The 224,367-nt window shown below is 41.5% G+C and overlaps 9 protein-coding genes across 20 annotated transcripts; 5 read left to right on the forward strand and 4 right to left on the reverse strand.

Annotated features, from left to right (window-relative positions):
• The first annotated feature begins 3,209 nt into the window (after positions 1–3,209).
• nup210 (nucleoporin 210) lies at positions 3,210–28,620 on the forward strand. Its single transcript, XM_030055738.1, has 40 exons — positions 3,210–3,831; positions 4,223–4,362; positions 5,338–5,469; positions 6,141–6,237; positions 6,508–6,658; positions 7,256–7,388; positions 7,747–7,905; positions 8,314–8,382; positions 8,499–8,605; positions 9,369–9,509; positions 9,643–9,780; positions 10,093–10,248; positions 10,582–10,780; positions 11,131–11,276; positions 12,139–12,357; positions 12,884–13,057; positions 13,388–13,580; positions 13,869–13,975; positions 14,459–14,563; positions 15,159–15,260; positions 15,508–15,636; positions 16,063–16,190; positions 16,280–16,415; positions 16,520–16,582; positions 17,061–17,240; positions 17,344–17,424; positions 17,586–17,717; positions 18,014–18,172; positions 18,612–18,703; positions 18,911–19,085; positions 19,343–19,518; positions 20,876–21,096; positions 22,229–22,365; positions 23,236–23,350; positions 23,471–23,617; positions 24,687–24,937; positions 25,067–25,271; positions 26,324–26,443; positions 27,010–27,081; positions 27,191–28,620. The coding sequence occupies exons 1-40, from the start codon at positions 3,671–3,673 to the stop codon at positions 27,292–27,294; spliced, it is 5,652 nt and encodes a 1,883-aa protein (XP_029911598.1). The 5' UTR covers positions 3,210–3,670; the 3' UTR covers positions 27,295–28,620.
• Positions 28,621–33,500: 4,880 nt separating this feature from the next.
• iqsec1a (IQ motif and Sec7 domain ArfGEF 1a) lies at positions 33,501–129,741 on the forward strand. 3 transcript variants are annotated; one of them, XM_030055680.1, is made up of 16 exons: positions 33,501–34,187; positions 50,243–50,272; positions 57,169–57,276; positions 111,725–112,004; positions 112,466–113,745; positions 114,651–114,812; positions 115,274–115,396; positions 116,080–116,246; positions 117,502–117,641; positions 118,880–118,909; positions 120,312–120,437; positions 120,591–120,690; positions 120,943–121,104; positions 122,417–122,593; positions 124,387–124,436; positions 125,886–129,741. In XM_030055680.1, exons 1-16 carry the CDS (start codon positions 33,928–33,930, stop codon positions 126,420–126,422), a joined length of 3,732 nt encoding a protein of 1,243 aa, XP_029911540.1. In that variant the 5' UTR covers positions 33,501–33,927; the 3' UTR covers positions 126,423–129,741. The 3 variants fall into 3 exon arrangements, with proteins under 3 accessions (XP_029911540.1, XP_029911543.1, XP_029911542.1); XM_030055683.1 differs by lacking the exon at positions 124,387–124,436 and having other exon boundaries at positions 125,886–126,031; XM_030055682.1 differs by lacking the exons at positions 33,501–34,187; positions 50,243–50,272; positions 57,169–57,276 and adding an exon at positions 106,043–106,356.
• An 886-nt stretch (positions 129,742–130,627) lies between these two features.
• On the forward strand, positions 130,628–136,028 carry gp9 (glycoprotein IX platelet). 2 transcript variants are annotated; one of them, XM_030056643.1, is made up of 3 exons: positions 130,628–130,811; positions 131,277–132,070; positions 135,954–136,028. In XM_030056643.1, exon 2 carries the CDS (start codon positions 131,278–131,280, stop codon positions 132,022–132,024), a length of 747 nt encoding a protein of 248 aa, XP_029912503.1. In that variant the 5' UTR covers positions 130,628–130,811; position 131,277; the 3' UTR covers positions 132,025–132,070; positions 135,954–136,028. The 2 variants fall into 2 exon arrangements, with proteins under 2 accessions (XP_029912503.1, XP_029912502.1); XM_030056642.1 differs by lacking the exon at positions 135,954–136,028 and having other exon boundaries at positions 131,277–132,328.
• On the reverse strand, positions 133,244–137,356 carry LOC115362637 (haloacid dehalogenase-like hydrolase domain-containing 5). Its single transcript, XM_030056641.1, has 8 exons — positions 137,087–137,356; positions 135,820–136,023; positions 135,522–135,634; positions 135,326–135,419; positions 135,173–135,206; positions 134,873–135,047; positions 134,486–134,674; positions 133,244–133,640 (listed from the first exon to the last, which is right to left on the reverse strand). The coding sequence occupies exons 1-8, from the start codon at positions 137,213–137,215 to the stop codon at positions 133,244–133,246; spliced, it is 1,335 nt and encodes a 444-aa protein (XP_029912501.1). The 5' UTR covers positions 137,216–137,356.
• An 816-nt stretch (positions 137,357–138,172) lies between these two features.
• Positions 138,173–142,212, reverse strand: cnbpa (CCHC-type zinc finger, nucleic acid binding protein a). Of its 3 annotated transcripts, XM_030056153.1 has the most exons (6): positions 142,070–142,148; positions 140,850–140,919; positions 140,291–140,396; positions 139,931–139,993; positions 139,478–139,676; positions 138,173–139,215 (listed from the first exon to the last, which is right to left on the reverse strand). In XM_030056153.1, exons 3-6 carry the CDS (start codon positions 140,394–140,396, stop codon positions 139,104–139,106), a joined length of 480 nt encoding a protein of 159 aa, XP_029912013.1. In that variant the 5' UTR covers positions 140,850–140,919; positions 142,070–142,148; the 3' UTR covers positions 138,173–139,103. The 3 variants fall into 3 exon arrangements, with proteins under 3 accessions (XP_029912013.1, XP_029912012.1, XP_029912011.1); XM_030056152.1 differs by lacking the exon at positions 140,850–140,919 and having other exon boundaries at positions 142,070–142,212; XM_030056151.1 differs by lacking the exons at positions 140,850–140,919; positions 142,070–142,148 and having other exon boundaries at positions 140,291–140,402.
• A 1,564-nt stretch (positions 142,213–143,776) lies between these two features.
• raf1a (Raf-1 proto-oncogene, serine/threonine kinase a) lies at positions 143,777–155,517 on the forward strand. Of its 3 annotated transcripts, none has more exons than XM_030055992.1 (17): positions 143,777–143,898; positions 147,096–147,322; positions 147,635–147,747; positions 147,886–147,988; positions 148,075–148,232; positions 148,773–148,865; positions 150,338–150,491; positions 151,197–151,221; positions 151,348–151,463; positions 151,656–151,773; positions 151,981–152,065; positions 152,206–152,382; positions 152,477–152,523; positions 152,664–152,782; positions 152,950–153,081; positions 154,048–154,182; positions 154,278–155,517. In XM_030055992.1, the coding sequence occupies exons 2-17, from the start codon at positions 147,122–147,124 to the stop codon at positions 154,416–154,418; spliced, it is 1,917 nt and encodes a 638-aa protein (XP_029911852.1). In that variant the 5' UTR covers positions 143,777–143,898; positions 147,096–147,121; the 3' UTR covers positions 154,419–155,517. The 3 variants fall into 3 exon arrangements, with proteins under 3 accessions (XP_029911852.1, XP_029911851.1, XP_029911853.1); XM_030055991.1 differs by lacking the exon at positions 143,777–143,898 and adding an exon at positions 144,672–145,150; XM_030055993.1 differs by lacking the exon at positions 143,777–143,898 and adding an exon at positions 150,865–150,984 and having other exon boundaries at positions 147,107–147,322.
• A 6,324-nt stretch (positions 155,518–161,841) lies between these two features.
• On the reverse strand, positions 161,842–178,221 carry syn2a (synapsin IIa). Of its 2 annotated transcripts, XR_003928500.1 has the most exons (12): positions 177,728–178,221; positions 169,647–169,704; positions 169,454–169,545; positions 168,975–169,131; positions 168,593–168,682; positions 168,343–168,405; positions 167,996–168,138; positions 167,824–167,898; positions 167,448–167,550; positions 167,084–167,230; positions 164,718–166,843; positions 161,842–161,852 (listed from the first exon to the last, which is right to left on the reverse strand). XR_003928500.1 is itself a non-coding variant. In XM_030056523.1 (11 exons), the coding sequence occupies exons 1-11, from the start codon at positions 178,066–178,068 to the stop codon at positions 166,709–166,711; spliced, it is 1,404 nt and encodes a 467-aa protein (XP_029912383.1). In that variant the 5' UTR covers positions 178,069–178,221; the 3' UTR covers positions 164,534–166,708. The 2 variants fall into 2 exon arrangements, 1 of the variants encoding a protein (XP_029912383.1); XM_030056523.1 differs by lacking the exon at positions 161,842–161,852 and having other exon boundaries at positions 164,534–166,843.
• Positions 178,222–181,434: 3,213 nt separating this feature from the next.
• LOC115362090 (transcription cofactor vestigial-like protein 4) lies at positions 181,435–192,814 on the forward strand. Of its 4 annotated transcripts, none has more exons than XM_030055875.1 (6): positions 181,435–181,569; positions 182,124–182,275; positions 184,194–184,359; positions 187,804–188,029; positions 189,049–189,163; positions 190,221–192,814. In XM_030055875.1, exons 2-6 carry the CDS (start codon positions 182,194–182,196, stop codon positions 190,418–190,420), a joined length of 789 nt encoding a protein of 262 aa, XP_029911735.1. In that variant the 5' UTR covers positions 181,435–181,569; positions 182,124–182,193; the 3' UTR covers positions 190,421–192,814. The 4 variants fall into 4 exon arrangements, with proteins under 4 accessions (XP_029911735.1, XP_029911737.1, XP_029911736.1 ...); XM_030055877.1 differs by having other exon boundaries at positions 181,448–181,569; positions 182,129–182,275; XM_030055876.1 differs by having other exon boundaries at positions 181,478–181,658.
• Positions 192,815–205,887: 13,073 nt separating this feature from the next.
• Positions 205,888–214,832, reverse strand: LOC115362168 (sodium- and chloride-dependent GABA transporter 1-like). The gene is made up of 15 exons (XM_030055997.1): positions 214,547–214,832; positions 212,967–213,350; positions 212,574–212,705; positions 212,217–212,317; positions 211,941–212,050; positions 211,652–211,784; positions 210,766–210,900; positions 210,560–210,663; positions 209,768–209,892; positions 209,473–209,585; positions 208,614–208,745; positions 208,237–208,339; positions 207,818–207,918; positions 207,486–207,653; positions 205,888–207,324 (listed from the first exon to the last, which is right to left on the reverse strand). Exons 2-15 carry the CDS (start codon positions 213,196–213,198, stop codon positions 206,908–206,910), a joined length of 2,106 nt encoding a protein of 701 aa, XP_029911857.1. The 5' UTR covers positions 213,199–213,350; positions 214,547–214,832; the 3' UTR covers positions 205,888–206,907.
• Positions 214,833–224,367: the final 9,535 nt, after the last annotated feature.

Below are 224,367 nucleotides of genomic sequence, written 5' to 3' on the forward strand. Positions count from 1 at the left end.
TTAAGATTATTCTCACTCAATGTGAATTTCATCAGTTTAAATGAGAAATAAATCTCCAGAGGATCTGAATAGAAAGCAGATAAAATATATTAAACATGGGACACATGGAAACGTTTTAGTGAGATTATGCCTTCATTGTCCATGATCACGAATACACAGAGCTACAATTACAAAGCTACTCAGCTCTATCCACCTAATGCCTGCACCATGGAAATAGTCAGGGAATTTAAAGCATGGGGTTAAGACTGTGTTAGGGGATTTAACACTTATCACACCGTTCTGTAAACCTGATCTTTTCTCCCTGTTTGACTCTATGAAGGGTGCTGAACTGTGAGTTACAAAGACAATTTAAAGGGTTAATATTTAAAGACTTTTTATGTTTTTTTTCCCCTTTATCTATCGATGGTAATTAAGACAATAAGACAAACAAGGAGCAATCAAATAGCTGAGAAAATTGCTCAGATTCAAGAGCCTCTAGACACATTTGTAGCCTTATCATTGTTGTTCTGTGATAATCATTTAAGCTTGTCCCACCTCCTTGTCTTATTTTACATTTTGTAGAACACACAAGACAGCTCCCGGAGGCAAGGACTGATTTCACTGGATTGTAACACCTTTTATTATGCCTACCTACAGCAGTTTTTACTGCACCTCACACCTTAGGGACCTTAAAGCTGTATACTTCCCAAACTATTTAGAGCGGTCACCCTTTGTTGCTTAAATGCTGAGCCACTGCTTGAGAACATTGCCTTTGAGTAAGCATTTAAGCACTGTGGCCTGCAGGACCCCCTTGTTTGGACTTAACCAAGCATGATGGCCGAGAAAAGTTCCCTTCTTTATACCAGGAAGGATGTGACTGCTGATGCATCCCAGATGAGGAGGCAGACCGAAATGCAGAGCAGCTGCAGTGGATACAATATTAAAAAACATTGTATGTGCACAGTATGTGTGTTGCAGTAAGCAGTAGTCATACTATTAGAGGTTAAATGATTAACTGATTATGACAAGTTGCAGGTGGGATACATTATGTTGCATAATTGTCTAACATGAATGTGGGTGGCCTTTGAATTGATGCCACTTATATGCCACCTGCACATTATATTACAGATTCGGCCTTGCACACTGGAATCTGCAGTAGACAGCCTCTTAAAATCCAGAGTCAATTAAAATTTGCTGACACCAGAAATTGCAACACTGGTAAATGTTATTACTATTAAGAGTTGCCAGAAACATGGACACAAAATCAACCAATATAAAGTGGGAAAAAAGTTTCCAACATTTTGAGTACTTCCTCTTTTTCTTTGGATGAATTGCATGGCTGCTGAGCTTTGAGCACTGCCAGGCTTGGGCCAAAACAATGACAGACAGATCTATCCAAGGCACGAAAATGACTCTGTATTGTGAACAGGTTGCCATTTGAATGACTTCATTTTGGTTTTGCACTCTTGTGTGACATTCAGGTATCATTGTCCTATTACTCAAACATTACAACACTCGATCCAGATATCAATTTTACATGACCAGCCCGTGCATGGCGTACAAAGATGAATCTAAATGTTGGGATTGAAGAAAATACAAAGGTGCCGTGTCAGAACAAATGGAAATTGTGCAGTCTTCTCAGGTTTCACTTTCAAATGCCATCACTGTGCTCAACTGAGACAGAAGGCATTTTCTCACTGCCCAAAAAACTTCAGCCAAACCGAATGGGAACAGCAGCTATTTGGGACCAAATTACCTTTGCAGTGCAAAATACCTGCTATTGCATATTTCATGCCGTGGTTAAAGCAGTATTGGTTGCCATTAAGGCCAGAGTATCTGGAACACAGCAACCGTTGCAGTCAGTGATGAGATTTCATTGCTAATACACTCTGACTGATACAATATGTCACCTCTGGCGCAAAGCAGCATTATGTAAAACATTGAAACCACAGTGTAACTGCTAATCAAGCTGTGCATCTCACTGTGTCCAGAAAACCAGAGGCACAGTCCAGGATGAGTATTGCTGTAATAACATCAAAGAAAATGAGAGGATGGCATCAGAAATAAAGCACCAGCTGAATAAAATGTATAATTAGAATTCTCTTACCCAATCATCCTGGCAAATTTGAATGCCAGCAAATTAGATCACACTCAAAGCAAAATTTACAGGATACACATTGTATCTTGTTGCTTTATAGATCAAGACATAGTCAAACATGTTGCCGTTTTGCCATGTAGTGTTTGTTGCCTCTGTATTATAATTATTTGCTGAATATTACAGCATTTCAGGGGTAGTCTCCTCTTGAAACTTCCCATCTATAATGAGTGCCTACCTTCCAACTCCCATCGAAAAATTCGGTGTGATTACATGGAGTGAAGATGACAACCTGCCATAACATGAACCCATTTCCCTATGTCTGAGCCACATCTGGGTGAGAAATATGTCCAGGTGTCTGTCAGTGACACCTAGGGGTGAAAAATGGTGCACTGCATGTTCCTGGCAGCAGAGAGCCCACGGCTGTATGGGAGAGCCAGCCAAACTCCTTGGACGCATCTTATTATGACTCACAACTGAACGCATGATTGGCAGCAAAACAGTTTATGATGACCTTGTCTGTCTTGTGCAGCTATTCAAAGCAATTTTGTGGTGGAATATAAAACAATGAAATGATTAATTATGTCCCTTTTCTGATCTAGGTTGTTGTCTGCTCCTCTGTTAGACAGCTGCAAAAACTGGGCACATAGTGATGCTGCCTGTCAGTTATTTGACTCTGCATACATTTACAGTAGCCTATACCAAAGGAGGTTTATGTCTGAATTGCTTTTCTAGTTCATTTCTCCCAATCAAAAGGAGTCAAAAGACAGTAACAACTCTCCTGTTACGGTTAGCTGTGAGTGTTGATGGAAAAGAGGATAGTTTATATAGCTCAAACAGGGCTGTGAGTCAGATTTATGGTTCATATAGGTTCATATAGAATGGATGAATAACACGTGTAGATACTGTATACTGCTTGTGCAAGTGCAGCATATTTATGCATATTATGACAAATTATGCCATCTGGGGGTGGGCATGCATCGTCCTCTATTCTATTCTATTCTATTCTATTCTATTCTATTCTATTCTATTCTATTCTATTCTATTCTATTCCATAATTGTTCTGAGAGATCAAGCCGCGCCTTTAAGAAAGCGCGTCATACCCCTCGTGCCCACCCTAATCCAGTGACGTTTCCACGCTCCCAGCATGCACGCTGGATCTCCAATTATTGCTAATGGCGGGTATTTGTTCGAAACATGCGAATTTTAGGCTACGGCGTGTTAGCTCTATGGATTAATGCTAGCACGAATACATGAAAATAGCAGTCTGCGCGTGTCCCCGGAGCAGACTCGAGGGTTTCCATAAGCAACAGACTTTATTTTGAAGGTTTGGCGATAGTCATTGTATCATGCGGCTGCTCAGCGTTACTGTCATAAACTGAAAATGAAGTAGGAATACAGCGCGTGTGAGTTGAGAAATGGCTCCAGGGATATATACATCTGTCTCAGAGGCATAAGCCCTGTACTGCTGCTCCAACAGCTAATGGGACCGAGGCGATTAAGAGCATATAAACCGGCCAGTCATTATCACAGAGCTAATAGCAACTTTGACATTTTGTTTCTCGACTCATAAATCCCCTGTCTCATGTGGCGGAAATGGTTTCTTTCAAATTATCAACAATAGCAGGGCTGTTATTAATAACGGTTGCTCATTTCACGCGTGCCTCCAAACTAAATATTCCCAAAGTGTTATTGCCGCTTGCCAGAAGTACCAGAATAAACTTCACATTAGAAGCCACTGAAGGTTGCTACAGATGGTAAGTAGAAACTGTCTGAAGGTTCAACTCCAACCTTAGTCAAATGGAAAGTAAATGGGACGGCCTGCTCTTTGAAGCATTACTTAGTGTCATATTTCCTGATGTGGTATGTGAGACCTCATGGTCAGACAGTCTGTGCTGTACACTGCAGTGGTTTCGGTTTTGGTGTCATTGAACTTCCAGACCTCTGCATTGAAAGTTGTGGAAGTCACTTTTATAAAGCACAGGCAGCACCTGTTTATCAAGCTGCTTCAACACCACTCCTGAACATCATCAATCATCGCACCCGTGATAGCATGGTTAAAAAGCACATTGTTTTAGAGGTGACTTCTGTAAATAAGGCTGCTTAACTCATGCACATGGCCGATTTGTTGTGACTGATGTCTTCCAGGTCCTCCACCAGACCGGAGGTAGCAAGTATCCAGGCCTTAGATGCAGAGAGCAGCAGAGCCTGCTCCCAGAGAGCTGTTCTCCAAGCTCTCTCCACTCACCCGTCCAGATTGACCAGCATCATTCTGGCTGAAGATGTTGGTGAGTCCCTGGAACTCAATTACAGGGACAATGTTTGGTTACATCCAGCAGTTCTTAGTGTTTTAGAATATATAGGCATAGTTTGAGAGTACATCCATAGTTAATGGTTCAGTTTGTGAAACAGGTTTTGGAAACTGGGAAACATGAATCTGATATGCATTGGTAACTATTCACATTACTAAGTATATGTATACAGATGGGGAAAACAGTGTGGATTTGTGCAAGGACATACATGTGCACATCGTCAGCTTTTCACACAATCAGATTTTGAAATGGAGAAAAAAACTGTACACAAATTTTTTCCAGTGCGTGCCAGTGTGCTCTGTTCCCCGTACGCAGTAGCAAATATAAGTGAGCATATCAATTTTTTTTTTTTCATTTTTTTCTGTTGCACAATACATGGTTCTCGTTTATCCTTACTCTTTGCTATTATGAAATACTATGTGTCATTGTTGCCTGTGACTCTGTCATGGGGGTTTGGCAGTTGCTGCGAGCAGTTACCTAGAACTGTAATTAGGGAATTCAAAGACACTGGCCCCACCACATGCCACTCATAAGTCTCTTTTAAACAAGACAGCACTATCTGTTCAGATTTATATTAGTGACTTTAAGTTGAGCCTAATTGTTCCCAAATGATTTGGGTTGACCAGAACATAATCTAATATAATTTCTCTGGGGTTAGCCAAAGCTTCTAGCTTGAAACAGCTGACTCGGGAAGAGGACAGGAAAGGTGCTGATCAGCAAACATCTGACTAAACGGTATAAGCAATTCCACCCAGGCCCCCCACAGCTGTACAGCATTATCATAAACTGAGTTGCCAGTCTTAGTTAGGAGATGGATTTCTTTTTGACTCAACCGATACTGTTGTTCTGCTGTCTCTGCTCCTGTCTTTCAAACGCTGAGTAACCCTTTTCTGTGCTGCTCATTGTTGCATGAGAACTGTGCATGAGGTTTGTCCCTTCTTCTGTTTGCAGTTACAGGACAGGTACTGCGTTGTGATGCCATTGTGGACATCATCAGTGAGATCCAGATTGTGTCCACCACCAGAGAGCTCCATCTGGAGGACTCGCCACTGGAGCTCAAAATCCATGCACTGGACTCTGAAGGTATGATACACCTTTTTTCCGGTTGGGTAATATGATACCAGGCAGCTCGTGTCATTGATCATTGAATAGCTCATGAATTGTTTATAGTCTACAGTACCAGTAATATTGTTCCTGCCTACCTTTTCTCCAGTGGATCCACAGTCTATTGTAAATTTGCTGCTCTAAAGACTCTCATAGTAATGACTGAGCTGGCCTGAGGCATGCTTTTCTTTCCCCTCTGGCTACTGCTGTGAAGTAGCTCTGTTTGTTCTGTTCCATTGCTTCCATTTTGGGCAGAAACACTTAGTTTAATGAGCTGTAGCCACAACCGGATCCTTCTTCATGATGGCTCCGAGGCTCACATTTTGTTTTTTGTTTGTTTTGGCCTAAAAGTGCATTTTGAATTTGTCAGATGGGGTACATTGTGAAAGGAAGGCATGTATCCCATAATGAAAGATGTCTACTGGTTTTGTTTCAGCTAATTCAACTGCCAGAGGCTGTCAAACAAGTATGCTCAGCATTTGTTACACTCAAGTGCAGTGGCCTAAGCCTTAGAACAGTAGATGTTGAAAGGTGCATGCAAATATTCTGTGCTTAGTCTTGTGTAACCTTGGCTTTTGTTGTTGATTTAAAGTTTGTGGTTAAATGAAGCGGCAAATCTGCCTCGTCGTTTTTTTGTTTGTTTTTTGCAGGAAACACCTTCAGCACCCTTGCAGGTCTTGTGTTTGACTGGACCTTAGTGAAAGATGCAGATGTGATTGGATTCTCTGACTCCTACAATTCATTACGGTAGCCTTCCTTATGTTAATACAGCCCTCTGCTCAGTCCCACTCAGCCTTCTACTTTGCATCTTTGCAGTATGATCTAAACTGATATGCTGATGTAACAGTAATAAAACCAGTGATATTGTGAATCTAAGTGTTTTGCCAAAGTAGCATGTTATTTTTGTTTTACCTACTCTTTCCTGTAGAGTGATCTGTGAGATTAGTCATTCTAGAGGTCAGGTGCAAGAAGATGTTGAGTTTCTAATGCATCTTCTAATCTTTTTCTGTTCACAAGGGTACTTAAATTCTCTGAGTCCACATACACGCCCCCTGGGTACATATCTGAAATGGAGCGTGTTGGGAAACAGGGAGATATCATTCTTGTGTCAGGACAGAAAACGGGACATGCAAAGTTAAAGGCCAAAATACAAGAGTCACTCTACAAGGTAAGCTTTTGAGCAGTACATTAGATATGTCTTTGTTATGGACAGAAGCACAAAGTTGAAATACTGTACTGTATTGGTAAGAGTCATGGATGACCCCAGTGGTCATAAAGGAAAACAGAAGAGTAGAACATAAGCTCTGCTGAAATTGTCCTTTATAAGTGATAGCTAATCTCCTGTGATGTAGCAGTCTATAAATAGCAGCAGGTTGCGTAATGGTAATGGCTCCTCTCCTGCTTCATCTATGATGTCCGAGCAGTGTCAGTCTAGCTGTCTAGGCTTGTCTGGTCAAAGTAATGTTGACATGCCTTTGTTTACGTCACCATTCTCAAATGAAACCCCTTACTCATCATTCTGGTCTTTTTTTATCAGATAACAAAGAGTAATTATTCATGTCATTAATGGCAGAACAAAGAAGTTGAAAGTTATTTTGATAAGATGAAATGTTCAGAAATAATCAACCGTCAAATGCAGTTTCATTCCTTTTCGGCTGGTGTATGATATATGCTTACTTTTGAACACTGAAACCAGTTTAGCGTGCTTCAGTGAGACAGGAAGTGGTGGCGTTGTCGTGCTGTAACTATGGTATCCATACCACAGGATGTTGGTGCAGCAGAGGTGAGACTGCTGATTTTAGAGAACATCCTGCTGAGTCCTGCGCACGATGTCTACTTACTGGTGGGCACCTCCATCCAGTACAAGGTCCAGAAGATCCGACAGGGCAAGATCACAGGTGTGTCTCTGCTCAGTGCACTCTAAAGTCCATTATTCTGCTTTTACCATCACTGCTGTGTGACTGCAGCTGTAGTAGCTCAGGGTGTTTGAATACTTCTTACTTTTGGATGCTTATGTCTTTGAAGAAAATGCTCAATTTAATGCTACACTTACTGCGCGCTCCTTTTCAGAAAAGATCATTATTAATACCTACAGCAAATACCTAAAATGTAAATGTAGGAATGGTAGTTACAGTGCAAAAGAGATGATTAGTTCAGTGTAGTAGTTTCTGTTGTTTCCTAAAGTTTCAAACCCCTGTGTAGTGTACAGACATGCCTCATTTTGAGATAACCTGTATTTTTCTTATGTCTGCCCAGAGCTCTCTATGCCCTCTGATCAGTATGAACTGCACCTTCAGAACAGTGTGGTTGGCCCTGATGGAAACCAAGAGGTTCCCGTGGCCAGCCTGGATCAGAGCACCTCCACAGTCACAGCCATGCAACTGGGACACATCAACGTAGTGCTGGATCATAAGAGTATCCTTCTGGCAAATTGCACACGCAGCGCTGCAGTTATGCTAATATCTGCAGCAGTGAGTGTAGCACTATAATTTGCCACACCGTCCTCAACCGATAATGTACAGTGATTTGTGTTAATTAACTGCAGTGTTGAAGGTGTTCATTTTACCAGTGTTGTTCTCTCCTCTGCAGTGATGGTCTTTATCATTACACAGAGTCAGCCGGTGATGTAATGAGTCTTGACAGACTAAGCTAGAGCTGCGTAGCAAAGGAGTTTGATTAAAATGCTAACCAGGAGGTGTATTGTGCACCTGGCAAAAATGAAGCATGAATTGTGAATTTAGAGGTGTTTTCTGTCTCTTCAGATGGCCCCATGACGCACTGTCAGTGTGTCTAACTTAATTTTCCTTAATTGCATCTGCTCAGGCCTTCGTATGCAAGGAGTGTCTCGCCTGCCCAACAGCACCCTTCATGTGGTTGAACCGGGCTATCTAGGTCTGTTTCTTTGCTCTTCATCCTGCATGTCTTTTTTTATGATATGAAATATGCTCTGTAGTGTTTCTTGTTTAGTTTAATTCACCTCCTTTTTCTCTGCCATTTCATTTGTTTAGGTTTTAAGATTCGCCCAGGAGACAGTTGGGTTCTTGAGACAGGCAGAGTGTATGATATCCTTATTGAAGTATTTGACAAATCCAGCCACAAAATTTACCTTTCTGATGTAAGTATACCTCTGCAAAATCACTAATTCAACACAAACATCGCATTTGTGAGCAAACATGACTATATGTAATAAGGTAGTGCAGGACACACATACTTCTAAAACACTTTCTGTACACACCCCATAGCCCGAGGAAAAATGTGTGGCATTCTGTCGTTAACTCTGAAATCTTTAAAATCTCATCACTCAAATGAAATCTCTGTTTGCATCAGAGAGCTAACCAGTTTTTTTTTGGTACTTTTTAATGAATGAATTTCAAAGTTTCTCATAGCTCTAAGGATATCTCTCCATTAAGTGATTGATTAATTGAGTATTCACTCTAAATGTGTGCAAGCCACTTTGATTTGTTGTTTTATGGTATGTAGATGGCATTACGTAAACAGTGGGTATAAATGCCTATGTTTTGAATAGAATTTCTCTATTTCCTGAATAATGGAAAACTTGAATAGAGTCTAGTCAGCTTTAATCAGATACAGCTTGAAACACATCTGAGAGGCATTAGCGAAGAGTGAGTTAGAGCGCATTGAGCCTTTTTAACATCTGCGCTGTTTTATTAGCTAATATTTCAAACAAGGGGTGTGATTCTAAGATAAAGTCAAAAAAAAAAAAAAAGGTACACCAAAATCTCAACATATAACATTTAAAAAGACTTATCCTCAGGGATTCACTTGCAGCTCCTGATACAATGCTAATATTTTTAAAAGGTTTTTTTTGTTTGTTTTTGTTTTTTTGGTGTGTGTGTGTGTGTGTGTGTGTGTTATAGAATGTCCGTATTGACGCTGAATTCCCAGGGGAGTACTTTGAAATCATCAAGTCTTCTCTGAATGGATCACACCACTGTGTCAGAGCGATCAAGGATGGCCAGACACTCATTGATGCTACTCTAAATCATGTTGTGGATCCAGTGAGTTTCAGTGCAACTGTCAACCTTGGCTATTTCAGCTGGAGCATCACTGTTGTGTTAATCCTCCAGCCCACTTTCCAGTTCAGTGCAGAGGGCTTGACTGTGCTTTGATGAGTCCTCTGTCCTGTTTCAGAATGGAGGGATCCATGCACTCGTCAACCCGGTCCACAATGAACAAGATGTGGAAATCTATAACCCTATAGTTCTTAGTCCCAGTATTCTCACGTTTCCATGGCAGCCTAAGGTTGGAGCTTACCAGTACACAATAAAGGTGATTAATCCTCATGATATTGAAGAAACGTGGTGCTTGTGTGTTTTTGAGTCTGTTTTAGGCTTAGAGTTGCATGTATCCTCTTACGAAGTATGACACCTTCTTTAATAATAAAATAACAGATGTTGAAATATGGTGCATTGCGGTTAAATGCATCCACACTTTGCCAGAACATTAGAAACACAAGTTTTGTAATAATATAACTGAATTTTAACATGCTATATGAGAAAACAAGAGGTTTCCTAGATGGTGCTGTAGAATTGTGTGTAGCAGTGTGCATAATAACCTTTTCCTCCATGGTTCTCATGACAGGCAACAGGAGGCAGCGGCAATTTCAGCTGGTCCTCTTCCAACACAGCTGTTGCCACAGTAACTGTGAAAGGAGTGATGACAACTGTCAGTGACACTGGTGTCAGCATAGTGTATGCTCATGATGTGCGCAACCCACTGCATTACGGACACATGAAGGTAAACCTTAATCATCAGAAGTGAGCCAACATGGAAGAACAGGGATACTGTAGAGCCCAGAGGTTTTGAATTGATCTTTGCATCTACATCTACATCTAAATTGTATATGACATAATGGGAATAAAACAGTTAAATTTATTTAAATTCTGAAATATTGTATTAAATCTTTTCTCATCTAACAAGTTAAATTATCTTGGCTGCACCTTGTTTGTTTATAAGTGTTCCAAGGCTCTTCCTTGTAGTAATTGTGTAAATCTACCTTGTCCTTTCACCATCATTCCTAACTCTCCATCTGACACACTTTAACAACTCTGTGACCTCATTTTCTTCCAGGTGTATGTTGTGGAGCCTGTGGCGATGGATTTCTCTCCTTGCCCGGTAGAGGCCAAGGTCGGCCAGGTGCTAGAGCTGCCCCTCAGGATTTTTGGTCTGCTGGGCGAGGTGGAGAAGGAGAGGGTCATGTTGAGTGACTGCTCCCAATTTGACCTGCAGGTCGAAGAGGAGAATCACGGCATCTTCCAAATGCTGAAGGGTGAGTCCTGCTGATCTGTCTGGGTCAGGATTTGATGCCTTGAATCTTTGAAAAAATAATAAATAAATAAATAAATAAATCCATCCCATAATGTGCAGCTAAACTTTTTTTTTTTTTTTTTTTTGCCCTATTGGCTATTGGCTAGTATGAGTAGATCACCGCTCTGCTTGGCTTTAACACATACGCGTTTTTTCATTCATATTACTTCCACTTGGCAGCACAACATTGATCTCCTTGAAAGTTTTCATTTTGGTTTCTTGAATTATGAATTAGAAGACTGGACTGGGGTGAATAATAAGACATAATTGGCATATTGTATACCCCCTCCCAACCTCAACATCGTCCTGCAGGGAGGATGACTCCAGGTGAGGACCACTGCAGTGGAGTGAGAGCCAAGGCTCTGGCCCCAGGATTCACCGTCCTGACAGTCAGCTACACCCATGCCAACGTTCACCTCTTTACCAAGATCACCATTGCTGCCTACCTGCCTCTCAGAGTGAGTCCAAGTCATGTCTTCTTCCTGTACCTGCTTGGAATGAACTTTGAGATATATTATCTTTGCTCCCTTTATTACTTGGGCATATTACTCAAGGCTTTCAGAATTGTACGCTTGCTACACTGATTTGTTTTCTATGGGTTTGGCTCTAATATTGCACAGGGATTGATAGCAATATGGACAAAATCAAATATCACAGTTTCATAGTTTCTTTTACTAATGTGAATGCAAATAGTAGGAAAACTACAACAGTCTAAAAGTTCAGAAAACTGTATCCCTTTACTATAATGCAGTCTTTTAACCATGAAAACACAACCCTTGTACCATTTCATATTATGAGATTCAAAATTCAAGACGATATCTAGTTTTATATTAAAAGATCAATATAATCGCCCAGCCCTAATCTTGTATCATTCCTTATTTTTCCACTCCTGCCTCACAGATGATGGCTATGGCTTTCTTGCTTGTTACATTTAGGTTAGCAGCAGAATAAGATGCAGTTTGATGCCCTGCTTTAAGGCTATGGTTTTATTCTGGGACTGAGTGTTGTTCTTTTAAACATTGCAGCCTTTTTTTTATCATGGTTCTTCACTTGTTTTGCCCTGGCAGCTATAGATTGACCCAATTTTATTTCTTTGCCATGTTATACTTTCTGCTGAACACTTTCCCAGTTAATGGCCAAGCTGACATAAATTGATGTATGCTTTTAATTTTAATTGAAATATCTCAGCTTTGAAAACATTCCTCTGACTTTTTCTAGCCCAGTTTCTGTGTGAACTAATGTAATATTAGATTTTCAGCTCTCTAGTGTTAAAGCTCCTTTTATTGAAAGTTAATTGTATGTCTTCTGTTAATCTGGCAGCCGGTTGACCCTGTATCGGTGGCCTTGGTGACTCTGGGCTCATCTAAAGACATGCTTTTTGAGGGCGGCCCAAAGCCCTGGATTTTGGAACCTTCTAAATTCTTCCGCAGCTTGAAGGCTGAGGATGAGGGCAGTGTTAATCTGGCTCTGACTGGTCCTTCATCTCACAACTATAACCAGCACTGGGTCCGAGCAACCTGCAGGGCCCTGGGAGAGCAGGTAAGATCAAATTGTGCTCATATTGTCCCTATTCATGCCAGTATAAGAACTGTATGGTGATGTTTTGTAAGCCCCTTGTCATATTTTAAGAATAAAACCTCCAATATTCTGGCCTTATAATTTATGTATAGCTATTTGTATTACCACGTGGTCTACAGGGTACTTGAGTGTCTAATGTTTGATTAAATGTCTTATGCATATGTTGCCATAAAAAGTATGAATAATTGTTCTGTTTACTAAAGCCTAAGCGATTTTGATGATATAAACTGAGCAAATTCTCCCCAGAATAATCAACAAGATAAGAATTTCTATTATGTTTCAAATATTCAAACCTCAAGGTGGTCGAGGTTTGAATAAATAAAAATCCAGATATTTGCATGTCTGTGTTCACTCGTGTTGCACAAATCATTTATGTTCAGCAGCAAAGCACTAAGATGGTTGTTACCTTTCATTTCATTGTTTCTAAAGTCTCCTACAGTAAGTTGTCACTTGCTTTTAAACAGATGATCATGATCTCATTCTTCAGGTGTTGGAGGTGACAGTGGGGAACAATGCCAGTTTGACAAACCCCTATCCTGCTGTGGAGCCGGCAGTTGTCCAGTTTGTATGCGCTCCTCCGTCTCGCCTCACGTTGGTCCCAGTGTACAGCAGCCCGCAGCTGGACCTGACTTGCCCGCTGCTGCAGCAGAATAAACAAGTGGTACTTAGTCTCTTAACATAACAAGGATCAACAAACTTTCACATGCATAACATGTTCAGTTGCATACATTTTCTTCTGCATGGCACTATATGTTACACATTATTTATTTGCATTTGTCTCTGTCTGTTCATTTATTATATCACTAAAGAAAATTTATATTTTACTAGTTATAGGAGATGAAAAGGTCACTTTTATAAGGACTGCAGAATTGGAAATTTTAAATGATGGACTTAAGATAATGATATTTTTTCCACAGTAGACACAAGGTGTTTTTTTGGGGGGGAAAAAAAACACAACAAAAGAAAACATATGAACATTCTCATTCTCCAGGTGCCTGTTTCAAATTACCGTAACCCCATCTTGGACTTGGCTGCTTTTGATCAGCAAGGAAGGAAGTTTGACAACTTCAGCTCTCTGAGTTTAGTGTGGGAGTCGACCAAGGTGTCCCTCGCCAGTATTGAGCCCACTATGCCCATGGAGCTTGAGCTGTTAGAGGATGGCAACAAACAGAAGAAACTTCATGGTAAAACCTATAATGTCACTTAAAACTGTGTTGCTGGTTTGTTCTCAAATTATTTTTATTTTAAGAAGAGCTGGTGGTCCTTTCATTTTTAGTAGTTGATTTATCTTTTTGTTCAGACAGTAAGTAGCAAGGAAAACAGGTGAGAAATCTCTGGGATTTTATTGTAGGCCAGTGGGAGCATACAGAGTATGGGGACTTATCCATTCATCTGTCACTGGGAACTGTTCTTTTCTTTGTGTTTTACTCTAATTCCTGTTATTAATGACATTTTTTGTCTCTTTGTGGCAGGACGTCAGACAGTTCTTGTCCATCATCAGACTGGGATTACTGCTATCACAGTGACTGCTCTGGGCTACCAGGTTCCACATCTAGCAGCAGCCAAAGTTGTCAATCCAGTAAGGGAAATAAAAGACTCAGCTATTAAAAAGCGCTGACAGTGTTCTTTTTTCACTTCCTGTGAAAAACGGGAAGCTGCTGAACATAATAGTGACAATAAAGTAAAATAGTAATGATAGTAAATAATAATCTGTCTAAAGTTACTTCAGTCTCAAAATGGTCGGCTACCAATTCATCCAATCCATCACTGTGGCCCAAAAACCCACCAATTCACAACATGATCCAAATTTTCCAAATCCAAAAGTTTTTCAGACTGAAACTGTATTTTGGCAACTCATTGAGACATTCCAGGTCCAGCAGTTTTATTTGAAACAATATTAAAAACAACAGGTTGATGTCATTACTTTTCATCTGTCCATACTATTTTTAGTTTATAGACCTAGGTGTGACTTCCTAATAGGGCAATATATTGTCTGTTGACACAGTATTGACTTTGGTAACCATGGCACCCATTCTGTTTCATCTCTTCTTCTTCTGCACAGCATGACCCCTTCACTCCTGTGTCAGCAACTCTCGAACTCCTATTGGTAGAGGATGTGATAGTCAGTCCCACAACAGTTACCATTTACAACCATCCAGATGTGCGGGTAAGCGACGGATTTTGTCAGGGCTGTGGTCTCAGATGTTAGTGGTTTATCTGTTTTACCTTCCCAAGCGTGAGCCCTGACAGAATAAAGTGACACCTTGTTTGATGGATTTTCCCCTCAAAAGTGTAACTGATTTTGACAGTTTGTCTTGGGGGATAACATTTCATACTTTTTACTGTCTAAACGAAAAATAAAAAATTATTATACAGAGCAGTTGTGAATTATTCCAGGTATTGCAGCTTTAAGAATCCCAGTACTATTCCACACAGTAGAGGTTATCTCCTGCATTACACTTTCCTCCATGGGCCTCTTTCCTAATCCTGTGTTATATAGGAGCAGTGTTTTGCAGGTGTGTGGGTTAAACAACAGCTAATGACCTGTGTAAGAGGATTATAAAGTATGAGTGCGGTCAGCCATAGTGCCCGTTTATGTCACAAGTGAATTAATATTATGAAGGGATAGCTGATGTTCAGAAAAAAACATTATGTTCTAAATGGGTTTTTCTCTGAATTGCCCTTAATAAGGAATCATTAATTAATGTCATTATGATGACTTTTGTGTATAATTTTTTTTTTTTTTTTTTTTTGTCTTGCAGGCAAACCTGGCCCTGCGTGAGGGTTCAGGGCACTTTTTTGTCAATAGCAGTGCTAAAGGGATAGCAGACGTGACATTCCAGGAGGCCCAAGGAACAGCTCAGGTGAGAATGAGCACTATCTGGGCTGTGCTTTTTGAGGGAACATATACCTATATATATATATATATATATATATATATATACACACACTATATTCTCCAAAATAAATTCTGTATTGACTTTCAGGTGATGTCATGTGCCAGTGGATTAATGTATACCAAAGCTCAAATGGATGCAGAGATGATTTGCGTAATGAAAAATCCACTTTGTCAAATGAACATATCACCTTTGATTCACTTTGTGCATCCAGGTTGTTCCTGTCCATCCAGGGGTGGTGAAGGTGATGGTTCATGATCTATGTCTGGCTTTCCCAGCACCTGCCACGGCCACAGTGCACATTTCTGACATCCTGGAGGTTTATGTGAGAGTGGTTGACAAGGTCAGTTTCCGGTGCTTCAATTCTTCATCCTGGAAGGTCCAGACACCACTTCGTCACTGTTACCAGTAACAAACATTCCTTATATGCCGGAATGGAGTCTGGATAGTGAATGTTACTGTCCCATTGAAATGTGTATTTCTTGATTTTCAAAAGCTTTCCGTCATGACAATGAAGCTTTTTTGAATTGGTGTCAGTAAAGCTAATAGGACTAGATATTTCAATCCCTTTGGTAAGTAGGTAACTCTTGAAGGTAGCAGTCGGTGTGGAGTGGTGAAAGGGAGGGCAGGTGTATCATTGGGGTCATCAGGTGGACACCCTGCTTCATTCATATCTTTGAATTGGTGTCAGTCCCTTGATTGCCTTACTCATGTTGTAATACAAACCGATTATTTCTCTAATTATGCATGTCATTCTTCTGTTTTTCAGGTGGAGATTGGTAAATCTGTTCGAGCTCATGTCAGAGTCCTGGATGATAATAAGAATCCCTTCCCAGCCAGTTATTTCCATGTCATGAATCTAAAACTCAAGGCAGCTTCTGGAATAGTCTCTTTGCAGTAAGTTAATGGAAACTTATTCTGCTTTATAAATGCAGGGCACCTAAACATGCAAGGTGTCATGCAAACTTCCTTTATCTGTTCTACAGAGCACTACCTGAGCCCTTAGAAAAAGACACTGCTGTTTTCCTGGTGAAAGGTGTCTCCATTGGCCAGACCACGTTGTCAGCTGTGGTTGTGGATAAAAGTGGAAGGAAAATAACTTCTGCACCTCAGCAAATAGAGGTATAAGCTTTTTTGCAAGATTTTTAACTCAGTCCAATTTCTAACCCATTATATCAAACTGTTTTGCACACCGAGGTAATTTGGCTTTTCTTTTCCCTTTCCAGGTGTTTCCACCATTCAAACTCATCCCAAGGAAAATGACTTTGTTAATTGGAGCTATGATGCAGGTATGTATTAAATCAGTGTTCGAGCTCTGTCTTGAAACAGCTGGTCTTAGCCCCTCCTCACAAATAAGGCTGAGCCTTCTGCCAGGACTCTTCTGGAAGAGGTTGTTAATTGCCATGTGGGTTAACATCCAGCTTGCCTTTGGTTTGCCTCAGCTCATCCTCCAATTAGGAAACGCTTAGCATCCATCTATGCAGCCCACTAATTACTGAACATTAAATTCAGTAACATACATACATTGCACATCATTTGTGTTGGATTTCCATTTCTATAAACTTGAATAGTCTAACACACAATGGATAATTGCTTTCAGAAAATGGTTATCTGACCCTGCATTGAAATAGGCTAATGAATAAACGATCAGCGCCTTCAAGACCAATCATGTGAGACTGATACTCTGCCATTTTATGTGTCATCTTCTCCTATCCCTCTCTCTTTCAATCTCTCTCTCCCCTTTCCATCCCACCTGTCATTTTGTAGATCACATCAGAGGGTGGCCCTCAGCCTCAGTCCAATATCATTTTCTCCATGGCCAATGAGGAGATCGCCTCTGTTAATGGCATAGGCCATGTCAGGGGTATTGCTGTTGGCAATGTCACTGTGACTGGACTTGTCCAAGCTGTTGATGCTGAGACTGGGAAACTAGTTGTTGTGTCTAAGGTAAATTTACAGATGATATGGGAAAAAAACTATGGCTTGGTCATTTTTTTGTTTTTGTTTTTGTTTTACCAAAGAGAAGCTTATTTTTTTCTTATTTCCTTAGGATCAAGTTGAAGTTGAAGTTGTACAGTTGAGAGGCATTCGAATCAGAGCACCCATTACAAGGATGAAGACAGGGGCGCAGGTATGGTCATTTTAAAGGATAACTACTGTGTAACAAAATGGCACAGAAATTGAGCTTTATACAGTGGAACTTTTATACCAGAAACCATTTCAGTACTCCTGACTTACTACAGGAAATATCACACCCACTGATTCCCTTGAGCTGTTTTGTTGCTTGTCTAGATGCCTGTATATGTGATGGGCCTGACCAACAGTCAGACACCCTTCTCCTTCGGCAATGCTGTCCCTGGCTTCACCTTCCATTGGTCCACCACTAAGAGAGACATCTTAGAGGTCCAGTCACGTCACAGTGAGGTGGGATCACCCACAAGAAACTGCTCTTTCTCTTAACTGACTCACATTGTTGTATCAGTTAGCAAATACAGATCCTGTTGTTACGCCATTGCTATTTTTGGTTCTTGCAGTCCCTTCAATCTCCTTTTTTCATCAGACTGACTTATTTAGGCCGAACAAAGATGTGCTCGGTCTGCAATACAGTATGATTTAAAAATAAGTATCTGCTTTGTCTCTGCTTTCTTGTCACTGCTGCCTTTTATTTGATTTACTACTGCTGTTATTGCTATTCTCTTGATGGTTGCTGTCTCCCTCAGGCTAATGTGCAGCTCCCCTCAGAGTTTAACTTTGCCATGAGCGTGACTGGAAGAACTAGAGGACGGACTGGACTGAGGGTGGTACTCAGAGCCACCGACCCCAAGGCTGGGCAGCTGGAGGGGAACCTGCGGGAACTCAGTGATGAGATTCAGATTCAGGTACAGCAGTGTGGTTATAGCACCCTGTAACTCTCTCACTCCCTCTCTGGTGTTACGCCTGATCACTGCTCTTCTGTAAACCTTTTGTCTGTGTGTTTGCAACAACAGTGTGGCATGGTACTAAAACACCACTGAAATACTTTGTAAGGACCCCATGTGATGGACTGCCCTGCTTAACATTTTCAGGTCCCCTGCTTTGTCTCCAAAATAGAGAAAGCTGGTATTAAAGGCAGCAGAGTTGTGAAGTTGCCAAGCTTTGGAATAAAAAAGAATATCTAAAGTTGTTAACTTTGTGAAGTGATAAAACTTAAGATTAGTTGTCGTTCAATGCATCCAGCTTCAAACTGCATTGAACTGTGACACGGCACTAGACCTAAAATATCAAAGGATGATTAAAGCCCTCTAATAATTGGAGTTTCAACTTTTTCCTTTGATCAAGGTTTATGACAAGCTGCACATGCTCAATCCTGAAGTAGAGGCTGAAGAGATACTGATGGCTCCAAACTCGGTCCTCAAACTCCGAACTAACAGGTAAGTGCATGCACAGTGAATGATCTTGTCATTTGCCTGCTAAAAACTCTGCAATCCTCATGCAGGTGTATTACATATACAGTGCTTTAAGTAGTCAAGCACATGTATATTTTAAACACATTTCATTATACACTGCAAAAGTGACAAGCAAGTGCATAACTCAAGAGATCTTGATTTGGTTTGATGTTTCCCATGGTGTCTGCACAGGGATGGTGTGGGTTCTCTCTCCTACCGGATGCTGGATTGCCCTGACCAGACAGTTGTTGCTCATGTGGATGATAAGGGCCTGCTGTCCTCTGGCTCTCTCACTGGCTCCTCCTCCCTTCAAGTCACCTCGCAGGAGACCTTTGGTGTCAATCAAACTCTCATCCTTGCTGTTAAGGTTAGTTTGATGAAAATTTTCAATGTTTTTGGTTTTTAAAGCTATATCCTCTGTCTGTTGTTGACAAGTGAAATCTATCTCAATGAGCTCCAGCATCTATTAGTTAAATAGGCTTCATTATGCAGGCTAATGCTCGTTGGGCCGAGCTGTATAGCCACTTCATAATCGTTGGCAATAGCACTGACCCTTGTAATGACAGCTTGGAATTGCCCCTTGAGATATTGAATATGATGATGGTTGCTTCCTTACTTCCTCAGGTGGTCCCTGTGTCGTATGTGCGCTTCAGCACCAGTCCAGTTCTCCTCACCTCTACCAGAGAGACCCTTTCGGCCATCCCCCTGGGCATGGTGCTTACCTTGACTGTCCACTTTCATGCCAACACCGGAGAGGCATTGCACAGCTCCAACTCCATGCTTACTTTTGCCACCAATAGGTCACTACATACCACTGCTCCTTTAATATTTTTCATTCTCTTTTAAAGTGTTTGTTTGATTTATTGAGTACATTTGGCACTAATCACATCACAATATACAAAATTGTATTTTTTCCCCCTATTATGGTGTTAGTTTCTCTATATGCGAAGTTTACAGGATATAGGCAATCCATGAGTGAAAATTGCCCTCTTTACAGACAGCATGATGGGGAAAAAGGAGGGAGGATATGTTTTGCAGTTTGCTTAGTACCTCAAGGCTGAAAATCTATTATCTTGCTTTTCTAGGTTATATATATAGAGATCCAAGGGCTCTCTTGAGGGGTCTGTTTGTGCAACCTGACCCAGCCTTGCGTGAACTAATGTCTCACTCTGTTTCAAATTCTGCTAGACAAGTAACACACAAAGTATATTCTGTCTACCAGTAGAACAGAAAATTGAATCCAGTGCTCGGGTCAGTTAGAATGCATTTATTCAGCCAAGTCCTCTAGACCTTATTGCAGAGTAAACTTGGTAAATCATGATTGTGCACACCGTATTGATTTTTGGAATTTGATTTGATTGTGTTTTGCGTGGTGTATTTTTATGATGTTCATCCACACAAGATATGTCCTCCACCTCAAGAACCAATATATTTTTTTATATGCCTAGCTGCTACTGTGATATGCTATAAAATTCCTAAACATACCAGGGAATATTTGGCTCTGTGTTGTTCAGCTTATCTGTGCCGTGTAAATGCACTATTGGAGGTCACAACATGGGTTTGGTAGCAGGCAGTGCTTGGAGTTCACAACATTAATTTACTGAGCTTTTCCTTCCTCCTCATTTCAGATGGAGTTGTTTCCACCTGAGTGAGCTAAATTAATGGGAGTGTGTTGGGAAGGGAGGAGCATGGCCGCACTCCCAATGAGGGACTCCCTCATCCGCCTGAACAATAAATTGATTCTATTACCTTGTTCTCAAGGTGCTGACAGACAATTTTAAGGGCAAAGTATCCAAATCACAGTAGTAAAGGATTGATAGTCTTGGGACTAAAAGCCCATGATTAAGCCCTGTAGTATCTCTAAGGAACCATTTTGACTTTGCTGGTGTTGGAAGAGGGAGCAGTTGTGTCAGAATGGTTGCAGTGGGGAAAAAATAGGGACATTTTCAGAGAAAAAAAAACACAGAAAAGAAATGATTAGGTGATGTAGACATACTGCACCAGGACATAAAACATCAGACCAAATCTAAGACTAAACCCCAAAACTCTTCTCAGTAGCTAGGTATAGGTATGTAGTGTTGCCTGTGCTACACATCAGAAATCAGTGATTATTTTCTAGTTCCATAATTGAAACTGTGTCTCTGCTCTGTCCCACAGAGATGACCTGGTGCAAGTGGGCCGTGGGCCTGGTAACAACACTTTGATGGTGACGACGGTCAATGTAGGCGTCACTCTACTGGCTGTGTGGGACCAGGAGCAGATGGGTGTGGCAGACTACCTTCCTCTGCCTGTCAGGCATGCCATCTACCCAGAGGAGGCCCACAGACTGGTGGTGGGAGATGTTGTCTGCTTCAGTGCCCACTTGGTTAGCCCCGAAGGTGAGAGGTCCAGTAAAGCAGTGTTAGTTTTGTTGACTAAAACTATGATGAAAAGTATTCATCAAGGACAGTTTTTCCAGGACTAAAATGAGACACGAAGTAATCAAAAGCGAGACATTTTCATCAACAAATAGGAATGAGACAAAAATTCCAGAAACAGACAAAAGAATAAGAAATACAACTGATCTCAGGTTGGAAGGGATCCAATCCTTGGTTTGCAAGGGGCATAAAGCTGCAAATGACTGGATAATAGCTCTAATGGAAGACACTTGTGGCTAATATCTATTATATAAAGGCATCTGCGCAAAATGTCCTTGCAACATTCTTCTTTTGAGAGGAAAATATAAGATACATATATCTATCGATCTATAGATCGATAGATATAGATAGATATAGATAGATACAGTGGTCCGTCGTTAATCGTGGGAGTTACATTCTAAAAATAACCCGCAATAGGCGAAATCCGCGAAGTAGTCAGCTTTATTTTTTACAATTACTATAGATGTTTTAAGGCTGTAAAACACCTCACTACACACTTTATACACTTTTCTCAGACGGGCATTAACATTTTCTCACTTTTATTTCTTGTTTAAACACTCTCAAAGTTCAAACCTTCGTAGAATAAATCCAGTAAAAAAAAAAAAAAAGCATGCAAAATTGCACACAAAAAAATCTGCGAAACTGCGAGGCCGCGAAAGGTGAACTGCGTTATAGCGAGGGACAACTGTAGATAGATATAGATATATAGATATATATCTTATATACACATCAAATCAAAATTGGCTGTCAAAATAAATAGTGATGTAAAGCGATTATAAAATACCTTTGTTTTTGAGAAGAGAAAGAAGGCAATTGCATATTTACGAAAGCTGAAAAAATGCTGCCTAGTTTACATTGCATCAAAGTATGGGCACTTATTTGCAGCATTTGCACGTCAAACAACAGTGCTACATGAAATCATAGTCCCACAACAGAGAATGTGCACAAATGTCCAAATATAAATCAAGAGCATAGAAATTCATGTGGAGCTGAGAGTGTAGTAATATTCTTTATAATCAAGTACAATTTGAAAGTGTCCATCATTTCTGAAGGCTGGAGATGATCACCTGTAAACCTCCTCCCCTTTCTGCAGGTGTTCATGGTGTGTGGAGCTCCTCAGCCAGTGGTGTGCTTCAGGTCGACCCTAAAAGTGGTGCAGCTGTAGCCAGAGACTCGGGAACCGTTACCGTATACTATGAGATACCTGGTGTTTTGAAAACGTATAGAGAGGTATGTTATCTGTGGTGACTGCTGTCCTTGGTGCAGTGCTTCACTGACACAGTGTGAAAAAGCTTGAGGTGCACCACGGTATTAGTTCTAGTCAAGTATGTGATAAATGAGCTACAAGAAACTAGTGCGGAGTGTGATAATTATGCAAACAGCACACCTTTCTGTTTTTCATGCTATACTACTCACTGCTCCCTAGAGATGTTTGGTCTCCTCCGCCAGTGCATCATACTGAACTAATCTTTCACCATTATGTCATAACAAGACTAAAAGGAAATGTTATACGGCACAAGCTTAGCATATCATTCATCACCTATCAGTAAATCATTGTGTCTACCTTATGTGTGCACATGTGTGTTTGACTTTCCTCCCATAAGCTGTGTTGGAGATTCTTGCGTAAAATAGGGTGTGGAAAGCATTAATCAGCTCCATTTCTTAAATTGTCATTGTACTCTACCCAGTCTTGCTCCCTCCAGCTTCTGGGCTGAATGCGCTCTGCAATTTTATATGCATCTTTCAAATTAGCAACGCGAGAACTGATGAGACTTCGTTTCTTGATTTTCTGTTATCTTAAACAGAAAGGTGCTCACAGCGTCACGTTAACCAAATGAAGACAGTTTGTTTCTCAGTGTCAGTAGAGACTGACAGGGGTGGTGGTGATGCCATATAAATCACTCAGCTGTGTTTTGTTATTAGCTTTTCTACTTGGCACTCTGATTGATGTAAACAATTACTGGTCACATATAGGTGAAAGTAATTAGGCACATACAGCCAGAGATGTAAATGTCAATACAGATTATGAAAAGCACACATCTCAAGCATCTTAGGATTTATTGACTCTTTTGTGTCTTTTCTGTTTTTGTGGTCTTGTAGGTTGTAGTGGAGGCAAGTACAAGGACAGCAGTTATGGCACAGGCTGCACCAATTAGAAACGACAAGGAGACAAAAGTCCTGCTCACCACAAGAGAGAGAGGAACCAATCTCGTAGGTACTGAAATGTTTTATTAAGTCCGTTAAGCCCCTCATTGCCCCACTGAAGAGTTAGAGAAAAACTGTAATCATTCATTTTAATAATATATTCATTTTGGCCGTTGGCTGTACCTTCCAGGGTTATGCTCCTCTATCCAGACTGATGCTATTTCTCAGCTGCAGCCAGAAACCTCCATCAGCTGCCATCTCAGCTTCACTAGCGATGCTATCGACTTCCCTGCTCACGATGTCTTCAAAACACACACCAGTTTTGATCCTGGCACTGGTAAGGCACTTCTGAATTCAGAGCACAGAGAATCATTTTCATGGCCACAGGGGACTAGGACTGCACAATAAATCATTTATAATCATGCATCACTATTAATATAAAGTGTTGCCATATTGGCTGAAATAAAGGATTTCATTGCGCTCAGATTGTCTGTTGTTGAAAATAGCCAGGATTTTGAAGTAAGGCAAAAGTATGCAGCAATAATAATATTAATAATAATAATAAATACAATTTCCCTCACCATCAAAAAAAAAAATCACAAATAATATTCAGGATTATTATTTTAGCCGTAATCATGTGGTGCTGCAGGGACATGAACCCTGTGACAGCAGATTTACTGCCTCCTGATCAGTATGATTGGACTGAAGAAATGCTTGCTCTTAACCTTCAAGGTAGCAGTTAAAGACTTTTACTGCTCTCTTGCCTGTTAATACTTAGTTTGATGGTTTTGACATTCACATATTGGCCACCTATTAGAAGCGTTAAATTTTCCATAGCTCAGCAATTTCTAATCCGAGGTCGGATATGGTTCCTGTGTGTATGCTCTGCATCAGGGGCAAGAAAATACTGTTTACAAGGACATAATCAATACCTGCAGTGTGCATGGAATGCATTTAGCAATGGCAATAAAATGTGTCTATGTGATGTATTAAACTGAAGATGCTTCCTGTTGCTTGAGAGCAGAGGTCTAATTGTGTTTGGGAGTTGAGACACCTCCGGAGGGCTTTAACCACTCAGTTGAATCCCACTGAGAGCCTGACGGGAGTGTGTGATTGTCAGATGACCCTTTCTCACAATCCTCAGGATTAGTATGCAGTGGGAATATAAATAGAAGAGTTGCTTTCTCCGTCTGTCTCTTGTACCTTTTGAGACTACTTTGCCAACAGAGATTAAGCATTTTCAGTCATCTTTCTTCTTGGTGAATTTCAGTTCATTTTAAAATGCCATCTCAGATGAGCAGAAACAGGAAACTGCATTGATGTCATTCTCTTTCTGCAGTCTAAAATGCACTCATCAGTAATGCATCTTGTCCTTTCTCTCTCTCCTCTGTTCATCCTTGCCCTAGGCTTCTACACATGTTCCCTGACCCTGCGGCCTATGACTGACCAACAGACTCGTGTACTCAGCATGTCCATGACCAACCTGCTCGTGAAGGCAAGCCTGGAGGGCAGTGCCTTCTCTGGGGAGCAGGTCAGTGCCAGGCTGCCCATAGAGCCAGGCCTCTACTCTGACCAGACTGAGCTGCTGCTCTCCAACCTGCACCCATCAGCTGAGCTCACAGTCTACGGTCCCACTGCAGCGCTGTCCAACATGGAGGTCAGGCACAACCTGTCATAAAATATCAAGTCCACAGAATACAACATGTATAGTCAGTTGTGGCTATTATGCTCTCTCCTTTCTGCTAAAAAAAAATCTTGTACCTTTACTACTTTTTTATGTCATTAGGTTGTATCTACCTCTGCCAGCATTGTTGTCCAGGAGAAGGAGACATACCATGGCTTTCCCAGTTTCTCCAAGTACACAGTCAGTGCTGTTTACCCACAGGGAGAAGCCTCTGCTTCCATTTCCATAAGCAGCACTTCCTCCGGCCAGAGTCTCCTCATCCCTGTCACCCTCATCCATGTGGCAGATCCAAGCACTCACATGCAAGGTCAGATGTCTTTTGAGAACATAATTACAAGTCAGTGTGCCTCATGCCACAAGGTTGTGGCTTTGCTCAAGGAAATCCCAGCCCAAAACACCTTCACACTTTAAAATCTCAGATTGGCGATTTACATTGTGTTTCTGGTGCTTTTTTGTTGTTGTTGTTGTTGTTCTGTGGCTAACTAGCTAAAAGATAATCCACTGATGTCCCTGAGATACATTCTCTGGAGATACAATGGCCTCTTAATTGGAAACAATATTTCTTTCTTAAAGAGAAGCGTCGGCTGTCAGGTTTTGACGTCAACTCCTAAAAATTAATTGGCAAGGGCAGCTTGATAAGCACATACTGGGGCAAATGTAGCATAGCAGAGGCAGAGTACACTTCCTTCTGCCATTAAGCGCCATTGTAGCTGCGCTTTTGTGCTGTAGCTGCTCATTGTGTGTTGCATTGGAAAGAAAAACAGGTTTACACCCTTAAACAACAAAATAACATCAGAAATACAATGTCCATCACCAGTCACTGTTTTTAAACAGTGTTAATGTGTTGAAATTATAATTTTTCCTTTAAAGTGAACTTTGTGTGTTACATAAGTACAGAAGAGGATTAGGGCCACACAAAAATAAATTTTAAAAAAAATTGCGATTAATTTCAGATTTCTGAGAAAACTTTGGAGGAAAAGCAGTCAGAAAATAATGAAAATGGAACTGCAGTATTATTATAGGCTGAGAATAGAGCTAATATTCTGGGCACAGTTCCTTTTAACAAGCAGAAGTCATTGGGTTATTATTAACTGCAGAATCAGTAATCAGCGAGTGTTTCTGTCATCTCTGGAAAACGAGGGCGCTGACGAGGCAGTAGACTTTCAATAACCATCCATCTTTCTATTAACTATTAATACGGTAGATAATGTTATGTAGGCCATTCAGATTTCAGTGCAACAATAATAAACATTGTTATGCCTCAGTGCTTGAACTAATATTTGCAAGTGTGTGCTGTATGTTTGCAGTGCCTCTAACAGGCTTAGACAGGCTGTTAAACTGGTCTGCCTCTCTCTCCAGCTGCCGCTCCAGTTGTTAGCGTGGAAGGGGGCCACTCCCTGCACAGCTTCATCGACTCCTACCAGATGATGTTCTTCACCTTATTTGCTTTACTGGCCGGCACTGCCATTACCATCATCGGTGGGTCACCTTATCTCTGTACAATGATGACTATTGCCTGTGCAGCTTTGTAGTAGTTGGATATGATGCATTGCTAAATAAAAGCATTTGAATACCTGGAATAGTTTCAGTGCTGAAGAATAACATCCCACCTGTTTAATTCATATTATAAATTATTTCATGTACTTTGACATGTTAATGTTTAGTTTTACAATGTTTCTTGTTTCACATTCATTCTTTTCAGTCGCTTCAATTTCATGCTTGCTTTTGTGGGATTATTTGAGTGCAGCGTACAGCAGCCTCGTCAGCGTATTATTACTCTTAATTCTTTGTTTAAATGGATTTTTTCACTCTTTGAGCAACCGTAGCTGGCATGCATTTGTTTCTACTTAATACTGACAATACCACCAGCAGTGTGAGCCACTTCACTGAGGCAATTTTGGTTTTGGCATCAAAAGCAATGTAAGAAGTTACTTTGAAGAGACGCACTGTCAATCAACACAAGTTATTTGTCAGTGTCCGACAGCGGCGGTCATGACATGAAGCCGTAAGATGTTTTCAAGTTGATGTGTTTTTTCTCCTACCAGTATGCCATGCAGCCTTCTCCTCAAGGGACCAAGCTCTTCACCCAGCTCTCATACAGAGGTCCCCACTACGCAGTGAGTGCTTTAGTCTTTTTTTTTTTTTTTTTTTTTTTTTTTTAGATCTGCTTCCACCTTGTTTTACACACTGTTTTATTTATTTGTTTGTTTGTTTGTTTGTTTTCAGTTGATACCTCTCCAGTGTCAAATTCCTTCAATAACTCAATATCCAGTTCTGACCCAAGAGGCTACTCCAGGTTGCGCCAGTTTTCTCCAGACTACAAGTCCTGATGAAGCCCTCTGTCCGGTCCCTGTTCTTCAAAATTAAAACACCACAGGCCATTAATATTTGTTGAATGTGCCTCTGTCCCTCAGGATGATTGCTGTGGGACATGACAGTAAAATCTCAACTTCAGTGTCTTCAGTTGTTGGTACATATGTTTAAATTTAAATTATTTACCAAAATTGCAGATCAGCTAAGAGCTGCAAGTTGATAACAGGGCTATTTTCTTGGTGTGCGTGTTTTTGTGTGGAAGCAAATTTCTATAATAGTCGCATATAATGCTTGTCTCTTTTGCAGTATGCAGTTAAACTTGTTTTTATAAAATACTGCTTCATTATAAACTGACATCTTTTGAAAAGGTAAAAGTGTTTAAAAAAAATGTTTGCGCTTAAATAAGGCTGATTTATGTATTTGTTTCCTGTCCAGTTATGTGCTACTTTATAATGTTTATATTATTAATTAAGGTTTGAGATGATGTGAAAATTTGTAACTCAGGACAAACCACACTCTGTATGACAGCTGTCAGCACATAATAACTTGAAGATGTTTATTTCTAAGCAGGAAAAAAATGTCCTTAGTAATGTAGCTGAAATATTTTGTGAAAATTATGACCACTGAAACCGTCCTTCTCTTTAAGTGATGAACCTTTCATATGTGCACATAATCAGAACCAGGAAAACGGTCGGTCCATTTGTTTCCGTGGCATTTGTTTGGAATTGAGTTTCCATTTTAACAGAGCTCACTTTGAGCCATGCAGCTCCTCTCGTATTCATTAATGTGAAACTGTTAAGAAATGTGAACCATCTTTCAGTTTATATAACCTGGTGTTGCCTCAGTGCAAAAGCAATCAATGTGACCTGTTCTTGTTTCTGACTATGTTGTGAATCAGTTTTTTTTTTTTTTTCTTGCCTACCCCCATTTTTGGGAAATTACTGTAGCGGTTATATTACTGGGACATAATTGTTTGACATTATTTTAAAGGAGTTATTTTTGTATTTGAAGAAAAATGTTGACATGGAATTGTATTTATGTTAGCTAGTGAAATTGAGTTGTACATGATCAGGAGTATGTTACTCCCCTGTGTGATCATCAGATGGTCTCAGTGCTGTTTCATTGTTAAGGTTTTGTGGTCAGGCCTTACTGTCATGTTTGAAAAGCTCTCAGCACATAATACCACAATAACAAAGAGTGTTTGCTTGTGTGAATACGTCCTTGCTTTTGCTAATTAAAGTTTTTACTTTTTACATCCCGTCATGCATGTGTTTATATTCTTAATTTGAATGTATCCATAACTCAAGTGCATATGTTGAACTTCAAAATAAATGCATATCCAACAGATTTATAGCATCAGACACTAATACTGTGCATCTTGCCATGTTCTGTGCTACACACTGTTCAACATTAGATAAATTAGATTATTGAGTTTATTTGAACACTAAAGCACAAGAGCAAAGATACTTGTAAAAAATAAAAATTCAAGCATAGACACAAAAAGTCAGACATTTCCAGTGTGTTTCTCGCATACTGCTGCAGCAGTCACACACCATCTTGACTGATCTTGAAGAGTAGTTACATTCATATTAGCCTTTCTGCATCTCAGTGATGTCAAACACAGATGTGAAGTGTGATGAACCGCCGTCAGTTTTCCCTCTGTTAACACAACACCCACCCTCCTGCTCTCCATACCCACTACCCTATGAATTTATTTTCTGCAACAACGCAATTTTAATTTATTTACCTAATCCTTTATGCATTTTGTTTTCGTTTGTTTCATTTGACATTTTGTCTGTTATCCAGTGCAGTTGTGTCTGTTACTGACTCTTTTGAGATGTTTTTACAATATAGAGCTTGCTTGCTTTATCTCATCTTCACTAGTATTCTTACACATTTTTCCTCATCTCGACTCTGTTTGGTTTGTCATCTATATGTGCAAAAACTATGCCGTTAAAATAACTGCTTTGTATCTTGGTGCACCAGTTGACATCCTAGAAAACAAGCACATTGTGGTACAGGATATGTAGTTAATAAACGATTCAAGAGAAGTGCTGTGAGTGTGTGTGTGTTTTAGGTGTAGTTAGTACCAAAACTTCCTCCACAACAGTTTATTTTCCCCTTCACTTCCTCTTATGTTTTTGTCAGACAAGGCTCTTGGCATAACAGCTAGTTGAATTCCCATCTGTCACAAAGCCCAGTGATACATGCCACGCTCTTCTGTAGTACACACATACAGGGGATGAGGCGGTGTCAGCCTCTCAGGCTCCCTGAAGATGTGTTAAAGGTCTGAGACCACTGAGCAAACATCTCCCCATCTGTCTGACAGCACTCTGGACTGCTGCGGTGGGTCCAGGCCACCTAGCTCATTTGTATGCCTTTGCTGGGGCCTCTGCATGCCAGCAGCTGCTACACAAGCTTGTGTGTGTGGGTGAGGAAGCTAAACTGTTTTACATGGTGACAGCAAGAATCAGATCATCCAATTGTGGTGCATTTCAGTGTGGCACTCATGCCACACAAATGTGTGTTCTCTTATGGAGCATTTATGTTGAACGTTTTCATGTTGCAAAACCCACACTGTGTTTACTAATTAGGGCCTGTGTTTTTACCCGCAGCTAATTAAAGCAGTTCGTGGAAATTATGCTCTTACAAAAGCCACAAACATGCACTCCTGCTCATGAAAACATAATCCTGAGTGGGACATACACTGGCTATAAACTCTTTGGCAGTATTTCTCACATGTTCTTTAATTGCTCCACGCAGACAGAGCCTGGACCCATGTCTGTGGGAGTTTATGAGAGAGTCAGTGGCACAGGTATAGCACAGGAAAGGGCCACAACATGGGTTCAAGGGCATACTTTGGAGCTTGGCTAGCTTAGACAAAGAGAACATGATGAGTGGTGTGTTTTTTTTTTTTTGCATAAGGAGACACACCAACAACTGAATGGCTCTCCGTTTGAATAGCTGCTTTTAGGAAGCAAGGGCACACCGGTTTTATTTGCTGTCTGGTTTGTTAAAATGTAATGAAATTCATAATCTAAAATGACCCTTTTTAAATTACTGCCTTAATCTGAAAGCGGCATGCAAGTATGAAACAGAACCGTACAGGATATCTATAACTCATTACGGCAGTCATCCATGTAAAACTGAAATGACACTCAATTTATTTTTCCCATCAAGGCACGAGAGTCGTGAAAGCCCCACCTGTCAGGCTGTGCGGCTCAGAGCTGTCATGGTGCTTCCTGGGTGAAGGGAGGGTGCCACTGTTCCAGATGGCTTACGATGCTGACAGTGGAGGGGATCAATGAAGCTGGGCACAGAAAAACACCTGACAGGAATACCAAGGCTATTCCCATAGGCTGATCGGGATCATATCTAAGAGTGACCATCGATTTGAACCTTGAGGAGCAGCTTACTCTCCTACTAAATGAGGTTGGAGGCTAGAGTTTTGAGTCTGATGCAATCTATGGTAATTTGTAGATAGATTTTAGTTATAGTGCTTTGTATAAATCTTAAAAAGATTTTTATAAAGATTCAAATAGACACTTAGGGGGGTTATAGGTCTGAGTATTACCTCAGAAAAAAACGATGGCAGTGCCAAGAGAGAGGTACTGAAATTCCTGTTGCAGGTGTTGATTGAAAACAGTAGCACTAATATATGCACACTTAATCAAGCCCCAGAACATTCCTGTTGTTTTGACTAGTTGCAAGGGTGCACCGCTGAGGAAATGCAGCAGCCTATTTGGTTTAGATATTTATGACTTTTAATATGTGCTATATGAATATCAGAAAACAATTCTCCTGCTAAGCCACTGGAGAGCAGAATAAATAACCTCTATTGCCTGCAATGTGCCTTCTTCTTTTGTGCCAGTTTAGATCCATCACACAAATGCACATCTATATGTTGGTTGTTGGGCTCAGCAGAGCACTGGCAGACTACTTGGCATTCTCAGAAAAAAGTTTTCCACTCTGCTGGTTAAATGATCAGGTCCCTTGTTCCATCACAGGTGGCAAACACTTTGTGGGGCTGAGCGAAGAGACAGTGGCGCTGCCTCAGTGAAAATGTACGAGTGAGTTCACAAAGTAAATCCCTCTGGCAGGCACCCAAACACCGGAACTGGCATGACCGGGTCATCCAAGGGAAGGAAGGAGAATGCCCAGGAAGCCCATAATAATGACAAGCAGGGTTTCAAAGTGATGCATAATCCTGTGGGGGGCGACGTTCCTCAGCCACATGACACAGGCTGTGGAGGCTTACATTACACACTCTCTTGAACCACTTCCCCATCAGCAGAGCAAATGTGTGACTGGTGGAAGTACATGGCTGGACACTGTTTGTGGAGGGGAAATGTAAAAATACTGGATTTAGGTTTAATTTAGATTCAATTTAGGGACATTCCTTTTTGCCTTTTGAACTTTTGTGACATGCTTTACTCCTGAAAGGAAAATTCTGTTGCTTCACTCCAGAGGAAGGCCCAAACCTAAAGATATAAAATGGACTTGGACTGGACCCGTGCCAGTCTGGGGGGAAAAACAGCTGTATTAAAAATACATTTAAATTGAGAAATCAAGTATCGTATCTGGCAATGTTGGCAGGCAACACCCCACCACTACTACCTGATACTCGTTGTGCATGCTGTTGTGTACACTTCTGGGTGGCATGTTGGAGTGAAGTGAGGCTCTTGCAGGCCTCCTTGGCCTCCTGCCATGGGGATTAGGGAGCAACAGAGAAAACCTAATGCGCTCCATCTGCACTCCATGTTCTTAAACTGCTCCCCGCTGTCACTGGTTTTCTGCACAGCTCTGACATCTGCCTCCACGTGAACACAAACTATCTCCAAACTTCCAAATGCTGCCCTCGACCTGGTGGAGGTAAAGCCCTCAATTTCATGGACAAACCATTCATTGTCTCCAAATGCACTGTAACTACATCTAGGAATACGAATCTCAATTGAGCTTTGAAAAATTTATCAAAGGGAAAGGAGTGTGAGTACTGAGGTGGATTTGAAAATGGTTGAGCAGCTCTGTGTCTCTGACGACTAGCTGTGAATGTGTGTGTCTGTCATTTCCCTGTGGCTTTGATAACAGAGCCAGTAACAGTGGAGCGATCACAGGCAGTGGAGTGAATAATGCACATTGTCCCACTCGGCCACATTCACTACGCGATTCACCTCTCCCTCACTACAGATGTGATACCACATACTGAAGACGTTGGCAAAATATGCTATTTTTTTTCTTCTAGAAGTTGTTTTTCTTTTGAAACTAAGTTCTTTTCCAGCAGTGATTCAGCAAGATATCCCTTTTGAAATCTCAAACAGAATTCAGTATGATGCCAACATTTTCAGCCTAAGCCTTGGGTTAGGGCAGGTATGCAGACATGCAGCAACGGGGATGAGGTGGTCTCCTGTTTATGAAGCTCAGCCTCTTCATGTTATTGAGTGGTGCCTTTGCTGCGGTTTGCTCTTCTCACATAGCCCCACTGGGATATGGCCTGTTGAAAACTGCAACCTCCTGCCACACACACACACACACACACACACACACAAATGTGCTGAATCATACTGATAAGTCCCTTTTTGATTAAAACACTGCCCCACACATCTCTTGTCTTGATCATCACAGCAAAGGGAGTAAAGCATAGATTGGTGTTCAATAGCCAGCATGATACAGTGTGGGTGCATTTAGACTGGAGTGGACAACTTTTGGGCCTTTCTGTATGATCACTGCACCAATGATGTAGGCGACACAAAACACAGACCAGTCCAACAACTCTGTTTTCAAAAGTGTAATATCCGTACAGAGGTATCAGATATATTGTGAATAGCATTCTGGCCTATTTTAACTAGATGTGGATGGAGGGAGGGAGGAAGAAATAAGTGTGTGTATGTGTGTGTGTGTGTGTGTGTGTGTGTGTGTGTGTGTGTGTGTGTGAGAGAGAGAGAGAGAGAGAGAGAGAGAGAGAGAGAGAGAGAGAGAGAGAGAGAGAGAGAGAGAGAGAGAGACTGGTGTGAATGCAGGCGTTTCCTTTTTTTCCTTTTTGTATGGTTCCTGTTGGCACTGTGAGAACTGACAATATCTCCTAAGCGTAGAGCAGAGCAAACATGTTGTTAGCACTGGCGGCTGTGCCAACTCAACTTCAAGATCCAGTTCCATCGCAAACAGAGGCCACTGCGCCCATTGCGCCCTGCAGACTCATAAAACTTGAAAACCCCGCCTACTTGACAACCAGCGTCTGTTTACGAAAAGTCACGGGAACAGCATGGAGCTACAGATAATAGAAAATGTCATACCGTGCTGCGAACACGGGGAACAGCCAGGAACAGCCGGACTTCACAGACTCACGAACCCGGTCCTCTTACAGTATATTAGGTTACAATTGGTTGATTGATATTTTGATGCGTGGTGGTAGTTATGCAACTTCCCTTAGTCTGTATGAATTAAGAGCTTCTGGATTTATGCTCTGGGACTCCTAAACGCGTGTAGCGGAGTATTTTGTCATCCGGGACCCATCACCCATACCGAGTTAAAACAATGGCGAGGCGCAAAAGGCGCAACCTTCTGATTTGTTGCGCGTAAACCCAGCCTGGGATACAGATAAGGCTACTGCGATATAACAGGGAATCACGGCTACAAAAGCCAGTCGGAGCGAAATGGACAGCCCGACCGAGAACCCAACCAGGGCTGCGGAATATTTGAAGGAGCTTAATAACATCATCGAGACGCAGCAGGACTTGCTGGAGAGGCAGAGGGGAAGGATAGAGGAGCTGGAGCAGCAAGTGTCCGACTTGTGCGCGGAGAACGCCTGCCTCAAGGAGCAGTACCAGCGGCACCTGGCAACTTGCAGGCTGCAGCAGGGCAGCAACAGCCTGATCACACTGGGAGCCATTCAGGAAAATATCACCCAAGAAAAGTAAGAGATTATCTGCCTAATCGCGTATTATTAATTGAAGATGACTGTGCCTAACTCTATTAGCGTCCTTTGCAAGTCTCACTTTAGACAGATCCCACTCGGAGACCGAAAATTGTAGAGAGGCAAAGTCAAAATTATTGCTAAAGCGGACCAGTGCACGCACGTCCACCAGCACATTCAAATGCTACTAATGTAGGCTCTTTTGGCATCGTGTGCTTGATCCCCCCTGTGAGTGTTGTGTCCATCGGTGGTCTGTGATTTACGTATGGTATCATCACAGAAAAGTAGTGCAGTCAGTGTGTGTGTCCAACATTTTTTTTTTTTTTGACCATATATGGAAATCAGCTGTTTACACGGATTGCACTTGAATTCACTACCAAAGGGCACTTAATGGGTAAACCATTATGTTTGGTTTACAGATTAGTTCATTTTCAGTTTACGGATATCACCGTTTTCATTTCATAACTTCATAACTGTCAAATTTGTTTGTCACCAGTTCAGACATTGATATGACCCCCTCACACACTACTACACAAATGTCAATGGATATAGTGTGATGTATTGTCTAATGCAATACACCAAACATAATGAGAAGGCCCCGGAGTAGTGATTTCTGCTTTGTCATCATCAAAGCTCATTATTGTTTTTCATTACTTATGATCATTTTCATTAGTTTGGCATGTTCTAATTAGATTTAGTTTGCATCTGGTAACTTTTCCAGGCAGAGGTATGAGCTATGCCAAGGGTAGGTAGCTGTCAGTGGGCTCTTACAAAATGCATTTCATATGCATGGCCGGCATATAAATCCATGATAAATGGGTTGCATTACAACCTCTGGGGGAAGGACCAGAGTTGGGATGGAGCCATTATGCAATTAGTTCCTTATGTTTCATAGTTATGCCTTGAGGGCTGGCCCTTTCTGCAGGCAGTAGGTTAAGCCTGGGGCAGGGCAGTGCAAGGCAGGGCACAGGTAATAGAGTGTTGCATCAAGGGCTTGATAATCAGACACAGTGTGAGGATTACCCTCCTAACCCCAGTGCTTTGTTTAATGTTCACTCTCTGTTAGCTATGTTGGACTAACGGTTCAATATGCAGACCCTTAACTCAGCTGTAGACAGTCTGCAGGATCTCGTGACCATGGCTGACCTTTGTCTCCAGGGGCATATTAGTGTCATGGTGACTGGTGGTAGCAAATCAATACAGGTGACTCACGGTCTCCATGTCTTTGCTTTTGGATGACCCAGACTCATGAGAGCAGGACATACAGTATGTTAACACCGACCTTAGCTGGTCTCCTGTATAAATCCCGACTCAGCATTGTGGAATATTCTGTCTGCGGTCCCTGGAAAATCAGCCCGTCTTCACCTCTCAGTCATTCTCTCATGGTCACAGTGTCTGAGCACCATTTCAGTACTGCCCTGGAAGACTGGCATGGAGTTACTGAGCACCCTGTGATTTCTCCAATGAACCTGATGAATTATGACAGCCGTTTATAATGTAAAATAGGTTTTATGGTGGATACAGAATCCTAATTGTCATTAAAGTGCAGTGAGCCATTTAAAACATGCAGTGGTCATAAAAAAGGATGTTTCTGAGATCTGCAAAAGGTCATTTCAGCACAGCGAAAATTGGATTTTAAGAGTGAGTGCTTGAAACTTAAATTATCCATCCATCCATCTACTTGCCGCCTGTCTGGGTCAGGATCATAGTGGCAACAGGTAAGCAGGGCAGCCTTGACACTTTTCGTTCACAGCAATGTCCTACTGCTCTTGGTGGCCTGTAGCTATATCTTTAAAAGGAGGTACCAAGAGGGCATCTTCACTAGGTGCCAGAACCACCTCAACTGTTTATTGCCATTGCAGGGGAGTAGCAGCTCAACTCCAGTGTCCTTCTGGATCACTGAGCACCTTGTCGTGGAGCAAGGCCAGTGGAGAAATAGCATTTTGGCTGCTTAAATCTGCAATTTAATTTTTTGGTCTCTTGCCAGAGCCTGTGACCATAGGTGAGGGTCGGAACAAATATTGACTATTAAATGTTTTGCTTTGTGTTTTAGCTCTCTCTTACTGCCACAGTCTGATAGAGGGCACACATTACTGCAGCTGTGGCACCAAAGCAGTAGTCAGTCTTAGGAGCCCTTTTACCCTCAGTCATGAGTAAGACCTTGAGATTCCTGAACCTGTCCACTTTTATGGCAAGCCAAATTGTCCAAAGTGGGTGAAGCTTTCCAAGTTTCTAACATAACAAACATGTTTTGTTATGACAAGAGCTCAATATCTGACTACCCAACCACATCCTCTCTTTATCATAAATGTTTCACGTGTTACACCTCATCCACATTATAAGCCAGGAAACGATTACCCGACAACATTGCTTTGGGGGCGTGTCTGAAATCAAGTGAAATAATACTTATTGTCGACTGTGGTGGAAATTTTCCTTTGGCCACACCAGGGCAGGACAGTTAAGGCATGTATTAACATGCCGTAGTGAGCACCGATCTCTGGTTGGTAACATTACCTACTTGTGTTTAAAATCTTTGTAATTTCCATGCCCCCTTTTTTTTATTCAGGTCCTAGCAACTTGTGCTGGAAACATAGAGAGGGGGATACTTATCTGCTTCTAAGATAAGCCTCTCTTTGTCCATCTCTACTTTCCCCAGCATGAACATCATGGAGGTTCAGTGCAGTTTCCAGCCAATAGCAACATTTTAGAGGTTTGGTACACCTGTGAAATGTTGCTGAAATAGAGGCAAACACATTTTTTAACACAAAATGGCAACACTTGCTTCACTTGCTGGCAAATGTGAATATGTTTATTGAAACTACTGGCTTCTATTCATTTTTTTTTGCTGCACCTCCTTTCTATCATGTTCTGTTAGGTGTGATAAGGAAAAAGAGCAAGGGAATATGATAGGGATATCAGATATTGAACTCAATTTGATTAGTCATTATCAAATTTGTTATTATTTTTTTATATCAGAAATTTGTAAACATATACCCATTTTCTGTGAGAGAAACATTACCTGCTAATTTAATTGAAACCGGACACTCCTTCAGACGTAGGTGTTTCCTTAAAATCCTGTACATTAACAATACAAACAGTAGAGAGGACGAGGCACTTCCTTGTTGGTGTCCTACAGCCACCTTGAAAAAGCTTGAGTTGATGCCAAGAATGCAAACACAGCTCTCTACATAGGGTCTGAATGGCTTACAGCAGTGGCCCAGCATCACATATTCTTGCAGCACACACACACAGGCTACCTTAGGAATCATGGTGCCAGGTCTTTTCTAAACCTGCAAAACAAACATAGATCATCAAAATCCCCGGAGCCCTAAGGTGTTCTCTTTGTAACCAAGAGGTAATCTTCATTGTTTCTCATGAATCTGAAGTCTGGCCATCGCCTGGAGTCTCCTTTCAGCACCTTGGCATGAGCAGGCAGAGCAGTGCGATTCTGCCTCAATTGTTGGAACAGTTGAGGAATAACTACTGTCTCCTTTTTCAAAGGGGACCTCTGTCTGCCAATCCTAAGGCACTGTTCCTGAAACCCATGCAATAATGAAGAGACATGACAACCTCGACACCTCTGCAGTATTCCTGCGCAGATGGGAGGGTGGGCAGTGAAACTTTAGACTGCTAATTGTTGTAGGGGAGAGGACACTGCAGGCCCAATTGAATGTACGTTTTTACAATTAATAAAAGGGAAACTTTGCATCGCAGTCCTTTCAGAGCTTAACTTGAAGTTAACATATCCAGTAAGTTAAATTTTCTGCAAGGCTCTCTGTTAAATTCTTTATTATATTTTCCAGGTACTTTTCCAGAATATCTTGTGTTTCAAATCATGTTTCAACATTGTTTTGATTATTATCTTCAAAGCTCCTACATTAAAAAAAAAAAAAAATACTGCTGTGATACAGCCTTTTGTTCATCTACATATTTTCCACTGGTACTTCAGATAAATCTACATTGCTGTTCAGTACATGCAGGCTGTCAGAGATGTGGTGCAACCAGAGTTCAAAGTCACATTACATTCCACTGCCCATAGGGATCTTACACAGTTTGACTCAGATATTCTATTCGCAGATGTCTCTATGAGTTTGAAGCCTTTATTCTTCTTTACTTCCTTTGTCTTTTCACCTACAAAGTTTGGTAGCTGACAACCAATTTCCAGATTATTAGCATTCAGAATCAATGTTTGCTGCGGGAACAACATGGTGTATTTGGAACTGGCATTTCATGCATATTGTGTATGCATTAGATGCTGCTGAGCTGTGCAGCAGTAAGTGACTTCATCAGCAAATAACCCTAAAGTGACCCTATGGGTAATATGAAGCAGAGGCATAATGAGAAATAACCCACTCAGTGGGTAACACACATAGTTTCCAAAAACAAGTTAAAAAAAGTCTGCTGTTGAATGATACATCAGATTGTTTGCAGCTGTCATGGGATGTCTGCAAATGGAAGGCTTTTTTCCGCTTTATCGTCTCTCAAAAACAAAGTGCAGAGAGCAGAGAATCTGATGCACCACTGATAATGGAACTCTTGTTGCCAAGTCAACAGATTTCTCTGTGGATTCTGCAGAATAGGCTCTTGGGTAGCTTTGTTGGTCAGGTTGTCAGGCTCTGAGACTGCTACACAGGCCTTGGAAGTCATATCGGTGTGCACAGACCCTGATGTGGATCCATAAACCCCTCCACTTAGGTGATTGTAACCCCCAGGAACTGGTTAAGTAGAATCGACAGAGGACAAGATCTCATTGCCTCGGTGAGCATGTTTCTCTAGAAAAACGTGAGTACTAGGTAAAGTAACTACACGGTATGCAAACATGTTAATGTTGCTCTCACAGACACAATTTAACAGTCAGACACAACCTGGTTCCATCTATTCATGTCTTTTGAGTAGCTTGCCTTGTCAGCCCTTTAGTGTGACAGAATTTATGCTGACCATATGCAGTTTCAACAGAGTAAGCTCTCTCCTAATGGTGTGTGTTTACAGGCGCTCACTGTTAGTCTATCCTCATAAACTCACTTTGGCGTTAAGTGACAGGTAATACAAGTTACACCAAGACATCAGGTCAAAGTGTATTTGTGCATCACAGATGGTAGGTTAATATTGAACTTTTCGTCAGCAATCTAGTCAATTTGCGACCTAAACGCACGCCAAACTGCCACACTCATATTCTTTTCCTGGTTAATGAAAATAATCTTCTTTTGTGAGAGACAAAAGAAGAGTCAGTGAATGAAATGAGATTGTTTTGTCTTTGGCCTTGATAAATGTCTCTCATATGATACATACAGAATGGATCGACTGTGATCTCAACTTGTGCTCCAGGTCTTGGAGTGGAATGATGTTTGCGAGTGCTTTCATTTCTTATCTCAGGGAATGCATCTGCCAGCCCACATTAGGCATTCAAACCTTGTCCCAAGCCCGGATAGCCAACAGAGTGTAAACAATATTTGGGATGATGACGTGATCCCCGGAGAGATAACTTCTTCAACTGCAGATGACAGGGAGCTGATGTAATCACAAGTATTCTGCACAGCCCTGTTTTAAGCTGTTGAAAATGTAGTGAAACTATATCTAAACTTAGATCCTAAGCTCAAAAAATCAGAGGAAATCCACTTACTTTTCTGCAACTAAGCCTTTGAGTGATTAGATACAGTTTGTACCGTACAAGACAGTTGGATCATTGTTTCCAGTAACAATGTGGTAGTAATAGTTTTGGCTGCTTGGACTTTTTGTCTGTTGAGTGCTGCTATGAAATGGGTGGCGATCTTATCAACTCCATGTCATTTCAACTGAGCATGAAACCCAGCGAGTAAACAAACATGAAAAGTGTTTGGCTGATAAATATTGATTGACAAAGTGACAAATTGCAGCAATCCCAAATGTCTCCTTAATACTCTCATGGAGCTAATCTGAATCTGTGTCATTGCTGATGAATGAGTTGCACAGGTCCCGAGTTGTGGGTTCGGTGCGAGCTTGCTGCCAGGGTGTGTGCCAGAACAAGGCCTGGATATCATTTTTACTGGGTCATAAGAGGAAAAAAAGGCATATCTTATAAAGATGATTAGAGCGCAATCTTCTGTGTAATGGTTTGTACACATGCATTTGTATTCCACATATTCCGCAATGCTGAAGAGCTCCAAGTCGCTGAATATTGTGTTTTATTAAGTTAAAGCTACATTTGGCTTGTGCAAGTTCAAATTTATTGATGGAACATGGTACAAAAATGTGTTTAGATGTCCAGAAACAGTGATCTGATAATAGGCTTAATCTGTTATTTGTGCCTATTGCACAGCAGCATGGAGCTTTGTTTCGATTCTCATCTGGAGGAAAAGCTGAATAAATAATGTTTCTTGGAAGGGAATCATGTTGATTTTGCTTCAGAGTTCTCCAGCATGGCCTGATGTAGGCTTAATACATCATTAATAAATTCTAACTTTGGATGTTTTTTTTTTCTTAAGTTGTTCTTTTACATTTTAGAGATACTAAGAGAGATTCTTGTAATGGCATCGAGAAATCTGGGTGATGTTTAAGCCTCCGAAGCAGAGAAAGAAGAGCATAATCGCACAGTATCCAACCCACACACATCCAAGGTGACAGGCTAAACAAAGAGGCATTGTGAATGAATATCAGCAATGACAATTCATATTTTACTATTTTTTGTTGTGTAATTATTAAAATTACCTTGTTGATACATGTGTTAAGAACTGAGAGTGATAGCACAGGATGTTTTGGAATATATGCCCTTGATATTTCTTTTCAAATTTTAAATATGATTGACCCAAGTATTTATTAGAAAATATAACTGGTTTGAGCACCACACATATCTTTGGAGCATGGATCAACAAGCTCCACAAAAATGTTATTAGAATGTATGAGAAGATATTGAAATATTTGGTAGAGGTGCTTTTAGGTTGTTGATTTTGGCGTGTACTGAAGTATCTCCCCAAAGTCACTGGTGGGTTTATCGTCAATTTCCTATTGGTTACGCTGACTCCGTCTTGGCTTCTTTCACTGTAATTTGCTGCCTTACAAACCTCAGCTGCCCTTGCACAGACCCTTGGATGGAGCTTGTAGACTTGAGATTGGCAGGTTCATAAATAGTTGACCCCAAGCCAGTGTAACAGCTTTAGCATGTGTTTTGGGACCCCTTGGCAGGAAATAATGGCATGATGGAGAAAGCTGTTTCGTGTGGCCGGCGGCTTCCACTCATTCACCCAGCGATCTGCTGAACAATCAGTGTGCCAAAGCAAATTTACGAGCGCATGAACTCCCTCTCTGTTGCAAAAAAAAAAAAAAAAAAAAACCCTAATGAAATACCCCTACTAGATTAATGTCTACACCGGGATGATTTGCATTCAGGTCCTCCTATAAATCGCAAGCAATGTCCAAAGACAATTTGCAACTTGCACACAAATTCAGCCGTGTGCCGCCTTCATCTTTAATGCGCTGCACTTCTGCAATCAGCACAGCTGTCTCTTCTTGCATCTCACTGTACTCCTGCTGGAGGGAAGCCAAGCTCCACTGACCTCTTGTTCCCTCCATCAGGCCTATGAAGACAGAATTACGGTTGGTTTGTGTCCTTTGATGTGGCTTTTTGCCCCATGAGAATCGATAATAATGGCTTTAATGAGGGCTGTTACCTCTATCTGATGGTGCTCCTGGTAAAGGCCACGCCGGAGGGGGTTGCTACTTAGCATGGAGCCAGCAACCATAACTGGTGAAATGCCAAGCTCATCTCTCCACTTGCTTGACCTCAGAGAGTGAGTGTGGAAACATGCTGTTGCAGCTTGTGAATTTCATAATACTGTTTTGGAATTACATCGTGAGTATACATGTGCAGTACAGTCTGACTTCGTTTCATGCATCAAAGACCATCGGGATGGTAATCTCCCTCAGATAGACTTTTTAATTAGGAATAATTCCAGCTGGCGGGAAAGCGGATTCTTATAACCCATGCATTCTGCCTCGATGCTCTGCCTATAGAGACTTTGGGGAGATACTCCTGTAGCTAAGGTGTATTGATTTACAGGCATTCCCTTCATTCAAGAGGCTTGGTTCTCTATTTAGAAGGTTTAATAATACCAACATTAATTAGACTCCAATGGCGTTGGGATTTGTTCCCTCTGATATTGCAGCTTAGAACTTTAATTCTCCTTTTCAGTTTTTTTTTTTTTTTATCATTCTGGTGTACATTATCATCACCCCCGGTCACAGATATATGAGAAAACACATTACCTTGAATTATTGTTAATCCTCCTGTTGTTTGGATACCTGGGTTTGTTCTCAATAAGAGAAAGCAAATTATAATCGAGGCTTGGAGACGTGTGATACACAAATCATAGGTATCATAGGTATATGCTATTAAAAATAATGCTTTAATATGTTCTAGAGAGTTCAAAAGGTGGTGCCCAGTGTCCACAATATGCTCTCCTTACTTTACCCACCCTTTATTGCAAAGGAGTTAAATCCTCAACTCTACTGCTACACCCTTCTGTCACTACAAACTGTGATCAAAACTGAAGAAACATGGGGCGAAGAGTGTGTACCATTTGTTAAGGCTAAGTCCTGACCGCAGCATCCTGGGTGTGAATCCGACCTTATGCCATTTGCTGCACGTCGTCCCCTCTCTCTCCCATGCCTTTCCTGTCTCTTTCTGCTGTGACTGTCAAATAAAGCAGAGGTGCCAAAACTTAAAAAAAAAAAAAATGAAGAAACACATAACATGAGGCTAAATTACAGTTACTTGTTTGTTCTTTTTTTTTTTCACAGCTGAACCAATTATCTGCCTTGCAGCTGTCAAAACCAGCTGATGCAGCAGCTGAACTGAAGGCAGTCTGTAGCCTAGTACCTGTGGAGAGCTTTTGGAATGGCTGCCACTAGCTTTTTGCCAAGAGAGAGTGCGGTCTGTAGATCTTGGCTGATGAGGTAGAGGCTGAGTCAAGCGCTAAACACAGATAGGAGATAGGGCTCACAAACCTCTTAGTCATCATCGGTACATGTCAAACACAGCTACCTCACAGCTATCTGAAACTCTCACAAACCAACATGGTTTTAGTTTTTGTGATGTGGGACACTGTTTGGCATCATGTGGACACATCATTAGGGGCTCAAGTTTTCTCTTTGACAAGTCGTGCTTGTGTTTTTGTGTTTTTGTGTTTTTTGTTTTTTTTTTTTAGAAAAAGTGAGCCGTCAGTGTGCAGAGAATGACTGACCTGTTTAGTACTGATGCCTTTCATTAAGTGTTGGGATGTAACCTGTGTTTCCACTCAGTCTGCCAGTGCGTTCTATGTTCTGGGTTGCTTTGGCCTTTACAAGAGATTTCGGGGACTGATCTAAATCCACGCAATATGTTAAGGAATGCAGCTGGAGTGAGAATGAAATTGAGTTTCTGTGTATTCAGCCTTGGTTAGGATGGATACTTGCTGGAGCTGAGCTTGGAGAAAAGGGCAACGTGGCTTTTCAGCATGACTTAGCGATTCTGTTGAGATCTGATCATTGAGATTTGTCTTTTCATTCTTTTATGGAAATAATATCCATTAAATTGGTTGAAGCTGTGTTGCATTTTACAACAAATTCTATCCAAGCTTTTCTTGGAAATGATGAGAGTGATTTTGTCTTGGGTAAAATGATACCTTGCCCAGGCTATCACTCTTGTAACTTTGACGCATCAACCCCATCCCTAACATGAGAATGAGTGCTTCACTGGATGTCTTCTCCAAAATGAATGTGCCCTTTTGCTTGCTAATTGGTGGATCTACTTTGTTTCTGTATCCCTGCGCATGTGTGTGTGAACAAACAGACAGTGCCAAGGAGAGCTGTTGTGTAGTGATACAGAAACAAAGTACTTGAGAGTGATAATGAATCTAAAACAAACTTTTGCTGTGCATCTTTCAAAATGTTTTTTCAGCTTCATTTGTAACTTGAAATTGTGATGTTGCTGGGCCAGGTACACCTCATTTTGGAGAAGAACACTCCCAGTGGACGGCTCGATCTCTTGACAGGGAAGTAGTTGATGCATCATACTTGGAGACTCTATTACACTTAAACGGGTTCTTACCCAGATATGGATAAGAAGCCGAACTATCACCTTGAAGTATTAATTCTTGACATTTTGGTCAGAAACAGCAGGGCAAGCACTCAGATTTCAGTCTGATTTCTCCTTGGTATGCATAAGGTAAACAGAGCCAAGACAGAGATGAAATACCCTCCAATGGCCTGTCAATAAAGGCATCGCTACTGGCTTGACAGCCATACTGATGAGTGACAAAGTCAGTGTATCAATTCTCAAAGGTCCACTTGCTCCACTACTACTTTTCATGCTACTCGGCGTTTGCTTAAATAACTTATTGACTACCTGGGCACAATCAGATGAGTAGATGGTGAGAAATGAAAGTGGGTGTACAAGCAAAGGGGGAATACTCTAAAGATCGGTCCACTTCCTTAATACTGGGGCGGACAGGCAGTAGGGTCATGCCCCAGTAACTCCCCAGTGATAGATAATTAGACAGAACCATGAGGAGCATGCTGCTGCAGAGGATCACACTGACTCATTAGATCTGCTTAGCCAGACACATTTCTGCCAGCAATTAGTTGCTGATTAATACAGATCATTTAGGTCTCAGTAATATGGACGCCTGAAGTATGTACCACACTGAATGCCTTTCTTTATGCAGTTGATAGAGGAAGCAGACATAAAGGCACACATGAATGCACTTAATCAGAGTAGCACAGCCAAAATCTCCATCAAATGTTGACTGGCTTCATAACGCAGCTTATGTGCAGTGAGAGAAGTGAAATAGAATTCAGTCCAGAGAAATGGATCTTCTGAAATGTGCAACTTTAAGGTTAACACTGTTCCTCTGAGGGGCCTGTCGGAATGAGTAAGCTGTTATAGCTGACCACAGGTTTAAGTCATTGATCATTTGGTGACATTGTTGTGAATGGAAGCAAGAGGCACAAAATTGTGAAAAGTGCTGCCATATTTTCGATTAAAAGTTTTGTAAATTCAGTATTATTTCTGATACAACTTACTCTTTTTCATCACAGCTTAGAGGGGTATGTTTGTTCAGTAAAGCCTGAAAGTTTTCATAGCTGTCACGCTTGCTGCCGAATGATAAGTTCAATAAATGCAAAAACTGTTTGGGCGACTTCTGAAATAACTCTGGTTTAAGTGGTTCAGTTAAGGACTTGGTAAAGTTTGTTATGGAATTCCTGCTATGTTAGCTTCTTCAAGCATAGTTTGTTGTAAATGATAAATTCACTGCTGCATGTCCTGACTTTAAAGTTGAAGGAAGAAAAAAAAGGAAACAGCCAATATATAATGCAGTAATGTTTTTCGAAAGTAGAATAATCTCCACTACACATTCACACGCTCCAATGCTCTTACTTGGAAAACTAATCATCACTCACACACCTTGTACAAACTGTAATTACCTGTGGTTTTCTTATGCATTTAAGGAGAGGGGAAATAGTTGCACACATGTTTCCTTTATTACCTCAGCTTTCAGGTTTTCTTATTGATGCTGTAATGAGGGTGGTAATGTAATGAAGTGCTAGAAGCCATTTTTGGTCTTTAAGGCTTAACCCTACTGAATATTTTACAGTGAAAAACAAATAATGAGTATATAATTACCTTAGAACAGGTCCTCACTGAATGAAACAAAGAAAATAAAGTAGCTTTAGGGAAGAGTTTCCAAGCCTATGTGACATTTGAAAGAACAAAAATGAAATGGAAATATTTAAGTAGAAATAGGCTACACATACATCCAAAACACGGGTACATAGACAGCAGTGCAGTGAAGTTTGAATCACTGTAGCTGTGTTGTCTGCAGTAGATGATGTTCTAGTTCAAAGGAAGCATAGCAGCAAGCTATTATCAAACAAGCAGACGGGTGCACTTCTGCAGTCGTGTCCAGTTGCACTTACTCTTGCAGAAAAGCAGATTGATAAACTCTGAGTCGGCACTTTTTTGCCCTGTTCGCGGGTGTACCCACTGTCCACTTCCTGCCTCTCGACAGGAAGCAGGCTGGTCTCACTGCAACAAACTCCTTGTCTCTGACCCACAGAAGAAAACATACACAGATGTATAGAGAACACATGCATGCGCGCGTGCGCATGCACACACACACACACACACACACACACATACATGGAGTTTAGAGAGAGCTTTGAAGAAGCGGACATGACAGTGGAGATGGCAGTGTAAGATTAGGTTCCAGGAAACAGCTGGATTGAAGTCTTCCGTTGGCCAGTGGAGATTTGGTTTCTCAGGAGGTGACGGGGGATCCACCAATCATAAAGCCTGCAGAAGTCTTCCTGTGGAAGGATACCTCCAGTGGGATCTGACATTTCATGCATTATTAAAGGGCCTTGTGAAATGTACCTGAATGAATGGACAATGAAGAAGGAAAGAGTGTAAATTGCATTCCACTTTCTTTATACCTATACATACATTGTTAAAATGATATATTCTGCGTAGATCAGGCTATGGATCTGGAATACAGTGATATGATGTTGATGAGATCAGCATGATCTCATCCTCCCTGATCTGCAGAGATCATTGCCTTGGTCATGCTGGCAGCTACACCTGTTGTGCTACTTAAAGAGAGTTGGCCTACAGGTCAGGACTGGGCCCTTGCTAATTTCACCATTTACCGTTAATATTTGTGACTTCCTTTTTGTCTTACCTAAATAATAGACGCTGTCAAAAATTATTCATGATCGCCATATCAAAACCTTGCAGGCTACTGTAGCCTGGTTGTGTGGTTGGTTTTTTACATCTGAGAGTTCTAAAAGCCAAGCTAGAACGAACGAGTCAGAACCAGAACGCAACGCACGCAGTCACTCACGTCAGAGTCATTTCTAGCTAACTTGTGACAGTCTATCTAACACTACTAGAATGGGGAAGAAATTGGGAGCACTAAAAAGAAAATAAAGAATTAAAAAAGATGCAGCAGATACAAACCAATAAATACATTTTTCAAAAATAAAGTTGAATCCAACGTTAGTGAGGAGGAAAGTGAGGAGGAAAGTAAAGTAAAGTAAGAGCAAATCAGAACACATTGACAGTCATTGACAGATTTAACAATTTAAGCTAATACTTGTAGGCTACCAACCATGCAGGATGAAGTTGCTGAAAATCGTTTTGCTAGTCTATAAATGTATCATGCGCACACAACCTGAAATGAATGCAGTGCTCTTTCTTGTAGGGCAATAATTGAAAAAGGCGCACCTCTCCACTGTGCGTCACATCGTTTTTCCCAAACTGGTTTTTATTACCTCTGAGGTCTGGGTTAAGAATTTGACAGGGGGCCCTGTTGATCAATAACCCACGGGGAAAAAAGTGAAATTACGCCACAGGGTCAGGACAAAGCAAGGATGAGGATCCTTAACCGGCTCTAACTTGGAACAGGGTCATAATTTCCTGAGACTCTGGTCTCACTAAGCTGTGACGTTATCCACACTGCAAGTGATGAACCTCCTCGTTATCATTAAGTTCTGTTGAGTTACATTATGATGTGTTGAAACTACACGAAGGTCAATTATTATGTTATCATGATGTGTTTAAATTTTGTTTTAGGAACTTCATACAGTTGTTTGAAGGAGATAAAATAGATATTAGAGAGAGAAGTATGAACGGATTAATTTCCTAACACTATAACATAACACCACAATTAAAACTAAAGATCAAGAATGTTTTTTAATGAACACAAGTACTTATATAAAAATACAATCAATATAATCATGACTTCCTAATAATTTGAATTGTGTTTTTATTCAAATAATCACTATCGATGACAGGAACAAAGTAAAACGACAACATTTCGATTTTGGACGACTTACAATGGACAATGATGCCATTGTTCATTGCCATGTTCCATTGTCTTGTGCCAATTCAGTAGATATCGCTCAAGCCTAGTATGAAGGATAATTATCATCTGTTGTCACCTTCACCTTTACCAGGCCAGTTGGTCAGAGATGTATGACACAGAAACTCCACTTGACAAGCACTGGCTGCTATCCCACACTATGTAAGCTGAAGCAGACTGTATATCTGTCTTATGGGCAAATGCGTCTGTCTCGTGGAATGTTCTAGAAATAGCCCAGGCCCAGTCAAGAGTCTTCTCCTGAATGACAGGATTTATAGAGTGTTATTATTACTGGGAGGGAGAGAGAGAGAGAGAGAGAGAGGAGCTGTCCAGGGTTCTGACCACTGGTGCCTTGTCACTGTCCTGATACAGTAGGGAGCTTTGGTTTGCTGCAGGCTCTGAGGCTGCTGGCTCTGCATGACTTAGAGGGTAGCAGCTTTAAAGATCAACATTTTATCATCCAACAAAAGATTTGTGGGATGTGGTTGGATCGTGGCTTTTTTTTTTTCTCCAGCGAGGCATTGTATATACAGCAATCGATAGCTTTAGTAATTGCCATTGGATCTGGGCTGCAGTATGTATGTCAATGAATCTCGCACTACCAGTGCATTATATTGACCTTGCGCTACTTGTCAACTCAACATGATTCCAGTAATTCCATGGGGGTTTGATCTAATAAACTCACCACCACTTTGATGTATACTGTTGCTTGTTCTGTTCTTTAAGGAAGTTTTATGAATGTTTATTCTTTTTTGGTTGATATAACAGACACTGAGCAGCAGAGCAGGTGTTTAGCCGAGAGAAAAGATCTAAATTAGATTGTTTGAGAAAAGAGAGTGAGGTAGCCAGCGAAAAAAGAAACCAAACAAGTAAAGTAACAAGTAATGAATTGGCTGCAGCCTTACACAGTAGAGATGATCATTACCTCTTCAAGCCAACTCAACCAAAGCTGAACAGTACACCCATCATAAGGAAAACTTTGGCAGCTGCATTAATAGTATAGCCAGTGTCGCTCAGTTTCACTGGAGTAGTTTCACCATAAGAATCGCGTTGTGCAGAGTGGATTGAGGTGACAAGAGGCCTCATTAATTCAACCTGATGTAGCCAGCTTTATTGGCTCTTAGTTCCATGGTTTGGAGAACTGTAGAAGGCACACATCCTTGCTGTTGTCATTTCTTGCAGTCTATATGAAAGAGCTGCCGTGCAGTCACAAGGCAGAGCCAAGAGAGTTCAGGATGTTTGAGGGTAACTACGTGATAAAATGCACATGGCTAAAGATATGTTAGACTGATGGCCGTATGCGTGAGCGATGTATTTTTCAGGATGCCTGACTTGTGTATAAACAAAATACTTAAAAAGTTCGGATGTAGCCACAATGTCCCGAAAAATTTCTGCTGTATACAAATGGCCTAGGGCTGCACAGGTAATCGAAATCACACTAAAATCACATCAATATGAATAAGTGCAGTATCCAAATTAGGGCAGCTGCAATGTTTTGATAAAGATTAAATGTGACAGTATACCATTATAGATGAAGCATTGTTGAGTTACAGAGACACCCTGACTTAGAAGTGATCTTCTTCAGGGGAAAAAAAATAGTTTGGTGCAGACCTCAGGAAAATCCTCATTTTGCTAGTTTTTTTTTTTTTTTTTTTTTTTTTTTTCAGTTAAAATGAAAATTGTAACTTGCAATATGTCAAAATAATCACAATATGATGTTTTTTTTAATTTATTGTGCAGCCCTAAAATAGTCATAGTATGACATCCTTATGGACACAGTGTTATCTTTTCATATGTGGTTCATGCAGTAACATATTTTGTTGTGTCTTGTCTTTGTAGCTGACATAGTGCAGGTAGCTTCACCAGATGACCTCACGCATTAGCACAAGAGAATTTTTTATCACCTCCATATGTGCAATAATCTTCGCCTTTGTTGCACCTTAAGGTAAACATGAGGTCATTTCTTTGGTCACGAAATGAAGATGCTTCATAGTGCAGCATCTGTCTGCAATACAGCCAAGCTTGGCTGCTTTTTAACTGCAGTTGCTGAATCCAAGGATAGTGATCAGTGGGGCATTTTATGAGGTTATATTACACGTCTTTAGGAATGTATTTATTACTTGCATACTGCAGTATTCTTGTTCTCAACAGCGTAATTGAGCAAATTTCTTTTTTGTCTTTCAGGTCTGAATGTGACGCTTCCAGAATGGTCAGGTATGTCCAAGTCTTTTGAATGAATGCAGTCATAATGTGCTTAGGGATGTACATCAGCATGAATTGTATGCATTTAAGTGCTTTGAGGAAGAAATGGCATTGTCCTCTGTCTTTTGGTTTGAGTGTATTTGCTGACTCCACATTTGATCCCTGTGCTACCCAGGATGAATGATTGTCCTCTGTCTGTAGGGTTGTGGCAGGCCTGTTGTCGTGCCTGTTATTGGTGCTTAGAGCCATTACTGTGGGCAAAATTACGTGTTTGTGTGTTGGGTGCATTCCAAGGTCATATAGTTGTTGGCTATGTGGACCCTTGTGGCTGGAGATTTGTGGGGATGCCACCGTTGACAGACTTAAGATGTGGGCTGATTTTAAAACCGTAAAATGGATCCATCGTTGATATGAATATAATCTAGAAATATGACTTCCACAGAAAGTGTAAACAGGCGTTGTAAACAGCCGTGTCTAGACACAGAGTTGAACAGAGTGCAGCGGCGCCTGTCCTGTGCTTTAGTGAAGTGTGTTCAGGACATCTCTGTTCTTTCCTTGGGTGGTCCATGTTCTCCCCAGGCCTCTTTTCTTCTGCTCTAAATGTCCCATTACAAAGTCAAGGGGTAAGGAGAGGTCCACAGCTTGGAGATGTGAACCAATCTTTATCTTGGGGCCATGACAGTAATTGTCTGTGCGTGTGTGTATGTGTGTTACACCCATGTGAGGTCTGTTTGCCCATTTAGCATCACCCTTCAAACATCAGTATACTAAAGGAAAAGAAAAAAATCTATTTAGAAAATATGTTTTATTTTCTAAATATACAGATCTTATAATCTGTTTAGTATACTGTGCATTTAAATTCTGTAAAGCACTTTGCAGGAAAGATTATTGAAAATGAGAGTGTTATTAATTCTAAAACTGGCTCAGTTCAAATCGTTAAAGTCATTAACAGACATGTAACCTCGGCACAGTTTTAAGCATACACATACAGATATCTGTAAATATTGACATTTTTAAGGAGCATCATTTCTCAGAAAAAGGGGGCTGCTGGCTCTCGCCTGTCCTGTAGATAGGCTTATTGAACAGTATGCTCTCTAGTTACAGCCCTGAGTCACGTAACTGTGTTGAGTTTATCTTCACTAACAGTGTTGCGTACCTTGCTGTGGGTGTTCCCAAAGAGGGACCAGTTGGGCTCAGATGCTGCTGATAATGGTGGGATTTGAAAGATAACACTAGCAATGATAGACAAGGTGAGGTCCCTTCCATCAGGGTGATGTTGGCTGGAAGCATCCCATATGTAACTAGCTCTGTACATGCCATCCTTGGTTTTCAATTTGGCTAAACCTTCTAGAAACTTCCCTTCATCGGCATGAAGCTGCTGTGTCAAAGCAGGCCAAGGTTTTCTTTTCATTAGATAGGCTGTTGCACTCTTTCGGTCTAGTATGTAGCCAGCTGCACGAAAAGCTATGCAATTCTGAATGAAATCGATAAATGCCTCCGCTGTAAGCAGTGAAGATAACAGAAATGCAACACTGATCTTATCCTGCAAATTGGAGAAAAGCCTTAAGACATCAGACAAGAGAGCTTCACCCCCCTCAATTGACGTGACCAGATTTTCTGAGAGGAAATCCGGGGACTGAAATTGTATGCCCCATTAAATGAGTGTGAAAGCCTTTCACAAATGTTTAAACACAAGAATTCTGATGTTGATCCAGCGTCAGTGACCGGACATTTAAATATATCATTTCAATAATTATATTCTTGAAGTATTCTTGAGTATTCTTGTATTTTTTCTAGATGTCAGTTTTAAATGTCAGTTTTTTCTCATTTGTTTGCAATTAAAATTATTTGAATTGTTGCCTTTTTTTTTGCAAATATTCCAGTAATTTTTTGACATTGCTTTACTATGTATTTCCCTGTTTTTATGAACAAAATCAAGTTAATTTTACATCGACCCAGCGTCACTGATCTAACGGGTAACTTGTTCAATGTCTGCAAATGCATGTCCTTTGCTTTTGTGGTAGCCAGGCATAAACAAAAAGAAAAAAATTACACTTCCCAGAACACAAGATGCAAATTGAGTGTCCACTGAATTGGACATCTGGTCACCCTACTCTCAGTACAAGATGCAACTGAAGAAAGTAATGCCAGGCTGCTCAGCATCACTCAATCAAGCATCAATCAAGCACACTTGATTTCATATATGAGGTGGTCTTTGCATCTTCTTGAATTCTCCTTAAATTTCACAAATGTTGAATTACCAACAAAAGTTTCTGAAAATCAGTTGGAGTATTTTAAGCTCTAATATTATAACCGTATAACCTATTATAACATACCTCTCACAGACCAAAATAGCTCTGATTCTTGGACAGTTCCTGTTAGGGATTCTTGGAACCAAGATGCTAACTAGCAACCCGGCCCACGTTTATGCCAGTTTGTGAAGTCACTGCACCATCAACAGTGGGCGATTATCCCTTCAATCTTTTCCTGAAATTCAGAAGATGTCCAAATTGAAAGCATAATTTTGTTTTTTCAGCACACCACTGCACACTCTCTGTCTTTCCCTTTAGAATAATACATGTCCAGTCCTGTTGTTGTCATGGTTCCCACTGCTGTCCTACTGTTTTTTGGTTCAAAATTAGGTTTGTAAACCGGAATGGAACCTGCTCTTTGTTGGTGGAAAAGCCCTGTCAGCAGCCTTTGTTTGTGATGGGCTATTGATGAACATCTATAGGGCTCTATACACTAAAAATCAATAAACTGAATCACCCTCTTTCTTATAAGGAAAGGTAGCACAAATCTACCACACATTGTGTGCTCTGTAACCTAAAGGCCTCTTCTGTTAAAAATGCATGTTGAAAACAAAACCGTTTTGCAAAACTCGGTTGCATATTGTAGAGAAGCTCAACAGCATCCAAAAATGGTAACATTTTACACCAATGGCTAGATTTAAGTATAATTTACTTGCACTATGTATACATGAGCTGAGCTGCACTGCACGCCTCCCCACAGACCACAGAGAGCAGTTAGCCCCTACCACAGCTTATTCCTCCGCCTCTAATGCTTTCCCCTGACAGAGATGGCTGTATTATACATGTAATCATTCAGCAGAGGAATTTAAAGTGAACCACCAACCAACTTGAAGTTGCTGTAACCACTGCTGTGAATTTCACTATCAGTCACAAGGTTTATCTTGGCGCAAAGTACTCTGTTGTATCACAGCTCAAAGCTGTTTAGTATCATTACAACTGCTTGGCACATCACTGACAACACGTGCAGACTCATAACGATGTACATGCCTCACCCTCTTAATATGCCACATGATATAACTGAGCAGCGCTGTTTAGAGTTTTGTATGTTACATGGCTTGGTCAGTCTCAGTTTCATTAATAATGGAAAAGCCACCAAACTTGGCACAGGACGCTATAAATAAATAAGCCCTGCTCCCAAAGGATTGCTTTGCTGTGGTGTGGTAGCACTGTGTGTGTGTGTGTGTGTGTGTGTGTGTGTGTGTGTGTGTGTGTGTGTGTGAATGTGGAGAGATGGGCCTTGTCAGCATTGGGGGATTATTCTCATACACACTCCCTGAGAGGGGAATAACAACATGGTGGTGTTTAATTGGTCTGCTGTTCTGTAATCAGAATGGATGGCTTCATTCAGATGTGATTACAACGTTGGTGAGAGAGGCAGGCGAGCGCTCAACAGCCTCACTGACCTGGTTTTATTGGATTGTTGTCAGTGAATGTCTGATGATAAGGTGTTCTCCCACCCTGTGATGCACTTTTCTAGAGTAGTCGTTCATAAGCCCAGGCTAGCACTGCAGAATAATCCAACACCCTATCACTATTGCAGGGGGACAGAAGGATGGTCCTGTCTGAGTGTGTGAGAAATAATTGAGTACTTTTTTGAAAGTCCATTCGTGCTCCTGTTATTTATAGCGGTTTGCTGTACTTGTGTCCATTGAGCTTGTATATTGTGATGAATGGGGATTGTTTTCTGTGGATTGTCTGAGAAATGAGAGGCTAATTGAAATTTCACAGTGTTTGGAATGTTATATCCATGACCGCGAGCCTTGTGTGTCGTGCATTTTCTGTCTTTTTTTTTTTTTGTTGAACATGTTTGGCTGGATGGTGTGAGCATAAGGGAGAGCCAGAGCTGGCTTTCACAGAGCTGCAGCAGTGGCAGACTGGAGGTATTCTGGAGAGCTTTGGCAGGATCTGTGGCTTTTATTTCCCTGCAATTCTCAACGGGGGAGTTGGGGAAACAGTGAGACGGATTATAAAACCTCCCCATTATTATAGCGATTAGAATGAAGAGAACAAAGCGTGGCTGGGCTGTTGTTGTGGAGGTCAGACCTTCTCTCAAAGTGTGTCTGTCTGAAAACAATACTACTAAGGAAAACGCCACCAATCAATTCAAACACTAATTCAGGCCAACTTGTTGTTCTGCTCAGTGCAAAGCCTCTGTTGCATCATTAACAAAATACAATGAGATGCAAAACGAATTAACACGCAATTTGATGTGGAGGCGACTGCTCTCTAGCAACTTGTGCTCTTTTGCTTTAAGCAGATGAGCCACTCGATAGGTGTCGAATAGTAATGCAGGTTTAGCTGTGGAACTGCAGTTTATGCAGAGAGGATATTTTTTTTTATGACAAGATTACTATGCAGAGACTGAACTGTGGTTAATTCATTTGAAATGTAACCTAAAAAGAGCTTGCTCGTCCCCTGGTTCAGTGACAGGGCCGCTCAAGCTCATCGTGCCTTTCTGAGAGGAGAGTTTACAGTGCTGTAGGATCATGCAAGCCTATCGTCTCTTCTCGTCTCCTTCACCATCTCCCGTTGCTATGGAGAGAGATGCTCAACTTTGATGGCTAGGACACCGAACCTACTGTCTTTGTCCTTGAGTGTTCCCTTTTGACAGGCCACGTGACTAAACCGGATTTCAGCTCCTCTACAAGCAGTGCACTGAGAGTAGCGCTCCCTTACCCAGGAAATTAACAAAACATAGTTTGTTGTATGCAGTGTATGGTGCTGAAAGCAGTACGAGTATGACATGGTTAACATCTTGTGACTCTGTGGTGGAAAATAGCTGCTGTTTTTTATGAACGGCGTGTCTGTGTGCGAATCACTTAGCGCAGTGGCAGGTCTGAAACAGTCTCTCACTGCTTGACTCTGCGGCACTATCAAAGTAACTCATGGAAGACAGGAAGAGAATTTAGACTAATTCAGGGTTCACAGCTCCCAACTCAGCCAGAGCAGAGACATTTGCATTTTTGAAATTAATAATTCATTATGCCGAAACAGCAGCAAATGGCACCAGCCGTGATACAATTAGCCATTGATATTAGTCAGGCCCTCAGTGCAGGACTGTGATTTTCCATGCACATTGAGTCTACAGGAGAATGTTTGCATGCAGGATACAAACATTAGTAAAGAACAAGGGGGCTTTATTGTATTATTTATTTTGCTTCAAATGTTCTTTCAAACAGCATGACTGTGGAACAGAGGTGAAGTTGTATAGATTGCTATTTTCAGTGTGGTGTTTAATTGAATGCTGGCAGACTTGGCTACTTTCCAAATGTTAAACCAATTAGCAGTTATTCTCTCAACATAAATGCAGTGTATTGCGACATAAAATTGATAGCTATAATTCTATTATGGGGGACAAGTTGATGGTGTTCTCTGTTGAGCCATATGTGCATTTCTGTTTTTGATGAAAGCCTCAGCGCCTGGGAGATAGAAGAGGGTGTTGGTGTCTGACAATAAAGTTGACAGTTAGAGAAATGAGCCTGGTCTGTCTCAGGCTCACTGAGAACCCTAGCAGACAGCAGATGAAAGAGAAATGTCTCTGTGGAGATGGTAGCTTGCTACATTAAAAGAGAGGAAAAATGTCTCAACAAAGGTCAGAGGAAGACGAAACTGTCGTAAATGTAGCACACCACACCACACATGAGCTATGAAGCCACACAGACACCACAAAGGAATGTATCCCATGTCTCAGTAGATATTAAATAACCTTATTCTTTTCTTTGATGTTGTCATTTTACCTTTTTCACATGCTGAGATTTACAAACTTAACAGAGTGTTCTCTCCAGCCGAACAGAGGACTTGGGAAACTTGGGGTGGGGGTTGTAGATTGACATTTCTCTCACAGTGCTGCCATTGGTCAGACCATGCAAAAAAAATGGATAATTAATAAATTTTGGACACAAAATCTTTTAACTCCTTAACGTTTTACCCCTGAAACACTATAAATAAATTAAAAAATAAATAGGCGCCTCACCAAAACACAATATTTATTAAAGATTTATTACTATAATGACCTGACACATAGTGCTGAGCTGCATTTCCAATCAATCTTTAGGTTTCCAGTGTTCTATTTGGCATCTACTGTAGGTCTTTACTATCTGCTGTTGACCTTTAATGGTACTTAAATAGAACAATTGCTGCTTTATGATAGCATTTTGTATTCATCTTGAGAAAAGAAAGACTCATACGAATGAGAACAGCTCTTATAATAATGAGAAAGGCTTTCATAATTAATGAGAAATCCCAGCAGTTTTTACTTCTAAATGAACGCAAACAGAGACTGTAGTTTATAATGTCAAACTGTAATAATTTAAACTGTGCTGTTACAAATGGAAATGGCTGGAAAGCAGGTAATGCAGTGTACAGTAGGCCTTTTGTGTGAAAAAGGAAGTACCTACTGGTAAAGTCGTGAAAGCTACAAACCCCCCAGTAGGAAAGTTTACAGGAAGATGGATGATTTCAGTGCAGGGTACTCTTCACACACTGAAAGGTCCTTTTCCCATTATTCCCAAAATGCACATTAAGGACTACAAATGCCCCTCCTTGCCAACAGACTTGGAAGTGTTTTGTTCAAATATGGTTTGTCCTTCTCTGCAGGAGACATGCCTCTCTTCCTGTCGAGGTCACAGAGAATCCTGGAAGCTTGGTGTCCGCCGGCTGCCGACGAGTCTTCCCCTGCCGCAAGTGGAAGTCTGCTTCCTTTGGGTACAGTAAAATGTTATTGTTTTTACGATTATGTGCTGACGGTTAAGTTTGGTTGCATGAGCATTACAGACTTTACAGTACTGTAGCGGCGCAATGTGTTTCTCATCTTGATCTTGCCTTGTTAACATCTAAACAGCATCACCGCTCACATCTGCACCCTGGCAGTTAACCCTGTCTGAGATAGATAAAAGTGGGCATGACAGCTTGACAGTTGCCAACCTTGCTGTGTTGCAAGGTTTGAGTCTCTGCAGCTTTTCTCCAATCATCAGGTTCTTATGACACAGCACTTTCAGTTCCGCAGCGTTGTTTTCCTGACGCTCACAATAAACTCCAAAGACCAAATGTACTGTATGAGGAGCTCATTAGGCTGAGCCCTAATGAAATATGATGCTTGTGTATATAAGCCTTCACTGCCACTCGCCCATTAGCTCCTGCAGAGCTTGAAGCCTGCGAGTGGCTCTCAGCAAACAGGGGATATATGAGCGAGATGAGAGTGCGGAGAGCCACCAGTGGGACAGACTTAGGGGCTTCAAAAGGCTGATGAGAGTTTCAAAGACGCCTCCTAGTACTTTTGTGTGCTTCATCATCAAATAGCTATGTGCTCCTACTCCATAGCCCACACTTGGCTCATCTGCAGCCCAAAAATAAATCCCAATGCATATTGGGCACATTTTCTATTTTTAACGAGCTGTGTTTAGAAGTTTCTGATGAGTAAGAACATCTGTGGGTGTTTCAGGCCTGGGTAATGTTACAAAAACTGAGGAGTATTATTACTTGTTGATGAATGTCTCACTTATCTGTGTTCTCTATTTGTCTCTGTGTAATTCTGGTGCAGTGGCTGTTTCTCAAGCCCATCTGAAAGTTAATAGGTTAATGGATCATGACAGCAAACAAGATGAAGGCGGTGATCGGAGGTTGATTGTTTTCCTCTCCAGCTTGGCAGTGTTGTTTGTTTTTGTTTACCCTCACTCATTGCACACACTGTAATAATTAGCCTCTAATTGCAAATCAAATGACAACACTGTATGTGAATATGCCCTCATCAAATAAGCGATAATTTGGACTGTTTGCCATTTGCTCATTTGTTTTAGTTGGCTGCACAATTGATTTGGCCCTCAGGTGATTATCAAATTCTAAATATTAATTTCTTCTGATCATGTCCATGGCACTGACAAATTATTCAAATATGTGATGCTGATTTGAAGGTTTCATTTAATAACAGTGTTCGGTGGCCACCAGTTCTTGCAGTTGGTTCGGGATCCTGATCGTACTTATTATACAGTGTTCTGCAGTTCTATTGTGAGGCCAGCAGTGAATTTGAATGGGTGGCTTAAACACGGAAAGAATGTCCTGTTGTCTGTGACAGTTTCTCTCTGTCTCTGTCTCTTCGTCTCACACACACACATACACAAATACACACATACAAAGGGTGACACACATAATCGTTCATTGTGTTCCTCTCAGTGCAGGGAAAGAAAGATGAAATGACAGAACTGAGTGAAAGTTAGTTTAACAGATTAATGTGTGACTCAAACAGAAAGTAAATTTAGTCTGAAGGCCTTGGCCATACCTGTGTTATTTATCTCCACCAGGTGACAGCCTAGAGGAGATTGTGTGTTTGGTTGTGTGTGTCTGTCTGTATGCGTGTCAGGTTAGATTGTCAGTGTATGATGATCACTGTTAAGCTTGCTCAACCACCAGTGTGCTGTCTCTCTCTCCTTGTATATTGATGGTTATATGACATTTCACTACTTTTTTCACAATAAAAGCCCTGGATGTATATACTGTGTAACTGCCTATAAGAGGGATCGTAAATTCACTAAGAGCATTTTACTCATAGGTAGCGCTAATAAGAGGCAAGGCATGATAATTGAAATATTATGCTGAAGCTCTTTGTGAATTACTTGGCTTGCTGATTGTTAATCGGAAGCAATAGCTAGCAGGTTGTTTTGCGAAGAGAGACTGAGCAAGCGAGAGAGGCAGCTGAGACACCACGCGGAAAAGACAGAAGCCACTGGCACTTCTTATAATTATAATGCCCGACGCCAGCAGTGCTCCGACCGTTTCCTGAATTTGTTTTGCCTGTCTGTGTATTTTGCCTCTACAGGGTCACCAAGTCGGTCCTTCACTTCATTCATTGCCTGGCTCGCTCGACCGCCGCCGTTTTCTTTCTGTCTCTCATACTATCAGGTCGCTGTGACGCTCCCACACTTCATTCACTGTCTAGCTTGCTCTTTTTTTTTTTTTTTAATCCTTTTGTGGCCTTGTTAGCTTCAATGGTGGGTGAAAAAATCCAGGACAGCGTGTTACATTTTTTTTGGGTGAGTTTACACACTGCTGACAATAAAATCAACAGAACACAGAGCAGACACATGGGAAAAACACAACAAATCAAAACACTGTAAAAAGTATGAACGTGGGGAGTCAAAGTAGGTTACATAGCCTAAAGCCTGTAAAACTGTAAAAAATGTGGGTGAGAGAGAGACATGAGTTCTGTTGAAAGCCATATGACTTCTGGCAAGCAAGAAATCACCGACATTATACCACTGGTATAATGTTTGTAATAAAGAGAAAAACATACACATGCTTTGGGAGTTTCAGGGTATATTTTCTATACTGTACTGTACTGTATTGTATTTGAATCATGCAGTAATTTGTGATTTGAAAAGTGTTTGACTAAACAATTGGCTGCTAGGTCTCTCCTGAGTTGTGGTCAGCACATAGGGTAGCCTACAGTCTGGAAAAGGGGCGATACACCTGGAGGAGATGTGCACTCTACTAAGTGCACTCTTGTAGTTTACATGATGTTTTAAAGGTTCATTTGCTAGGGGGCATTGTTGACTTTATTTGACAGTTTAAATAGATTGACAGGAATGACTGGGATAGAGAGGGGGATAACCTGCGGCAAAGGTCCTTGACCAGATTTGAACCCTGAACGTTGCAGAGCCACCAACACGCCCTGTTTTTCACATGGTATCAGAGTAAAAAGTGAGACAGTCTCTAAGGTAATAAATCTCTGACACGGCAGGCCTGTGTGAGGCTCTGAGTGAGCGATGGGTCTTCCTGCCCGTATGCCTTTGTGTGGCAGTAGACGAGGGATGAGGATGGGGAATATTAATTTGCCATTTGTAAGCTGCTGTGTCATCTCGTGCAGTCTGGTTAACCATTCCAACTGCATTGAGTCAGAATGGTTAAGTATATCAGAAGCTATATGGGAAAATATTATAGATGAGGTGTCAGTTTACAGGAAGGAGCAGGGGTGGAACGAGCACTTGTTTTAATATAATAAAAATAATCTGATGGTTAGTAACACTGATAACACTTAACATTAATAATAATAATACTAATTAAGCTTATGTTAGTACTTAATTCATTATGTTAACTTTAATCATTCTGAGTTAAGCCTAATTATTAATTGATCGAGAATTAATCACTATCCTACCTGAGCTATCTATTAATAATCTTGGTTATAGTGTACTAATTTCTTACGGATTAATGGCATTAATTAATACCATGAGTTGCTATATTAATTACCATTAAAGGGTGTGTGTTCTTCTTGAGTTGCTATCCCTCAGCAGTCAGACACTAATGCATCTGCCTGATGAGGTACAGGAATCTGCTAAGCCAAGTAAAGTCATGACTTTAATGTTTGATTAAATGTGATTAAATGTATACAAATTTAGAGTGCTTCTACATAATTATACATTAGCTAATGATTTTTATACATACTAGCTAATGATTTTTGAACTGTTTTTTTTTTTTTTTTTAACTCTTCTCCTTTGTCTGTTCATCTAGCTGAATGTAATTTAATACGTGGAAGCTCTCAGTTAACATTTCCATCTCTTGTAAACACACTTCATTTGTGTTCTTATTTATCAGCAGGCTCACCCATTGCACATGAAAACACTTTTTAATTAGCCGCCTCATATATTTCCGTCTTTTAAATCCAGTCCTCAGATTAGTTGTAAACATGTTTTGGTTAGAGAAACATTATTGTCTTCTTAAGAAGACCCATCTGCATCTGTGTAAATTGTACACTTGTGTATTTAGTATGTTAACATAAGACATTGGTTACAAGTACTGATCATTTAAGTTATGATTTGCAGTTCAAGGCATGGTGAAATGATGTCAGTGTGTATTAGTAATTATTTAACATTTTCAGCACATTTTTTAACAATATCACAATGTAATACTGTAATACTGTAATATACAATGTAAAAAGCTGATAATGTTGGTTGGTGATTATGGTGATTTTGAATTTTCATGTCCCCATTCTAATATGGAATTTGCCTCTCCTTGCCATGTTTTGAGATAACACTATGTAAATATCCTATAATGATTAACAGTACACATCTTTGTTAATCATTTCAAGAATACTGTAGTTTCAGTCACACAGCCACCGGATGCTGTTGTTGTTTAAAAGTTGCTTTAAAATTCAGGCTTTGGAAAGGGAGTTGCACAGGGTATTTGAAATTAATTGGGCAACTCTGACCTTGGAATCACAGTGTTAAATAAAGCAGTCAGTGATGAAGCAATGTTTTTCATGAGGACTGACTCTCTCAAGGTGCTTGTAACCTGAGTTGGATCAGTCTCTTGGTAATACCAATCACACTCCAGGGAGGCAGAACAACTGCAAGAGTGAAATAGCAGAAACATACCCGAGGGATTGAATTGAATTGTTACTCTTACTGTATTTTTTTCCCCTTTATCTCCATTTCCCTGTTTGCCCTCCTCTCATATTATTCCATACCTTTCTCTCTTGCTCTCTCTCTCTCTTTCTTCATCTCTCTTGCTCTCAAAAATTAACTTTGTTCACTGCACTACTGCAAATACTTCAGTGTAGCCAGCTCATCAAAATGTTTGGAGTGGGACCATAGTTTGTCCCTCCAGAATTTGCAAGATTTGTTTCCTGTAGTATAGACGATCCACTCCACACACAGCAGTTTTCCTTGCTAAGGTGCTAGAGGCGAAGTCTCAAAACAATTATAGAAGAAGAGATTTCCCCCCCCCCACTAAAATCAAATATAAGTTTCCTTCAGTGCTTATGCTTTCAGTCTTGTTGACCCTCATCATGGGTCAGTTCACACAAAGGACAAATGGTTTCTTATACATTTTCTATTTACGTTTTTTTTTTTTTTTTTTTTTTTTTTTTTTCTGATTCTCTTACCCAGAGCAGTTCCCAAGGACTGCTAAAGGATGAACTTCAGTTCCTTGGTCATCACCATTAAATTTAACCATTAAACCATTAAAAAGCAGTGTGATGGTCAGAGCCACAGTGCCTGGGGACAATATTTCTGTGACCCTGCAGTGATAGTGTAAAAGAGAAGTCCTAGAGGAGGTGGAAGAAATTGTTTTATCACCCTAAGAGAATATTAGAACAAGTAGGGGAAGAAATAGAATTGGAGTGAATTGGGATTTTTGAATTATGTCACCTGTGTCAGCTGCCAGAGCAGCATACCGGTAGAGAGATGTGAAGCTGGCATAGTACTTGCTGTAAGATGCCAAGTCAAAAGAACATATGCTGTGCAATCATAGACAATAGACAGTGAGAACATGGAATCAAAACATGACATTCATTCATATCAAAATCGTCATTTAAACCTCCAGGTGGTTTGGCTCCAGAAGGAAACAATAAGAGGGAACATATAACATGACAGGCATCTGGGAGATATTGGTAGAATAATTTTATCTAATTTTTGTTTGTTTTTGTAGAAAATTGTAATTACTTGCAAATATTGCACTTACTTGCATACTTTAACCATTGCCTGGCCATTTTCTGGAGAAACCTACTAAAATCACTGAGGGACTGAACAAACTCTGCAGCGCTGAACAGAATTTTACAACAAGAAATAGTTTAATAGAAACACTTAGTCCCTGATCAACATAATGTAGTGTCATAATGTAATTGACTCTCAATTGTGGTACGCCACATTAAGCACTGTTAATGCAAAGAAACCGTCAGCAGGACAAATCCACACCTTAGTAAAGGTATTGGTTATTTTTCGGGGGCAAATACAACAAAGTCAATCTAGAACAACTATTTTAATTGCAGAAAGACTACTGCTGTTTTCTCAAGGCTCCTGAAGCGCACACCTATTTAACCTCAGATCTCATCAGTGGCAGATTCAGAGTCTCTGGGTGTGTGAGTGGCTGCTTGTACATAAGATTTACTCCCAGCACAAAAGCTCATTAAGTCTTCGATTGCACTCTGTGGCCCTTGAATTAAAAGAAGGTCTTGACTCAACGAATCAGCGATGGGAGGAGGCAATATTCAATGTTTGATGGATGGTCAGAGTTCCTGTGCTGACCTCAACATTGCGCCAAGTCAGTCCCCTGACGCTCTCTCCCACTCTCCTCTTCTTTTATATTTTATACGATTCCCTGTCTCTCCCGTCACTTGTTCCCACGCCTCTCTCTCCCACACACATCGTCTTAACCGCTTGTCCACTTCTTGTGTTCCACCCTGCGTTTTTTCCTCTTTGATTTGTCACCATTTTCCTCCCGTGCTGTCCTCCCATCTGCAGTGTCTGCCATGAACCTATATCTGCACTTTAAGAGACCATGAAAAGAAGCTTCCCTATTTGTGAAGAGCATTTCCTACTTGTGATAGTAATGACTGTCTGGGTTTCAGTTCAACTGTTCCTCTGCTTCTCTGCTGCCTGTATTCTCTTCACTTAACTGGTGTGTGCTCTGCAGCAGTGAGAGGTAAAAGCAGGAAGTGTGTTTATGTCTGGCTGAGAAAGTGGAGCAGCCAGTCAGGCCAATGGGGACGCAGGATTGCGGCTTATTGTGAGACGGGATAATTGCTCTATACGATTTACTGGGGGGAGGAATCAGAATTTATCTGAAGGCATGCAGCTGCAGTAAAACTTGAAAGGAAACGGTACACCACATTATTATGTGCACTAGTCTGACGTAGGAGTATAGATGACCTCATCAGCGGAGAAAAACAACTTCCTATGTCAGTGGCATTGCCACGCTACTATTAAAGATGTGGAGAGAAAATGTGTTTTAACTGATTGGAATTGCGCTGTATACTGCCTGTGCAGGAGCTGCTGCATTTATTGCCTGCAGCTGCCTTCCAGTTTAGTCCTGTCCAGAGTTAAGACTTGTGTGCACACATCAAGCCTGGCTCAAGGCTGAGTGAATGTACATAAATACCCAAGAATATCTCCTTTATTCTCACTTCATGCCATTCTTTTGATTCTTTTTTTTTTTCCCCAGACATTTTCTCTTTCTCCTTTCTTTCTCCACTTGGCATCTCCTCACTCAGTCAAAACACATCTGCATGTATCTTTCTCTCTTTCTCTCTCTGTTTCTCTCTCTCACTCTCCCTCTTTCTCCGATTAAGGAAACATGTCTGAGTTGATTAGTAGATTTGAGTCGAGGCTGGACAGAGTTAAGGGTAAGGCTGCAGGGTCACGGTGAAGTGTAAATCTTGCTGCAGACTTTTACTTCCCTCTCTTAATGCTCTCATGGTATTGTAAAATGGCTGTGAAGCTGGATGCATTGCACTCCCTCCCTGTAATTATGTTCTGCGTTCTGATTTGGCATCTGGGCGCAGGAACAGATCTGAATCAGGAGCTCCATTTCATGTATTAATAATTCAGCGTCTTTATGATCTTCATCATGGTGAATGGCTATTTCAGAACCAGTTCTTATCTCCAGGCCCTCTAGTAATAACACTGCAGAGCCTATTGATTCCTGAGAATGGCCTGCCTTCCTGCGATCACAGCCCCCCAGCATGCCCCGCTGCAAGTGGCCCATGTGTTATTTGCTGAATGTCTGAGGCAGGAAGGCAGCACATAGGACTATGATCGAGCTGCAGGGGTGAATATGTGACAAATAATTCAGTACATAGGCCTACTATGCCTCAAACATACCGCTCTATTTTGAAGAAATGGAAAATTACCACCATATGTACAGTCCTGTAGTATATTGGCATGTGTGTCTGTTATTGTGTGTAATGCGCTACAGCATTCCTTCGCTCAGACATCAGTAATTTCTAAGGTCATTCTGAACGGGCTTAAGAGCACATCAAACATTTATTGTGCGTGGTAGTGAACGGTCCTTGGTAAATGAAAGAACAGTTGTTACGTGGAAGAATTACTGTTGGTTCAGACAAGCAGTAATGAAAGTGCCCACCAATCCCATAAAATCCAGCCAGTTGTATGAATTTCCCCTTTATTGGGCCCTTTTTATTTACTGCTGTCAGTATTGTAAAGTTTTGATTTCTCCAGATGGGAAATCACAACAGCACAATGATTTAAGAGGCCTATGAAACAGAGGAACCCACTTCCATAATGTGTTTGAACTCTTGGGAAAGCTCTTTGTGCTCTTTGATGTTTGCAGCTTCTGTTTCGTCATCACATTCTCTATGAGTTAATTACAGGCCCCATGCTGTGCTATGAAGCTGTATCACAAGAACACACAGTCCTGAATCTGGAATGAAAACGGCTGAGTAGCTTATGATAAGTTGCATTAACCCTCTATGGGAAAGAAACAGGGGACGCAAATTGGGGTGGGAGGAGGTTGTGCCATTTCCTGTTCCTTTCAGTCAGTTCTGTTGTTTATCCCTTTTTGGCCAGTGGAGAAATGTGAAAAAATGTGTGAATGTGAGTTTGCATGTGTCGCTGGGCTGGGTGTGCTTTCATTGTTTAGCATTCAGTAAGCTTTGCCACACATAAACAGTTTTGATGGATCACAACACAATACTGGTTGGCCAGCATTCACTTGTAAGGGTATCAGCTATGCTTTATATATTTTGTTCCCATTGCTATTTAAGGCTGCCTCTTGTGTGAACTGCCACTGTAGCAAACTGCAGTGCTCGGCATCTGATATCTAATTAAATTACAGCATCTGCAAAAATGGAACTTGACAGATACTGGAACAACAATTTGTTTTTTCTCATTTTTATGCTAATCACTATTTAACCAACGAGCTACAGTCATGTCATTACAGTAATTCAGAGTGTTTTCATCAACATGGCTAAAAATGCAATGCACACACCAAAGTGTACAAGGGCTTAGAGAGGTGCTTTGGCCATCTGTCACTCTCGGCCTGACTTGTGCAGCTACTGTAGACCCTGTCAGACTGGTTAAGCTAAGTCTTCAAAAAACATGTAGACCTAGGATTTTGCAAAATGCGTCACATTTGTCTGTAATACAAAAACATAAGATAAGATGTGAGGAAATCGCACCGTTTGCACAGTCCTTTAGGCTGACACTGCTGCCAGGGTGAACACACCAGAGGCCGGAAACTGCTTTGGGGTCAGGAGTCACTGAGCGGTGAGCATAAAAAAAAAGAATATACGCTGTGTACTGATACTTTACATTTTGCTGTGACATTGTTCAAGGTCTGCCAGTGTTGCCACTTGATTACTTAAGATAATTTTCTGTTTGTTATGTGCTGCGTTTACCTTACTCACAGCGTAACTGAGAGGCAAGACCTGTGACTCAGTCTAGAAGCATGAGATTACCTTGACTGGGCAATTTGTCATAATAACTAAATGTCCTCTGACACTGTAAACATTACACTTAGCACAGTTCCTAGCGGGACTTGCAGCTGCAACCTTAAGCCCCTGAATTACAACTGAACATTGGCTAGAAAGCCTTCTCATTAATTTGTCTTGACATTATCTATAATGTGGTCATGACTAATAGACCACAAAGACATGGTGCATGCATGAACACTCCTGAAATGTGAATTTCTAATTTTATTTCATCTGACAGAATCAGAAAGCACTTGGAATGAATGCGCAATCTCCACGCATGATAATAGAGCTTGATTATTGACGAGAAGAAGCTTTATTTGTAGTGCTTTTCTTCTGAAAGACGGGATTGCATCTTCTCGGCGAGAATGTACAGGTGCAAAAAAGGAAATGCAATCCCTTCAGCAGTAATGAAAAGCTACCCAGATGTCTGGTGACAGTGCACAGGTGTTACATTCTAAGACGAGATCATGCGTGACACCAGTGTGATCTCGGAAAGGCTTCAGGTTGATACGCACACATCCAATACACCACAAGCACAATGAAAACATATTTTAAAATGACACGCTCTTTTTTTTTCCAGCTGATGCATTGCTTTCACCGTATTACCAATCCCCACGCATGCCACTGAATTAGATATAGTGAGAGATTAGTGATATTGCCCACCTCTCACACATAGCTTATCGTTTCATCTGTTCAACGACACAGTAACGTCAGGAAAAAGGAAAAAAAAGGACCTGGACCGCTTCAGATATATCTCCCAGTCTGATAGCAGGCATTTGCAATTCCATCGCTCGGTATCACAGTTCAGATAGAGCAGAGGGTGGGCTGTGAGGGATGAGGTTAGGAGCACAGAGAAGCACACTTATCCCCAGGAAATAAGACTGGAGAGCATGATAGCTTGTTCACAGCTGATTTTTAGGCTTTGCTGCTCAAGAAGAGGGATTTGTCTGTGTATGGGTGATGAGATATTAGTGAGATGCCGCTGCTGGGTGTAGGATCTATTTGTCTGAGGGTGAATACTCTAGCGAGTGAGCAGCAGAAAGTACAGCTTTATAACAGAGGGATTAGATTACACGCATGGGAGATCTTTTTCTGAATAAACCATAATAAGCAGAAGTGAGACATGCAGAAGTGGCAGCACATGGACTCGAAGCTTTTCAGGCTGTGTCCCTGGATGTGTGATTGTGCATACTGATGGCATACTTAATATTAGCTTACCCTTTTGGCCTCATGGTTGAGTTCCCTGTGGCTAAATGGGTGTTACTGTGGAGGAACTGTGTCCCTGTTTCTGTTGCCTGTAATTTGCACTTCTTTGGGGTGGATAGATGCAATTCTCTGGTGTTCCTCAGTAGGAAATAGTTCTCAGTGAAACTCTTGGGGCTCCTGGGGGTTGTGGATCAGGCCAAGTATATGTCATTGTTTTTGGAAAGAGATGTGGCTGGTGTATTTTTCACATGACCATTTTTGATGGCTTGCGATCCAGAAAGTAATAGCTATACAGCGCCATTTCATTGCACGGCAGGTAGACAGGGAGGGTTGCAGCACACTGGAAACCACGCCAAATGACACAAAAATGATCCGGATGGAGAGATTGTTCTACTGGTTAAATGGGAAAATATCTTTGTTTTTGTTTTGGGTGGACCTTTTCCTTTATTCGCCTACCTTTCTATATGTTGACAAGACCTGAATATCAAAATAACCAACGCCAACTTATTCTCCAAGAGCAGCCTTTACCTTTGTGGTGAAGCAGAGGCCGGAGGGATCATGAAAATGGCTTTGTCTGTACTTCACAGTCAGAGGGAGAGAGACAGCTCTTTGTTTGGCCGAGTATGAGAGGCCTGCCTCTCTTCTGCCTCTGATGCCCTCAGGCTTGAAGCCAAGTCAATGACAGAAGGAGCCTTTACATAGCACTGTGCCCTCAGCCAGATAGCCACAGAGAAGCTGGGCTATGCTGTTATGAGTTAAAACAGCAGAAAAAATAAACCTTGCACCTTTCACTTCCTGAATAGAATAGAGAGGTCACTATCCCAGGGGACTTTCATTTTTCCAGCTACTGACACTAATTGGTGTGGTTAGAAAAATGTTTCTATGGAACAATAGGCTTATTTATTTATCTTTAGCCAGAGTGGGTGGTTGATTACTGGACATGTTGTGTCTGAACAATGCAGGAGTGACTGACTATAGATAGCATGGGTCAATTGTTAGCCTTTTTGATATTACCCACAATGCTGTGCTGACAAAGCACGTATACACAACCTATTCACTTGCACCTTTTCAGAATTTTAATTGCCTCGCTGAGTTATTATCAGGTGATTCCAAACACAATCTCCTGGTGAAGCTTGGGTCCCGGTATTTGAAAGCTCCTGAAAGCAAAACTGTCTAAACTGTTTGCCTGACTGTTGTTATCTGTATTTGCTAAATTAAGCATTCGACACGTGCTTTGCCTCAGGAAGACTGTCACATGAGGTCTCACCTTAGCCTTCCTGAGCAAAATATTTTCCCTATCTTAATAATGGTATTGATCAATTCTGAGTGGCATCGATAATGTGGAAAAGGTGCTGCACTGCCATCTTGTGGCTCCTGGCTCTTATTGCTGTAGTGAATGTTAGCTCTGTAGGTCTCCCCTCTCTCTCTCTCTCTCTCTCTCTCTCTCTCTCTCTCTCTCTCTCTCTCTCTCTCTCTCTCTCTCTCTCTCTCTCTCTCTCCCTCTCTCTCTCTCTGTCCCTCTGTCTGTCATATTCTAGGTTGCCTCAAATCCTGTGTGGGGGGGGGCAAAGACCCCTACAGTGAAGCTCCCCCGGAGGCAAACTAACACTCTCTACCACTTGACAGGCACAAACAGATTCACCACTGTGCTGCCCACATATTCTACAGAGGGGCACAATACAATGCAGATGGATTATAACTCCAAGGATTCCACAAATCTAGTCACACATTTAAGGAAAAGGAGAAATACAAGCACCTTTGTGTGAAGTTAAATGCTGTATCACTTTTGAGGAGCTCTAGTCGAGAAAACCTGCTGTTCTGTGGCCCCCAGCTGTTGTATGTCCTTGGTCGTTTTATCTCAGACACAATCGACTTGGCACTTGACAGCAGATTCAGCTAGAAATTGGCAATGTCAAAAAATATTGTCAAATCTATATTGAATAATACTTTAACGTTGTGGCTATGTGTCTTGATTTTTTATTTTATTTTTTTTTTGTACAATCTTTGAGATCACACATTTCGAGCAGAAAAACCTTTAGCAAAACAACCTGAATACCTCCTCACCAACTCTAGCTCAGCCTGTCTGATTTTATAAGCTCTTTAAGACACAAATGAAGATACCCCCACCACCCCCCACTCCCTCCCCCATCCCACCCCACCCCTTGTGCTGCCTCTCCAGCTCTGCTCCAGGACTGATTTCCTGACACTTGCATGTTCACTAAGAAAGCTCTGTAGCTGGCTGCTTCTGCAAGGGGGCAGGCAGGAGATAATTAGGCTGGAGCTCATCAGTATGCACTTCCTGTGACAGTTAAAGCCAACACTTCTTCTAGAGTGTGTGCTCATGTGTGCCTTTGCATGCGTGTGCCTATGTGTGTGTTGTCTGCGTGCGGCGGTTCTGGCAAGCCATGGGCACACAACCCTTCACAGATTCCTTCTCCCGTGGTCTAATGACCAGCATCGTACAGCAGGGCCAGCTGGATCAAGAGGGGCCATATGGTGACAGCAGAGAGTTGGGAGGTTGGCACAAGAAGGCCAGGGTGGTCAGCGTTTGGACGTCTGAAAGGACACGCCGCAGCGTAAACCGATGTGTGTTGGTGGAGAAATGGCATTGTAAAAGTTAATTATATTAGTACTCTTGTTTCTTTGTGCTCTTTTCTCTGTTGTGCCTGTGTGTGTGTGTGCAGGTTCACATGTGAGGTATCAAGGGCCCGTGTCGCTGTGTTGAAAATGGTATTGCCAGAGCCATGAATGTGAGGATATTTGTCAATTTGACAGGGCGTCTTGCTCACTGCTCTGCTCCTCTGTCTTTGCATGTGCCCTGACTACTAACACACTGCCTTTTGCTTGCCGGAATGCTCAGTGGGGTAAGAAATGGATCTCACCCTCACCCCACTCAGAGCACCCAGCTCCACCTCCAACCACCATCTTTCATCACTGCTGGGGAGGACACTGCTGCTTACAAGGAGTATGTATCGGTCAGCAGCATTACTCTATTATACTCTATTATAATGTGGCTTACCGAATTCTCAGCCCAACTACAGTCCACCTCCATGCAGTTGAATTAATCCAGAGCTTTGGTTGTAGTGCTCTTGGTCTTCACTGGAACTCAAGTGTTAAGGCATTGCTGTGCTTCTCAGCTGTCTTTCTGCTCTAGGTGGATTACAGTAAAGTCTTAAACAAGATTGATGATTTTAAAATCATGCCGCAGGGTTTCCAGTCCACACTCACGCTCAGGTGTACACATAAGTGTGAAAACACAAAGGCGTACACATGTCAGAGCTTGAGGCGACATGTGCTTGACAATTAGATGGTGTGCAGCCTGCTGTAATTGCAATCAGATGACGCACATCTACAATCAGCACGCTACACCAGTTCATTACACAGAAGACAGAAGTCTAGCAGTCCCGGTCACCTTGGCTTTCACTTTCAACATGTTGTCAGTACTTTGTGCCATAGAGTCTGGCCAGGATGAAAGGAATCCTCCCCAGGAGATTGTGAGCCATCAAGCCCAGGGTCTCTGTCTCTAGCCTGGTGCAGTTAGAAGGGGCGGGGGTGGGGGCATTGAAGACACGTGCCTGCCTGCTTTCCCACTTGGGATGCCGTTACCAGGTGATAGGTGTCAACAACGGGAACATCCATATCCTCACAGACACACTCTCTCTCACAGTGGAATCTGCTAACAGGACAGGTTGGCGAGATGCACCTTGGCAAACACCGTCTACAGTTTGTGTTCACTTTGATGTCTCATGATTCCCTGTGATTTGTGACTTGCCCAACACTTCCTTTTCCCCCCGAATTGAGAGAGAATCTTCAGTGATATTGCTTTATTGCTCTTTAATATTTCATGTTTCTTATATGTTTTCTGTATCAGTTCTACAATGATGCAACGGCTGTGCAAGCCTGGCAGTTTTCATTTTACACACTCTCACACCGTGTGAACTGGACTGTAGAACAAAACTTGTCCATTTTGTGAGAGACTCCATTCCTGACACCCACTTAACCAAATCACCTGTCTTCCCACTAATTATGGAGTTTCCACCTGCTTCCATTATCTCAGCCTCTCATTTGTGAGTATGTTTTTCTCCAGATATGGCTAACCAGAACCATGTGGCATCTGTCCAGTCCCTCCATCCTCCTTATTTAGAGCCTCTACCTGATGAGCAATTTGCACTGTCCCTCATTAGACCGGAAAGCCTCATCTGATTTGAAAGGCACTACAGAGAGATGCATTGATTCCACAAGAGAGAGAGAGAGAAGGAGAGAGAGAGAAGGAGAGAGAGAGAGAGGGAGAGAGAGAGAGAGGGAGAGAGAGAGAGAGAGAGAGAGTAGGAAGGTGCATGTGAGAAGGAGAGAATTGGGGAGGGAGAGAGAGAGAGAGAGAGAAAGAGAGAGAAAGAGAGAGAGAGAGAGAGAGAGAGAGAGAGAAATGGCATGATAATGAGCCTTACCTCTGACACATCCTCCTGTTTCTATGGAGACCAAGGAGCCAATCATGTGGCCCTGCTGAGGACCGTACTATCAAGAGCAGATAAGAGGGTGGAGAGAGGCGTATGCTGATGCTTCTCTGTGTTTATGAGAAGGAATGGAAACACTTAGAAGCCCTTCTGCAGGTTGTGTCCTTTGCTTTAGTCACCAAAGCAGCCAGCCCTCCTTGACCCTGGCAGCAATACAGAGCCAGCGCTTACTCTGCAGGCTTTTAGACAGCAACTTATCTTCTGTGGTAAATAGGCAGCCCCTTTAGCTCCTGGGCTCTACGACACAAACACACACACGCACACCCCCGCCTGCCGCTTGGGCGCTCCTTGTTACATCACACACACTGCTTTCTGGCTGCCTGTGTTTGTGACTGGGAGGGAGAGGGAGAGTGAATGCGAGTGAGCCAGTGTGCGCACGCCGTCCCACTGTCGAGTCCCATTGACCAGCATACAGGATGGACAAACCCAGCGTGTGGCGTGCCGTAGTGAGCAGCACAGACCCCCGGCGAACACGAGAGCCGGGGTCCCACTCCAACAGACCGGGTTCAGCCATAGGTTATCGGCTCTACGACATGTGAGTAGCAGGCTGGGTGTGAACGCTGCTGGGGCGGCAGATGGGCTTGCCTGCCTGGGCGCCACTAGTCTGACTGTCATTGATGGAGATGGCAATCGGTTGGGTAGCAGTGGATATAATGCAGTGGCTTTGCTGAGTCACCTATGGCATCCGGACCTTGCTCTGTCCTCTCATGTTCTCTGACTCTGCCTTTGCGCTTAGTAAACACCCTCTGTCTCCTGGAGGGGATGGGCTAGAAAGACACATTTGTTTGTGTGAATGTGTTTACGCTGAAATTTCACCATGAAGAATTAACACCCCGTGTGTTGTGTGACAGAATCATTAAATGTAAATATTGTTTTGTATTCGGAAGCTCTCTGCTATGACTAAAATCACAGCAGAGTCATGTGAGTTGTGTTTCCAGAGCCTCTGATGGCTGGGAAAAATGAGTCATTTCTGTATGGTGCTGTGACAGCTCTTATTGGGCACATGAGTTCCTCCCCGCACTGCCGTGTATGTGTGTATTTGTGTGCGCGTGTGCATGTGTGGTTGGTACAATGTGTGTGTGGGATTTGTAGTGTGCATGTGCGTTTGTGGAAAATGCGGCTGGGACTGGGCTGTTATTTTTGGGATGGCGTTCTTTGAGTCTTACAGTCTGTGTTTGGAATGCTTGCATCTCGACTTCAGTGCCTCTTTAGAAAATCATGTGTCATTTCTTTTGGGATGAAAAGGCACCAAAGTTAGATCAGTGCAGCTTGTTTTGCTTTTTTTCCCTCTCTGCCTTGGGATTGTGTTAGGGACCCTATTTTTGGTTCGGTGCCAGTGTGTGCACCAAAACTTGCGATCTGATGCAGGCTGTTCTGTGATAACATGACAAAATATGATGTTGCTATCACATAAAGAGACCATATCAAAATCAGCCTCTGTGTACACCCTCCTCCCACAGTAAGCTCATATCACTTATTTAGCTGAATAAGCATTCTACTTTTCAGAGGCCTATTCCTCCACTGAGATGTATTTAACTTTGATTTGCTTTTTTTTTTTTTTTTTAATTTTAGTGTGTAGTGTGCAGAAATGATGTGTGAACCCTCTGATTCCTTTGAAGCCATGTGTCTGAAACCATGTACAAGACCACTTGCATTTTCTAGACAAGTGTTTCCCAGTGGATGCATAACATTGAATTGAATTAGCTCGTCATATCATGATCTAATAGCATACATGGGGATCAGTCAGCTCAGTGGTTATTCATTTTTTTAGTCCTTCACAAGCAATCTGCTCCTGTCACTGGCCCAAAGCTCTACCTTTGCGTCCATGTGTAGAGCATGTGTAGAGCATACATTAAGCATGTCAAATCCTGTGGTGTAAAACCCATAAATATATTAACATCACACCTTGGATGAATATGGTTTTCCTGCTGTTGTTGCATAACAATCAGTGGAGCATCTCCAACTGTCTGTTCTTCTCACTGTTTGCTCTCACATTTGGTAACAGCCCCCTGCCTTCCTTGTTTCCTTGCTGCCTCAGTCCAAAAAGCAGAACCGCTTCGCCAAGGTAGACAGTCACGTGACCTGGCCAAGGATCAGAGCTCAGAGTGAAAGAGGAAGTGTGGTGCAAATCTATCACTTTGTGAAATGCACACTGTTATTGTTTAGGCTTGCAGGAGATGCACAGCAGATTGACACTAATGTGTTGGCTTGACTGTCCCTCAAGCAGACTGAGGCTTGGAGTGTCTGGCCAATACACCTTTAATGAGGAGCTGGAGCAGGAGGAGCCTGCTCTGTTGTAAATGTCATTTCATCACCGCTGGCAGGCCTCAGTCCCTCCGGAATCCTAATGCAGCACCCTTAACTCTGGAATCAGGTTTAGCCAAGGGGTTCACTGGCGACAGAGGATACTACACTTTACTACTTTGGCCTGAAGGGACGCAGAGGCAGTCTTGGCTTGAGTACTCTAAAATAAGACTTGCTATGTGAGAGGTGTTTTGTTCAGTTTGGCACAGTGGAAATGGCATGTGTTGCAGTGAAAGTGTACACTCTGCATGCAGGGAAAGCCAAAGCCAGAGTACCTCATGTATTTCAAACAAATAATCAACCCGTATCTGTCACTGCACTGCAATTTGACAGCATATTTAGGTAATTGGTTGTCAGAGTTTGTCACACCTTACTGGTGCAGAGAAATGTACAGCTGGACCCACACACCAGGGAGAAATGTGTTTACTTACCCAAAAAAACAAAAACAAAAAAAAATACTGACATTTGGTGCAATAGCAGCAGTTTTAATTGTACTGAATATTGTGAAGTACAACAACTCATTGAGGTATTATGGTACTGTAGATGTTAGCTGAATCCACAGCCCCTGAGTTGTCTGAGGGGTTTTTGACTGTGTGTTTTTCCTTGTGTCGTAGGTCTGTAGATACTTTGCACCAGTATTGCTGCCCAGCCCCGTTGTTCAGTACCCAGCTAGCAGTGCCTGCTCCTTTGTCAGAGTGCAGGTAAGAGGTGCCTGGTCTGCCCATTCACCTGCGCACAGCTAGACTCACTGACAGAAACTAGAGCTTTTCTGTCACGCTGTTAACCTGGCTAGTGCCCAAAAATGGTACAGTAGCTCTCTAAATCATAAGCTCATTTCTGTAATTCCAGATCATGAAAGATATGTATGAGGGTTGAAATGTGCATGTTTTTTTTTTTCTTTTTCTTTTTATACTCCTTGTCTATGGCCTTACCATTGAGGAGGTGTGATTTTTCTGCATGGATTATGTGCTGGGATCCATAATTGCTTTCCTGTAATCAACAGAGTGTAAAGCATTGAATGGACAATGTGGCTAATAAACATTCATGGAGTTTACCCTTCAGGGAGATAATGTCATGCATCCTCAGAAGGCATTTGTGCTCTAAAGCTATTGAAGCAGGGATACCTATTTTCCATTACTGGCTGGTAGATTCTTATTGCGATGCCCCTGCTTAAGTGACGCCAGTGCTGATGAAAAAGGGAGTGCGTCACTAGAGCTGTGAGGCACTGACAGCACATTCCTCCACTTACAGCCTCAGCCTATGACAGCATAGTGTGCTGGGTCCGCAGACTTGGAGAGCACACAGAAAAAAACTGCCAGCCTAGCTCTGGATAAGCCCATAGACTAGAGCTGTAGGATGCATGCTGCTATTGCATAAGATGGCAAGCGCATACTGTACATTACACTGCCAGCGCATGGACTGGCACAGAACATGCTGTCGCTTCACATATCATCAGTGGATGGGGGCATGCTGCTTCGGAACTGCAAATGAGTCACCGCACACTAGCCAAAGCAGAAGTACATGCTGTATGTATGTGCAGGCCTGTCATCCCAATAACTTGTCACTCTCCCTTAGCCGATAGCCACGGCACACTGTCCACTGCAGTCAGTAAAGAGGGGCATGATTACAGTGCGTCAAGCGCTATGATTATTAGTTCAGTCATTATGCCAAAGGCCATGTAGCCTTTATTGATCAGTATTTTGATCACTTCCTAATGGTTCTGACAGGAAGTAAGACATTGATACACCAAAGTTTCCTCGGCCACTTTTCATTCTGCTGACAGAACACGACAGAACAGAAATGGGACACAGTGGAACAGAACAGAAAAGACGAGGACAGAACAGAACACAGTGGAATAGAATATAACAGAATGAGACAGAATGGGGCATAATATATTTGTATGCAATGGGAGAGAACAGGGTGGAATAGAGCAGAATGCAGTGGAACAGAGCAGAGCAAACTATAGCAGAACACAGCGAAACAGAACACAGCAGAATGGAACGGGACAGAACATAGCAGAATAGGACATAACGGGACAGAACAGAGCAGAATGCAGTGGAACAGAGCAGAACGGGATGCAGCAGAACACAACGGAGCATAACGTAGCACATCGGAATGGAACAGGACAAAATGCAGCAGAATGTGATGGAACAGGGGCACGACTGAGGTATTTTGACAGCACACGTGCATTCGAGCGCCAGCGTTAGATTAGTCAGGTAGACCGCCGGAATGTTTTCATCTCCACCAACACTAACGTGCCAGCTTTTGCCAGAGCAGCACAGCACTTGGCTCAAGCTGAGCTCAGCTGGCACGATGGCTGGCATTTGCCCGCTAAAACTTCAGCAGCTGGACATTTACAGGCTGGCACTCGGCTTACAGAGGCTCGGGTTGCAATGGAGGAAGTTGCAGCTGGAGCAGTGTGAACCATGTGTGAGGATGATGAAGACCACTGGGAGCTGTCGTGCTCTCAGGGGCACATCTCACTGAGTTGTAGTTTCCTCAGGGGTGCAGCTACTGTTTATGCATCCTCAGCTCGAAACAGCCCATAATAAGCCTCTGCCATTGGCAACGGCAGCATGAGGGACTGGGAGATAGAGCACAGAGGGGATTGGGTGCCACAGAAAAGGATGTCTTCAGAACATTTTGTTCCTCTGGCAAAAATAAAAACACTTTTGAGGATATATGTTTATGAGCAACACCGTTACATAACAGCAACCACGCCAAGATGCCAGTGAGCATGTATCGTGTGTAGGGGTCTGAAGTGTTTTACCTCCATCCATGATTTTCTGTTGACTGTTTCATGAGTGAAACAAGTCTCAGTTTCCACGCCGCTTGGCTGCTCCTTGGCTGACTCATGCTTGTATCTTCTTTCGATACATTTGTTTCGCTTTCATGACTCTGGAATTTCCGTGCGTACTGTTACGTGCTTACTTCATTCAATACAAGCTAATCCTATAAACAATTTAAAATGGTGAATCATTGCGGTGGGTTAACATTGTCTCAGCTACACGCCAACACACATATCACGGAACAACACCACCAAAAAAAAAAAAAAAACACCACCAAACAAACTAGGAGAAATAAATGAGCCCTTTTTAAAGACTGAAGATGTAGTGCTGTTTTCTTGTTAACTTTAGGGCTCAAAATGCTGTAGCTTTGACAGATGTAGCCTGCTGTGTTGGACATGTGTGCTGTGTTGGTGGTCCCACGTCTAAGTGTACCCTCTTTGACAGGGAAGACAGTGTTCTCCATCAGTTCTGTTGCCCGGCCTCAGGATATGAAAGGCCTTCAAGATAGCTGGCAGAGACCGAAGACTATGGGATCCACCTCCACCCAGCCGCAGAGGATTTTTTTTTCCTTTCTTTTGTTCTCTTTTTCTTCGTCTCTGTTTGTCTGTCTGCCTGCTCTCTGCTTTAATATAAAGCCAAAGCTGGAGGAGTGAATCTGCTCTCCTTAAGAAGCTCCCCCCTCCTCCTCCTCTTTTTTCCCCTCTCTCTTTCTCCCTATCTCCTCTTCCTTATTCTGTCCCCCACCCTCTTTTTTTTTTTTTTTTTTTTTTTGTTCTGTGCTTTCTTCTTTCTTTTCCACCACCTTTCTTCTGCATGGTTGCTCTCAGGCTGGGGGCTAAACAGCTGTACTGTACAAATCTGTGTGATGCGAGAGCTTGTGCCCATGCAAACTGTACTGTAACCTTCATGTAAGAGTATCTCCCCACAGCTCTTCTGTAAAATATGATATTAAATGATATTATCTGCCCTTTACTGTAAACCTACATGCTAGTGAGACACTCTGCAGCTTGTGTGCGCCCTCCTCCTAATGGTATCTTCCTGCTACTTGTGTCCTTGTAATCATCTTTACACAAAGCCGCTTTTTTCTTCTTATCCAAATCAAGATAAAAGAGAATAAGAAGTGTAATTGTCTGACACATCAGTGAGGCAAATATGCAAGGATTTAAGGACAGACATTAAGCAATAGTGTAAATCATTTTGAAACTGCAGTTTTAATTTAGCAATGTTAAGCAATGTTAAATAATCTAAAAATGCATGTTTTTCTCAAGAATTTTAATTATCCAACGAAGAGATATCTGGTGTTTACGGTATTTATGCCCCTTATGGAATGCCCTTCATGCAATGCTTCCCTAATGCAGGTATAAATGATTAATAAATATGATTTTTTATGATGTTTTGTGTTGATGTGTGAATGAATCAGCATGGTTGTCAGGTTGCCTTCTAACGCTCTGATCACATCAGCAAGTCTGATGTCAAACTCTGAAAGCAGTGAAGCTACTCCAATCTGCCACCAGGGGGCGAGCTGCTCTTCGACTTCCTCTCAGACAGGCTGTTATTCACACAGACAGACATTCCTGCCCTGATTTTCTGGTATAGTAAATTTAATCTCATTAGGGTGACTGCCAGGATTTTTAAGACAAATGTGCTCTTACTTTGCTTCTTTTTACCTAAGGCTAGCCTCCCCTGTCTGATCTCTGGCTGTTTCTTTCGCCTCTCTGTCACCGTTCTCCCTCTGCATTCATCTTCTCTCCTGTCTCTTTTCCTTTCTTGCACTCCACGATCTTTTCACCCACCCCTGCTCCATCCTCTCAGCCCTCCATTGTTTCTCCTGTGAATCACTGGAGTTCTTGTTCTCCACTTTATACCCAGCTCTCCTCCCCCATCCCCTTGCTTTACCTCTCCTCACCCACTATCGACCAGAGGATTTTATGCAGTAGGCCATTTTCTGGTGATGTGCTTTTTGTTTTCACATCTTCCCTTTAGAGAGGGCCATGATGAAATCCTTGCAGCAGCTTATCAGTGATTGACTGGGTTAGTTGCAAAGAGAGGTGAGCCTCCTCCCTGTAATGCTCAATATCAGCTCATATCAGTGCACTCTGCTACACCAGGAGGAACAGTCAGACAATAAGAGCTTGTCGATGGGCTCACTGGATGAGCTCATTTATTCAAATTGACGACTGTCTGTGCACTAGAGACTTTCGATCTGTAAAACATTGTGGATTCGTATTGATCCGCCCACAGCACAATGGGGATGTTAGTCAAAGAAAATACCTGTCATATTTCCATATCCCTGTTGCACTTTACATATGCACACAAACCTGCACCATTGTTGACATTCTAGCACCCACTGGGCAAATGACCTTGACTTTGACCTTTGCAGTAACAGTGAGATTGGTTTGCGGGGGCTTAAAGTACTGTGTCCGTCAACGAAGGGGGAACCTCATCAAGTGTGTATGTGAGTTATGTGTCACTGGATATGCCTCACCTCTGTCGCAGACTGATGAGTTCTGTGGCCCACCACACTTAAACTCACAGCTGGCAACACAGAAATAAAAGACTCAGGCGTTGTTGTAAATGGACACGGCGGCCATTTAGCAAACGGTCTGCAATATACAGTTATAGCACTCACACAACTTGCAGTTAACACTAATGGACGTGAAAATGTGTTCCGTGTTGCACAGTCTGCCTGTTGCCATTAAGTAAGATCCTGACGTGTTGGTATGTTTACATTCACTTGGCTCTTTATCCCATAAAAACAAATAATGGCCTGTTATTTTTTGTTTGAATCGGAGCCATCTGTGTTTTATGCCAGTTAGTACTGCAATAATTGCTCTTCCTTCCCTTTGACAGACTCCAGTATGCTCTGCTCACAGGAACGGTGGGGGTTCCACCCACACTCACCACTGTAGGCAACTTCACATCAATTAGATAGAGGGAATTAAAAGGGTTCTCCATCTGGTATGACCCACATGACTGAATCATCACGATGAACAATGAGCATTGTGTACAGTTGAAAATAGTGAGAAAAAAAAAATGTTGTGAGCACAAAGCTCTCGCTGACCATTGTACCTTTGCAGTCATTCTCAAGGTTTTAGGATTGCACCCCGTTATTAGACTTTCTTCTGAATGTAATCGGTGCTCTTTACTTTCCAGCTGACATTTTCTGACTTTCAGAGGTGCACTTGTTGAGTGCTGAGAGTGTGAAATGTTAACTTGCGGGGAAGCTATTTTTCATCAAGACAAATTGAGATGAATAGCACAGACAAAGGCTCTGTCAGTGTGTAGTCATTTCCGTGAGATGTGTTTAAATCAGGCAGCCTGAATTGTGTCAAAAGACTGATGAATGGTATGTAGAGTAATTAATTCCTCGTTGTCTCTGCTTTTCACAGAGGCTCTCAGTATAGCCTGCGTCGCTTTGTGTTGCTTTGGTTTCTCTATGTTGGCTATAGAAGGAGAGGAAGCCCATATTGTGCCGGGGGGCATGTTTAAGGCGTCATGTTGAGATCACTTGTGAGAAGACACAGATCTCACTATCCAATTAGTGTGTTTATGTGTGATTTTTGCATGCATAATTTGTGTATGTTTGTATATTTGTGTTTGCTTGCATTTTTGTGTCTTCTTTCCTGTGTGAATATGCATTTTTTGCCAGTGTTTGTGTGTTTGGACACCGATGGTGGCTGAATATTGATGAGAGGCCCTTCCACACCCCTTTCCCATGACTGCTGGGACCGGGTGGCACTGCAGTCTTGCGCTGCATATCGGACACAGACAGAGAACAGCACTGTGCTTGTGCTCAAGTGCAAACCCCCCTTAGTGGGAAATAAGAAAGCAATGTGTGCATTAAGTCTTACAGTCACATTTGCAGTGCAGTACATCTGAACACACTGGTAATGATGACACCGACCTGTTTGATCCAGGTTTTTCAACCCCGGGCTTCTCATGAATATAAATTCAATTTCCAGTCTTTTCTGCATACTTTTGCCAGTCCACTATTCCTATTTCAGAGTTTGAATTACTTCATGAATCAGCCTATAATTGACAAGAAGTAGGCATTTGCTCATGCAATCCATTTGCTATTGTATTCTCTATAACGCCTCCTTGACCTTGACTTTCTATGAGTCAAATATGCAGCATGTCCTTTCTAAGAGGATTTTACTAGATATTAACAATACACCAGAATGCTTAAAGCTGCTATTTATTCTGAACACAGCATGTGTGTAAACTCATGTGGTCATACAACAGTGCAGTGGCCCCTCCCCACTGAGCAGCTGACCAATCACAGGCTTTTCTGCAAGGCTTCCATTTGAAGCTTCAGTAGTACCGTAGTGTTGCCCAGCAACCAGAATCGGCACATTTTCTGGGAGGTCCTGTGTGGATGGCAGCAGCTGTAAGAGAGAGAGAGAGAGACAGAGAGAGAGAAAGAGAGAGGATGTGTATGTGTGTGTGTGAGAGAGAGAGAGAATCATGAGAAGGGGACAGAGATAGGAGGAGAGAGGGTTCAGACTCCCTCTGGAGGAAGGAGCAGAGGAGGAGAAGGACGGTGCTAGGCTGAAGGAGAGCAACACTGAGAATGAGAGAGAAGACCCGGTCTCTCGCCTCATTGGAAAGTTTCTTCTTGCAGCAGAGGAGGAGACAAAAGAGGAGGCCATTGATGATCCCCGTTGAGAGTGTGTATGCTCAAAAAGGGATGAGCGAGTTTTGGAGGAATCCTCTACGCCTCCGCACTCCTACACATTCCACTACCTGTGCCTGTTGGAGCAGCACAGAGCTTCAGCCGTAGCCATGATGTCTCTGAGGATCCCAGGCTGACGCACTGTGTGGAGGGACAGGCACAGAGGACAGACAGACTGACCTGGATAGGAGCTGAACAGAGCTGAGGCAGCCACGAGCATACAGGTTATTTTGGGAGGTTGATCCTGACAACTTGCGCTGTCTAAATCGGTCCTAAAGGGTCACTAGCCAGCTCCAGATGGGCCTGGCTCTCTGGGTTGGGGATTATTGAGGCACTTCCAGGAGTGATGTGGTTGTTCTGGGCGGGATAGAACCACTCAGGCTGCCATCCAGTGCTGAGCTGCTGACCCACTCAGAGACGAGGCAGGGGTTCCAGAGGAGGCGAGAGCCGTGCCAGGGATGGCTGAATAACAGTGCAGGATACTGTGCCTGTAGGTGCCATGGTGCCTTTTGATATTTGAACATGCCAGCAGGATTTGGTACCTCTCTCAGTGGACCTTCCAGCTTTGAGTCCCACTGCTTCTTCCTCCAGTTGATTCTCTGTTTGAAAAGTGAAAAGTGTTTGAGCTGAGGATGTGGAAGTTCAAAGCCTTCTGCTTGGATTACTGGCACGTGCTGTGTTTGCACCCGCACAACAACTTTTATAAGAGGTATGTTGAGAATGGTGTAGATATTTCCTAACCTTTTTTTTCCCCACCAGCCCGTTTTGAACAAGTCGTCATCATCGTGGAGTGCCTTCAGCTTGCTGGGCTTCCCTGCTGTGTTGGAATGCTTACAACATCAGGCAAATTGATATGTTTTAAAACAGACACTAGAATTAGATCATCAAGAGTGGCTGATTGCTAGGGAAAAGATGGGTAGGACGCCCTAAGCTCTGCTCAGGTATAACGCTGACACACCGGCTGACTGTGAGAGACATTTACTCACGGGTGTGTGAGCTGGCTGGACTACTATCGATTTCCCAGAGCGAACCAGGTTAGGGGTGTTATTTTGTAAAAGCACTTGGTTAAATAACTTGGCACTTAGAATGATTTTGTTAGTGTCTGTTTTCTGCTTGGAGCTGACACTGGGTGAATAGAATGAGATGAGTTGGCTCTGCCTGAATTCATTCAGTTCTGTCCCACTGGGACCTCTTCCTGTTCACCTTTCACCTAGTGCATAATCTATACTTGATTATTCACTCAAGCTTTACAGCTCATACGAGGGTTGGCAAGGGAATCTCTTTTATGACTCTGTAATGTGTTTTGGGATTTGTTCGTCTTTTACCACAACATGCCCATCTTGTCATCAGTTGTGATTTAATGTCATTTGATGACGCTACAGATTGGGAATCACAGCAACAAATCATGGAATGAACAGTCTTCCTATAATGGCTGCAAGAGCGTGGTTTCATTTTCCTTTGAATGCAGCCTAGTTTATATCGTAGGTTTTACCCACAGACCTATTTTTTTCAGTGTTTTGCCTCCATGGTGTGACAGTTGGCAGGTATGTGAAAAAGGTGCATCCCTGCACACTCTTTTCTCAGTCGGTCTAATTTACACCCCCATCCCCCTGCTGTTGTTTAGAGACCATAAAAATCCTTGCATGTGTTTTTACTGCTTGTCACGACACTGATATCTGACGCTTCATAGTCCATGACACACTCCAGCTCCTTAATGTGTGGTGCATCACACGAAACAACCATTATCTGTTCAAGTTAAGAGGAAAAACAGAACGGAATGATGATTTTAACGTTTGTATGGTTTTTGGGTATTTTATCCATCTTTTAATGTGTATCTGATGTTCTGTAGCCTTTCATGGACCTAGAAGTTGCAATTTGAGTGTCAGAGAACAATAGGTCCTCAAAATTGTTCCTTATATTGTAATTTTGATGGTATAATTAAGGTCCTTGGTTTTGCAATTGCAAGACAAGAGTCCTCAGTTATAGCTACAATATGTGGGTTCCAGTTTCCTCCTGCTACACCACAGAGATCTAGTTGCTCCTCTTATATGAGATTTGTTTCATGCATATCCCATCATGTAAAGGTTTGATGTCTGAATCACAAATGAGCCGCTTACGAAGAGTCTGGGAAACTCAGCGGCACTTGCCTCCTGTTACCTATTAGCATGCTAATGGTAAATGGTAAATAGACTACATTTCTATAGTATGTTTCTAGTGTGCTGAAGGTGCTTTACAATGCCTGCACTACTCAAAGTGCTTTACAATGTCTGCCTCACATTCACACACACGCTCACACACTGATAGCAGAGGCTGCCGTGCAAGGTGCCAAGCTACTCATCAGGAACGGTTAGGAGTTCAGTGTGTTGCTCGAAGACACTTAGACATGCATTCTGGAGGAGCTGGGAATTGAACCAAGAACCCAGATGACCGCTCTACCTCCTGAGCCATGTCGCCTCCAATGCATTCACACACAAGCAACCACAAGTACACACACCGTCGTAAGCATTATGAGCATAAGCTGTCAAAACATTAATATTCTGAAGGTGGGGATACAGTATGTCCATGTAGATAGCATCATACCTACAAACAGTGCTTCCAGTTCGCTTAAGCTTCCTGTAGTCCCGTCCCCCCCAGCTGTACGTGTAACCTCACTACCGGACAGCTTTAATATAACGCTAATCCTCTTTTCAGATTTTGCCTGATATTCAACATCTCTTATCATAGGAATTTGAGGGTTTCTTCATCTACACATAAATTATTTACTCAGTCTTTTGCTTATTGCTACTCATCTTAATCAGTGACTTCATGGTCCTCTGGAATTATTTAACTGGGTTTGTGAATTTATTTTTCCATTATGAATGCTATAAAGCATTTCTGTTTGGGCTGCGCAATCAAAAGAGCTCATTATACTCCTAATTCCTCAGAGTCACCGGAATATGGCAGTCATTGGGTGTAACTCATTACACTGCTTGGGCCTTCAGGGTAACATACTGTAGTCAGATTTTATTCCAGGACTGAGGCCATGTTGTTAAAGCAAGGCCAGTGTAGTAACTCAAAACAGCCTCTCCCAGCTGCTGAACTGGGGTTCACCCTCCCTCCTGCGTGGCCTTCCCATTGAGAGCAGTGTGATTCTTGGACTTCAGCCCGAGCATTACCATATGTGCCCGTGCGCGTGCACACACACACACACACACACACACACACACACACATGCATGCACATGCCACACACTAATACTTTCAGTCGCTTTCTCTCTCCATCTATGTATCATTTTCTAGCTCTCTCTCGCACATACACACCCTCAACTTTCTCGTATACACATACACACATTACACACAGCACATTTAGGCCCTGCCCATCACCATTGGGGAGCACATCGTTGCCAGATGAGTGAAAGATTGCATTGGAAGGAACAAAAAAGAAGGGGTGTCTGCGGAGAAGAAAGGGAGGATTGGTGTGTGGTTCAGTGTGGGTGGAGAGCCTTTGTTAAGAAGAGGGATGATTTTCCTTTGCTATACATACAAGGCCTTTACCTTACTTGGTCATCGGGCAGCTTGCTAGACCAGAAACTCTGTGAGCCCGACATAAACTAGGGCAGGGAGAACTTCTAAAAGACACAGACAAAGTAACTTTAGCAGCAAAAGAATGAATTTTTCTGTGGGTTTTTCTATGGAAAGTGAAGGATGTGGGGTGTAATTTGTGGTCTAGAAGGGAGTGAGCACAGACTGTACTTCTTCTGGCAGTAATAGGGGAGTTGCTACAGTTTAGTGTTTTTTGGGACATTTTGAAACTTCCTCTCTGTGCCATGCACATTTTTTTCGGGCACGTCTGCTGTCTCCAGTGATGTCACTGCCGTGTGGAATGTGATGTGGAAGTACTGCATTTCCAGCCGAACTATAAGGTAGGAGACCATCTGGCACGGCAAGTGTGGATGGCAGTGGACTGACTATAAGTGCTGGTTGTTTTCGGACCAACCGCAGGCTGCAGTCTGCGTAGATATTTCTGAAGTCCGACTGATCAAATAACATTCCTATCTATATGCTCAATCTTGGTGGTTTCCAATCCAAAACCATGGAAATATATTATCATTGGCACACAACTTTAAAAAAAAAAAAAGGCAGACAGCAGTAGAGAAGTTTTCAAGGTCTTTCAGAAAAGCCTACCTTTTTCAAAGACATCTCTGTGAAAACTAAGATGTGCATTATAATCTGGTCATTCTTACATTCCATCTCATTATTGCTTATCTTTTTCATGCCATAGAGTACAGTGGGAGAGAATGTCCTCTGACACAGGAAATCTGTTCCTGAATGAATGCAGATGTACCCAGGCCAGCACACAGACATAGATAACCATTATCTGTGCTATGTAGAAAAGCTTTTCTTCATCCCTTTTCTGTATATTATTTCGAGTTTCTAGTGATGGGATTATCCGAGTAATTTGCTTGTTAATTTTATCACTTCTGTTGCGCTTCTCTGTACTATGTTCAACCTGTGATGTGATTATCAACATGTAGCCTGCAGTGAAATTCAAATGTTATCTTGTTTCATCGTCTTGCTAGTGCGCCACACAGAGCGCTGACCTCTCTAAACACATGGGCCTCGCAGAAGCTTTCATTTCGTCATTTGTCCCTTTTGCTTTCTCTAAACTGTCCTCTTCTCTAACCTTTGTCTCAAAAGAGTTGTGGCTGTTGAGCAATAATGGTGAAACTTTTGCAAATATCCGGAATGACTTTATCTTTAAGAAAACATTGGCTAGCTTTAGACTCTGCTAAAGGTTTGAGGGATTGAAGTCAGGAAGCCATGAATGTGTTGTCTGTTGACATCAGACTTTGCATATCCAAGACACCAGCTGCAGTGGCAACACCATGGAAACCAAAGTACATCTGATCTGAGTCTGGTTCTGTGTCAGAGAGTGCAGCCGAACGCAGCAGAGACAGCATTACTTATTTAACGTGTGTGCATTTGGAGCTTGTCACTGGTGCCCCCACATCTATGCTGCTCATCCCATAGTGGATATGTATGGAGCGGAGTACAGGAGAAGCCCTGTAGAGTCTCATCTGAATGAACTGGGGTGTCAAACACTTCCCTGGGTTTGTTACAGTGTTTATCTGCTGAGGTGGTGCTCAGAGCAGCCCTGAATCGCACAGTCCTGCCTCACGTCATGATAAACAGTTGACTCCGGCAGGACCTGACACTGGGGACATTAGTCTGGCATTGGAATTGGCTTGAACTGGACCTGACAACAATGGTGATATAACCTAATGCACATGGATTTCGATTTAAGGAAGGACCAGCCCGTTTGTTGGTCCCTTTCCTTGGTACACTGGGTTTATGACAAGTGAAGTCTTTTTTGGGCTTTAGAGGAACTGCTTGTAATGGAAAAGCTGCAACCTGCCAAGCGGACACGCAGTTCCACTGTGGTGAGTGAAAAAGAGCACTCTCTGGGGTGGAAAAGCTTAGACATGTCTAGGATAGAAGCTGTATTTTGGTCAGAAACGTCAGGATGATGGAGATGTTAAGATGCCGCTATGCTGGTTCTCAAGAGTTGTATTTAGGTGGAACGGAAATCTACTGTTTTACTGGCCTGCAGAATCGTCACTGAATAGTTTGAAATGCATAATAATGTTCCTTGTGTAATTACAATGTTTATCCACTGAGGTTGACCACAGTCACACAGAGTGATGCCAGGCCCAAAATGTAGGCGGTTATAGTTGATTCAGCATATTTTCCCTCACCTGTGTTTGTGATTTACTTGCACTCATGCTTATCCAAGTGCTTATCCAGTGGAAAATGGGTTTACACAGCAACAGTCTTCATCCTCTGGCTGTTTCCATGGGCCGTTGGTTTCCACGTTGGGATGCATCATTATAGATGTCCAATTTTAGATCAATGCCCCTAAAAAGCTGGAGCACTTAATATCTTTGTGCTTGAGTTTATCTTCGGAATACCTGAGCTTCTACTTGGATATAAAATAATCTAAAGCAGGGGCTCTATACATTTTGATGTCTGAGGGCTGCCCAAGGGAAAAAAGAAACACAAAATAATTCCAAAACAAACCCTTTTCTTTAATAGACTATTCCAGACTTATTAAGGGGTAAAAGTAATGGCAATTGTGAATCAAGTGAGAAATGTATGTTGTGTTTTCTGGAGGCAAAAATCCTATTTGTCCATTTGTAGATATTGGTAGGTGATTAATGACAAAGATGCATGTCTACAATTTATGCTTAAGAAATGGTTTGCATGCAGTTACAATTTCTCCGTCACTGAACAGCTTGGTTGTCTGGCAACTTGTTGAGCTACTACATAGCTATCTTGCATTACAGCTTCACCAGATTTTTGACAGATTTGAGAAAAATGACTGGTGGGCAGTTAAGCCTCTTTGAAATTGTGCAAGTTTAGTTGTGCGCTCCTCGGCTGTGAACTTGTTGTACACTTTATGATTGGTATCATAATGTCGTTGTATGCTGAATTCCTGGAACGTTGCATTCACCTTATTCACTTTATCCAACCTTTGACGTAAAACAAAGTAAGCGTTGCTCCATTTCTCCTCAAACTTTCTTTAACTTTCCTCCTTACTGATCAGATGTTTGTGCAATGGAATGGTCGCAGCACCTCTATCTTGCTAACCGGCTAATCTACCTGCAGTGATGACGATATCAGTCTCAGAAGTCATACACAACTCGCAAGATTCCTGGTTGCCCTTCCTGACATGACAGCTTAGCTCAGGGGGCACAGTTTTACCATTTTTAAAAGCCAAGTGAGTTGTGATGTAAGTGGGTATAAATCTGAATTGAGGCTGGACCAACAATAACACATCATGTCACTGTAGCTCGTTGTGGGTCACCAGAAATTTCTTGTGGGCCACACTTTGAGAATGCCTGCCCTACTGTATATACACAAGCCTCTTCTGATATACTGTATGCTTAAGTTGCAGTCAGTGTCCACACCACTGAATAATTTACATATGTTTTCCTCCAAAGGGCATTTGCATTATGAGGGAAGGTAGATTTTCCCGTAATGTTTTACACACAATAATAGTTAATTTATTTTCTCTGGGCTTTTTTTTTTGTTTGTTTTTTTGTTACCCTCCTTTGCGGCTCTTGGCTGAAAAGGAAATTTGATTGTGACAATGACAAATGGGCTAATGTTGCATGTGGCCATAAGGGAAAGGCTTGAAGCTGAACTGCCACTCTCTTTCTTCACCTCCCATTGCTGCAGGGTTGCAACATTGTGGGAGACACTGTATATTTGGGAACATTGCCTTTGCTGCAGTATCTGCACTTCTCATGGTGAGCTGTGCAGCTTTGAAATGCTAATCATCTGAGGAAGACAGTTTGTTTACTGTAATGCTCAAGAACGCCACACTCTAGAGACAACGCTCTTCATGTGCAGGGTGTTTACCATTTATTGTGATGCCGTTAACTGTGACAGTGTCTGATGACAAAAATGCATAATGTGCTGCAGTTTTATCGGAAAAATGGTAATCTGTCCATAATATCTCTCACATGTTGTGTTTATGATTAAAGCATAAATGAAAATACCTCTGCTCTTTGTGATCAGTGGGGGGCTGTGATAGCTCAGAGGAAAATGCAGACGCTCTGTCTCTTTCTGTGGCTTCTTTGGCAGCCCCATGTGTTATTCTACTTTTGATGACATATTCCTTTGCATCTCTTCACAGTGCCTGCCCAGCAAATAATGAGGGTGTGTGCTGCATTAACTTATGTAATGGTGAGCGAGAGGAGGGGTGGGGGTGCGGTGGGGGCTAGTGAAGGAGGAGGGGGAGAGGAGAAGAGTGATGAGCTCATGCTGCTGCACTGCAGCTCTTATATACACACTGCTCTGTGTGGTCTGCATGCCTCGTGCACACTTTTATCTCTCTTTTTATGTGCAATAATCACATAATCAATGAGTTGTTGATTGACACACATACAAATACATAGGCATATGCAAACACGCACACACAGAGAACATGTCCTCGTTGCATAATTAGCACCCAGTTTAGCTCTCTGCTGCAGAATCTGGAGGCTGCTGTGGTCTTTCAGTCCTTATCGCTAATCTCTCTCAGTGCTTTGCTGTGAATGGGAATTAGTTTGTGTATTCTGTCCTTTCCCTGCGCTATCCTTGGTAGACAGAGATGCTGCTCAGCTGTGCACAAGATGAGCCTCCACAGCTTGCACTGACGATTGCTGTAAATCCACCACCTCTGTCCTCTGACACCACTGACCCTCAAATTTCACACAAGATGTTTTTGGATCCATGAAAGCAATGAGTGGGAGGGGATCAGGGAGTAATGGTAATGACACATTGACTAGGTAAAACAGAATGGTCCAAATGAGGCTTTTTAGCTCTGTCTGAGACTGAAACTAATAATTACATGACTAATAGATAGAAAACTGCTCTGGCTGAGGATAAAACATTAGAAAATCAGGGAATTTCAGATTCCCAATGCAAACCTCATTATGGAATTACTTATACCTATATGTCCTCTCCTGACATCAGAAGCACGTGAGTAATTTGTCGGCCACCCCGGGCCAATGGACATTCATGAACACTGTATACCTCTATTATGATCTCAGGCCGTTTAAAGATGGCATTAAAATAAAATGCTTTTTTTTTTTTTTTTCACTTTTAATTAGGGCTGGGCAAGTTAACGCGTTATTATCACGTTAATTCATTAGACTATTGACGCCGATATTTACTTTATCGCGCATTAACGCATGTTGCTCACATGCTTTTATTTTGTAAAAGTCTGTTGCACTCAGTCTAAAGCCCAAACGCGCCCAAGCACGTTTGCCCCTGGTGTGCGCGTCATCACGTTGAAACAGACACAGGCATGGCCCGACGACATTATAAATCAGTGTAGTTCAAATACATTCATCATGTCTTCCTTTTAACTAAAAGACGTTTTTGGTCCTTTTAATCAGACATGGGATGTTTATTTACCGTGACAGTTTCGGAGGTAACTTCCTCCTCCTTCAGAAAGGTCCAACTGACAGCCACCGCACACCGCGCGGTGCCGCGGCCGGTGCTGGCTGTACTGACGCGGTGCCGGCCAGCACCAGGTCTGCCGGATCCCTGCGCACACAGACTGTTGTACTTTCATTATAAACAGACTTTTGTTTATACGCGGTTGCAGCAGCACAACGGACAGCGACACAGACAACATGGTTGATTATTGATTGCGCAACAATCGCTTGTGAAAGGTTGTTTTCTCTTGCTGTGCAAAATAAAAAGAGAGCTTCTTTATCTTATGAAAATGTAAATAATCGTGTGTGCCTTAGCAACTGGCTTAGTGCAGAGGAATAGAAAAAAAACAGAAGTCCAGTAAAACATGCGCTTTACATTCTAGTCCCCTGTAAAGGAAGTTTCAGTAGTGAACTTTTTTGTGCTTCACACTTTGGTATTGAACATAGACTGGTAATGCTGCTCCCTGTTAAAAGTTTCTGCTGTTACCTCAGAAATTGCCTGTTTGTCCTGATTGTGGCTCAGGATTTTGTTGGTAGGTTTTTTTTTTTTCATAAAGAGAATGTCCTGGCAGTGGCAATAAGCTTTAATTTATTATTATTACTATTATTATTTATTTTATTTATTATTATTATTATTATTATTATGACATTTTTTAAGTTGAGATTTACACTAAATATGTGTTACTGATAAGTGGTGATGTTAAAAGTGTTTGCACAACAAATGTTATGGCACTTTCGTTTATATGGCAGCAGAACATTGAAATAAAAGTGCTCTTTACAATACTTATTGGATTTTGCGAATACAATGCGATTAATTGTGATTAATCAGGCAAATTATGCAATTAATTGCGATTAAAGATTTTAATTGTTGCCCAGCCCTACTTTTAATATTAATTGATCAACTCCATGAATTGAATTCCTCTTGCATGCATTGTTTGGACCCTACGAATTGTGAAATTAGCACCTGTCCTCTAGAGGGAAATTATCACGCTGTCAGGGAGGGTGGGACTATTGTGGGTAAACAGTCATTAAATTTAAATGTTTGTCCTGGTTGGACTAACTGCTGTGCGCTGTGTGTGTGTATGTAGGCCTATGTGTGCGTGTGCACATAGACAAACGACTGTAGCTTCTAACAGTGCAGGCAGTGTAATTTCGCTGTCAGCCTCAGTTGTTGCCGTGACAACTGGCCTCTGTGAGCTCTGTGCACGTGCACACGTCCCCAGAAACACACCCACTGCTTGTATTACCCAGGTTCCCATAGCCACTGACAGTTTTTTTTCTCAATGACATCATTCACAATTTCACCAAAGGTCATTCACTCCCTGCAGATTCTTTTGGGGATTTCTATTGATTTTTCATTTTGAAAAAAATACAATGCAGTACTAATACAAAAAATGTGCCAGTACTGCACAGGACTAAACATTATTTGAAGTATGAGTGTGTTTATTATTATAATTTTTTTAAAGATTATTTTTTCGGCATTTTCTGCTTTATTTGACAGTCACAGTGGAAATAGACAGGAAAGGCAGGGAGAGAGGGGGGATGACATGCAGCATAGGACCTGAGGTCAGATTCGAACCCGAGTCGCTGCGATTGGGACTAAGCCCTGGTACATGGTACACGCTATTTATCTGTGAGCCACTGGTGCACCTGAGTGTTTATTATTGTCATTATTGTTTATATTACCTATTAATATTACATCATTAGTATTATTATTAGTTGTAGAAGTAGTAGTAGTAGTAGTAGTAGTAGTGTATTGATTCATTTTGTTATTATTATTGCATATATTATTGTCATCAGTGTCAGGACTTGCCTACATGGCTGGAGAGAGAGAGGACAGTTCTCTTCAAAGTGTGGGCCAGTCAAGCCTGGCATTGAGGAGTCACGTCTGACAAATGAGGCAGAGAGATCATACATGTTGCTTCACATCGACCCAAACATCTCAGCTTCACACTGCAGCTTAAACGAGCTGTCTAGAGCACATCGAGTTCTTCTCTCAAACAATCTCCAGTTCCTGCTCTTTTGTCTCATTAGCTGCATTTTCACCATTTTTAAAATAACATCTGTCTCATTTGACACCTCTACATTTCAAGTTTATTGTTCCATTCCTTGCCACTCTTCATTAAGAACAGTTGAAATCCTTCGTTCATCAGTTTAGCCCCAGAGCCTAGGTCAGTCTCTGTGGAGTACTGACTGTGCACTAGCCCCATCTGTTGGTAGAGAGACTTCAGAACAGCGAACAACTTTTAGGTCTGAAAAATCTCTGGTGTCTATTTGATAGAGGTCTTATATTAATCTCCCTCCCACTGCACAGATGTCCACTTGTCCAACTGTGACAGCACCATTCATATAAGAAATGAGTTGATTGCATCTCTTGCTGCATGTTAAGGACCATTCACACCGCCAGGTAGTTGAGGTGTTCCACTGTGAATAAGTTAAGGGCAGAGAGCTAAGAAATGAAACAACATGGGATATCTTAAGTCAAATAAATGAGCAGTCCTGAATTCTACTGTGAGTCACTGGTGAGTGGAGAGATGAGAAATTAACAGTGATGGGGGGTTTAGCCTTGCATGGAGTCCCACAGAGGCTGTTGCATCCTTGTAGCCTATTTCTTTCATTTCACTCCCTCAGATAGAAGTCATACAGAGATTTACTGCCAATGTTTACTTAACTATTCTTTACAGATAATGACATGCCTTGTATTGCGCAGAGAAACAGCAATAATATCGTTTTCCACCAATGTGGCTGACAAATCTGTGATTTGCACACGGTCTCAGAGTGGTTGCAGTCAGGGTTCTTGATCCTGAGCTAGTTTTTATCACTCATCGTTTCCTGCAAAATGTATAGAGAAACATTTTCTGCTGCACAGCACTGTTTTAATATTTAACTATGGGAGGTTACACTACCAAATACCATCTCATTTCTCTCCTCCTTTTCTCAAAGTGTTGACGTCCTATTGTTTTATCAGCCCAACTGGACAGGTCTGGCCGGAGCAGGACGCAAAAGCAGAGGAAAGATAGTGAGCTGGAAGTTTCCTGGATGTCTGCCTGATACTGTACAGTCTTACTGACAGCTTCTTCCGTTGGAGTTGCCGCAATCGCATCCTATACCCTCACACCTGCATGTTGCCTTTCCTGAATACGAAGGACGGATACAGTGATATGGTGGCCATTGGTCCGCCCTCACCGTTTATCAGCACAGAATAAAGCTCTTCTTACAGTCCAACGATATTCTCAAGCCTTGATATCTTACAGTCTATCAAGGTGTGGATAAAATTTCCTTGTCTCTTTAAATATAAAGGGATTGTTAGATAATTTATCATATGAGTGCATATGGGGTTGTGCTCTAATTGTCTAAGGATGCATGCTGGTTGAGAGCTTATACTTTCCCCCCGGCCACGCCATGTGTCCTGAAGAGGCACAAAAACATGTCGGTGACCTTGCAGAGCTGCAACGCTGAGGCTCCGGACATGTTCCCACTGGACCACGGGATCAACACAACAGCTGAGTAAATGACCACAGCCCAGCGAAGACATTGGTGGGGTGAGAGCGAGGACAGCTGATGGAAGGAGAGAGAGAGAGAGAGAAAGAGCGTGAGAGATGGACTAATGAAAGAGAGAGGAGGAGAGATTCAAGGAAAAGAGACTGACAGAGCCTGTGAGGGACATGCATTGAACAGCTGAGTGAGTGTGAGAGACGAAAGAGCAAGGCAGGGGGAGGGTGCTCCGCGTGGGGAGAGCCTCCCCTTTTCATTGACGTTTAGGGGAATGTGCTGATGAGTGGAGAGTAAATCAGTCAGATGGAGGTTCATGGTGCTCTGTGGCTGACAGACCCAGTCTAGCTGCCTGTTTAGCAGCCCCCCATTAACCAAGATCACCCCACCTTGCTGTGAAGAGCAGGGCTATCTGTCATTAGCACTTGGACCCGGATGCACATGAGCTGACCAAGGAACAGATGTGTGGAGGTAGGTGGGCTGTGTTCTGTAGGTGTGTGTATTGATCTCTCTGGCGGTGTATTGCAGGTTAATGTAGGAGCTGCAGTGGAGACACCAGCTGTTGACACTGCCAGGCGCTGCATGTGTGTAATGCGTGTAATGCATGCACAAGAGACTGCTGGAGAAAAATCAAGAGAATGACTGTGTGAGAGTGTTATTGTGTATGTGTATGGAAAGTACACAACAGAGAGCTGCAGCTAAGGGGTTGTTGATGCTCGTACACCAGGGTGCCAGCGCCGCTGCTCTGTAGTCTGATGTCACTCTCACACTGATGCATAGTGCCAGGAGGGAGAGAGAGAAGAAACAGTCAGATTTGTTTGAATTTATCTGTGTCTCTTATTTATTTATGTTTAAATAATGCAGATGCTTACTTACGAAGACACCTCTAAGCAAAAGTGTGTTTATTTTGTCATCTACAAACAGAGGAACTGTGACAGGTTGTTTGGCCCTCAGGCCCTGTTCCTCAGCTCTTCCGTGATCTGCGTGCCTCTGACCTGGCCATCTCCCTGTTTCCAATCCCAACTTCTCTCAGACTCACAGCACATTCCTGGTGAATCATCCCGCTCAGTGCTCATGCAAAGCGTCCTGTTCGCATTGTTTCAATTAAACCTAAAGCAGGGCCTCTGATGAATGCACATCCGTTTGCCCCCAATTGTTTCTGATATGCAGGCAGTGGAGCTTCTAACAGACCTTTGCCTATGTGCTCTCTCCACCGAGAACTGCGGACCTGCTCTCATTAGGCCTGTTTATAGAATGGATGGCTTAGCAAGGCCATCATTAGAGCCCATTAGATGCACAGAGCGTGAGGGGGTCTCTCCCTCATCAGTCATACTGTATGTGAGGATAGTGGCTTTAGAATTACAGTGCTGCACTGGGCTGAACACTGCTTTCTTTTTTTTTTTTTGCTTTCCCCTTGCAGTCTTTCACACATCACTTGCAGCTCACTCTCTTCTGTCCTTCCCTCAGTCCATCTCCCTTCTTTCTTTTTTAATCCCCTTTATCACCTTTTGCACTCCATAAATTCACATTTGCTGTTGTCTCTCTGCTCCGGTGCAGGATGTTGCTGAGTTGAATTTTCCGGTATAGCAAATAAAAGGCAGAATTCCCTCTGGGATCATTAGTCACAATGCAGCAACTGTGAATCCCAGTCGCTTTTTATTAGTCCGAATTCCTCAGCGTGTCATCGTAAAATGCAATGTAATAACAAGTCAGAGATGTTGAAATGGCTGTTCTGCACATGTTGCCCAGTATTCTGTATCAACTCCACATGGAGAGTAGGTTAAACAAGGATCTCAAAGCTGCTTAGAATGAGGTGAGGCTGAGGCACAAGCATCGCCAGAAAGTATCTTAACTTCATCTGCTGCACAGATCAGTGTTTATGCACTCATTCAGGAGACCCAGAAGCCAATAAAGTGATCATCCTGTTTAACTGTTAAAAATTTTTTTAAAATAAAGTAATGACTGGCCTTTTAGCACTTCAGCTCCAGATACACATCTAAGGATCACACCCTGTCATCAGAACTGATGTTATGATGAAATTATTCTGGTCCCAGCTTGCCTTGTCCCTACCTCTGCAACTACTCCCAGGTTGTCATGGCAACATTCATGTAATATGCTGTACAATTTCCTGGGTAAATATGGGTTTTAATAAAGCAATTTACTTTGTTCACTTGGCAGTGATTTTGAACACCTGGGGAGGGAAACTCTACCTGGAAAGATTGCCACAGAAGTGTTGTAGTATTAAATAAATAAGACAAACCTAGCAGTTATAAAATTATTAAGCAATCTTATGAACATCAGCTACAATGACTGCTTGAATTAAAGCAAGGAAGTTGTCAGGTAGTTAGCTACTATCTAGTTACTAAGGCCACATTCTGGAAACTAGAGTGGGCTAAATATTAAAATATGAATCTAAATTCCTCTGGATTCTTTAGATCTGCATTATTTATGATGAATTTAATGGGGAATCTGAAATGACAAATGTGTTGTCTGATTCCTGATGTTTGTGTGCATCTTGAAATATAACAGCAGTGCACAGCAGGGCTGTCGAGCCTCCAACCCTGAGTGTAAATTCAAAATGGCCACCATGGAAATAAGGTCTGTAAGCCCCCAATCTAAGTTAGACCAGATCGTGAAAAGTGTCAGACCAACCTTTCCCACAGATTAAATATTCAAAATTGTAATAACAATCCAAAATTATTCTCTCCACCCAACTATTTTACAAAAACACAAAATGACCCAATAGATGTGTGGTCTCAGTCTGTATTGTAGATACAGCATGAGGAAACAGACTCCACCAGAAAAGAAAACATTCTCAAATGGCCCATGTTAATCTGTACGTCAGTCATAGATTACCATTTGGGTGTGTAGTATGGTGTACAGTGTGAGAAATACTCCTTACAGATAAAACCTCCTGCTCTTGATAGATACCCGAGGCTGTTAGGAAGTTCAGTCGATTAAAATGACAGATTTAGGCTGGTCTTCACTCGACAAAAGGCGCTCCAAACCAGCAAGGTAAAACACATTAGTCTCTCTGCTACACCCTTTGAAAACCTCAGTTCTCAGGCAATTTGAGGGATCCCAGAGAATGGGTGGGTAGAGAAACATCCTCAGTCCTCTGATATTTTCCTCATCCTAATCCAGGCCCCTCCATTTTGGAACTGTGTATTATGGAAAACCACAAATAAGTAATGCTTTAGTGAAAAACCCCAAGTCTGGGGTAGTGCATGATTTAGATTCCTTTACTGCATGCTCAGTTATGTGCCTTATGTATTCCATGCTGATGGTGTATTAATCATTTTTGTCAGTGCTTTACATTTGTGGTACATGGTACCCAACTGAATGGCAGGTCTGGGTAACAGTGGGGTCAAGCTCTGTCCACTATTCATGGAGGGACCAGTGTGTTGCCCTGCTGCTGATAGAGTTAGGATGGGGGCCTCTAATGAGTTATTCAGGGGCTACAAATCGATGGGCCCTGCAGCCCGCAGAGGCCTGGGTTGCGCATCAAGTCAATAAAGCAGTAAGCTTTATGGAGCGTAGATCAAACCTCCGAGGATACAGCCAAGGTAGCAGACAGATTTACTCTACACTTGGAATCTTTCTCTGTAATGACAGGTATTCTTCTTTCTTATTCTGAGTCTTCTAATTGGCGTGTGTGTGGCGCAGGCTTTGTGTTGATATTGATGTATGATGAGAGTGGCTAGTGCTTCTTTAGCATTCACCAAAAGGAATCGTGTCGTTATTGAGTTCCAATATTGTGTTGGCTGAGATCCAATAGGCTTTTGATTGTGGGTGAATTAAATGGATGGCAAACAATGTTAGTCATTGTCAGGCAGTTTGTTATAGAAATGGTGAATTAATCCATATGCCCCGTATAACCCTCTTTTCTTGTAAATGCCTTGGCACTGTCTCAAATGGAGGTAATGGAAAGCATTGGGGGAATTGAAACAATAAACATTGTGCTGTGTAATCCATTTGTTATATACCCTGCCTCCTCAAGGGGCTGTTATCATGGATTTGAGTCCACTTCATATCCTCAGAATGTTTCTATCACTCTGTAAAGCTGGTCTCGCGTCCTACCTCGCTTGCTCAAATGGGTTTTATGTTGATATATAAGATCTGCTGACTTGCATCCATCCAGGTCTTGTGGAGATGAAGTATGAATGGAACTTGCACACTCAGGATATCTTGTTCCACTGGAATGTGCCGACATAAATCCAGTTCTCAGCACACTCGTGACCTGCAGAAAAGTTTCCTGAGCTGTTCGTTTTCCCAGAGAAAAGGAAAGTACAGTTTGTTTTTGGTCTGTGATTTATCATTTTACAGTTGTCTGTATTAGGCTCCTTAGAAAAATGCTTGTTGACCACTTAGGGGATTTACTGTTTTAAAACAGTACAGGTCATTGTTCACACCAATCCAAACCCAGATATACAGATCTTGCAAAGGCGTGCAGTGGTAAGAGTTGAGAATCATGAATAATTTCTTTTCCAGTTCTTCCTGTCATTGTGAAGATGCTTTCAACCATGGCTTTCAATTAATATTTAAATGCTACTGATCAAGCTTTAATTGTGGTTGGGAGAAGTTCTCATTACATGTAAAGTGATCGGTCTTTATTCTCATGTGCTTTTGATAGGGTTTGGACTTGACTGTGGTTTTCTTCTTAGATGTGCAGAGTTCTGGAAAAAGAAAGATCAACTCTGAGGATTTCCTTTGATAAATGTTTGAGGCCCTGACTAAGCAGTTTCCCAGAGTTACTAGCCTTTATACTGGTGAAACACCATGTCTGTTGCAGATGAAAACTTTGTTGCTACTTAGCAAATAACAAGTAGCAAATACAATTGGGTTTTTCTCATCACTCAACCAACTACACCTCTGAATTTCTTTGTAATTATGGCTATGTTTTGTTTGCAGTATCACTACTGCAATTATAGTGCCGCTACAAAATGTCAGGCATTACTCAATAAATCAGAATACCTAAATAAATAAGCATAAAAGGAGGTGCATCATTACAGTCAGAGCCATGGAGGTCCTCTCTGGCATGACTTGTATTTTCATATTCAAATTCATAGCTTTATTATTCCATATGATGTCACTTAGTATCCCCAGGTAATATTGTCACTCATCCATAATTGCACATTAGATCACGATCATCTAAAGCTCATGGCTGCAATTACACTACCACATCTGTATTCAATCTTCCAGTTTCAGGCACTTTTTCTTGAAATAACATTATGTTTCCTGAATTATTATACCACTGTCAGCCAAATGAGGGCCATTAAAATGAAATACATTTTGTCCTCTCACTTCCAAGTCAAGCAGAAACTAAAAAACGAAAGTTTGGAATTCATTTTAATGCTGAAATTGCACAGTGATGGTCTTACTATTATGACTTTTGTTTGCTGGTCCCCAACAAGAAAGCATATCTATATATGTATATATTATTTTGCACATTTTTTGACATATTGACACATCTCGTGGCCTTCACCACAGGATAGCCCCTGTGGTGAAGGCCACCGTGGTTATTCAGTGTCTGTGTTTTCCCTAATCAAAGATGGAAAAGTGTGATGGAGCAGACATGAGAAAGGCTGCCTTTATACTCACTGCCAACACAAACAATGAGCTGTGCCAGTGCAGACGGCCGAGCCGGGAGGTGCTCCTTGGGGTTCAATGGCCTCAGTGTTTCTGCCCTGGGCTTGGGATGCCACGGAGTCACAGTTGGCTTTGCCAGGGAAGGGCAGCAGAGCACAGCAAGTGACTGGAGCCCTGGCTGTGGAGTCCAGGGCTGAAGGAAAACAAAGCAAGGCAAACTCTCTTAAAGTGATTAGACAGCTGTGTGTGAAGAGGTGAGTAGGGATGGAATGTAAGCCGCTGCAGTCTGAGTATTGTAAGAATGTAGAGGTCTTAATCTTTCTTTCCTCCCTCTATCTGTTTCACTTCAAACCTTTTCCCCTATCTCTCTTTAAATCTGCATTATGTCAATATGATACTATGTAGCACAGTAGTTTTATCGAGAATCGTGTGCGTCAGTTGTAATTTGTTTGCATTTATCATGTTAAACCTTTGCAGCAAAGGACCTTTGTCTACGAGAAAGTTATTTATACTATCAATTCAAAGCCGTAACACTATTTCATGCTAGAGTGATAATTAAGTCTATTTAATGATTTAAATGATTGAGCAACACAACATGTTCAAGATCATCGGCTTTTTATCTGATCACTGATGCAGATGGCAATTAATGGCATTTGATTGAAACAGCAATTACTATCATTGTAACCCTTCCAGTTAATTTACCCAATTCAATAATGTCATTGAGCTCATGGCTCTAATTTGATTGCATATATACGCATACGCACGCACACACACACACACACACACACACACACACACACACACACACACACACACAAACAGCAATAATTATTTGAGGACTATGCCTGGTTTATATCAAGGATAGGGATGTTTTTCTTCTTTCAGATGTTACCAGGTGGCAGGCTGCTGGAAATCAATCTTAGAGCCAGACGAAGTAAGTAGAGCAGAGGGAGGTGATGTTAAAAGTGTTTGGCTGGTGTAATTCATATCAGGAGTCTATGATGATGGATTGGCCATCATGGTGCTGTTAGACTAGGAAGCAGATGGTGGCATTTTGCTCGTGTTGCAATGCATTGAAGTATAGTAAAAAAAAATGCATACTTGAGTATTGTGTTTAGTTTTAAGATAATCTGTGCTACTGAAGGCACATTAAAGCTTGCCTTTGCCAAGCCACGTTCCTGAGTTCAGACACATTTGGAAACCGCAGGACTTTCCCTGCGTGACTGGAGACAGGTGTGACTCTGCCACTGCCTCAAATAGAATGTGGCACCAGCACAGAGATCGTCTGCCCACCAGAGAAAGCAGGTCACTTGGAGTCTTTTTTACATCCTAGAGCCTTTGAAAAACTCACCCCCACACCCCCACCACCGCCCTCCCTGCCTCCAACCATGACAAGCATGTCTGACCTTCTTGTCCTCTGGAATGACATCACAGTTACAACTCGGTACTTCTGCTCCCTCAGGATACTATGTAGCTCCAAGCAAGCATGTAATGCCGTTTATAGCCTGTGGGTGGCACTGTCAGTCTGAGAGAGCATTGTGGACTGGGTCTCATGTCATGGGTCTGTTTTGTTGGCTTGGCTGCAGTGTCACGCTTTTGTGACCATCATGGGTATTTATACCCACTCTGGCTTTTGTCACATTTATAGGGCTACTCTCTCGGTGCTAACCACTGCAGACACTGCCCTAGTTGAACCCTCTCACATTGGCAGTGGGTTTTGCACTGTCTCTTAGTGACCTCAAAATGCCCTAAAGCCACTGAAAACTGCTGCACACCATTTTGTCACAAAGGGAGAGATAATGAAATCAAAGCCGCTCTCCACGTTGCAAGGGTGTTGCCTCTTGTTAGCATTTATTTCTCTCCTGGAGGTTTGTCTCATGCTTCACAGTGCTGCTCGTCTTCACTGCCAGTGTTTACCCGAGTCCGTCAGCTCACATGGGTTTATTTTTAGCACAGGAGCATTGTGCTGTACTGTGCTTCTGTGCTGGGGCGGGGCTACCGTGAAAAGCTATGGTGAAATATGGTATCTGATAATGGACTGAACTGAAAAGAAAGCATTGTAAATGGACAAACAGGGCTCCACTCTTGTAATTGTAGTAATAATAGTACAACAGCACCGTACACATGACCTGTGTGCATTTGTGAACTGGCTTGCTGAAAGCATGCAAGAAAGCATAAGCATGCAATCAGGCGAACTTCTCTTACAATCATGTTTACATCTCATGGAGGTAGAGATTTATATAGTAGAGGTTTGGTGGGTAGCCATTATAAGGGTGCAGCTTTATTCATTCATTCATTTTCTCTACCCACTCAATCCTTTTGAGGGTGGCTGGCCTATCCCAGCACTCATTATATAAAAGGCAGGGAAACCAAGAGCTAACAAAGATAGACAGATGCTGACATCCATACCTATGGCCAATTTAGCCACTAATACTCTTGACTTGTATGTGTTTGGAATGTGAGAGGAAACCCACAGAAACACAGGGGAAATGTTGCAAACTAAACCCAGAAAGAGCTGGGGCGCAAAACTGGCTCCTTTGTGCCATGTGGTAATGGTGCTAACCACTGAGCTACCATGCAAAACAGGTGCCACCTTAGTCCTTCTCAGTTGCACTTGTGGGAAGAGGGTGTAACTGGGCTGCTAGTGCTCAGTATAAACATTTAGCTGCTTTAAAATATTGTTTTGATGCAACAAACCCCATGAAGATCTCCAGTCTGAGCCTCTCCAGACATTATACTTAAGATTCCACTTAGCTGGACAAACAGACAGCTCCTTTCCACCCTGGAATGAGCTCAGACATTACTAAGAGATGTATGAACAGGTTTAAGAAAAAGCCCCTCAAACATCACTTGCCACTGATGATCTTTGATCATTCCCATAGGATCCCACAGGCAACACATCTGCTCCAGCTTTGTTGCCAGGATCTGATGAGCAGAGGCAGCATATCCTTTAATTACTGTCATTTCAGCTCTATTTATACATCTGTTGTTAATTCTTTAGTGTGCACAGGAATTCTTTTGTTCATAAGAATATACTGCGGAAACGTATATTTCTTTATGCCCCCTCATGAGTTCCTCTATGTTCACAAAGCACTCCCGCGCTGCTACATCTCGTTTAGTATGCTGCTGTATCAAATGATGACGTCAGCCCATTCTAATTGTTTCCAGACAAGGCAAAGGCTGAATTTTCGTTTTATTTTCCATTTCCAGTGCAGCTCTCAGCAGCTCAGCTTCCAGCAAAAGCACATAATGAGAACCGGTGCATGATGTCATATAGACAGAGCGCACTGTCCAGCTTTTTCATTTACAACAGCAAAATCTTGTGACTAAGTTTCCGGGAAGCTATCGCTTTCGTGGGGGAAAATAACTCATGCGCTTTTCTTTGTAGTTTCCTTTAGTATTTGCTCCTCTGCTCTGCTTTTCATTCATTCTTTTTGCTGTGGTACAGTGCAAGCCCAATCATTCTGATAAGATTCACTTTGGGCATTATGTGCATGGATCTGGAAAAGTGAATTCACCTGATAAAGGCATTTGTATGAAGCTGACCTGTGGATGCCTCTTTGGCCTAGTCCCAGGTTTAATGTATCTTCTTTTCCTCAGGCTGAACAGGAGGGGAGGAAAAAAGAAAAGAAGGAGGGCATTGAGAAAGACTGAGGGAAATGATGGAGTAGGAGCTGAAATGCAGAGAGGCCATATGTATTGAGTTGAAGAAATGGCATTTTATGAGCAGAGAGTGGGCCTCTGCTTGGAATTCCCAATGACATCATTCCAGAGCCGAGAGCTGTGCTGGCGCTCCGGAGAGTGCAGAGGAGATGAACTGGGACTAAACCAGACTGGGAGGCAGACAGTAACAAGAGAGGAGAGAGAATCACAGGAGCCTATTAAGTGTCTCGAAGTTTGTGCAAAGCTTATACGACCTAGATTTACCTGGAATTTATGTAATTACTCAGATCATTTCTGCAGCACACTCTCCTTGATGCTTTAACATATTATACCCCCGAGCCTCATACTGAGACAATCATGATAGGCTTGGGGTTTATGAGCCTTACATGCATGCCTTCAAATGAGACCTTGATATTACTTCAAATCTCATTCCCAAACAAATAACTTCTATTTAGACATCCCATGTGCTGTCCCACAGCAAAACAAATACTGCCCTGGGACCCGTTTCATCTCTAAATCTCATTTCCAAACCTGAATGGCTATCAAGTGTATCTAAGTGGCAAAATAATGGCTATGTCTACTTTAATGAGGAATAACTTAAATGGATTTTGTTCCCTATCCTTTATGTTTTTGTTTACTGTCAGTCAAGAATAAATGGATTTCATTGCTAGTGGAAAGATCGTGTGACAGGTGAAGTCTGTAAGTTGAGTCAAGTGTCTGCAGCTCCACAATGCGTTAACAGCTGCAGTCATTGGAGCACAGGGCCAAGGTCTGGAACTGAAATAGCTCAGTTGACCAGTTTCTGTGTGTCTGCTTGCAGTTGCTCTGACTGAATCACGCATTATAAGTCTGTCTGTGCATATCCCCCTGCTGTGATCCATGACATGTGTTAAAATATGCATATTTTGTTCCTGTGCGTAATTCTTTCTTTTGCGCTCTCCCTGTTTCGTTTGAAGTCTCAGATGAAAACAGGCTGGAGGAGACGATCATTTTAGGGTCCAGGCCTGTAATTAGAGGACACCAGTGCCTCCCTCCTGAGACATACACATTAGTGATTGGTGTCCCTGTAAACTGGATCCATCTGGGAACTATTCTCCTCTGCTTCCTGTGCCTGTTGTCATTAGATAGAAAATACCTTTGACTTGGGGCCGTGCACCCCCCCACCCCCACCCACCCATCCCCTCACTCTATACTGTCATCTCAGAGGGGTGATTAGTCTCTGGCCTGACATGTCAACAGGGTGAACTCCACAGATGGGGGCACCATCAGTAAGAAGGTTCACTACAATGTGAAGGTATCTACCAGCTGGGAAAAAAAAAAAAAAAAAAAAAAAAAATTCTGTCCTTTCCTTGGCATGCATCTTAACATTTGGTCCTGAGCCCTGAAAGGCTCTATTAATAGAGGTGCTTCTCTTGTGTTTGCCATCTCTACCCACTTACATCCCTTCTCAGTAGAAAGCAAAGCTCGCAAAAGGAGCCACTGATGATCACGCACTCCCATTCCCGTCTCCTCCACCTCTCACTGTTTCTCCCTGCCTGCCTGTTTCCTTTTGCTTTGCCCCTTTACCTGCTCCTCACTCTGCATCATATGGATCCTCTCCTCTTCCCCTGTTCAACCTACATCTCTTTCTTTCTCACTGTTATACCTATGCACCTCAAACTGGATCATATCTGTCTCTCTCTCTCTCTTCCCCTCCTTCTCCCTGTGCCCTGGGTGCTTCACTTTATCTCTCACTCACAACCGTCTCTGTCTCCCTCTATCTGTCTCCACCCACATTTTTTCATCCTCTGATAGCATGTGTAAAATACATTTTTTCCTACCTCCCTCAGCCCAGGGTCATTTGTGTATCCCTTGCTCACGCGATCAGCGTGGTGCAGGAGGAATTTTATCCCTTTCCCTCTCTCCCTAGCTACAGAGCCATAGTGCTCTACACCCCCTTCCTTGCACCCCGCCCCCTTCCATATTGCTAAGGGCCTGGCAGAAACCCTCACTCCCCTCTCTCCCAGCCTCCGCCCCCCTCATACTCCTACCAGCCCGGCGCGCCGAGGACAGAGAAGGAGAAAGAGAAAAAAGAAAGACCTCCATTTGTCTGTCAGAGATTACAGACTGCCACTTAGCTGTCACCGTGGCCACCTACCACCCATAGGGAGCTGCTTTCACAAGGCAAAGCCATGGGAACATTTACGTGTAGCAGAGAGCTACAACCAGAGAGCTGTAGCAGATAGTTTGTAGATATGTGTCTAGAGAGGAGCCTTTTAAGCAGCAATGGGGACTCTTAGGGAGGACTGGTAATGTTTGGACTACCTCGTCTTGTGAGTGCTGGCCAGCATGTGGTGTTTGCAGTGTAACTCAGAGAAGACTCAGTCTCTGCTGGAGCTGGAGCTGGATGGCTGGTAAGGGTAATAGGAGAGTGTAAATGTGAGTGTGTGTTTGTTTTGTGCGTGTGTGTGTGTGTGTGTGTGTGTGTGTGTGTGTGTGTGTGTGTGTGTGTGTGTGTGTGTGTGTGTGTGTATGTGTGTTGTGGGGGGGAGTGGGGCATTTTGTCATTGGATAAGGTTACACCGGGCTGCATAAGGCTTTGTTTAATAAACAGCAGAGAGCCAGTCTTTCCATGTTTGGAAAAAGTGCACAGTGAATTAAAATGCTTCTTTTGCCTTTATCTGCATCCACGCTGTCTGTGTTACAAGGGGATATGGTGGAGGTAATGCATAGCTACAGTCAAGAAAGCGCATGCTGAATTAAAGTGTTTCTGTTGCATTTATTCATATCCACACTATCCATATGACAAGGGGCATGGCAGGACTAATGGAAAGCTACAGTCAAGGGTATCATGAATTTTAAAGTGGGGGTCTGCCATTTCAATTTTAACTCCTCTGTTATGGAAAACAGATCATCTCCCCTCTCTGAGTCACTCTATGCATGTGCTATCATGATGCATTTAGGCTTACTATACACACTCCATCTGTGAGTTGAATTGCCCCTCCTGCTTGGTTGAAGGGCATTCCTGTGGTGTGTCGTGTCCCTCCTGCTTGCTGGCCGTGGCAGCGTGCTCTCTGAAAGCTGGAATTTCAAGGGCAGGTGCTGTGTGTGGCATGGAGTATCATTTAATTATTAATTATTGAGAGAGAATGGCAGTTAGGCTATATGGGACTTGATAGGAGAGGCGCCCTGATTCAGACAGAGCAGGACCTGGAAGCTGACAGGGTCAGGTGATGGGGCAATGGTTAAGGATTTCTATCTCATTACTTTAAGCAGTGGCGTGTCAAACCATCTGTCTACGTCACCACTTTTTCAGAGGGGTCTGTTTTAATTTTCTGCATCTGCGCAAGGCTAATAAAGCTGTTATTTCAATTGATCCTGCGGAAGTGTGAAATAAAGAGAGACAGCGGTGCCATTCATTTATTCAGGCGCATAATTACCCTCAATAGACTGTGATTGCAGTTCTCGGGGCAAGCCAAAGTGCTTTAATACCTTTTGTGCGTTCGCCTTTCTTGTAAATTTTAACATAATAATCCTGACAGAGGTCTGAGGTTATACAAGCAGATGGAAGATATTCAGTGGTGTCAGATGAAAGGGCAGGATGATCATTTCTGTCCTGTCAAGTTATCCAAGTCCTATGGCCTTTGCTCAGCATAGTTACAGTTTCGAACATGAAGCTACAGTAGCCAGCAACCATGGTTCTTATGAGGCTTCTATCGACTATATACTGTCAGCTGCAGGGCAGTACAGTCTGGCTTGTGCAGCTTTCTAGTTTTCAGCTGTGTCACACTGTAAATACCAGCCTGCTCCAGGCTTTCTTTTGACAGCAATTAAAAACACCCGTTAGTGTGGTTATTGGTGATGAAATGACTGATATATCTTGGGTGTAGTTTCCTTTTTAAAGCTGCACTTGCACTTCATTAGCATGTTACTGTGTGGCCTCATAACCTTTGACCTGAAAAACATTCCCCCCACATTTGTGTCGTGTGCATCTGTGTTTGCATCTGTATTTATGAGCTCTCTGAGTCACAGTGAAGAAAGAAAGAGAAAACATCTGCTTTTGTTGTGCCAGGAGCACATGTGTCGTCGGCACAAGGGACACTGTTGGGTGAGAGTTGTGGGTATGGAGTGGTAGCTTAACTGAAGGGGTCACCTCATTGTTGAAAGATGCGTGTATAAATATTTATCATGAAGCTCATTTCATTGGGTTGCATAGCACACAAGTGACTGGGTAATTCAGTTATACTCTTCTCGTTCTGGAAAGAGCAAAGACAAAAAAAAAAAAAAAAAAAAATCCGAAAACTTAAAACACAGTTTGAAGTTGTGCAGCTTTTGGAGTTGATTGGAAAAACATGCAAGCACATAATGGTCTCTAGACTTCTCTGTCAGGGAGTCGGGAGGTACTGCGCCTTCGTTCGCGAGGCAGGCTCGCTCCCCACTACAACTCTCTCTCCCTCCCGAGCTCCAGCCTGCACTTCATTAGCAATCCTCTATTCCCAGAACTCCTGTAGATGTGACTCCTCTTTTCCGGGATGGAGGAATGTTTCTCCCTCAGGTCCGACTGATGGAATGGGGTTGAGGCCTGGGCAGGGGCCTGGGCCTGTTTGTTCAGGATGTGTTGAGAAGGAAGGGGGAGGAAAGAGAGATGGTCAACCCCCCCACAAACCCCTGGATCCCATGGCTGAAAATCACTGCCAGCTGAGCTTACACGCTTATCCATGCCTGGATCGGAACTATGGGGGCACCTGGTGGGTACGAGATGGAGGGACATCATTGGGTGGTAGTTACAACACAGTGATAACTCCCTAACCTTCTCCTCTTATTTCAAGATGATTTACACAAATACAATCATAAGTCATCCTACCTCCCAGCATACAGTATATGATAAATACAGCATGTTGCCTGGAGTCATTTGAGTCAGTGCTGATGTGTATTGTTTATAGAATCATTTCCTATGGAGCAGTGTTATGCAAGTCCCTGCTCCATCACTAGTCGACCGCCTCTTTGTCTCTTAAACATCCATTACACTCAAAACGCTGCGCCTTCCTTTCCTCCTTTTTTTTCTTCCCCTTTTCCCGCCATCATGAGCAACTGACCTGACTGAGTGGAGCAGACAATGACCTCAGAGGAAAAAGTACAGACAGAAGCACTTATTCTTTCTCTTTCACTCTCGCCTTCTGTCTTTCTTGTACACACACAGTCACACGATCTGGAGGGATGGGTGGGAGAAAATGAAGCAGAATAACAAAATGGAAGGAGAGATGCTGGTTTCAGTCCCCCATGGGAAAGGAAAAGTCCGTTGCTGTAGGTTTGACTTCCTGCCTTGAATGATTTTAAGGGGTGACGGGGCAAAGAACATACCCCAGAGGACCACTCAAGGCTCTATAAAAAGCAGCGCTCAGCACATTGTTTTTTCAGTTAACTCCCTGCTCCAAACAAGCCCTTGATTTCATGGTATCCAGGTCAATAATCAACGACTCAATGAAGAAATCATAAAAATGCCCAGCAAAAATTACCACTGTCTCTGTACTGGTGCTGTGACAGCACGCAAGGTGTGACTCTGACTCCAGGGATGGCTGTGTCACAGTTTGCCATGACAGATGGCTGGGGAGATTCGTCCCATTGGCGATTATGCAAGGAAGTGTGATTTTCACTGTCATACTGCGTTTGTGTTTGTCCGGCGCTGCATAGGCCTCCTCATTCAGTGCCATAGCTATTTGTGGGTCCACACATCAGAACGTTGTATTTATCTAGCGCCCTGTGGGAGTATGTAGAATTCACTCACTGTCTGCTTATCCTGTGTCTCGGTGGCCTTGGCTGACCCTGCATGGGTCATCTCCACCCTGACAGCAAAGGAAGGCTTAATGTGATTCAGTTAACCTGTCAGCAGACCTCACTTGGAAACACTGGTCTGCTCGGTGATTCTTCAACACAGTCTTACTGCCATTAGCTGCAGGAATCAGACTAAATATTTTCGGGATGCTGTTGATGTTACCATCTACCAGGTGGTAATTTTCTGATGTGTTTAAATGTTTTACACTTGAATGTTTGGTTGAAAGGCAGAGCATCTGGAGTGTCTACATAGCACAGCACAGTAATTTATTCTGAAAAGAATCTTCTAAAGTGTCTAAAGACATTTTGGAGCTCCAAGATCACTAGACCCTGTGAGTCACTTGTAATCAGTCTACATTGCATTTTTGTCTGTAAGACAGGGATCAGTGGAAAGAGAAAAGACAAAACTGGGAAAGAGGATGGGACCCTGTGGCATGGAACTCAAATCCACAACAGTGAATGAGCAAAATGACAAGTACTTTGCACTCCAGCCCACTTAGCCCACAAACATTCTTGAGCTTGAGATTTTTATTGGGCAGAATGGGGTGTAGTAAACTTTGAGTGGGAATCTGCTGTTAAGATTTTGATGGCCTGGTTTGTTCTGTCAGGCTGCCAATGTTTTACAATCAATAAAAAGGACTGCCCCGGTGTGGTCAGAAAAATATTTACAAATGCATCTAATACTGAGGTGAAGAAGCTACATGTTCTTAGTGTTTATAATATCATGCAGTCTCAGCATGCAGCCTCTACTTTCGACCCTATTCCATTTCATCTCTATTTCTTCATTCAGTATTCCAGTATTGGATGCTGTTTGCTAGCAGGCTGTTTCTGTTCAATGTCCATTTCCAGCTGTAGAAGGAAGGAAGTGGTTTGTGTGCAGTGCATGGGTGTGTCAGGTCGCACTTCAAACACATGAGGCTGTTTGTGAAAAGTGAAAGTATGGTACGGTGTAAAATAATGAATGTCTGTTTTTTGAGCTGGTGGGCTGCACAAACACCCACACCTCGGCTATTTCTAAGCGACTGTTAAAGTTATATTTGCTCTGTCATGCTGCTCTAAACTGGACTTTGTAACATTCACTGGAACTGTGAGTCATCTGTTCACCAAGCGTGATGCAACTGTCATCGGTCACTGATTGGCCCTTAAAGTGGCGTAGACTTTGGTTTCCCGGAGGAGCCTGTGTACTCTGGACTTCACTGGGCTGAAAGAATGGTGGACAAGATATGGAGGAAGAGTTGGCATTTTATAGAAAATAGAAGGTCTTTACGCACTAAACGATCCTCGACTTGTATTACAGAATGTAAGAGAGAGTGAGTACCAGTTTTTTTGTGTTTTATATGGACAATGGATGGCATGCTGTGTGTATTAAATTTATAAACACAGCCTGACGTGGCATTTTTATTCTATAAATATAGCAGGGCAAAATCTATGGCATACTTCTACAGTCATATTTCCAATGGTAATTAATACAGACCCTCTTACCGGCATTTTCATCAGCATGCGGTGTTGAATGAAATGTTGGTTGTATATCTTGAAGTTGTGAGATCAGCACTTTTCTGAAATGGCTGTATTTATGTACACACAACTCTCTGCCCTTAACTTAGCACTGACTTTGCAATTTTCCTCTGTCATGCTATGTACTCATATACCTTTTTTACATTTCTCATATACATGGGACTGCTCTACATGCTGTTTTAAAGAATTTACTCCAGAGGACTTGAGTCATAGTATTGAACAATATAATATGACAGACCATAAGTCCATTAAGTGGCCTTTTCACTCTAGCTGCACCTGGGAAAGAAGATCAGACAGACAGACAGCTGAAAATTGCTTGATGAATTACGTCTGAATCATATGTCATTTTTTCCTGGCAGGAGAAAAATGAAATCTCTTTGCTCTCAAATTTTTATTACATCTGTGAGTAACCATGCTTTTCTTCTCTCATTGTAGTGTGGAAGGGGATGGACGGCCCAATGAGAGTGGCCCTTCCCTGGATGGTGGAGCCAGTTATGGCCGGGACCCAGTGACTCACGGCTCGGCCATTAGCCCTGACCACTTTGACAGCCCCCTTTACAGCCACGGGGTCCAGCCGGGGCCTCAGAGACCCCGTCGGCCCAAGCTCCAGCACTCACAGTCCATCCTCCGCAAACAGGCCGAGGAGGAGGCTATCAAGCGCTCCCGCTCGCTCTCTGAGAGCTATGAGCTCTCCGCTGACCTCCAGGACAAACAGGTACTCAAAACCTGCCTCCTCAAATAATGCACGTCAAACTTCAGAGTTTCTGTCTTTGCTTTTTCTGTGCCATTGCTTTACACAGAGTTATACAAAATTAACTTAGTGATACGCAATTTTTCATTAGGTGAAACAATTAACAAAAGAACCTCATATGGTGGTATGTTTTTTACCTCCTGCTGGTTGTATTATTATGCTCTTGAATGTCACCTTTATTGTTTGCATTATTGGGTAGTTTTTCCAGAAACCTAGCTGTGCGAGGTGATTGTCGATGCAGATAAAGCAGGATAAGCTGATTGATACAGTGTCACAGAGTGGCCGATCACTAGGAGAACAAAGTTATCACTGACATTCAGGAGCATTAACTTCAGTCCATCACAAACCACCTCAAGCTGTTGAACACAATAAGATATTTCATGGATAACGCATCCATTTAATTGACGTACTCCCTCTTTTTTCAGGTGGAGATGCTGGAACGTAAATATGGTGGGCGCTTCATAACCCGGCATGCGGCCCGCACCATCCAGACAGCCTTCCGCCAGTACCAGATGAACAAGAACTTTGAACGTCTCAGGAGCTCTATGTCTGAGAACCGTATGTCCAGACGCATCGTTCTGTCTAACATGAGGATGCAGCTCTCCTTTGAAGGCCCTGAGAAAGTCCATAGCTCCTACTTTGAAGGGAGGCAGGTGTCCATGACGGAGGATGGCACCCCATTGTCCATGGTGCAGTCTGAATGTGGAGATATGGAGGTCCACCAACAGGCAAACTTGGCACCTCACCCAGCCACACAGGGTGATCTGACGGATGCCATCACGGAGCTGGAGGATGCCTTTTCCAGACAGGTCAAATCTCTGGCTGAGTCTATAGATGATGCACTGAACTGTCGCAGCCTTCAGGGTGATGAGGGACCTGATGCAGAGGCCATGGGCTGCCCTGAGGTGGAGAGGGAAGCGGCCTATCAGGTGAAGCCGCACCGCGGGGCAGCTGGACGCATGCATGATGAAATGTTGGCATCCTACAGTGATGTTACTCTGTTCATAGATGAGGAGGACATGTCCCCCTCCATTGCCCTGACGCGGTCAGGGGACCAGCCTTCCAGCACAGAATCGGACTTACGGGTGCGTTCAGTCAACTCCTCTCAGGAGTACTGGCCCATGGACACTAAAGACGAAGGTCGTGATACGGACACAAGCTGCCGCAGCACTCCTTCTCTAGAGTGCCAGGAGCAGCGTCTTAGAATGGACCATCTTCCTCTGTTGACCATAGAGCCGCCCAGTGACAGCTCTGCAGAGCTCAGTGACCGGTCAGAGCGCAGCTCTGTCAAACGGCCGCCTGTGTATGAACCCCACACCCACATTGTAACATCATCCCAGGCAAGCCCCAAACACATTTCCCACGGACCCCCGCCACGAGCCCCCTCCCGTGACGACGAGGCACCCCTACGCCACCGCCACCGGCAGCTTGAGAGCCATCTAGCCATCAACGGCTCAGCCAACCGGCAGAGTAAGTCAGAATCTGACTTCTCTGACGGTGACAACGACAGCATCAACAGCACTTCCAATTCCAACGACACGATCAACTGCAGCTCCGAGTCCTCGTCCAGAGACAGCCTACGAGAGCAGACGCTCAGCAAGCAGACTTACCACAAGGAGACACGCAACAGCTGGGACTCGCCTGTCTTCAGTAATGATGTTATCCGCAAGAGGCACTACCGCATTGGCCTGAACCTCTTCAACAAGTAGGTACTCAGCCCTGATAGAGCAGGGACTTGAACAGTGATTGGAGTGATTAGGTCCCAGTGAGTGGATGATATGTGGTAGAGAAGCCTGATGGAAAAACAGAGGTGACCTGCAATCCTCACAATGACCCATTGAGTGCTGCACAAATGGCTGCACTCAGTTTCATTCATGTTAATCACGTATTTTTACAAAACATAGGCATGAAAAAAGAAATAACATTTTGATTTGTATAGCATATTTAACTATAGTATGAATACATTCCTGTGCTTGTGACTGTATGCTAAAATAGACAGATACATAAAGCTGAACTGGACTAGCCTGATCTCAAATATTGGCAAAAAATCTATTTTGCCTTCCAGTTGAAAATTTACCATATCACAATGAGGGTATTTCCTGTCAGTTAGGCCATCAGAGAAGCTGTGAGATTAGTTTGATACGAATTGTAGAAGTCACAATGACTTAAGCTTTCCAAGAAGTGACATGATACCATCTATTGGTAAAGTAAGTGTGTGTGTGTGTGTGTGTGTGTGTGTGTGTGTGTGTGTGTGTGTGTGTGTGTGTGTGTGTGTGTGTGTGTGTGTGTGTGTGTGTGTGTGTGTGTGTGTGTGTGTGTGTGTGTGTGTGTGTGTGTGTGTGTGGTATTAAGTTTTAGGCAACCTTTAGGCAATGTAGACAAATTACTGACTTCAAACAATTATAAGCAACTTGAGTTTTTCAGTTCACAAATGTTTGCTATAGTTCCTTGGAAAACACCTTTATTTTGGAAAACACCTTTATTTTGGCCTGAATGTATACCTAAGAGGACTAAGCAGTAAAAGACTGTTGTCTCTGTTTTGAAGTGTACCTGCATTTTGATACCCAAAGAATGAAAAAAGTTAACCCCTTGTCCTGTTTGATTTTTCAGGAAGCCAGAGAAGGGCATCCAGTACCTGACTGAGAGGGGATTTGTCCCTGACACACCAGTAGGCGTGGCTCACTTCCTGCTCCAGAGGAAGGGCCTGAGCAGACAGATGATTGGAGAATTCCTGGGCAACAGACAGAAGCAGTTCAATAGAGATGTCTTGGAGTAAGTATTTATTAAAATGAGCATAATCGTCCAACATGTCCAAATTCCCATGCCCAAATATATTAAAATCATGCAGACGAAAGTCACGACATGGCACAGAAAAGGTTGCACTGTGTGTTTTCATTGAGCTGAAGTCATGGGACCATCACTGTAGAGAATTTAATAAGGGAAAAACATAGCACAAAAGCTCACTCAAACCCAGCTCATTAAGATCCTGCAGATGATTAGGATGACTGGTCGTGTAATTACGACTAGAAATCCCTTATTATGTTCTCTCTGACAAACACAGCGATATCCTCCATGATATAATCTGGGCCAACTGAGATTTGCCCGTCTTAAAAGGGTCTCGTAGGAGATCAAAGTTTTTGTGGCGAGTAGGAGAGCTGTGCACGGTGGCACTGTATGTCGTCTTCTTGTCTCATTCTCTTTTTTCTCTGGATGTGTGTGCGTCCTTGTTTCAGCTGTGTGGTCGATGAGATGGACTTTCAGGGCATGGAGCTGGACGAGGCCCTCAGGAAATTCCAAAACCATATTCGTGTCCAGGGGGAGGCCCAGAAGGTGGAGCGCCTCATCGAAGCCTACAGGTTAATGCATGCTCTGACTGACAGATGACATTTAGATGTAAAGGACACACAAAAAAGGGAAAGGGAATCCAGAGGCATTGATTAGCACACCAAAGGGCTTTGATGAGAAAAGAAAGGAACAACTGAAGCTAGACACATGTATATATGCATAGGATATTTCCATGACCCAGATTTCTGTACCACCTGTGTGGAAAAAAATAGAATTGCTGTGATCTTTACAAAACAGTATAGATGCTGAATACCATTTGTGTATTTTTTTATTTTTATTTTTTATTTTTTAAACTGAATGTGCTACAAAATTATAACCACACAGGAATAAGTGCATGGTGTTGGCAATAGTCAAAGGATTTTGTACAAACTGTTATAGATTTTTAAATGCCCTTAGAAAATAGTCAGTGCTGCTGATGTTCCTCAAAGCTGTATCGTCTGGAGGATTTACTGATGCATAAAGGCAGCCAGTGCTAGCATCACTTCTGCTTGAGTACATGTAGCAGTTCCTCACGCAATGTTTAAAAGAATGACTCAGTAGGGGTTTGCCAGTGCCACGGACAACAACCGTGGTCAGGTAACTATCGCACTGTGTTTTGTCCCTCTATGAAGGTGATTCATATAAGAGAGTTTGTGATCCATGTTCCGTTATGGGACTACAAGAGTGATTTTATTCTCTCCTCTTGTGTCTCTAGCCAGCGCTACTGCATCTGTAATCCCACCGTGGTACGGCAGTTTAGGAACCCCGACACCATCTTCATTCTGGCCTTCGCCATCATCCTCCTCAACACCGACATGTACAGCCCCAATGTCAAGCCTGAGAGGAAGATGAAGCTGGAGGACTTTGTCAAGAACTTGAGAGGTAACAGATGCTGATGTTAGGGATCTGTTGGAGATGCTGCATGCACAGACTAAGGCATGAAGAGCGACACCAGTCTAGGATGGATGCTCTCACTGTATGTCTCAGTGAACATAACTTTGTACACGGCAGTTATCATCTGATTGAAATATTGTAGATATGTGTGCTTGAGATCAGGCACTAGCAGAGGGCTACTTTCTGTGAATTACATCACAAAAGAAACTTCCCGTGGAGATGAAAGAGTGCATTTATCCCCATGGTGACACCAGGCTGCAGCCTGTGGAGGAGGTGACAGATATTTCTGTCACCTCCTCCACAGGCAGGTGTTTAGTCTACGCAGAACTAGAATGTCACAACTGAATTATTTTGTGAATGTATTCAAGTAATTGCCCTTTGGCAATATGGAGCTTGTTTTGTTCCTAGTGACATGAACCCATTTGCATCCATTTTTCAAACTACATGTGATATAATGACACACAGCACATAAACCACATTTATAAAAATCTTGGAATCTTTAACAATGTAGGCAAATGGTAGAAATAATAAGGGAATAAATAAATGAATACAGTATATATTGTATCAATGCATATATATTGTAATATGTGCATTTCTTTGTATTGCATGCATACAATGTGATACAGAATGAATGTATACATAAACATATATATATAGAGAGAGAGACAGAGAGAGAAAGAAAGATTGAGAGAAAGAGAGACAGAGAGAGAAAGAGAGAAAGAGAAAGACAGAGAGAGAGAAAAAGTGAGAGAGAAAGAGAGAGACAGAGAGAGACAGAGAGAGAGACAGAGAGAGAGACAGAGAGAGAGACAGAGAGAGAGAAGATTAAAAATGTATCTTATGCTGGAAATTATCCAAGACCACATTTTAATGATTTTTTAAAATATTTGATATTGAATAGTTCATCCCAATATGCACTATTTTTCATGTTACTGATATTTTTATTTTAAAATGAATGCTTCCAAGATATGTACATTTGTATTAATATATTCATCCACACTTTGAAATTTCTTGCCCAGATATATTATCCATAAATATCATTACTCTTTTTGTAATACATTTTTACACTTTTCCTGTTTTGAAAGTCAAGTTACCGGAAAAAAAAATAAGCAGTTGACCCACTGCTTTCTCACATCTCTTTCCACACTTTGCTAAACTGATTTAAAGCCATCTCTCATTTCTGCTGCATTTTATTAAAACCCTTGATATTACCCAAGTAACCCTGTTCTCCCCTGTGTGTCAGGTGTGGACGATGGGGAGGATATCCCGAGGGAGACTTTGATCGGCATCTATGAGAGGATCCGTAAGCGGGAGCTCAAGACCAATGAAGACCACGTCTCACAGGTGCAGAAGGTTGAGAAGCTCATCGTGGGCAAGAAACCAGTGAGTAATGTTCAACATCAGTTCTACTTAGTTCATTAACACATCAGCTGATTTTTTTCCCTTTAGTGTCACTTTAACACCAAGGCATGCTCTTTAGCTTTCACACAGCTACCCTCTTTTAGTACTGAGTATTACATGTAGCAATACCACCTTCTCTCCTGACTTTCAAGCCCTTATCGCACATAAGTCTTTGTCCTGCATTAAAAGAGCAAGAGGGAAGGGGAGATTTACTATTGCAAAGTCTCTGTGCAGCTGGGTATTGTTGTGCGAATGGGGAGTCATGTCTGGGCTTAGACCTTCACGCTGGTGGCTTTAATGCTCCTGAAGCCCTTGAGGGGTGTCGCCCAGCCCTGCAGTCTGATGAGGAATGAGCTCTCACTATCAACACCGGTCTCCCAGCACATTGTAATCCCTGCCCAATTATAGGGAGAGGAAAAAGCTTTAGCAGCTGAAACAGCTTGTCTCCCTAAATACTGAAATGCCAATGTTTAACTGACTAGCACAGGTTATGCATTACTCAGCTGGCTCAACAGTCATCAATACACTAGTCGTTTGATTTATGTTTGTTCATACTGAGCTGGAGCCTGCATATGCTCTGACTATGCTCCAGCCCCTTTGGACCAAAGGAGAGCACAATTTCTACACTGTTCTGGCAGGCAATGATGTCTCTTTTCTGTGCAAAGGTTAAAAATGTGATTAACCTGTGCAGCTCCAGGGAGATGCTTGTCATGCACGCTAGACTTTGTTTCACTCCCCACCAGTGGGATAGAATCTCTTCTGCACTGCCAGTAATAACTGAATGTTTTGAAAAATGAACCCTTGCTACCATTTAGCAGCCAAATTAAAAGCCCAAGGGAACATTCATTAATACACCTGCACATAAAAACCACATTGGAATTTCACTCAGTAATAATCAGGCCCAGTGGTGACGCTCCAAGTGGGCTTCTATTAGAAGATCTACTTTCGTTCCATCATCATTACAGACTCTGTCAAGCAGCAGCAGCAGATAGGTGATAAGGCCACCCTGTGTTAGAAAACCCTCCAGGCTTTATGAGGTTTGTTACTGTGCATTTCCATAGCCCCCTTTAACATAGCCACACTGTCCCCAAGGGCAAATCCTTAAACTAGCCCATTTCTAAGCAGGAGAGAATACATTTACATGTTATGATATATAACAGTGTAACACATTACACATCTTTAACTGGATATAACACATCTTCTCTGTCCTCATTTTTCAGATTGGATCACTCCATCATGGCCTGGGATGTGTAAGTAGGCTAAGTATTCATAATTCCTGCTTATATATTTGATGTCAGTGTCAGTTTATTCGTGCAGCTCTTTAAATAGAAAACACTTTAAGCAGACCTAAAATAGAAAAGTTTGACCAAAGTGCTTTACAAGGTGGGAAATAAAAACACAGCAAAAGGGAATCAGAGAGAAGAAAAAGAGAAAGCAAGTAAGGCAAAGCTACAGATTATTAGGGTCACAGCAATGCAGCAGAAAGCAAGATAGACAAAAAAAGAGCCTCATGGAAAGGCAGAATTTCAAACAATTTTCAAATATAACAGTTGTATTGGGCAATTTAAAATAAGGATGTGGTCATTCTATGTAGTTGAGATGCACAAATTCCTCTCCCCGTCTCTGGACACTTCACCTTATCCACATTATGTAGGCACTTGTAGTGTAAGATTACCTGAAGAGACAAGGACTTCTGCCCTCTAAAGGGTGACATCCATTACTGAGATGAGCCGACAGTCGTGTACCGTGTAGACACAGTCAACAGATATAAATTCCTGTGTGGCAGTGAGCTGCAGTGTTTACCGATCTTGTACTGAGCAGGAGGTACACTCCTGATCAAAATCTTAAGACCAGTTGAGAAATTGCAAGAATTTACATTTTGCACTGTTGAAGGTTCTAAGTAGAGCTTCAAAATGCAAAAAGAAGAAATGGGAAGGAATGAGTAAGCAATTTATTGCAAACAACCATTAAACTGAAATAGGCTGTTCATCAGCTGATCAAAAGTTAAAGACCACTGCCTTTAAAAGCCCAAATCTTGGCAAAAATGTGGATTCAGTGTCATTTTCTGGCAGGTATCCACACTGTCATGACCTCCTGATGGCAAAGATTTTGATCAGGAGGGTATATCACTGCCGGACTGCAGGCCACATAGAAGACTCTCAGACACAGAACATGTTGTACAGCCACTATTATCAGTCAAGAAAATTTTTCAGAGGAAAGCTATGCCCTCAGTAATCACTATTAATTTTTTTTTTTTTTTTTTTGGTAAAAATAAGAGATTAAAACAGTAAATTAAAAAAAAAAGAATAGAGGGTAGACTCAATACAGCAAGATACAGTATGACACACATTTAGCAGTAATATAACTACAGAAAACTAGAAAGAGACCTTTTTCAATCTCAGCATTATTATGTGGTAGCTATGAACAGTGTCTTAAATGGACTGGGATAAACTAAATGTAAAATCCCACAGCAACATCTCATATGTTCAAACATCTCCCCAAACAACACTGAGAATGCTGCAAACAATGCAAAACAATCTACCCTCAGTGTACACCTTCCTCAGTTCCTGGCTCAAGCCTGGGTCAGTCCTGTCCCTTATTACCTTGTGCACTGAGGCCATAATGACCTCTGAGTGTTTTTCTGCCCTGTAGGTACTGTCCCTGCCCCATCGCCGGTTGGTGTGTTACTGCCGCCTGTTTGAAGTGCCAGATCCCAACAAGCTCCAGAAGTTGGGCCTGCATCAGCGAGAGATCTTCCTGTTCAACGACCTCCTAGTGGTACAGTCCTCTCCTCTCCTCTTCTGAGTCACAGTGCAAATCAGCACAGAAAGTACAGAGCACTTCATAGGAATTAAAAATATTCTCTATAATTCTCAGTTGTTGCTTTTTTCTTAATCCAACCCTAACAATACTCTCCCTGTTTGATCTCAGGTAACAAAGATTTTCCAGAAGAAGAAGAACTCGGTGACGTACAGCTTCAGACAGTCCTTCTCTCTCTATGGGATGCAAGTCATGCTGTTTGAGAATCAGTGTAAGCAACACATAGAGTCTTCCGTTTCCCAGTCCATATCTTTTTTAGCGCATTTAGCCCAGAGTGTTTACATCAACCTCCGCAGGGTATGATTAAGCACAGTGACATATCTTACAGAAATGGGAAGTCAGACCAATGGACTGTGACACTGTTTATACTTTCCCAGCTTCAAACAGACTCTCCCAATGTGTTTTAACTTGATCAATGCCCCGTGTGTAAATGTCTCTCCCTCTCTGCTTGCCGTTGGCCCAGATTATCCAAATGGAATTAGACTGACATCAGCGATACCAGGTGCGGACATCAAAGTCCTCATCAACTTTAACGCGCCCAACCCCCAGGACCGCAAGAAGTTCACAGACGACCTGCGGGAGTCCATCGCCGAGGTCCAGGAAATGGAGAAATACAGAATAGAGTGTGAGCTGACTTTTTCTCGCCCATCCCCCACCCCCCTCTGTCTACCTCGGGCCATGTAAAGCGAGTAAAGTAGAAACAGGGCATGGTCCTCATTACTCAGCTGCAGTTTATGAGGGAGAATGTTTACAGAGTTCACAGGATGGCTACCAGAGAGAGGGCAGTTTTTTATGGACAATCAAAAGGCCTTTCAGTAATGACAAGTGAGAACAGGATGTTGGAGATGCATGTGGATTGATCATCCGCATGCATATGTATTTTAGTGGCATGATTGTCACATTTTGCAGACACAACCTGTTTCACTTTGAGAGCTTTACTCACTTTTGTTATCTCAAATTAGTTTTCAAATCTATAAACATTCTAGTCACAGATTCCCTATGCAGATATAAAAATGGACAAGATGGCAACAGTCACCAGGAGCACAGCCAATTTTCACTAAAGGATAACATATCTAAATTTGGCCAATGAGTCCATTAACATCAACTTTAGTTGAGCACCTTCAGCCATTTATTTCTTTTATTTATTAGGTGTCTTATCTCTTTGATTAATTGTACAAGTGTATAATGTGCATTTTAATCTATTTCAGTTTCATATCTGCAGTGTGTTATGACTTTTAAAGGGTACATAAACCCCAAACCCACATCTCTGTTGTGTGTCTAATCAAGTTGTGTGTCTAATGGTGTGAAGTAGGGTGTCTAGTCTTTGGTGACAGGCCGAGGTGGAAGTATCAAATTACATGTACTCACTTTACTGTAATTGCACAGCTTTTTTGAGCACTTGTGTCCTTTATGAGTATTTTTTAAAGTCAGTAGTTTTACTTTTACTTCAGTACATTTTTGCTTGATTATTTTACTTCACTACATTTTAAATCATATCCATTACAGAGAACAAATGATCAATGACAGATTGCGGAACCTATCACAATGAACAGTCAGTCAGCAAAGATCAGAAGAGGAATCTACTACTTCTTTGTTGGTTCTAGTTTTTGTCATTTCTAAATTTCCAATAAAAGGTGCACGAATCAGCAAAGTAATAGTACTGCTACTTGAGTGACAATTTGCATTGCTCTTTTCACCACTGGTGGCAGATGATGCCACCTCCTCTTGCTCTGTAAAGACCGGGCACCCTGCTCACCCTACTCAGGCCAGGCCTCATTGAGATTTGGGTTTTGGGGTTTAGTTTATCTTTAATTCTACTTTACATGTAATTCGTAAACTCAGGCCAAAAATTAATAAATAAACCATATATGGGGAACCCAGGTTAAAGTGAGACGGCACTTACTTACCTGACTTCTTGCACATGTGTCCATCCACAGCTGAGCTGGAGAAGCAGAAGGGCGTGGTGAGGCCTAGCATGTCTCAGAGCTCCGGTCTGAAGAAAGAAGCTGGTAACGGGAGTATGAACCGCGCCAGTCTGGATGACACCTATGCCATGGGAGAAGGCCTGAAGAGGAGCGCCCTCAGCAGCTCCTTGCGAGACCTCTCCGAAGCAGGTACAGTCAAGGCTTGTTTGTCTTTTCCAGCTGCTCATATCAAGGAAACGTGCTCTCCTTCTGTCATCCGCTCTCCGTGATGATAGCAAGGGCATAAAAATAGCAAAATGTTGTTTCACGGCACCATACATTGATTTCCACTATCTCTCACAGTCACAGATTGGATTGTTTGGTCTGGACATGTGTCCTTCTTTTGTATTCAGTATAGTGTGTTTTAGAGAGACTTAAGGTGTGCTCCACCGTTTTACAGTTCAAAGACTGAATACAGACCTAAACGAGAACAGATGAATCACAGAGAAATGCAGTGAGAATGATTTCTCTTATTTTTTTCCACTGATGAATGAAATTGACGGGCAGTTCTCATCCCTGATCATTTGGATGAGTTTATTTATGAACATCGTATCGTCATTTATGTTTTTTTCTTGTCACATTTTCCACTTAGCACTTTTGCATTCCTAAGTTCATATTTTTTCCCCCGTAAACATTCCATGAGAAGCTTGATATATGTTTTTTTGATCAACTCAAAAATCACTTGCCTTCCAGTCATTTTCTGTCATGTATATCTGTGAAACAAACAAAAGCACTTAACTGCGCTGATGTGTACCATTTGTAAGCAGCAACAAGTCAAGATTTAGTTTCAATCTTGGTGTTAACAGTCATTTTCACATCCATGAATATCAATGTCTAACACAGCGCCTCTGTCTCTGAAGCAATACACTTGGAATACATTTCATTCATTCCAGATAACAGCTATGTGAAGTTATCGGTTGATTAACTTGATAACATAATGAAATCCACTTAGGGGTCCTGTCTCACTGTTGGTAATGCAATATGCTTTGTTCTAAAGATAATATCCTCACTACGTCAATGGGAAACCGATAGCTCAGTCAGTGAAGAAGTCCATAGAGCCCATGATGCTTCCGCCCTCCTGTATCCTGTGTTTTTAGACAACTTTCTCTATGCAGGATGTGGCATGATAGTGGGGTCATTCTTGTGAAAAATGTTTTCTTTTTCCTTTCCTGCCATACTCCATTTCATGCGTACTTATTGTTATTTCCATACACATCAGGTATTTTCCTGTTTATGTGTGATTATCAGTCATGTATCATTGGCTGAGTGTGCCTAACAATGGCAGAAGTGCTCTGTTCGCCCTCAGCCCTGTATTTGCCTGTACATCCCATGTGCAACAGCCATTGTATTGCTTTTGATGTGTCTCCTCCTTTGTGACTGGCTCTCAGCCACCCTTGACCCTTATGACAATCTACATCTTGTGACAACATTAAGAACTAGTTGTCACATTTTATGAGGACAAATACTGTCCCCACATTTAGATATGAACATTCTGAGTGTTCAGTAGTTGACCGGCAATCTTCAGGTGAAATTGCACCGTGGGCATTCCCTTGGTCTCTCAGACTTGATGCTAGGAGAGTCTATATTCACTGAGATTCATAAAATATTACTCAAGTTTGGACTTGACTCGAGTGAACCTCCAGATAGACGTACATGTTTCAGTGAATGTTGTAAAGCATTAATGCCTCACTGATTTATGCAGCCCAAGTTAAAATGGAAACTATGACAACACCATAAAGATAGCCACAATAATCACCACCTGTCTCCCACCACTCTCCCATACCCCCTGAACCCCTGATCCCCTTCCTGCCCACATTTGGACCTTACTCACAGTCACAATCCACTGCACTGCCCCCTATGGGACCGGTGGGCTGCCTAAACGTCTGTAGTCGATCCAGGAGTGCTGTCCATCTCTAATCTGTGGTATTGCATGTCTCGGGCAGGCAAGCGGGGGCGTCGCAGCAGTGCAGGATCACTAGACAGCAATATGGAAGTAAGTTGGAAGCAGCTGGTATCCAAGCTACTCTCTATGTGATGATGTGCACTGTCAAAACACACCATTTATTTTTGGTCTTGCACCTTCTTTGCTTCATAGACTCAGTTCATTCGTTTGGATCATTTATTTTTCTTCCTGGGATGCCTTATAACCTGCCTGCCTCAGTTAGTGTGCATGCATGGGTTGCCTGCCTCTTATCCTGATCCTGCCCCTGTTTGGAAGTCAAGAGATCTCCTGTTTTGGTCATGTTATGGTGGCCAATATACCCTTTATCTCCAAACAAGCATGACTCTACTAATCCCCCTCTGATCCCTCCCCTTGTCGCCTGTCTCTGTCATAGTTTACTTTAGTCCTTCATTCAATCACACTCAAGCAGTGAGAGTTTTCTTTTGGTCCTTCTTGCTCTAAGGCAGGGTGCTAGTTCTGTACTCTCAGCCAGTGGGTGTCTACATCTCCTACTGCCCTTCTCGCTGTCCAGCTCTTTCTTTTTTTTCCTATCCACAGCCTCTCTTAAATGACTTCAGGTTCAGGGACGAACGGAGCCTTTATGACCAGAGGTCTATTGGTGGGCTTCATGCAGATTTATAAAGATGTAGATTTCATTCATTCATCTTTCACTCATTCCATGTGTCCATGAGTTCATGTGTCAGGCTGAAGTCTGGAACCCTGAAAATTTCATTCCATGTTCAAAGAAGTAATATGGTCTCTCTCCAGTCTTAGATCAAGCATGTGCCAAAGGAACAGCCGTTAAAACCTCACAGAATTACCAGAACTCATACCTGGATAGTGGATAGTGTTGGACCCAGAACAGGGGAGAAAGTGTCCAGGCGTGTTGCACAAGTGTGCACATCAGAGCTTAATCCCTGCTACCTTCTGCCTTCTAGTTGAATGCTAACCTGTGGATGAAGAGTTTGCCTGTTCACATCCTCTGCATGTGGAATCTATGCCTCCATTGATTATTTAACAAGTTGCATGTGTGACTCTTGGCAGGTTTGGGACATTGACTGCAATTGAAGATGAAAATGTTGTCTCTTCTGCTCTTGTTATTGTCATTGTGAATGGGTTTTTACATGCATAGTCCTGTTTTGGATTTAGCGTTTCAAAATGCATTTTTAAAAGACCAGACCAGTTAGTTTGAGCTCCTAAACCTTTGTTTTTTGACATTTGATCATCAGCAGAGCTCCTTTGTGAATATAGGCTTCCTTCATGATGAAGTGTTTGTCAAAGCTGGAACATTCATAGTCGTGCTGCTCCCCACCATAAAAAGAACATTTTGATTTGTCATTTGCATGCCTTATAACATTTTGCTACTTGTTGATCTTAAATATGCAGCCTTTTTGTGAATTCTTCCTGCTGGTGCTGCGTAGTTGCAGTTTTAGCAGTTGTCATGCAGTAGAAGTTGCGCAGTCTCTGACAGACCTGCTGTTACCTTCTTCCCTCCTGCAGGGGTCCATCATTAGCAGTCCTCACACTCGTCGGAGAGCCACCACCCCGCGTGAAGGCGCACCCCGCGGCCACCCCTCCATCCCTAACTCGGCGTCGACTTCCATCCTGGGGTCACTCTTCGGCAGCAAGCGAGGAAAGCCTTCATCCCAGAGCCACCCTCCTCTTCCTCCGCACAGCCACCCCACCCTCATATCCCACAAGCCCCACCCTTCCAACCTCCACCACACAGCACAGGCAGCACACACAGTGCAGGCCACCCACCACGGCCACCACTCCCAGTACTGCCAAGTGCAACAGAACCCGCCACCTTACCACCATCACCACCACTACCACCCTCCTCCCCACACACAGTACCACCAGCACCCGGGCTACACCTCACATCCACATCAACACACCCATTCGCAGCACAGCCATCACAGCCAGCATTCCCATCATGTCTCGCACTCCCAGCATGCTCCTCACCACCACAGTCAGCAACCAGGTTCAGCACCTGGCGGACCCAAACCCAAACACAGTGGCATCAGCACCGTAGTGTGATGTTCCTCACAAAGAGAGAGAGAGAGAGAGAGAGAGAGAGGGAGAGAGAGAGAGAGAGAGAGAGGGAGAGGAGAGATACTGTGAGAGAACTTGAATGAAGGAGGGACAATTGCTTACACCAAAGGGACTGACCGCATAAGTCTATGGCCTGTCCACTGTGTTTTACTGCTGCTGTGACGGAGACGAATCACAGGCAGTTACCTGTTTCCCCTCCAGCTCCCAACTAATATGCAGGATGGAAATCAGACTCAAATCTTCCACCAGGGGCCTTTGCTAGCTTGCCTGATTTTAGGCCTGGGTCCATCATGGTTTCAGGGGGTGTTCTGTACAGGAAGATGCTCTTTATTTTCCACAAACTCACACACTACCTGGCCGTGACGGCTGAAGAGAAAATGGGTTTTTTTCTCACCGAGCCGCCTCTCCATTGCTTCATTATTCCTCCAATAGCCTGTCTTCCCTTCACATAATCAGAGGAAAGACAACCTGAGAAAGTCATAAGAGAACGCGGCTGACCGCTTTCTCTGTCACAGCGACGGCATATTATCATGTACACAACCTTTCTGGAGTTAACTTTTGACACTGCTTTCTTGGGTTTGCAGAGCCTACCATCATTAAAGAATGCTATTTGTTGTTTCCTCCTGTAGAACTCATATGTAGTGGAAAAACCTAGATATAATCATTTCACACTAACTTGATCAATGGACAGGTTAACAGCTGAGCACACAGTCTCAGTCATAGTAGTTCTAGTGCTGTATTTACTGTAGATGACAGCTATATGTGTTGTCTCTTAGCTCTCATAAATAAATGTGCCAATTATTAATGCATAATCTATTTAGTCAAAACTTCATGTACAGTATAGTGTGCGTAAAGTAATTTGTAAGATTATACTTACAACAATTATTATTATCAATGAAAATGAATTTTATCAGTATTATACTGACTCTATGGTAACAGGATACGTACATCTGAGAGGAGTGAACTCCCATTCAGTCCGGCCTATAATCTATTCTGGAATTTTTGCCTTTCAAATGGATCACCAAGAGCCTCTGGATTGCAGCTGTAGCATATGGGCCTCAAAAGACTGGCTGTCATATAGTAAGCCTCAAAGTAGACATTCCCTGGTCTACTCTGTGTAGGTGTTTCCTGTCTGTTCTCATTGTGGGTGGCATACGCTGGTCAGTGGGTCCCTTTAATCTACGTTTACTACTCATACTGTGGCTGCTCAAACTGTATCAGCAAATAAAGGTTAGCACAGCAAGGTGCATTTTTTTTTTTTTTTTTTGGGATACAAGTCACTTGTCGGCTCAAAACATTGTGACTATACTCGGAGGCTCAGTTCACTTAACAGATGGACCGTGTTGCATCGTCTGTTGCTTTGAACGTACCGTATGCAACAGCTGCTTTCTTGACTCTTGAAATCAAAAACAGTAACACCTTCAAAATTTGCTTTTGCCTTGTTTAGTGTTTTTTTTTCTTTGTTTGTTTAATTTATTCACCATCCACAGTGAGTGAATAAAATCAGTTCTTATATAGTGAAGGGTCTTTTTTTTTCATCTTTTCTAAATCATATGTGCAATATCTTTGTACTGATTTTGTACATTCAGAACAAGCAAGGTGTCCCTCTCCCGTTTGTGCATTTTCATGTTGTATTGTTATTTATTTATTTTGTTTTGACCCCTGTCAGTCTTTCTCAGTAAATTAATGTGTGGCTGTCCTCATAGTCTTTTTGCGAGGTGCAGTCTTGGAGTTCAGTGGAATGTCTATTAAGTGATTTTGCATGTAATGTTATTGATGTGAGGCTATCCTCTGCACATTGTATAACAAATCAGTGTTACCATGGCAAGTTTAAGTGCAATCATGTTCAAAAATGCAGACTTGGACTGAGAGTAGAAGTCTGTTATCATGTTGTCCAGGAAGAGATTCAGGTGAAAAAGAAGAACTTTTTTTCATTTCAGAATATATAAATACTTACTTACAGAGTTCACAGTGGAAAGAGGAATGTGTGTATATATTTTAATAAAGGAATATGCTTCCCTTTGGGCTGAACAGAAATATTTTGCTGGATAAGCACATATGAGAGAACACTTTCATTTTTTCAGGAAATGCAGTTATAATATACAGCAGAAATGCAAACTGAACAAAGGAACTGGGTATATGTAAAGAATAATAACTTTCTACATTCTATGAATAAGAGTCTATTATAGTGTGTAAATTAGTGACAGTAAACTGTTTGTCCCAATATTCAGGTTGTAAATGTATTTTAACATTCACAAGGAAAATCATTGCCATAAGTCAGGCTTACACTCACATTTCTCTCCATGTGATTCTCATATTGTAATTATAGTAAGGAAGTACGTTCAGAAGATAAACATATCTTATACGGGACATTAATGATCAGTTGAATGTGTCTTTTTATTAATTTCATATTTCTGCTAAAATTCTTAAATCTTGGGATGATGTAAAACCAAGACATTTGTTCTTTGTTTTTCTTAATTTTTTTTTTCCTGTTGTGTGTTATAGTGCTTCAAATGTCCACAGTCATTTTAGTGTGAGAAAATACCCCAACAATGCACTGCATGGATCTGATGCATCATGTGTCCTATTCACTGTGAGCTGAAAAAAAAATCAGCCTGTAAAGTTTGACCTCTCTTTTGGTTTTGATTAATTTGGAATTTTCTGATGTTGATCTTGCTCTTGCTGTTTCATGTTACGCTGATAGTTATAGAAGCTCAGCATGCATTTCATCAACATAGCCATTGTATAAAGAACAAACATAAAGACCATTGCACTTCTGTTAGATTGCTGAGGGCTTTCATCGTGTAAATAGGGGATCTGATGTGCAAACTGATGAACTTCATGGAAGGAGGGCTTATCTTTATGAAGTTGTAAAGGGACCAAGATGGGGCTGAAAGGAGCTGTACATACTGTGTATATGATCAGTATTCTATTCTGATATCTGAAGTTAAGATCAGGATGTATACACATCACCTCATTCGAGGGATGAGAGGAGTAATTATGAACATATCGACTGTCTCTGCCTCCAAAAATAGTGAACTGTCATTTGCTGTAGATATCAAAACCAGACTGTTAGAAAGTTCGCTGTCATTGACATCCACAAAAGCTCTCTTTCACACATGCATCCCCTCCATACACTCATACACACACACACACACACACACACATACACACACACACTCAGACACACATGCACATCCCATCATGCTGCAAGCTGTTCTGTCAGGCGTGAGACACAATATAAAAAAAAGGGAAAGACAAGAGTGGCCTCATTTCTATGTGCATTCTGTTTGTACAGTGAGTAGTGAGTCAGTAAGACCCCAGTTATTGTAAAACTTCAACTGTGACAATGTTGAGAACGCAAAATAAACAAATATATGACTTATGGTATGCATGTGTTGTTTTTTGCTTTACCCGATCATTTTAAGATACTAAATATTATGGATGATTGTAAACTATAAATGGCAATCAGGGGGAAGATTTTATACTTTTTAGACTTTATTTTGATTTGTGTGATGCATTTCATCTTAGCCTCTCATCCTAGGTCTCTGATATCTTCCCATTAATGTCACAGCATTTCCACTAGAGGGCATACATTAAATTGACAAGAAAAATGGGAAGGAAAATTTGTGTCATTACACCACCTATGGGTAAAAAAATGCACCTGCTGCATGGCCTCTTGTAGAATCACAGTGATGATTTTGCTCTGTACACACTTTGTACTGTAGCCCTCACTTGATATGATGCTGCAGAAGAGTAAAATCTTATCTTTGATTATAAATATGATCCTATTTCCTCATTCATCCTCATTAGAGGGGCTATTTCAATGTCAGCATATGCCCACACTACTCTTTCCTTCTCTTGGTTGTAATTTTCCTGAGAATCATTTCTGTTCAGACTTGAGCTCATGTGATATTTGGCTGCGACATATTATTTGTAAATATATTTAAATTAGCAAGTTCTATCTGCTAACAGCTATGTTTCTGTGAAATGCCCCTGTTGTCTCAGCACGAAGGAGATAGAACTTATATTTCAATGACACACTGTGTGGAACCGCTGCCACTGTTTTTAGCAGATAAACTCTTATCTTCTCTCAGCAGATGGATCTCCCTCACGTCGAATGTGCCAAAACCTCCGTCATTGGTGGGTTCCTCACACTTGGATGTTGTTCTGCACTGGGTGTGTGATTATTCGGAGGGTTTAATAACATGCCAGTTGCGAGGGAGGTTCAGGTCAGGAGGCTTTTCAAAGCGCTCTCACAACTTAAAGATAGTATTGGACAAAAGATCAGTGGACTGGGCTTGGACAGAGGACATGCCTTAAGGATGACTAGAAACAGAAGAAATAACTCCTTACTTGGTTTGACTCTGAAAGGTTTGTCTTTCTTCAGTTTCTTTTGACGCTGTTTTGACAGCTGATGCTATCTTCTCACTGTTCTTTATTATATTTACTGTACTGAAATGCTAATATCTTAATATTTTGTCTACCTACATAAGCCTTTTAATTTTCAGCAAGGAGTAAACAAGATTCAGAACGCTGTTATTGTTTAATGTTTCTTTGAGTACTATGCAACAAATGAAGAGTTTATTTGTGTTTGTAAAAGTATAGTCAATTCACAGGGAAATTGGCTTTTGCAGCCAAATTTTGGATTTTAGATTTAGAAAAGTATGTTATGTGCAGCATTGTATATAACAATCAGGTCTCTTTTTTTTTTTTTTAGGAATGGCATTTATCAAAGATTTCCTCTGTAATCTCTCATATCTTCCTTGTGTACTATACAAAATAGAAATTAGAAATCTTTTTTGGACACTGAAAATAACCTTGATCCTGATCCTGCAGGATGCTCCCCGGTTCAGGCCTAGCAGTCCTCTTTCTCTTAGCCACATCCAGTGCATGCACTCTCGCTCAGTCCTGCCTCTGTTCAGCCCTGCTGCCTGCTGGGCTCCACGTCAACTGCAGCTCCCTGACCCGAATGGAGAAACCTCATCTCCCCTCAGACACTGTGGAGCTCCATATTCAGGACAGCCAGCTCACCGCAGTTCCTCCAGGCCTGTTTGACAGACTGACGGGCCTGAGGAAGGTCTCCTTCTCTGGGAACCGCTTCCATTGTGACTGTAAGATCCAGTACCTGAGGAACTGGCTGCTGAGGAACAGGGCTGTTGTTTCCAGAGAGCCCACCTGTGCCAGTCCGAGCTCAGTGGTGCTGACAGCCATCACTGAACTCAGTGACGACTTTTTCTCCTCCTGTGCCCAGCCAAGCTGTGGTGGCTGGAATTATAACACTGTGATAGGGGTGATGCTGTGCGGACTCATCATTCTGCTAATGTGGGTCCTGACCCTGGCCAGGAAGACCACCTTCACTCTGGACATTGATAAGAGACATACAGGATTTCAGGCCAACTCTTTGCGATCGCTAAAGCCCAAACACAGGAAAAGGCTGCAGAGTGCAACATCAGAAGTCAGTGGGAACTCTGATTCTCTTTCATGGACAGAGGATCTAGAAAGACCACTTCTCAACATGGAGCTACTGCCACAAATACTGGATGTCTTGCACAAGAAGCACAACATAAAGATAAAAGCTACTTGAGAAAGATTATGATCCAAAGAATGCCTATAGATTCCCACCAATCCAGGTGAATATGTCTTTTACAGGTTGACAGAAATGTGTGTTTACACCCGAGTGCATTTAATAGACCTCTTTTACTGTTACAGTGGAGTTAGATATCACCGCGATTTTTGTTAAGTAATTCAATAAGTTGTGAAAAAAGTATCACAGTAAATGTGGCTACAAGAGGTGAAGACAGTATAGTGGATTCATTTATTTAATTTTTTTTCAAAGGACCCATTTGTTTTTACATGAAGCGCAAGACTCTTGTTTCTACACACTTCATATAGGTAGCCAACTGGCATTCTCTGTTTCTTTTTTTCTTAAAATGCAACTTAATGTGATTTGGGTAATATTAAGATGAATTGCATGGTAAATCCTCCAATGAAAAAATATCTTAAGCTATATTTATGTCTACAATATAAATATAAATGTCTAGTTAAGACTTTTTTTTTTTTTGCTTTTGGAATCAAAAAGCTAATGCATAAAACACGAATTGTAACTGTAATAACAATGGGTATATTCTCTATGGCAGGAAGATATGGCAACATTTAACAAGGAGGACAATGTTTGATCTGTGCAAATACATGTCAAGGGTCTGATAAGTAGGCAAAATGCAGACAGACAGCACGAGTAAAGGACAATATTGCACTCTTGACAGCAAACAAGTGTTTTAACAGCAACATTACTCTCATTATATTCATGCATAGATTACCAGGATAAATGGGTAAACAATTAATAAAAATGTAATAATAAAAGTCACCTTGAGAATAAAGGTAAAATGTTATCTGAACACACTTCATAAAAAAACATTGATAACTTCTGGATAATAAATATAGGATGATTTCAGAATTTGTAATAACAATCTAAAACACTGGCATAATCTAGGAAAATACTACTGTCAAATAAGGCAGTAATTAAACGTTTCATTTCTTAAAAACAGGTATCACAAAAACAGTAGAAAAGAATAGCTGACAGTTAACAACAGTTAGATGAGAATTAATTTTATCTAAAGACCATTTTACTGATTATGAGTTTTGAAGAGGACCCATGTTCCATCAATGCCCTGTCAGGTGGTTAAACAATGTCCACAGTGTTAGGCGCCTACAGATTAACGTATTAAATGGCATTTCCCGGTTAAAACTCCGCCCCCTGTGTGCTCGGGCCTCTGTGATCACACAAAACCTACCATCTGAAAAATCTACTGAGGCACAAACTTCTCCTGTTCTAATATGAGGTCGACAGCTCCCGCCACATCCTGCACAATGTGGACCGGCTCCACCAGCGCGGGGTCGAATCTAAAGTCCCGGTGCCCGTGGAACACAGTCTCTTTGATGCAGTGGTTGGCATCGGAGGGCACCTCTGTGTTGGGGTTGTAAACCCCTGTGCAGACGAGGACGGACTTACAAGAAGTAGCAGAGGGTGGCGCTAGCTCACTCTCCCAAGTGTTGTCGATCTCCTCCTCCTGGGGCATGGCAGTGGTGGAGCCTGTGGCGGCGACCATCTTGGCAACAGTTTTGGGATTCTTTCTGGTAACTCTCTCCTCCAGGTAGCGGTTGTATAGGTTGGCGCCGTAGATGTCAGTCATGAGGTTATCCCTAATAATGGAGAGGGGATGAGGCTATTAGGTCACTGGAAAGGGCTGGACTCTATGTGTTCTCTATGTGATGGTGGAGTGTGTCTGTGTGTCTGTGCATCTGTGAGGATGTACGCAAAGGATTAGTCCTGCTCAAGTCCTGCATGGCACTGAGACTTTCAAGCTTGTGTGTATTTACTGTTGATCCATTTAACTCACAGTCTCAGTGCCACTTTTTTCTTTCAAATATAATTCTAATCATATTAGTAATCAGCATTTAAGCCTCTCAAATTGCAACAATATATGAAAACTAGACAATTGACCAAAGACATTTTCAATTTCCTGCACACCATCTCTTCATATTGTGACTGTGCAAGCATGATCACCTCCATATCTGGCTGAAAACATTCAACAGTTATGTGAGCACAGTGCAATCCATGCAAAATGATTGATTCACTGGCAGAATTCTTGTGTTACCAAATGTTATTAAAGATGATGTCTGGTGATGTCAGACCAAAAATAACCTTGAGACCAATTTACCTTGACATTAAAAAAATCTGAGCTGCATCCCAGCCTATGGTCAAACCTACAGCAAACTTGTGCTACTGCATAAACAAAACCTTTTACATCCATCATCTGAACTTTATTTAAAGTCACCACATTTATTAGAGAGGATACACACCCTGTTTTCCCTCAGTGCACGTGAGGTTGGATAAATGGGGCTTACAAGACAGCAACATATTATTCAGCTGACTTGATGTACTGGGTTACGTTGGCTTTCCACCCCCATCAGCATTAGTCTAGAGTCTGCAGCTTCTGATTAATGCCAACTATAAATGCAAAACAGGGAAGTGATTGGTGTCTCACCCTATAGCATAAAGAGAGGTGATGGGAAGTTTCCATTGCTTCTCTATGGCCTGGCATCGGATGAGGTACTCTGCAAAATGGTAGGTCAGTTCACTGGGTTTTCCCATTAGAGCCTCGTACTTCAGCTCTTTACCTGTTATCTTCTTATAAATGTTCTCTAGGCACACAAGAAATGTCCCATGGCCAAACCTGAGATGAAATGAGAGAGAGACACACAGAGACAGAGACAGAGGGAAAGATTCATCCATTTTCTCAGCAGCTTTATAGACTATGCTTTTGTTGATCAGTTACTATTGTTTTGATTTTGTAGTGTAGCTATGAAACTGCACTGCTGTTGAAAAATCTTTTCAAAACATTTCAATGGCAGCACCGAATCATAAAGGTTACCGTGGAGACTGGGCCTCAGCCATCCACATGAGGTCCATGTTGCAGGCCAGCAGGGGGAGGTGGGGCGACATTTGAGTGTGGTGGGTGGTGCTGAGGTTCCCATTGGTCAACAGAATATCAATAATAAGCTGCAGGTTGGTCTCCCATCGGATGGGTTCCCCAAAGAGAACCACGGCTGTATATGGAATTAGATGATACACGTGAAATCTCTCAGAAATCTTAAAGACACTCTGAATCAGCACAGATCTCAGTGGGCAAAAGCATAAACATGAAATTAGAAGCACATGTATCAAGGTTTACCTTCAATGTTAGGAAAGTTGCCAACAGGAGCAGACTGGAAAGGAGGAAAAGAAACCAAGCATGCATAGTTCACGGTCAAATATTACCATATGAATTGAAAATTGCATTTTTATGAAATGTATTACTCTTATACATCACATTACTATATCTCACCGGCAGTTTGGGTCTCCTGTTGTGATCCACCATGTCCAGCAGTGGGAATGATTCCCTCAGCATATCAACACTGACCACCTTCTCAAAGCCCAAACTGAAAAGTGTTGAGGATGAATAGAGAGCACCACTGAAGACAATGTGAGATTAGATAGAACATTTGCATAAAATCTAAAAACAAGGCAAGTCTTAAGGATACTTTTTAGCGATGTCCAGGACTGGCCCTTGTCCTGACACAAGCACACACTTCTCATGGTACTTCTTGAACATCCTCAGTGGACTATGAGACATGATGACCTGATCTTGGGTAATCTGGTAATAGATCAAGCATTAGGAGTAAATAAACTGAGGCATCAGGGGACATCACATTAGCATGTCCTTCATAAAAGCAATTAAGTTTAATAGCTTTGTGTCAGATTCACTTATACATGACAAGACCATGCTGCTACCATGGGAATGTAGCATTATGAAGCCACCAGTAGGCCTATTATACTCACAGATACTCCCAGAATGTGAGAGAGCTGGTCAGCTTTTGTTTGTCTGAGGCAATTCCCTGCATTTGTGACAAAAACAACTGGCACCACAAACTGTCCCTGAGAGTTGACCAACTTCTCAAATGCCTTTTTTGCAGCAGGGATTGGCATCTTTCCCCGGACAAGAACGCCATCAATGTCGAACAGCAAACCAAAACCCGGCTGGGACTGAAGAGGAAGGGACAGGAGTTGGTCAGCCAAACTGTGGGCTTGACATTCAAGTGGTGATTTAGATATTTGTAGCAAAAATAAAGAAACACAACATAGAGAAAGGAACATGACTCATCTGCTGCGTGCCTTGTTAAAATAAAGCAAATCAGCTACAGACTGTTAGTGAAAGATGAGCAAACAAAATAAATAAATAATTTTTTTTTTAAAATCAGCCCCCACACCATCGGATGCTTCAACAACAGAGATGGGAAATTCCTTACAAAATGAGCCATATTAAAACCATTCAATGGCTTTAATTAGTTGTATGTATAATGTGTAATTACTGATATGTAAAATATAGAGTGATGCTTGAGAATATGCTTGCTTTTATATAATTCATGCTGTACTCATGAATGGCATATTAATGACTAAGCTGAAATCTCAGCTTTGGGGGAAAAAAATGCTGGGCCTATATTTTCTCATATAGCGGAGATTTCAGCTTATTCATTGATATACTATTCATTGTGTTATAACGAATAGCATATTAATGACTCAGCTGACTCTGAGCTTTATGAAAGAAACATAGGGCCTGTATCATTTCTGGCACAGGAAACTAGAAATGCAGGCCTGTTAGTGGATCCATACTGGAGATCCTATGACACAGCGGACAGGCATCCCAGTACACAAAGTCCATGTATTAGAAAAATCACAAGCCTGTCACAAATAACCTGACAGCTATTCACAAGGCGATTTAACAGTGTATTTTGCTTTTCCAACGTTTTATCGTATTTGTGGGGGGAAAATAGGAATACTGGGTTTACCCGCGATTGTTTTTCTCATCAGGGAAAAAAAAAAACACAATAAGCTATTTGTGCTGTTGTTCCTGAGGTCAGCTGCCCTTACAGTTTAGTCCCCAAGAGCGCATCCACATCTGTGAAAAGTTGCATGCAAACAATGCAACATCGATCTGACATTCTGTAACACACGCAGAAATAAGAAAAGACAATGTATCGACTTGTCAACAATGCACTATTTGACAGAGTCGAGACGCAGCAACAGCTCACGACAGCTTGAACCGTACCTTGCTATTAGACACAGTTCCGCAAAACCCGCACCGAGAACCTACAATCCCCGCTTTTCGTCTGGCTTGCCGGTTACTCTGAGTGTACAGAGCACGGTATAGAGTTAGGAGTCCCTTCATCTCCCTCATTTATCACTTGTTTTTTATTTTAAATGATGCCAAACGCGCATGAAGGGAGCCGGCTCCGGCCGAGTTGGCGGTTCGGCTCCTCGGCTTGTTTTTCCTCAGCTATTTTCTCGCTCACAATGTGACTGGGCGAGAAGCGATGACGACATATGAGGAGTAGGCGGGCCTTGGTGCATCTCTGCCGGAGGAGCTCAGGAGCTGCATCTGTATACTGCAACCGCTGCTGCCATTTTAAACACCGAGGTGGAGCCGGAGAGGACTTGGGAGCGAGAGCACAATGCAGCTCGACCGGCACTGCAGATGGTGACACCCAGCCCCGGCCTGCGTGAAATGCTCTCCCGTTCAAACCGCATTGGCGTGCTTACACTTCAAAAGCACACACGGACATTTCCACTCGGCTCCTTTGTTCCTCACATTTTGGGAGTGATAACCGATTTGGGTCACCAGTGACAAACGTGACGAGCTGTGACACACTTCGTTTGCTTTATTTAGGTTGTCTAAATTTACACCGCAAGTGGAGCTACGAGGGGAAATCGGAGCCATTAGGTCCGAAAGAGAAATCCCTTTGCACTCTGACCCGACAGCCCCCATTAAATTGCTTTTAAAAATTTCCTGGAAAGGGATCCTGATATGGATTGCAAAAAAAAAAAAAAAAAAAAAGGCTCCTTAGTATTCATAAGAAAAATGCCCCAGTATTTTAATGTGGCGTCTTGTGTGTGGAACGGTATGAGTAATAAAAGATGAAAGGAGAAAAATATAGCTCAAAAGGCGTTTGGACGTGAAAATCAGGGTCAGTCTGGTGAACTGAACAAAAATGAGCAAAATGCATATGCGCGACTTTCCCAAGACTCATTAATGATAGGAAAAAAAAATAGTCCTGGGATAGGCATCTTCAAACATCAGTCTCAAGCCATTACAGATCAATTATACACAGTGTGAACTCAAATAAACACATCAAAGTTCCTCCCCGTGCTCCTCCAGCTTTATTGATAGTTTAAAATTACATTTCTATTTTTCTAGGACTTCAGTTGCATTTTCCACCCGACTTAAAAACTGAGTACAAGCAAATGGTATTTTTACAGTAGTCTTAAGTGATATTGTACAAAAATAACATTTGATTTCTGTGAAAACATTTTCTGTTCCCAAATAACTCCTAATTCTGCTAATCTGACAACTGTTCTTGATGCTATTTTCCGCCAAGGTTTTAACAAAAATGGAAAAAAAGAAAAAAAAAAAAAGAAAAAGAAAAACAACAAAGAGAACTCCAAATTTCTCCAGTCATTTTAAAAGGAATTATCTACCTTGGACTATTAAGTGATACTTAAATTGTAAACAGATTTCTATAAAAGAACTTGATTCTTTTTATACCTCCAAAATTTTATATCTTAGCAATATAGCATGTAGTTTATGTCACGCCCACTTAGCTGCTTGTAGGGCTCAGATGCATCATGTTATGAACCGTTTCCCATGTCATACTCTCTTGGCCAACTCGTATCTTATCCCACTAAAACAAACCAAAATAACCATAAATGGAAGTTCAGGTTTCCATTTACTCCCTTCTTTCTGATCTCACTGAGACTCACTTGCACAAGCTCAGAGGTCCTATATATCCCATATGTTTAGTCCCATTCTTTCATCTCTGATCACCAGTAGCTTGGAAAGGGGGATTCTTTAACAAAGCATTATACATAACACCGCTACCAAACTAAAACATTTTTGTATTGAATGCAGAAAGATATCTTTTCACCCCTTTCATCTTATTACATGTCGAGAGGCTCACTGGCCTGGGACTAGCCTCTGTTAGCCAACCTTTGGCCAGTGAAGAGGATTCAGAGAAAATAATACAACCAACCATCAATCTGAATAAAGGAGGGGCAGCAAAGGGCACTGATTATGCGGTGGCTTCAATGGTGCACTCTTTTGCCACGTGGCCTGACTTCCCACAGTTGTAGCAGTTCAACTCACTGGCGCAATTCATTGCAACGTGACCGGTCTCGCCACACCTGTAAAGGAGAGAAAGATGTTGCTTACTTCAGTCAGGCAAAAGTAAGGACTTTAAAATGAGCATGAGACAGGTAACCATGATTATGACACCTACTGTCAGGTTCAAAATAGAAGACAAACAAGTCAAGCAAATAACATACTGGTATTCAAATACTGGGCTAAACGTCCTTCAGTGGTGGGGTGCAGGCGTAGAGGCCCAGACCTGCAGAGATTAATGTATTAATGTGTCCAACATAAAAGTAAGCCTTCAAGTTAACACACCTGTAACATTTCACTTTACTGCAAAGTTTCTGAATGTGGCCAACTCCTCCGCACGAGTAGCACTTCTGCTCGTTGACATGTTCACAATCGCGGGCCATGTGGCCAGCTTTGCCACAGCAGTAGCAGAGCTGCTCTCTCTCCTTCTTGGGCTCCTTGCAATCTCGGGAAAGGTGGCCACACTGGTGGCAGTTGTAGCAAGCTAAACAGCAAAATTGAAAAACATTCATTATCAACATTATAAGTAATTTCTAGAAAGACTTTTTAGTATCAAACTATAGATCAAATAATTATGAGACTGACAAGGCATATAGTATAGTATAGGCATATAGCGTATAGTTCTATAAAGAAGCCTGTGAGGGAAATTCAACAAAGCATTTCTTCAAAGTAGTGCTGAAAATGACAAAATATCAACACCAAACTAAAAAGGAAGTAGTAATAAACCGCAATGCATACCATCCTCAGATTGCTCACAGTCCCTTGCCATGTGACCGTGGTTTCCACAACGATAGCAATTGTCTGTGCAGAGAGACATTGGCAGGTTAGTATACACAAATGACAGCAAGGCAGCAACACAACTTGATAGAGACACCTCATCAAGTTTTTCTGAGCAGTTTATCATTTAGCACAAAGGAATAAATAGGTTCCATCAGTAATATGCAATGAAAAGAGGCTGTGATTTTAACCTCAAGTCTAATGTACAGCTGTAAAATCTTAAAACATGAGTTTGTTACAGCATAAAGAGGAGAAAATGAAAGCTGAGTCATTTTATTATAATTTTCATGTTCTGGATGTCGTCTAAATAACATTTGGTACCTTTGCTCCGTGCCCGGCCCCTGCCGCGTGCACGTGAACCGGGTTTAGGGCAGTCTTTGATCCAGTGCCCAGGGCGGCCACATCTGAAGCAGTCGTTCGTGCTCATCTTCATTGTTTAAGCAGAACAAACATTATTTAGTAGCACACACAACTCACTTTTAAGTTATGTCTTTTTGGGAAATTGTAAACACAAAGATTGTATTTCCCAATAACGGACTAATCATGGACATGACTGAATCATCAAGCACGAGCAAGACTAAATCAAAAGCAATGATTACAATGACTACAACAATGAAAAAGTCCAAGTTGTCATTCTGTCTGCACCAGTGTCCAATCCATGTTTCTGACAATTAAAATGACAGTGAGTTCAAGCTCGTCAAGATTCTGCTATGGCATTTGGTAATTTCTGTGTCATACAACAGTACTGCACACATTGATCTAGCAGGAACACTAACTAAGGGGGTCTAATCTATGATTGAGAGGTAGATAAGAGTATCAGTTGCTAAGTCTATCCTAATTGCCCATCAGACTAAGACAACTATCTACTAAGCTAACTTACATGATTTCCTCAATGGAATCATGTTGTGATCACCACAGGCCAGACTTCTTCAAAGTGTTTGCTGACGGTGCTAAAGACATCAGGTCAGGAAGGATGTGAGTTAATAAGTTATGAACTTGCTCCTGCTGGTAGCAGAGTAGTTGCAAAAACCAACCAATGTAAGCATGGACCACAGGAAGCAGCATGGCCTCTACTGCAGCCACAAGTCTGCACTCTGGCAGGAGCACAACATTCAATAACGATGAAGTCCGGTAACAACACAAAGTTACAACTACCGTTTGAGTTAGCCACTGCAAAAACGAACTTCCGTGATGATGGCTAGTATAAATACCTGATGGGCCCTACCGTGTCTTACATGATGCCGATATAGGAGCTGGTAAAGTAACGCGACTGGCCATTTACTGCACTAGAATCTTCTCCCTACTAACCTATATAAAATCTATGACGCTCATATCGGGGGTGGATGGTGGATGTCAGATTATAAGCTGCTGGCTCCTGCAATAACAGCAATAACAGCAATAACTGCGCGCATGCTGTGGCTTTCCAGCTAACTTGGTAGGCTAACGATAGCCTCAAATACACTCATTTCGCGTCGTGTAACATCAAATACAACGGGAGGCCGCATCTCAGACTAAAATCACGCAACGGTCGGATCATCCTGAAACCACACTCAGACCAAAACCCTTCATGATTCAGTCAACGACGTGATTTTTAGCCGACTTTACGTTTTCAAACAGATCGACGTGCAAAAGCTTCAGGCTTTACGCTCGAGTTGGGCCTTGTCACGTTTATGTTACTGCGCACTCGCGAGACACTGCTACCAGCTAGCACATGCTAGCACACTGCTTCACCATCACAACCACGAAAGCAACACGGCTCCGTCGACGATCATTCCACTTTAGCCCACTGTTAGGTGCCGACAAAACGTTCAGGAAAGATACGCGTTTACTGAATGTGGTTTCTGATGGATAATCAAAAGAAAATATAATGAGGTTACAATTTCCCGCGCGCAGAGATCCTATCCATCTCGCTGTGTCTGACTAGCAGGCCCGGCCGAGGACCTGATGCCCCAGCACTAACTCAAACAACCCATCTTCATGTCCGAGTGGCTCAACGCCCGATTTAAAACAGGCACTAAGCCCGCTGTAACATACTCTGCAATTCAATAGCTACATTGTATATTCCGATTAAATCAAATTTACTGCTAGGTTATTGCTTACCTTGTTAGCTAAATACGTGATTCTGTTTACGCCTCTCTTTTTGCGCTACATGCGGTGCGAACACGAGTTCTTGTGTCATTCACGAGCTCCAGTACAAACTAGCGCACTGATTGGCCACAGTGTCTGTACTCAACCAATCAGGCACTAGACTGTCTGGACACCGCCTCTATGAATTGGCCAATCACGCAAAGGAAATAGTCCTGCTTCCTATACTAACTGCTGTACCTTGTTTATCTCACCTCCGAGGTGTGGACATGAGCTTCCGAGCAGTGGTGTGAATTACATCGGTAGCTTATTTATGGTGATCAGAAGCGAACAACAACAAAACAACAGCTGTAATAATGACAGTGCTAATAATACAATACTAATGACAACGCTACAGATACTACTAACCTCCTCCTCCTGCTGCTACTAATAATAAAGTTTATTCATTTGTGCCTCATCGGTTAAAGTGTAACTTTGAAAAAAAAAAAGATTTTTATTTTTTTTAATGCAGTTCCACTTGTGAAGAGTTGTCAAGGATAACGACACAATAAAGTTAAAAACTTACTCCATCGTGGTCTTACATCTACATATTCATATAGCTCTGTCTGTCTATCTATCTATCTATCTATCTATCTATCTATCTGTATGCATGTATGTATGTATGTATGTATATGTATACGTAGGGAAACTTGAAAGCGTTTTAATCTAATCTAATTACAGTCTAACCACTGATTGCAGGCCAGTCAAAGAATTTGTAAAACCTGGGTCTGCATATTAATACATAGAAAAAGAATAATATACTAATATAATGTATATAATTAATATAATAATAATATGTCTAAACTAATTTCTCTACAAGTTAAGTTTCTGTGAACAATATTAATAGTCTAATCATATGATATTGTGCTATGGGATGCTCTCACTGCAGGTTTAATATATAACTTTATCATCAAATTAACATCTTTAGTTCTGAAAATCACTGAAACTTTGCTGTAATTAGAATACAATTAAAATAGGCCAAAAAATGATGTTCCCGACCTAGTCCCATTCCTTTTCAGCCATCCTGATTGCATTATATTTTGATCAGTGAGAGACAAAACAATCCAGTGGATCACGGGGCTTCAAGCGTCTCAGCTAACTGGCCTCAGTGCCTGGTCGGATCAATAAGTGGGAAAGATGCAATCATCCTGGTCTTAAGGTGGATTTGGTAGAAAAGCTCAGAGACAGCAGTTTCCATTTCACATGACCTTTATCAGCACCTGATGACCTCTGCAACAGGGCAGGGGACACATAAGAGCCTGCAGTGCATCATTTTAATTTGATTCAGAGACTTCCCCTATAGTATTCCACTGACTGTGATACAATGGTAGCGCTGCATGCCAAGTGGAGCACCTTAAAAAAGCTCCACAAGACATAGCCCTGCCCTCATCCTCATTGAAACAGTATTCCGTGATTCTGTCATTTGTTGGATGAAGATGGGGTATCTTTAAAAAATAAAAGAAAGAAAAAAAGAAGGAAAGAAAGAAAGGAAAAAAGAAAAGGAAAAAAAGTCTTATTGCAAGAATTGTACATACAACTGTAAAGAAAGACAAAGTGAAATGAAGATTGGCTCAAGATATGAATATGACATGGCATTTATTGGGCTAAAGGGTGCCTGCTGCTTCATGGAATCAGTTTACGCTCAACTCATCAAGACAGATTGACTGGGATGTTGACGAGGCTGTTTAACTCTCAAGCGGTTCATCTGTATCAAGTCTGTCTTACAGATAGGACCTATCAGCCATCTGTGCTCAGGGTACCTCAGGGGACCCAGGCTGGGATGCTACAGAGATGGTGAACACATGGTGAGTGGCAGCAGGTTTTGTGGAGGATAAGATTTCACAAGGCTACTGTTTTAGGGGCCAATTTGAAACAGAATAAGGTGTCTTCTTGATAACAAAAGCTGCTGCTTCTTCTTCTTCTTCTTCTTTTTTTTTTTTTTTTTTTTTTTTTTGTTGATATTTCAAAACATTCTGAATCCAATGTAAAAAAAAAAAAAAAAAAAAAAAAAAAGAGGAACACAAATGTTACTGGTTTGCCAGAATAGCCAAACAAGTCTAGGTAAAATTTTACTTGTATTTTGCATGCATAATTATGAACCCTTTCTAAGTCTTGGCTGTCCTTTAGCCAAATCAACTTGCCAGTCAGGAGGACTTCCAATACGGGCAGCCACAGTTTTGCATTGCCGTCAAGTCTCCAGATGATGGTGCACTTGGAGTTATTCATGCGTTAGCCTACACCACACTTGGCCTAACATTTTCTCTCTTTTTTGGATGTCATTAGATACTTTTGCAACAAAGATTTTCATTGATTTCCTTTACATGCTGCATCAATGCTTCATACGCATTTAGGGCCAGTTGAAAGTTTACCCGTGGTAGCGAGTCAGCTGTTTGGCTCGCCATCTCAAAAAACGAGGTTTGCATCTAATCTACACAATCCCAACCCCAGAATTCAAAAAGCCCAAAGCAAGACGTTTCACCTAACATTTCAAAGCTGGAGAGAAGATTTCCTCATGTGCATCAACAGCAGAATCAGAGGAGTGGGAGGGCTTAGTTAGGGCTTTAGTTGCGCAGTGTGTATGGTTGCTTGCAACTCTTGTTATGACTGCAAGGTCCTGTTTCAATCACTGGCGTCAGACAGGCGCACGACACCAACTCAAACCTTTTCACCTTGTCCTGTACATCGTAAATATTGATTGAAAGCGAAGCATTGCTGAACAGCGTACTGGAGTTTTAATTTGCAGGAGCTTCATAAGACCTGAAGAGTGTCCCTCGTCGTGTGACTTTGAGGGTCAGACGGATTTTTTCCCCCTCGCATTATCGTGGACAGAGGACTAAACTTTTTATTATTATTATTATAGGGGGATTCATAAATTGACCCACCGACGACCTTCACATCTTACATTATTAGTACAGATACATAGTTTGATACATTGTCGGGCTGTTTACAAACGTCGACTTTTTCCCCTTTTCTTGAATGCGTTGCAAATATGATGATGTCACCGACGCCACTTTTTCCTGAAGTTATGGCGGAGCACAACTTTTCCAACTTGTCTTGGTGAGTATGGGCACAGGCTGCGGGTTCACAGCACTTCTACTTCACAAATTATGTTCGAAATGATAGCTACAGTCCTTTAACAACCTCTCTCCACGCTTCGGCCCAATAAATGCACCATTTGAACAAGGGAAATTTAAATGGAGGAAGAATTGAGCTTTGCAGCGGAATTTAGATGAAGTTCGCTTCTGAGGGCCTACAGGCAATTTCACAATTACACATTTAGCAACTTGGTCGGCTAGGCCTTTAAACAGCACCTATGGTGATATCCGTGCAGTTAGTGTGTGTATTTTCGCAGTATTTGTTGCTTACAAGTTATATTTGACATGTATGTGTGTTTGGTAAGAAGCAACATTGAGTAGGAACTCTGTTTAAGGCGTTCAAGAGTCAGGAGACTGAGCCTCCACATAGTTCTCCCAAAATATGCCACTGACCTGCTGACATTGATCTCACCTACATTAATGACTTTGACGACTGCAAACAAGACTACCAGAGTTTCTGTAAGGACGGATTAGTATGTAATGCCCACCACGGTTGAATTAAATGGCTTAAATGGTTGGAAATCAGGCTGTGCTACGCAGATTGAATGGAGCATTAAGCATTCTGGACTTCACAGTCTTTGTTGATACCCATTCACGGATGGATCCCAGCACTTGTTTTGAACACAGCGCCTTGTGGCATGGTGGGCACAACAGAGCCAGAGTCGTTTTTAAGTCGCTGCATTTCTGTGGTGACATGTGAGTCTTATGTGGTAGTTAACCACTAACTGCAGTAAATCATCTCTCCAGTTTAAACAGGTAAGGTAAATCAGAGACAGTGTCAAGGGGGGGTGTGTGGCGTGCAGACAGCCAGATGAAGAAAGTGAAGAAGACGACCGGGTGAAGGCTCCTCTGTTTATATATATAACCCTGCATTTGTTGTGGAAACACAGCAGAAGTGGGCACATATTTGTTTGTGATGCGTTGGTACAAGCTGACTTGTAACAACTAAAGTTTTACTTTTTGGCAGTTGCCTAGCTTGCTATATGAGGGACACACACACTGGGGCCTTGCTGCTGAGGTTCTGCTAAGGGCTATTCTTTATTTTAACTACATTGTTCCAGTAGAGATCCTGTTCTGCTACTTCACAGCCCTGCTTTATGGCCCCATGTGTGGATATTCATGCTAGGAGCCACATCTCAGTCTGTGAGGACACCCTCCCTAGTTGTGTCTGTCTGTGCAGAAGAAAGAGTATGTTGAAAGCATACTGTAAATAACATGGCTGACCTCTTTGGTGACTTGAGATTCTCCTGGTCTGAGTGGATTAGTTTGTCCTCACTACTCTGCTCCTCCTCCTTTTTTTTCAGTGGGAAGGGAAAATTGCTTGATGCCAGCTTTATGCCAGAAAGCTACAGATGCAGTGTACTAAAAGCTAATTGTAATGTCTGCCCATTTAGGGTTGAGCCCAGAGTGCCAGTAGTTTATGGACCACATAAGATTATTGGACTGGTCAGGAAATAAGCAGATGCTCTCTTTAGTGTGTTGTATCACTACTACAAGGCTTGCTGCATCACCAAAACCTTCAAGTGGCCGCAGTCATGCCATCATCCAAGGTCCAAGGCGGTAACGCTTGGTAAAACAAATTGGGAGATTACATAAAATATTTTATATTCTAGATCCTCTTGTAACTCATTCAACATACGAGCGGCCTGAAAACTGAAGATAGATAAGCAGTTCAACAGATTTAACCAGTCATTCTTTTTCATGTTAAAACATTTACATCCTGTTTTACTTAGGATTGCAAGATAGTCTTACAGCCTTTGACACCGAGTTTGCACAACAGCACCATACTTACCAAGAAGAAGGAGAACTAATGTAATATTGATAAAGAGGTCATTTGGTGATGTGAGCGTTCCAACATTCTGAGTACTAACACTGTGTGTGTATGTGTGCATGTGTTTGTTTTCCAGACCATTGAGAGCACTTGGCTTTGCTAATGGAGCACCTCCAGGGAGCGTGGAAGACCCTGAGCAACGGCTTCGGAATGAAGGACTCTGTGTTCGAGGGCCCGTGCCTTTCACCAACCATGGTCCAGGGCTTCCCCTACCAGCGTCGTTCCTCAGATGACAGCAAGATGCCTGACTCGAAGACTAGCAGCACTATTCGCGTCTACCTCCCCAACCAGCAACGCACTGTGGTGAGTTTACTTTCATATCAGGTAGGAGATAGCGTGCTGCAGCCTCGGAAAGTTGCCCAAGCATGGTTATCCAGACTGCCCATAGAGCTTCAGAAACATTACCAGGGACAGTGTGAACAGTTTTGTTTTTTAGTTTTATTGTTCCAACAGTTCCTCTGTATGTTTTTTAAAGGTATATTGTTTGAACAGTTCCTCTCTTGGTTTTTTAAAAGGTATAATGTTCCAACAGTTCCTCTGTTGATACTAGCAAGGAAGGCAGGGGCAAATGCTTTAATATACAGTGTATTGAGGGGTTGTGTTGTGTTCCCTCAGGTGAATGTGCGACCAGGTATGACCCTGCACAGTTGCCTGATCAAAGCCTTGAAGGTGCGGGGTCTGCAGCCCGAGTGCTGCGCTGTTTTCAGGCTGCACCCGGGGCAAAGGAGGTGAGCATTAGACTGTCATGGCGTTTGGAGATGGGAAAGTAAAATCAAGGTTTCATAGGTAACATTCTAGGCTCCTGAAATGGTTTCTCCTGCTGTGAAAATCCCCTCATGGAACATATTTTATTCCTCTCATCACAGTAAAAAATTACGCATGGATTGGAATACTGACTCCACCTCACTGATCGGGGAAGAACTGCTGGTGGAGGTTTTAGATCATGTACCCTTGACTACACACAATTTCGTGAGTACCCGAAGCACTTATTATTCACTCAAGCACTCAAAAAGTATCACTGCCAGGGAAATACACAATTTTCTTTTCATTTTCAGGTTCGGAAAACATTTCTGAAGTTGGCATTCTGTGACATTTGCCAGAAGTTTCTTCTGAATGGATTCCGTTGCCAAACATGCGGCTACAAATTCCATGAGCATTGTAGCACCAAAGTGCCCACGATGTGTGTAGACTGGAGTAACATCAGACAACTCCTGTAAGTCTCTCCTACTTCAGATGGGAAGGAAAACTGGCCTCCAACCACTATCTGTCAATTTGTTCTCTAGCGGCACTTAAATATTACATTAATAATTAGAGAAATATAATTGACAGATGACATATTAATTACAGTTAAGATGAGTAATGCTTTTCATCTTGTTCAACTCCCTGTCAAGGTGATTTGTTTCATTAAAGTTTCATCCAGACTAATGTAAAGTTAGTTTCAGTGTGCATCATAGATGCCTTTATCAGGTTAAAAGAGGGAGAACAAGCGCTGCTGATAGTGTAGGTCTCTCGGCTTTAGTAGCTGTAAAGCTTGTGCATATAGCTTTGCATACTTGCACTGGGAATAGAGGGTTGCTTTGCATGCGAGCTGTAGGCCTGACAACAAGCATTTAGAGATCCATATCATTTACAGTGAAGAGATAAGCCATTTCATCTGACAGGCTTTGGAGTCCTTTGCAGTTAGTTTGTATTTCATTGAGCATATTTCTCTTAACATCACACGCATGCATGCATATTCACTGTCTGTCCTCAGGTTGTTCCCCACACCAGGTGAAAGTGGCGGTCCGTCCCTGCCCCCTTTAACATCTCGGCGAATGAGAGAATCCTTGACACGGTTTCCTAATAGGTGAGGCAAACGTCATGCTCTTGGTCTTACCACAGACCCATGATCCTTGTGTTTATATTAGGTTTTTTTGATGGTGTATATTGGCTGCCCTGACAAAAGTCTACCACCAGCAGAAGTAAAAGAAAATCTTTCCTCATTTTTTGTGGGCTAATGGATATTTTTATAGGTTACAGAACTGGGATATCGGATTAGTGTAATGTAACAGAGGGTGGGGATACTTTGGCACCTTGGGGTAACTATGACCATTGTTGTTTCTTTTAATTGCCATGCTTGACTGCAACTCAACTGGTGTGTAGCTATATTCTGAATTTTAAAGCACCTTAATCTTGATTGAATTAAATCCTGTTTTTAATTACGTCTTCAGCTTTATGGGGGCTTTACCAGTCCAGGGGCTGATGTAACAAGAGGCGTGAAAAGAGCCTGTTGTTTCAGCAGCACTTAAAATGGTTAAAAAGCCCTCTGAGCTGCCAAATTAGCACTCACACAGTATCAAGTTGTTCCATGCAGGGCAATCTGAAATACTCTTTTGAAACATAGTTTTGTATTGCCAAAAGGGGGATTTGTTCTCATGGTGTGTGCTCCATGGTCATTGGTGTGGTGTAACATGATCTCTGTTTATATATGTCATTCAAATGGAGTCCTACTTGCCCCGTTTTCCCCAGTAGCCCACAATGCAGCACAGAGGTTTGCCCACTCAGAAGAGGTGTACCAAGACTTGTTTCTCTGAAATGATAGTCAAAATTTATAGTGAATGTCAGCTACCATTTTTATTGATTTGTTTGCGGGCATTTTGACTTGTCACAGTTGATGTAGTTGATGATAATGTTTGCACTTGTGAATGTGAACAGCTCAAGTTTGGATTGCGGGAGATTTATTTGGCTGGTGAGCTTTGTACCATACAACTGAGCCAATACACAGCTTGGCAAACATCAAGAGCAAAATACCTTTACACTATCAAGCTACCCAAAAATGGGAGTAGGGGAAGACCGCAACAAAATTGTGCTCAGAAGTACTCTCCACAATGTATGTTTTAAGTTTTGCTTTGTGTGTTTTGCTGGCATTTCTTGAGTCTTTTTTTTTTTAATTTAACTAAAATATGCTTCCCTTGGAATGATAAATCCCTCTGTATTAATAATCCTCGCATACATCAGGTCATGTCTTTGCCTTTTTAAGAGATTGAACAAGGCGTGTTATGGTGGTACGTTAGCAGTAGTCTGATGTTTAGGCAGATGATACCTGAATGGGGAAAGTGAGAGAAAATGGCAGAAATGAAACCAAAAAGCTGCTGCATCATCCACCACCACACCCTTAACAGTCTGCTGTAGAAAAAAAGTTCCTGAATTCAGTGCTTCTTCATATGTTGTATGCTCGGGGTGCGTCTTTTATTATGAAGCACTGACACAAGATACACACAAACAACAAGTGCTTGACATTAATAATTGTCAATATTTTGTCCCTGCTCCCTTTTCCAGCTCTATGCACCGCTATTCCACCCCTCATGCCTTCAATTACACCACGCCTTACCCGCCTACAGGAGGCGCTCTATCCCAGAGGCAGCGCTCCACCTCCACACCCAACGTCCACATGGTTAGCACCACCATGCCTGTAGACAGCAGCATAATCGAGGTAACAGCACACCACACAAACCCCTTGGGTACTCCTGGAGGTCTAGGCAGCCAGTCTTAAAATATCTCTTGCCCGAGAGTGATCTTGCCTTCCTACATCCCAGGCATTTTAGCCATCCTAGCCTGGCTCTTTTCTGTCTTTTATCTACCTCTCTGCTAAGTAGTCCACCTGGTCTGGGTTCAGCTTGATTTGGGTGACTTCCTCTGTTGAGGTTTTTCAGCTCATCAGTTTTGCTTTGCAGACTATTTCCCTGTTCATATTCTCTCTAATAAAAACCCAGGTAGCACTTATTTATTCCTTCCTCACTTTCCTTTCCTGTCCCATTTCCTCCTGTCTTCGCTGTCCCCTTGTATTGCACCCTGCTGGGGAGTAGCTAGACTGCCTGAATGCCTCCCCCAGCTCCTGGTGCCATAGATTCTGGCTGAAGAGGAGAGTAGGTATTGTGCACTTCTCCCACACTTTTGTTGAGGCCGCATCCGAGAGTCCAGAAAAGGTTAGAAAGCGGAGTGTCTGTGTACAGTCTGAATGGCATGCCCTGCTAACAGGCTATCCACATTTACACAGCTTACTAGTGCAATCAGACCATGTGTGACCACACAGCAGCTGGTGTGCTGATTTCACACACTAACAGAATTTTATCTGTGTTGTTTTCTCTCTCTCTCCCTCTTTCTCTCTCTCTCGCGCTCTCTCTCTCACTCTCTCTAGGATGCGATGCGCAATCATGACTCTGGTAAGTAAGTGGTCAGTTAAGGAGAACATAAACTCATGGCATGTCATTAGCTTCATTTTATACATTGATGGAATAGACTTCTTGTCTCCCTCCCTCAATCCCTTCTTTCAATTCCTGACTTATTAGCGGGGAGTTCCCCCAGCCAGAGCCCGACAGGTTGGTCCCAGTCCCAGTCTAAAACCCCTGCACCTGCCCAGCGAGAGAGGGCAACGTCCTTCAACACTCAGGAGAAAAATAAGATTGTGAGTTCTACTTCCCTCTTGTTGTGCACACTGATGGTGCCGTAAATAACATCACAGATATAAATACTCTGTCCTTTTTGTGCAATCAGCATGCCAAAACAGGCTTATGATGTTGCTGAGGCTTAAGTTGCAGTGGTAACTGAGTTAGTGTGTCTCATATCAGTTGCACGTTTTTGTTTTCTGTCCATCCAGAGGCCTCGGGATAAGCGGGATTCTAGTTATTACTGGGAGATCGAGGCCAGTGAGGTGATTCTGCACTCCCGCATCGGTTCTGGCTCTTTTGGAACTGTATACAAAGGGAAATGGCATGGTAGGAATATTTCTATGATGGGTAGAAATAATCTTTTTCTAATTTTCATACTACTCTTGGGAATTTTAAACATGTCTCTCTACAAATGATATGTTTGGCAAGCTCTCAGTGTGAGTGTGCTGTTTTTTATCTGAGTTTACATTGACTCTTGCATCAAGGACAAAGGGGCACTAAAGTTCAGTTCTTTTACATTGTTTATTACTGTAGGTGATGTAGCAGTGAAGATTTTAAAAGTGACTGACCCCACACCAGAGCAGTTTCAGGCATTCAGAAATGAGGTGGCTGTCCTGAGGTAAGAAAAAAAAGGAATGGATACAGTGTTTTCTCATATTTGCAATGAATACATGATGGATTCTTAGGAGATCTTGGTTGCAAACATTTATCTCATCTTTATTTTGGTGAGTTCCTCTTCCTCTCTGCCTCTGGTTGCAGGAAAACACGACATGTCAACATCCTGTTGTTCATGGGTTACATGACAAAGGACAACTTAGCCATTGTGACCCAGTGGTGTGAGGGCAGTAGCCTCTACAAACATCTCCACGTCCAGGAGACAAACTTCCAGATGTTTCAGCTCATAGATATCGCCAGGCAGACAGCTCAGGGCATGGAGTAAGTTGGAATGAATGCCTTTTTTTTTTTTTTTAGTGTTGTGCACCAATTAACCTGAGCTGAGTTGTCATCCTAATTTTTGTCTCATTTTCAGCTATTTGCACGCAAAGAACATCATTCACCGTGACATGAAATCCAACAGTATCCTTTAAATAAACTGTTCCAGGGTATGCATTTGTGTCAAATTTAAAAAAAAATCAGTGCACTGTAATCTTCATGCTTGTACGGATCTTTGCCTTTTCCACTCTGTGCTTCAGTTGTGTTCCTTGATAGCAGTGCAGACATCTTCTTGCATGAAGGGCTAACAGTGAAAATTGGGGACTTCGGTCTGGCCACGGTGAAGGCCAGGTGGAGCGGATCACATCAGGTGGAGCAGCCCTCTGGATCCATTCTCTGGATGGTGAGTGATTTACCTTTTAATCTCAGTACAACAGCAACTATCTGTAGGAGTTTCTGTGGCAGAAACTTAAAACACGATCAAAAATTGGTTAAAAACAAAGGAAAAAATAAAAAATTCAAAATTGCAATTCAGTTTGTCCTTGTGCTTTTTTACCCTTCTCTCCTAAGGCTCCCGAGGTTATCCGAATGCAGGACAACAATCCCTACAGCTTCCAGTCCGATGTCTATTCGTACGGCATTGTTCTCTATGAGCTGATGACGGGAGAGCTCCCGTACTCCCAGATCGCAAACAGAGATCAGGTGAAGAGTCAAGACTGTGATAAAAACATTGTGTATATGGGATGTCCTAACAGTTTAATGGCACATACTGTACCAGTGACACTGAATTTGTCCCCATTCCCTCTCATCCTGCTGTCTAACAAAAACAGTTTGCCAAAAAGTTGAGACCAGTGACCTTTTGATGCCTTGTTTGATTTGATCAAGTCAAACAAAGCTGGAAGGATGACCCACTTTTAGGCATGTGTTTAAGCTCTGCCCCCTGCCTGGGTCCCAGTGTAGTGTCAGACTGCAAGCCCAGGCCAGAGGTTGGTGGAGAGGCTCTGGGTTTCTGTCTGAAGGGGGTTGTGGAGCTGGCCTTAGGCCCACCATGGAACAGAAGCGGTCACCCTGGAGCCACTGGCCTAATTTTAGACCCAGTAACACAACCCTGTGTTTGTGAGTGTGTGTGTTTGTGTGTCTCAGTCTGTGTATATGTCCACTAACATGCCACTAGGCCTTGCCTTGATCATGTCGAACCCCTTGTTCATTTTGCACAAGTTGCATGTTATTTTTTCTGCATTTACTGTTCCATGTTAATTCAAATTAGACTGAAGCCATGGTACAAAGTGTACCCATAGCTACTTTTATGATTAACTGTTGTACCCCTTTTCTCCTTGATGGAATGACTTTGTGCTCAGCTGACCTGGCAAGCACATACAGTACTTTTATCATGCTTTATCTCTGTAGTGTCATACACTCATACCCTCACAATAGCTCCAGTGTTTGAGATGCCTCTCACCTTAGACTAATTTGCCATTTATAATACCTTAATTTATATCGGCCCTCAGAGGTGGTTTGCTGATCTAGGATTGATGACCAGCTGCCTTGACTGCTTCATTGTCTCTTGGACCAACACTCTTATTCTGAAACAATGCCAAATATGATAAACTTTGCCCCTTTGTCCCTCAACACCGTCATCTCATTTACTGTATGTTTCTCCTCTTTTAGATTATCTTCATGGTGGGTAGAGGCTACTTGTCTCCAGACCTCAGCAAGCTCTACAAGAGTTGCCCCAAAGCCATGAAAAGGCTGGTGGCTGACTGCATCAAGAAGTCGAAGGATGAGAGGCCGCTCTTCCCCCAGGTAAACCTCCGTCTTGGTAGTTAAAGACTCAAAATCAGACGAAGAGTTGTCAGCTAATATCTTTTAATGCTGGCTGCTGTCATTATTTTCCCCAGATCTTGTCATCCATCGAGCTTCTCCAGCATGCCCTCCCCAAGATCAACCGCAGTGCCTCAGAACCGTCCCTGCACAGAGCCTCTCACACTGAGGACATCAACGCCTGTACTCTGACCTCCACCAGACTGCCTGTGTTTTAGAGGCTCAGACAGCACCACCCCTCCTCCTCTTCTCCTACTGCTCATCCTTTTCCTCCTCTAAAAATCTGAAATAGTCCAAACACCCTGAATGCCTAACTTCTCCTACATACAGACACAGAAAGAGACCTAACACACATATGCTGATGCAAACATATTCAAACATGCATTATATCTTTTAAGTGTTTGGAGGAAAAGAGGAGAGAGGCGTGGAAGTGCATCTGAGAATAACTGTGGATGAGACTGGTGATGAATTGCCAATAGATCTACACCTGAAGAGGATGTCATAAGATACCTATTGGGTTGGTTCTTCGCTTACCACTGTATCAGCGATTGAGGCCTGCAGAGGCTTCGTTGTTGCAATGCGGCTGGTGAAATTTGTAAATATATGCACGCACACCTACCTAAAGACAGAAAAAATTAAGACATTGAAGGAAGCTCAAGGGAAAGACACACGTGTGTCTCTTGACTTGGGTTCTTTGATGTGAAGCACACCCTTCTGTCTGGCTGCCCTGGTTTCTGATGAAGAGGACCTTCAATGCTTACCTGCCTTAAGAGGAAACAAAGCCTGAACTAAGATAATGCACAACTTCACCTCCTCTGGTTTATCAAAAACAAAGCAGTTGGACGTAGACCATTTAGTTGCACAGTAGTATTTGATTTTGCATTGTCTTAATCAGAATGGAGTAGATATGGGAAATTTTTATTGTTGTCTTTATTTTCCTTAATTCCCTTTATTTTATTTTTTAATTTTTTTTTTGGGTCATTCTGAGGAATATAGCCTGTCAGATAGCAAGTATGAGTGACTGAGGAAAATCTTTGAATTTGCACATTTTAGCAAAAGCAGTGGCTATGTTTCAACAGTCCATACGATTGATTCATGGCTTTGAGTGCTCTGATCTATAGATGCCCACACATTCTGATCAGTCCATGGGTAGGTTATAATGAGCTGGATATTTGGCAGTTGTCTTAAATATTTAAAAGTGATTTGGAAACTAATTTGTATTTGTCTATCATGTCTCTTTCAGGAGGTCAAACGTTTTATTGTAAACTTGGTGAGAGAGTTGTTTATTCAATGTTTTAATAAAATTAAGTTAAATTCCTTTGCTGATGTAGATTGTGTTCATCAGTGTTGTTTGCTACTCTTTTCTTGTGATGGAAGTGCAAGCAACAGCCAACATATTGTAATGTAAAACATTTTCTCGCAGTACAATTGGGTGAAGTGTGCAGTCCCATGAAACAAGACCAAGAGCAACTGTGTATGATTTAAGACATTAGATTATACTGCTTCTCTTCTTGTTCGCTGCCTCTCAGTAAAATCCCACACATGTGCAAGACTTTGTGGCAGCGTGTAATGTTTGCTGTAGCAGTAGCAACTTGGTGTAACCTCACAGGGGATCCAGTTCAGACATGCCACTAGGGGATTCCACCATTGGCTGATGCCACTGTGCACTGCATAGCCACTGGCAAGCTGAGTGGAACAACAATCAGTCAGCAAGGGAGGGACGTGGTGGAAAGAGAGGAGAGTTATATTTTGTTTTAGTGTAAACATCCAAACTCTAGGTCCTGCTGGGCAGGACCACTTGACTTGCTGCGCTCTGCAAATCCAAATTCATAGTCAATTTATTGTGAATATGGCTGTGAGTGTTAAATGTTCTGCAATGTTTTATGGCCCTTTTGTTTTTAGTCCAGAGCAAATATCATGATGTAAGCACTCTGAATTTTTTGTCCCGCTGAATCACATCTCAAAAAGCCCCGTGGTAGGAGAAAATAACTCTGGCATCATCAAAAGTAGTGCAACACAGCAAGACCAAAGCTATCTGCTGACTGCCAATCTTCTATTTTGCAACAGTTTTGCTATATGTGTTTATCTGTTCTATTTCTGCATTCTGACCAGCCACAGAGGCTGGTCTAAAATAAAACCAACATCAGAGGAGCCCAAAGGTCCCCGTGCACTGTCCTATGAATATGCTCCATCTAGTGGATGCACTTCCATATTATCAGGTGTCCTCCTGCTGAACACACAGCCTGCCTACAGATGAGTTTAGGACTGATTGAGTTGCATGCAGAGAGAGGAATGGCAAGAAATGGTTGCTGTAAGCTTAAGCTGCTATTTTCTCCAAATACAGGCCTACGCTGATGCATAATCAGTGTGGAGTGAAAATATGCAAATGCTGGACTAGAGTAGATAACAGGCTTTCAGGATGCAGAGACAGTGGTGTGTGTGTGAGGAAAGACACTCAGGCACTGTGGATCTGATCCCTTGAACTGCTGTCTGTCATTAGATGCAGGCATACACACACACACACACACACTGCTGGGCTCAGATGGGTTCTTGCCACTCTACTACATCCTCAAACTGTATCTGGTCCCACTGAAATACTATAACACAAAAAGCCATCAATTAGTCATGTGAGTGTTTTGCCAGGTCACATCTGTATCAATGCCGCTGCGACACCCTGCAGGATGTGGCAGCTGTGTTGGCAGGGAAACTGGCCTTCATGTGTTGTTCTCATTTCAGGGGTTGTCAAATTACTATAACAAAGTGAAGGGGCCTAGTCATGTGTTTTAGCTGGGGGATTGCATAACCATGCAATGACATGGGTAGGATTTTGTGTCTTGGCCACCACAAGATGGCAACAGTTACCTCTCTATTTCTATTAAGACATCACTGCAGCAATTTTGTTGACTGTTTTTTGTTGTGTCATGTTATTATATTTCTAAAATTTTAATAATAATCAGGTACTTTAAATCTGATGCTCAGGGATCCCCTCTTCTAATTGTGGTCCCTTGTGATCTTCTGCAGGTGATGCAGTCTCGGTCTTTTTCAACAGACAAAAATAATGTTGGTGTGGTGCGCCACCAGGACATGCAAGTCGCTCATCCTCGGCAGAAGCTTAACAAACAGCTGCGGGAAAGTCTGTGATCCTTGGCTGGAGCTCCAGTCCCCGCAGTTCCATTTCCTTGTGTAGCTCAGTGGGCTTCACATTCACCAGCGAGGCTGTTCAGCATGTCATGTGGGGAGAACATCAGTGCCATCTGTAGGAATGACAAATATATCATGCTGAGGAAATTTTCTCAGTGGGAGATGTTTGCTAATAATCATTTCTCTCTAATATGCACCAGGAATTTCATTACTGAGAAATTCAGTTTAGACTGCACACGATGAGCTGAGAAGTCTGCTTTGATAGCGTAGGAAAACACACGTCCCATTCATCTATGGATCTAATAGTCAAAAGAGTTTGGTAAAGGCCAGGCAAGTGGTTTACAACAAAATTACTTATATTGCTTCTAATTTCATTTGGCTCAATAAAAGTCTCTCGGTAATAAGCTTTGGATCCTGATTTACATTCATCATGTCTAAAGAAGGCAACACAGGCTACTTTATATGATAGTTGAGTTTAAGAAAATGTCATACACAAATTGGAAAGCAGTGTATGGGTGTGTCTTATGAGACTGGGGACATGGTGTACATGACACTGAAATATAATCAAGTTAAACATCATTACAGTCAGGGAATGACATGAGTAATGGTTGATGAGAGATAATTGCAACAACAGTAACTAAAACATCTGAAAATATGAAGGATAACCTCATTCTAGGAGGATGACAGGTAGGAATAGGGCCATATTGTTATTGTCCAGATTGAGCATATTAACCTTCACAGCAAAATCAAACTGAGGCTCCATCATGTCAACTGCAGGCTCTTCACAGGTCATGAAAAAGTGTTTACCAGGCAAATACTGGGCTATTTTTATTCATGGGTGGTGCCATCATGATCACCACACCCTAAAGGACTCTATACTTAAGCAGGGTCCCCTCATCATCTGTGACTGGTTTCATCCAGTCTGGGATTGGGATGTTTTTTGCAAACCTTTGTGATCTAATGTGTGGCCTTGGCTATGCAGACCTGCAGTTTGCCAAAGGAGAAATCGACCTTCGCTGTGTGCTCAGGGGAGGAAGAGGATAAGGCTCAAGCAAAGTCAAATATCTTGCTGGTCTAGTACCAGCAGACATCTGCAGTTTGCCAAATACTGACCTGCCCTAGGGTCACGACTTATTTTGCACCTTCTCAGAAGAATCTCTGATATCTTTAGCAGAGGTATGACTATGTGCACTAAAGTGGAATAAGAAATGATATTTAGCTGTTAGGACAATGTAATATTGAAAGATTATAATGACACTGAGCTGACTATTATGAACTAGTACAGATTTTTTGTGTTGCATAATCACTTTTGTTATTCAAATAGAGTAGGGCAGGAATAGATGTTGCCGGAGGACAAGAGAAACAAATGATGAGTCAAAAAAAAAACAAAAAAACAATTGAAAGCGAAAAAATGAGACAAGCTACAATGTTATTCATGAGACTAATGCATTTAAAACTTTAAAACTATGTTTTATATTAAATATAAAAAAACATTAGTCTTTACAATTTTATACTACTGCAACACCCTCAGTGTAACAAACACAGGAGGAAAGTTAACACAACAAAATAACATAGATGGGAAATAATAAAGTTTCCATGTCATTAACTAGAGCTGGTATGCGCATGAAATTACGGACAGGTAAATCATCTGCTTCTCTAGAATACCATTAGCTGTAGACTTATGTAAATAGGAATAACAGGAACTGAGCACTTCCTGCAGTGTGATGCAAGTGAAAGTTAAATTCCTCACTGTGCATCCATATGCCTTTCCAGAGAGGAAGGCCTCGCTCTGATCCGAGGGAAATGTTTGTGGTGAGATGGGAGCAGGAGTCTGGCCAGCGTCCCTCGGACAGCAGACAGACGCTCCGCTAGCAGCTTCTCCTTTTCCATCACGGGCGTCCAATCAGTGCATATGGTTGGGAATTTAGTGAAGGACTACAGCCATTGATTGAATTTAATAACTTATTGTTTCTGCATTGGAAAATAGCATCTTGGTGAACAATGCATGCATGCATTGGCTAGAGAAGGGGCTAAACTGGGAAACAGATTTAAAAAGGAAAAGATTTGGCTCTGTGATAAAACAAGCTGACAGCCAAATTTGTTTTATTTGACAGCCAAGGATAATATCCGTCCTCACAATTATTGGAATCACGGTGCATAGTGTCTCTGTTTGCTAATTAAGCTCGAGCTATTCAGGTTGTTAGTCTGACAAACAGCTTAGGCAGGGGCCTTTAATATTATGAGTGGTGTTCCAGTGGAGACTAATATAATGCTAAAATTATATAACATTAATAGTTGAGGCTGTTATACATCAGTTCTCCAGTCCAATTAGATTGTAACTTCATAAATTATTGATTGATTTGCCAAAGCCTCGGCCTATTACAACAAAAGAGTAATCATACTTAAAAAATAGAGCATGTGTCTGTTACGTAATTGCATGTAATGACAAGGTGCCATCTTGAAATCTGCAAGGTGGCTGTCAGCCAGCAAGTCATTGCAAAGTTCACCGATTATTGAGTGTAGAACTAATATACAAAGCACATTAAACCGGACAATATTCATTTAATTGTTGGCCATTTATATGTAGATGTGAGCCTATTTATGTGTCTCATGAATAGCCGCTAAAAGGAAACAACATGAGTGCTTGCATTAAGTATCGCAAATGCATATTTCTGTGGAAGGTCATCTCTCACACAAATGTGTAGTTACCTGTCAGCAGGCACTTTTGAAATCAACAGTTTTGATGCTTATTCCAGCTCTCACTATGAATCCTGCAGTGAAGGTGATATTGTTCATAGAAGAGTTTCAAGTGCACAATCCTGTTGGGGTTGAAAAGCTGCAAGGAAACGAAGTGGAAATATACCTTAAAACCTGAAACTTTATATATACAGCACTTTTCAAACCAGAAACTGCAAACAGCCAATAAAAAAAGAAACTACAGAAAAAGCAGCAACAATTAGAAAGAATGAAAGGAAATGCTGCATAAGATAATAAACTAAAATTATGAGGTGCTTTTTTGTGTAAATGGGTCTTGAACAGTGAAACGATGACACTGCTTTAGCCAATCTAAGCTCCTCCTGGAGGGCGTGATCAAGCTTACCAGCAAAAACCTGGACTCCAGCCCCAACTTAGGAAAATGGCCAATGAACCCCGGTTAAGAATCTAAGGCAAGAAGAATCTTGGGATAAAATAAGAAGAGCTTTTAAAGTTATGACCAACCAAAGTAAGGATGCCACAATGTTTGGTAAAATGGCCAGCCTCTGCCAGTTGTGGTCAACAGCCATGATACTGCATTTTGTACAATTCAGAGCATTGCCATGGTATGTTGCTTTAAGGCAGGTAAATAAAGTGCTAAAGTAATCAGAGGATATTAAAGAATGTATAGCTCTGTCTGTCTTGGCAGTGCTGATCTGCACTGATCTAATTTTGGCAATACGCCTTCATTGCAGGGAACATGGCTGAACTAGTTTTTTGGAATGTTTCTGTGTAAATTTGGATCAAAGTTGATGCCTACATTTTTCAACACAGCATTGATTTCATCTTTTAAAGGAATAAGAGACTTCTGAATTTATGCACTCCAGGCCAATAACAAGAACATCGGTCTTGTCAGAGTTTAACTGCAACATCCACTCCTGGACATAAATTAAACAAGCGATAAGGCCAATTTGGCAATTGGGTTGTACTGTCAGTGCCATGCTGGCAGATAAATTGACCAAGTGGCATTTATAGCGACAATAAACTTGGACCTAGAATTGATCTTTGAGGTACACTGTATGCAATAAAAGAAGTAGAGGAAAGCAAACCCTTTGATTCAACAGGTATATGTTGCTCTCTCTGCATGTTGTGTTTTTTTTTTTTATTACTGCATGTATTGTGGTTTACTGTGATGTGTTTTAGCCAACTTGTGAAGCCGAAGACAAATTTAAATTAAGATTGTGTCTATCTCTGTCTGTATCCAAGTATCATCAGGAGATTGTTAATAACCTTGAGAAGGCTGCTGTCTCTGGCGTGATGTGCTGGAGGTGGAAATTTTCCAGTCAGTGACTGTACGCGTCGTTTTCATCAGACTTTAATTTGCCATTGTTTCTTTAACGAGGGTTTTTTAATTGGTACTATCAAACCATATTGCTCTGTCTATTTCTACAAACACCACAAAAGCAGCAATCAGTCGAATGATGTTTGATTGCATGGCCCAAGGGAGAGGAACATCACATATTTTATCACTTGGGCTCATGTTAGTGTCTCAGTTTTTTTTTTTTTTTTTTTTTTTTTTTTTTACCAGATACTTTGAAATAAATTGGTTTCTATTTGACTATTCTTGACACCAGTGGTAAGGTAAAAATGGTTCCAGTCATATCAACGCAGTCAGCAACACACAACAATTTACCTGAACACTGTGTTTATAAGACATGCTCATAATCCACAACCACTTTAAGGTACACTGATGCTTGTTCTGGCAGGCATTTTTTATTTTTTATTTTTTTTACTGTCAGGGTTTTGCACAATAATCACTGGGAGATGTTGAGGATTTTCTCTGTCATCCAAATTTGCTACTACATTCTTGAAATCTGAATGCCATATAAAATGTGCTGGATACACTGAAAACACACAGCTGCTCTTGAAGAAGAGTATTAAATTTCCATTTTATAATGATAACATGGAGAAGAAAAAGAAGTCCCACATAGATGAAATATGGACATAATAATGTCTGATCTTTGCATTTTAATTAAAATATCAGGAAAATATTTTCATTTCGATGAAGAAAGGAAGTATAAACATGATTTACACGATGTTATCACCTGTTGGCTGGTATTATTTTTGAATAGTTTTAGGAGAAAATCAACATACTAATGACAGCAATAAAACTGCCTTTACAATGTCATGGCGTCTCTAAGTACTCACTTAGTCAACACATTTTAAGTAACACTTAAAGATAACTTAAGAGAATGTTAAGTGTGTTAGAAAAGTAATCAAGAAACTGTCAAACCCTTGTTAGAGAATATTAAACATTTAGCATGAAATGATTAATTCATGTTTAACTTTAATTATGATTAACTCATAAAGTCATGCAAGATTTCAAAACTGTTGCCTGGAACAAAGTGTTCCATTGAGACTGCTGTCTGCTGTGTTCTGTCACTACCTCCTTGAAAAAAATTCTTTATATAGATGAGTTATTTTACTCTAATTTTTACAACGTTTAACATGAATCCTTCTGGCCATATAGCCAGTATCTGAATGATTTAGAGGTTAATTAAATTTCTCTTCCTGTTGGTGCCAGGCAGGTAAGGTAAATTCTCTTGTCATATTTGCTTCCTCTAAGAATATCAGAGCACAGGCTTAACTAAGTGGATATTAAAGCCTGTTGGATCTTATAACCCTGAATTTATAAGGCAAAATGCATGCAAATATATCTAGTTATTGACGTTTTACTGTAATTTGTGCCTGAGTGCCTGGACTATCTACTGCACAGCAGTTTGCAAGGTCAAAATATCCAAGAAAGCAGATTTCCCTGTGTGCATATTAGTGTTTGCAATTTTATTAACAACAATTGCACAGAACTGCATTATGACATTATACATGCCATCACAACATGACACTCAAACATTAAATAAACAAAACACACCATCTGAGTCACAACCACTATTTGGCAAACACAGAAATCACTACCTGTTATTACAGTAAGCCCTGGCATATAGTATTAGTATATAGCTGTATTAGTGACAGTTACTGGATGTAACTGGGATGATTCTACATGAATTCACTATAAAATACATTTCCAGAGAAGAAACACAATCAAAAGTCAATAATACTCAAGTCATTATAGCTGCAGCTGGTATATTTCTCATCTGACATTACATTCTAGCTTAAACCATGTCATCAACAGTACACATAATGTAAAATAGTGGTTACTGTTTCCTACACAGATAAACAGGAAGGGTAGCGCTGGTGGAGTGGTGGTTGGTGGCTGTGTGGTGTGTTTTTTGATGGGTTTTTTTTGTGATAGTAAATCTTGAATATCTTTATCTATTCAGAGAACAGACTTGCAAAAGACTTCCTCAGGTTGCGGATGGTCTCTGTGTTGGCCATGTCTTCACTGGCGGCACGGAAAAAGGATGTATCTTTCAAGCCAAAGGCACTGCTCACGGACTGGGATTTGCTGGAAGACAAGATAATTATTGCTTATAAGTGCAATGAGAAGCAAGGCTGTATCAGATCAAACGTCCCCCACATATGAATTATCTATACTGTCCTTGAATAGGTCCGCTAAAGCACATTGTAATCATGCACAATTCAAATAGTTACTGCACTCATTTGAATGCCAAGACTTGAAACAGTTTTCTCTTACTTCAGCTGTGGATGTGGCTGTGTTTTTCCCTCTTCCACAGAAGACCGGTGCTGCTCAGGACCCAGCGGTGGGGTCTGTGCCTGAGGAGGCACCTCGTATTCAGCCTGGATGGGAGACTCAGAATTGTCCTGCCTTTTAAACACAGGCTTTGCAGGCTGGGAGGGAGATGGTTGGGCCTCCAGTCCTGTTGATGTTAGCTTATCTTGTTTCACCGACTGTGCCTGGGAATGCTGTGCTGCTGGGTTGACCCTTGGAGTTATGTCCTTTGCAGGAGGTTTTGGGGTCAACTTTGAAGCAGGTCTTTGTGAAAGTAATCCTTGGGGTTCCCCTGGGCCCCCTATTTTCAGTACAAGAGACATTTAATGATGATCACATCATATGAGGACAGAATCGTGCATGGTGGCTTTAGATGTGAGGTTAGTCTATCAGTAATCTATTCATCAGCTGATTTGACACATGATATACAGTAGTAATCCCATGTTTACGTTGTGCAGGGAAGATAGAAGCCACAGAATAAAGGCACAAAAAGCAGAGGGGATACAATACCATGAAACAGTTAATATTTCTACATGCATTAGAGGCAACACAGTGTGGGGTGCTCATGCTGCGTGGTGTGTGCGGTGTGAATCTAGTTGAGAAGGTAACACCCGACCATAGAATTTTTAGGTTTTGGAGTGTTATTGTTTTCCCCACGTTGAACATAATAATGATAGTCAGCTAGGTTTGTTGAATATTGCTAGTTCTGTTTCATCATGTTTCTGATCTGTTTAGATCTCGTTCAGTGTCCCTTAGAAATAGCATTACTCACAGCATAACCATAACAAATATGGTGACACAGACCAAACATATATTGCAAAGGAAGCTTTATTGCCAATGACATAGGGGAAATATCCATAATGGAATTTTTTTCCACAGTATATTGTATGCTGCTCTTGATTTAAAACAGTCCAACACCAGTTTCAAAAGTACATACATTTAGTAAGTTACCATGGTCCTAAATACTTACAGTCCTGCAGGTGTGGCGATATACAAGTTCCACATGTCCTATAATAATTCCAGTCGAATTAATTCCACCAAGACCTAACCATGCAATTATTACAGACCGTGATACCTCTGCACTGTCTTCCTTTGGAAATCAATGTCATGGCATATTTCCTAGAAAACAAAACAGCACATCCATAAAGCCTCAGGCATGGCTTTTACAAGGTTACTCTCACAGATACAATGGCAGTAAATACACCTTGAAAAAGAATTGCACATAGAACTTGCTGAACATATTTTGTAGTATCTAGTAACCAAAAAAAGAAAGAAAGAAAAATCTGGAAAATGTTACAGAGTTTTTCACAATTGGTTTGGGTGGATATTTAGCTGTTAAGCCATTTAGGTTATTTGACACAATAAATGGCCTCCACAAAAGCCACCTGACAACAACCAAGTGATTGCATGTGACATCCATGTACAAAAGTGTTCAAATTAATTAAATGTGGATGACACATTTGTGAGTATAGCTTCATGAATCAATTTTGGTGGAAGATCTGATTTAAAAATAAATAGATTATTATGTAAAATACAAAGATATATATTGCACTCTCCATCAACTCACGGGAGGAGTATGATAAGGCAAACACGTTCAACCTTTGAATGGCAGTAAGGGGAGCATCACTCCACACAAACCCTCAGAGCACTTGCATTGTTGTCATAGCAACACCATCATGATAGCCGATATCCGGTATGAGGACCACAGGGAGATTTTAAGTCTGGTATTCCATGGCAGATCATACATAATGCAAGTTGCGATTTGGAGCCAAAATATTTGTTTCCACACAATTGAAAGCAAGAAGACGACGATAGTTTCAATACAGTATCAGTTTAACAGAAACATAATGAACAACAGGCTATTTAAAAAGCATATTCTGTTCCTCTAGCTCTGTTATTTAATACTATCACATATGCTCCTCATGACCAATTGCAGGCCTGACAATCGCCTCCCAGGTATTTACACTGTGGGTTACTGGAGTGCAAAGGGTGTGATTGAAAGAAAATGATTTATTCTTTGGTTCAAAATTATATAAATATATTGAAGTTATGTGTTTAGTCCATCTACAGGATGATTATAAATAATCTACATAGTAAACTCTAGATTCTCAGACTAGTTTTAATATGTATAAGACTGTATTTGTAATGATTTTAAATAAGTAATCTCTTTTCTAGTGATAGTTATTAAAGATAAATAACTTCCTTTAAGAAAGGCAATATACATCTCTGCTGTAACCTGAATGTATATGCAGGAGTGTATTCCTTAGTGCTCATTGCTTAATGCATGTTTGTTGATGAATGCATGTATTCAGTAGAACTTATATTATATGCATTTCATATGACACATTCACAATGCATGAATCACAGGGAACATAGCTTGGGTATAACAGTGATGTTGCTTGAACATCGCAGTTGATCAGACAATTTGTAACATACTTTCACCTGCCTTTGTATCAATCATGCAAAACAAAAATAAATATCTATTCAGAATATGTATGAAAATAATCACTACCACAGTCATACGCACCCACATATACATATTGAGATATACACAAACTTCAAACTGCACAACAAACCACAGTTTGAACAATATCTAAAGATACACATCAAAATGGAGAACAGAAAGGGGTAGGAAGCAAATGAAAGATTCATAGCTGGGTCAAACAGGTGGCACAGAGCAGCACTGAACTCAGTGTAGGCACAATCTGCTTTTTACATCATCAACAACAGCCCCAAAGAAAAATCACAGCTACTGAAACAGGTGACCAAGCACACAAATCAACAGGTCAACAAGTAGACAGTACATTTTGACACTGCATAGAGGAAATAAAACACAGTCCAGGCCAGCACTCACCTCTACCAAGCTAGCATCACCAAGATCTGAGCCTAGCTATCAGCATCCACACACGCTTCTGCGTTTGTGTTCAGCTAATGCACGCCATTGTTATCTAGACAATGAGACTATCCCCCTTTCTCTCTGGTGACTCAGTTGGCCTGGACTGGTTTTGGACCCACTGCAACGCCATTACAATCGAGAATGTACTGCAGACAACCTTGAGGTGGGCGCCCAGCACCGTTCTTAGTGGATTCGGCTACAATCTCCCCCTTCTGGCCAGTACCCTGCAAAGGCAAAGCAATGATTAACCCATCAAATAAGAATCCTGCACATTTTCTCCGTCATATTTCAAAATGCCAAGGTTAATCTCACAGAAGAATTGGATTGCACTGTTTCCTAATGTCCCATGACATAGTAACCTTGATGATGTGCTGAACTAAGCCATGCAGAATCCGCCCATTCCCTAGCTGTGTGAAATGTGCAGCCTCAGGCAGTGTGTGTCCTGTGCCTGTGTGTTACTATACCTGTGATGGCTGTATGGTGGTGGGTCTTTGGGGGGCATTAGCTGCCTTCTCTGCTAGCTGGTCCATTTTTGCCAGCACCATGTCGGCAATGAGCTGTCTGTCCTCAGCCTGGTGCTCGCCTACCAGGGGCATGGAGGAGCCCACCACCTGAACCAAACAGAGGATGGTTTTAGCAGGGAGAGAGGATGCATAGTGCATAATTTACAGTTTATCTGTATGCTTATTTTATCTCAGGTGATTACTGCAACAGAAATAGGCAATTCTTGTACTTTTGTCAAAATTTTTAAACATGTTGCACACATTTACACCTTAAATATAGTATTAAAAACCTCGGGGAATGAATCTCAAAATCATTGGTGCCCACCTCTGTGATATAATCCCTGCCATCTTTCCCATGGATGGCTTTGACTGCACAGATATCCAGCCCCCCGAAGATCTCTGAGCAGGTGTCAACCCACATCTTGTACCTAAACATAGGCATGAGAAAATCAGTATTCATTATCGCTCTTAGATGGACGGACAGCCCAGCATATAGTATGAAACCTGACTCACGACCAGCAGTTTCCATGGAATGCTGCAGTTCAGTTATTGCATTTGCATTTCAACGATTTCAACAGAACACGCTACTCCATGACACAAACAACAGGTTTACTCATCCATCGCTTCCCAGTAATGTACATATGTTAACGCTACTAATTAGCCAGTTTATTATTTTGTTTGCACCACTACTGAACACTCACCTGTCAGTCATGGCCACCTGTTCAAGCATAGCGGAGCCTGTGTTGGTCTTCCAGTTACCAGATATAGACGTTCTCCTAAAACACACAAATGAAAGCAATGTTAGGTTTTTTTTTTTTTTTTTTTTTTTTTGTTATTGATTAAAATATACAACAACAGTAGAATGGTACGTACATGTAGGCTTTGTAGTCATTGCCAATCTTCTGGATTCTGATGTCGTACTTGGATTCGATGAGAGGCTCTGTGGTGGTGTAAGTCTGTGTGAGAGCCACTACACTGGCTATATCCTGGAACTTACTGTGGTTGTCCACTTTCACCTACACACAGAGCAGTATATTATGCATGGAATATGAAAGGGGGTATGGCCTTAAAAGCTACATAACAATAGTTAGCATTTTATCTTGTGTACAGGATTTAGTACGCTCCAAAAAAAAAAAAAAAAAAAAAAAAAGGCACAATATACACAAAACCATAAGCATCTCTATCCCCTCACGTTGCTGCAGTAGGAAACATTGCTGTACCTTTCCAATCCCAGAGTGTGCATGTCCAATCTTCACAACTACAGGGAATGATGGCATGGTTACCTGGATTGATAAAGTGCAAACTTGAGTTTAACATTTTTTGTTTTTTTGTTTTTTTGTTTTTTTTTTTGTTTTTTTTTCACACCACCTACAGTTGGTGTCACCTTTAGTGTGAAAAACAATTGTTTAAAACATCAGAGTGTTAGAAATGGATGAGGAAAAGAGTGGGTGATGATGACAGGCTTCTCACCATCTCTTTGTAGTTCGGGTAGAAGGTCTGTTCAATCAGAGGGAACTTGTCAGCACCTAGCTTCCTGTAGGTGTTGATCAGCTGGGCAAACTGGACACACATAAGGGACAATAATTTAGCGATACCTTATCAGTTGTTTCACAGATGACACGACAGCTGTTTAACAAATGAAATGCAAAACAACTTGTTTTTTGGTTTTTTTTGTATGCCATTGTAGGCCAATTTTAACAAGCATGCTAAATGATAGGATTAATTTTGGAGACAGTAAATAGATATTTATTATCCCCCTAACCCGCAGCCACCCACCCTCGCTCTGCTCCTCAGGATATGTAGAACATTAATGATCTCCCACAGAGCTGTCCCCAGGGTGCAGAGTGCTTACCGCCCATGGCTTGTCACACAGGTTATAGATAGATTCGAGGGAGTTGATGCTGGGGACACCACCATACTGCAGGCCAATAATCAGATTGCGAAAATCTTCATTCTGAGTCATACTGAAGGCATGTTGACGTATGAGGACAAAGTCTGGTTTGAATGACCTGGAAAAGAGACATATAGCAAGGATGTGACAAAAATGTGATCGTAAAAATAACACATTGTGGTAAAGTGTCCCCACTGATGGCAGCTACTATTCTGATGGCAAGATAAATGCACCTTTCCACCGGCACTGTAGGTGATTTATCAGTATTAAGGGCCCTGTAGAGGTGGTGATATAAAATAGGTCTACCGTTTTACAGGTTAAGTTATACTGATTTGTGACGCTGAGAGATCCATTTACCTCCTTTCTGCCTGTCTTTTTTTGTGTATATGTGTGTGTATCTGTGTGTGTGCATGCATACATGCATATGTGTGTGTTCTCACCTGACAACCTTGGTACCATTCCTCAGAACCTGCATGTCAACGTTGCAGGTCCCATTGGCATGAGCCACGATATTGATCTCATTGAATTCAGCCTGAGTGGATGATGAATATAAACATAGTGGGGTACAGTACTTTAAAAACATTGAATTTTAAAAAGTCCATATAGACGCAATCTCTGACTTGGTGAGCTTACCTGCTCCACTCTGATGTCATAATCTCCATGTACTTTCTTTCCCCGGAATAATTTTGCCCTGGGTAATACAGAAACACAATGATTTGACTAACCTTTCGTATATTTGATTTACTACTCCAGTATTCCCTGAGCAATTGAAAATAATCATGTTACAATAACATATGGAATATGAGTCAATATTGACTGCCATACCTCATTGACTTTTGTAGGCAACAACATGGATTCTATGGAGCAGACAAATCCTGCTGCTTAGATTTACAGTCTTGTAAGGTACACAATCATTAATACTAGCAAAGCTGCTTAATGAGCAAATGTCTAAAAGATTATGATAAAATATTACTGCATTTTGGGTTGATCATTGCTTTTGTATTTATTGAAGGCAAGTCATCCACTGCCAAACCCTGACAGATAAAGTACAATTAATTTCCTCTGAGTGCCCCACTGGCAGTGCCACCTAGTGGGTCATTAGTGGATGATACAATGAAGTCACTCACTGCTGACTGGGCTAGTCATTCACCACAATTTCATAAAATGGCTGCACCCCTCTAGGTTACATAAATAAATTTAAGCAAAGCTAAATGTGTTTGTATGCTGGCAGACTACATTTAAGCAAACTGCAGAATGCTGAAACCACATGGTGACTGCAACTGTTATCAATATCGTGCAAAATCTCTCTCTCTCTCTTTTTTTTAGAGACTAATGAGCTGACTGCACTACAAGTCACCACTAACAAGCGGCCACTATGAGTATTCCCCTCTCTTCCCTCATGTTGCTATGGAGGTGCTTTAAGTTAATGAATTCCTTGAAGATTTCCATAGCCACAAAGGTAACCTCACACTTGACAGTCATCTACTGCACGGCAATGAAGCTAAGATGGAATGATGCAAAAGTTATGAAACCCATACACAAGGAAATGGGTTTGTTGAACTTCCACATTTCAGCGTGGCTATGTTGATATATTTTGAGCATAACTTTGGGAGTTCTCATTTTCGCTTGTTTTGTATCACCCAGCTGGTATATAGCCCACCCTGCATACCCTGTCTGCTTAGTGAGGAGCTGAATAATTCATTGCCAATCTAATTTGAGCGTGGGGATTTATTTGGCTGTGGAAGAAGACAAACAATAGGATATGAATCATGACTGTAATACCTGGGCAATGAAAACCCCCTACTTTGTGCAGTGATGAATGCTCTCTCCCTGAAACACCAGAGACAGTGTTTCTACAGCACAACTCCCACAAAAAAGGCATAAAGACAAGCATGAAAAAGTGAAGTCAAGGTTGTCTGAGGGAATTATTTCAATACCATGACAGCCTCCCGAAATCTCTAGCTCGAGCTTTGGATTGATTCAGTGGTTATTTCATAGAAACCTTTGTGAAAATACTGCATAACCATGTATCCTACAAACAATATGATATTACGTGGAAAGTTAATTTTAAGAGTTACTGTTATTGGTAAAGTCTGAATTGAGAAAGGCTGATATTGTGATATATCCTTTAAAGGTACACCATGTAAAGTGAGGACACTTTGGACTCAAATGACAAAAAAACATGGAATAAGCATGAAATTTGATGATTGAGTCTACATGGTTTTTCAGGATCTATCAGGCTCGACAAACAAAAATCGGAATAAACCTGCAATGTGAAGGTTGAGTCTTCTCATCAGTTGCACGACTCTCATAACTTAAATGGATATTGCACCTTTTGTTGTCAGTTGAGTCATCCCTCAGTTTTGCATAGTGCACCTTTTCTGTTGTAGTGATGAGTAAGAGAGGCTACAAGTGATGAGTAACACTGTTTGGCTCTCCAAAATGGTGCAGGATTTTAGTGATGTCATTCAATATCATCAGCATAATAAAACATTAAAGAACACAGGGAGATTTAGAAAAGGACAGGAAAGGGGAGAAAAAGAGAGTAGATCTACACAGTTTATCATGTATGATCATGTCTTGTAATTTTGGTTCCATAACTAATAATATGGGAATTCAGCAATATTAAAATATGTGACTGTAACTGGAAGAACTTCTGTCAAGCCAATATGCTGGCAAGCGTCTACCATACTCAAGTGTCCATGAGCAAGACACTGAAGCCCTACCAGCTCACACACTGCTGCACTATAGCTGACCTGACCTCTGACCTCCCTGTGGTGGGGGGAGGGAAAGGAAAATTTCTCTACACAGATCAATAAAGTTGAATGCTTGCTGTAGTTAAGAACGGGTGACATGGTGCATGCAAGATGCAACAATTTTGCAATTTTTTTTGCTCCCAAACAACATCATTGATCAATACCTGTGAACACAATGCAAAATATGATTTTCCCATATCTGCAAAAGCCTACAAGACAATAGAGAAAGAGCATGGGAGAGAGAGGAGAAGGAGGCAGAGAAGAACATTCGATCACTCTGTTAGAAAGACTATGGTGAATGTGGACTTGAGTTGAAAATGTGATGCAAAACTAAACAAGACAAAGACAACTGCCATTCTTTTGTGAGAAAGGACAATCACAGCACTATGCAAATTGCAGTTTTCAAGAGCATTACAGAAGTAGACCATGGCTATCGAGCAGTCATAATGATGGCTACAGGTTGCACTGCCAAATTGCATATTACTGTGAGAGAGCGAGATATGATTCAGAGGAGAGCTCGGTGAGCTGGAACGCTACCTGAATTTTAATGCCTCATTAGTTAGCCTACTTGACATTACCTCTCGCATCTGGTTAAAAGGTTAAGCTGACAGTACAAAACATACTCTGTCAATTTGATCAGAGGTTTCCCAACCATTTTCCAGCTACTTTCTTGGATTACCTTTCGTGAATGAAACTATTGATGCTGTTTGTTTAACTCAGAACTGAAGAAGGATCAGGAGACCTGGATGTCTTAGACTGCAACGTTTATTGGAAGCTTGATCAAGGCGAACAGAGATAGGCAATACAAGTGAAGCCACAAGGTAATGCCACCCAATTCTGAAGGTTTGTTCTTAACAGGGAAAATTTAAACCCAGTTTGTGATGTCAGTTAGAACAAGCAGACGTGACTTAGTTAAAGGCATCTTAGCCTCTCTGCTTTTATTTGAGCGGCAGTACAGTAAAAAAAAAAAAAAAAAGAAAAAAAAAGAAAAAAGAAGTCCATCTCTGATATTAGTCTGATAAGAGAGACAGCACCATCTGCTCTGCCTGTCATAAGAGCAATTTATAGCTCAACATTCCTGGAACAAAACATATCTCTCTAGGTGATTGGCAGCTTCATCTAACATATAAACCCATTGGAGGAAGTAATTATGTATATCTGTGCCAGAAACTTTGCTTTTATCATGACTATAAAATGTTATTAGTGCAATTTTGACTAACAAACAAAGTATATACATAAGTATAAACACGCAACGGGGTTTTTCAAAAAGCAATATAGCCTGTATAGCATCACCCATCCATTATTAGCATTATAATAATAATAATTATTGTTGTTGTTATTGCATACAGAGTGGGCAGCTTCAGTCCAGAGCTTAACTAATGACCCACAATGATGTCTGCTATGTTCTCAGTCAGTGTAGAACAACAGCATAATATAGATAAGCTACTTGAATTACGTCTAGACAGGAAGGTAGGTGGTAGACAAAGGGAGAGGTTATGACCAGAGATAGTTTGCCTCTGAAGAGACTTCTGCAGGAGACGACAATGATGGAAGGGAAAGCAGTCTGCCGACAAATGAATACTACTCCTTTTTTTGTGAGACACAATGTGAACTATGATCCAGATAACACTGACATTGGACTCACACCAGAAAACATGGAGTTTCATTGAATAACCACACACCTGCAACAGGCTCTGGAGCTACATGTGTGGTCTCAGAAAAAGGAACTTATCCAAGCTTTTTATAAACCAAAAATGGAGGCACTATACTGAAGTTACAGAATATATTCAGAGCAAACAGGGTTTGAAAATCCAATCTGATGTCAGGCATGCAATCAGGAAAGATGACATATTGCTGTATAGCAACATGATAACAACCAGGTCGTCATGGCTGAAAAAGACAGGGAACATTTTCATCTAAAACTAAGAGTGAAATTTTGTATTAATCCTTATTACTCTGATTGCACGTCCATCTAATTGTTCTTTCATTAAATTGTCTTGTAATATCATAGCACTAATGAGGGCATAATTGAGATTAATCTCTGTCATCACTGCTTGCCTGGCTCTGGCGGCTATACATGGGCCACCATGTTGGAAATAAGTGTTTTTACTTTTACATGTTATTCCTTGGATTTTAGTGTCTGATAGTCCATAAACAATATCAATCAATCAATCAACCAACCAATCAATCAATCAATCAATCAATCAATCAATTCAATCAATCAATTCAATATCTACCTAGATACAGAATACTCTATCTGAGTATAATGTGCTGTAATGATACAAAATCCTTGCTCTAGTTTGTCGGACCATTTTGGGACCTGTTGCATTGTTTTCTTTTAGGATCTGTTTCCTTGTTTAGTGCTCCTTGGCACACTAATCAAAACTCACTTGAACAGCGAAGTGTCAGAACTGGCCCAGAAAGGTCTCATGATCGTCCTCAGTGATATCAAGCTGTGAGAAACTGCCAACAAAAACACCGTTATGATCTCTAAAACTGTGCAATCATGCATACATTCTTTGCTGAGGGACCTTGCTGTTCTTCAACAGCCTGGATGATTACGCAAACACTGATAACCGAGCCTTCTGCCACTTATAATTAGTCAGAAGGACTCTTGGCTGATTCCATTTTACTGTCCTGGGGCCACCAGGTCTCATCATACTGCCTTTCATCTGCTGCAGGGAGCAGAGGAAGTCATGAAACAGCCACTCCCACATTTATGCACAGAACGTACACACTGTACAGACGAAAGCTTTGCCAGTAGCATAATAAATATCAGATACTTGGCAAACCTTGCATGAAAATGAAGAGACATTTCATATTCTTTTATAGCTTGCCACCAGCAACATTTTTATGCGACAGTTTTCATTCAGGAACTTAATGTAGAATCCGTAATACTTCCAACCCATCATTGTGTTCCATCTCAGTTATTCCAAATGTTATGTAAAAGATAATAGTAACAGTAAGAGCACATAAAAAACTTATAAGCTGCTTTTGTCTACACTTTAATGAGCAAACAAAGGCTGGTTTGGACTGTAATGGTGATTTACAGCTGCTCACTGAAAGGCCCTTGAATAAAACCAAGAGAAGACAAATCAACTGAGGTAATCAGACACAAGTAAAACTTTCTAATCTTTCAGGCATACTGAGTCATGTTGGTGGCTGATAGAGCACTGAGTGGAAAGGTAAGCACCTGCCTCAGTGATACTGAGGAGCTACAAAAAGCAGATGCAGTACTCAGACTGAGGCAGCCCTGGGGATGAGGCAACTGATCTCCCCTTTGGTTATGTTCTGTATGCAGCAGGGAATCACGACAATGGCCAGGGCAAAGCTCTTTTACAGAGCCCCATAACAACACTGACAGTATATTCAATAGGCCTACATTAGGATAAATTCTCTCAGAGTAGGAAATTGATTGACATTTCTATCAAATAGAAATAAATAACTACTTTATTCATACTCTTGTTGACCGGCACAAAGAATAATGGAGTGTGTAAGTTAATTCATTCCCAGCCTGACCCACTCAACTACCTCATATAGAATAACCTTTGATGAATTACATGGTTTTGGTTTAATTCATTATATTGCATTGCTTTGGCAGACCTGTAGGGCAATGTTAATGAACTGGCACACTAGAGGGTAATTCTTATTCATCCACAAGCAACTGGCTTTCTGTTTATGGTAAATGTGGAGCAAGTGAGTGTATTCAAAAGCATGAAATCCATCTCACTGACTAGGGCCAAATCGTATAGGTATTGATCTAAATTTCTATTATCTAAATGGTCAGTCTTGGTCACATCCATGGTATAACTGGCCAGCGCAAGGCCACCTGAATTAGGCAAACCTATATTTTTTTTGTTGAGTGATGTAGTACAATTTAGTACAGTGCTGACTGACACATATTTTTTTTAATTTCGGTTCAGTGTTTATATTCACCCACAGCTGCAAACCCACATTCCATCAGAATGTAATCCCTTCACAGTGGCTATGTGGTTGTAGTAATTGGCCTCTTCATAGTGCAATGCATCATTTATCATGCATCTGCCATCTTAACCTTGATGCAACACATGTATGCAACATGACATCCAGCACAGATGGATCCCTGAGGCTAAGGCTCCTTGCCATGTCGACATTGTGCACAAAACACGTCTGAGGAGAATCTGTATTTTCTTTTTCTCTCTGCACTTTGCAGTCAAACAGATAACTAAATTAATCTGAAAAAGGAGGTAATCTTCAAAATTAAAATAGTTAATTCCAATGCTGCTTAGAGGAGAATATTACTACGTAACTATATTATTCCCATGCCTTAGACAAGCTTTGTTTGTATCACTATAAATTTACCACTGTAATTCATGCGTAAAATAGAGATGTGAAGAAGTTGTCTTCAGAGCTATGAAGTACACTAGATTTGAAAAGCATACTTAGAGGGTGCCCAGGGTGGGTTTCTGAAAATCAGAGTATATTTTAAAGGTTAGAATTATGACAAAATTTGACTCAAATCAGAAACATTAACCTCAATTCTTCATGAAAGGAATCTCTCCAGGCTGCGCATTGTGACAGATTAGAGTTTTAACTCTCTGGTTTTGAGATTAACCGATCTTATTCACATATCACACACAAATATGAATTCTGGACATGTGTGGGATATCAACTTTAACATCCAGCTGCATGGTTCTTAAAAAAAAAGAAAAAAGAAAAAAAAAAAAAAAACAGTGAAGAGGAAACATGCTGTCGTGGAAAATATGTCACCTGTATAAACAAAGGCTCATCACAGGGAGGTAGAATTGCCAGAGAGTTTACTATTCTTCTATGTATCATCCTCTATGCAAAATAGTTTCTTCCAGGAGAACATTCTCATTTACAATATTGTAATTCCTTCCTTCACTAGACTGACATAGATGCTTGCTTTAAGCTACCTCTGAGTGAGAGCCCCCAGTGAATTGACCGTCAGGGTTGATGACTTCAATCCCTCAGTGTATGCCTGTGCTCTGCATTCATGCCACATTGTTCTTTCCTTTCAGCACGCTCAGAAATGTAGCCATGTATGTCGAAGGGCCTGATGTTAGAATGTGGCAAACATTATTTCACTTTACTACTCCAGTTCTTCACCCGTCTTTTTGCATGCCTTGTGTAATCACCTAATGGAGGCTAATGGCATCACGTGCTGCAGCTAGTTACATTGATGGTTTGCTATAAAGGTGCGGGGCATGTCATGTGATCTGTACGTTACCAGTGAGCAGGGGGGAAACCCCTCTGATGGCTGGAAAGCACTGCAGTATTCAAGCCATACTTGCCAGAGGAGAAAGCAAGTGCATTTCACAGTACTGCACAGCCTGTGGAATGTCCATGTTTTCTTGAATGGTGCAATAATAAATTGAAGAGTAATATCGCTCATTCATTTAATAAATTCCACTCTTTTTGTAATGAAAACTCATATTAACTCTAAACACACTCTTATCAATATTCTAAAGCAACTTGTGTGCAGTAATATTGTAACATGCAAATAAAAATGATCAGGAAGTATCATTCACAAAGCTTGAAAATGATGGACCTTGACAGAACAGGAAATTGCTTCAATAAAATCTCATACTGTCTAGAGGACTATAAAAATCCTCCATTTTGGAGTAATGTTGTTACTGCTTAGAATCAATGAACCCTAATTCCCTCTGTCCTCCAAGTATTGGCTGCCTCTGTGCATTGTCATTACACTGGCACACTCTACCGGCAGCTCAAACCAGCCTGATGAAATCTGCGGGGTGCTTGTTAGAGATTTCCGATTTGTCGCCAGCTTGGTTCTTTAGTCTTTATTAATCACTATCTTTAAATGAATCATGGAGGAGAAAATCTATTTCTTGAGGAATAACCTAGCCAGCCAAGAGGTCCACAAAGGCCGTGCAAACAAATAATACATTGTACTGTTTAAACCACAAGACTGTGCAGAGCAGTGTGGTGCCTCACCATTCCTGTTGTGGCTCATCAATGACCAGGAGAATCTTGAACTTCTTAGGCGTCGTGACTTGCGTCTGCTCCACTAGCCCTGCTGAGGCAGCTGTCTGCTTAACCACGTTGGTGATTGAGCTGAAGAAACCCACCCCGGTGGACTGAGCTGGCTGGGGTTTCCTCTCCGGAGCAGGGGAGGTGGCAGGAGGTGTAGGGCCAGCTGTAGGAGACTTGGCTGGGGTGGTGGAGGCAGGTGGAGGAGGCTGAGCAGGGTCAGGCCTCTGGAGGTCTGTCATATAGCCATTGGGCAGGTTCGAGATGAATGTGCTATCAGAGAGACGCCGACGCAAATAATTCATAGCTGCAGCAGAGAGAGACAAAAAATCAACAAGGACAGATTGTGGAGAATTTTGAGGAGGCCGTGGAGGTACAGGAGATCACCCAAGTCCTGAACTGCTCTGCAGAGGGCTCCCAGTGGTCAGTGCACAGCTGATAATGGCTGAGCTCTCAATGCAAACTCCCAGCAAATGTATTCCCTCCCAGCTCGGTGTAGCATCCTCAGAGCTCCCCCTCAGTGGCAGTGACGCTACACTTCAGCTCAGCCAATCACCTCACTCTCTGCTTTCCCGTATCGTTGCAAGAGATGCTCAGGCTCTGCCTCTCCCTCTCCTCTCCCCGCTCTCACTCACTGGTGTGCCTGACTCCTCTACCCCTCCCCCATTTTCTTCTGCCTCATAGGCGTCACGCTTTTTTGAACTATTGCATGGAGAAAAAAAAAATACAGAGAGGGTTTTCCAATGGAAATACAAGGGGAAATATTGTGGATTCCACCATGGCTGCTTAACACCTGATCCCTCTGCTCCTCGTGTTTTTTTCTCTTTGTTCATGTACAGCATTTCTCTCTGTGTAACATGCAGCCATGAAAAGGGAGATCTAAAATGGCTGTTAAGACCAGTGTTAGTGGGCAATGTAGAAGGAGAGGAAAAACATCCGCAGCAGTCCCCTGAGATGCTATTATATTATACTAAAAAAATGATTAGGATTGATAACTTTATTTATAAAACACCTTTCTTAACACAACACAACTCACAGGAATAAAATACAGCTAACCCCCTCCCTCACTTAACTGATTTATTAAGTGGCAATAAATCTCTTGAATTTACATATGAAAAGCCCCTGCAGTCAAGGATTAACCACACAGACTTTTTATATGAGAGGAGCCATTTTCCTCACTGTTTTATTAGACTTTACTGGTCAGCTTCGGTCCACTGTGGGTGACATGGTTTGTAATTGAATCCAATTACAATTTTATATACACATTATTATGAGGTGTGTCCTTGCTTCTGCACACAGAAAAGCTAAATTATCATGCTACCACAGAAACACATCTTGTAATCCTTAATATGTTTGGGAAAATATTTTGCTGATTAACAGGAATTAAGTTGCAAAACACATATCCTTGTAAAACACATAAGTATTCCAATGTACTACTACTACCACCACTACTACTACTACTACTACTACTACTTTCTAGCATCTATATTTGGTCAATATAATGTTAAAGAAATATAGGAAGAACAAAGCCAACCTCAGTGGGGGTCTCTGGCACAGGTTAGCAGACTAGGAATCTTAAAGGGAATAAGGCAAAACATCAATAATAGATCATTATGCTGGAATACTTATGACTCACCCTGAATGTATACACAGGAGCTGGGCTGAACAGTCTACAGTAAATGTGAAATATGATACATGTAAAAACTGAGACCTTAACTGAAAATGACATATAATTTAAGGATTTGTATATATCATCACTGAGGCATGGAATGATCTCTGAATGTGACTTTTTTTTTCTCTCACAAAGTTACAGCCAGACAGCATCCACTCTTACTTATAAGACACAGCATGGAAGTGCTCTGCTGGCAATGAACACAGACTAACTTTGTAATTAATATGACTGCATATGACATAAAATACTTTGTTTTATGGCGGCAGCAGCAGAGCTGTTTTGCATAATTCACACCTTGATGAAAGCCTTGTACTGAAACACTGGTGGTCAATAAGCATCACACTAGTGAGAGATGAATGTGTGATGACCACAAGTGCATGCCATACTGTATGAAACTGCTAGCAGATTCATTACATGCACAACATTCCAAAAAATATGATTTGGTGGATATTACAAGACACAAACTGCTTGTTTCTTTTTCTCACATATTTAACGTCAGGGTGTATGGGATGGTGAAGAAATATGATGAAATATTTACAAAACAGAGACTTGCATTTGTTTTACGCTTTTCCAAATGTGGGGCAACTAGGTATTTAGGTGTAACTGTTGTGTTCCCTGAGTGAGAATTTGCTTGCAAATGACCATATTTGTATGTCAGTGATTTACATACAAATTAGCCCTGCAGTGCAGCATCACCAATACTTCTGAACCTGGTAGTATCATAACAATATTTTGCAGTTAATCCTATATGCTACATTTATATGACATAACAGATTTGGAGGTCAAAATGTTTCTGGTCTTAAGTCTGTCAAAGAAATTTGAATCACTTTTAGAAACTGGGTCATATTTTTCTTTACATCTGAAATGGACAATCCAATTTTGTAATGAATACTGCAGTAGGAATTAACCTGCACTGCTGTTTTTCTGCCCGACGGCATCTGGAGGATAGTTGAACTCATACTGTTCACTTCTTGCTCATCTTAGACTGTAAAATGTCATAATGCTCTTTCACAGATTGAAGCTGCATCTTAAGATGTCCTATCTTAAAATAAATATCCATGGAAACTGGAGTTAAGTGTCCTATGTTCCAAGAACATGGGACATCATGTTCTTGTTGGTAACTGGTTAGAAGTGATAATGGTAAGTATAGTCTGCAACAGCACTTGTCAGCTGCTCTCTGGGAGAAACATTGCTCTGGACTGAAATTTTTGCACAGCTGCTAGGGAGCCACCAGCTGGTAGCAGTGCTCCAGGGAGCAACTTGCTCTGCTGTGCTGCCCAAGTATTTGCCTTCAGATGTTTGCTGTCTTTTAGCTGCTGGTGCCCCCAGTGGTTTATCTCTCTGCTGCGGCCCAGCAACTGGTGAACTCTGCTTATTCCCACATTGGCACTTGTCTACAAGCACTGTAGACTGTATATGTACACACACACACACACACACACACACACACACACACACACACGTGTGTTTGTTTATTCATTTATTATACAGTCCATCACCCTCAGAGATGGTCAACTATGCAAAATCAGCATGGCAAACACCATGACAGACTACTGAAAACTGATGTTTAAATGTGTATTTTATAGCTTGCCTGAAAGTACCTACACAAGGTGTATTTTTTCAAGCTGTTGTAGAAGTCGCAGTTTAAGGCCAAGGTAAAAACCTACAGATACAGAGAGAGAGAGAGAGAGAGAGAGAGAGAGAGAGAGAGAGAGAGAGAGAGAGAGAGAGAGAGAGAGAGAGAGAAGTTGTGCCATAGTGATGTACAGGCGACAAGCAAACAGGCCGATACATAGTAGGTATCAAAATTACCCTTGGTATTATTAGACTTGAATTATGATATCTTGTAAAGCATTCTGTAAACTTTATTGTTGTTATTATTGTTGATGATAAGACACACCACATTCCACACCACACCACGGATTACAATATTACAGTGGAGTAAAATAATTGTTTTCTAAATTATTATATTATTATATGTCTAGCAGATCCACCAACCCAGGGTTTTGAGTCGTATTTCCGCCTGGCCGCCGTCAGTCGCCACTCCTTTTGTGTGAAACCTCCAGCCAGCGGCTGCTCGGGCTCTGTGTAGGCTGCTGACTGCTGGCTAGCATGCTAGCTGGAGAGCTAATCGGTGATTGAATTCGCGTCAAGTGCTATTTAGAGAATTTGTAGCTTCCCTGTTACTGGTCACTGGATATTAAAACCAGTCGAGAGCCGAAAGTAATCAAACCGTATGTTGTCATCGATGTTAAGTTCAACGTTTTTTACTGTTTCACCAGGAACTTAGCTAACTACAAGTCAGGAACTTGTAGCTAACAGCAGAAAGTTGACGCTGGTGTCTGTCAGGGCCAACGGCTAGTTTGCCAAAGTAACAGTAGCTTCAGTTAGCCAAAGTGCTAACCCAGCTAGTGCCTGTAAGGAAGATACGACAAATATAGCTGTCGAAGTTGGCTAACTGTAATAATAGTTATTATCGCAATCCTAACCAACTATTCACTGCTGTTTAACGTCTTTAAAGCTAAGATTTATGTTTCGTGCTAACACTACGTATGCTAGTTACGCTAAGTTATTCAGCTAGCGTAACAATAGCCAGCTAACATTGGAGAGCCCTGTTCAAATCTAGTTGCTAGCGTATAATTCAGGTCAACGTTACTAACTCAAATCTTCCTCATCTCTCTCATCCAGGACAGAGGGTTGTTCGCTTCGCTGGTATATTTTGCTAACATCGATGTTAGCAACTAGCCAGTCCGTGTAAATGCTTTTCACTAGAATGGACCTGTTGAACTCTCAGTTCCTGGACAAGATGAATAATAACATCGGGAGACTGCATTACGAAGGTTAGTTTGTGTTACAGTATGCTTTTAGGGCAAGTAGCATAGTGTCATTGAACTTATTTGTGGAGTTGTGTGTGTGTGTGTGTGTGTGTTTAAGAGTAATGCTACAAACTATACTAGCTAATATTGATATGCCTTCTGGTTTGACACGTTAGCTAACTTGTGGTAGCCTGCGTAACTTAATAGAGCTAAAGCTAACTAAAGTTTTTAACAGGCAGGAGTCAAAAGTAAAGGCAAGGTGCATCATGTCGTACTGTCGAGTGGGAGTGAGCTGATATTGGCCAGTATGTATCAATACTCATAATTTCAAAGTTCAGTTTTGCGTATCCCTGGCATTCCCAAGTCCTTTTAATAATTATCTCTCCGAATATGTGGGATCCAAACAAATGACAGGCAACAGTTTCAGTGGTGTCAGACGGGCAGGCACACAGACAGCAACAATGCCTTTAAATCTGCCTGGTTTAGTGCAGCTGGATTAAACCAGGTCACCTTCTTGATGCCTATGGAGAAGGTGGACTGTCCTAATGAAGCTCAAAGATGTGCATCAGGTCATTTCTTTGCAAATAAGAATGAATGTGTAGGCATCGTTTTGTTGTTTTTGAAGATGCAATCTTTTTTTTTTTATTGTAATACAATCCAGTACAAGTTTTTATCAGCTTTTGTATCATTTAGTCTTTTCATAATAAATGTATCTATACAAGAACAAAGCACACATCAGGCAATATAGCAACATGACTACAACCTTTACCCGTACAGCCATCTACCCCTTTTCCAATTCTTCACAAAATGGATCAACATGAGACAAAACTTTACTAAGACACAAGACAATAAAATCCAGATTATGGATTTACGCTCTGCCTAAACTTGTTTCACCACAAATAAGCATACAGCAGTTACACTGACATGTCACTACCTACGTCATGAAAACTGCAGCCTTAAACTGCCTACGCTTGAGGGCTGTATGATTCTACTCGGTATATTTAGACAGGCCCAAAGAAATCCAAATATACACTTCAACACATTCTCTCACATTTGGAGATTTAGATTTGTAGGCCAGTCCATCTCTGTAGAACCACAATACTTAATTTATAATGCTTTTCTGTTACACGTTTTATCTTTAACTCAACTTCTGACACAACTGCTTTTCCATATAAAATGCCATAAAACAATGAAATTAAATGTCTTTGCTTGGTGGATTTCAATAACAGTTTGTCCATCTCAGCTGTCATAGGACTGTAACAGTGACAAGGCTCCATAAAATGCTGAATATGTAAATATCCAGAGAACCAGTTAGGAGGAATATTAAATCTGTTATGAATTTGGGGAAACTCCAATAGAGTGTTTCTGTCAGACAGATTGGAAATTAATCGTATTCCTTTGCTGTACCATTCGTGAAAAATGCTTCCACTTAGACCCGGGGGAAATGCCTTATTCCCTATAATGAGATCAGATAGGCAATTCGGTGTCTCAAGATATTTACCAAATCTGTAGGCTGCTATATAGTACAAAGTTATTTTTTGAGCCTTTGCTCCCATGTCTTTTCTCTTTCACAATCCATGTTACCCTCAGAAAATAAGTTCCTAGTTTGGAAGCCTTGGACATGCAGTAGTCCATATATGAGGTGTTTCAAAAGGATTTTAACAAACTTCCAAGGGTCTGTTTTCTACATATGTTTTATATGTAGTCAAGGAAGTCATAATCAATAAAATACCATTTTACTGCCTTCTTGCACTATATCTTGTCAGGATTCCCATGGGGAGTTTTGCATAGGTTGTGTTCAGGTTCATGATGCAAGTAAATGCAAATGGATATGTAGAAATGGCAGTTTATTTAAAATGTGAGAGAGCAAAGCTGTCTAGTTGTGTCATAAGATTTATTAGACTAATTAGACTAATTACTTCAGGTGAATCTCTTCCCACAGATGAGTCCAGGACGCCCTCCCTACCCACTGCTATGCCCAGCATGAGGACTGGGCCACCTCCTAACTGCCCATCCAAAAGAAAGTATGGTGAAGAACAAATGGAAGACCGTATTGACTGTGACGATGACCACATGACCAAAATGAGCAGATTGTTTGCTGCTCAACTGTAAGTGCACTGTAAAGATGAAAGCCTTGATATTTACTCTGTTGTACCTTCTAGACACTTTGAGTCTTTGAATTTCATCAGTCAGTTTTTTTTTTTTTTTTTTTTTTTTGAAATGTGTTCATCTTTGAACTGATGGTAAGTACAAAGAACTGTAATTTTACCAAAAATGTTAACTTGTCAGGAAGTGTTAGTAACAAATATTTCCATCGTCACTCAGGGTTTAATTCAGTTTCAAAATCCTGAACACACATTTGAGGAAGCCCTGAGAAAATCTGTTTAATCTGGATTGTCAAGAGTATCCCTGCAAAATCCCCACACCTAAAGGCATCATTATTGTCACTTGGTCCAAGGCCTGTCCGTCCACCATATTTCATGGAAATCATGAATAGATTTTATTTTTGAGATATGATTATAGACAGACAAAATCAATAGTGGAGGAAATATAACCTTCTTGGCAAAGGTAATAAAGATCATTTTGACAATCCATAGTCAGTCTATTTGATGCCTTTTAGTAGTTTTTAATTTCTGAAAATTGCTTTTTTTGTGGCCAAATTTTCTAGGCAGAAGAGACATCACATTGCATACATGTGCCAAAGGCTACTTACAATACAATTTAACTTATAAACACAGTACATATTGTACCTGTGCACATGTTGAAAACCGTACAAATGTCTGAAAATTGCTGTCAAGAATTGGTGCACTACTAATCTGAATCATTTTTTGATACTAACCATGTTTTTCTTTCCCCGGGAAGTTGTAATGCTAACAAGTGTCAGACAATGGCAAGCACATAATAATCTCATGGAATAAATATTTATATATTTACTAAAGTGAGTCACTGTGTTTGCCTCAGCGAATAAGATTAACTAAAACATCATAATGAGGGCACACAACAACTCACACTCGCTCTTATCATTTTACTCGTTTGTTTTATTTTTCTAACTACAATTTGGACAGAACAGGACTGAAACCTGTAGCATGATGTACAGACTTTAAAATACACTATGCAGGATTGCTGAGAGTCAACTGAATTGAGGACCCTAAAGATTCAGTTGACAAAAACGAGGAGCAATCATGTCGTTTGATGGTTGGGTCTATGTTTCTCATTTCAGCTGACCCCCAATTTTGCATAGTGCTCCTTTAAGTAGCAGTCAGACAAACAAAAACATTGCATTAAAAATTAAATGATTGCCCTGCTCACCCACACAGTGGACTGTGGACTGTGTCATTCCATTTTGGCTTGTTGATGTAGATGGGTTAACAGTGGGTTCCTTGCATTCCTCATAAGTCTGTAGAAATGTGTTGATTATAATATAAAAGGGACATTTCGCGTTGTCATTATTTACTCACCTTCATGTTAGGTGAACCTACACAAACATTCATACAACCACCAAACACACAAGGGGCATGAACTGCACAGGAAATTTCTCTATGCATTCATGCAACATTACCCAGTTGTTTTGCATCCAAATGATTGCACAGAAAAAAATACCCATATTTATATCACTGTCAGCACTTAAGGTAAAGGACAGGGTAGCTACTTCTTGTGCAGTGTGCCAGCTGAAACAAGGACATGGCTAATCCTGACTACTACTTGCCAGTCAGCTGAGGACGTGGGGGGCAGTGCACCCTAGGATAGTGAGTAAGCAGAGATCCTTGGCAGAGTGCTGAAGGGCTCATGCATTTGAAAGGAAGGAAAGGTCAGAGAGGACTCGTAGCACTACATTACGAAGTAAATATATGCCATCTGGACTCATGGGGTAATCATTTGGCTACAAAACGCTCACTGCATAAGCTGTTGACAGAAATTTGACGGTCATTTATTGCCCTTTTTGGTACTTGAAGCGAACAGGCCATGCTCACTTAAAGCTATAGCAGTTGGAATTGTGAAAAGAAGGGCCATTGAGACCTAGCCAAAAAAAATGTGGAAGTGAGCACATGATATATCAATGACTCACACTGACTATGAAACAATGCGCACTCAACCATAAAATTATCTGTTTATTCCATGCATTTGTCAGTTGAGCCTAAAAAGTCCTTAATTAAATCAGCCCTCTGCGATTTTGATTATTGCAGCTTTAAGTTGTTTAGCATTAGCCTGGTTAACCCCAGACTTTGCAGTTTGACTCTCTGGAGTCTGGTAAGGCTCCTCTGATTTTGTCAGTGCATTTTGTCGATAATTAGTAGTGGCATTCGATGCTGGTTGGATATCACCAATTTGAAACGGAATCATGTCATGCCATTATGCAGATGATGGCATAGCAAGTTGTTATAGCAGGTTGAGGGGCAGGCCACGTTCATTTGATTGGCAGGTGAGGGTGTTGCAAATTCAAACATGACAGCCAATCAAAAACAGTGCTTAGGATTTGAGCAAATACTTGAGCCTCCCCAGTACAAGAAGTGACAGTGCCTTGCTGTCACCTGCAAGGCTAAGATGGAGGAACTGTTGTAGCTAATTTTGTTTTGTGTTTTGTAGCTGTATAAACATCATTGGTCGGAGGGTTGGAATGGACACTGTTTAGTCAAATTTCTGTGAATCAGTTATGATCACTACACAGGGATTATATTAAATAATATGGCATAATTGTTCTACAGCTTTTTGTTAGTTTTTGACCAGATCAGCTTTACATTCCTGTTACATTACATTCCTTCCATATGAGTCCACCCTTCATGTGTTAGTTGTTTACAAGCATTACAGTGAAAATGCACAGCAAGGTAAGATTAGAGAGAAGTTAGATTTTACAGCAGCAGGATGTGTGTGTGTGTGTCTGTTTGCTGAAGTTGCAGTGTCTTAGAATTAGGAGTTGTTTATCGTGACCTACTAAGGGAAATACTTACAACAGCTCAGTGCAATCATACAAATAACTATGTTTTCCCCTAGTAGATTATTCATGATTGTACTACTTTGCATGTTGCAAAGCACTGACAGAGTAAGGAACAGTGGTAATGTAGGACATACATTTGGAGAAAAACATACCAAGGGATCACTGTTTTGTGGGACCAGAGGGCATTTAATTTGTTAAAAAACATTTGGCTGACCCTGTTGTAGACAGTCGTGTGAGAACAGACTTGTGGGCATTTCAGGGCTGTGTCAGTAGTGTTGAACATCCAAGTTATTTATTGATTCTTTGCCTCATTGCCTTGTATTCTGATGGCATGGTGAATGTCCAGGAATTGCTTAAAGATGAAATAAGTGTCAAATTAGCAGTTTTATCTATCAGGGTTTTAAGGGTTTTGGTCTTGCCACTGCTGAAAGACCATGTCTGGGGCTCTTTAAGAAATTTATTAACTGAAGCCCTGCACCCTCATTAAGCCTCACTCTTCACAGACAGACTCACAACATCAAAGTGAGCAGATTTAAGTGGTCTATGAATAGATGACACTGTTGGGGGTCTACGTTTCAGGTCACAGGCTTTATCTGCCATTTGTACTCTCTTTATCAAGGGCCCGGCCTACTGCTGGAGACAACCGTAATGAGCACTGGAGCCTCAGCCACAGTCCTGTGGAGAGCATTACTTCCTCCTCTAATGGTCTCCATGGGAACCCCCTGTACGCCTCCATCCCTGGCTATGTTGTTGACCAGCCTCTGGCTCTGACCAAAAGCAGCTTGGACCTTGGAGTGGGGGGCAGCGAGAGGTCTGTCATTGCTGGTTCTGTAGAGCGGCAGCAGGTAAGTTGTCTGATAAAAGTATAAAAGTAGTCAGCACTTCATAACTATGGATGGTACATCTGATAATGACAAGCATGCAGACTGACAGTGGGAACAGCATTGGTCTCTTAAATTGGTATCGATATAGAATATGACGAACTAAAATAATATTGAATTAAAATTGATCGGTACTCAATTTTGTGTTGACTTATCTATTAAATTAGCTGCAACCCAACTGTTTTGTAAATAGATTACTCTGCTAAGGAAACCTGCACAATACAATACCCCAACATTTATCATGCACATCTGCGCCATAGTTATGGATTAAAATGTACTGTTTAAAAATGGTCACTTTGCCAAGAGAGTCGACAGTCTACCATATTGCCTAATATGTGTCAGGGCTCACACAGGGCGCGCACACACACACACACACACACACACACACCTCTACCAATGTGCCGTCCAGATGTAGATTGTAAAATTGTTCTAATTGTTCTGCCAAGTGTGCATCAAGTTATGTTCTGAGACTAATGCTTTAAATTTTATTTTCTAAAATAAAAGTGAAACTTAAAATTCTTCAGTTTGCACGGAACTTGCGTGTGTCAGTAATAGTGTTTGTGAACATTAAGTGGGCACTTTAAAGTTATGAGGATGTGTAAAACTGACCAACACTCAAAACACCCATACAAAATTGACATGAATGCAGCTCAAGTTTAGCAATATGGGGCAGTTGAGTAAGGTGTGAAGTAGCGCTGAAAAACACTCATAAATGTCTTTTTAGATTCAAAACTTTAAGTCTTTAGTCCACCAACCAATTCTCCTAAAAGTGATTTAAATAAAGTTTCTGGGGGAAGGCTCAAAGGTTGCATCCTACAAACCCTTGAAGCTCCTAGTATGTTAGTAATCACATGGTAGAGGACTTCAAATGCATTTAGGCAAAAGATTTTTCTTTCTTACCTATAAAACTGAGACCTAATTACATATGTAACCTGTTTGTAGTTTGATGATATCTTTTTTTTTTTTTTTTTTGTCTGCTGTAGAATCGTCCTTCTGTCATTACCTGTGCCCCTGCGAGCAACCGTAATTGCAACCTCTCTCACTGCCACATGAATGGCTGCTCCCCCAGCCCACCTGCTGAACAGAGGAAGACCAATGGTAAGCCTTTGAAAAAATATCAGGCATAAGGAATTGCCATCAGCCATTTGGTTGTATTCTTTCTTGGAAATCAGTGAAAGCCAGCAATATGCTCCTAAAAAATAGAAGTAGCATACAATGTCAGCATCTTGCTTTGATTTGTGGTTTTATTGTAGTTTTTTTCAGCTCAGCTTTGTTTGCATTTGTGTCAAACTTAAAATTCTTCAACAATACTGTATTTATGCATATTGATTTAAAAAAAAAAAAAAAAAAAGGGGGGGGGGGTCCTTTCTTTTTTTTTTTCTTTCTGTCTGTCCTCTTCCAAGCAGTTAGCTCTTTGGTGCTGCTGGTCAGCTAGGATTGGGCAATATTATTTGTTTAATTTCATTATAGTCTCCATATTTTAGGGTTAGCAAGTTTGCAGACTTGTGGATGACTTTATTTTTCAAAAGCAGCAAATGCAGTGTCTCTTTCTGACTATGGTGAATAATATTAATGTGTTGACCCCTAAAGCATTTGAGGACATTAGGATGGTTGACTGAATTGCACTACTGGCTTGTCCAATCTAAAGATGATCTGATGACCACAACTTTTCCCATACAGTGTATGATGTCTTCTAGTGATGTTGAGTGACTTTTTTAGAAGCCAGTAGCTACATTACCTGGAAAAGATTTGGCAACACTGGTTGTGAAAGTAGTGCTGTGGGATGCTAATCTTTCACAGCGCCATTTTTTTTTAAAACACTCTGCATCATTACTTAATGTCTATCATTGTTCACAAACGTTAGTAAATTGCGACTATAACTTAGTATTTTAATACACAGTGGAAAGAAAATGATACTACACCATTCAAGTTGATTCCTTGGCGCATTTTCAGAAAGCCCTAGTATACAGAACTTGGAGGATAGCACACAGCCCTGCTGACACCAAAGCAGTATGCTGTGTGCAGTGGAGCTTGACAGTGAGATTATTGAATTTCATGCTCTTTGACGGTATGTAAAAGCTACATCTTCCTTTTTAATGCTATGATTAATAATACTGGATTTTTGGTCTCTTGTGCCCCCTCCATGTTATCCCAGCAAACACCGTTTGTGATCCTGTGATCGAGGAGCACTTCCGTCGCAGTCTTGGGAAGAACTACAAGGAGCCGGAGCCTGTCTCCAACTCTGTTTCCATCACAGGTTCAGTGGATGACCACTTTGCCAAAGCGCTGGGAGAGACCTGGCTCCAAATCAAGGCAAAGGGAGGTGGTCATCAAAGCCCAGAGGCAAACTCATGAATGGCGAGAAAACATCACATCCTTCAATGCTGACTAGTGAACCACAATCACTTCCTTAGTGTTTCCTGAGTGGAGATTGACCACTGTGTCATCTTTGGCCAAGCATCAACTTCCCTTAGCTAAGAACAATGTAAGACAAATGATGTATTAGTTTGAACACGGTGCTCACATAGGCTGTTCACTAAAGGAGTCATAGGTCAGCTTGATATCAAATGACTCAATGTTCAACATCTCACTCTGAATTGGCCAAGCAATTCTCTTCTTAAAAAAAAAAATAGAGAACAAATATTCCATTAAAGGGTGAACATTGTTTATCTGGCTTGTATTGTTGAAATTTTACAATCACAGAATTTATTTCTCTTTGATAAGAGAGTCACAAAATGATCAAATGTTAGAGGCCTCTGAATGCATGTTCTCTTTAACTGCCTTTTGCCTGCCTTGATAACCAAAGAAATCCCCTGCCTTTCCCAACAACAGACAAGCCATAGATCTGGTGTCAGTCTTTGCTCAGTACTAACATCCTCATAGTTTTGTTCTAAAATCATCCTGCTTTTGATTCTGTTTTTACTTGAAAAGGACAGCCAGGTCTGATTTGCACTATTACATTTCTGACCGTCTTGGTAGAGCATTTACTTTTTTTTTTTTTCCCAATTGGAGCTAATGTGTTGAAGAGTGTGTGTCTTGTCTGTTGAAATTGTGATAATGCAATCAAGGCCCTGGTCCCTGAAGACTCTCTGTTAATCTCTGCGCCTTTTATTCTGAACTGGACTTGCCCACTGTTAACTAAAGGATTTTTGTTTTTCGTCTACACACTCTGTGGTTGATTACTTGGTAAACTAATATCAAGGATAGTAGTCTATTCTAACTAGGAAGCATGTTTCAAATAGCTGGTTTCTATTACAAGCCTTATTCTATACTATATACTCTCAGAATTTATTTTTTATCAGTAACAGTTTTAGAAATACTCACTGCTGGTACAGTTGTACTCAATATATTTTTTGTATCTGGTTTTCATTAGTATATGTAGGTGTATACCTTAGCATCCTTCTACAAATCACAGCCTCTGGCAAGGTTGTCTGAATGCAGTATAATGGGCTAGATTGCTTTGTTATTCTGTGGTGCTGGATGCTGTAGCTTTATGCATGACTGAATACAGCTAACTTCTGTAGCGCAATCCTGTCAGAAACAATAATGCTGTTAGTAATGGCTTTATTTATTCTGAAGGTAATGTTAATAGCCTTATGTTGACTTTTGGCAAAACTTAAGATTCTGTTATCACTTTGACTAACTGTTTTGTTTCCTACTTTTGAGAACAACCGAGGATGTCTGCCTTCCTCAATTGTGAAAGTGGTTGATTTTTTTTTTTTTTTCAAACTGTAATAGAGGATTTTAATGCACATGCAGTATGATTTTTTCCCCAATATCACGAGTTGGCATGAACATTCCACCATGACTGCCTTACATTTGTCAGTCACAAAGTGTTGTCTAACATACTTTTTACAAGCAAGTTTTGTGAGCAGGTTGATGGTGCCCTTTTAAAGCTACGTGATGTAATGGTGTGAGCTGCAGAAATCGTAGTTTATTGTGGAGAAAAATAGTATCAGTGAGTCTGAAAGGGTCTTTATGCAGTTGAATTTTCTTTGAATTCATTTGCCACCCTTCTGAAATTATCTGTATTTACTTAAAGTAGCATAACCTATTTGTCAACACTGATAAGAAATGGTATTGTAAATTGAGATTTTTTTTTTTTGTAAGTCACTTAACTGTCTTTGTGAGAAAAGTATACACATGTACTTGTATTAATATTCTACACAGTTTTAAAATAACTACATACACTACACTACCCTGTCTTTTTTCTTTTACTTGGGTAAGACAATCATTGCGCCGCGCGTAATGATCATAGATATTTTTTTGTTTGTTTTTTTAAGAACAATGTACTCATGTAGCATGGACATTCATTATCCGGTTACCATGCGTTTTAAAAGTTGATCTTTTTCACAGTCGTCAGATGAGTAATAAGTGCAGGAACACAACAGTCATTTAGTCGAAAGGCTCTCTTGGTACAGTGTCAGAAAGGCTTTTGTACTCGAGTCTGTATAGCTCTCTTTGTGTACCACAGTCCAACTAAGGGATTATCATGGGATCAGCTTGTTTGACACAAGTTGATTTTCACTGATATGTTAGGGGTAATATTCCAATGTTATTTAATTGATATATTTTGACTGCTTGTGTTTCCACGACAGGTTGCAGAAACTAATAACTGCTTCAGGTCAGGTATCACTCACATAGAAAAAGCTTTGAAATACCTTTTTGTTCACTTTTGGCCTTATTTCTCCAGAAGAAAATGCCACTGTTTTGTACTTGATTTCTCCCAAATAAAGATATAAATGCATATGTTTTTGGACATTTTCTTTTTGTTATTTACCTTCAAAACAAATTAATTGGATGTACCTTTCACTTTCTAAAGTTTGAGCTTTGTTTTTTGTTTTTCAATTCATGGAGATGGCTAAAATTGAGGCAGCTACAGTCTCAGCCATATAATTGTCTAACAACATAGTGAGATGTGGCCTAAATGTAAACTTAAGTGAAGCTGCGGGGAGGTGTAGATTAGAGTTGATTTATTTAAGGAGGATTTATGGAGGTAGAAATCCAATCCAGATTTCTTTGCATGTGCTTGCCCAAAATAGTATTTACATGTATGAATTGGTCAACAGCTGTTATGATTTTGTTGCACATAGATCCTTAAAATTTAGGGAAGAACAAAGTTTGTTTTACTCAAATTATCCAGTATTACATGCATTTAGTAGTAAGTAGTGAAGAAGTGCCCTTTTTAAGCACTTCTTGAGTAAAATTACTCATTTATGAATTTAGTAGACTGCTGCTTATCAATTCCAAGCCCTGCAGTGGTCCCCTTTTAGCAAACCGTGAAACGCTACATCAGTGGATGTGTTCTACTGATGCTAATGTTGCTTTAATACAGCTGATGTCTCTATCAATCATGAGAAGGTGGTTACTCTGATGAGAGCACTCCTCCTTGAACCAAGCAATCATGAATCATCACTCATTCCTTGTTTAAGTAGACACCAACTGCCACTGCTAAAATTTAAGTGATTTATCAACCAATTAGCCATACCAGTCCAGCGTGGAGAAAAAGAGGTTTGGGCAAAATTAGGGAGCAGGCGCCTGATCTGCTTTTGGAGGGATGCCATCTCTGTTTTTGTAGGGGACAGTGCAAGAATAGAAGCAACTTTCTTTAGATTGAGGTCCATGAAGGTCCTCGGTACTTCATCTACACAAAGTTCTCCATGTTTTTGCTGTAAGCTATGCATTTTTTTTTGTTGGTCATTCAGTGTTTCCAGCTTTTGTCAGCATACATGACCCAGTCGTGTTGGTTGCCAATGTTGGCTCACAAACACAGATTTTTCGTGCCATTGCAGTGCTCCATAGTTGTGTACATGCTGATGTTAAGGAGAAGTGAAACTAAGTATTTAGTGGCATACAGTATACAGAAAACGTATAAGTTACAGGAGACCTTATTTATTATTATATGGCAAACTCATCTTTGCAATTCCAGCATATAGTACTAGTATTGTACCATAGTTTGCTGTGACCCACATGCTATTTGCAATGAGGTCTTAACAACAGCAGTGAATTGATTGCCTTTCCATGTGTTAAGAACTGTGCAACAAACCATGAGTATTTAGATGGCAGATTCAACGTGTTCTGAGTTACACTGCCCTTTTCCTGAGAGATTAACACTGAAAACTCAAAGGCAGTGGACTTTGATGTTGATTAAGTGTCACGTTAACCAATAACTGGATGGTTACTTCTGGAAAATGCCATTAATATGTGAAGAAAAGGGGAACTGACTCAGTGCTAAAGATTTTTCAATTTAGTATCGAGTGTTAACTTTCTGAAGGTTTACTGAATACCTTCAGGTTGCTTTATTGTGATCTAAATGATAATGTTTGGGAGGCAAATAGATTATTTAGATCACATGTGGTGTTTCTTCTCTGACCATTCCCATCCAGCAGATGGCAGCGTTAAACCACAATACAGGCACTTCAAAAAAATATATCTCCAGTCCCTGGAGACCAAACAAAGACATGGGCATCATCACTCTGGGAAGATTCATATGTATGCAGCTTTTCTTCAATGTATCTTTTATTCATATGAAAACGTATTTTGCATGTAAATAGGCTCTATAGGTAACGACATGGCTTTCATTGCAGCAGAATGGATCATAGGTGTTGCTGAACACTGCTTCCAGATCTCAGGCTCTCGGTTTCAATCATGTGATTTCTGTCTGTTTCTCTTTCACTGGAGATGCTGTAGGATTATAAATCCATTGTTACATTTTAAGATATAAACAGAATCTCTGGGCTGGCCTCAGTGACAATATAAATGGGTATACCTCCACTTCAGTTTGGCTAATTTGAGTTTGCCCAGCACCCCTCATAACCCAAATCTTTAAACTAGAGGAGGAAGATTTTTTTTTTTTTTTTTTTTTTTTTTTTTGGTTTGGTTTGTTGTTGCTCTCGCCCCTCAGGCTAAAATCTGCTCAAAAGCCCCTCCAACAGACCACTGCCTCTACAAGATTAGACCCAGCCATTCACCGACCACAATGCCACTGCTCCTGCTCCACCATGCCTTCCAAGGAAGCCTGCTCCTGTGGGATTATGGAGAGGAGATCCACAGTTCCTTGTTTGTACAAAACCAATGGCACACACACACACACACACACACACACACACACACACACACACACACACACACACACACAGATATCAGGCCACATTGGTAGTACACATAAAAATAGTGTCTAAATCAAGACGACACTTCAGGGTCATGCCAAATTCGGCCTGGCCCCTTCAGTGTGTGAGGGCCGCAAGGAGCATGACATCTGTGCTTGCGATGGAGGACTGGTCTCTCAGTTCCTGCCTCCTGTTATTGATGTAACAGGATGGGTTGTGCTGCGTTCAGACACGGTCAAGACACATATCTGTCGAGCTGTGTCCTTTCCATTTTCTTCTCCATTGCGTAAAATGAACGAGCCAATGAAAAGCGGGTAACACACTGCACTCTGGACACAGTATGGAGCGGTGATTAATCCTATAAGATAAAAGTGTAATTTTAGTGAAGGGTAAATGGGAAAGTGGCCCATCCGCCATCACAGATGCTGGCTGACATGTAGCATACATGTCAGCCTGCATGAACGCCTGATAGAGATCTCCTCTCTTTTGCATAATTCCAAATTTGCTGTGGCTGATGAGAATGTGAGGCTGCACCCCTATCTACAGTATCCCCGAGTGCACAACGTCCGGGGAATTTGCATGATTGCCTGTAGATTATTTGAACATTATCTATTCCCCCTCCTCTTTTTTCTATGGCTCTCTGCTGTGAGGATGCGCACACATCCTTGGGCAAAAGAATCTAAAATAGATCATACAAGCAACTGGAGTAGATGCACAGGCACAGGAAGCAGCTCACGGGCAGATTTGAGTCATGCTGGCAAGATCATGCACCCTGAGCTGACAGCCCAACACACCCGATTATAAAGCATGTCATCTCCGAATGCAGCCACGGCCCCACTATGGGTCGCAAACAAGAGCCAACGCTGCAATTTACCCCCACGTGACTCTGATACGCAGTATGGATTGAGTGGGGGGAGTTGCAAGCACTTGTGAATACCTTCATAAGACTGACCTGATGAGGGTCTCTGGCTCAAGCAATGGCGGCTCATTCATTGTGTCATGTGGACTGCTGGCAATGGCGTAACCTTTGTGGAGGGAAGGGAAGACAACACGGTCACTCTGGATAACAGTCTTCCAATGAACAGAAACAGACCCTGTCAGGCCATCTCAACATCAGTTTGCCGTTGCACACCACCACCAACACACTCTGCCAATCGCTCGCTTCCTTCTCTTCACTTCCTTCTACCATCAGTTAAGACAACTCCCTCTTGATAAGGCCTTCTTTGTGTGCCATCTTACATTGATTTGGCAGGATTCTATTAATACATTCATAATTCACATCCCAGTGAAGTTCTGTGTTGATCAAGCTGTCTCAGCTACATCTTTGACCTCTTTTTGTTGCTCACATTTTGGCCAGCCCATGAGCAGGGTGCCTTCAGTAAGTTTTGCCAGCCGTATGGTGCTGTGAGTTCCTACCAGTACAATTGGCAAAAGTTCCATTCAATTATGTATTATTCATTCTTTTTTTGAATGATTGATTTAGGGGGCCATCTGCTGTACGCTAGCATGACTATGGCCTGAGTTTTGTTGTTCTTTCAAGATAATGAATTGCCTCCAATTAGGATATACAAATGATGGGCCTATATTTCTTGTTAGCCAGCAACCATTTTTTTTATCCTATAAGATCAGCACCCCATATAATTATGTAATTTCCCCTCCTTGTAACAACTGGCAGAAAAGAGACAGTGGGGTTTGGGCAGTGAGCAGCAGATAAATGTTGAACCATCACTAAGGGGCATTCTCATGTCTCATTATGAACCTTGTTAGGGCCCATATTACAGCTGCTTGACTGAGCAGCCTTAATAAGGAAAGTGACCCAACACCAATATGAGCAGCAATGTTTCTCCTCTCACGTCCATCTTCTATCTTCCATCCTCTATCTGCCCTATCTCTTTCCTCCTGTCTGTCTGCCTCCCCCCTTTGCCACCTCTCCCCCTGTGTGTTTGGCAGTCACACAGTCAGCCATGTGTGTGCTGAAGACGTTACATAATGCCCTGCTTTCACTGCACTCCAGATCAAAGAGAACAATCCAGCACAGAAAAATCGCTCCTTGCTGATTTCTTCTCTTCCACTATCACATTGTTTTATCAGACTTCAGTACCCAGAGACTATACAGTAGGCTGCCTCACTATCTGCTTCATCATTCCCCTTCATGTTGGAGACCAAACAGAACAAATGGGGAATGATCAGAGGTTCACTATAGCAAATAGCCAACCGGGTTAGACTTGATAGGCAGGGAGTGATAAAGATGATTCAGATGGTGATGTCTCACACCTCCCTTTTGTCGATCTCCTCCCATTCATTCATTTAGATGTATCATCGATTATGCAGGAAAGTAGACAATCAGGAAAAAAAATCATACAGGTGCTGAGGAGAGACTGATTTAAACAAATGTTCCCACACTGTTTAGAAAAGTTTTCCATAAATTTTTAATTCATTGTAACTTTTCTTCCACTGTTGCCTTTTTACATTTGGATGCCCTCATGGCTGAGACTATGACACTGACACTGTGATGATAAAATATTTCTCCTTGAGCGTTTTGCTGAACAATTTGCAGATTAGTCTTCTCCTTCCATGTCTGTAGAAGCAGCATTATGGAGCCACTGCAAACTTCAGTCACTGAAGATGTTGGCGCTATTACAAGGTAACCTAATGTGAGTACACGTGTGAGCACACATCCTCTCACAAAGCACACAACCGTGATGTAATTAAATTAACAGAATGAGCCAAAAAAGATAAGAACCTAATATTTTCATGCAAAACAAAGGTCTCCATCAAGTGGAAGGAATTGAGAGTGAGAGAGAAAGCGCGAGAGAGCATCAAACGCTGTCAGATAGGCTGTGCCTGTCCACAGCCTCGTGAGGATTGAAATAATGAGTGTGTGCTGGGGGAATATTACCCCCAATGCCAAATGTAGGCCGCACATTTTTGGGACCAAGGGGCACTGAGGATGCCGCACGACAAATAAAGAACAACCAAAAAAACTAACTGCCTTTACTCTGTAATTCAGCAAGAGCAGGTCTTCTGAAGGAGGGCAAAGCTAATTTAAGAATCCTACGGTGATGTGCAGGACTCTGAACAATTTACTAAGCCAATTGGGTGATGTAATTTACCACAGATCCAGTAGAGATGTATGTACTGTATGTAAGTGGGACATCAGTTATACATTTGAGAGAATTTTAACTATCCCCAGAATGAACCTTGGCTGATGTAGAAGTGTTTGATCACCTCCAAAGAGCAGCACTTCTTATCTCTGTTAAGCCCCCCAGTGATGGAAGAGTGTTGCGCTGGCCCAAGGGAGCAGAGCGGCAGGGTTATCTCTGGCCCTCAGCCAGGGGGAATGAGCAGGTGAACCAGCATTGAAAGCATGTTTAGGACACGGTGCATGCTTGCAGTAGTGCATTGTGGACAATGAGCTGTGCAGCAGCAGCATCAATTGAATTCTGGTGGAAAGGGAGAGAGGAAGGCTTCAGAGTGGGTTTGGTGCACAAACCGTTATCACACCTGACAGTGTCTGGTTTGGGATCCAGTGGTGCACACGGCATACGTAAGCGGCTGGTCATCTGTAAGGCAGAGTGATAGGGTGTGACGTGTCACACGCCACATTAGGCCCTGCCAGAGGATGTGTTTGACAGACCACAGGAACTTCACTCCCGCCGCCACGCTTTGCCTCCGCTCATATTGTCAGATCTACTTGATGGTTCTAAGTACACATCTGGGGCCATATTTATAGAATATTTTCCTGGGATTTATCATTTTAAGAATGTGATGAAAAACGTGGAGTGACATCCATTTGCACCAGTGCACTTGATGAACTTATTTTAAGTCATTCATATGTCTTTGAAAACTATAAAGATCAGATGGAATTCCTCATTCACAATGAAATAATTTATTATGAATAATATTCAACTGTGATCAAGATGTAAGGGTCTTTATCATTTGATTAAAGTGAAAGTAGTAAAACTTAAAGCTATATACCTAAAATAATAATAATAATAATAATAATAATAATAATAATAATAATAATAATAATAATAATAATAATAGGCATTTAAACAGGTGAATTCATATAATTTAACATTTAATAATTTATTTCCATTACATTTTTGGCAACATCTAGGCAACTTGTGTACACTGTAAATGAAGAGGTGTATCAAAATGAAATGCACAAATAAAATACACATTGCACAAGGAAATATGATAGAAAGTGAAGGTATAGAAAGCAGGTCAGTATTATTCATTGTTGAGGTATCAACAGATGTCTTGTCTGCGGTTGAATTAAAGTTAGTTCAGTCTAATTAATTATTGCCTCTTAAGTTGCCCAACCTTGTGCCTCCAGGTTGGCCTTATTGACCCCTGCTGTCTCCCTTCACCCAGGAGTGTGCAGGGTGCTCTTGAGGAAGCTCACCGGTCACTGTTTAACTTAAAGATGTGGGGGGCCTGGAGCTTAGGTGCCAAGGGAGAGGGAAGGACAGGCTGCCGTGGCCCTGCCTGGTGCAGCTCACTCATCAGTGAGCATGGTTCCCAAGCCTGACAGATCAGAATAGAAAGCATGCACTACATCAGAGCTATGATTCACTGCAGCCCCGAGTCCAAGCATGTCCTGAAGGGCCGCAGACCTCTTAATCATCGTGTGTGCATGTGTGCATGTGCGTGTATGTTGTTTAAGGGAGAGAGGCAGAGAATGAATGAGCTTCTTTGCATATGACAGTGCTTCAATAAGAGTTGCCTGTGTGTGTTGTGTGTGTGTGTTTGTGTGTGTGTCAGGAAGGGTAAACCTTTAAAATATCTGCCAGCGTACAGTATTGTGCATGTATTGTATGTTTGTCTCAGAGTACATTTGAGGCAGGGGGAGTTCATACGAATGTGAGTGGACTTAAATATGTATCTTAATATGCGTAGTCATAATGTGCAATCCAGGGCATAACTATATGAGTAAAACATCACGCAACAGTAGGGGTAATACATGCAAGGCACGTGTGGGGGTCACTTTGCCACATTTACATACGACAGTGTACCAAAAATAATCAAATCAACATTCACTTGCGTGCGCACACACACACACACACACACACACAAACACACACACACACGTCTACACAATGCAAATATGATGCTCACCTACTCTATGTAAATCATTTGTCAGATTTAAGATCCACTGATGCAACTCATTATCAGTAGCTTGCTTGGTTCACAGATGCAATTTAATTTTCAAACTAATTTCCAATAGTTTGGCAGCAGTTCTCGGTCTTGAACCTCCTTAATTTTCTACTCCTCACCCTCCATCCTCCCTCCACCTCACTCTCAGTTCACATCTGTGATGAACTGAGTGAACTCAGACAACGCCTCTAGGAGTGAACTGTTAAGTGTGTGCGGGCATAATCTGACAGAACTTCAGCATGCAAGTCTTTACCAAAGCTGTGCCTGCAGCAGATACCTGGCCCTGCATTTAGACTGAGGGGGAACAAAGAGGGTATTTATACACACTCACATACAGTAGATGCATGCTCACATACTCGTCCACATAGAGACACATAGATACATACAGGCATGCATATATTTGTACAAACATGTACAGATACCCAACTTGGCACACTCATGCATGCATATGCATATGCACACATGCACTTGCATACACACACATGCATTTGCACACACACGCAGGTGCTTGAAGGTGCAGTGCTGCTGGTCATGGTGGGTTAAGTTCCAAGAGATTAGCTGCAGAATAATGAAATTCAGTGGAACAGAGAGTACATTTCTTCTCCTGTCATTTCGGCGTAAGAGCAGGTAAACAAATAACTCCATTTGATGCTGGCCGAGTTTTTCATTTGTCAGCCATTATCAAAGTCCTACAGCCTAAACTCTTGCAAAACAAAAGGCACAGAGGGCACAAGCACAGGGCCTGGAACCCTTTGGGCAGAGAATCCAGGAGGAAGCCATTAGAGGAGCTTCAGTGGAGAGCCAGCCCTTCCTCCCGCTGGCTTCACATCAGGGCACAAGATCATCCAGAGCACTCACTGTGCATGACATCCAGAGAGAGTAACATGTCTTGCTCACCATGTGGAATTTCTCCCCTTGGCAGATAATTGGCATGAGCTATTCAGTCCTGTAGATTTGACTTCTCTCAACGTCGTTCTTTAGTGGTGGCACACATAGGCTCAGATATTCTGATGGTAATGGAAACGTTCAGTATATATCAGTGTAAGTGTATACGCCTACACACATGCAGCAGCGGGCTAATTCTAAACCTTGGAGTTGCCATTTGGAGTAAGACAAGACTATACAATAACAGCTAGTAACAGCTCGTTTCTGGAGACGGCTTACACCCTGACTCTTTTCTGTGTTTCACTTTGCCTGTTTCTGGGCCTGATTTGCATGCAGCATTTGACCCAGGCTGTAATCTACAGTGACTCTTCAATAAGCCTCTGGCACATTGGGGAGATGTTATAAGCTGTGACAAAAGACAAGATGGGCTAGAGCAAACTGAAGGTAGCAGGGGACAGCTTCCTGATTAGCTAAAAATGCCCCCCTTTTTTATTGTGTATTTAAATTCCCCCTCACTGATTGCGGTCCATTTTAATCACAGCTACACCTTCGTAGTATTGCTTGATTGAAAATGCCATCCCCTGTCTCACACAGGAATGCTTGAGGTATTTTACAGTTTGAAAAAGTATACATAGAGGAGAAATTTAAATAGTAGCAATGTTTAGATTAAACACAGACAGACCAGCAGAGGTTCTCTATACAATATTATGGGTTTATAGAGGCTGCCAGGAGGGGTTGAATGGGGGAAGGGAATTGTAATGTAAATTAAACTCTGCTTTTTTGAGGAGTCTGTTTAATTTCCAGACAAGGGGGGGATTTGTTAAATTGAACCATTGCATTTTTTTTCAGTTAGTGTGACAAGCTCTTATGATTTGTGACAGGACAACCTCTTTGGCACAGGCTTCAAAATCTGATATTTGTGTCTGTACAGAAACCTTATGCTCTGCCTGCCTCTGAGCTTTGCTCCCTGAGATAACCACAATATTTGCTGTGTCACAAGAACAATCTACTATTTCACATGTCCCAGTTGGCATCCATTTATCTCAAAGCTCAGACAGCTGTACTGCATAAATGCATGCCTGATACGTATGCAGCAGTGCAGTATGTGTGCATTTGCAAAAAAAGAAAATAGATTTTAGTCCCTCTAAAAAGTGAATCGGTAAACAAGTTCATTTCAGCAAGGTTCATATTCAGATTGGAAAATGGAGCCCGATTAGCATATATGCAGAGAGGCTTTGCATGCTTGACATCCTCTCAGCCCCTCTGCTGGAAATAGCCATGCACACAACATCCACTGATTACATTGATATGTAGATTCATGCATCTGCAAAGATTAGTTATTCATTAATGTATTTGCTTTGAATTCTCGGGTGAGTGTACCTCAGACAGAAGTCTGGGGCAAACCAAATGCATCAGAGATAAAATGTCACAGCTGATCACATAAAATCCACATCAAAACTATGCAGGTTCGCTGACCCACAACAACATAAACCCAATAGGGCATTACGCTTAAAAAAATAATCTTTTGGCACTTGGGTTAAAAAACTGAAAAAAAAAAAGAATAAACATAATTATCAGTGTTTTCATCTTCACAGCAGAATTAGTTTTCTCCCTCTAAGTGGGCTATGAGGATTAATCATTGCAGCCTGTGTGAGTTTATAAGCTGCAGCGTTCTGTCATCCTTTCATAAAAGCATCATGGATCACCAGTTTGCTTCTTCAGTGTCCTCTCTTGCGGCCACACTGCAAGCACTTTTTAACTTTAAAAATAGGCTTGCCACAGACAGTGCCAACAAACACGAAACACCAAACAATGTCCCTTGCTCAGATCTCCTGTCCACAAAATGGAACTGATCGGCATTTGGCGGGCCTGTGCTCTGCAAGACAAAATTACAAATATTACAAAACATCCATATTAATGTGTCTACAATGTTGTTGTATATGCATAAGTAACATAGATTGTCAGTTTATGAACAAGTCAAGTTTACCTCTGTATAATCACAGTTACAGTCTCAAATGCCTTCACAAACCTTATAAAACGATAAATAAAAATTACACCTCCCCAACCTTAGAGCCTCAGTGACCACAATGAAAAAAAATCCCATGAAATTCTCATAAGGGGAAAGGAATGACAGAAACCTTTGGAGGGGCTAAACAGAGAGGAATCCCTCTCTCAGGACTGTCAGATGCTGATTTGGCATCAAGAGAGGCCAAACAAAGATTAAATGTAAACAAAATGGCACATAAAAATACAGTTTAAACACAGTCATAATGCTTGGACAAACATCCAGATACGCATCAGTGCCAGGTCAGTCAGCATCCTCGCTGGCATCATCAAGGTCATCGCAGGAACGGCACCCGGTGCAGAAATGTCGGAGGTGTCTCGGTCGCCATGGACAGTTACCACTGTAGGAAAGGAAGGGAGACGTTTACCCGTATCAGCGCGTCTTTGACAGAGCTGAACTGTTTGGACAACCTCCCTATCAAAGATAAACCATAGCCAAGAAAAGCATAGAAGACTTTTTTTTCTATTGGAAAAAAAAAAAAACAACGCCGGTAATAAGTTCAATCTATCACTCCTGAAGCCGCTGAAAATTGCTGGCTCTATACTGAGACTAATTGTGTTCAGCTAGATTGCTCCCGACTAATCAAGAGCTTCCTTTTTTCTGTCCTCCCCAGCTGAAAATGATGATCTATGGCTTTTGAGGACGTAAGACATCAGTTGAGGTTCTCTCAGTGGTGACTGGTTTTCATAGGTAATGATGCTAAATTACACAACTGGGAATAAGGGAGACTAGTAAGTCATCCATCAATGGCTAGTTTATATGAGCTGCCATTAGGGGCATTATTCAAACCCCAGTATACTCACAGACAGAGCTCTCTGTCCCTAACCTCTGCCCCCCCCACCCTCCTCCTCCTACCCCCACTTTATTCTGTCTCTAGCTCGTGCACACACACACACACACACACACACACACACACACACACACACACACACACACACACAGAGTTTGCCACAAGCTACCAGAGGGGACATCTCATTCTTTTATCCATGGCGAGTCATTGTTGTGGTGTCAGCTGGTGCCGTCTCTTTTATCACACTGGAAGCTAATGGAAGCAGCAACTGCAGGAGGTGGGGGAGAAGACACAGGCACAGGCACAAGCGCACAAACACACACGCGCGCGCGTGCGTACACACACACTGCCATAAGAGGTTGGGGAGATGGGACGGGGTGGGCACGCCAGGCCCCGGGGCCAGAGCTGTTTTGTGGTGATGTTTTTCTAGCCTGCTGAGGCCTCTCTATCAGCTTGTGTTTCTGACACTCAATAAACCACAAGGAAGAGCTTGTCTTTTGATGTTTTTCATGTATGATTTTTTTTTTTTTTAACTTTATTTCCTTTTTTACCCTTTGGTATAAGATGAGCCGGAGATGGAGATTGGTTTGTCATCTTCCCCCAACGGTATCGCAGAAAGGTTTCTTTTCATTCAATTTTCTGTCTCCCTTCTAGCCTCATTCCCCCTTCAAACAACATGAATATGGCTTTACTATCCTTTGTCATTTTTTCTGGCTTAATCCCTCTTTGCAATTTTCTTGATTTCACATTTTCTTAAACGTGCAAAGCTAGTCAGTAGAAATGCTCTATGAACAACAGAAGGATTTATTTCCAAAACAGGAAACAATAGCCAATTACTGCAGGAGGATTCAGTGTGCAGCATACATTTTTTGATAGGATAGTTGGGCTGACCTAATTTCCTGATAACAAATGCTACATCGTTGGGAGCACTGGGCTGCTACATTAAACACACGTGCTGTAATGTACATATGCCAGGCATATATTGTATTTATATTTTCTATAATTCTTTATTTTTTCAGTCTTTTTCTTTTTGTATAACATGACAATCGTGCTTTATCATGTGACACCATTTAGATACATATCATGTTTATATTATGTTTTACATTAGGCAGTGAGACAGTTAAAAATATACAAAACAATATTATTTTACTAGACATAGTTTCTATTTTTAATATAATAGTCAATATCTTCATTGTCATCGTCATTTCATATATTTCTGTAAGATATGTGCTTTAGTTTCTGTGATCAAAATATTATTGCAGAAAACAGCAACTCCATTTTTTCAACATTTAGACAATAACTTCCAATGTATTACAGACATTCACAGTTACATGTTTTACACAGTACAGTTTTACAACAAAGTTCCAGAGAAAACTGTGGTAGAGTAACTTTATACAAAATTCACAGGACATGAACTGTAGCCATTTCACATTTTCGCTCAGTTGTTTTGCTTTTCAAGGTAAACATGTTCTGTTCAACCAGATGCCTTTCACAGTAGCTGCCATAGAAGCAAACTAGCATTGTCCTAACACGCCATGGCAAAAGTCTGTGGAAATTAAAGCTTTGTGCTTTTCACTAGTAAAGCAAAGACAACAGAAACAAAAAGGGAAACAGACCACCTGCTTACTGGCCTGCACCTATACATCTACATATGTATTGCTGAATACATATTGATCAAAGTATAATTGATCAGTACACATAAAGTAAAATGAATGACTCTACTTAAACACAGAGTTGGTCCAAGGTTTTGTGCTAGCGTACGGTGGTGTTTTGTAGATCTGCCCAGTCGTGTAAACAGACTATGGCTTAGTAGAAATTGGTTGTTAACTGGCTTAAGGCCTTCTCTGTACTTCTTCTTTTTTTCTTTTCTTTGTCAGGAGACATTTCAGAAATTTTTCACTGATGTTCCTGAGGAAAGCATGCAAAACGTAAACAGGATTGACTGTCAGCATTAAGGGATAGTCAATGTTTGTAAATCACTTTTCTAACCCTGTGCTTTTGCTCTATATTTTTTTGTGTTTGTTTTTTTTTTCTTTTTTTTTCTTTTCGTACTTTTTTTGTACCCTGTGCTTTGCCAACCAAACACTAAATGGCATAGTTTTTGCTTTTGTCTGCCTAATGATTTTGGTCCTCCATCACAACACATATAGTATAAAACATCCTAAAAATAATTCTAAAAATGTTTCAATCACATAAAAGATTTTTTTTACTCAAAAAAGGAAGAAAAAATAACAGTCTCTCTCACACACAAAATCTTTTGCAACATATACTGGATTTCTCCAGGGCTCCTAGACGTTAACTTCTTATTGGCATTGTGCTTACTCAGAGCTCCCCAGTTTGCCATGTGGCCTGTGGTTCACCTCACAGAGTGCAACGTTTGGAAAAGAGACAACTGTGTGAGGTTTGGTAAACATCCACAATAAAATTGACCCCATCTCTTGCACTCTCCAGTGATGTCAATTTTGTTCACTACTTCATCTACTATATTCACACTGTATTTACTTGATTCATGAAGATATTCAACAAATTGCTATTCTATTTTCTATGTGTTTTTTTTTCTTTTCTCACAGTATTACACAGTATGTTTACATATTTTATTCAGATTTATGGTAGTATTTGCGAACACTAACAGTCTTTGATATTGTATTCAGAATGCAAACCAACAATAAGACATCATTGGCTTGGTTTTACAAATGCAGAAAAATTAAATATGGTTTGAAAATCTGTTTTGATCACATATTGCCCCTGGAGGTAGGTGAATCAATTAAAATCTTGGAAGTCCTTTGTAATGTTCTTTTTTTGTCTACATACTCCATGAGGGTTTCTTTGTTGACTAGACGTTGGCCTCTGCATTGGTCAAGTTAGTGGTCGGGCTTGTCGGGTTGGGAGGGTTAACAGGCTCCGTTGGGCTAGCTGGGTTGGGTGGTGGGCTGGTTGGGCTGGTTGTGGTGGTGGGGTTAGCTGGACTGACTGCGGTGGTGGGACTAGCTGCCGGGTTCACGGGGCTAGCGGCGCTGACCGGGTTGGCCGGCGGGGCCGTGTTAGCGGGGGTTGTGGGGCTGGTTGAGTTGACAGGAGCCGGATTGGTAGGGCTGGCGGGGTTTGCAGGAGCGGGGTTGGCAGGGCTGGCAGGATTAGCTGGATTGGCAGGGCTAGCTAGGTTAGGAGTGTTGGTTTCCGCCTGCTGCTCAGGTCCATTCTCCTGAGGCCGCCTGACCACTGCAGGAGGCTGAAGCATTATCCGAAGTCGCTGGGAGAGAGGCACAATTCACATTTTAACAAAACGATGGAATTACACTGGAGAGAGGTTATCTCAGGTTACAAGCAAATAACCAAATCACTGAATACATGGCTACAAATCCTTTGGAAATCTGTTATCTTTACACAACAAGCATCACAGCTCATGCTTACCTCTTTGTAGGTGCCTTTGAGGCCGAGATACATATAGATCATGTATCCTGGTATGAGAATCATGGAGGACAAGGCCATGAGCCAGCCCACTCCCTGACCCCAGCCTGGGAAAACATAGTCTCCCATTTTGAGTGGAACCATTTGTACGGCGCTGAACAAGAACACCCCCTGTGGGAGACATGGGACACTTTATGCATCCTGACACCACTGGTTACAGGCAGCACTGTCGCAGCCTGACATGGCTTGAGGCAGGTAATATTGACTTTATTTATTGTTTTCATTTTTCATGTCATGACTTTGGCTGTACTGTTGGATTAGTTCAGAGTACTCACAGCGACAATGAGAGGGGTGAACACGACCCAGCACATCTTCCACCATATACACGGCTTGTAGCCGATCATCTCCTGGATGTTGTCGTAGAACTTGTTCACACCTGCGAGACAAATGGATGTATGATCAAAATATTCATATCCAATTTATTTCAATTTGCTGCCGGGCTGCCATGCATGATGATGAGGAGGGCAAGGCAGAAAACACGGCCACTCGTGACCTTGAGGCTAAACAGCATTTGAAGCTGTGCTAATATCACTGGATAGGTGTGAGGTTATTACATTTTCTAACTTTAATATTTATCCAGCCTGCCATGTTTCATTACTTTGATTAAGACAAGAGCAAAACTAGATGTTTTTAATGATGATTTTGATCCTATTTTTCTTTGCTATACTAAGTGACACACTGATAATATACACACCATAGCACCAGGATATGGAGATGCACTCAAAGAAGACCAAGAAGAGCAGACACATTCCACTGGCAGAGTAGTAGTCAAACAGCTTGAACACATAGATGCCTCCCTGGTTACAGAAAAAATGGATACCTGTCATGTAAAGTGTCTCTGTGCAGCTGCTGCACAAAATACTCGTCCCTAGAGAGGACTCAAAGAGATTACCAGAAACCAAAAGAGAGGGCAGAAAATCAAATATTTAACCTATAATCACTCACTATAAAAGACACCAATTTGAGCTGCATATTTCAAGACTTGAATGGATTTTTCTTTTTTATGCTGGACTTGTTAAATCATATGCCATTCATAGCCAGCGGTAACATGAGAGAGCTGGCCTGCTGTACCTGTGTGATGTTTGACAGTCCGATCACATAGGACACCAGACAGACAACTGCAATGAAGAGCTCTCGTCTACCCCTAAGAGCCCTGGGAAACTCATCCACCAGAGCAGTGATGAAGCCTTCGACAGTGCAGAACTGAAGGACAGAACCAGAGACAGAGCATTCAGCATGAGATGTTTGTGTGATGGTGATTTCACTGTGCTGTTTGCACCTTGCTGCTGTTTATGCATGATGATATATAAAAAAATACATATTGTATTTTTAAAATTCAGCAAGTATTCTGACAAAAAGGGTCTATGAGTGATTAGCCAAATGGTTTTAGTTCAACAATCTTTGCACTTTTCAGATTTCCTCTTGCAATTCTTCAACACGAAAGCCTAATTTTAACAGTGAGGCTGTGACAATTTACAGTAAATTGCAATGTGCACAGAACAATGAAAGAAAATTGCCAATGTAATCTTCTCAGTGACCAAATATCTGATTCGTGGAGGCCATTTTGGTATTAGCTCTGCTGTGCAAAAGCAGCATTACTATGACATTTATTATAGGATTTATGTCCTCCTGTGAGATACTGCTAGTCATAGCTGCATTTTTCCTCTCCTAGTGGCTGTGGCCTTATTCTAACCCAAACATCATAAACATCAAAATAAAGAAACACCTACACTGAAACCTGCAGCCAGATGGAGGTGATAATGTTGAATTAAAAAGACTTGACAGCTGATGTCAAAGCTCAGCTATATCTGTCCACAAAGAGCAAATTGCATGCTTATCATGCAGGGAGAGCAGGGGCGAGCAGCATGATATGTACCTGCGTTTACATATTTAGGTCAAACCATGAGCAGATCATCTCCAAGCCCCTTACCTGGCTGTCTATCCCCAGCATGAGCAACATGGAGAAGAACAGAATGGCCCAGAGCGGAGACACAGGCAACTGGGTTACAGCTTCTGGGTAGGCCAGAAAAGCCAAGCCCGGGCCTGGATAGTAAATAGGAAAATCATGTTTCATCATGGTTATTCTCATACAACTCAGGTGTTACTGTACATTCTCATGTGGAAGAGGCGACAGAGGCTGTGTGTAGGAGTCACAATCAATGACAGTGCACCTTTTTGTGCAGTGACAGAACAATTACCGAGGACGGCATACATTCAGTGATTACCTGAGGCTGCTACATCGGCAATGGATTTCTTTGTCACATGTGCCATGAAGCCAACAATGGAGAAGATGACAAAACCAGCAAACATGCTGGTACATGAGTTGATGCAGCACACGATGACAGAGTCTCTGGGGAGAGGAAACATAAAATAGGTCTGTGGTCAAAGATTTATGTGATTTGTGATTTTTTTTTCTGTATCAAGCTTCCCTGAAAATGATCTGCACAGGAGAGAGATGACAGCTGTTTATTTCTATTGATCATACAATTATTTGGCAAAAAAAGCTTTTTTTTTTTTTTTTTCTTTTTTTGGTTGTGTACCACAGACAAATGCAATTTTCATCTAAGGACTAAAATGTAATTCACTGAAATCTAATTTTTGGGGAAGGGATGGATTAGTGGAGTATTTTACAAAATTGATTGTAAAAATCTTATCCAGTTTGGTAATTATTAAACCATTATAAACAAGCGATTGAAATGAATGAAGGTATTGATATGGAGCTGATAATTTGTGTGACCCAGAACCTGAGGGCTGCTAGTAAAAACACTTGCAGCATGCAGACTCAAAACAAGAAACTCTCTTCCTCTTTGAATACTATTAATTTGATACTGGCAACTCACAGTAAATTGAACAAAGGTCTAAACAATATACATTAGTGTATAATTCTGAAAATGTTTCTATATTCATTAACTCTTGGGATTTGCAATAATGTAGCAAATTGAGCTGCATGACATGTGGTTTTGTCTTTATCCTCATTCTGTATCTTATCTTGCATTATATTCATTCCCCAGTCTTACCTGTAAACATTGTTATTGAAAGGATTATAGCTGCCCAGAGCTATAAGTGACCCCAGTCCCAATCCGTAAGAGAAAAAAATCTGTGTGGCAGCATCTAGCCATACCTGACAAAGGAAGACAAGCATTTAGCTGCATGAAACTGAACACTGCTCACTCAGGCATGAAGTACATAGGTATCAATCTGTCAAAGCGAAACATATTATTACCTCAGATTCTTTGAGTTTTTCAAAGTCAGGGGTGATATAGAACAGAATCCCTTCTTTAGCTCCAGGTAGAGTCACCCCACGGATGAAGAGAATAAACAGCATGAAATATGGATATGTAGCTGAGAAGTAAACGACCTATAAAATGTGAGACAGTTATCAGCAGGATGTCAATGCATAATACCTTTGCATCTTAAAGATATTTTGCAAATGATGCATACAAAATTTTACAAATGTGCAGTTGGCCCATTACTGATGAAAAAAACAAAGGGGCCTTTTCATAAGGGTAATAAAGTCTCCAGATTTATTTTCTTCACTCTCTCACAGACACAAGAGAAAACAGATGAAGAGACAAAAATATTTAAAGAAATTCATTGAAGCCTCACTTTCATTCAGCTCCCTCTTGCTTGTGCATTTATCACACTGTGCATGTGATTTGTGAGCAAAGCGTGCAGGGGGATGGGGTATTTGTGACCAAAACAAATTTTATTTGCCATGGTCACATGACACATTAGACTTTCAAAATGTAGCACCACTAGGGAGGGAAACTGCACTAACTGAAGGGAGAGGACAAAACGAGATTCTAGTGTATGGCTGTTTGCTGCTCCTCCTATCATGGATCCACACACAGTATAGATACAGTGCCAGGAGAATTGGAATTAGATGAGCCACCATGAGGCTGAGTGGGATTAGTGAACATAGGCGTTTGATGTTTCTCCTCTTACTCTAAAATCAATCTGGACAATACTCTCTGCAATCTAAATAACTGATGAGGTGATATGAGAACGATTAATATTGCATAGCTTTTTCACACTGAATCCTATTGGAGATCAACATAGCACAGGAGGCCCTGGATACCTACATCTGGCAAATGGTGTGCACATCTTACCTTCCCTGTCCAGCTAACCCCTTTCCAGATACAGAAGTACACAAGGACCCAGGCGATGGCCAATGTTATTGCCAGTGGCACTCGAATCTGGCCTGGTTTTTCCAAGCCATCGGTCATTTGATGCATGTTGCGCCTATAAGATCAGAGCGAGCAACAATAAGACTATTATACGCACAGGGAGATCACTCTGAAGCAAAGGGACTTGTCTTTTTTATGTATCGTAGAGAGGCATGCAGGGCACTTTAAAGCTGTGCTGTTTTGAAGCAAAAGAAAACACTCAGTATCTTACTCCCAAAACTCCATCACTGCACTGGTGAGATTGGTGGTATCTACAATGCTGTAGTTTACATAACATTTCTCTGTGTTCCATGGATTATTACATGAGCTCCATGGAAGGTCCTGAAAAACAACAAAAGTACAATGTTTTTTTTTTCTCCTTGACATGATTAAGGTATTTAAAATGGCATTAACAGGCTTCTCACAATTTTAGTGAGCTGACAGGAAAACCTGACCCTGAGCTGGTTTGAGATTTATGTGTATCAAGAGTGACCTGCATAGTACTTACAGTGGTGAAGGAGTTGTACAGGTAGTAAATGGCCCAAGCAATGATTACAATGTAGTAAATGTTAAGCCAGAAGGACAGGACAGCTGCTGCAAGACCAACACCTATCATAAAGAAATGGATGAATTTTTTTTTAAGGCAGCTCATACTACAACCATTTTACTACCAGTGTATATTTATGTGGGCTGCATAAATCATATGTATAAAATATATTTTAAAAAGCACAATAAATGACCTAAAGGATGTTTTCCATCAGAGACTGCTACAAATGAAATTGTTTTACATATCTATTGATTTATTTTTGATTAGTCTGATATAAAGAATACACTGAGGGTTTCTTTTTCTGTTAAGGAGGTATACCTTTAAACATAGGAGCCAGTTTCCATACACCAAGCCCTCCAATTGAGGTGTACTGGCCAAGGGAGCATTCCAGTAGAAACAAGGGGACCCCAGCAAATATGAGAGTCAAAAAATAGGGAATCAAGAAGGCTCCTGGATGGAGAGAAGTAGATCAAATTAAGCATGACAGTTAGCAATTATACAGCTGCACTGATGCTTCACCTAAACACCACAAACACAACGTCTCACACATGAAATTAGGGTTGTAAATTTGCCTGATATTCTTTTCATCCGTCACCGAAATGATTAGCCAGTTAAGCTCGAGTATGTGCATCATGAGCAGCTGAATGGAGCATGGAGTCTGCTTAAATTAGTTGTAAAAAAAAAAAAAAAAAAAAAAAAGATAGTGTTTACCTCCTCCGTTTTTTCCACAGAGATAGGGAAATCTCCATACGTTGCCCAGTCCAATTGCATAACCCACACATGACAGAAGGAAATCAAATTTTCCCGCCCATGTTTCTCTATCAGGAATTTCCTTTTTCTGCTTGTCGGGTTTCACATCCAACGACTTGGGCTTGTCATTATTAGTGGCCACTTCGTTCAGTTCTGTGACTTGTCCATCCGTTTTGGTGCCGTTCGTCGCCATGTCTCTGGATTTGGCAGAGGTCCTGGCAGTCGGACGGGAGGCTTCAGCACCAGTCCACGTAGACAGCAGTTTCGCGGTTTTAAGACCTAACCTTTGGACCAAATGTCTGGAGGTGAAGCCTGTACAGACACGGCTCGTCAGTCGCCGTTAACCTGAAATCGTGAATAGAGCAGTTGGTCGGTTTCTCAGGACGCGCTCAGAATGCGGTTACTAATGAAGCAAATATAGACACACTGGGCAACAGCTTAATTTACTCATCTCCAGGCTCAATGAAACAACAATACAAGTTCATCCAATATACCGCTGACGTGCAATTTTATCTTGAAATAAGCTACTCCATTTGAAAACAGAAATTGGATCCTTGCCAGATTTCTCATTCATTCATATCAGACTCAACAAACACCAAAAACATTCGATGGCAAAGTCATGCTGGACAACCCCCCTCCACCCCCCCACCAATAAAACACAGACGACAAACTGCGCGTGAATCAACAACAGCCAAAACCAGATAAGCACACATACGATAGGCTACCCAAAGTCAACACTGCTGTAAGACAATCAATGAAACTAGAAACTGACATTTCCAATATAATAATAATAATAATAATAATAATAATAATAATAATGCTAATAATAATAATGCTAATGCTAATAATAATAATAATAATAATAATAACTTTGATTCAAATTATAGGATCCAAAACATGCATCTCAAGCGCAAGACGCACCGTTGCAATACCAAACAGCCTATGAGATTTAAGCATAATGGAGTGTAGTCCACCAATTACCACCTGCAGATTCTCCAAGCAATTATCCATATACAAAATTATAAGCAGCAGGGATACAGAGAGGTCTCAAACAAACTGGAACACAAAACGCATTGTGGAAACAAAGGGATGTCCAATGCGTAAAAGCTTTACGCATCGGGCTGCACACATAGCCACCCCATTCCATCCAATTAATTGTGAATCAAACGCACTATTAAACGCATGAGAATGCGTCTACACATTTGCACCATCCAGTACACCAGGGGACAGCAATCAATTCTGCATTTAATTGGCTATAGCATATAGGTCCAGAGCTCATCATGAAGAGCCATTACACTGACAACAGTAACATATTGACCGCTTCAATCACAGTTTAATCACGGTCACCATCTCTACAATGACAATAAATGAATCATGCATTTGCATTTGAGACTCATTTGTATGAGGGTGCACACACACGCGCGCGCTCTCTCTCTCTCTCTCTCACACACACACACACACACACTCACACACACACACACACACACGCACGCACGCACAAACACACACATAAGCAAGAAACCAGCAACCAGTTTACTCACAATGAATCTGTGATCTGTGCCGCCGAGGATGCGCTGCCTGCCACGAATTTTGAAACGAGGTATCCGTAGATTCCTCCTCTTGATGAAGTTGTAAACTCCCAGTTTTTCGTGGAACATAAATAGATTTTATTTCCATTAAAAGACTTAGAGGGACCACGGAGCGTTAGAGGTGTCCGAGGAGGAGCTGTCCAGCGGAGAGCAGTGCTGAAGACCAGGAGGAGGCAGGAGAAGGAGGAGCAGGAGGCTGAATCAACACGGGCAGCAGCCGCTTCGCCTTGTGCGACTGTCTAACATCAACAACCAGAGACTCAACTCCCATCTACACAGCCTCAATGTCATCTCAAAGTCGCCCCCCCTCTTTACTCCCCCCCTCCTCATTCCCATCTATAGGCTGCACTGACATCGCACTTGCAGCGTGTTTTTCTTCCGTATTTCGTGATTCAAAACTGTTTAATTCCCCTTTGATTATTTGTAATAACCAATAATGAGGGTTTCATATGGAACTGGGTAGACAGTTTTTTTTTGCCATGACTTCCCATAAACAAGGAAGTTTATATCACTGAATGAACTCGTGGACAGGTAAAATACTGAACAGCTTTGCTTTTTTCCCTCCTTATTTGTTTCCCCATTCAATTGCTTAAAATCGCAAATCTCTCGGCGCCCACCAACATAATAAACAGCACTCCAACCTCCCCTCGAGTATAATAATGTAATGCCGGGGCGCAAAATGGAAACATATGGAAGGCAGTGTAAGCACCAGCAGGTCCAAACGCGTATATTTGGAAGGTGAGGCCAGTTAGTGGCTGTCTGCAAATCTGGCAAATTGCGATAAAGGGAGTCCGTCAATAAAGGGTGGGAGCTTTGGCTGGTGGTCTAACTCTGACGGAAATCGTCTAAAGCCCGACGTCTCCAGAAATGAAGGGATGATGTGACAAGAATAAAGTCGTGGATTAATCTTATTCACAAATTCTGAGGGGAAAAAGCGGTGAGAAAATCAAGCGGGCTGAAAAAATGTTCAGATGGGCGGCAAATCAAGAGAGGAGTGAGTCCAAATCACGGAATTTCCTTTTCTTCTTTTCCAAAATAAGCCACCTGGAAAAATGAATGACAACAAGATGATAGCATTTCTTTTAGGACTAATTCTTCAAGTTTGAAGTGGATTGGTAAGTGATGCACAGCGGACATAAATCTTATTCCACTCGTGTTTAAGCCCACTTGTTTGATTTAAATCAAATGCCCCAACATTAGAAACTATGAAAATGCGAAATGAGTGCAAGTTTTCACTCTGCTCAGGGAGTTTTTGCGTGAACATTGTGTTAGCTGATGCTTGGCTGTAACTTTTAAAGTGAAGTCGTTTCCACATGCTTGCGTCCAGTTTTATTTTAAGGCAGATGACTTTAGTGCATCAGAATGTTTTGGTTGTGTACTTTCTTGTTGGTGTTTAAAAAAAAATCTTGATCGCTCCACCCTCTCCTTATTTAGCTTTCAGCGTCCCTATGGATGTTGGCTGGGCTCATGAGGTCGTGGCTTATACTAAAATGACTCCACGTAGAGCCATTCTTCCCTATAATGGCACAGAGTTAAGTTGGGGTGAGTGTGTTAAATGTGGAGTCAACTGTTGGAAATGCTCTGGTAGTAAGATCAGGGGCATTAAGGCAGTAGAGCAGGCTACAGTGTGAATGTTCCTATCACAAGCTGAGAGGGCACCAGATGGTAAACCAATGAGGGGTGAACTAACCCACTAAATGATACCACATGAAATGTAGCATTTAAAATCCCATCTGGGCTGCAGTCCCTGCGGACATGGAGTGTGAAACATGACACATATTTATACACCTGCTGATGGAGCACACAGACATGTCCAATCGGCTGGTGACATGTCTGCTCAGCCAGCTGACCTCCCAGCCCCACAGCTTCGCTTTTGCTCAGCTCACTACCCTTTCACTAGCAGCCCTCAGCCTCTTAATTTCAGATGGGATGCTGCATTTGCCACCCCATGAATCCTATATGTGCTCCATTAGGCTGGGATTACTGCTCCTTGCCTGTGATGGCTTTCAGGAGATGTGGCTAAAATGGGGAAAGATATCGCCCCTGTTTTTTTTTTTTTTTTTTTTTTTTTTTTCAGCCAGAGGTATTTGCAGATTCATCCAAGGTCCAAGGTGCATTTCAATACTGGAATATTACCCCTGTGTTTTCTGCTTATTTTCTATCTATAAATTTGGGCGGATTATGTACTTATATACATAACTGTGGCAGCTGTAGTTAAAAAAATGTGACTTTGTCATCCATAACAATACATAAAAACATTTATTGTTCATAGAAACTATATTTTTGGTGTTTCATTGAAAGTTGATGTAAACACATGCCTAAATCCTGAGATCTGCCAGACCACAATCTCATGAAATTGAAAACAATCCAGAAAGAAAAAACAATATATTGAATAAATCCTATTATTGATCATAAAATCTTAAAGGCTTTTTGAAATAAACTGTGTACACAAAAAAGTTATATAAAATAAATGGGGATGTTCAGATATATATTTTTTAATATGGCAAAACAATTTTAATTTGGCAAATGTAATATGGCAAAATAATTTCTGCTTTTTGAAATATCCTGAAGATGATGACAAATCAGCAAATTTGCCTGAGATTTTTTTCTTCTTCTCAGTGTCTGCGTATTAATAAAGTACCTTGAAGTTTCTGTTTTTACTGCTACATAATCTTTGTGCAATCAGAGAAGCTTTTCTCAGTTTTGGCCTCACATTTCCTAACACCAGTCTGCAATTTGAGGTCACAAATGAACTGATTAGCATGGTGATTAGTCATTAGTATGCTAATCATAAGCATTCCACATATTTTATTCATATTGTTGCAGACTTGTTTTTCTTCTGCTGCTAAAATTGTGTACACATTGCAATTTTTTGTTGTTCTAAACAAGCTTGTCAGTCTGTAGACTGCTGAAAGGCCTCCATGAGAATAAGGATTTCAGATACAGTGCAACTTAAGATATATACAACACATTGGCAATAAACACAGATGACTGACATTTACTTGGTTGATACAGCTTAAAGTAAAGGAAACATCAGCTCAATGATGGTGCTTTATCTGGCATGGTTTTGGTCCACTTATCAACAGAGCAATGGGAATAGTAATCACCACTAACAGTTACTTTGGGTGATAATAGATAGCATGAAGATATCATGACTGATAGCAGAAGAAAACACTGCTTCAATCAGCCTGTCACAATCTCCTGTGAATGCTCAATCAGGATCATATCAGGTTATTGAGAAATCCTGCATAAAAACAGCAAGGCTGCCGAATACAGCTCCAATACAAAAAAGAGAAGCACTGATTTTTTTTTTTTTTTTTTAACAACACCAATATTTGACAGCACAGCTGTCTTCATCAGGGTAGTTATAACAAACTATGTCTTAGTAGATTCTCTGACAAAGACATTCATGCTGTAAGAGTCATAGTTGTGCTGTCGCTTTTCTGTTTTTGCCTGGGTTTTGTTCTTTGCAGTTTTCTTGATTTAATTGGCTGACCCCCTCTGTCTTGTTCATAGAGGGATTGCCATCATGTCTTATTTCTTTTCCATCAAGAGGAAATGCATAACTGGATAAGAGATCACTCAGAATTGCAATGCTAACAGTGAATATGATTTGCTCTGCCCTGGCGGGGATGATTATAAAATTTTCCTCACACCAGGAAATGCATTGCACACCACCTCAGAGACTCCAGAACCAATCAGTTCATGTTACTGTTTAATTTGGCCATACCCTCTACATTCCAGGCACTGCTGGTCCATGCAATGTACAGCTTCCCGAGACACTGAAACCACTTCAAGACTAGATGCTCTTATTTGTCTGTGCTTCTTTCAGTAAAGCATTTGTTTAGCATGACCTAAATTGCTGTGAAGTGAATGCCTCAGCAGCTCTGTCTCGCCTCTCTTCCTCTCTCTCTCTCTCGCTTTCCTCTCTTTCATTTTCTCTCTTTTACACACACAAACACAAACACAATTTACAAACAAGCAAAACAAGAGAGGACATTTGATGTGTGTGTGTGTGTGTGTGTGTATATATATATGTATATATATATATATATATATATATATATATATATATGTATATATATATATATATATATATATATATATATATATATATATATATATATATATGCACACATACATTATGTGTGTGTGTTATGTGTGTGTGTGTGTGTGTGTGTGTGTGTGTGTTGAACACCTTTTGCCAGACATTGTTTACATGTGTAGTGAATTGTGGGATGCAGGAGTCAGTGAGGTGGGCTGGACAGCGAGATTTTCACTGAGCGAAGCATCAGTTGCATTTGTGGAGTCTGGTCTTTCACTTTCTTTGGTGTTTCTTAACTCTGCACTTCGTTGTGGGATTCAACCATGCAAATGAGCTGAAGCCCACAACTGCAAAAGGCTGGCTTTTTCCCCTGTATGGGGGATTCTGATAAAGCATTTGCCAGTCATTCAAAAGAAACGCCATTCCCTAAAAATCCATGGCATTAGGGAGCTTAAAGAGACACAGCCTGGTGTCTGACATCTCTGGCATCGGCACATCAGTGCAGACCTGGACCAGGACGGGCTCCTGCGCTGGTCTATTCACAGCCCTGTCTGACAGCCAGCACACGGTTATGTGGATTTAGTAAACATATGACCTCCATGATAACCACTATGGGGGCACCAAATCGCTTCAAATTTTGTACGTGTTGCTAGGCAACAGCATAATCGGTCTCCGTCTCCCTCGCCTTGTATGGCTCTCTCTACTGGGATTGCTGCGCTGCTATCATAGAAATTGTTTAATTAACTTCTACAAAAACTCCATTAATGCCACAGATTAGGGTTCTGAGGGTTAAAAAGCACATCTGTAGCGTGCACAGAAATATACATCGACAAACAAATGTGTGTCAAAGACAAGAAGGGCCTTTGAAATGAAATATCCAGCAACCATGTGTCTGTTTATAATCAAACTGGAGCAGCTTATGTGACTGTTGTGAACAGTTTTGAAATGAACAATATGAAAAATGAAAGGTTATGCGGTAAATTGGATTTACTGGCTCCACTGTAGACAAACATCTTGTCCGCAGAGATAATCTGCTCTGATTGATTCCCAAAATTAGAGCCTGCTGTGCTTAACAAGCTAATACAATGACAAGTGCTTTTATATTAACTGTGCTCAAACACCGACATTGTGTTTTGGTGCCATTTGCTCTAAGAATGGTCTAGCTTGATAATGCTTTTGTTCTTTTTTTTATGTTTGTTTGTTTTTTTTCTGTATGCACACAGACACACAAACAATGTGTATGCATGTGCATTAAAAACACACACACGAAAAAAAAGTATCGCCACAAGTTGCCATTAATACGTTTTAAGCGTATGGGACAAATGATGTGAGAGTATAAGGTTGATAGATAATTTGAAAAAGCTCTACATCTTAATAGAAGAACATTTCAGTGACAGTCCTGCAACTGCAAGTGAAATGGGGCCTCAGCATTATTATGCACTTGCTTGCATTAATATTATTATTATTATTATGGCCTTTTCAAACAACCAGGCCAAAGTGAAGTGTATATGGTCTTAAACATTCATGTTTCCCTTCCAATTTGTGTGTTAACTTCTTTTGTGTGTCAAGAATCAAGCATCAAATTTCTGTGATGCAGTAAACAAACAGGTAGTTGAAATACGCTTTATGTACATGCTGGTGCCAGTTAAGGAAACTTTAAATGAAAAAGAGTTTGTGTTACAAGCGTGATCAAATGTGGTCTAGGAATTATGTCTCCCCTCAACTTTATTCATGGATCAAGGCCAAACAGTGACAAGTATCAAATCTCAGCGTTTGCATGGTGCAAGATGGTGCTGGATTATGTGACCAAACATGTTTTATACCTAAAGTTTGATTGCTTTAGCATCAAGGGGAATGCCTCTCTTCCTGTTTGCGCGTCTTCGCCATCAGCTTCATTTGTGCAGCACAGCCAAACAAAGCTCTAGATGACACCAATAACCCCCAAAGTCCATACAGTGTGCAAGTATTTGTTGAGATCAACCTGAAATAGAGAACAATAGGTTTTGTTTAAAATCTTAAATCCTCACAAATGTCATGGAGGAAATGAAAACCCATATGTGCAATGGATTTGGCTTTGGCTAAGGAATCTGAGGGGGGAAAAATCTGATTGTAGATCTTAGGGTTCAGGAGTTATTGGCCAAAACAAATATTTGCTCAGTGTATTTTTGTTCCCTGAGCAGTGGGGAGGATTTAAACCGATCTATCAAGTTTGGTTGCTCTAAGACTTACAGTCTCTGAGGGACAGTTTGGTTTAGGGCAGAAATAAAACAGAGCAGAAGAAAAAAACAAAAACAATAGGTTTTCAGCCCTACAGGCTAGAAATATTGTGAACACCTGTTTATATGCTGAATGCAGAAATAAACTTGAATTATATTCACTATTTTGCATAGGGCTAGACTGACACAACATCTGGCCATGACAGCAGTATTACATAATGCTGTCATGTTATTCACTGCTGATGTGATGGACAATTAAAACTGCAATTATACCTTATTTTTTTCATGCTGTTTTTTTTTTTGTGTGTGTGTGTGTGTGTGTGTGTGTGTGTGTGTGTGTGTTCTTCATCACATGGTAATGTTCTGTCTTCCTCCATACAGCCCATATGTAATACCAGCTGGTTCACCCTGCATTCAAGGACCACACTGTTGGTTTTGCATATTTTAACCCATTTATTACACTACAAGAATACTTGAGATTTTTGAGTAAGCTGTTTATCCAATTTCCCTATTTATCTACTTTCAAAGGTTTGGGTGATAAACCTTAAAATTACAATTGTACTCTGATGAACATTTGTGCCAAGATCTAGAGCTCAAGGACATTTAAATTTAGGGTGTCTTGTGTTTTCTAGCAGAAATATACATTCTGTTATGTGAGTGTCTCTGCATGCAAAGCATTTCTGAGATTAATGGGAGAGGAATGTTGCATTCACATGCTACCAGGAAAAAAATGGGAAATGAATTTCCCACTTGCTAGGTTGCCAGAATAAATAAGCAAGACGAGGCCAAATCCACATCATACTTTTCACAGTGTTCAAGTTTGCTTATTGTTTGTCGTCTGTGTTTGAATTTCCTGACCAAACTGCTTGCGATTGCAAAGCTTTTTGGCAGCGCACTTTGAAGTCACTGATGTCGGAGCTTCCCACCAGCGTGTGAACGCACCAGAGGATGTTCAAAGGAATGCCAGAATTCAGCTAAATTACCAAGCAATGATTAAGTAACTTTGACAAAAATAAACCTGGGCAGGATGTGATGGATTACCCACCAGCTTCAAGTCTCTCCAAGGTGATTTTTGCACTGAAATGAATGAAAATGGCTGCCTGCCTGCAAGGGAGGAAAAATGCATATAAACATCTGAAAAAGAATATCATGATTTGGAGACGGGTTATGAGTAATGCCATGTAAAATGTGGTTTAAAAAAAAAAAGGAGTTCTGGAGACAATCTAATAAGGACTACAGAGAATGAGACCAAAGCAACATAAATTCAAATAAAAACACTTACCTACACAAGCAAGAAAATTAGGAAAAACTAGTTTAGTCAGACCGCCCTTGATGCCTGAGGAAAATACTGCCTAAAGTAACACCTAAACAGAGATAGTTAGAGGTAAGTTAGTAGCTAGACCCTGGGCCGCGGTAAACATGGTGACTACATGAACTAAAAACCATGTCACCCATATAATAATATATGCACACAACTGTGAACAATGTTCGCTGACCAGCCAATCTGTCGGTACATTTAATAAATTTTAAATGCTTATTAAATCATCAGTTACCCAGAAACTGGTCTATTTTATTTTACCACTTACAGTCTTCAATTTACAGTTGTTACACTGGAGCAACTCGTATGCTTATCTTCACACTGTAGACTCTGGATTTTGAAGGCAAGGTAATCCACAAAGTATCCTTCCTGTCACTTTTTTCCCCCTGAGACATCAGTTTGCTCCTTGTAGCGGTGGGGCTTGAAAGTTAGATGACAAAGTAGCATTACAGGCTACCATGCAGTGTGTGTTAGCACTTGAGAAGGAAGAGCGCCTTCATTTTAATGGCAGAAAGTTCTAAGAAAATTTGGTATGGCTCTCCATAGTGTTTCAAACCTTTGGCACGATAAAACATTTTAAAGCTTTTTATGCTCTATGTCATGCCATTAGTGAAGGTCATTCACCATTATTGCTATATTAAAATCTAATAAATATATATTTAAATCCTTTATGTTCCACTGTTCACAGTCACTGTATTTTTTCACAGGGGTCATTTGTTGGCATAAAACCAGCCTGCCAAATGCCTCAGACTGAGAAACTGTCATCGAAAAGCAGTCAACAGATTCAGTGCCCATAAAACATGTCTGTATCAGTGAAAGTAAGACGGATGGGGAGTGTAGAGAGAAGAGGGGCCCATCATCAGCTTCACCAAATAGGAGTGAGCCAAGACATGGAGCTCTTTAAATGCAAGCTTTGACAGAAGCCTGCAATCCCTTCTCACCACACTGCCCCTGCTAATCCCCTCCATTCAACCACATCACTATGGAAACTGACTGGATGTCTCACCCTTGCCGCCTAACTTGTGCCACGCAGCCATGTCATGGAGGTTGTGCAGCAAATATTTGATGATAAGTGTTCCACTACAACCCACACGTCTCAACTCTGCAGCCATGTTGGTTATTATTGGCTGCCATATTGATGCAACATTAGGTTGCATGATAATGAGAGGACAGGTTATGTGTCCCGACAGCTGAAGGAGAGAATCAAAATGGAAAATGCATGATGTGTGCTGAAAACAGCTAAAATTAGCAATTTGGTCCTTAATAGGAAAACAGAAAAGCACTTTCTTGGCTATTTGTGGGGGGGTTGAGGTGGATAGAGTAGCACATTTTCATATCCCTGCATTTGCTACCTATTTCATTTCTTTGCTTTTCCTCTGGCAAAATTGCGGGAGAATATTTGTCATGGTTTTAAAAGGTTTATCAGCTTCAAAGCTGAGAGAGCTGGTCGTCCAACCCATCAGTGAGACCACGCAATCCTTCCAGCACTGACAAGAATGGGCTAGAGCATGTGGACAAAATTCCCCAGCTAAGCTCCCAATTCAGAGCTTTTACATAAAGCTTGGAGAAGCACATTTGCATGTGCCATTGACGTCAGCTCTAATCCATCCCAAACCACTTCTCCAGCCCCCTCAACATCTCAGAGAAGAGATTCAGTAATCACTAATTACAGGAGAAAGATGGTAATAATCAGTAGCTCCATCAGCCTGGTCAGCACTGCCACTGATAGCATGAGATTAGCTGGTTTAGCCGGAGAGTAACAAGATCAACAATGCCCACAGGTAAACAGAATCCAAACATACACTGGCATACATATTCATGAAGTAAACATTATCTGAAATGAAGATGTACTACATGTTACTTTGATAAATGCCTCCACAGCCACATGGTGTGAAGTTGTAGTTCAGAAAATTGCAGAATTAGCCTAAGCATAAAAGACGCATTTTGCTTGTTGCTGTCACCCTACATAAAACTATAAAACCATGAAAGTGCCAAAAACATGCCCAGGATATGAATTACCTGCCTCGGTGAAATTTCAGCCTGGAGTGGGCCCTATGGCGCCCCTCAGCACTGCAAAGAGTATAATTAGACATGCCTCTGCAATGAGGTGGTTTGGATTTTGCCAGGTGTCAGTAATCTCACTCCTGCTAAATAACTACACAACTGATCATAATCTCTGTAGTTTTGAGAAGGC

Source organism: Myripristis murdjan, chromosome 7 (genome assembly GCF_902150065.1).
Source record: "Myripristis murdjan chromosome 7, fMyrMur1.1, whole genome shotgun sequence".
NCBI lineage: Eukaryota > Metazoa > Chordata > Actinopteri > Holocentriformes > Holocentridae > Myripristis > Myripristis murdjan.

Excerpts from the sequence above, each read along its gene's own strand:
- nup210 (XM_030055738.1), top strand. The coding sequence starts at position 3,671 with ATGGTTTCTTTCAAATTATCAACAATAGCAGGGCTGTTATTAATAACG. Across the intron at positions 17,425-17,585 it reads GGATGAAGACAGGGGCGCAG|ATGCCTGTATATGTGATGGG; the intron begins GTATGGTCATTT and ends TTGCTTGTCTAG. Across the intron at positions 18,704-18,910 it reads CTCAAACTCCGAACTAACAG|GGATGGTGTGGGTTCTCTCT; the intron begins GTAAGTGCATGC and ends GTGTCTGCACAG.
- iqsec1a (XM_030055680.1), top strand. The coding sequence starts at position 33,928 with ATGGACAGCCCGACCGAGAACCCAACCAGGGCTGCGGAATATTTGAAG. Across the intron at positions 57,277-111,724 it reads TGGAAGTCTGCTTCCTTTGG|TGTGGAAGGGGATGGACGGC; the intron begins GTACAGTAAAAT and ends CTCTCATTGTAG. Across the intron at positions 112,005-112,465 it reads CTGACCTCCAGGACAAACAG|GTGGAGATGCTGGAACGTAA; the intron begins GTACTCAAAACC and ends CTCTTTTTTCAG.
- gp9 (XM_030056643.1), top strand. The coding sequence starts at position 131,278 with ATGCTCCCCGGTTCAGGCCTAGCAGTCCTCTTTCTCTTAGCCACATCC.
- LOC115362637 (XM_030056641.1), bottom strand. The coding sequence starts at position 137,215 with ATGAGGGAGATGAAGGGACTCCTAACTCTATACCGTGCTCTGTACACT. Across the intron at positions 135,207-135,325 it reads ACAGGAGACCCAAACTGCCG|TCTGCTCCTGTTGGCAACTT; the intron begins GTGAGATATAGT and ends CCTCCTTTCCAG. Across the intron at positions 133,641-134,485 it reads ACCTCTCTTTATGCTATAGG|GGATAACCTCATGACTGACA; the intron begins GTGAGACACCAA and ends CTCCATTATTAG.
- cnbpa (XM_030056151.1), bottom strand. The coding sequence starts at position 140,402 with ATGAAGATGAGCACGAACGACTGCTTCAGATGTGGCCGCCCTGGGCAC. Across the intron at positions 139,994-140,290 it reads GGGCCGGGCACGGAGCAAAG|ACAATTGCTATCGTTGTGGA; the intron begins GTACCAAATGTT and ends CTCTCTGCACAG. Across the intron at positions 139,677-139,930 it reads CTGTGAGCAATCTGAGGATG|CTTGCTACAACTGCCACCAG; the intron begins GTATGCATTGCG and ends TTTGCTGTTTAG.
- raf1a (XM_030055993.1), top strand. The coding sequence starts at position 147,122 with ATGGAGCACCTCCAGGGAGCGTGGAAGACCCTGAGCAACGGCTTCGGA. Across the intron at positions 148,233-148,772 it reads AGTAACATCAGACAACTCCT|GTTGTTCCCCACACCAGGTG; the intron begins GTAAGTCTCTCC and ends GTCTGTCCTCAG. Across the intron at positions 151,774-151,980 it reads ATACAAAGGGAAATGGCATG|GTGATGTAGCAGTGAAGATT; the intron begins GTAGGAATATTT and ends TTATTACTGTAG.
- syn2a (XM_030056523.1), bottom strand. The coding sequence starts at position 178,068 with ATGAATTATTTGCGTCGGCGTCTCTCTGATAGCACATTCATCTCGAAC. Across the intron at positions 168,683-168,974 it reads TGTGTGACAAGCCATGGGCG|TTTGCCCAGCTGATCAACAC; the intron begins GTAAGCACTCTG and ends ATGTGTGTCCAG. Across the intron at positions 167,899-167,995 it reads AATGACTACAAAGCCTACAT|GAGAACGTCTATATCTGGTA; the intron begins GTACGTACCATT and ends TGTGTGTTTTAG.
- LOC115362090 (XM_030055875.1), top strand. The coding sequence starts at position 182,194 with ATGCTTTTCACTAGAATGGACCTGTTGAACTCTCAGTTCCTGGACAAG. Across the intron at positions 182,276-184,193 it reads CGGGAGACTGCATTACGAAG|ATGAGTCCAGGACGCCCTCC; the intron begins GTTAGTTTGTGT and ends CTCTTCCCACAG. Across the intron at positions 184,360-187,803 it reads AGATTGTTTGCTGCTCAACT|GGCCCGGCCTACTGCTGGAG; the intron begins GTAAGTGCACTG and ends CTCTTTATCAAG.
- LOC115362168 (XM_030055997.1), bottom strand. The coding sequence starts at position 213,198 with ATGGCGACGAACGGCACCAAAACGGATGGACAAGTCACAGAACTGAAC. Across the intron at positions 209,893-210,559 it reads TTCAATAACAATGTTTACAG|AGACTCTGTCATCGTGTGCT; the intron begins GTAAGACTGGGG and ends TCCTCTCCCCAG. Across the intron at positions 207,325-207,485 it reads TCAAAGGCACCTACAAAGAG|CGACTTCGGATAATGCTTCA; the intron begins GTAAGCATGAGC and ends CCTCTCTCCCAG.